Here is a 246,164-nt window from a genome sequence, read left to right as displayed (position 1 = left end):
ACAGGGGGTCTGGGCTGTGGCGATCGTGGCCTTCCTCCTCCACTCCCTGCCAGGAGGCTGTCTTCACACTGAGTGCTTCCTGGAAAGCTGGGGCTGCTTCCTTCGATTACGAAACCTTCCAGTCACTGAGTGTATTAGCTAGTACGGCTACGTAACAAATGACACCAACACTCAGTGCTCTTAAGCAGCCATTAAATACCGTCACAGAATCTTATCTCTGCTTGACAGAGGCAGGGTCAGGCTGGCTTAGCTCTGCTCCTGTGCCTGGGGCCTCGGCTGGAAGACCCGGTGCCCCATGGTGGGAGCTGGGATCATCTCAGGCCGCTCAGCTCACAGGCCTGGCGGGTGATGCTGGCTGCTGACAAAGACCTTGGCTTCAGTTTTCAGCCTGAATGTCTACACACGAGGCTTCTCACAGCACAGTGGCCAGGCCCAAGGGCGGGTGTCCCCAGAGCAAGAGGGAAAGGTGGGAGCGTCAGAGGTCACAGAGCATCACTCCCACTGCACTTGAAGCGTCCAGTCAGAAGCCTGCTTGAGGCCAAGGGGAGAGGAAGTGGATTCCACTTGTTGACGGGGAGTGGCAGGTTCTGGAGGAACGTACGAGAGCAGGAATGCAGCTGCAGCCATTTGGGAAGTTGCACTCTGGCCCCCTAGTCTCTCCCGGCTCCTCCACCGGCTGACCCTCCCTTCCACCCTCCGTCTCCACTGTGTCCTCTGGAACTATCCTCCCGGGACAGATGAACCCTTCTTCTCCCCCAAGGACTCTCCTTTCCCCTGTCCTCCTGCTGGGCTTCCCTGCCAGGGTCCCAGTGTAACACTCAGGCTGCCCAGCCCCATCCTCAGTCCCAAGAGGTGTGGAACTGGAAAGGGAGAAGGGAGATCTAAGGGACCTTAGGATCCAGAGGCAGCTGGGGGGCAGATACACCTGATTCAGACACTTTTAAGCTTGCAGCTCCCAACAAGACTGCCGATGCCACCTCAGGAGCAGAGGAGGTTATGAGCTCACGTCGCTGGACTTCTAATTGCAGGAGAGGAGAGTGGAGGGATGCTGACACCCCCAAACCATCGCTCCTCCGCCCTCCTGGGGAAAAGCCTTATCGGAGGGCCTGGGTAGACCACCGCGAATCCTTTCTCCCCACTGTCATCCTGAACACCCTCCTGGCTGCCTCCTCACGTCATCTGCCTTCACCTCTGCCGCGAAGCCCTCCTCTACACCCCAAGTCCTGCCACATCAACGTCCACGGGGCCAACACTCTGACCCCTGGCCTCTCAGCTCTCCGGCCTGCTCACCTCCAGGGACCACCTGACCTTCTCGTGTCCACTCACCTTCATCCCCAGCCTGGATCTCACCATCTCCCCTGACTGTCCCCCCTGCCAGATCATCAGGGCCCCCGTCCTCCTCTGACCACAGCTTCCAATGCACCCAGTTCCTTTTCCCATCCCCCCACTATACCTGCTTTGCAACCTCATCAAGCCCTTCAGGGTCTTGACCTCTCCATTTTCTCCCAACACGGTGACATTTCCAGGTCGCAGGGCGACTCTAGCCATGACCTAACCAATCCTAACCAGACCTGACAAATCATCCTTTAAACCCACCCTCGCCCTCAGTTCCCTCGGCCTCTTCCTTCTAGTTTTTCCCCCTGGTAGAGCCCCAGCCCTCCTTCAGTGTCACCTCCCACCTTCTCCATCTCTGCACCTGAGCTGCAAGGCGATGCCAGAAAAAAACAAGAAAATCATACATCAGTGCGTGTGGCGCACAGAATAGTGGCCCCAGAGATGTCCGAGTCCGCGTCCCCGGAACCCGCGACGACGTCACCTTACGTGGCAAAAGGGACTCTGCAGATGTGACTGAATTACGGATCTTGAGACAGGTAGATTGTCCTGGATTATCTGGGTGGATCCCACATGATCACAAGGGTCCATTTAAGGGAAAGAGGGATGCAGGAGAGTCAGAGAAGGGGATATGATGATGGAAGCAGAGGCCGAGCGATGGGATCTCTGAGTTTGCAGATGGGAGAAGTCTGGGCCCCTGGACAGAGGCAGAGACCGTCCTTGGCTCACAGGTTAGAACTGGGGACGGCAGGCCTGAGGCAACAGAAGGTCCACGCTGAACCTTGCAGGGAGGGAGATGAAGCTGCGAAAAGAGGTTGAGACAACAGGGTGGCGCCTTGTTTCATAGTCTTTTAAGACATACACCCAAGGCCATTTCTCAGCCTCACGAAGCCTGAGCTCAGAATCAGGTCAACATGTTTCTGAAGAGGGTCCCCCACCCGGGCGTGCCCCGGTCCCGGCTCCAGATGAGGCCCACTTCTGAGAGGTGTTTTCCTTCCCTCAATTATGTCGGCTCCTTCTTGGGAAAAGAGCAGTCTCTTGGGACGAATGGAAGCTGGTTCATCTGGACGAGTGAAGTGCAGACAGCTCCCGATGAGCTGAGCGTGGCATCTCTACTCTGAAGGATTCCTGTAGAAAATGTCGGGTCTTCCTCATGCGCTTGGTCACAGAGGTGGCGATGGTGCCCTCCTGGGCTGCCCCTCAGCCCCTGGAAGCACATTAGCCTCTGGTCCAAGCTGTACTGGCTTAGCCCGAGCTGTGGCCATGAAATGTCCTTTGGCTCATCTAGTGGAGTCAGTTATCTGAGCTTCTGTCCCCTTCCTTCAGCCCATCTGTCCGTCAATCCATCCGTCATTCAACAAACCTTTATGAAGGTCCAACCCTGGGCTCAAATCCAGGGGGTTCTCTGAGGGAACGCAGAATGAGTACATAATAGAGTCCCCAGAAGCTTACAGCCCATCAGACAAAGCTGGTCCATCTGTAGTCTACAAGCAACGATCGTAGCAATAACCAAGCTGGACAAATTGCTACTACATCAGTCAGCTCAGGCTGCCGTGACAGAACGCCACAGACGGGGTGACTTAAGGAACAAAATGTGTTTTCTCACAGCTCTGGAGGATGGAAGCCCTAGATCATGGTGCCAGCTCGGCTGGGCTCTGGTAAGCGCCCTCTTCTGGGCATTTTTTGCCTTCTCGCTAAGTCCTCCTGTGGCAGAGGAGAAGAAAGAGCAAGTTCTTTGGCGTCTGTCTTTATAATCCGTCACGAGCGCCCCACCCTCGTGACCTCATCAAAACCTAAATACCTCCCAAAGGTCCCACCTCCCAATACCATCAGGTTGGGGTTTGGGCTTCAACGTATGCATTTAAGGGGGACCTAATTCAGTGCACAGCATCTACCGCGGGCTGAGCTGGTGAAGTGCATTATCTCAGATCTAGAGGAAAAGGCGTTTAGAGGTTAACTGGCTGAAAGCCACGCAGCTGGAGGCTGGCAGAGCAGGGCTCCTACCGTGCAGCTGGCTGGCTCCCGCACCGACAGGCCAGTCCCCGGGCGAGGGTAGGGCCTTAGCGGAGGTTGCTGGCGTGGCCCAGCTCGGGCCTCCACGGAGCTGCCCCCCCACCCGGGCCCGGCAAGGCCTGGGGAGCAGGGCAGACAGCCTGGCAGTGCCTGCAACCCCTGGGGCTGCCAACCTTGAGCTAGACTGACACAAAGGCTACTCCAAAAGGAAGAGGGCATCCATCCTTCATGCTTGTGCTGCTGGGCTGAGGGTCAGGACCCCTGCATGTGGCACAAACCTGCCCCGCACCGAGGCCCGGAGCAGCCCGGCTTCTCGGAGGGGCCTGCGGTGCTGCCGTGGCCAAGGCTGAGTGCGCCCGCGGGCCAGGCCCCCTGGGGGCGCTCTCAGAGACCTCGGGGGGCTCCCGGCGCTGGTGAGCTTAGGGTGCCACCCCCACCACACCAGGAAATGTGCTTCTTCCCAGATGGTCAGTCCTGAAACACCGGCATCTACACCTGCTGCTTGGCTGGGGTGCCTGACACACCGTGGGTCCGCATCAGGCTACCCAGCGCCCCCTGAGACCCCGGCCGCCTAGGCCCTGAAGCCGGGCCCGCAGGGGCAGTGCGAGGGGCCTGAGGCCGCATGTCACATCCCAGCTTCCAGGGTGCTCTCGGGGGGGCCAGCTGCCTGAAGACACACAGGCACTCTCTGAGCTGAAGCAAGCCATGACAGATGTCGGCAAGTCACCGGGCTGTGATGGGCTGGGGGGATGCAGACATCACCGGGCTGTGATGGGCTGGGGGGATGTAGACAGCGGGGGGGGGGGGGCAGTGGGGGATGCAGACAGGGAGAGGAGGGGGCAGTGGTGAGGAAGGTTCAGCGAGACGCTGTCGGGAGATTATAACTTGGATGAGGGGCTGGCGTGTGATGTGGAGGTTCAGGCCAGTCTGTGGCTGGAGCCCCGAGGTCTCCGCCCTGTGCTTGTTCACGGGGGTCCTGGTTTGTGACGTCCTGTCTCTAGGCCACAGGTTCCTTAATCAGTCACACGGGGCTCAGGACACGCTGCCCCAAGATATGGTACCTGGGCATACTGCACATTTAAACTGAAGGAAGTTGAGAAATGGCAGGTACAGGAAGGCCTCTGTGACCCTCCTCTGAAGCAGGTCATGAGACACTCACGTGAGAGGTTCTCTCCTTACACCCAGAAGAAAGGAACAAACGTCCCACAAGTGCAGAGGAGCATCTGAACGAACAGACCTTGCTTTCCCCCCCACGAGTTTCCTGCCCTTCGCTCAATCCTTTTGTCCTGTTGTATGTCCCACTCTTTTTTTTAAAAAACATTTATTTATTTATTTACTTATTTATTTATGGTTGTGTTGGGTCTTAGTTGCGGTGTGCGGGCTTCTCTCTAGTTGTGGTGCACGGGCTCCAGGGCGTGTGGGCTCTAGTTATGGCGCGGGCTTAGCTGCCCCGCGGCATGTGGGATCTTAATTCCCCAACCAGGGATCAAACCCCCATTGGAAGGCGGATTCTTTACCGCTGGACCACTAGGGAAGTCCCTGTACCCACTCTTCATCACACACAGCACGCATTAAAACGCTCAGGTTTAAATTGTGAACAGCGTTTCTCTCTGGATGAGGAAAGGGGTATTACAGACAAGGAATACAAAAACAACAAGTATCACTTTTCTTCTCCATATACATGTATGTGGTTGCATTTTTATAATGAACATGTTTTCATTCAGGGAAAAAAATTAAATTATTACAATAAATACACTACTCAAAAAAAAAAAAGTTCAAGTTTAACAGTTTCTTTAGGTCTTCATGTTTTACGAAGACTCCTGTGCCACATAAAACTTACATTAGGACTTCCCCGGGGGCGCAGGGGTTAAGAATTCGCCTGCCAATGCAGGGGTTCGAGCCCTGGTCCAGGAAGATCCCACATGCCGCGGAGCGGCTGGGCCCATGCGCCACAACTACTGAGCCTGTGCTCTAGAGCCCATGAGCCACAACTACTGAGCCCACGAGCCAAAACAACTGAAGCCCGCGCGCCTAGAGCCCGTGCTCCGCAACAAGAGAAGCCACCGCAATGAGAAGCCCATGCACCGCAACAAAGAGTAGCCCCCGCTCGCCGCAACTAGAGAAAGCCCGTGCACAGCAACGAAGACCCAACACAGCCAAAAATAAATTAATTAATTTTTAAAAACCCATTAATTTGCATGCTTTTCTCTTGTCAATTTGTCTTTCGTTAGGGTAGAGGACAAAGATGTTTTTCCTCCCCTGCAGTCAGAATAGATCTCGAAAGTTCCTCCCAGCTCCAACCACTGGTTAAGAGTTTGGGCTCTGGGTTCTGAAACCTGGCTTCACCATTTACCTGCTGTGTGACCTTGGACAAGTTACTTCACATCTCTGAGCGTCTGGGTCCTTATCTGTAAAATGGGAGTGATAGTTGCGTTTACCTCATGGGCTGGTGTGAAGATAAACTGCAGTGGTGTATGGAAAGACTTAGCGGAGTGCCTGGTAGGTAGTAAGCACTCACTGAGGCTGAGCTCTCACTACGATCACCATTGCTATTAAAAGTCTGCGACCTCGCGGCTGGACCCCTGGATGTTTCTCCTCACACAGGCAGTCCTTCTGTAAGCTGTGTCAACCAGAGGCCAGATTTTAGAGGCCAAACCCCTGCCCAGCTCAGGGGTTTCTTCCTGGCCATGCACCAGCTTCTTGGACACACCCCAAAAGAGGCCCCTGGTGACTTGAGAAAGGAGATGCAGAAGCCCGGGAGGCACGTAGGGGCTCCAGCCTGGAGTGCCGGCCCTGAGGTGAAGCGGGCATGGGTAGGCGGTCCCCAAACCCCACATGTCCTCTGGGCCACACGCCCCTTAGCCTCTTAATAGTCACCTGTCAATCGACCTACTTCTGCTCTTCCTACTTAAGTATACTTATTTTGTAAAGGACAGTGTAACTGGAAAATCTTTATTACCTGCCATTAATAGAAGGTAAAAAGTAAAAGGGTACCGTGGCAACAGCACCACAGTCAAATCCAGCTGGGTTTTTTGTCCTCTCGAGGCTAGTCTTGGATTTGCAAGTATCAGAAAGGGGTTAAAGACTTACTAACCCCAGACAGCTTTTCTTCTAGACCTCACTGCGGGGACGGAAAGAGAATTGATAAGGAAATAGTGTGGGATGATGCGAGGCTCCGGAACCACCGGAGATCCTCCTGCCATTTGGGGTATGGTGGGGTTCAGGGCTGGAGCGCTCGGCTGGGTGGTGGGCTCCAGAGGCCCCAAGCAGGGCATCCCCGACGTGTCCCTCGGCAGGCTCCCCCCAGAACCCCGGGACGAGGACCCATTCACCCCCCGCCCCCCGGTGACCGGCCCGCCCGGTGCAAGGACAGGGGCTACACAGTCTGCGTCCCCCGGGGTCCTTCCGGCCCCAGAAGGAAGATGCTCGCACAGCCGGCCCCGGCTGCCTGCCCCTCGCCCCTCCCAGCTCAGGTCCCCCGAGGAGAGCGTCTGCAGTCACATCAGCGCCGGCTGTCCTCGCCCCCCCCAACCCCCCACCCCACCCCCACAGCGTGCTGCTGGCTCCAGGAGCGAAGACGGCCCTGAAACCCGAGGAGCAGCCGTCCTCGGCGAGGCGCCGGGATGGGCATTAATAGAAGCTTCCGCGGGCCGCTGACACGTCTGGCCAGCTGCTCAGCCCGGCCAGCGCCCCTCCGCCCACGGCCGGCCCCCTCCGGCCCCGCCGGGCACACTGAACAGCTGCCGCCGCCCCGGCGCGACCGCCACCCGCCCGGGAGGACGCGGCCGCCGCGCCTGCCCCAGCGCCCGCCGCTCCGTGGCCGCCATGTCCCAGACCAAGGCCCTGAAGGTCCGCCTGACCCTCCTCTGCGTCCTGGCGGGGATCGTGCTGGCGCTGGTGGCCGTGGTGACCGACCACTGGGCCGTGCTGAGCCCCCGCGTGGAGCACCGCAACGCCAGCTGCCAGGCGGCACACTTCGGCCTCTGGAGGATTTGCACCAAGCGGATCGTCCCGGGCGACGGCAGGGACAGGAGCTGCGGACCCATCACCCTGCCTGGGGGTAACGTACCCTCCCCAGCCCCCCTCCCGCCCGTCCCGGTCCCTCCGGGGAAGGCCGCCCGCCCGTGGGCCCGGGGGCGCGAGCTGGGCGGTGTGCGGTTCAGCCGGTGGCCCACGCCGGCCCGGCATTGAGGGCGTCCAGCTGCAGGTAGTTGCGTCCGGCTGGGGCTCGGGGCTCGGCGCCCAGGGCGGAGGTCTGGATGGGCGGACAGAGGCTCAGGAAAGAAGCCAGACAAGGGCTCTGGTTGCGCCCGGCCCCACCCTCTCCCTGCAAACACAGGCCTCTGTCCTCAGGTGAAAGGGACCCCCGGCGCGGGGGTGGGGGTGGGGGCAGTTCATTCTCCAGCCTCCAGGCTGCAGTGTAGACAGGATCAGCCACAGAGTTTACAGGGCCTTGTGCAAAATGGAAGTGCATGACTCCTTGTCATGATTATTAAGAATTTCAAGACGGCAAGAGCAGAGCATGAGACCAAGTGGGAGTCCCTCCTGGGCACGGGCCGTGAGCAACGGCACAGCTCGCGTGTTTGTGAGGCAGGACCCGGCTGTGGACCAGCCACCTGCCTTTTTGCCAGAACTGCGGGTCCTTCTGCGCACCTCCCTGGCCTAGGACCCCTTCGGAATTAGAAAGTGTTTCCTTCCACTGTGATTTAAATGCTGTCCTCGGTTTCCTACCACGTGAGTGACGCGCACGTTGAAGGGGAGCTCTTTTGCCAGAACACCTGGCGTGAGGGCGACTAGTCTGTTCTGCAGACGTGGAGCCCTCCCCGTCGTTGAAGGGGAGCTCTTTTGCCAGAACACCTGGTGTGAGGGCGACTAGTCTGTTCTGCAGACGTGGAGCCCTCCCCGTCATAGCAAATAGAGCGGGTGCTGAGGAAAGAGGCTTGTGCGGGGAATCAGAGGCCACGACCCCAAAGGACTAGGGGGCTTGACAAAGCCCATCACAGCCTCTGCTTCTTCCCATAAAATACGAATCTTGGGCTCAGCAACATAAAGTCCCTTCCGGTGCTTGCAGCTGTCACTCCAAGGTGACAGTGGACCAGGGTGAGTGCAGCATCCCACCTGGTTTTCAGAATTATTCCCCTGTTATCAGACGGGCTGTTCCTGGAGCCCTTACCTTCAAGAAAGTCACTGCTAAGTCCCCGAAGATCTTGCGGTCCCTGTGGGGAGGAAGGTGCCCAAACCCCTTTCCGCCACTTGGCTCCTTTCTCTTCCTTCCCCTCCTGCTGGCTCCAGGAAAGCCCTGCCCTGCTTGCTTCTACCCGGAAGACTCACATACACCCAGCTCTCTTGGAAACACCAAGTCCCAGGCCTGAGGGCTTTAACAGGCACGGACATGTGCTTGAAGGGTATCACATAGCCCAGATGCCCACGCCCCTCAGCCTCTGCGGAGCACACCCATAAACAGGTGCCTCACTCATCCAGCCAAGCCCGCTGTGCAGGGCAGGGCAGGGCAGAGTCCCCAGGGACCGTGCATGGGACCCGCTGTGCAGGGCAGGGCAGGGCAGAGTCTTCAGGGACCGTGCATGGGACCCGCTGTGCAGGGCAGGGCAGGGCAGAGTCTCCAGGGACCGTGCATGGGAACGCACTGAGTCCCCAGGGACCGTGCATGGGAACGCACTGTCAAGGTCCTCGGCGCCAGCCTTTTAAAGTCTGGTGAGTTTACAGAGCAGAAGAAGACAGAGGTGAGGCGAGTCTATACAAGGAGAGACAGGCAGGAGGGAGGCGAGTGGACCAGCCACAGGGGACGAGCCAGCATGGTTTGGCCTTGAGCCTGAGCAGGGTCTGTCTCCAGGCTGTCTTATCCTGGTCCGGACAGAATCATACCTTCCATACTTGTGAGCACTGCCTTACCCCCAACAAGCTTCCGAAGTGTATTCCTGCCTTCTTTCCTCCTTTCTCTGCAAGTGGACATCTTTTTCCTTCCCCACCCATCCTTCCTGTGTTCTGTTGGATCACTCTTTTCCAGAGGGAGAAACAGAGTTCATTTGTGTTCTCTCATTTATTAACAACAACATCAACAACTGCAAACACAAACATAGCACTATCTACCAAACATTGTTTGGTTTTTTCCCTAAATACTTATTTTATTTATTTATTTATTTATTTTCGTCAGCGTTGGGTCTTAGTTGCAGCACATGGGATCTTCGTTGTGGCAAGCAGGCTCTCTAGTGGCGTGCAGGCTCCAGAGCGTGTGGGCTCTGTAGTTTGTGGCACGTGGGCTCTCCACTTGAGGCGTGAGGGCTCAGTAGTTGCAGCACGTGGGCTTAGTTGCCCCACGGCATGTGGGATCTTAGTTCCTTGACCAGGGATCCAACCTGTGTCGCCTGCATTGGAAGGCAGATTCTCAACCACTGGACCACCAGGGAAGTCCCCCAAACATTGTTTTTTTAAGTGCCTTACATATATTAACTTTGGATGACATCAGAAAAAATGACAGGGTAAGTACCTCCAAAAATCCTCTTCTCCATAAAAACAATGAGAACATTTGCCAAGATGGTCAGAATCAACTTTTTCAGAACTCTAGAAATTAACCAGTCTTGCAGCAATCCAGCAAGTGCTCATTCAAGAAAAACTGGTGAATCTCAGTGGGAACAATGAGCTTTGTGGTGTCTTAATGTGCACTCTTCCCGTTCTCCCCTCCCGACTCTGTCACAGCCTTGAAAACCAACAGCTGTGTGAGAAAAGAAAGAAAGAAAGAGAGAAAGAGAGAGAGAGAGAGAGAGAGAGAGAGAGGAAGGAGGAAAGGAAGGAAGGAAGGAAGGGAAGGGAGGGAGGGAGGGGGGGAAAGAAAAAAAAGACTAAGGCAGAAATGTAGGCTATTTAGCTGAGTGCTTGGTCCTCTGCTTAGCACAAAACCCCTCAGTAAAGACTGGGAGATGTGTCGGGTACAAGCATTTTAGGAAATCTCTGTGAGCTGACCACCAAACTAATTGAGCAGAGATTTCAGTGGCCGTACGTGCATACAGACTTCACAAAATTAATTCAGAAATATCATTTAACAAGCAACAGTAACCAACAGCCACAGGAGCAAACCCTGGGGAAGGGTGGACATCTAATTTCCAGCGTTGCTACATTATATTGTTTAAAATGTTGAGTTTTAAATTTTAAATTAAAAAAGTTACAAGGCATGCAAAGAACTAAAACAGCATGGCACTCACATGGGGTGGGGGTCGGGATGGGGGATGCAGCCAATAGATCCTTAAGGAGGCCCAGATATTGGACTTACTAGATAAAGATTTTAAATCAGCTATTTTAGATACAAAGAACTGAAAGAAACCATGTTTAAAGAACTAAAATGAAGATGAGAATGATATCTCATGAAATAGAGAATATCAATAAAGAGATATAAACGATTTTTAAAAGACCCAAGAGAAATTCCGGAGTTTTGAAGTACAACAGCTGAAATGAAAAATTCACTAGAGGGGTTATATAGCTGATAGAAGAAAAAACCCAGTGAACCTTAAGGTAGGTCCATTGAGATTAGCTAGTCTAAGGAACAGACAGGAAAGAAAAATGAAGAGACCTGTGGGACAGTATCAAATGTATTAACATATGCATAATAGCATCTCAGAAAGAGAGAGAGGGAGAGAGATGGGGCGGGGGAGGAGCAGGAAGGTTACGTGGAAAATAATGGCGGAAAGTTTTCCAAATCTGATGAAAAATATTAACCTACAAATTCATGAAGCTTAATGAACTCCAAGCAGGATAGATTCATACCTAGGCACGTCATGATCAAACCACTGAAAGATAAAGGCACAGAATTCTGTAAGCAACAAGAGGAAGCAACTCATCACGGACAAGACATTCTTAGTAAGATTAAACAGCTTAATTTTCCTAGAAACCATGGAGGCCAGAGGGCAGTGGGATGACAGATGATGACAGATAGACAGATAGACAGTAATCAGAATCATCAGATCCTCACAAAATCCTTGACAAGGTCCATACTATTATCATCAGCCAATCTTACAGATAAAGAAAACAAGGGACGAAGAAGTTGAGTAACTTGGCCGAGGTCACACAGTTACCATGGCAGAGCAGCCAGGACCCACACGCCTAACATTCACCTTAGTTGCTACATGACACTACTTATTACAACCACCCGGTGAGGAGACTTGGATTCTACAGACGGTCCTCATTCCACGTGTGAGAAAACTGAGGCTCAGAGGCGTCTCTCCGAGGCTCAGGTCTCCAATCCAGAGTTTCTTTGCTCTGCGGTCCCTCCCCACACCCTCCACCGCATGCACAAACACCGTTCCCAGGAGCTGCTGACCCGAGCAGACACATCAGAGACCAGCTTTGACATGACGTGATTTAGCGGAAGTGGCATCGAGCGCTGGAGAAGCAGAGGAAGCTTTTCAAGGTCACGCTCAGCGCAGAGAGCTGGAGGCTCTGAGGACACAAACGGTCCAATTTGGGTTTTCCACCGACCGCGAGTCTTCGAAGGACTGCCACGCACAGCATCCGTATCTGAGGTCAGTTCCAGCGTCTCCAGAGTGAGAGCAGGGGCTTCCCAGTTGTCAGAGGAGCTGCCTGTCTGCAAGGCCAGTGAGTCCTCAGAAGCGTCATCCCTCGCCCTTGGTCTGGGTGGAATGTTCTGTCTTTTCCGACTCTGCCTCTTGAGCACAAGGCAGCAGCAGTGCCCAGTTTCTCTAGTGGCCCATCTTCTCTCCTAGTACGTGGGGCCGGACTGGAGCCCAAATGAAAGAACACGACACTCCTGTGACCCCAAGAATCTCAGAGGCTCCCTTTCCCATTCGCAGGAGCCCATGCTGGAGACTGGCCATAACTAGACTTCTCCCCCATACAACAGCAATGCTCTGAGGCCCTGGGGTCAGGTCTTGAGGGTTTCTCCAACCCCTTTCAATCAGAGGGACGGGGGAACACAGAGCACAGAGAAACCACTATCGGGAGCATCAAGAACTTCTTTTACAAAAAGGGTGAAGACAACCCTGGCACTGATGCAAGTAACAAGTGGGTGAAACGTTTCTTCCGACCCCCAGAGCCCTCGTTCCCTTGGTTGTGTGCAAATCAGCGAGGTGGTTTTTTTAATGTATTGAAGTCTGCATCAACCAGCATTGGGTTGATACATTCTCAGTGATACCCAGGGCATCCCCTAATCATACAAGCTGTGCCAACTATCAGAGAAAGATCTATAGTAACTCCGGTTCGGCTTGGAGCTAAATGTGCCTTCTGTTCTAGTTCTCTGAGATTGGCAGATACGGTTCTGCATAGTCAGTCCCTCCCTTAATCAGAATCTTTGGTGAGCAGAATAGTCCAACCCCAATAACTGATTTATGACATTTTTTAAAGGAATAATCCACTTAAAGATTTTAGATCACTGAGTCTTACGACTGTCCATGGTAGACATTTCTGAAACACAGAAAAAAAGAAATACAAATATTAAAATCACTGTGAGCCATTTGCAGACGCAAGGAGGCTGGAGGAGCCGCGGTGCTCAGTTCTGGTCCCAGGTCACCACCCCAGTGTTGGTATCTCCGCCAACCTGGTCCAAAGCACTTGCTCCTTCTGCCCAGTGAAGGGGCTGGAGCCCACGAGGCACAGCTGCAGGTGCTGAGCAGGTGGGATGTAGACCGGGCGCAGGGGGCAGAGGGACATCAGAGAGGCAGAGGCGAGAAGGCTCACAGTCTGCACGCGGTCTCTCCCTCCCGCCCGCTACCCACGCAGGCCCATCTCAAACGTCCTTCCTTTTCAAGTTGCCCTTGATGCGGTTCACCCAGACAGCACCCAGGCTAAGGGCCGGGGGCGGGGACTGCCCATCCCAACAGGACCCTGGGCAGTTCTTGAGTGACACTGGCAGATGCCCGAGCTGATTTATCCCGAACGGGACCGCAAAGGGGCTGTGGTCTCCAACGGGCAGCCATGGGGCCGTGCAGCGGACGCTTCTCCTGGTTCAGAGGCCGCTGGCCTTCCTCGTGTGCTACGTCCAAGAGAGCAGACGGGGTTGGCTCGCCCATCCTCAAGCCCGAGGACCAGCCACATGAAAGAGAAGCTGAGGCTTCCAGGTGCCCCGCATGGGTGCCCCCCAGCGCCCCCAGAGAGCATTGGAGAGAGGAGGGGAGGGAGGGAAGACTGAACCTGGGCCCACGTCCCCACCCCCGAGTCTGCAGGGTGGCTCCCCCAGGAGCCCGGCGTTTGTCTAGCGGGGGGCCGACACCCCGAGCACTACCTGTGCAAGAGAAGCCTCGGCCACGCGGACCTGCCGGACAGCTGGGCCTTGGCCGGGCTTCCGATGGGCCTCTGTCTCCGGGCCTTGCGCGCTGAATGGACGCTTTTAACTCGGCTTGTGCGTCGTCAGGGAGGGAACTGACCGTGAAGCACACTTGAATTCAGTCAGTTCTTTTCAGAGGGTTTTCAGTGACGACCGAGATTGGCTCTTAAAGAAGGAAACAGAAGTTTTCCTCCGTCCAGAGGGAGACATGAGGAGACCTGTAACTTCGCGCGAGCCATTTTGAAGCAGGGATTCAAGAGAATCTATAGCTACTAATCTAACAAATATGAGAGGGTTCCATCATGCTTTAAAGTAACAGCAGAAGCTGCGCGAGAGAAAAGCACAGCATCTCCTGAGTCACCAGCGGCAGTCACACACCCCAGGCAACTCAGCTCAAAAGGAAAGGGATTTAAATATAGACGCTCAGAGAAAAGGCTGTTTACCTCATGGAACATTTACTGCTGCTAAACCAGGCTCCATCTCCCGGGGTCACTCTCTTCCTGGACTTAGGGGAGCAGAAGTAACCCTGACATTGGGGGAGGGGAAATGGAGGCCACAGGCTTCAGTGGAACAAGGTTATACAGGTCAGGCAGACGGAAGCCTGGACCCCAATGAAAGCTATGACTTCGCAAACCTCAAGTTTGTTTCCAAAAGAAACTAGGCATCAAACACCTGGTGATCATTTGAATGTAGGTAAAGAAATGGATGCACAAACTAGATGCCATATAAACTAGGAGCAGAGATGTTTTTCTATTGAGGTTCAAGGATCCACAGGAAAAAGAATTCAATGAAGGGCCTCACAGAAATAAAAAGCAACCTAATTTAGTTTTTTTTTTTAAGAAACAAAATAGTATAAAATAATCCATTCATCTACTTCCTAAATCAAGAGTATAGAATATTAAACTGTATTCAATAAGCAATAAGACTATCCTTTGATTTTACAGTATATCTAGTTGTAAGAGAGATTAAAGGAGAAGAATGGAAGAGAAATTATATTGAAAATCGGTGTGAATTTCTTTGTTCTGAGTTCTTCCTCTGCCCCCTATCAAATCCATATTTTTGGTCCTACTGCCAGCACAGATCGTCTGTGGCTTTTCTGACACTAATCGGGTGGGGAAGCAGCTCACCTGGGGAGGTCTCATCTGGGCTGTTTCTATGGCCACAGGCATTGAGGGCCCAGTGAAATGAGCTTTTGATCACGTTTGGCCCTCGGTTAGAGGTTCTCTGCCCTTCACCCAAGTCCATATAGAGGGCCCACTCAGAAAAGCCCTTTGAAGGGCATTTCAAGGGGCCGGGAGCCAGGCTTCTAAACCTGGCTGAACACCAGAATCTCCTGGAAAGTTCTTGAAAAACACTTTGCTTCCCAGGTCACACCCAGTGCCTCAGGGTGGGCCTGGATGCAGATAAGAAACCCAGCCCTAGACTGGATGTGAACCACTGCTGACTCACCACTACTGACATTTGGGGGCCTGTAATTCTGTGCTGTAGGGGGCTGTCCTGTACATGGTAGGACGCTCAGCACATCCCGGGCCTCTACCCACTGGATGCCGGTAGCAGCCCTGCCCAGTTGTGACATAAAAATGTCTCCAGACACTGCCCAGTGTCCTCTGGGGGCAGAATCAGCCCTGGCTGAGAACCACTGTTTGGCCCTTGCTTGGCCATGGGTCCTGTACCCCCTAACAGATGACTTGATCTCTGGGTCTCAGTTTCCCTGTCTGCCTAATGGGCTCAGTACCCCAGTGCTCTCTGCCCCCGGACTCAGTTAGCCTCAGCTCCCTGATGATCTCCCAGCCTCTTATGCAACCCTCTTTCCTACCAACGTTTTGGTCTAAGGGTTAGTGAAAGATGTGTGTTTCAGCCCAGAGTCAGGGTTTGGGGGGCAGAATCCCCCTGGGGGCTGCACCCGCCCTCTCTCGGCTGAGCTCCTGCCCCGGCTGCAGCCCTTTCTCTCAACTCATAGGCCGTCTCCCTCCTTTGCAGAGAAAAACTGTTCCTACTTCAGGCATTTTAACCCAGGCGAGAGCTCGGAGATCTTCGAAGTTACCACTCAGAAAGGTGAGCCCGTGTGGAGAGCAAGGAGGGGAGGAAACGTGGCTCCCGTCGCGCTGCTGAACCGGAAAGTCACGGGTGCAAAGGCCCCGACTTCCGGATCTTGATGGCGAGCAGCCCCTCCCGATGCATCTGAGCGGCAGCCTGGCCACCCTCTGCGCCCCCGAGACAGCGTCACCCACCTCCAGGCGCCCTGAGCATCCCTGCATCAGGGCTCGGGCGAGTTTGTAAAGAGACTTGCCTGGTAGCTCCCAGAGGGCAGGGGTCCATTTCCCCACAGAGCCCGAGGGACGCCACTGTCACAGGAGCTCTGACAATGGAACAAGGATGCCACATCCCTGTGATGGTCTGCAGGGCTGGCAGCTCAGAGTGTGCGGGGAGTCTGTCTGAGTCCCTCCCTCGCCTATAAGTCACTCCACGAGAAGCAGAGGGTGGGGACTGGGGCAGATGCGTGAGAGCCCCTGTGGCACACGTGCCCTGGTGGGAACCACCGAGCTCGGAGGCACCCCCTGGACTGAGCAGAGGAGACCCGCGTGTGCTTGTGTGCAGAAGACTGCACACGGCATGGGTATGCACACACACGCACACATGCACACACATGCAAACACACACGGATGCACACACATGCACACATATGCACCGGTGCACACACTCTGGCACACACACACGCAGATCCTCTTGGGCACCGAGCTCTGTAACAAGCCACACTCCGTCATCCGTCCAGAGGCTGCTTGCCAGTCCCAGGACAGACCACGCCAGCCTGGGTGCCACCTTCTGCCCTGACACTCGGAGGAAGGTTTCTGCTCCAGAAAGGTCTCCAGCCGCAGATCTCACGCTTCCTTCCGAGGCCTCTGCCCCTGGAGGGAGGAACTTCAGTTTGGTGTCCGACCTGCGAGAAGGAATTAGGTCGTGTGCACATCCTGGTCCCACCCCTTAGCCACTGTGCGACTCTGAAGGAGTGATTTAATCTCTCGGATCTCAGTTTCCTCACCTGGGAAAAGGGAATAGTAGAATGTGGTACTCACTTACCTGGCTGCAGGCACAGCCAGTGGTGACGAAAGGTGCAGGGGATGAGGCCCCTCTGAGGTCCCGGCATCCCTGCCCCCTTGTGTGCCACAGAGTATAGCATCTCGGCCGCGGCCATCGCCATCTTCAGCCTGGGCTTCACCATCGCGGGAACCATCTGCGTGCTCCTGTCCTTCGGGAAGAAGCGCGACTACCTGCTGAGGCCAGCGTCCATGTTCTTCGCCTTTGCGGGTAGGACGGGGGCTCCTGTCCGGGTGCCGGGTCTGGGGGGATGCTTCGACCCCGTTCTCATGCCTACCTGGGGCCTGGGTGTGGACAGATTCCCAGGCTCCACCCAGGGGCAAGCTTGCCCAGGGCTTCCGCCAGGGCCGGTGGGCCAGGAGGGGGCCGATCTCGGCAATCTGTCCATTTCTTACCAAGACAATCCTCAAGGCGGGGAGGATGCTAATTACTAACAAAAATTTAAATTAACTTTAAAATAGTGCTAAGGAAAGAAGGGACGAAAGGGCGCACTTCTGCAGCTTCCCGATCGGGACCTCGGTCTCGGGGCCGTTTCATGCCCCCGCCTCTCCCCCGGCGGGGTCTCCACCTTGAAGCCCACGCGGAAGCCCCAGCTGACCCGGGGCGGGGGGCGCCCGGGGCCCTGAGTCCAGCTCTGCCCCCAGGTCTCTGCATCTTCGTCTCGGTGGAGGTCACACGGCAGTCGGTGAAGCGCATGGTCGACAGCGAGGACACCGTTTGGATCAAGTACTATTACTCCTGGTCCTTCGCCTGCGCCTGCGCGGCCTTCGGCCTCCTCTTCCTTGGCGGCCTGGCTCTCCTGCTCTTCTCCCTGCCGCGGATGCCCCAGAACCCCTGGGAGTCCTGCATGGACGCCGACCCCGAGCACTAGCCCTCCTGGGCCCCTGTCCCCAAGGAAGCTGAGCCCAGCCCAGAACGTTTGAGAAGGAGGCGGGAGCGTTACTTCTCCCCGTTCCCACCTGCCCCTTCCCCCGCAGCACAGCTGCTCGCCCTGTCTGAGCACTTCTCTGGGTGGTGAAGCCCGCAAGTGGCGGTGGCCCAGACCTGCCCCGTGCAGGTGGAAGGCAGGTGCACAGGCGCCTGCAGAGGCCCGACCTCCCGCTGGAGTGCCCGGCTGTCCTCGATAAGCCCACCGACTGTCCTCTGTGGGCCGTCTACCTGTTCTGGGCGTCCAGCTGTGCGAATGGCCAGACCCTCTTTCCTTCCTGGTGACCCGAACAGCCCCTCCTTGGCTCCTGGGAGACCCGACAAGCAGTTTTTAACTGGTTAGACTCTGTGGCTTGAAATAAAACCTCTTCAAAATCTTGCTTTTCCTTGGCCTTGCGAAGAAATTGTTGGGTTCCTGACCACAGCCCAGGGGCCCCTTGACCCAGCAGGGAAGTGAAGGCATAGCCCCCGGGGATGTTGAGGACTTTTGTGGGGATGAGAGGGACAGAGGGTCTGCTTAGCAGCGAGACTTAGAGGTTCTGAATTACAGTTGGTAACTCTGGGCCCTGGGGTTGTCTTTGGGAGAAACCAGAGGCGGGCTGACTAGCCAAGGGCGTTAAAAATACAGAGGGTTATTTCCAGAGCTCCCAGCACGCTAGGCATCCCAGTGCTAACACGGCACTCCAGCCGCACAGCTGCAAGGGTCTGATTTCAGACACTGGCTTTTTGTTGCAATGAACATCAGGAAGGAGGGCTTAGCAGCTAGACACATAGGGCCACTGGAGTTTCATAATTTACACCCTTGCGCCTTCAAACCTCACCGTACTTGGCCAGCCCTCAGAGATGGTAAGTCAGACACAGTGTGCAGAGAGGACCCCTCTGCCCTTTACCTTCACCGTGCACCAGGGGTCCACGTCAACACCTTTCTTGCAGAGAAGGGGCAGCAAACCACCGGCCGTGGGTCAACTGGGGCCCGTTGCCTGCTAAGAATGGTTTCTATAGTTTTAAATAGTCAAGAAAAATCGAAAGAAGAAAAAGATTTTGTGATGTGAAAATTTCACGAAATGCAAATTTCAGTGTCCATAAGCAAGGTTTTATCAGAACTGCCAAAGATAAACAAGGCCACAGTTAAAGTGGTCAGGACAGATTTTAATCAGTAAGGCACTACTGCAGCAGGAAGAGTCTGGGATGAATTGAACTCAACTGTGTGCACAGAGGTGACCGGGAGGTTTAAAGGGTGAGCGAGGGAGGGGTGAGGAGGGCCGCACAGAGTCAGAGAAGCCAAAGGTCGCGAAGGGCTGGAAGGGGCTGGGCGAACTGGAGATGATCGAAGTTAGGCGCTGACCCGCTAACAGAGGCTCGGAGACGAGGGCCCTGTCCTCGGGTGTTGGCTGGAACAAACAGGCAACCTTGAATTTTCTCAGGCAGACACTTCAAGGGGGGCTGGGGTCATCCTAGGGGTGCGGCCTTGAGTTGTTAGAAACTGTGTTAGTGTCTGTTCGCATCGTTCTAGGCCAAGGTGGCATGGAGAGGAGGGCTGGGATTGGCCTGGCTGGAATCTGGTCCAGGAGCGAGTCCACCAAGACACAGCCACACCCCTCCGATGGCTAATTCCCGCTTCCAGGCCGGGTTAAGACTGGCCTGCAACGTCAGGCCGGTAACTGAAGTAACTACTCTCACCGGCCAGCTTATTAACCCCTAACTGTTCGCATCTGTAAAGTGAGAGGAAAGCAACTCGATCGCTCCGCTGAGAACAATTTAGAAGGGAGGAGCCGGAGGCTGGGGCGTCTGGGTAGCGACCATGGTGGGGCTGGTGAAGATGGCCCTCTGACATCTCAGGGCTCCGGGCTGCGCTTGGAGGGGCCGACAGAGCCCAGCCCAGCCTGCTTTTGAGTCAGGGAACGTGCACGTGCCCCGTGCGTGGCTGTGAAGCCGAAAGGGTCAAGGAGAGCAGGGGTGACATCAGAGGGTGGGCGCTGCCGAAGGGCGGGTGGCGGGCGAGGCCCAGAGGAGGCTGCTTGGTCCTGCAGCCAAGGGCGCACGCGTCCCGAGGATACACAGGTAGAGCCTGAGGGCCACTTGCTCCGGATGAGCGGCTAGGAGATCAGCGTCCACGCCAGCCTGGGAGTTGCGGCCACGGTTTTGTGAGTAAGAAGGGTGCTGTCGTCCCACAAACTCCATTTTGGAGTCCAGTATTATTGTTTTTATTGTTATTATTACTTTTAGGGGAATTAGACTGGTGTGCGTTTTGTATTTCCACCTACATAGCTGTATTTTTAGCAGCCAAAATCACTCTGAGTGGAATATCCACTGAATATTCCTCTCCATTGCAGAATACATTGGTTTCCCAGTGTCTAGCTCTTTCGAGAGACATGTAAGCAGGCCTGGAACTGCTCTGCAGGCGGGGTCGGCCGGCTCCAGCCGGGCGGCACACAGCCGCGTCTGCTCCAGCTTCTGCTGTGGGAAGAAGACAGCTCGACAGAGCAGAACAGAGCCCAGCGCTGAAAAACAAAGAGATCAACGAAACCAACGAGGGAAGACGTCTTTTTGTCTCCAGTCCGCTCACCGATGCTCGCGGGAAGGATGTTGTGATGGGTGGGGCTCAGGATTCGGGGCGGCCCCGGGCTTCACCGCAGCGCTCGGCCAGGGGCCTGCCGACGGGCCCGCAGCAGGACACCGCGCCACTGGCTCTGAGGCGGGCAGTTAGCAGCCAAGCGGGACGGGCACAAACGGAAAAATCATCCAACCCTGAGGTTCCATAACGCTCTCACGTTCTCAGCTTTCTAAATTCATCAGATCCCATGAGGTAAGGGAGCCGGGACGAGCAACTCAGTCAAGATAAATGATATTGAAGTGTGAGACTTTTTAAGAAATGTGGTGAAACAGACACAGCATAAAATCTACCATCGGAATTATTTTTAAGTGCCCGGCTCAGTCATGTTACATGTGCGGCCAGTTCCCAGGACTCTGTTCATCTCCCAAACAGAGACTCTGTCGCCTTCAACAACTCCCCGCCCATCCTGACCACCATCTACGTTCTGTTTCTCTGAATTTGACTACTCTGGTGCCTCATAGGAGTGGAATCATACACTATTTGCTCTTCTGTGTGTCTTATTTCACCTGGCGTAATGTCCTCAGGGTTCATCCACGTCATAGCCTGCGTCAGATTTCATTCCTCTTTAAGCCCGAACAACACTTCACTGTACGGGTACATCAGGTTTGTTTACGCGTTCATGCCTCAGTGGACGCTTGGGTTGCTTCCACCTCTTGGCTACTGTGAATAATGCTGCTATGAACATGGATGTACAAATGTGTCTTTGGGAGCTTGCTTTACGTTCTTTTGGGTAGGTGATGTGTGATTTTTTAAAATCAAAATTATGGCAAAGTATCCGGGATGACGACGGCGTCAAAATCTTAAATAGAGGCTGGATCCATGTTCCTGATTCTTCCTCTTTATCCCTCTCCTGTGGCCACTGTACAGAAGAAAAGACCGAAGACCTGAGAAGGACTTGCTTCCCAAGATCTGGTTAACTGGCGCCAGAACCGGAATGAGAACAAGGCTGACGGTTTCCCACCTGTGTAACCAGTGTCCTGTCCGGTCCTCACTTAGCCTCTGCCCAAGTATCTAGGGGGTCCGAGACACACGGCATCCTCTCCTTGGCTAACACATAATGGGGTCTGCCCTGGTGGTTTGGTCCTTATTAATCCCTCCTTGGGATTGAACATTTCAATTCTGTTACCACTATTTTTCCTGACCGCCCCAAAAAAGAGGGGTTTTAATCACATCCTACTGCAGTATTTCCCCTGCTGGTGTGACTTGTCCATTTTGATCAAATATTTTATTTACCAATTCATTTCTAATTTATACCCTGCCTGCTTTCAGAAAAGATCTGAAGTGGAGACAAGGTATGAATGAATGCACGACGTGGAACCGATTAAGCCGCGGGGCTGCAGCTGCTGTGGCCTCCTTCAGCCCCCGCTTCACAGCCTCACTCAGTAGCAGCCACTGAGGCCGCAAGTTAACGGCCACCCCGGCCATCCCTCCCGCCTGGCGAAGAAAGTTCATTAAGGTAATTGCCATTACAAGGAGTGATGCTCTGTCTTCTTCTGCCTTTGCTCCTGACAAGTTTCTGGCCTGAATGTGAAAGCCCTGACCTCCTGGAAACGCTCGTTGATTTGGCTTTAAACCCGCCTCTCGCTCTGCCCACGACCGGCCCTGGTAGCCCTAGGGATAAATGGAGTTCGGGGGATTGGTCTGCAAGCACAGTCTGAGCGTTCTCACCCCTGAGTTTGAAGAGCTCAAAACAAATATCCAAGTCACTGATTTAAACAGCTAACACCCTTCCCGCCCGGTCCTGCCAGGCTGAGACAGTCGGATGAAGCTAACAAAATAGAGACACAGTCTACCGAGAAACGTCCAGGAGGCAGGGAGGTAGCAGTGTATGATCCTGTCCATTTAAGGTGGAGGAAAGACGAACGGGGCTGCGTCCCATCTGAACCGACCAGGGCGCTGAGCCAGGGTCTCCTGGACTCAGGTGTCCCCTCAGTTGCCCTCATCTCGAGGCCCTACTATGCGCTGCCTGTACATAGTAGGGGCTGTGGTAGGACGAATCCAGACTAGGGCCGCTGTCTACCTGCTCTTGTGAACATTAACAAACTCCTGCGAGACCAGAGCACGTGTTAGACTAACTCATTGTTACGCTCCCTCCACTTCTGCGGTTCTCTGCGTCTATTAATACGAGGAGATGCACAAAGTGGTCCCAGACCTCGGGAAACATAAATCTCACATTTTAAAATTCGCCATGAAACACACATGAAATGGTAAGACGGCCTTTGACCTGGCTGAGCGCTTGACATGTGTTCTCTCTCCTAAGCCTTGCAACAGCCGTGTGTTCGCTTTTATTCCCATTCAACAGATGAACAAACTGAGACTCAGCAAGGCTGAGTAGCCAACCTGGAGGCACACAGCAGAGGAAGGAGAGAGAGCCAGGCTCCTGTCTGCTTCCTTCCAGAAGCTGAGCTGTTAGCTGTCTTGCTGGCTAATGTGGGTCAGTCTTGCCAGGTCCCCGTTTTCTGGAGAGACCAAGGGATCCCGGCGGTTCCCTGTGAGCTGTGCAGATATTGGACTCCAGTTTGTTCTGACTGGAACAAAACCCAACGTGGACTCACCTGTGTTACGTGCCTCATCCTGGTGTGTATATTAAAGACCTTCGAAGGGTTGAAACGTGTGCTGTAATTTTCTCCTGAGGAGGCCTTCAAACAAGTTTCCTTGGCCATTTCTCTGCGCACATTTCAACTTCTTGTCTGTGTCTCATGGATTAGGAGTGTCAGTTCTGCATTGGTCTTTGGAAAATTCCGGCCTGTGCATGTCTGCTCAGACACAATGGTGCGGGCAAATATACTACTGTTTATCTTTATAAATCACAGTGTTTGCTCACCTTGCCCAACGAAAGCAAGGAAAATAAATTAGTGTTAGATTTAGATGTCAGACTGCATCTGCCTTCCATAAACTCCATTTTCCAATATTTGTGTTCCTCAAAATATCATCATTGCCCTTACAAACTGATTTTACAAGAAGCTGTTACAGAGTGTGTTTACTAAATAAATTTATAAAAGTAAAAAAATATATTTTGTATATTACATATTTAGGGCTGAGAAATTTAGGTTCTAACATAGGACTTTGTTAGAAAAAAGAACGCTGCTGCTTAAAATTTTTGGAAACCACTGACAATCGTTTAATCACTGCTTCAGTGAAGCAGTCCAGACTTGTCAGAGTTCAAGAAAGAAAGATAGCTTTAAAATAAAGTTTACATTGCTTGTCTCACGGAAGGCCAGGGAGGGTCTCTGAGGGGGAAGTGCTATGATAAAGGCATACGAACAGGGATGCGCGTGAGAGACGGCCAAGGGGCAGAGGCTACAGGCAGGGAAGTAGCTAGAAAGCCTCAGGTAGGGGAGTAAGCGTCCCTTCCTTCAGATCTGCCGCCTGGTCTTTCGTCTCCCGTCAACCGACGAGAGTCTCGAAACCACGATCCTTCTTCACGTCTCGTGTCACGGCCGACTGACTTTGCGTTCACTTCCCGAGCCACGCGCTGATCCCATGGCCCACGCCACGGCACGAGCCCCCCTGAAGGTCACCAGGGACCCCTCCGTCACCTGTGGCGCCCTACGACGCCTTTCTGTAGAGTTTGTACTTCGGGCCTGTGCTTCCACTCCCTCCCTAAGATTCCCTGAATTTTCCCTTGTAATTCTGCCACCTGCCCCTTAAAGCTGCATGTTTCCAGGGTTTTTGTCTTTGAACTTCTCAGCTCACAACACAACTCCCGAGAAGTTTCACTCCCTTCCGGGCTGTCGGCCGCCCGGGGCCGCGGTCCCTGCCTGTGTCCAGGCCGCCTCTGTGCCGGCGTCAGTGCTGGTGTGCTGCAGTGCTGCCCGCAGGGACGTGCGCCCTAACCTGCCCTCCCTTGCTTGCCCCCTCGTTTCGACGGCCCTGCATCCCCTCAGCCACCCACACCGAGAAGCCCTGTGGTTTCTTTGGCTCCCGGGCACGCCTCACAGATTCCACTTCCGAGACGAACCGCAAATCCACGTCTTGTTGCCCCGCTGCCGCGAGGCCCGGCTCGCCTACCCTCCCCCTGCCGCTCGTGCCCTGAGCACTGGCCTCCCCGGAGGATGTGGTTTCCCAGACATGCTGAGCCGGCTGACGTCTCTCCCACAGGGTGTCCATCACGTAAGCAAATGCACACTCACTGAGCGTGTCCGGTTCCTATTCTGAGACCACCCGCTGTCCTCGGTCTGTGGCTCCCTCACCGCAGCTCCCACGTCTCTGACCTTGATTGTCCAGCTTCCCTCTTGGAAGGACCCTTGTGATAACACTGGGTCCATCCAGATCACCCAGGCTAAGCTCCCGTCTCAGGATCCTTATAGCTTAATCACGTCTGCCGAGTCCCTTTTTCCATATAAAGTACCAGGTCCCAGGGGTTCGGCTGTGGACATCTTCGGGAACCGTTACCCTGTCTACCCCACTAGATACAACACTGTGTGCGAAGCACTGTGCTAAACCAGGACATGACCTGGTCCTGGACAAAAACCGGGGATGGGCCCTCGGGAGCTGAGAGTTCAATCGTGGGTGACTTGAAAGTAAGGCGTAAGTGCTATGCGATGTAGGTGGGTTCCTCGGCCGCATGTGGCCCGCCCCCTTTCTGAAGTTGCCAGAGTCACCTTATTCCCCAGGACCCAGCTTGGACATCACGAGGTGACACATCCTCCAACCACTCCGTGCAAAACCTGTGCTTTCTTCCTTCTCGTGCCCTTAACACTGTGCTCATACCCCCAGTTCTGACCCGGTCTGTGTGGCTCCCTGTGCCTGCCTGCCTTGCTGGATTATATTTTCCTCTGAACCATCCGGCAGCTAGAACCTTCCCCAGCCCAGTCACACGCTCTGCACAGCGTACGGCATACAGCGCCCTCGGGATGTGTTGGTACATCGGACGAGTGCGTGAACTAGAAAAGGGCCGGGAGGAGTGCGTGCAAAGAGGCTACAAAGAAGCATCAGGAAGTGCAGTAAGAAGGCCTCTAGAGCTCATTCGGGATCTGCTCCCCTGGCCTCAGGGGCCCCATGCTCGGCCTGAGCCCCTGTATTCCCTACAGCGGCGCGCGCAGCTGCGTATCCCTGGGTGAGACTGTCTTCTGAGCTGGAGCACGTCAGCCCTTAAGAACGGACGGGTTTCTGCCATACACCTGGAACTAACACAATACTGTAAATCAACTGTATTGCAGTTAAAAAGAAAAAAAGGAACAGACGGCTTTCCACAAGGGCTTTGCTGGATGATTCAAAATTACCTTTAATGACACTAGATCACAGATTTTTTTTCAAAATAGTGTCTCTTCCACCCTGTTAACAGAACCAACCCAGTAGGAATGATCTGGGTCTTAGAAGGCCTCTAGAGTCACGGGGAGATTTGATTCCTCAGGTAAAGCCTGTTTACTTACACACCTGCCAACAGTTCCCTGTTGCTTTGGTCCCAGGTCACCACTCCCTTTAAGCCCAGTCACCAGGTTAAGAGGACCGAATCCTCACAACTTTCTCTTCCAAGAGGAGCCTCAGCCGCGAGCGCCCACTTCCCTTTAGCTTTGTAAAAACAAGTGCACGTCTGGGTTCCAAAGAGACAGAAGACCTGACAGCAGGTGGGCTTGACGAGCAGGCCCAGAGCAAGCCACCCACTCCCCGGACTCCAGGCCCTTCCCTTTTGGTCGCCACTCACAGCAGGAGGGCTTGTCAGCTGAGGCCTCCGATTGCATTTCTGTTCAATTAGTGAGCAAAGGGCACTGAACCACATTCTCCTCTGTTTCCCTCTGCAGCGGAGCCCAGAGTGGGAGCCACGCCCACTTTCCAGAGCTCTCCGATGGTTCACCCCATCGTCTAACTAGCGCCCTTTCTTCTCAGGAATTAGCCGTGCAGTTTCCCGAAACGATGGTTCAAATCAATTTGCAGAGCATCTGTTTTAATGAGCTAAGAATGGGGTAACACCGCAGACTTTGCAACTGCAGCTCCTCTTCAATCTAATTATCTCCTTCTGTGGATATAAAATCAACCAGAGGTTCAGACAAAGGGGAATTTCATCACTTTCCCAGAAGTCTGCACGTAGGAATATGCCTACTGACGGGGATACGCTAAAGTAGGCAGCATCCACCAGAACTGACGTCACCATGGTGAAGCTGTCAAACCAAGGCTTCTAACAGCGATACCTGGTGAATGCTGATGCTTTGTCATCGCTCAGAGAGCACAGTGGAGCAGGCGGGGATGTGACTGCACAGGACAGCTCACTCCTGCACCCCAGGCCATCACTCCTGCCCACGGTTATCATCCGGCCACACCACAGTGGCAAAGGGCATCCATGAGAAGGGGAGAGTGTCCTGAAGTTCTTCTGTCAATCAAACCCTCTGAGCCAGTTCAACAGGCATTCGAGGGCCTGCTCTGTAAAAACTACAGAGCCAGTACTGTAGGTTTTGGGGTCTTAGGACAAGATCTCTGTCACCCAGAAGCTCACAAACTCCTAACTCTAATATAAAAACTGTGATAACATAGATATAAGCCCATTAAGGAGGCACAGAGGATGAGGGAACTAATTCCAACTGACCTGGGGGGTCTGAGCGCTGAAGGGCGTGCTCCAAACAAAGTAGAGAAGCAAGGTCAGGGTTCATCCAGGCGAGGAACGGCAAGCTGTCTGATTTAGGGGACTGTGTGAAGTGCTCAGGAATAAGACACGGGGGTGTCTCCAAAGTGCAGCTAAGAAATTTAGGGTGCGATGGGCAACCACCGAGGGCTTCTCAGGAAGAGTGGCACCATCGGATCCGTTTCGGAAGGTAACTCGGGCTGCAGTTGGTAGGAGGAGCTGGAACTGCGGCTATGCAATCAAGATGGGGTCTTCACGTCCGAAGAGAGGATTTCCATCCATTTGGGAAGTGGTTCGTTAGGACAGTACCACGGTGTGAACCAAGTGGCAGAGCCCATTACCGACCCAGGGCTCTTCAGCTCCAATACCACAGCGGCATCAGAATGTTCCAGTTTAACCGAGCTGAGTGCAAGTAAGTCTCCATTCCAGCACCCCCTCCACGAGGCCAACTTGCCATTCTCACGCTTGACCTGCACTCCATACAGTTCCCGCCTTGCCGTTTTGATGAAATTACATTTTCCCAATAACTTTCACACTAATATCATTCTCAGAAAAATGCTTCAAAGGCTTCAGATAATGCATAGGAATGAACACCTGAGACAGTCTTGTTTGCGTTTTCCCACTGATGACGGGGGCTTTGTTTACTTCCTGTCGGGCGGATGGCAGCCCAGGGAGTCCTCCAAAGCCATTCGATTTATCTGTAAAGAAGTGTGTTTCTTTCCAAAATCCAGAGATGATTTATGTTGTATCAGATCAAGTCAAAGAAAGCAAGATACCTAGCTTGAAAACTAATCCACCGCAATGAGTAAGAATTAGAAATTGTCCTTATGAAAGGCTGACTGCCCTATCTTCTTACATTTGCACACTTTAAGCACAGAATATTCAAGTTAGATTTATGGTGCCACATTAATGGGGTGTTAAAAATAAAAGAGCCAGGGCACACAAAGCATCCTTTGACCTGCTAATGCTTCTCAAAATCGTATCATGGCAGATGCAAAGAATTATTTCCCCAACAAAAACAAGACCCAGGCTCAGGGCAATTTCCTGCACAGCCGGCATCTGGGGGGGGGGGAGGGGCAGGGGTGGGGAGGGAGCAGTGCATGCCACGCACCCCTGTGAAATGTGTTATTATACCTTCATAATATATTGATACCAAGTAGGTTTACAAGTTCTGAAATGAATTCTGGGCTCCACAAGCCCAGCATCAACAAGTGACTTGTTAACACTAATTCATGATCACTGTTTTTAATTCCTAAGAACCACGTTGAATGACAATTTGAAAAGGGCTCATTTTCTCACTGATCACTGATGATCTCTAAACTTTCAGGTAACACTTGGAGCCTTTAGGCCTTTGCTTCTGCTGAAGTTCAGAGACACAAGTAAAGTTGCAAATTTCTGGAAACTATAGAGTCACAATTTTGCAAATCAATGTTGAGCTCTGTTACTTTAGCTGGTTTTACTGATTAATATCATGAATAAAATCAAAGTGCTGTGCTTAACTTCTGTCAGACCTTTGCTCTTAAAAGGAAGCAGAGGATTGTGGTTCACACATAACAAACAGATCTCCAAATTATTAAAAAGGCATTTTATTATAAATACATTTTAGTTGTAGCAGTAAAATACATTTTGTGTTACCATGAATCTTTTAAAACAAAAGAACTTCACTGAGACAATGGTCACAATGTAGGAATTAGAGACCTCCAAATTGAAAACTTGTTCTAAGGAACCAAAGCGACTAAAGTAATTCTAAAACTAAGTTAAAAAAGAAAATGACAAAAAAGGAAGAAAATAAAAACCCTAGAGAGTGGCTTTGGGGTTATTTTATGGTACAAAGTCATTTTTACTTTTAAGCATAAACTCTTTAGGTATTAGAACTCTCAGATGAGGTATCATTAACTGCAAAGAAAAAAATAATAATTTTGTTATAATTTTGCCAGAAATTATGATTATTAGATGGCTGTACAACTGGTACTTTTAAGAGATGGAAACTGATCAGTTTTATGTAACCTTCCTTTAGGAGGCTTTTGCCCAAATAAGACCCAGTATGAATTTGCCACGTGATTGTATGAAGTTAGCTGAACACGTTTAGATAAGAACTGTATTCTTGAAGCATTAAAAAAACAAAAACAAAAACAAAAACAAAACCTGTGTCACTAATGACAGAACCCTTTAATAAGATGCAAAACCCATTACCTTTATAATTGAGAGGAGAGGTATTTTAATCACTGGATTTACCTAGGATACAACTACTACACTTAACCAGTACCTTCATGGGTTTCAAAGAATCAGGTGGGATGACTGGCACAGAAAGCGGATACAGTACAATGTCATACACACGGGTTTACAGGAAGTAGGCATGGTCTGGACATGTAAAAATCCAAGACTCCTGCTCTGTATGGGGGGGGGGCTGAGAAACATTCAGGTGTAACTGACACGTCAGCACTTCATCCTGGACAAAAGAGCCCTCTGAGCAGCTGAAAGACACAGAGGTCTTCACTTCCAAGGCATCGTGCAAAGAATAAATAAACTGAAGCTCCCTATGAGTTGGAACTGGATAAAGTAACCTGTGCTGAACATACAAACAATCCCACCAGAGGTTATCTTGCCTTTCAAGGAGGAAGTACTGTGTTTTAAGAATTCCAAAGCTGTGTGTTCTATGATGCTTATCATACGGTCTACATCTAAGTCATTCTATAATCTATTACCTTAAAAATAATTTCTTCTCTTTCTAGGGTCTCGGTAAATTCAAAGCCAAACAAAAAACCAGAGGCAGAGACCAATACCCCTCAAGCTGCACTCCAGGGGGAATATTAACAACAACAGCACGCGCATTTTAAACACCCAAAGACCTGTAGGTTTATTATACTGTAGGCAGTTTCTTTCTCAAAAATAACTTGCTCATACATGTGCACCTATGGTTTATGAATAACTCATGCTGTGTAGGTGGTAGATTCCTCTAGACTTTTTTTTGCAAACATATATAGATTTTTTTTAAGGTAGCAAAGTAATCAGAGACAATTATCAATTTTCTGCCACGTACAACAATTCAGGCTCCCCTAACACCTACCGGCACGGCAGAGAATCCAAATTAACTTTGTTAACCTGAGAAACACATAATTTGAAAAGCAAATCCTTTGCCCTCGCCTCCCTCATCCCCCAAAACATAACAACTACGACTACACCATTCGGGGTTTATCTATCGTTTTCTATGCTTCAGGTCACTGCCATCGTAGGACGGGGCCTCCGGTACCTGGGGCCTCGATAAACGCGAACTGCATTCTCGGGACAGTCGATGGCTCCCTTCCACAATCCTCACCTCCGCGTGTGTGGAGCATCAAGACTGACTCTAAGCGCTCCAAACGCACGCACAGCTTCCAGACCAAAGCCCAGGCTGCAGTGTACACAAAACCAAACTCACCCTCCAAGTGCGAGAGCTCCTGCCCCGTCACAGGGAAGAGCAGCACAGACCTCAGACGGGGTGAGCGCTGAGGGGCGGGGGGCGGGGGTGGCCACCCCCCAGAGGGCCCGGCACTCCACGGAGGTCTTTCTCCATGAATGTCCCCGTCGCCGCATCAGAATTATAAAAATGTCTCAAGAGATCAGTTTTGTACACTGAGTAAATAAATGCGTGGCTGAAGAGACCCTCAGACTTCCTCTAGACCCGTGGTTCTCAAAGTGCGGTGCCTGGACCAGCAACGTCAGTGCTGCCTGGGAACTTGCTGGAAACGCAGATGATCAGGCTCCGGCCTGGCATCAGAAACTGTGGGGCAGGTCCAGCAGCCTGTACTTTAACAAGGCCTCCAGCTAATGCTGACGCTGGCTAAAGTTGGAGATCCGCTAGCTCTATCCTGCTTAAAATGTCCATATCTTAAAACAGGACATATTTGTAAACAGATACTCCTTCTATTCTGGGTTGAAACCTATGGAATTTGCCCCTTCCCCTCAACTGCTCAAACATCAAAAAAGAAAAAAGAACTAATGATGAAATTCATTTCAGAACATCAAAACAAAAATTGTAAGTAATATCGGTTTCCCCTCCTATACATAGTTCTAAGGCAGGCAGTCACATGCTAGTATGCAAAATAAAACACAGAAGACACCTCATATATGAGATGTAGAAACAGCTAAAAAGACTCCCAAAGAATATAATGAAAATTCTGTAATATTGTTTAATGAACTTATAGAATTATATAAAACTTACTATGCTTTATGCTTAATATTCGTATCAAAATAAAATCTCTCTGTTGAACAAATTGCAAATAAAGTCTGGTCTAATACATTACTGAAACTGTAAGTATATGAATGTCTCTGGATTTTCTGAACACTCCAGTTTTAGAAGCTTTAGACTAATACTGTATAACTGGGTTTAGGATTTAACCACAGTTCACATTACTAAGCCTATATTCTTTTCTGTTAGGTACCTCCCTTTGAAAACATTTAGAAGCTCCTGTGACTGTTTCCTTAAAGTTTATTCCAAAGTAGATATTTTCAAACATTTCAAAAAATTTAAATGTTACATTAAAATTTTTTGTAATCTGTTTAATCTCATATTCTAATTTAAAGTAATAACAATGCCACTTCCTGAATGTGCTTTAAGAGAATGTTAAATGCCAGTAAGATTGATTCACTCCTTATAACAATGGTCTTCAGCAGCTTTACAGGGAAACCTCAGCCAATAAATATCCAACCCCAGGTAGATGGAGAACTCGAGAAACCTAAAAGAACAAGCGCTCTGAAGACTAACGTGCCACCTGCTCTTTCCTGTTACCTTTATACTATGTGGCGGACATCACTAGCTGATACTCTGAACAAGAAATCATGGTTATAACATTATCCGTTATTTCTAACTGCTCAATACTGTGTGGGTCAGGTGGCAAAAAGCGGAGTGAACCATCAGATCCATTAAGACATATCCTTTGAGATTTAGGAGCGCACATGAGGGTGGTGGTAGAAATTGAGGGTTTCTCAATAGTTAAAGGGATGGTTAGCAAGAAACAACGTCTGGTAAATCATAAAAGACAAAGTACTACCTTTGTGGAGCTAGAAGAAAAACCAGAGCGCCTAAGTAACATTTAAGGTAGCAATTTGTATCTTGCAATACATTTAAAGTTTTAATCTTGTATTTTTATAGGCTTTTTCTGGGTTCTCTTTTTAAAAACAGCTCCAGTAGGAAACAATTCTAAGGATAACAGGTGTCTCTTCTTAAAATGGCGATTTCAGTAAATTTAATTTTCTTAATAACAACAGCTGAAATCTGAAATTTAACTTGAAATTGGTTTTCACACACTGGCTCTTAGGCAAGGTGACTCTCTCCAGCGCAGGTCGCTAGAGATACATTCCTATATGTTTATAGCTTTGCTCTTGAAATGTATATACGTGGAAAATATTAAACATGTAAGATCAGCTATACCAGAGCAAGATAATACTGTATCTTAATTATCTCAAGTTAGGGAATTCAGTTACTTTCTCAGCAATTTCAATGCCACCATAAAAAAGGAAATTATTTTCACAAATAGGTCTTGGAGATCGCTATGTTTAATTAGGTAATGCTTATTCAGTGGGAATTCTGATTATTTTACTTATTCTGCAGTTCTTTGAACTGAAAAGACCAATTGATGTTCACACCAAACTCAAACTTATTCTAGAATCTCTGATGAAAAAAAACACACAAAGCAGTTTATTATTTCACACATACAAAATGACCTGGAGAGAAAGCATATCTGTCTGAGGAAAGGAAAATGAAAGTCATGTTGTTTAAATGGTCAATAATTAACTGCTGATTAATCAAAAACAAAGCTCTGCTATAACAACTTGGCCAAGCACATGCCAAATGGCAACCAAAACCCCTCTGAAAAACCCACCAGAAAATATCCATGTTGCACTGAACGAGGCTCATTCAGAGCTGAACAGAAATTCATTTTTAGGTAGGGAAAAAAATTCAGCATGAAAACTCTACAGACTCTATCACCCAAAAGAATTTCTTTAAGGTAAAAAAAGAAAATCTCAGTAGCACTGAAATTAAAAAGTAAAATTAATAAAAAATAGTTCTGGCAAGAAAAAGGAAACTTCAGAGTGATATAAAGAACAAAGAAGTAGAAAGACATGTGAACAACTAACTGCACTTAGAAGAAATCTGTTTTGGAAGAAAAGGAAGTTGGTAATACTTGGTATTATCCCAGAGCTTACATCAAGCTTTAAAAAAAAAAAGTTCCATCTGAACTCTAAGGTTGGACCTAGACCATAAAACACAGTCGCCCCTCAGTGTCTGCAGGGGATCTGCTCCAGGACCCCCAGGACTACCAAAACCCGAGGATGCTCAAGTCCCTTACATAAAATGACGTAGCACTTGCACATAACTTCCACACATCCTCCCATGTACTTTAAATCATCTCTAGATTACTTATGATACCTAATTCAATATAAATGTTAGGCAAATAGTTGCGAACGCATGGCAAATTCAAGCTCTCCTTTTTGGAACTTTCTGGAATTTTTTTTTTTTTTTAAATATCTTTGATCCATGCTTTGCTGAATCGGTGGGCACGGAACCCGCAGATACGGAAGGCCGACTGTAAGTTGTTTTTTAAGTCTGATTCGTGGGCACTTGCTAACACTACCCAAGTAATATCCAACAGGATGAACGGTACTCAGAAGCCACACATTTCAATGGAAACTTGCAATGATTCTTGCAGTAAGACTTTCTCAAAACTGTTACAAGATATTATTATGTATACATTACATTTAAAGCACAGTTGGAAAGATGGCATTAAGTAAAGCTGAGATGGAAACATTCGAATCCTTGACTGGCTGTAGAAACAATAAGGAAGTGAGGAACACTCAGACGTTCTCAGCAGAGCAGTGGACTAAGAAGCAGCTACTACTTTTAGTTTCTTAGAAATAACTGCTTAGAACAGCAAAGTCACAACAACGTAACAGCTTCCTTACGCAAAGTTTCCATCAATATATAAGGGCGGTAGGGTGGGCACATTTAAATATAAATAATTTTAAAACTGGTATTTTTTAAAGGTTCAAGTATGGAAAACAGATGATTAGGCAATTACTTTATGACAAGGGGTTAACTGACAGCCCTGATGGGATAGTTCTGTCTTTGTCAGATCAGCATGCTTTCGACCATTTACCTGGCTTGCGTCGCAGTCCTGTATATTTTCGGGGGAGGAGAATCATCACTGACAAGAACATTATTCTTCACCGACATCCTCACATCAGGGGGATCTCATTTTCATTTGGGCTGTATCTTGAGTTTTGTCACAGAGTTAGAAATACACAGCTATATGGCAAAACTTTTTCTTCTTTTCTTGTGACTATGTTGAGTAAAATCTGCCATCACTAAATGTGGCGATCTGACATCTTACAGAGAAAAACGAGGTGCTGTAACTTGCTGGCTCCGTTTTCCAACTGTGATTTATACTAACCATTAGCACGTCTGCAGTCTACACGTCTACATCTGCCGCCTTACACAGAGACCTGCAGCCTGTAACGTGAAGCCACAGAGAAGTGAACTGCACTCTGGGCAGAAGGACAGAACTGAATAAAAAAGAGGTTCTCTTCATTTGTCCTAGAGCTTGACAGCCTTTAACTAAAGGCACTCTCTTCTCCCAAACTGTCCGAGGCTTACAGGGGACTACTGCTGGCTGACACCAACTAAACTCCCGTCGCAGACGCTTTTCTTTGCCCTCCACTTTTCAACTCTGCTTTAAAAATGGACCGCGAATAGACGATGGCCTATTCAAAGGCAGTCTTCCGGAAGAAAACTAGTTTTGAACGGATCATGAGGGTCCGTTCAGGATTTGCAGTGTTTCCCAACCTTACCTTATTATTTTATGTTTTTTTTAAAAAGGTTATATTGTAGTTTCAAGATATCTCTGAAGTATAAAAGTAGTACTACTAGATCAGGAAAACAATATGGACATGCATCGTCGCAAAAGCGTTACAAGACCACAAGTTTTAAGAGGGTAAACGTTGTTCTTTGGATTTTACCAAAGTTCATTCAAAACAATGTTTAGACTGTAGGATATTTAAGATAGCTGTTTAAATTGTATATTTTTGTACAAGTTCAGTGGGGTTCTTTTAGAAGAATCAAAAGACATGAAAACAAGGGCAGCTTCTTGCCCCAGATTTTGATGAATTTTGATACATCTTTGACAAACATTATACTTCTTCTTTAATGATGTTCCTCAAACAAAACAGTTAGCAAAATATTTGAATTGCCATGTATAATGTCACATTTTAATGTAAACATCAAATAAAGGTACCAAAATTTTTACTGGAGGGAAAAAAAACCTTAAAGCGGCACAACTCTTTATACCACTGGAGAGGGGGAAGCCAGATTACGAACATTTACACATGCATAGTGAGGAAAAGAAGATGTTACTAAATTCACGCATTTTTAAAATAGTTATCAAGTCTACTAAGCACCAACAATCCTAAAAATTTTTCAGCTTCATGATTTGTTTAAAAAAAAAACACACACTATCAAATTAACATTAAAAACAAGCTTAAAGTGTAGCTTGTCCAAAAAATAATTAAGTATGCCACTGTTTTTTTCATGTTACAAAAAACAGTGGCATATGAAATACACCTGCAAAGAATGCCTTTAACTCTATCCTACAGTGGATGGAGATTACAACAGCACATCATACATAGTCTAAAACTATAAAAGTTTTAGAATGCAGCATCTTGTCACCAAAAAAAGCTGATAAAACTTAAAGTATTTAGAAGATGCTGACCCCTTTTTTTTTTTAAAAAATTTTCAATGAATTTAAGCAAAAATAACATACATTTGTACATCAACTGGCCATTTCTGGTACAGAAACCCAGCGTATGGTAATATTACTGAATAAATGTAAATGCTACTTACAATTTTTTTTTCTTTTTAAATACATTTTAGACAAACTTTTTTTCTCCTTTTTTAATAGTTGCACAATTAACCTCTTAGCTGCTAGCTTGATGCAAACATATGTAACAATACACAAATTTAAAAATATTTTTTATTCCACATAAAAGCTGTCAAAATTCCGACTCATGTCAAAAATGCAAAATAATGGAATATACTGTAAAAAAAAAATTAGTTGCAAGTCTAGCAGCAAAGCAATTGAGAACATACTTAATATTAAAACAAAGGGAACTGTGCATCTATAGGTGAAGTCCAGCTATCTTAATTCTACTGATACAAACAGAATGAAAACACTCTCCCTGGAGGAAAAAAAAGTGATTATTTAAAATAGGAGTAAAAGCCATTGCTGCCCGATGAGCTCCCCAGGCTGAGTTCCTGGAACAGAGACAGAGGGTCGCTGCTCTTCTTGGCCTGCTCTGGCGGGGGCCTGGGCTTGGGCGGGGCCCGCAGAGCGCTGGCGTACGACATGGCGGGCTTGCTGCCTCCACAGCTCTGCTGGCTGCTGCTGCTGGCCGACTCCGCGATCTGCTTGTTGGGCATGAGTGGGGGGAACTGGCCGAGATGCTGCAGGACGCTGTAATTGAAGGAACTAGACCCCTCGAGGTTTTCAGGCTTCAGATGATCCTCAGGGGGTTTGCCGGTCTTGGGCGGAGCTAGAAGCAGAGAAGAGTAGCACCGATTTAAGGGCGAGCCCAGCGACCCTCAGGCATCTCACTAGTTCAGTGTGTCACAGCTGGTTCTCATCTCCAGGAACTCAGCGACAGGAGAGCCACAAGGACAGACAACTTCTGCCACAACACTCTGCAATCACAACACATCTGACTGAACTTCTCCATCTCATAAACACTTGAAGAAGAATTAACTACGTGAACTGTGATAACTAAACATATAAAACTAAAGGTCAAGTCTGAAGGTTTTGCTTCAAAAAACTAACTTGTGCCAATGCACACTTTGCTATTTATTATATTAACTGCTCACAGTTTGAAAATGGGAAAAAACAGGTTCTTTCTTAAATAAAAATGAGCTCTATATGCAGACTTCTGGTTAAAACAGCTTCTATTATTAGCCTAAGAAACAGCAGCACCTGGATTCAATTTCTTAAAAATACTACCTTTTCTTGTAATATGTAAGGAAACAAGGAATAAGGTGGGGAAAGCTGCTGTAGACTTTACTTCACGTTTCCTGTCATCTGCCGAATTCCAAGGTCCTTTAATATTCGACTCCACTCTTCCTAACTAGTTTTATGGCCCCCAAATCATAACTGGTTTTAAACATTGCTTTTGCTTTCAATCTTTTAAAAGTTTAACTAACATTAGACTGGATTAAAATCATAATACATATTCATTGAGGATAACTTGGAAATTACACAAAGGCCAAAGAAGAAAATAAGTCATTCATATTTCCAAATACCAGAGCTAATTTAACTTGCTGGTGCATTTTTCCCTAAGGATGTCATATAACGCAGATATTTCATAACTTTTTAAAGTAATCTCTCATTTTTAGAAATATGGATAATAGTCAATTTTTCACTTTTCTACACTGTGATAAATGTTATTATAGATAAATATTCCTAAATATTCACGACTGCTCCCTTAGGATAAAGCCCTAGAGGTACAATGGCTGGGTCGTATAGTACATACACAGTGAAAGTTTTTGATTAACTGCGGCCAAGCTTCCCTGCAGGAAAATACTGCCCACTTAGACTCAACCAACAATGCTTGCTCATTTCCCTACTACATCACAACACTAGTGTTACTATTTTTTTTAACTTCAGCTTCTTTTATAAATAAATAATTATCTTGTGGTTCTACTTTACATGTCTTTGATTACTGACATTTATGGACATTTTTCCTTGTGTTTATTACCTATTTGTGTAAAGTTAAGGAGAAAATATTTCATTTTTTAGTTTTAGTATTTCATTGATTCATTATGCTAATTTCATATTATTATTTTAAAACTTTAAAAATTCACAAAATTGTTCAAAATTATTTTAAGCCATTTAATAGCTTTCTGGAACGTTTACCACCTTTCTGTCTAAATGTCACTGATTTTGTGAATGAAACAATTGTTTTTAAGAGCATTAGTTTAACAAACACTTCAATATAAAAGTGGCCTGTACTGCCTAATATACAAAATAAACATTTTACTGGCTGTTCAAAAACTTACTATTTTTATTTACTTTACTAAGTCTTATTTACCCATATTCTCATCTTCATGACAATATAAGAGTTTAGAATGTTTTCAAGTAAATAATAAATACTTACAGAATAATATTTTAGAGGCAGTTTAGCCTAATGCCTACACGCTTATCTAATCATGAATGTAAGATCTCTGTCAATTTGATTTACCATATATGCTCCTGGTAAGACAAACTATTCTTTAAAACTATGAATTTTACTAATCTGGCAACCAATGACTTTTTTCAAAATACATATCTCTACCTAATCTTTAATTTTCATCTGTGCATAAAAAGAAAATGCTTGATAAAGTATGCCTTGTCACCAAGAGAAGTGAATAGAACCCGAACACATATGTGTTGGAGAGACGATCCCCACCCTCGCTGAGGACACAGAGGTCCCGCAGTGAGACTGGATCACCCCCTCGATCGCACAGGGTCTATTCTCATGATCTCCTCACTCAGCAGGCAGGCATTTACCAAGGTGATCAGTACCAAAATGGGAAATCCAAAGTTCAAAAAGGTCAGAGACATGAGCTTTGCTCTCAGGCTTGTAATTGTGGAGAAAATATGGCCATATCATGACCTCTTTCAAATTCCAAACCAATATAATAATGAACAGTTTCCTTCAACTCAAGAAATAAGTCTCAAACTTCAGAAAGAAGTTCCCCAAGTGGTGATTATTTTCCTTCTGATTCACCACCGGCAATTGCTACATTCCTCTAAAAATGAAATGAAAATATAAAATAGAATAAAATATAAAATAAAATAAGAAATACACACATACATACATACTGTTAGACAAGAAGCTGTGCTTCAGGATAGTAGTGATTTTGAATTAATTTTTAAATACTTAGCTAAGTGTTACTTTCAACGAAAGAATACTATTTGTCTCCTAGCAATGAAGAAAATAAGAATTTTATATTTGTGGAGAAGACACCATAAATGACATGTGCTCTGGGCACTTGCTCAGGAAATTTCAACTTTATCAGCTTTTTACTGATTTCGGCCAAAAGCTATCTTAAAATTTAGGCAGAAAAAAAGGAGAAATGATGTTGTCTTTAAAATAAATTATAATACACAAAACAACTAAGTAGTAACAAATTTTCATCACTTATTTGTAATTTAGATGTTTCTCAGGAAATTCAAATATGATGAGTGTATTTCTGTTAGACCTTTAAAATGACAAAGCAGTCCCAGGCAAAATACAACACTCTAACCATAGAAGGTACTAATGAAGGTTTAAAGATTAAAATGACCGTGTCTCTTGACAGGAAAGAAACCAATGCGTTTCTAATGCCTTTTGACCTACCACGTCTACTGTTCTAAAAAGAACATCCTCCAAAATGGGTCAGTCACAGGCACAATGGATTCACATTCTAAAGATGAACAAAATTAATTTAAAATACAAAGGTTGATGCTATCAAGGCAGAAATTCACCGACGATCACAGACTTGTTCACAAAGATAAATGACTGCAGCCTACAAAGAGAAGGCTATATAGATCGGAGAACTCAAACAGTATCATTCTTTACATTCCACATAAAAAAGAGGGAAACAAAGGAAAGATAAACGTGCACTCGCGTTCAAGGCTGAAGAAGACTTCAGACTTCCCAGCACACAGGTTTACAGCCATATCCATTCCAAGGCCTTCCTATGCCTTCTTTCTTTTCTTCTTTGGACTTGGATTTCTCAGTTCATTAGAATATAAGGAATAAATACTGGATTTCTAAATCTCAAAATGTCAGACTTTACTGGTTTCTCTTATGGCCAAACTCTATTGTGTAGCAAACTGTCAACAACTTTATTGACAATAAATCCTTGAAAACTGAAATTGACCTAACCAACTGCCGCCCCCAACCCAGAAGAAAACACGAAAATCCAGAAAACAAGCTTTTCCCAAGCAAAGGTGATCTGATTTAGAAATGCATTCTAGGTTCCCTTACTTCTTTCATGCATTCACAGGTTAAAATGATCAAAATGATCAGTTCCCAAATATGGGTAGGTCTACTTACCTTCCAGACCATAAACATGGAACCAATATAGTCCTAAATTAATGTGTATCCTGAGGCACACCTGCGAGCTATGAGCATTAAATACTGTTCCAAGATAATAATGCGAATGGAAGGAATGGGAGAAGAAAAACTCCATAAATACGCAGGAGCTGAGTAGTTAAAACTGCAATTGTGGCAACCCCCAACCCTGTCTTACCTATCAACTCTCTGGGCTGAGCTGTCCTGCTGGATCCATTGCACGGAATGTTCTGATAGGGGGTAGATGAGGTGGTGTTTACCCAGGACTCCGGGGAGGAAAAGTTGAAAGAAGATTGGTTATTATGGTCCTGAAGCTCTTTACACTGGGCAAGGCTGTCTTGAGGAGTGCTTACTTCTTCAGAACAAGGCTGGACTGAGCTAGATGAGATTCTTCTTTGGTACAAGGGCCGACCAGGTCCTCTGGGTTCATACTACACAAAGAAAAAGGACAGTTCATAAATCAGTGAAAACTTACACCCTACTCTCTTATGCACACAGCAGTCTCACTCTATTAAGTAGAAATTCTCAAAAACACTTTCTTCTGTGACTATCAAAACCCCCAAAAAGCAGCCTGAGCTGTGGACATGGTGTCAGGAGACCTGGGGTCAAAACTCAGTTCTGGCCCTTAGCAGGTATTCCTATGACAACACACGTCTAATTTCTGACTCTGTTTTCCTGTCTGTAAAGTATGGGGCTGAGCTACCTGTCTTCAGTTCTAAAGTTCTATCCACATTTTAGGTAACATTAGATTAAGAATAAGAATGAAGAAGCATATCTGCTCAAAATTAAATGGGGAAATTACAGTCACGATCAACTGAATCACAACATCTTGAACACATTCGTCCGTTTGAGACTCATCTCATGGGCCCTTCACAACCTCCTGGTTTGTCATTCCTTAGACCTGATGGTAAGACAGGGTTCCTCCCACCCAACAGAGGTACTCCCGATCGCCCTCTCTGCACGTCTTCCTTCGGAAAGTCTTCGACTGAAACGGAACATTCATTATTCTTCAACAAATCCTTCGTATGTTTGAAACCCAATTAACGTTTTTCTCCTCCCTACACTTGCACAACCAAAATTTCTTTGACTCTCCGACAGGATGTATTTGCCAGCATTTCATGATTTTTTACTGCTACTTAAGTGCCCTCCAAGCTCTCGGGCCCGATTGCTGTGGCCATGCTCAGGCTCAGTTCTAAAAGCAAAGGCAATACGGAGTAGCAGTCAGGTGTTCAGTCAGCCCGGCAGCATCACTCGGCAATTGACCTAGCCTCTTGGGAACTTCATCTGTAAATGTGGCTTCCCTGTCCACAATGCCTGCCTCTTAGGGCTGCTGTGAGACCTGAGCAAGTTCAGCATGCATAGTATTTGGCACATAGGAAGGTCTGCTGTTGATGTAACATAATGGATAAGCGTCCGTGTTAGAGCTTACATGACAGAACAGGATTGGCTTTTTACTGCCCCCTCTCCCTCCCCCCAAAGTAACAGATTTGCTATTCAGTTCGTGGTCATTATGATTGGGAGGAAACTTTCTTTTACCACCGTTGTTACAAATAACTGGAAATCAGGAACTAGAGATTAGATTACAAAGAAGAGAGAGAGAGATAGGCACAGAAATAGCAGGATTTGGGGGGAATATAAGATATCACAAGCAGATATTGTCAGGCCAATGAAACGCGGGAATTTGTGGGCCTAAGTATGTGAGAGTAAAGTCGTCACGGACGGAACCACAAGGGTACAAACGGGAAGGGAATGGGTCTGGATTGGCTGCCTTGAGCAGAAAGGCGGGAAGGGGAGGGAGGAGAGACCTCTCACTGTTAAATGAGGATGTCCAGGTCATTTCTACATTTCCAAAGTTTTAGCTACTGGATGAGAAAGGCGAGAGCTAATACTTCCATCCCATTAATACCTTTTCTCATATGTTTTTATTGTTCTTCTGTCTTTATGTATAGTATCTAAATTCATCTTTAGTTTTACTCTGCTTTAAAGGTATTTTTTTCCAATGGTTAAGATCATTCCAAATTTGATTCCTATTTTCTAGAATAGTAACCATTCTAACTAGTGTCAACTGTGAATTTAATCAGCACATTTGAAATTTCTTCATCAAGGTTATTAACTTATGGTGTTGAGTAGAATAACCAACATTCCTAAACTGCTTTATGTTCTGTATGGCTAGGCAATGAATGAATGGTCACAGCAGCTTGTACAGGGTGCCTTTTTTTATCAAGGTTTGTTATGAAGATGATTAGCTCTTAGACTCAAAGTGAAGTGCTTCTTTTTATTACCATGACCTGAGTGTTCAGCCCAGTCAGAAACTGTAGGGGATCACATTCTAAAGGCTTTATGTGTGGGCTTCCCTGGTGGCGCAGTGGTTGAGAGCCCACCTGCCGATGCAGGGGATGCGGGTTTGTGCCCCGGTCCGGGAAGATCCCACAAGCCGCGGGGTGGCTGGGCCCGTGAGCCATGGCCGCTGAGCCTGCGCATCTGGAGCCTGTGCCCCACAACGGGAGAGGCCACAACAGTGAGAGGCCCGCGTACCGCAAAAAAAAAAAAAAAAAAAGGCTTTATGTGTGAATACTAAAGTACAAAACTAAAATCTGTTATGGCCTCAGAAAACAGGTTATAATAATCAAATTCCCTGGTGATACTCGTACGAATTCCAGGCATTAACTCTATAAGCCCCTTTCTGCAATGAACGATATGTGAACCACAACGCTTAAATGAGGAAAACTAAAAACCAGAAAGCAGTGGAAAGCTGATATAAAAGGAGAAAATATTCAATTAAACTTTAAAAAAAATGTGTGTCATTTATACCTTCCAAACTGAAATCCAAAAAAATCACACAGTTGACACGCACAGTACTTGTGGAAGTATTGTGTAACATGTTTATAACAGCTCCTAAGCAGCTGCTGACAAAGATGAATGGGTAGATTAAGTATAAAATACAACTTCAAATGACATTATGAATGCAATTGATCCTCTGTTAGAAAAAGAACCAAAACTTGGCATTGTTTGAATGTTCTTAAAATTAGATATGTTGAAGATTTATCTATATGTATGTGTGTGTATGTATACACACACACACATAATATACATACGTACATATATAAATATAATATACAGATGGTCCCCTGGTATACCTACTTCATACAACACAGATGTAGGTAGATGCATGAAAATATGATTTGCTACTTTGGAATCTGTCCTCAAAGGTAATTTGAGGATAAGCAGAGAAATCTTGCTGACAACTGAATGAAATGGTTTATACACCAAATAAATTACCTTTTAGCAGTTTTGTAGTTTTCAGCATACAGACCCTGTACAGGTTTTGTTAATTTGCACCTAGCATTTAATTTTCCTCTGAGCTATTGTAATGGTACTTGCTCTTACATTTTGATTTCCAATTGAATGTTGCTAATATATGGAAATGGGATTGACTTGTGTTGACCTTTTACCTCAAAACCTTGCTAAATTCACATTAGTCAAAATTAATTTTTGTTGGTTTGTTTTCTGGGTAGATTCCTTGGGTTTTTCTACATTGACAATCATGTCATCTGTGAATAGGGAGAGTTTTATTTCTGCCTTTCCAAACTCTGTGTCTTTTCTTTTTATTGATGTACTGCACTGGCTAAGACTTCCAGGATAACGTTGAACAGGAATGTTGAGAGTGGACATCTTAACTCCTTCCTTATCTTAGAAGCGTTCAGCATTCAGTCTCTACCTTAATCATGATGGTAGCTGTAGGACTTTTATAGGTGCCCTTTAACAGGTTGAGGAATATCCTTCTACTTCTAGTTTGCCAAGAGTTTTTATGAGTGGATGTTCTGTTCTGTCAAATGTGTATAGGCTTTTTTTTGCGGGGGGGGATGTCTATTGATATAATCATGTGATTTTTCTCCCTAGACTGTTAGTATGGTGGATTACATTGATTTATTTTCAAACACTGGACCAGCCTTGCATTCTGGAAATAAGCTCCGACATGATTGTAGTGTATTGTTCTTTTTTATATATTGCTGAATTCAATTTGTTAATGTTTTGTTGAGGATATTGCAGTGATGTTCACAGATATGTCTGTAGTTTTCTCTTTCTTGTACTGTCTTTGTCTAGTTTTGGTATCAGAGTAATGCTAGCCATATACAGTAAGTTAAGAAGTGTGCCCTTCTCCTCCATTCTCTGGAAGAGATTGTGTAAATTGGTGGTATTTCTTTACATGTTTGGAGGAATTCAGCAGCGAACCATCTGGGCCTGCAGATTTCTTCTTTGGCAGGTTTTTAAACTACAAATTCAATTTTGTTAACAGTTATAAGACTATTCATATGCTATCTATTTAATCTTCAGTGAGTTTTTGTAGTTTGTGGTATTCAGAGAAGTGATCCATTTTATCTAAGTTGCTGAATTTTATGCAAAGAGTTGTTCACAGTATTCCTTTACTGTTATCCTTTTTAATGTCTACTGGATTCAGTGGTATCTCCTCTTTCGTGCCTGATATTGGTAGTTTGTGCTTCTCTCCTTTCCTCTGTCACTCTTGCTAAAGCTTTATCAGTTTTTTTTTTTTTTTTTTGCGGTACGCGGGCCTCTCACTGTTGTGGCCTCTCCCGTTGCGGAGCACAGGTTCCAGACGCGCAGGCCCAACGGCCATGGCTCACGGACCCAGCCACTACGCAGCATGTGGGATCCTCCCGGACCGGGGCACGAACCCGTGTCCCCTGCATCGGCAGGCGGACTCTCAACCACTGCGCCACCAGGGAAGCCCAAGCTTTATCAGTTTCATTGATCTTTCCAAAGAACTGGCTTTGGGTTTCACTGATTTTTCTCTATTATTTTTGTTTTCATTTTTTATTGAATTCAGTTCTCATCCTTATTATGCATCTTTATTATTCCCTTCCCTCTGCTTGATTTTAATTTATTTTATTCTTCCTTTTCTAATTTCTTGGGATAGAAGCTTAGATTATTGATCTGAGACATTTTCTAATTTCCCTTGAGACTTCCTCTTTCACTCATTTATTATTTAGATATATGCAGTTCAATTCCCAAGTCTTGGAGATTTTCTGGTTATCCTTTGGTTATGCATTTCTAGTTTAATTCCATTATGGTCAGATAACATATTTTATTGGTGAATGTGACATCTGCACTTGGAAAGATCATATATTCTGCTGTTGGTTGGAGTGCCCTATAATGTCACCTAATTGCAGTTGGTTAACGATGCTGCTCGCTTTTTCTATATCCTGGCTGATTTCCCGTCTATTAGATCTATTAAATACTGAGACGGGAGAGTCAAAGTCTCAAACTGTAATTGTGGATTTGTCTGTTACTCCTCTTAGATTTTGCTTCACGTATTTTGAAGTTCTGTTGTTAGATGCATACACACTTAAGACTGTTATTTCCTTTTAATGTACTGACCCTCTTATCAGTACTAATGTCCCTCTTGGATAACTTCCTATGCTCTGAAGTTTACTTTGTCTGACACTAATATAGCCACTCTAGCTTTCTTTTGATTAGTCTTTGCATGGTATGCCTTTCTCCATCCTTTGCTTTTAACTACCTATACTGTTATATTTTTAACGTTTCTTGTAGATAGCATATAATTAGAACTATTTGAAAAACCCATCCTGACAATCTCTGACTTTTAATTGGTATGTTTAGATCATGTATATAATGTAATTACTGATATGTTTAGATTTAAGTCAGTTGTCTTATGTCTTTTGTTTCCTGTTCATTTCCTGTTTTATGTTCCTTTGTTTTCCTTTTCCTGCCTTCTTTTGGGCTATTTGAACATGTTTTTGTAATTTCATTTTAATTTTGTGATTCTATGTCTCCTTGTATGATTTTTAAATAGGTGTTCTAGGGATAATGGAATACATACTTAACTTTTCATCATCTGCTTAGAATCTATATTTTATCACTTCAGTTGAGATGTAGAAAACTTATTACCATATTCGGTTCTTTACTTTTCCTCTTTATGCTATAGTTATAGTTGTTTTATATATTATATCTATATACACTGAAAAACAATCAGACAATGTTATATATTTTGCTCTCAACTGGGAATTTTGATAGAACTCAAGGAGAACAGTTTATCATATTTATCCAGATATTTACTGTATCTGTTGCTCAACTTCCATTGCTGATGTGCCTAGTTTCCTTCTGGTATCATTTTCCCTCTGTCTGAAGAACTTCCTTTAACAATTCTTTTAGAGGAGGTCTGCTGGCTAAAAATTCTCTTAGTTTTCCTTTATCAGTAAATGTCTTTATTTTCCCATCATTCCTGAAGGACAGTCTTGCAGCATATACATTTCTGGGTTAAAAGTTCTTTTCTTTCAGCACTTTAAAAATGTTTGCCACTTCCTTCTGGCTTCCATGGTTTCTGATGAGAAATCATTAGTCATTTGAATTATTGTTCTCTAATGAGATGTGTTTTCTCTGGCTTCTCTCAAGATTATTTTCTTTGCTTTTTGCTTTTAGCCATTTGATTATAATATGCCCAGGTGCAAATTTCTTTGGGTTTATCCTATTTAGGATTCACTCTGCTCCTTAAATCTGTAGGCTTATGTCTTTCACCAAACTTGGGAAGTTTTCTGCTATTATTTTGTCAGATATTTTTCAGCATCACATTTTTTTCTCCTCTCCTCCTTGGACTCTGATGAAATTCAAAAGATTGAATATTCAACCTCTGTTTTTGTCCCATAGGCCTCTGAGGCTCTGTGTTCCTCCCCACCCCCACACCCCATCCAATCTTTGTTCTTTCTGTAGTGCAGATTAGGTAAATTCTATTGATCTTCAAGTTCACTGACTCTCTCCTCTGTCATTTCCATTCTGCTACTGAGACCATCAAGTGAGTTTTAATTTTTGGTTATTGCATTTTTCAGTTTTAAAACGTCTACTTGGTTTTTTTTTTTTTTTTTTTTTTAATATCTCCTCTTTCTCTGCTAAGACTTTTTAACATTTGTTTCAAGAGGTCTGTGATTGCTCTTTGGAGCATTTTAATAATAAGATGCTTTCAAGTGTTTCCAGATAATTCCAAGGTCTGTATCATCTTACTGCGGGCACCTGTTGATGGGCTTTCCTGTGTGAGCTGAGATTTCCATAATTTCTCATATACTGAGTAAGCTTGGATTGTATTATGGACATTTTAAATATTAACTCATGAGACCCTGGGTTTGTTTAAATCCTACAGAGAATGTTGATACTGATATTTTTGTTTTAGCAGGTAACTGATCTGGTAATGTTAAGTTCCAACCTGTCTTCTGTGGGCTATGGTTTCAAAGTCAGCTTAGTTTTTAAAGCCTTTGTGGTGCTATCTGGATCTGCACTGAGTGTCTGCCACTCTGGATTCAGTCCGTGACCTGGGCAGAGGTCTATCCATCAGCTCAGTGCTCCATGTCTTTGGTATGCTAATTAGGATCTGATCCATGTATGTGTACATCAGACCTGGGCCCACGAATTCATAAACAATTCCAGAGTCACTTTCTTAAGCTCCTCCTCTCCATGAGCTCCCTGGTGATTTCTAGGTCCTTGGGAGCCCCCCTGATAGTCCTCTGACCAGAAACCACCCACTCCCACAACGTGCAGAGTCTAGGGCCAAGGGGCAGGAGGACAGACAGGAAAAGGCAACAAGGTCTGGCCCCACCCTCCTGGCACCACAGGCCCACCAAGCAGAGATGGCTCCCCTCCCTCAGAGTTCTGGCTCCCATAAGCTTTTGCTGTGATCAGGGCCATCACAGTGAAATTTTTGACTCCATATTGCAACTAACCTTTAAGAAACTACTAACTGCCAAGTTTTGGTGTAGTATCAAGGGGGAATATCTGTAATTTTCTGAAAAGGTCATTAAAATTTAAAATCCCTTTTCCAGGTACATATCTGCATGACAGAGTTTTCTTCATATACGTCAACCAAAATGACATATTGCAGAAGATTCGCAAAACTGAAAAACTGGCACTCTTTTCACTAAACATTTTTGTTTTGGAAAATACAGTTATTTTTGTTAACAAGGAATGAGTTTATTATTATAATTTTTAAATGAATTGATATTTATTTTAAATTATTAGTTTTAAACACTGATAGCTTATATTAAAAAAACTGTTGATAGATATTTAAACATCACATAAATAAAAGTTTTTGAGATCCTTCTGACGTGTGCATAAGGCTATTCACTGAAGCACTATTTTTTTTTTAATGGAATTGGTGGATCGCTTGGTAAACTCTAATTTTATTTTGTTATTTTATTTATTTATTTTTATTTCATTTATTTGTTTATTTTTGCTGTGTTGGGTCTTTGTTTCTGTGTGAGGGCTTTCTCTAGTTGTGGCAAGCGGGGGCCACTCTTCATAGTGGTGCACGGGCCTCTCACTATCGCGGCCTCTCCTGTTGTGGAGCACAGGCTCCAGACGCACAGGTTCAGTAATTGTGGCTCACAGGCCTAGTTGCTCCGCGGCATGTGGGATCCTCCCAGACCAGGGCTTGAACCCATGTCCCCTGCATTGGCAGGCAGATTCTCGACCACTGTGCCACCAGGGAAGCCCTGAAGCACTATTTTTTAATAGCAAAGGACTGGAAGCAATCCAAATGTCTGTCAATAGGAGACCAGTTCAATAAACCATGGTACAGCTACATAATGAAAGTACTATGCAGCTGTAAGAAGAACGAGGAAGATTTCTAAATACTGCTATGGATGAGCTCTGATCTATCATGATACACAACAACGTGTATAACATGCTGCCTTTTATCTACGAAAGGGTGGTACATGTACATACATAAGTATCTGCTTTTATTTTCAAAAAGAAATAATGAGAGGATTAATTTAAAAAAATAATTGTTTTCTATAGGGGGAAGGGATAAGGAAGGAGTAGAGTCAGGAATGGAAGTTTAACCTGTGAATATCACTTGTTTTATTATTTGGACTTTGGGACCATGTACTGATAAGTGCTTCCTAAAATCAAAATTAGATTTGAAAACTAAAACCAAATAGAAATAAACTCAAATGTTTATCGAACGAGTGCTATAACCACACACAGAAGAATTATTTCAGATACCTTTAAAATCCAGTTTTGTTTGTTTGTTTTTGTTTTTTTTGCGGTACGTGGGCCTCCCACTGCCGCGGCCTCACCCGCCACGGAGCACAGGCTCCGGACTCGCAGGCCCAGCGGCCACGGCCCACGGGCCCAACCGCTCCGCGGCATGCGGGATCCTCCCGGACCGGGGCACGAACCCGCGTCCCCCACATCGGCAGGCAGACTCCCAACCACTGCGCCACCAGGGAAGCCCCTAAAATCCAGTATTTTAACTAAATATATCTATGGGATATAGCCTTAGGACAAAATGAACCACACAGATGTCTTCAACTGCATTTATTGCTAATTTAACATCAGTACTGTTATTATGAAACTATTACACACACACCCTTATCTATCTATATCTTATCTATGTCTATGTATATACATATAAAGCAAATAACTAGCTGTTAGTCATTTATTAGGAACAATGATCTCTGGTGTAAAGTGAAAAACACAAATATTAAAAACCCTATAATCCTTCATTGACTTGGAAGTATCACTATGAACTCATGATTTACTTTTCTCTCAAAAAACAAAGTCCTTCCCGGCTCTGCCCAGTGAAAAAGCAGGGACAAGCAGTACCAGAGAGCACCTTCAGTACCAGACTACAGTCTCCATCAGGGCTGCCCTGAGAAACACCTGATTCCTGGTCAGGGGCGGGACATGTACGAGATGAGCTAGAGACATCTTGTCCTGCCTGAAAGCAAGGAAGCTACCAAAGGTCACTGTCAATATGTCAAAGAACACAGCCACCAATATGAAGGGGCTCCCACTGGCCAGAGACATAACAGTGTGTCACACTGCAGAATGGCTACAATGAACTGAAAACTCAAATATATAATGATACCTGATTCATGATGATATTCCAAAGGAAAAAACGGTGAGGGGAGCCTGAGTGGTCATCTCTGGGGCCTGCTAAGGCACCATTACTCTGAAAATTTAGGGCAAGAAAACAAAGGGCAAGAACTACTCATTTTTTCTATATAGACCAGATTTGAAGGAATGAAACCTTTAGTGAGGAGAAGTTCCCTTTCATAGAAGAAAAATAGATACAAAAGAAATTAAAAGAATTTTAAAATTTTAAAACCATTTTGCCATTTCTAATGAAACAACAGTTCTAAACAATAGTCATCAATAGCTGCTAAATCTGAAGGTCGCTGGGAACTTTTAAAACTGGTGGATCAGACTGCTGTCATCTGATCACTGATAAACGTTAATCAACTTAACATCACTAAAGGTAGAAAACCAGGTATTATGAGCATCCTCCCCTGTATGCATATGAACACACACCTTCACTTCAAATGATATACACAACCTGGTAATTTCTCACCAAAATATCACAGATATCTTTTTATGTCATGAAAACTCATTTATTACACCATATTTAATAGCTGCACTTTATTTCTTCACTCATTTAAAGTTGGAAAATTCTAATGCCCGTAGGACCAGGTCTATAACCTAAATGTGTAATGTAAATCAGACCAGGTGTTGAACAATACGGAGTTATGCTGTGATAAACTAAAGAATACATGCCTGGCACTCAAACTAGTCAAATTTAATTTTCTAAAAAACCACTGAACAAGTTAAAAAAAAACAAATCCGGACTATCAGTCTGTACTCTCTGAGTTTTATCTCATTTCTAGGATATTTAATAATTTTTCACGACTTTACAAATTTACTCGTCTAAAATACCACTAAATTCCATCGCTTTACATCTTGTTCAACTATAAATTTTCATACAATATGAAGGTTATTGGTTCACTAACAAAATTGATTCTCTGGAGATGCTCACGTTTTTCTTTTAATCTAAAAGTATGTTTTTGGCCTGGATTTGTGTGATCCAAGAAGAGGCAATGTAACCTTGACCTAAATTAAAATGTCAGGGACACGCAAAGACTCTGGGGCAGAAATCAGACCTTACTCACTTGTGTATTCCCGGCACCTAAACACCATGCCTAGAACCTAAAAGTCCTCAATAAGTATTCAACAAAAGGATTTAAACGTTTAATGTTGAACACATACCATATTTTCTATTTAATTTCCCCAAGCTTTGAAGAAGAAATTCCTGACTATAGAACACTCTTGGGCTCTACTAACTTACTTCAATTTAGCTCCCAGTAAGGTTATGATCTTACGTCTAAAGCAATGTGCTATAGTTTTGTCGACTTACCTAGGAAGAAAGAAACTAGGAGAGGAGTATCACTGTAAGATTAAAAACAGTATTAGCAAGCCAGGCAATGTGTGTTGGATAAACTGTAGTTTGCAACAGTAATGTCTATGGGTTCATGTCATGTAATCTATTGAAAAGGACTTGATAACTTCTGAAACTGTATTTTGTTTTTAAAGGCATGATCCCCAGTTAATGGTGGAGACTGGCCCAAGACTCCACTAAAATAATAATAAGCGAACATAAAGGATCTATAACAATCAAGACTGGATGACTGGCCATCAACAAAGGACACATTTCTGGAACACATGGAAGACTGTCTGTGGAAGAAGGATGGAGTTAGAGCTACCAGTTGAGAGGAGAATCAGTCCACTCTGCAGGATTCCAGAGAGGCTCGGGCCTCAGAAACACAAGCTACAATGGAAAGTGAAGGGAAGACGAAGGGATAAAACGGGGGGGGATTAACTGAAAGTCTGTACAGAGAACAAGTAGTCTCACCCTGCACTCCTCCGCAACAACCAGAAGATTCAAGCATTAAAAAGTCCCCAGGGAAAAGCCTGCCAGGCAGTGAGCCATTAAGGAAACGTAAAACTCCCAAACTGCTTTTCAGGGACACAGATAATCAAGGGTTACCAGACATTTAAAGGGAGTCTCCAGCGTAAAAGATGGTCACAGATAAACAGGAAAAAAGGAGGGCCCAGGAAAAAGAAGTAGCAATTATGTTTTAAAAATATTTTTTAAATGCTTTTTTAGTTCTTACTAAAAATCTAAGACAAAACAACAACAACAAACTCTCAATTGGTTTCCTCAGAAAAGGCACTGCATTTATAAAAACAAAAATAAGATGCTATGAAAAAGGAAAAACCTGAGAAGGAAGAACTCTTGGAAATTAAAGAATCTGAGGGCTCAAATGTAAAGTGTGATAGAAGGGTCTGTAGGTAAGATGAAGGAAATCTCAGACAGCAGGAAAAATACAAACATTAAAATGTGAGAGGAAGAAAGAATCTGAAGAATCCAGGAAGTCTAACATCTTATCAACAGAAGCTTCAGGAAGTGAGAAACAGAGAAAAAAAGATGGTAGGCAATTAGCAAAGAAATAATACAAGACAGTTTCAAAGAGCTGAAGGGTGTGAGTCCTTCAGTTGAGCAATTCTGTCCAAAAGACCCTTCCGTGGTATGGGAGATGCTGGGGACCTGCACTGTTCAGTAAAACGGCGCTGAGCCACACGTGGCTGCTGAGCAACTGAAATGTAGTTAGCAGAAACAAGAAAGAGGTGGTTCTATTTCACCGCATTTCACATCACATCAGATCCATCAGGAATCCCTGTAGATCTTAGCTACAAACAGACCTTGAATTTACTTCTCGCCATTACTACTGCTCCATCATAGTCCAAACCACCATCATCTCTCACCTAAATAATTATGCCACTCTCCACCATTTCTTTTATATTATTTTAAAATAATTATTTTTAAAATAAAATGCATTATCTTAACAGAAGTTTGAAAACGTCAATGTCACATTAGGTTGATAAGATTCAATCATAATAGAAGCAAAAATTTATCTTAATTTTCAAAACCACAGTACATTTATCTCTGGGTTTTGTTTTGTTTTTCTTGAAAGAAAGGTACACTAAAATGAACGTGACTTTGTACCAAAGTGCATTAAAATCAATTTAGGTCTAAATAAAGATAAATACCATTTGAAAGCATTTCACAGGCAAGGGCACTTACACTCTGCAAACAGTATTTTCCCACCAAGCGATGTTCTTTTCCTACATCCAAACACAAGGTAATAGAGGAGATACTAGAAGGAATGCAGTATTACATCTAAGAGAGAAATGTCAGGTTCACTGCTGTGACATTTTGAGCTACCTTGACTCATTCCGGCTCGTCAGCTCTTCTTGCATGTGAAGCAGTCAAGTTGTCAATTATAGACCACAATCCCTCTTACGATGAAAATACGCCAGCTTGACATAAATAAAATAGTGCACGGAAGTTTACCTTCAACTCATAGCTATGATAACTCTGAAGAATAATTACAACTATGAAGAATCACAGTTATCATAATTAATTTCAAAAAAGAAGGTAATGCCAGAGAATTCTGTTTATAATTTTTAAAGAACATTGAGAAACAAATTCCTTATAGTTAATCTTCTGATATTTGAGATCCCCAAGTTAATTACCTGAGCTGTCAAACATTTAGTAGGTAGAACTGGATAGCTCTAAGGATACGGAATTCTAAAATGAACCATCTCCTTCTCTCTCCACCACCATCCCCCCCTTCTCCGCAAAGGAGAACTTCATATAATTGAAGATTTAATTGTTTGGTCTCAAGAACATGATTTGTCTCACCCCTGGCCTCACCCACCCACCTGCCACGTCTACTTCATGTAACTGCAATCACTTCCTGCTTTCTCGGAGTAAACCTTATTTGTGGCATAAGGATAGGAACAACAGTGTGATGCTCCAGAAACAACGCGAGACCGGAGGTCAGGAGTCTCAGCTCTGCTGTGATTAGTAACTGCTTGAGCTCTAAGTCCTTCAACATCTCACTGCCTCAGTTTCTTTTTAAAAGGAGGAGTCAGAGTAAGTGATCCTCAAGGCCTTGACTAATCCCAAAGTTCCAAGTTTTACTTTAAAGCCTTCAAAAAATCAAAGTCTTTGTCAACGAGAATATATTTTAACTTTTTATTATTAAAAAGTCCAAACATCCATCACCGACCTTAACAGCCATCAACAATTTGATGTATTTGCTAAAATAATTAAAGTGTTATGACATATACAAGCCTATTTAAGTTATTTAAATTAAAAAAACTATAGAGAGCATGCTAACTGATTACAATAGAATGCATTATGGGCAATGAATTTAAAATTTCAGATTTTCTCCCCACAGAGGGAAACTCCTATTAAGTACACTGAAAGAGAAGGGCCCGCAAACAAAAATTTGAGAAAAAGATCCCTTGCCTATAAAAATACATATATATTTCTGACAGAGAACGCCCTTTTATTTCCACCTACACTTCAGTCCTGTGGGCCCTTAGGCTGTTCAATATATATACTTTTCACCTTTTATTTTCTTTCTTCTTTTCTTATTTCCTGACCACTTTTTGTTTCCTGTTGCCTTTGCCCAGTTCTCAGTTTTTTTCCTGAAGAGAAGACTATTCTTTCTACCCACATCTCCTGCCGAGCAGATTGCTCCTTTACTTCTAGATGGCAACCCTATCAATGACTGGCATGCAGAATTTAATTTTAGAGTCCTCAGGTCTTAAATAATTTCATTATTTATTCCTTAAAGGCTTATTCTCCTCTGCCGGAGATCCTTAGTCCTGGGTTCAGTATGGACTCCATATATGTTTGTGTGTTTATAAACATTCTTCATGCTTAAACTGTGAATTTGTTATGTTGCTAAACATATGATCATTATTTTCTAAGTCCACTGCTAATATCTCCTTCTAAAAATCAAAGTGTAATGCTAAAGTTTCAAAAGCCATTTAAGAAGAAAAAGCTAAATGACTAAACTCATGTATGAATTTCTATTTTTAAAGATTGTTGTCAGTTTAAGGAAAAATTCATAACCTGCTTACCACTGTTTTATAAGGTACACCTCTAATGTATAAGGTTAGCAAGCCATTCACATGTATATGTATAAATAAGTAACTGGGGGAAAGGTTAGCAACTTAATGAATTAGGGCTCTATTTATAATTATACTATCAAAGCTAATCACTAAGGAAGAGCTAAATGCTCTGGTGGAAATTCCAAGTCTCATTAACTATGGTGCCAGAACCTTTAATTAAAATAGAGCATCTCATTTAAATGATTAGCTTTGATAATTTAAGCATATTCATGCTTAAATTACAGGTCTAATTTATTAATTTGTTGATCACTGTCTCTGTCATATGCATTAGATGGTGTATTAGATACCACATAGTGACGATCTGAGAAGACACTTCTGAGAGGACAGCAATACTACCTGGTCATGCAACATAAATCATGACCTATCATCATGCATCCACCTTTCAAGTCAGAAGAGGCAGACTACGTTGATCAGCCAAGAATATAATCTTCAAGCTACATCTGTACCATAATACCTTGCTCCATAGAAGGAGACTTGGCGGGGAAGAGGGAGGATGATTAGACAATAGTATTGAAATCACTGAGTATTGAAGGACAAGTACTTCCTGAAAATCGTTTTGAAAACTAACCTCAAAACTAGCTGTTTGAAAGAAAAAAATGAAAATAAACAGATGGGTTAAAAAGTGTCTTTGTTCAAAAGCCAACACATAAGACAGAACTATTTCAAAGCAGATACCTCACAGAGGCCTACTCGTCATCTCTAAGACGGCATAAGTAAATGCTGATTTATAGGAAGCTGATCAGAATGAGCGACTTACAAGAATTCCGTTTTTGTTAGAAGGCCACTACAACAATACCACCAGCGCAGCACAAAAATGTGCAGCTCCAAATGCTTATTTGGAGACTTTTACAATACGACACTTTTAAAAGGAACTTTCCATTTATTACTAGTGAGGACTTTTAATCAAACTATTATTTCATGGCAAAGTACCTCTTAAATGGCAAAAGCTTTGCTCTGCACCAGTGTTCTGCACTGCTGGCTCTATGTTAAACAAAAGTTTTTTAACGTGATAAAACTATCTCCACTTAAGAAGAATGAGGATTTATCTCTCAAGATAAAATAACTGGAAAGTATAATGGGGGAAAAAAAAAGGTCCTGTTCATAAACAAAAAGCAAGGAAAACTCAACCTAAGAATAAATTTAACCAGAAATGAAAACACTAGTAAGAATTTTACAGAGGAACACTCAGAAAACAAAGAAAGAAGGAAGAGAAGGAGGGAAGAAGGAAAAAAAATTTTAAATATTGAAGACTGTACAGTTCCTAAATGAGAGGTTTAAAATATTTGTAAAGACAAAATTTCCCCCAATTTAAGCTATCCATTTGATATAAGTGAAATTAAAACCTAAGAAAGGTTTTTGTTTCCGTTTCGGGGAGAGGAGTTCACATAGGTATTCTAAACTTCTAGTAGAAAAACCAGAGAATAACCTCTTTTCCCCGGCACTCCCCAAACCGAAACTGGAAGAAAAAAACAAAGTAATAAGGGAGACGTCACACTATCAAATTAGAATACCAGAAAGTCTCAAAAATTAAAACAGTGTAATTCTGGTACAGAAACATATGGACAGATGAGGAGAAAAATAGAAAGTCCAGAAACAGATTGCAGTATATACTGAAGAACTGCATCTTACTCAGAGATTAGATTGTAAAGTTATCATGCAAAATGAAAAACCTTATTCAGATCAAAATTACCCTTGAAAAAATCCCAGATCATGCCCAAATTACTAGAAACTGAATCCTTGGACGTTCAGAAGCCAAGAGATAACTTCTATTGCTGCTCCTTGCATTTCATCTCCCCCTCCCCCAACAGAAGTGAGTTGAAACACAAATGTGATACAGTGGTATTATAAAGAATTTAGTATTTGACAAGAAAACTACTATTCTATCTAGTGAGTATGCAATCATTTAATAAAGAGCATGAAAACAACTGGCTAAATATTTGGAGAAAATTAAATCATAACCTCAAGCTTACACTGAAATGTGAAATCAAATTGGAGCAATTTATCAATCTATTTCCAATCAGGAATGGTCTGTAACCTGGTCCAGGTAAGGAAGGCACCTCTGCTCTTTGTTCTCCTTCTCTCATCACATCAGTAAAGAACCAGAGTGGGAGAGGGTGCAGGCGCTACAACCAAACCACAGAGCCCTAGCTTCATGCAAGCAGCTGAGGGCCCGGGCTTTTGAGGTAGGTACGGAAAATCCATGGATTGATGCCTGAAGCATCTAAATGAGAAGACTCTAAAAATTTTAAGTAGCAAAAAGTGCCACTGAATAGGATCAAGATCACATTTAGGGATCCTGACCTGGTAGAAAGAAAGGTTTGATGGGGCGATATAACTGAGCACAGCAATTAGGGAAAAAAATTGTTTCACGTCTCCAACAAGTAACACCCCTCCATGACAGCCACATGTTCTCACCTGTGAATGCTATGAAGAGCTATCTGTTACTGTAGGTGAACAAAATTGGCTATCCCAAAATGTCTCTCTGGCTTGAGGATTAATTTAGGCTGATTGTTTTTAAGGCCCAAAAGACTCAGGAAGAACCTCTGACCTTCCCGCTAACTGCCTAAAAGAATCCAGATAGAGGACCTGTTCCAGGAAGGGAGCTGTCACCAGAGATCACTATAGTGCGAACTAAGTGTCTAGACAGGGAGGAACCCAGAAAAGCCTGTTTGTTAAAATTCCTCTCTGGGTCCCACTGGCTGCACTGCCAGCAAACCACACACTTGACTTTCCGTCTCCAATCCAACTGCCTTCCTGCACTCTGAACTCCAACCACCACCCCACATCCTTCTGTCTTAGCTGAAGATGGTATTTAAGGTGAGGGCTTTGACCATTTTGGTGAGTTACTCAGTTTTCCTGGGTCTCTCCCATGTATAGATGATATTAAACTTTGTTTGATTTTCTCCTATTAAGCTGTCTCATGTCAATTTAATTCTCAGACCAGCCAGAAGAACCTAGAAGGGTAGAGGAAATTTCTTCCTCCCCGACATTACAGGAGCTATCCTGGTATAGTGAAATGAGGAATAATTTCTCTAACTTCCACATTTTCCATGCTGACCAGGTATATCATTTGTCAAAAGAAAATCAAAATTATTATAAAAAAAGAGAAAACTAATGAAACACAACATGAAAAACCATATCTGTTCAAGTTAACTGTTAAGCTAACATCTAGATGTTTTCATCCAACATAAGCTTCATCTACCAAGGTTTCTAGCAATGAAAGAATTAACAGTAGGTAGGGAAATAACACATTTTTCTGTATTGTTAATGTTAAGGAAATTATTTTAAAAGGTTGGAAATAAACAGCAAACATATAAACCATTCATTCTGTGAGATGATTCATGCAAAATCGTTTTGTACAACATAACAGACAGAAGTTATCCTAATGTACTGAAAACGTCAAATCCTGTAAATGTGGTAAAAATAATATTTCCCTTGTCAAGGTATTTTCTTCAGTGTTGCAAGTCAGTCATCATTTGTGAATCTCATGCATCAAAACAAAGGTGACCAAATGTTTTTGCAAAAGTAATTGCACTCTAAGAACCCACTGACAATTGAAGGTACTTATTCATGTACTCACAGCTAAACAGTAATAACAAATGTTAAGAGCGCGAAGGTACAGAGAACTTAAATTCCAAAACTAAGAAACATTTAAATAGATCAATGATTAAAAGTACACTATTCAGTATCCAACATTATTTAGCAAAGTACAAAACTTTATAAAACCTTATAAAAACTGTGGCATGTTATTTCCCCCAAACATTATGAACTCATTCTACTGGTTAGATCAAAATATCACAAGAGTTATCAGGAAAAATGGTGGAACGGGGAACTCCATAAAAGCGATGGAAAAACTGACAAAAACCGTCACAATCAACTTTCTTGGAATTTAGGAAACTAAAGCTTGCAGCAACCAGAGGAGCACTTAATCAAGAGAAACCAGAAAATTTCAGTAAGAAGAGCAAGATTTGCAGTATTTTCATTTCCCACAGGCCCATGCCCCTGCTTCTCCAGCTGAGTGGTAGCCTTGAAAATAAGACCCTGCGTTTCCAGCACTACTATCAGAGCAGAAGGGGCCTCACTGTCAAAGAGCTGTAATTATTTGTTTTCACCTGTCTGGTACAAAACAACACTTGACTCTTATCTAACTCAGAACTCAACCAGTGCTGAAGGGGCCATACTGAAAATACTTACAAGGCCGATGTTTTAGTTGCTGCTGCCTGAAGCAATGGATAGCAGTTGGACCAAACAACAGACTAACAAAAAGCTTTGGAGGAAAGGCTGGGTTATAAGATACTTTAGGGAATAAAGACTTCGAATAGCTCCGACCTGTTCCTCCCTGGGAATCTAGAAGACCACACACATGCTGTGCACATGCTCAGGAAAGGCCAGAAAAGTTCTCACCTCTGGCTGATCTGGAGGCTGGAGAAGCAGGAAGTTAAAGCTGAGGCAGAGGTGTAAACTGCCTGGCCGAGTACGGAAGGTGTGTGCAAACGCACGTACACACAGGTGCCTCTGCATGTAAACTGCCTGGCCGAGTACGGAAGGTGTGCGCAAACGCACGTACACACAGGTGCCTCTGCATGTAAACTGCCTGGCCGAGTACGGAAGGTGTGCGCAAACGCACGTACACACAGGTGCCTCTGCATGTAAACTGCCTGGCCGAGTACGGAAGGTGTGCGCAAACGCACGTACACACAGGTGCCTCTGCAAAAACTGGGCAATGTTTTTGGAACGGGTGGTTAAGGAAACCTCTGGTTGGCCATGAAGCCCACGGAAGGAAGACTTCAGAGGCCACACACAACAAATACTGACTTTAAAAAATTAGTTCAAAATTTAAAAATTAACTTTAAATTTGAAAAATTAGTTCAGAAAAATCACTAAACAAATGACAACAAAATCAAAAGGCAAAAGGATGAGAAAAGACATTCCATGCAAATGGTAACCAAAAGAGAGCTAGGGTGGCTATACAAATATCAGAAAAAAACATACTTGAAGACAAAAATTGTTATGAGAGAGAAAGGATATCATATAATGATAAAAGGTAGACAAGGAGATTTAACAATTATAAACATACGTAAACCTAAGGACAGAACCCCAAAATACATGAAGCATAAACTGACAGAATTAAAAGGAGAACTACACAATTTAACAATAATATTTGGAGACTTCAACATCCTACTTTTGATAACGGATATAAAACCTAGACAGCAGACCCAAAGGAAAGAGAAAATTTGAACAATATAAACCAAATAGACCTAACATATCTATAGAACATGCCACCCAACAAGAGCAAGATATACATTCTTCCCCAGTGTACCGGAAACATTCTCCAGGATAGGCCATACAACAAGTCTCAATAAATTTTAAAAGATTAGAATTATACAAAGTAAGTTCTCCAACCACATGGAGTGAAATTAGAAATCAGTAACAGAAGGAAATTTGGAAAACTCACACCAGAAATGCTTGTCTTCCTCTAATTTTGCCAACAATGTAACCTAGCCATTATACTAGAAGTTCTGGCCAGGCAATTAGGCAAGAAAAAGAAATAAAAGACATCTAGATTGGAAGGAAAGAACAAAACTATATTTGCATTATCTTCTACATAAAAATCTTCTACATAAAAAATCCTAAGGTATTCACACAAAAAAAATCTATTAGAGCTAATAAAGAGTTCTGCAAGTTTGCAGATATACAATCAATTGCACTTCTAAACACTAGCAGTGAACAATCCAAAAAATGAAACTAAGAAAACAATTCCATGTACCATAGCACAAAAAATCATATGATACTTTGGAATAAATTTAACAAAAGAAGTGTAAGACTTATAATTGGAAAACTACAAAATACTGTTGAAAGAAATTTTAAAAGACCTAAATAAGTGGAAAGGTACCATGTTCAGGAACCAGAAGACTTTATATTGTTAAGATGGCAATACTTCCCAAGTTAATCTACAAATTTAATGCAATCCCTTTTAAAATCCCAGCTAGATTTTTTTTGCAAAAACTGACAAACTAACCCTAAATTCCATATGGTAATTCAAGGGACCCAGAATAGCCAAAACAATCTTGAAACAGAAAAACCAAGTACCAAAGACTCATACTTCCAAATACAGAACTCACTACAAAGCTACAGTATACAAGCCAGCATGGTATTGCATAAGGACATATATAGATCAAGGAAGAGAATTTAGAGTCCAGAAATAAACCCATAGGTCTGTGGTCAGTTGATTTTTTGACAAGGTTGCCAAGACCATGAAATGGAGAAAGAATGGTCTTTTCAATAAATAGTGCAAAGAAAACTGAACAACCACATGCAAAATAATGAATTAGACACATACCTCATAAAATGTACAAAAATTAACTCAAAATGGATCAAAGAATTAAATGTAAGAACTAAAACTAGGAAAGGTAGATGTAAATCTTTGTGATCTTGGATTAGACAACAGTTTCTTAGACATGACACCAGAAGCAGAACGACCAAAGAGAAAACAGATAAATTGGACCTTATCTAAATTAAAAACTTTTGTGCATCAAAGGATACTCTCAAGAGGGGGAAAAGACAGTCCACAAAATGAGAGAAAATATTGCAAATTATATGTGGTAAGAATGAGCCAATCAATGATGAGCCAATCAATGAATACTGGAACAATTTGAACAAATTACCTCCAAAACCCTACAAATAAGATATAGAAGCTTCCCTATGAAACTTGACTTTTTAATCAGCATCTGTAGCAGAAAATTTGCAAAACATGAATAAATTATTTCTAAAGCCTTTAGAAATCACTAAGGAACTGACAAAATGAAGCTAATGTCAAAAAAATATTTTTCATATCTCAAAATTCAAAGTGTTTACCCTGCTTTAAGAAGACATCTGTGATTGATAATGACCACACGAGCTTTACACATTCTTACCTTTAATCACTGTAAGCTTAACAAGAACAGCTAGACAACATTTTTATAGTCCACACCGAATGTACCATTTTTGAAATTTTATAACCTAGAATTACTAAGATTTTTATATCAGTGAAGGTCCATAAAGATGCTCTTTAGCAATACCGAAGTATAATTCAGTTTACCCTGGATTGCTTAGTTTAGCAGAGTCAATTCTACATTGAAGACTGCAAATTCTGATATTTGGGAATCAGTGTCATTGTGTATTAACTGCCCCAGTCTAAGAAAACACCAGGATGAACGACAGGAGAAAGAGCACAGCCCTTGCAACTGACCACTGGCTGAGAAAACCAACATCTATGGAAAACCTTAATGAACAAATTTGTAATTAACAAATATAATGTAAGTAAAAAGATGAGCCACTAAAAACCATTTCCCCAGATCAGACAGGATGAAGCTTCTTGAACGAATAGCCTCCTCAAGTCAGTCAGATGTTAAGTGTTCTAAAACAGCAATAAAAGGCTTCAGGTTGTAACAATGACCATTCTACAAAGCCTGAATTAGCGTAATAAAAGGGGAAAATTAAAATAAGTTCCAAGAACAGCCTCAAGTAAATCAATGAAATTAGAACACTCCCTCATCACACCATACACAAAAATATACTCAAAATGGTTTAAAGACCTAAATATAAGACATGGCACCAAACAACTCCTAGACGAGAACACAGCCAAACATTTTTGAATATAAACCACAGCAGTATATTCTCAGACCAATCTCTCAAGGCGAAAGAAATAAAAGCAAAAATAAACAAGTGGGACCTAATCAAACTTAAAAGCTTTTGCACAGCAAAGGAAACCATCAACAAAACGAAAAGACAACCTAAGGAATGGAAAAAAAATATTTGCAAACGACCTGACCAACAAGGGGTTAATTTCCAAAATACACAAATGACTCATACAACTCAGTATCAAGAAAACAAACAACCCAATCAAAAAATGGGCAGAAGACCTAAACAGACACTTCTCTAAAGAAGACATACGGATGGCCAAAAGCACACGAGAAGATGCTCAACATTGCTAATTATTAGAGAAATGCAAATCAAACCCACAGTGAGGTATCACCTCACACTGGTCAGATTGGCCATCATCAAAAAGTCTACAAATAATAAATATGCTGGAGAGGGTGTGGAGATACAGTTACCCTCCCACACTGTTTGTGGGAATGTTTAAGTTGGTGCAGCCACTGTGGAAAACAGTATGGAGGTTCTTTAAGAAACTAAAAATAGAGCTACCATATGATTTAGCAATTTCACTCCTGGGCATATATCCAGAAAAGACAAATACTCTAATTTGAAAAGATACATGCACCCCCAGTGTTCATAGCAGCACTGTTTACAATAGCCAAGACACGGAAACAACCTGTCAATCACGGAAACAACCTGTCAATCAACAGATGAATGGATAAAGAAGATGCAGTATATATATATATACACACATACATACATACATACACATACATACATGCACACACACACACATACACACACATCTATACACACAATGAAATATTTCTCAGACATAAAAAAGAATGAAATATTGCCATTTGTAGCAACATGGATGGAGCTAGAGAATATCATACTAGGTGAAGTAAGTCAGAGAAAGACAAATATCCCATGGTACCACTTACATGTGGAATCTACAAAATAATACAGATGAATCTATACACAAAACAGAAACAGACACATAGACATAGAAAATAAACTTATGGTTTACCAAAAGGGAAAGGGAGAGGGGGAAGGGATAAATTGGGAGTATGGGATTAACCGATACAGAATACTATAAATAAAACAGATAAGCAACAAAGATTTGCTGTATAACAGGGAATAGTATTCAATATCTCATAATAACCTACAATGGAAAATAACCTGAAAATATATATATATATAACTGAATCACTTTGCTGTACACCTGAAACTAACACAATACTGTAAACCAACTAGACTTCAATAAAAAAATAAACAACTCTTTAAAATGAAGCTGAAAAATAAACAAGTTGCAAGAAAATATTATCTTTACAAGACTATTAAATATAGTTAAGATCTGTCCACCGTCACCATCAAACCAACAAATATTGATCTTTTTCACAATCAACGATCCTGAAAGGAGAAGCGCAGAAGAAAGACATTTTACCTCTTCTAAGCTGGGGAGCGAAGAGGACGACACCGTGCGAGCCGACAGCGGGTGGAAGGGCTCTTGGCTGACAGCAGGCTGATGGCTCTGCATGTGCACAAAAGGGGTCTGCGGTGGCCTGGGCGGCAGTGGAGGTAGGCCATAGGGAAAACCCGGCCCCATCAGGCGATTCTGCTGTAAGTTGGCAAAAGTCCATGCTCCATCACGTGCCAGGCATTTCAAGGGAGGAGGGGCGAGGTGTTCAGACGGCAACGAGAAAGGCGAATTGAACAGCTGCGGCGGCAGGCGCTGTGGAAATGCTGGGTTGCTGGCTACTTCGAGGTCTCTGCTGCTGTCACTGAAGTTGGAAAAGTGGGTACTGTGGTCTGCACTGGACGGTGGCGAGGGGACTGCTGGTGGGCTCCTGGTCTGAATTTGTCTATATTGCAAAAGTCTTGATTGAGGTGGCGGCATCTCAGCTAGTTCCCGTGTTTCACTTTGATCACGATTAGACAGTTCTCTGATTAAGTCTTGAAACCTACATAAGGATGATGAAATATGAGGAGGAGAAAACAAAAGAAAAGCTTCATCACATTAAGGAGAGCTTAATCAACTACATGTGTAATTTTTACAAACAACAGCATACTACTTAATCAGAACTAACGTTAATTCATCTCAAGAGCAGGAAGCATTAACACTCATAGGTGCTGAACTGAAGACGCTAAATACGCCCAAGTATCTGATTTCTCTCTTTTCCCTTGGTGGTAAAAACAGCTGTCCTGGTCTTTACATGCCTTTGGCAACTAACGGCTATAAAAGGTCACCATAATGGTGGATCTTATTCAGAAGGGATTAGGAAACACTTCAATGCATTCACATGACACCATAAAAACAAGTTTAGAATGAGGACTGAACACTCAAACATCTATACTTAAAAGACGGTAGAATTTCGTGCTACTAGAAAAAAACATATTGATGATAAATTTATAATTTTTAACTTTTAACCTCTAATTTAATCCTGTCCTCTTCGCATTATGACTGAGTATGAAAAAACCACACACAGCGATGGTACGTTTCTTTCAGAAGGGCGGCAAAGCAAGAGGCCACATTAACTTACGAGCCACAGCGGGTGGTCCATGCCTAGATTTTCAGAAGAGTTACTTCTCAAAAGATGCTCTACATTTTAGAGTCAATCGACAGAACTGTGGAGCAATGTACCTAGAAGGCCGGCAGCCAATTTCTTTGGGACAATATTCCAGTCTGAGGCTAAAAGGACACCACTCAAGAAGGACAACAGTAGGGGCTCGTGTCAGTCTGCTGGGATACCTTGAGTCAGCTGTTTCTGCTTCATCTTCGGCACTGCTGGGGAGCTTCCAGTCTGCTCTCACTGGTGGCTGATGTAATCCAATGGGCGGCTGGGGAAGATGCTGGAGGTGAGGGTGAGGGTGAGGATGGTGATGGTGTGGGTAAGGAACACTGCCCTGGCTGAGATAGGCGTGATGCTCACTCCACTGCTGTAACCGCACCTGCTGCTGCCGTAATGCTTCCAGAGCCACACTCCCATGCACACGATCTGTAGAAACATTGGTGCGAAGTTTATGTTTTCAGCATTTAGGGTTTCAAGTTAATTCTTTCAAGAGTTTCTACAACCAGATATTCTCCAGAAAGAAATGGCTACAATTTGAGTTTTGGAAAAAGCATATGTTTTCTTAACTTGCCAGTAACTCAAGTTATGGTGATGATGATGATTCTTCCTTACCTACATTACGACATAACCTGACATCAGCTGGATGCTTAGTATTATATAGCATTTGGAACTAGATTCTGATTACCACGCTAACCGATTGATTCTTTTGCTGGCGTTATTTGAAGAAATGAACCAATCCTGACTCAAGAAATATTGTACAGCAATGTCATCTGAGTAAATCATCTCTGAATTTGTCACATCCAGCAGCGATCAGAGAACTCACCTAAAGCCTCTCCTACAGGCAGTCCTGGGGGGTTCTCATCAGTGAAGTTATTCAGATGTGAAGGAAGAATGGGGCCGGGCTGCGCAATGGCTCGCAGAGGACTGTGGCCCCCCTGCAGCATGGGAGGGGGCTGCTGCTCAGGAAGTGCAGCCTCTGCAGGAGGGGACTGTGGTCGATGAGAAACCGGAGTATTAAAAAAAGCACTGTTGGGGCCTGCCTGACAGGCAGCAGAGAGCTGAGGCGGCGGCTGGCCCAGCGGATTCTGCTGCGGGACTCCCTGATTCGGGGGGGGCGGCATTTGATTTGGCTGTTCAGGCAAATTATTCTGCTGCTGATGTGACAAGGCGTGCTGCTGTGGAATTGCAAACGGCGGTCTTGGCAGCTGGGGAAGTGGATGAAAATGGCGACTGGGGACTGCATACTGCGCATGGGGAGCAGGAACAGGGAGATTTATGTGTCTTGGGTTGAGATTGTCTTTGCGATGAAATTTGGGATAAACAACACCAGGACGTGATTCAGGACTTCTGTTCTGTGGATTTGATTCCAAATCCATCTAAAAAAAAGAAGAAGGATTTTTTAGCTGAGGAAGATCTAAGTCCTGTGGTTCACCACCTTTTCCCACCCCTAGCACATCTAAAAGATATGATCCATTCTTATCTGTAATAGCAGGAGCGCTGGGGGCCCAATAAATCACTTTCTGACAATCAAACGAGGGAATATTCTTTAAATTAGGAACGATGAAACAGAAAAAAACCCACATATTAAATGTGAGTCACAAGGAAAGATACTACTATTTTATTAGCATATCCACTTTAATTCCTTTAAAAACATTATTTTTATTTTCACACTTTCTTCCTTGGAAAGATAATCATTTACTTCCTTCTGATATAAATCATTAAAATGTGTTCTTTCCTTCTGATTTTATTGTTTTTATACATCTCTTCCTCAAACGTATCTATATTAATATAAAAAAAGTCTCAGTCTAAATAACTTTGAAGTGAACAACAAAAAAAGTACTATATCACCTTTGCATTAAAAGCTTGGCTGTCAATTTTTGCCATTATTCCTTCAACAAACACTTACTGAGGGCCTACCAAGGACACTGTGCCTGGGGCTGGAGATAAAAAAACAGACTCAGTCTGTACCCCCAGGAGTGCAGAGCGGGGGTTGGCAAACTACGACCCCCAGGCCACTTCCAGTCCACCGGATTTCTGTGCATAAAGTGTTACTGGAACACAGCCATAGTTGTGCAAGTTGACACACTGTCTACGGCTGCTTCCTCACTACAATGGCAGAGGTGAGCGGCTGCAACAGAAACCACACGGCCCACAAGGCCTGAAAATTTAGTATCGGGCCTTTCACAGAACAAGTCTGCTAAGCTCTAAGCTCTGGCTTAGAGTCCAGTAGAGGATACCAACGTGTAAACATAACATTAGAGGTGTTGTAAGAGGACGTGAGATGACATCCTGGAGCCTGAGAAAATTAAAGGTGACTTCATGGAGATAATGATAATCTTGCATAAAAAGCTGGAGTTTTTTAATCTAGTATGAGGGAAGTACATACTAGATAAAGGTAACAGCTTATACACCGAAGCAGATTTGAGACGAGAAGCTCTGTGCACACAGAGCTACAACGGGACTTACATGCGAATCTTCCCCTTCTTGAAATCAGATGAAACTGCAGAAGCCCAATTACACGAGACCCTGAATGAGTCAATACTGAGAATAAACATGTTCTTAATCCTGTAAACTGTGGCAAGCTACCAAAGGTTTTTAAGCTAGGGAGTGCTGTCATCCTTCTGAAACACAAGTCTGATCTTAAGTGACATGAAACTGACCACTCTCAAGAAGACAGAACAAGCAGTTTGTTCCTGCATTGAAGCTGGGGTAACCCAGCAACCAAGCTATTGCCACAGATGGCTGTGATGTGCCAGTCATGCCCCAAGTGCATCCTCATGTCTAGCTCAAATGGACCAAGGTTAAATCTGGCCAATAAGACCCTGAAGACTACTGGGTATGTATAAATTATCTCAGAAATGAAATGAGATGGATGGTAACTCTGCCCCAGTCTTCCCAGGCAACTGCAATGCCTGCTCTTCAACTGTCTCAGAACCTGATTAAGGCTCTTTATCAACAAACATTTTCCCCTATAAATCTTCATCTTTTTAATGACTGAAGCGACATTTCAGCTGAGATACACCTTTCTCCAGAAGATACTGTTGACAGGCACACGCTGATTGCATGAGGGTGACCATGATTAGATGTCAAGGTTGTGTCTGTGGATAAGCTGATGTTTCAATTGCCTTCTTCACTTCTGACTTTGAGCTGGACAAGAAGCTGGGCCAGTGTCGCAGAAATTTAGATCAAGACTGTGCTCCTCTACGATACTACAACAGGCTAAGCAGGGGAGATGACTGTAAAGTCTGAAGGAGTCTGACTCTAATATTATCAGAATTAGATTCTCCTCTATTGCTTTCCTCTTAATCCTGAGTCAAGGAGAGCTAGGACATTTTCCCCCTAGGCCCCAGGACGAAGCATCAGGGTGGAAAAGAAAATGAAACATGTCTATCAGGTTGCCTAGTCCCCTAACAGGGAAAGACCACAACAGAAAATTTTAAAGAAGGACGTGAGAGACGTTTGGCTGTCTTGGCTTCAGCTGCTCTGACAGCATCTAAGACTCTCCCGGTTGGGTCTGTCCTAACCCTAACCCTGGCCCTCTGACTACCGGTGCTGCTGTTGTACCGCCCCCCACGCCCTCTGCTTTCTCTCTGCACCCGTTCCCAAACACACAGGACGCCTACTCTCACTGCTGCTTCCCTCTTACTCTATCAGCAAGCTCCCCTGGCTGCCTAATTGGCACTGCAGCTCCTCCAGTGGGTACTGAGCCCTTCCAGTTGTATAAACTGTGAGTCAGGGCTGCTTATGAGGCATAAGTACCTGAATACAGAGAACAGTTGCTTAAAGCCAGCCTGAGGTTGCAGATACAGATTTGGAAGTCACCATCAGGGAGCAAGTAATGGAAATTGTGGAATTGGACTAGTTTACGGTAAGAAAGCACAGAATGCAGAGAGAGCTATATGGGACCATGACAGAACCCTGGGAAACCCCAACTTAAGGCCTAGGGACAGATGGGAAGGGGTGGACAGGAAATTATAAAAGAGACAGAAGATCATGTAGAAAGAGTTGTGATAAGTAGAAATGTGTGTCAAAGAAACCAAAAGAAACAAGATGGTCAAGAAGAAAGAGGTAGAAAATAGTGCCAAATACCAAAGAAAAGTCAAGTAAGGCTACAACTGAAGCATGTTCATAAGATTTGGTCACTTTGAGTTTTGTTTTGTTTTGTTTTTTTTCCTTTGGCTGCACCACTTGCAGGATCTTAGTTCCCTAACCAGGGATCGAACCCAGGCCCATGGCAGGGAAAGTGCGGAGTCCTAACCACTGGACCGCCGGGGAAGTCCCTGGTCACTTTGAGCTCAACAGTTTCAGTGAAATGTTAAGGCCTAATACTAGTCTGTGTTGGTTAAGGGACAAATAAGAGATGAGGGGAAAAAGGAGAAATTAGGCAGTAGCTATATAAAGGAAATAAAGGCCAAATAAAGTGTCTTTTATAAAAACAGTCTATCAATCAATTTACGTACAGGCTGAGGAGGAAGAACGAGTAGCTGGAAAGAATCTGAAGATAAATGAAGAGAAGGGACAAGTTCTGTGAGGTGACCAGAAGAGGAGAGATAAGTCTTAATGGAAACTCTTCCTCTGAGATCGGTGATATAGAAGGATGTTCAAGGACACAGGAAAAGTGTGAGGACTAAAGTTCTGAGTTAAGAGCGTGAAATCCTGATGAATTTCACTCTAAGGCAAGGTCATCCCCTGATCGTAAGAGTAACAGGTAGAAGGTAAGCAGGCATCAGAAGAGCTGCTGAGAAAACTGGGCAAAGGGAGCCAGGCACGTACAAAAGAAATGGGGAGGCACCCCACAGGTTCCCTGAGATCAGAAAGCATGAGTTTCCAGTGGCACTAGTTCAACCAATGATTTGATTTTCCCTCACTGGTTCACGAGCACAGAAGCAGAAAAAGCAGATGAACAAACAGGTTAAGAGTTAAGGATGCACACAGCAGGTGTGACGAGAGGACAAGGTGAGGGACTTGAGGAAGTTAAGTCTTCCTTTCACACTATAACAGCTCTTCCCAATCTGAGATAATTGTTAGTAACACATCTATAGCTGTGTCTTCATTTATTACTTTATCATTGGAAGTCTCTGAATTCAAGTCTATTGCTAAATAACACAATTTGAAAAAAGTATTCTGATAAATAAAATAGTGTAGACAAAGAAAAGGTGGAGGGAGAGAGTGCAACATGACCCACCAGATCCTCATGAAACAACACACATAAAAGATATACATAAAAAGGTAGATAATTTTCTTTAAAATACCAGGATTCCAAGATGATCGATCAAACTAACTCCATCAGAACAATGCATTCCCTAAAGGTAAGCCACATACCTGCTTTGATTCTGTAGGCTTTTTCTCTGGTGTCCGAATCTTATTAATTTCAGGTCCAGGATTATTTGTATCACTTTTACCTAAGAAAATATTTCAAAATTCTTATAAATTGTCTTCAGTAGATGTTACAAAATGCCAATGACTATCCAATATTAGACAAAGAAGCAGAATATTTTAAACATTTTTCAACAATTATTAATTATTACTGCTTGGGTTTTGTTCTTAAATCTTCAGAGCTGCAATTTCTCTGCAAGAAAGAAAATTTATAAATGAAGCAAATCTCTCTGACAAGGCAAAAACTTAATAAGGGAATAAGCTTAAAATATCAACTAACTCCAAAGATAACTGCCCATTCTCCAGGAATTTACAGCCTCATTTTCTTAAACTAGACGTAGAAAAGGCCTATTTATAAAGGTTTACTACTTTGGCCATTTACGAATGCAAAAATCCAAATAATGCGTCAATGTAATTTAGTAAAGGAATCTAAACTAAATAAAGATATTCTGAAAAGAATGCAGTTATACTTTTAAAAGTAATAGGTATCAAACTAAATATAAGTGGATGACAAACATTAAAGGAAGCAATATTAAGGTTAAAAAAATCACAATTATAATAGACAATGCTAGTTCCCGCATGTGAAAGGCTTTTAATCTATAAGAACTAACTACTGGATATTTTAAATCCCTTGAAAGAATCCTTAATTTGGGTTCTTCCTTGAAAACATTCTTTTAAGAATGCCACTGGAACCTTGTGCCAGAATAGCCTTACTACTCAACTTTAAGAAATGAAAACTACAATGTCTGAGATGAAAAATACACTGGATGCAATTAGCAGATGTTTAGACACTGCAGAAGAAAAACTTGGTGAACTTGAAGGCATAGCAATAGAAACAATGCAAGGTGAAACACAAAAAGAAAAAAGAATTTTTTAAAAGATGAAAAGAGCATCTGTGAACTGTGGGGTAACTTTAAGAAGCATAATAAATGGGTAGTTGGAATTCCTGAAGAGAAAAAGAGGTGAGACAGAAACAATTTCTGAATAAAGGTCAAAAATTACCAAATTGATGAAAACTGTAAACCCACAGATACAAGAAGCTCAACAAACCACAAACACAAGAATCATGAAGAAAACTACACCAAGGAATATCATTTCATCATAAACAAATTACTAAAACCAGTATAAAAATAAGTTCTTAAAAGCAGTCAGAGGAAAAAAAGACATGTTACATGCAGAAAAGCAAAGATAAGGATGACATCAGATTTCTCACTAAAAATAATGTAAGCAAGAAAACAGTAGAGTAACATCATTAAAATACTGAAAGATAAAAACTATCAACCAAGACTCTATACGCTGTAAATAAAAACATTTTCAGACATACAAATGCTGAAAGAATTCACTGCCAGCAGACCTGAACTACAAGGAATGTTAAAAGAAGTCCTTCAGGCAGAAGAAAAATTACTGAAATAGAAACATGAATATACAGAAAGAAATCAAGATTACCAGAAGTACTAACTACATGGATAGATATAAAAGATTATTTTTCTTATTATTTAAAACTCTTCAAAAAGATACTTGCCTCTTTAAATGAAAATAACAATGGTTGAGGCTTATAACATAGGAAAAGTAAAATAAATGCATGATAACAACAGATAAAGACCAGAAGAGGAAAACCTGAAATACTCTGAGGTTCCTTTTCTGTACCTGAGTGGTAAAACATAAACGGGAAAGTAAACAGTGTTAAGTTAAAGAACTCTCAGAACGGGAGAAAATATTTACAAAGGAAGCAACCAACAAAGGATTAATCTCCAAAATATACAAGCATCTCAGTATCAAAAAAACAAACAACTCAATCCAAAAATGGGCAGAAGACCTAAACAGACATTTCTCCAAAAAAGACACACAGATTGCTAACAAACACATGAAAGGACGCTCAACATCACTAATCATTAGAGAAATGCAAATCAAAACTACAATGAGGTATCACCTCACACTGGTCAGAATGGCCATCAGCAAAAAATCTACAACAATAAATGCTGGAGGGGGTGTGGAGAAACATACACTGTTGATGGGAATGTAAATTGATACAGCCACTATGGAGAACAGTATGGAGGTTCCTTAAAGAACTAAAATAGAATTACCATAGGACCCAGCAATCCACTACTGGGCATATACCCTGAGAAAACCATAATTCAAAAAGAGTCATGTACCACAATGTTCATTGCAGCACTAATTACAATAGCCAGGACATGGAAGCAACCTAAGTGTCCAATGACAGATGAATGGATAAAGAAGATGTGGCACATATATACAATGGAGTATTACTCAGCCATAGAAGGAAACGAAACTGAGTTATTTGTACTGAGGTGGATGGACCTAGAGTGTGTCATACAGAGTGAAGTAAGTCAGAAAGAGAAAAACAAATACCGTATGCTAACACAAATATATGGAATCTAAAAAAAAAAAGAAAAAAAAAAGGTTCTGATGAACCTAGGGGTAGGACAGGAATAAAGATGCAGGCATAGAGAATGGACTTGAGGACACGGGGAGGGGGAAGGGTAAGCTGGGATGAAGTGAGAGAGTGGCATGGACATATATACACTACCAAATGTAAAACAGATAGCTACTGGGAAGCAGCCGCATAGCACAGGGAGATCAGCTCGGTGCTTTGTAACCACCTAGAGGGGTGGGATAGGGAGGGTGGGAGGGAGATACAAGAGGGAGGGGATACGGGGATATATGTATATGTATAGCTGATTCACTTTGTCATACAGCAGAAACTAACACACCATTGTAAAGCAATTATACTCCGATAAAGATGTTTAAAAAAAAAAAGATACCCCACATCCAAAGACAAAGGAGACGCCGCAATGAGACAGTTGGAGGGGTGCAATCACAATAAAATCAAATCCCATGACCACTGGGTGGGTGACTCACAAACTGGAGAACATTTACACCACAGAAGTCCATCCACTGGAGTGAAGGTTCTGAGCCCCACGTCAGGCTTCCCAAACTGGGGGTCCGGCAACGGGAGGAGGAATTCCTAGAGAATCAGGCTTTGAAGCCTAGTGGGATTTGACTGCAAGACTTCGACAGGACTAGGGGAAAGAAAGACTCCACACTTGGAGGGCACACACAAAGCAGTATGTGCATCGGGACCCAGGGGAAGGAGCAGTGACCCCATAGGAGACTGAACCAGACCTACCTGTTAGTGTTGGAGGGTCTCCTGCAGAGGCAGGGGGTGGCTATGGCTCACCGTGGGGACAAGGACACTGGCAGCAGAAGTTCTGGGAAGTACTCCTTGGCATGAGCCCTCCCAGAGTCCACCATTAGCCCTACCAAAGAGCCAGTAGGCTCCAGTGCTGGGTCGCCTCAGGCTAAACAACCAACAGGGAGGGAACCCAACCCCACCCATCAGCAGACAAGTGGATTAAAGTTTTACTGAGCTCTGCCCAACAAAGCAACACCCAGCTCTACCCACCACCAGTCGCTCCCATCAGGAAGCTTGCACAAGCCTCTTAGATAGCCTCATCCACCAGAGGGCAGACAGCAGAAGCAAGAACTACAACTCTGTAACCTGTGGAGGGAAAATCATATTTGCAGAAAGACAGACAAAATGAAAAGGCAGAGGACTATGTACCAGATGAAGAAACAAGATAAAACCCCAGAAAAACAACTAAATGAAGTGGAGATAGGCAACCTTCCAGAAAAAGAATTCAGAATAATGATAGTGAAGATGATCCAGGACCTCGGAAAAAGAATGGAGGCAAAGATCAAGAAGATGTAAGAAATGTTTAACAAAGACCTGGAAGAATTAAAGAACAAACAAACAGAGATGAACAATACAATAACTGAAATGAAAACTACAAGGAATCAATAGCATAATAACTGAGGCAGAAGAACGGATAAGTGACCTGGAAGACAGAATTGTGGAATTCACTGCCATGCAAGAGAATAAAGAAAAAAAGAATGAAAAGAAATGAAGACAGCCAGAGACCTCTGGGACAACATTAAACACAACAACATTCCCATTATAGGGGTCCCAGAAGGAGAAGAGAGAGAGAAAGGACCCGAAAAAATATCTGAAGAGATTACAGTTGAAAACTTCCCTAACATGGTAAAGGAAACAGCCACCCAAGTCCAGGAAGCGCAAAGAGTCCCAGCCAGGATAAACCCAAGGAGAAACACAACGAGATACATAGTAATAAAATTGACAAAAATTAAAGACAAAGAAAAATTATTGAAAGCAACAAGGGAAAAACGACAAATAACATACAAGGGAACTCCCATGAGGTTAACACCTGATTTCTCAGCAGAAACTCTACAACCCAGAAAGGAGTGGCATGATATATTTAAAGTGATCAAAGGGAAGAACCTACAACCAAGGTTACTCTACAGGGCAAGGATCTCATTCAGATTTGATGGAGAAATCAAAAGCTTTATAGACAAGCAGAAGCTAAGAGAATTCAGCACCAACAAACCAGCTCTACAACAAATGCTAAAGGAACTTCTCTAAGTGGGAAACACAAGAGAAGAAAAGGACCTACAAAAACAAACCCATAACAATTAAGAAAATGGTGATAGGAACATATATATTGATAATTACCTTAAACGTGAATGGATTAAATGCTCCAACCAAAAGACACAGGCTCACTGAATAGATACAGGAACAAGACCCATATATATGCTGTCTACAAGAGACCCACTTCAGACCTAGGGACACATACAGACTGAAAGGGAGGGGATGGAAAAGAATATTCCATGCAAATGGAAATCAAAAGAAAGCTGGAGTAGCAATATTCATACCAGATAAAATAGACTTTAAATAAAGAATGTTACAAGAGACAAGGAAGGACACTACATAATGATCAAGGGATCAATCCAAGAAGAAGATATAACAATTACATATGCACCCAACATGGGAGCACCTCAATACATAAGGCAACTGCTAACAGGTATAAAAGAGGAAATCGACAGTAAAACAGTAATAGTGAGGGACGTTAACACTTCACTTGCACCAATGGACAGATCATCCAGACAGAAAATTAATAAGGAAACACAAGCTTTAAATGACACAATAGACCAGACAAATTTAATTGATATTTATAGGACATTCCATCCAAAACCAGCAGATTACACTTTCTTCTCACGTGCATATAGAACATTCTCCAGGATAGATCACATCTTGGGTCACAAATCAAGCCTCAGTAAATTTAAGCAAACTGAAATCATATCAAGCATCTTTTCCAACCACAACGCCATGAGATTAGAAATCAATACAGGGGAAAAAAATGAAAAAAACACAAACACATGGAGGCTAAACAATACGTTACTAAATAACCAAGAGAGCACTGAAGAAATCAAAGAGGAAATTAAAAAAATACCTAAAGACAAATGACAATGAAAACACAATGATCCAAAACCTATGGGATGCAGCAAAAGTAGTTCTAAGAGGGAAGTTTATAGCAATACAAGCCTACCTCAAGAAACAAGAAAAATCTCAAATAAACAATCTAACCTTACACCTAAAGGAACTAGAAAAAGAAGAACAAACAAAACCCAAAGTTAGTAGAAGGAAAGAAATCATAAAGATCAGAGCAGAAATAAATGAAATAGAAACAAAGAAAACTATAGCACAGATCAATAAAACTAAAAATTGGTTCTCTGAGAAGATAAACAAAACTGATAAACCTTTAGCCAGACTCAACAAGAAAACGAGGGAGAGGACACAAATCAGTAAAATTAGAAATGAAAAAGGAGAAGTTACAATGGACACCGGAGAAATATAAAGCATCACAAGAGACTACTACAAGCAACTCTATGCCAGAAGAAACGGACAAATTCTTAGCAAGGTATAACCTTCCAAGACTGAACCAGGAAGAAATGGAAAATATGAACAGACCAATCACAAGCAAGTAATGAAATTGAAACTGTGATTAAAAATCTTCCAACAAACAAAAGTCCAGGACCAGACGGCTTCACAGGTGAATTCTATCAAACATTTAGAGAAGAGCTAACACCCATCCTTCTCAAACTCTTCCAAAAAACTGCAGAGGAAGGAACACTCCCAAACTCATTCTACGAGGCCACCATCATCCTGATACCAAAACCAGACAGAGATACTACAGGAGAAGGAAATCACAGACCAATATCACTGATGAATACAGATGCAAAAATCCTCAACAAAATATTAGCAAACAGAATCCAACAACACATTAAAAGGATCATACACCATGATCAAGTGGGATTTATCCCAAGGATGCAAGGATTCTTCAGTACACACAAATCAACCAATGTGATACACCATATTAACAAACTGAATAAAAAACATATGATCATCTCAATAGATGCAGAAAAAGCTTTTGACAAAATTCAACACATATTTATGATAAAAACTCTCCAGAAAGTGGGCAGAGAGGAAACCTACCTCAACATAATAAAGGCCATATACGACAAACCCACAGCAAACATCATTCTCAATGGTGACAAACTGAAAGCATTTCCTCTAAGATAATGAACATGACAAGGATGTCCATCCTCGCCAGTATTATTCAACATCGTTTCGGAAGTGCTAGCCACGGCAATCAGAGAAGAAAAAGAAATAAAAGGAATACAAATTGCAAAAGAAGAAGTAAAACTGTCACTGTTTGCAGATGACGTGATACTATACAGAGAATCCTAAAGATGCCACCAGAAAACTACTAGAGCTAATCAATGAATTCGGTAAAGTTGCAGGATACAAAATTAATGCACAGAAATTGCTTGCATTCCTATACACTAACAACGAAAGATCAGAAAGAGAAATTAAGGGAACAATCCCATTCACCACTGAAATAAAAAGAACAAAATACCTAGGAATAAACCTACCTAAGGAGGTAAAAGACCTGTACTCAGAAAACTGTAAGACACTGATGAAAGAAATCAAAGATGACACAAACAGATGGAGAGGTATACCATGTTCTTGGGTTGGAAGAATCCATACTGTAAAAATGACTATACTACCCAAAGCAATCTACAGATTCAATGCAATCCCTATCAAATTACCAGTGGCATTTTTTACAGAACTAGAACAAAAAGTCTTAAAATTTGTAGGGAGACACAAAAGACCCTGAATAGCCAAAGCAGTCTTGAGGTTAAAAAAACGGAGCTGGAGGAATCAGACTCCCTGACTTCAGACTATACTACAAAGCTACAGTAATCAAGACAGTATGGTACTGGCACAAAACCAGAAATATAGATCAATGGAACAGGATAGGAAGCCCAGAGATAAACCCATGCACCTGTGGTCAACTAATATGACAAAGGAGGCAAGGATATACAATGGAGAAAAGACAGTCTCTTCAATAAGTGGTGCTGGGAAAACTGGACAGCTACATGTAAAAGAATGAAATTAGAACACTCCCTGACACCATACACAAAAATTAACTCAAAATGGATTAGAGACCTAAATGTAAGACCAGACACTATAAAACTCTTAGAGGAAAATATAGGCAGAACACTCTTTGACATAAATCACAGCAAGATCTTTTTGAGATCTACCTCCTAGAGTAATGGAAATAAAAACAAAAATTAAAAAAATGGGACCTAATGAAACTTAAAAGCTTTTGAACAGCAAAGGAAACTACAAACAAGACGAAAAGACAACCCTCAGAATGGGAGAAAATACTTGCAAAGGAATCAACAGACAAAGGATTAATCTCCAAAACATATAAACAGCTCATGCAGCTCAATATTAAAAAAACAAACAATCCAATCAAGAAATGGGCAGAAGACCTAAATAGACATTTCTCCAAAGAAGACATACAGATGGCCAAGAAGCACATGAAAAGCTGCTCAACATCACTAATTATTAGAGAAATGCAAGTCAAAACTACAATGAGGTATCACCTCACACCGGTTAGAATGGGCCTCATCAGAAAATCTACAAACCACAAATGCTGGAGAGGGTGTGGAGAAAAGGGAACCCTCTTGCACTGTTGGTGGGAATGCAAATTGATACAGCCACTATGGAGAACAGTATGGAGGTTCCTTAAAAAACTAAAAATAGGGCTTCCCTGGTGGCACAGTGGTTGAGAGTCCACCTGCCGATGCAGGGGACACGGGTTCGTGCCCCAGTCAGGGAAGATCCCACATGCCACGGAGCGGCTGGGCCCATGAGCCATGGCCACTGAGCCTGCGCATCCGGAGCCTGTTCTCCGCAACGGGAGTGGCCACAGCAGTGAGAGGCCCGCGTACCGCAAAAAAAAAACAAAACCGACTAAAAATAGAATTACCATATGACCCAGCAATCCCACTACTGAGCATAATATACGCAGAGAAAACCATAATACAAAAAGACACATGCACCACAATGTTCACTGCAGCACTATTAACAATAGCCAGGTCATGGAAGCAACCTAAATGCCCATCGACAGACGAATGGATGAAGATGTAGTACATGTATGCAATGGAATTACTCAACCATAAAAAGGAATGAAATTGCGTCATTGGTAGAGACGTGGATGGATCTTGAGACTGTCATAAAGAGTGAAGTAAGTCAGAAAGAGAAAAACAAATATCGTACATTAACGCATATATGTGGAATGTAGCAAAATGGTACAGATGAACCGGTCTGCAGGGCAGAAATAGAGACACAGATGCAGAGAACAAATGTATGGACACCAAGGGGGGAAAGTGGCAGTGGGGGATGGTGGTGTGATGAATTGGGTGATTGGGATTGACATGTATACACTGATGCGTATAAAATTGATGACTAATAAGAACCTGCTGTATAAAAAATAAATTAAATTTTAAAACTTAAAGGAAAAATAGATAAATACCAATTATATTTGGAGAATTCAATATTCTTTTTTTTTTCAACGTAGACAGAAAATCAGCAAAGATAAAGTAGACTTGAATAATCGTATCAACCAACTTGACCTATAGCACTAGAGCACTCCATTCTTCTCAAATGTACATGGAGCATTTATAAAGATACACCATATCCTGAGCCATAAAAGAAATCTCAATAAATTCAAAAGGATTCAAGTCATGCAAAATATGTTCCCTTACCACAATGGAATTAAAACTAGGAATCAGTTAACAGAAAAATTCTTAGAAAATCCCCAATAACTCACCCAAACTCACCTTTCTAAATAATCCATGGATCTAATTTTAAGAGAAACTAGAAAGTGTACTGAACTGAATGAAATAAAAATAGAACACTGGAATTTTGTGGGATACACTACTGAGGAGGAAAATTCTAACACTAAGATACCTCTATTAATCTAAGCTTTTGCCTTAACAAAATAAGTGCAAGAGTTGTATTCTAAAAACTCTTTTTTTTAAAAGGCTGAAAGTAAAGACCTTAAAGAAGAGAGAGACACCGCGTTCATATAACAGAAGACTAAATATTAAGATGTCAGCTCTCCCCCAAATTGACCTACAGATTCCACACAATCCCAATCAAAATCCCAGCAGGCTTTTTTTTGTAGAAACTCACGAGCTGATTCTAAAATGTATGTGGAAATGCAAAGGACCTGGAATACACAATTTTGGAAAAGAAAAACAAATTTGGAGGACTCATACTACCTGATTTGAAGGCTTTTATGAAGCTACAGTAATCAAGACAGTATATTTGGCATGAACAAACATATGCATCAATAGAAGATGACAGAGACTTCACATAGGCAGTAAACTGATTTTCAACAAAGATACCAAGTCATCTTAATGCAGGAAGGAGAGTATTTTCAACAAACGGTGTTAGAACAACTGAGCATACATATATGTAAAAACAAAACAAAATGAGAACAAAAAAACCCTTCAATTCTTACCTCACACCACATATAAAAATTAACTCAAAGGAGACCTAATATAAGAGCTAAGACTATGAAACGTCTAGAAAAAAACACGGAAGATCTTTGCGATCTTGGATTAGGCAAAAAAAATTTGATGTAACACCAAAAACATGACCCAAAGAAGAAAAAATTGGATAAACTGGACTTCATCAAAAAGGTAAACTTTTATTCTTTGAAAGATACTGTTGAGAAAATCAAAAGGCAAGCCATATCCTGGGAGAAAATATTTTCAAAACATGTATCTAATTAAAGATTTGTATTCAGAATGTATACAGAACTCTTATAACTTCGTAAGACAAACCAATAAAAAAGTGGACAAAAGATACAAATAGACACTTCATCAAAGATATACAGGTGGCAAATAAGCCCAATGAAAAGATACTCAACATCATTAGTCATTAGGAACATGCAAATTAATACAACAATCAGATACTATCAGATACCCATAAGCAAGGGTAAAATTAACAAGACTGACAATACCAAGTACTAACGAGAATGTGGAGCAACTGGAAATCTCACACGTACCAGAAATGAAGAATGGTTTGGCCGCTTTGGAAAACAGTACGGCAGTTTCTTATAAAGTTAACGAATGTGCTCAACAAGCTCAGTCCTGGGTATTTACCCAAGAGAAATGAAAATATCTTCAATACGTATGTTCACAGCAGCTTTACTCATAAGAGCCAAAAATCAGAAATAAGTAAGGATAGATAAAAACAACTGATGGAGAGATAAGAAACACTGTGGTTCATCCATATAAGGGAATACTAATCAACAGCAAAAAGGAACAAACAACTGACACAGACAACACAAATAAATCTCAAAAGCATTAAGCTAAGTGAATGAAGCCAGACACTATGATTCCATTTATATGACAAACTAGAGAAAAGACCAAGGTATAGGCACGAAAGTCAGATCAGTGGTTGCCCAGGGCTGGGGCTGGAGGAGGAAAGTGACTGCAAAGGGACAGGAGGGAGTTGTCTGAAATGTAAACACCCTGAATCTTGATACTGGTGGTGGTGAACAGCTCTGTGTATTTGTCAAAACACATCAAACTACATTCTAAAAGGGTGGATTTTACTCTATATAAATTATACCTCAATAAACCTGACTTTAAAAATTACACAGGGCAATTTTTCCTTATTTATAATTCTAGTAGACAAGAGACTACGATTTGCATAAGAAATAACTTCTTTAAATAAACTATTGCCACAGTACCATTAATGTTTAGTATGCTACAAAAATATTTTGGGTCAACAAAAATGTTTAACAGGAGAGGGTTTTCTGTCTCAATTTTAAATGACTACCATTTAAAAAAAATCTAAATATTAACATTTTTCCAGGAAATTGACACCATCAATCGTAAGTGGTAGGTTACATCTAAGTTTTGTATCTGTGCACATATCTGTATCTTCTGGAGAGAGGATCCACAGTTTTTACATCAGATTCCTCCTCGAAAAGGCTTATAATCTATGAACGAGTTAACACTCTCACTGTTAAAGGAAACTTATGCGTTGATACAACCTGGCATGTCGTCAGTCTAGGAGCACGAGAACAGCACAGCAACTCACAACCTGGCGCGTCGTCAGTTTAGGGGCACGAGAACAGCAGCAACTCACCGTTTCGACTCTGCTCATGTTGGTCCTTCTCCTGATGCTGGCTTTGCGTCTGCCCTATGCTGACAGGTGGGTGATGCCCAAGGCCATAAGGTATAGGAGACCCCCGCCCATGTGTCTGTAAGAGGTTCATATTGTAGGCCATGGCTGCCTGGTGTGTAATGATTCGAGGATCAACTGCAAACCTACCCTGGTATCCTGTCCATGGTACCTAGGTTATTATAAGAAATAAAATAATTGCTTTCAGTACATTTTGAAAGGCAAACTGCTATAGTGCTATTAATTAGGAAAGAGCAAACACACACAGAGATGTTAATTTTATCAAAATGAATAACTACAAAATGAATGCTAATAGTACCAACTGGTAGAATGACTGCTATATCTCAACTGGCAAAAAAAAAAAAAAAAAAGCTCCTTGAATCTTTAGTATGTAAGGGAAAACTGACCACTTCCCTTACACACTAGGTTAGGAAGAAATCAAGGACTTAAAATTGGTAATTATTCCTTGAGGCATCAAATCATTTTATAGTCTTGAATCAATTTCCCTCAGTATGAATGCATATATGTCACTGATTACCATGAAAACTGTCTTTTAAAGTCATAACTGCATAGATATACAGTTTAATAAACTTGAATAAGAGAACAGGGAAAAAATTTAAGAAAAAATTCAGTCTAAGGAGTCTCAACTCAAAAAATATGTATTACTATTTTATATGAATAACCAAATCATTTAATGTTCATTTACTGTAGGCAAAATTCAAACAGGTCATTAATTTAATTAATGCTTCTGATTAATTAAACCACAGAAACAGAAAATTTCTTTAGGTGTGTCAAAATATATAATCTCTGCATATTAATATAAAATGAATAAACACAATGACATCTGAGCTACCACCCCTATTATTTTATTATAATACAACTGTTAAATTCAGACTCTTAGAAATCTTTAAAAGTCTCTTTGACCTAGTAAAATGAAATATAAATCCCAAGGAACTTACTATTTAAAGCAGATGATGTATAATGTTGCCAGGCTGTCTGGGAAGAAATAACTCAGCTAAAATGGAAAGTCTATGGGGAGTTGACATAAATGACATATTTCTTATTGACAGTTATTCTCACTGGCTGCCGGGATTGTGAACCACCATGACCAACATGGCTGGAAAATGTTGGCAGCTAGGCGTTTTTGCATTTTGGGGGTGTAGGCAGGGGTGCCAAAGATCCTTGACAATGATCACCTCTACCTGAAGCTACAGTACTTATCTTAAATGAAGAAATATTTTCTAGGCTAAAATTCCTGAATTTGGAAATATTAGTAAACAGCAAATTTTTTTAATTACCAAAATACTCAAAAATCTTAAAGAAAAGAAAAATGAGTTTTAACATAAGATGGAAGCCCTCTAAAAATCTATAGTCTTAGAAATGATTTAATGATGTTTTTAAGTGCCAGTAGGATTTCATAAGGTGTGGAATTTCTCAGATAAATTTAGATCCAAGGGAGCTAGGCTAATCCAAACCTTTTTGCCTCCTCCAAAGAACTGTATTTCTTAGGGTTAGTGAATTATATAAGAATGAAAAAGCAAAAGATAAAATAAAACATCACTTTACAAAACAAGAGTCCAATTTACTAGCTCTGTTAACTTTTGGCCCAATTTTCCTCAGTAAAAATACTTAAGACAATACAAAGGCTTTTCAATCAAAACACCCAATTTACAGATTTCTTCATAGCCACTGACAAAATAGTAACAAATTTTAAGCAACAATTCACATTTCTTTGGTCATAAGAGCTGCTTTGAATGAAAGAAGCTTACAGACATTGAAAACCAAAAAAAAAAAAAAAAAAAAAGAAAAGAGAGAGACAGATTAGTAGAACACTATTTGGGATAGTCACTAATTTACTGAAGCCTATTTTATCTTATTCATTCAATAGAGAGTATCTTAAACATCTACTTACAGGTAAAGGCACGGACATAACTACATTCCCTCCATAGACAGCAGGTACATAAAGAATACTTGTCCCAGTGTGAGGATCTATTCTTTGAACAGGGCTTGGAGATTTCCCCAAATTTGGGTGAGGTCCAAGAGGAGGTGGAGGGGTATATGCTCTAATAGGGTTGCCAATAAGCACAGAAGGATTGGGCTGAACTGAAAAACAAATAGAGAAAGGATGCACTCAATAGCTGTACATATTCACGTAGACAAAAATAATTAAAATCATCCAACAGCAAAACACATTCCCCAGCTTTGCCATAAGGTATCTTATATTCAAAGAGTTATCAGTGTGAAAGAGTAGAGCATATTAAAAAAACAATCACTTTACCATATTCCCTAAAATTAGCTTGAGATATACAAAGTATTCCTTGTAAAAACTAGCATAATTTTAAATGTCTTACAAGGAGCTGGAGATGTGTCCTTCAAGAGAGAAAACCATACAGTAAACATTCTTCTGAGACTAGAAAACGTAAACAATTCTTCAGAATAAAGTTTTGAGTTGCAACTGTAGCACAGCCACATACAAAACAGTTAAGCAGTTATTGTTTTAAGAGCATAATTCTGTAACATTTTAAATCACTTAAATAAACTTTATCTTGAAAATTTGTATACCCAACATTTGTAGGATATAAATATGTTCCAAAAACTTATGTTGCATAGGAGGCTTAAATGTTTATCCTCAAAACTTCTATATATATGTACCTTGGTACCTACAAAATCACCTCTTTTCAGAAATGAGATATCAAAGCATTCACAAGAACAGATGTGTTGAATAAAAGAGTTACATGAGCTCCAAAGTGTCAGTGTGTGTGTGTGTGTGTGTGTGTGTGTGTGTGTGTCCCTCTCCATCCTCCTCTTTCTAAATGACGAAATTTGGAATAAACGTCTTACATCATAAAAGCAAGCCTTCATAGGGCTAATTTTTCCACTTACCAATTCCATCATTCTGGAAATGATCATTCTGGATATGATGGAGGCTTTTCCCCTTTACAGAAAAACACAAATGTATAATAATTTAAACACACCTAATATTAAAGAACAAAAACCATTTTCCTCATTCCATGCAAAATAAATGTATATAGCAACAATTAAAATGTAAAGACTGTGAGTCTGTAATTAATAACCGTTAGAGGCCTTTGAGCCAACCTTCTTTTTAAACATTAAGTCAGGGACTCCCCTGGTGGTGCAGTGGCTTAGAATCCGCCTGCCAATGCAAGGGACATGGGTTCGATCCCTGGTCTGGGAAGATCCCACCTGCCGCAGAGCAACTAAGCCCATGCACCACAAGTACTAAGCCCACGCACCGCAACTACTGAAGCCTGTGTGCCTAGAGCCTGTCCTCCGCAACAAGAGAAGCCACCGCAATGAGAAGCCCGCACACCACAATGAAGAGTAGCCCCCGCTTGCCTCAACTAGAGAAAGCCTGTGCGCAGCAACGAAGACCCAACACAGCCAAAAATAAATAAAATAAAAACATTAAGTCATGGTGCTAGGCCTCAAGTTTCCTCAACATCAAATTAAGGATATCTAAAATTCTTTTTTCTTTTTAAATTAATGTTTTTATAAAAAGAAATATGCATCAATATGACTGAAACCTAAATTCTATTCCTTTGCAGCTTCTCTATAAATTTTCTATGAATTAAATGGTGAAGTGTAAATGCCGTTTTCAAGGGAAAAATATCAATCTTCAACTCTTGAGGATGAGAACCTTTAAAATAATAATATGAATGTAAATATGCTTTGGGGTTTATGATATTTTGAGTATGATTCATGGCATCAAACTGTAAAATTTACTGAAGGAACAGGAAAATGCACAGTGTCATAATCTGCTTAAGAGAATGTACGAATTTTCTAGAAAGCAATGTGGATGTCAAAAGCATCAGAAATGTACATATGCTTTAACCCAATAATTGCACTTCCAGGAACCTAAATGTCCATCAGTAGGAAATTTATTAAATAAGCAATGGCAGATTCATACAATGGCATGCTAGTCTACCATTAAAAATGATGACTTTGGGGCAGAAATATGTGAGGAAACATATGGTTCTGAGTTTCTAGACTAAAAAAATTTTTTTTCTCTTTTCATTGGCTAAATGTAACACACAAAGCCATTACACAACACAAGTAGCACATTATACAACTTACCCTTCCACCACGTAAATTTTTTATTTGTACATTATATCTGAAAGCTTAAGTGGGGGGATAATGCCTATAGCAAGAAGAAGAATTTGTTCTTGACCAAAGCAAAGGTACAGTGATGCTTCACTTATCTCCCTATCCGCCAGCAACTTTAAATATTCAGGTTAGCACTAAACATCAAAGGCTTATGGTCAGCTGGTTAGTGACGGGTAGGCAAGGGCAGCTAAGCTCCAACTCTTAAAATGTCAGAAAAAAAACAGTCAAGAAAGAATCAGAGTTGCTCCTTTAACCAGAAGAGAATGTTCACAGTGACTGTCGTTAGCTATTAAAAAAAAAACAAACAAAAAACAAGCTTCTGAGGAATAGAGAAGTGAAAAGAAAAGCAGGCAGAGGAAAGGAGAAAATGGCACACAGCAGGGACGGCAGCAACAGGTGGAAGATGAGAGGCGTAAGCAATGAGAAGTGACCACAAGAGCAGCCAGAGGCAGACACGCTGACAGAAGAAAGGAGAGCAGTGACACAGCAGAGATAAGACCGTTCCAAGAGGCTAATAAACCATTCAGATTTCTCAGTCTCTGAGGACTTGTCAACCAGGGGCGGCTGTGTGTCAGGTGGAGAAATCGCTGTCACTGGGTCAGTGTGGAAGGCACAACAGCCCCCCCAAAGACATACACACCCTACTCCCTGGAACCCATGAGCTGTCATGTCATGTGGCAAAAGGGGCTCTGCAGATGTAACTAAAGACTTAAAATAGGAGGATTATCCTGGATTATCTGGGGCGATCCAATCTAATCACATGAGCCCTAAAAGCAGAGACACCTCTCCAGCTGAGTCAAAGAGATGTGGAAGAAAAGGAAGGAAGAGATACAAGCGGTAGAAGGGGAAGTCAGAGATGCCAAGAGAGAGAAGGCTTCAATGCACTGTTGACAGCTCTGAGAGGCAGAGCCACATGCGAGAACTGGAAAGAAGCCTCCAGAGCTAAGAATGGCTCCCAGCTGACAGCCAGCAAGGAAACAGGGACCTCAGTCCTTACAACCACAAGGACTGGATTCTGCCAACAACCTGCATGACCTTAGAAGCAGATCCTTCCCAGAGCCTCCAGATAAGAGCCCATTCGACCAACACCTTGATCCTGGTCTTGTGAGACCTGGAGCCAAGAAACCAACAAAAACCTGGACATCTGACTCAAAGGAATGTGAGATAATAAATGGGTGTCATTTCAAGTCACTAGGCTTGTGCTAATTTGTTACAACAGCAATCGGAAATCAATACAAAGAATAACCATAGCCTGGACTGATCCTGCACTGTAAAGCTGGAAGCATGCCAGACAATATACATCAGCACTCTGGGTGCTGTGTGATAAGCCAAGTGAAAAAGAAACTTGGGAAGGACCTAAATACCTAGGGCGTTACCTGTTTAGGTCACTATTGATTCCCTGAGCTTAGAACATCGCCTGGCTCAATGAATACTGTTGAACGAATGGGGGAAAAAAGCAAGTTGGGGCCTCTCACAAAAAGATAGTGGCATATCTGCAAGCATAATTCAGCACCCTGTTACAGTTCAATATGGGAAAACTCCTCTAGCATATTTAGACTTCCCATGCAACTGTAGAGCAATAAGTGTGCTTGGTCTATACAAAATATACAGTGTTTGGCAGCATATAACTAAATAACAATGCAGCAGTAAGCTAGAGCTAACTATGTAGAAAAGTCATTCCATAATGATAATTCCAAACTTCTGCTAATAAACCTTCAGGAAGTATGTATACCTTTGGTAGAAAGCTTATAAGCAAATGTAGTTCACATCATCTGTTTTTTGAGGACCATTTTTTTTACTCAACTGTTTATTCATTCAAGTATTTATTTTTTCATTCACTCATTCTTTCATTTTCCATTTATTCATTCAACAAATGTTTATGAGGGCCCACGATATGTCCACCCCTGGCTGGGCACTGAGGCTACTGAGCCACATAAGTCTGACACGTCTTCTGATGTCTGGACACTGAGACACAACATAAGCAGCTACAGACAGTGAAGAACAATTCACAAACTAAAATCTATAAAACAATGCTGTGGTCTTCTCAGAGGACCCATTTCTGAATATTATCTATCCTCTGAAGAGTTCTTATAGTATGTACAAATGGATCTGTCCCATCTTCTCAAAGTTTCTGAACCCTGTTCCCAGCACGTGCCCAGGAGAAAGCAGACTGAAGACAAGCAAACTGTTTTCCTGCGTGCTGATTCTGTAGGCACCGTGAAACAGATGCCTTCCTACAGATGAACGATGCCTGGAGAGTGGGGCAATGAGTCTTATCTAGGACCACCTGCTCCTGGATCCCCTAATATCTGTACCTTCGCTAACCCTTACCAGAGAACCTACATCTTAGTGAGGAGGATAAAGCCATTTGATTGGTGAAGAGCTAGGGGTAGGCTTTGCTGCCAGACACAGTGCTGAGGGAGCAGGTCCTGGAGCACGTGTAACCATCACCCAGCATTCTGATGATTTTATCTACATTAAATCTTACTGGGATTTTAAGTCTTAGGCTAACATTAACCTTACTAGTTTTTAATATTTCTTATGCACAGAATTGCATTAAAAGTTAAACATTAAGGAAACTTGGGGGGAAATTATATGGCTTAGTATCCTGTTTTAAGAAACAGCACGCTTTTCTTGCAAGTAAATTCCCCTTCATCAAAAGACTCTAGCATATGAAATAAAACATCTGGAATTTGTTTCAAAATTCTCCAGTGCGTATATGTGGTGGTGGAGTGGTGGGCTGACAGCTGAAATAAGATCAAGGATAAACTGATAGTTAATGAAGCTGGATGATAGGGAATTCATTATACTCATCTATTTATGTATATATTTGAAATTTTCTACAATAGAAAGTTGGATAAAAAAAGACTCCAGTACAAATTCAATCCTCAGAACAATTTAATAGAAGTAAAATATAGTACTGGGGCGCGAAGGGAGAGATGATGACAAAAGTAACCTTTGGCTCACTATAACTTAGTTACCTAAAATTATTATTATTATATATGATATAAAGAACTTTAAATAACCAGGTATATAAACAATTGAGTGAACCTCTGTGTTAGTGACAATGAAATAACAGATGATATCTACTGGATCAGTGAAGAAAACTTCCCAAAAAGTTAAAAAGGAGAAACTGGGGAGATGGCTGCTATGGTCCTTAACTACACAGCCTTCCTACTGAAAGAAGGAAGCCCCATGCACTCTCCTGGATGCATCACAGCCATCATTCACGTATCAGGTGCTTACTGAGCACCCACTATGTGCAGGGTGGGGCTAGGCACTAGAGGCCATAAGAAGTATACAGAATAGGATTTTTGTCTCGGGGAGTTTACAGTGTTGGAAAAGCAAGTGGATTCAACATATATTTTCTTTACCTTTAAAATAAAAACAAAAAGCAAATCACAGGATCTTGCTTAGGGTCAGTACACATTTGATATAATGGCTTGAATCTAGTTGCATCTATGGTACATTAATTGATGCTAACATTGATCAATTAAGTAAAAAGTTTATTGTAGTTATTGTATTTAAGAATGTGCAAAAGGTATAATGTCTCTGAAACATTTAAATAAAAAACAGTAAAATGTAAACGTTTCTAACTGGGTTCCCACTCTTCACCCACTTTAAGCTACTTGCTGTTCCCTGGAGAGCCTGCTCTCTCACACCTCTTGCTTTTCGTATGAGCTCTTTGTTAAGCTTCACTCATTAATCTTAAAAATACTTCTAAGCACCTGTGATAAGCCAGATGTTGTTCTAGGCACAGAGGCTAGAGCAGCAAATAATACAGGCAAAAATCTCTGCCCTAAAGGAGTTTCTGTTCTAGTTTCTGACAGTCTCCCCAATCTCCCACTCACTCCATCCACTCGGTGAAATTACCCTGAAATCTCCACCGTGGTGGAGTGGTACTTCCTCTGACCGTTACCCATCTGCCGCAAGAACACTGCGGCTAATTTGCTTCTCTACTACCTACCGTAACAGCTGTCACACAGAAGAAACTTAACTATTTGATAAATAAGTTGATTATTAATTTATCAATAGTTTAAACTTTAGAAATCTAGAGGATTCAGTTATGCAAAATGCTTAATCTGCTTAATCCCAAGTAACTAAAGCATTATTGTATATCAGGTCCATTTTTATTAAACTCAGACAACAGTACATTAAAACAGAAAGCAGTTCTCGTCTCAGTTTAATATTTACTCAGCTAAAAGTTCTTCAAGATATTAAACCAATAATTATTTCTTGCACATTAAGCTTTACATTTTTAAAATGAAGCCCCAAACTGGCATACTCTCTTAATTCATGTCAATAAGTTTAATATCATGCTGATGACTATAAATACACCCCAAAAACCAGAACAAATACTAAACATGCCACACTCATAACTTTCTTTTCTAGACGGTAAGTGCAAGCATTTTTTTTTCAGGCAATCTAGCAAAGAAACCAGCTGTTTCTGACCAAAATAACTATAGTTCAAAAGTAGACATGGGGGCCTTGATTCCCCCCCATCCCATCCCATCCCATCCCAATGACTGGACTACTTCTTATGCAACAAACACTGGTCAAAGTCGATTAAAGTAGCCTTCAAGCAGTCAGCCAAATTTTCTGTGTCAAACACCACTTGAATTGGTCACCAACAAGAGGTTAGAGCTGTTTTCTTTATACAAATAGTGCTATTATTATATTGTTCCTTATAAAAATATGCTGTAAAAGCATGCTATATAATATTCTATAAGAGCATGCTTTTAGTATGTGTGGCGGTCTTTTAAACTGCTTTGTTTTATTCACATCTTGCTAAAATAAGTCTATCAGTAGAGAGGACCGGGAGGTTATATTATACAAAGGGCACCAGACCTAACCAGGTACCTGAAAACTTTTTTTTTTTTTTAACATTTTTTGGTGTGGACCATTTTTAAAGTCTTTATTGAATTTGTTACAATATATTGCTTCTGTTTTTTTATGTTTTGGTTTTTTTGGCTGCGAGGCATGTGGGATCTTAGCTCCCCGACTAGGGATCAAACCTGCACCCCCTGCACTGGAAGGTGAAGTCTTACCCACAGACCGCAGGGAAGCCCCCTTGAAAACTTTTTGAGGATGACTTATGCCATTAAGCAGCATGGCTAAACACCACACTGTATTTTCAATTAATGTCCACACTGGACGAGTTCCTTGCAGAAACTGGTTGCCATCAAATGTAACCTTCAATTCCAACACGTAAAGTAACCTGCAGCCCAAGAAAGCTCTGACGTCTCTGCACTGTTCTCTCTTTAACCTCCTCAGTTTCACTGACAGGCTTTACCTTGGGGGGTGACTGCTGCAATCTGTTGGTATTTCCCGTGTGCTGCACTCTCAGAGCCCGGGGGATAAATTCAGGTGCCAGTGGATTCAACACATATGTCTTCTTTAGTTCTAAAGCCTCTAGCTGAGCTTTGATCTGTTCAAAAGTGATTCCATGTAGGCTATTATTTTCATGACACAGGGCAATAAACCGCTCCCAAAATTTCCTACAGAAAAGATTTAGAAGATCAGTTTATAATTTCAGTGGACGAGATCACAGAAATGACTAAAAGCAACTAAAGATTAATTTCGAATTCCCCCACCCCAACCCCAAATCCTTAGGCCCAGTATTCATCTATGATTCAGGTATAATCTTCCCACCAGATCACAAGACTTCAGAAGTTTGGTTCTGAAACTACAGTCATGTCTAGTACTGTGGAACATACAAATTCTGCTCTCCATTAATTCTGGCTGATCAATGAAAGTAACATGGTCAGTGCTCGACTATGCACACTAATTTGGAATGACAGATTTTGTTATCCACACAGTAAGCAAGGATTTCAAAATTGATAACTCATTTTATCAAAGATTTGTACTTCTAGGCATACTCCTCATATACACATTTGTATGTATACATATATATATTATATACATACACACACACACACAAATTTGAATTATGGGGCCAAAGTAGCCTGGTGCTGGGTGGGTGACTAAGAAAAGCCAATTCAGACATAAATCTGAACCACAAAGTAAATAATTCTCATAAGGAACTTAAGAATTAACCAGTTATTCCTATATTTTTCTTTTAATTAACTGACGCTTGTCACAGCAAAGCTCATAACATTAATTGACTAAGTTAAAAGAATTAAATTATGAAAAACACAGGAAGTTGGAATGCTAATTTTTTTTTTTAAATAAATTTATTTATTTTTGGGTGCACGGGGTCTTTGTTGCTGCTCGTGGGCTTTCTCTCGTTGTGGTGCGCGGGCTTCTCACTGCAGTGGCTTCTCTTGTTGTGGAGCACGGGCTCTAGGCATGCGGGCTTCAGTAGTTGTGGCTCGCGGGCTCTAGAGCGCAGGCTCAGCAGTTGTGGCGCACGGGCTTAGTTGCTCCACGGCATGTGGGATCTTCCTGGACCAGGGCTCGAACCCGTGTCCCCTGCATTGGCAGGTGGATTCTTAACCACTGCGCCACCAGGGAAGCCCTGGAATGCTAATTTTAATGATGATTATTTATCTCCTAATCAAATTAATAAATACTAAAGGAGAAAAATACATTCAAAATTAATCCAGTTGTACACTGTTGCTCCTGAAGTTTTGAAAATTGATCTCCAAATATTAAAAATATTATATATTACAAAAGATAACATATAAAAAGTTTTAGGATTTTGAATGACTATTATAAATATGCATACCTATCTTTGGTATGAGGTTCAAATAATGTTTTATTATGCTATAAAAGATATGTGATATGGTTTCTTCCCAAGTTGGTATCCTTGTGTCCAGGTGGACAGCAGGTAATCAAGATGGCTTCAAGAAGCATAAATAAAAAGGTTTATATTATAAAAGTGAGTATATGAATGGGAATGGAGTTATTAATACATTCATAAAACTTTGCAGATTTTCATTTCAAACTATGTTTCTCTTACATATGCTTTCTACCATCTTTTCTAATTTTTTAAAGATGAGTTTAAGAAATGGGTCCAGAAAAAATTTCAGGCCTCCATGTCAACAATAGGAAAGGTAAAAATGCTATAAAATATTAAATATGTATTTCCAACAATAAGACATAAAGGCTAACAAGACACTCATTCAGCTACAGGAAGTGTGTGTTGCTAAGAAATGCACACTGAAAGCTGCCCTTTATTTTTATTCTTAAGAACCTTTCCATAGGAATCAAATTTTTTTTCTCATAGTCTGACAGCTAAGGAAAGACTATCTTCAACATAGCACTCAGGATATAAAATCCAAAAACTTTCCTACCCTTTTGATAAAGAACCCCAAAATATTCAACTGTATTAATATTTATCAATACAATTCTACTACACCCTGTATTAAAAAGGAAGTTTTTTTGGTCTAATTGATAAAGTAATAATTTCATAGAGTGGCATTTTATATTCATGTGAACTTCAAGACACAGCAAAATGAGGAGAGAATGGATTGACTTTACTACAGCCCAGTTTTTGATTTTTATTTATTATAACATATTTTCATTTCCAGCTTACATAACTAAAATGCTAGAACTTGCTCTATTTCAAGCTCCATACCCTGTCCCTATACGCTCTTACTTACCTCAACTGCACTGAAGTAACATCGAGTTAAGCAGAACCTTTAAACAACCTCACATGTCACAAGAAGCTGGTAGCTTGGTGACAGTTTTCATCTACAAGATCCCAGGGATCTCAAGGAAACAGCCTTTGAGTTAAAGGAACCGTTTCAGAAGCAACACTAAACACTTGCTAGAAGCTAATCAAGTTCAACTAATTCCAAAAGCAACCTGGAATTTCCATCTTAAATCTCACTTGTCTTTTGATAGCCTAAGGGAATAGCAAAATGGTCAAGCACGTGGATTCTAGAACTAGGCTGCCTGGGCTTCAGTCATGGCTCTGTCATTCAGCAGCCCTGTAGTTGGGCAAGTTATTTAACCTCTCTTCGTACCTCAGTTTCCTCATGTGTAAAACAGGGCACCAACAGTGTTATTATTATACTTTTATCACTAAGAAGACTTTTATTTCTCACTTTTAAACTTTCAGAGAAATGTATTCTTTCCTTCAAAACTTCTTAAAGGCAAAAATATTCCTTTCTTCTCTCTTTGTGAAGGCTCTTTCAAAGACCATTTCACACTGTCCTTGAACTCAATTCTTTAATGAAATACTACACATGGCATTATGAGGCATTTCAGAACACATAACTGGAAGATCACTTGAGAATTTCAACAACACTCAGACTGAAGAATTCACCACTATGATTATTTAAAGGCTTCACCAATTCTCAGCGCCTCCCTAAAATGTTAACATGTTAATTTTTTTTCTAGTAATGTTGGTTAGAAAACCCAAGTGTGTCTCTACGTTGTGAACGTGTTACTTTCAGAAGACAAAACCTTACGTTCAATCACTGCATGAACCCAAAGTCTGCTTGCATTTTCATGCTAACCTTGCTTCTAGGATCGCTGATAAAACATTGAAAAATCACTTGGTGTCCTCAGGTCATAGAGAGAGAGGGTGTCTGTGCACATACACACACCTCTACACGTGTGAAATAGGTTTATATCTCACTGAGCAGGTGGAATTCGCTAATGAAGAAATTCGGTTCAAAGAGAGATCTCTTCCAAACTCTCTGGTTTGGAAAAACGCATGAACACGCCCCACCTCCCCTCCCCCATCACCTCTCCTCACTCAGCGTAGATTTATCCACGCACACGCCTCGCTTCCTCGGAAAGGCAGGGTAACCCGGTGAGGTCAATCTGACATCTGTCTGAGTGAGACACTTAGTAGCTATGTGGTCCTGGGCAGTAATTTAAACTCTACATCAGGCTGCCCATTTAAAATGCAAATAAAATACCCACATTACCGGGTCATTAGGATGACTGAGCGAGGCGAAGTGTACAAAGCACTTGACCTAGCACCTGGCACAGAGAAAGCTGTCAATAAACAGCAGCTACTACATTAATATTTGTTTGTTTGGCAAGTGGGAGAAGGGAAAGTTCCCTCCATTCATTTAGGGTTAACAGAAAAATTGTTTAAAAATCCTTTACAACAAAAAAGATTATACAACTGGTTGCCTTCTAAACTGGTATAGTAAACACAGTAATCATTCCTTGAAAACTTGATCAATATTTGGAAATACCATATTAGTTTTTTATAAATATCAAATGAGCAAGGGAGAGAGACATTCTGATTAACTCAAACTATTGATACAAAGAATTCACGCCTTCATTAGTATAGTACCTAAGAATCACATTATGTCCTCCAGGTTTACCTGTATTATGAGATTAATTTAATTTCTAATGAAACTGGAAAGAGTAAAGCATAAACATCCATAGCCTCAACTATCAGCTCCTGGGTTAGAGCTGATTAAACTGTCCAAATAACAGATTATCAGCATTCCCATTCAGCTATGGGTCACATGATTTTCTCTCCCTACACAATGTACTGGACTCTCTGAAAGTATTTTACTTAGCTTATAAATTAATTTGAGGGCCTTGACACACTCCAGCTGAGTAGTAAGAAATAAGCAACCTGTAGGCCTGGCTTCAAGTTAAAAATTAGCCCTGGATCATTCTGATAGCATGGCCTCAGGAAGAATCATTCACCTATTTGCTCTGAGAAAATAACGACTTATGTCAGAGAAGGGGTGAAAAATGCTGATCTCATGTAATTCACAGTATAATATACCTCTGTGGAAAGGGGTAATGATTTTAAAAAATATGCATGTTGGTAAACGTTTGGGGTTATTTATAAAGAATGTCCAAAAGTAATGTCACTCAAGACTACTGTTATACCTATTTATTCCCACAACAGTTTCTAGTTGCTTTTAATACATGTCAGCCTACTTTACATGTGTTAATCTAATAAAATTCTAATCAAACTGTATGTGTTCTCACATTTATCAAATGATAAATATAAACAAAAATGGTAAACTACCACAGCAATATTCTAACCAAATATATTTGCAATGAACAGTAAAGTAACTAAAGTGAACTTCTCAGGAAGGAAGCCAAATTAATAGACTTAGTTTTATTCATTGGTATCTTGGAATTAATATAGTTCCTTCCCCAACTTTTTGTCATTAGTGGCTAAAAATTAATGGAAATCTATTTTTAAAACAAGAAACTAAAGATATTTTACAATAGAGCTGTTCAGCTATATATAAACAAATCATGGACAGTTCAAGTTTTACTTCCTTAAAAATAAAAGGTTATTCTTCAGAATGTAACCATAAATTAAACTCTACGTGATTAATGGCTTTCCCCTATAAAGTATATTAACTTCTTTTGGAATCTTAAACTCTAATGTATGCAGCTTATTCTTAAAGGTCCCAAATTGTTTCCTTTGCCATAGAATACTTTTTTCCTGCTGAGACAGGAAAACAGATAATAAAATGCTGCTATATCTATATTGCAACAGAAAACTTGGTTTAAACGGGCCACTTCCTAACAACTTTGTCTACTTTAACATATCACGAAGAAATAACTACCCAAGGCGTATTTGAGACCATCGGCACCTCTTTCTACTTTTCTGAACTCACTCTGACAGGTACTAGAATACTTAAAAAATTTTAAGTAATCCCTCGTGTATTTCTTTCTTTTTCATAAAGGATATTCTAAATTTCTGTTCAACTGTTTTTTTGTAACATAGTTTTTCAACATTGCGTAGGCCAAGTCTTATATTACTGGCTTCATACAGTTAAAAGTCCTATTAACTAGTATAAATCGTAAGTGTACAAGGAGAAGTTTTTTATTTATGTTGATATTTTAACATTCCTTATGGCTACAATCTAAGGAATACTAACAGTTCTTTCCAAATACAAGTAACAACCCTTTTTAACCCCCTAATTTTAAGATCCTCTGGATTAACCAGACACAAAGATTTGCACTGAGAAGCCTTGAGAGAAAATGAGAAGGAAACTCATCAAAAACAAGCTAAAACAATAATGAAGGAAAAAAGAGGGGAGTATGGGTATGAAATTCAGTCTCCATCAAAGACAACGCACACACACAAAACCACCTTCAGGACCTCGCACTGGTCAGTCCCTTGTCCTGGAGCACTCTTACCCCAGGAGCCTGCGTAGCTCATACCCTCAACTCCAGAGTCAGCTTCTCAGTGAGGCCTTCTCTGACCACACACACCATGTGAGATCACAAACCGCCCACCCTACCCCATCACTTCTAATGCCCCTTGATGTTCTATTTCTTCCACTGAACTTACCACATAAAATACTACAGTGTTTTTATTTTGCTTACCGTCGGTGTTCCTCTCCTCCCCAATAAAATGTTAAGCCCCACAAAGGCAGAGATTTTTGTGTTTTGTTCACTGATGTATCCTCAGTGGCTAGAAGAGTACTTAGAACACAGTAGGCACTCAGGAAACACCTTATGAATGATGATTGATTCAATGAACACACAATTTCATGTACATAATGAATAGGCTCAAAGCAATATATTTTTGTGTTCCCACTGGGTGTTAGTTAAGACTAAACTTGATTTTAATTAGCCAGGAGGTCATATAAATATGTGCATAGGGATGCAAATTACTCTACATTTCCCCCTTCAGTGTCGCAAACACTAACACATAATTACCTGCATCTTCCAATAGAGCACAGAGCAATGGGATCACCCACCACGGCAACCAGGGACTGTGCTCTTGTGATGGCAGTATTGAGAAGCTTATAGTTAGATAAAAAACCATAATCTAAGTCCTCTGTGGAATCTTCCAGCAGTTGCTCTTTCTTTTTAATTGGTGTCTGTTTATGTTTACAAGTATGTCTTGTACGTACTGTGCTAAGAAACAAAACTCTGAATTGCTTTCCTGTAAAAAAAAAATAATTAAAAATAAGAGGACTGTTATTCTGAGCCATATAATAAAAGCATTTCATTTTTTAAATCTTATTGCTAAATAAGAGGTGTTGATGAGAATGTGGAGAAACTGGAACTCTTGTTCACTGTAGGTGGAAATATAAAACAGTATGTAAAACACTATAGAAAATACCATGGCGGTTCCTCAAAAAATTAAACATAGAACTAACATATGATGCAGCAACTCTACTTCTGGAAACACACCCAAAAGAACTGATTCCATAAGGAAGCCTAGAGAGAGACTAGTCTGTACATGTTCTTTCTTACATCGACACATCTCTTCCCTCATTCTATGACAAGTCTCCACAGATGCGAATACAGTTCTAGTGTCAATTCTTCGTTCTCTCCTCTCCAGGCCAAACAATCCTAGTTCCTTCAACCATTTCTGACTCCACAGGGCAGTTTCTAGACCACTAACTATGCTAGGTCGTCTCTGGACGCTTCCTAGTTTATTAGTAATATTCTGTCTAAAATGCACACCCAAATTCTGCGTGATCTGAATGCATGGTATACTGGAGCTATTTTTTTCCCCCATAATCTAGAAATTGTATTACTCTTATTATTGTATATTACCATGAAACTTCAGATTGTACTGGGCTTTTCTGGCACTCACATTATAGTGTTGCTTCACTTACTTAAATGCACAAATTTCATAGCAACTAATTACATGAAAATTTAAAAGAGTTGCTTTATTCACTTAGGAAAATCTAGATGAAGAACAAGCTATGCCTTTAAAAATTTGCTTGACAGGTACAAGTTTTTAAAAATCTTTATAAACAAATTAGTCCTCAGATACATTATAACAACAACAGGTGTTGTATGCTACTGCGATTGCAACTACAGCATACAGATATTTGCAGTTACAGTCATGGAGGAAATCCATTTGTTGATACTTCTTTTATTTGGATATAGAAATTGAACGAACATGTAAATGAGCTCGACCTTGAATTGCCAAATTTGGCATTAAAGAACTTGGTATGAAACGAATACATAATTGCTTGTCCAGAAAAGAGATCTTGAAAACTAAAAATCAAATGTGCACGCACTTTAAGATCTAACCATTTGAATAACTTAATTCATTTCCATTAATAGCTACCTTGAACATTTAGCACCCTTTCGACGTTAACATCAGATAATCTCTTTTTTCGAAGTTCAGCGCGTATCCTGAACACCTGGTCGGCATACGGAGTCACCACACCAATACTGCCGTCATCTAACTTCCCCCACGCTACTGGCCACTTCCTTCTTAACTCTTCCACACGTTCCACCACTTCAAAGACCTTTAAACAAACGTACATGTATACATATTAAAGTTATACAAGTGCTTGGAGAAAAGAATATGGTAACTGAAATTGATGTACAAAGGATTCCATTTTAGCAAATGTCGTTTTAAAACCACCTCAAACCAGGAATAATGCTTTGCTGATGTGAACACATTTTTGCTTACATTTCAAGCAGTAAATCTCTACAATAGTGCACCCAGTGAAAACGTGAAAATCGGAGACGATGTAACTGGCCATTGGCCCCACCCCTTACCTGGCCCCCCTTCTCAAATGGGGACAGGTTCGGGTTCCTGTTTAGAGAGAGGCGCGTGGGACCGGCAACCCCACGTTCCCAGTATTTCTCAGTCCACTCTGTAGCTCAGGCCGATGAAACCCATTAGGAGAGCCCTAGAGTCAGCGCCGCCAACGTCTCAGCAGTGCGAGGGCTACCCTTCCTCCTCTCCCCGTGGATATAAGTAAACAGAACAGCCAACAGCTGGCAGCAAACCGCAGCTGGGACTGGGGCAAATCTGGACCTCAGGACAGACTCTCAGAGTTCACTGCCTTCTCATGGTACAACTCCGCCCACGCCCTGTCATTAACCTTGCAGTGAAGTAAGCCCGTATTTTACCGTCTGGATTTTCTGGACCCCACTTAGTGAATTAGAGTAGAACTTTTAGTGTAGTTTAATCTACTTTGATTCGATGAATTCATCAAACAAATAGTGTTGATGCTTGGCACAGCAGGGGACAAAATGATTACTAAAACACGCTCCTTGCCTGTGAAGAGATTACTGTATAGTTAGAAAACAGATTCCTAATTTAAAATACATATTATAAGGCAAGCTCAATAGAGGGTCAGGCAAGAGTCCAGGGGCAGAGAGAGGAAGGAGAAAATTTTAATATCTTTTTTTTTCTTTTCTTTTTTTTTTTTTTTTTGCGGTACGTGGGCCTCTCACTGTCGTGGCCTCTCCCGTTGCGGAGCACAGGCTCCGGACGCACAGGCTCAGCGGCCATGGCTCACGGGCCCAGCCGCTCCGCGGCATGTGGGATCTTCCCGGACCGGGGCACGAACCCGTGTCCCCTGCATCGGCAGGCGGACTCTCAACCACTGCGCCACCAGGGAAGCCCAATTTTAATATCTTTTAAATACATTATTTATTTACTATTTGTTAGTTAATATCTACCTAAATTTATAATAGTAAATATACAAAAATTTGATAGTTTTATTCCTTTTAAGAACTCGAGGATTAATGGCCAGGATGCAGTTCCCACTTCCACATATAAATTCAATGAATGACAGAGGAAGAGACTCTAGTCATCCTGTTGTTATAATGAAATAACAGCAAGTGAAACAACTACCCAGACCGTCCAAGGATTCCGATGAGTCAAATGGATTGAAAACATGGCGCTCTCACCCATAAGGAACAAGCAACACATAACCAGTTCTCCACTTCGTCCCTCTGTTACCCCTTATATAGTAGGCAGCATAAAACTGTAGTCAAAATACACAAGCTTGGAATGGTATGAGGAGCTTGGGGAAAGCCCTCTCCCAGATAGACATCTATGAAGCTGGTCAAGGCCAACAGATAATCGTTCAAAGTCTCTGGAGACGATCAAAGAGCTGCCAAGACACTGAGAAGCGTTGTTTCACCAAAGTCTACAGGATGTCAGGAAGAAGAGTGGAAGGCTGGGGCTGCCCCGCTCTCCCGCAGCCCCCTGTCCTACAGGACTGTCTCAGCAGCCGAGGGGCAGCTCCCCCCTGCTCCAGCTCCCTGGGGGGAAAGAGCTACTCCAGGCGGTTACAGCAGTGGATGAACATCAGAGATCTCATTTGCCCCAGCAAGGTGCAGCAGGAGGCCATGAGCAGCTGGCAGCACCTGGGTGGCACCTGTTCCCCTTCCCCACCTCCTGCTGCACAGGGAGGGCCTGCGTGGGACAGTGGGTGAAGCAGGCAGTCTCCTTCGCTTGTACCATAGTCAACACGGTAGAAGTCACAGACAAAAACAAAATCTTGATAACAGCAACAAAAAAACAACTCATCACTTACAAAGAACTCTAATAAGATTAACAGATGACTGCTCATCAGAAACAATGAGGGCAATAAAGCAGTAGGAAAGCATATTTCAGTGTGCTGAAAGAAGTAACTCAATAATCTAATATCCAGCAAAACTACTTTTCAAAAATGAAGGCAAAATAAAGACATGCCCAGAAAAAAACAAAAACTGAAAGAATTCTTTACTAGCAGACCTGCCCTAAAAGAAACACTAAGAGAAATTCATCAGGCTGAAAGCAAGTGACACCAGACAGTAATTTGAATTCACACAAACAGAGCATACTACTAAAGGTAATTACATGGTTAATTATAAAAGACAGTATAATAGTATATTTATTTTCCTTTCTCTTCTTAACTGATTTTCCAGCCAGCAGTTTCCAACCTGAGTGCAAAAGTAATAAAGGAAACCCTAGAGTTATTTGTCAATATTTCAAACAGGTAAAGAAAAGTTTACCTTTTGCTAAAATTAATTGGCACAGACTAATTAAAATGTCAAGTTTCTTTACTTTTGGCTAGGAGCTTAACAAGTAGGTACTGTCAATTTTCTTGTACTGACTTCTAACTACAGGCCTCTGACCAATTTTTTAATGGAAAGATGAATTACTATTACCTAATAAATGGCATTTTTTTTGGTAAATAAAATGAGTAAATCACGGGACTCAAGGGAAGAAAGGGAGATGGAGATCACATATCACGAATCATTCTTCTAATGACCAACGATGCACACATCCTCCCCTGGGTTTCCTGAAGTCCAGAACTCCACTCCCTTGTGACAGCCAGAACCAAACCTCAGGCTCTCTGGCCCGCTGGCCCCTAAGGACATCACAGGTGTTAGTCCGCTACCTGATCTGACCCCTCATACTCCCCACATTTTCTCTGAACTTAAAAAGTCAGAAACTGTGAGAGAACCACACAAGTTGCAGCACACAATGGGTTAGCACCATCGTCATGTGGGTCTGTGTGACCCCCTGGAGCGCAGGATTCCACAAGTCAAGTCTTTTTACTCATGTAAAACGATGCCCCATTGGGGTGTGCACTATAAATTGTGACCACAGTCCATTTTAGATGGCTTCTTTTAAATGAGGTTCTGTATTTTGGCATAAGACAAAATGTAAATCAAAGTTTTTGTTTCCCATGGCAGATTCATCTTAACAAATCAATGTTACACACGAAAGAATAAACTTCCATACTATTTTCATGTAAATGAAGTCAACACACAATAAAATATCAACCCAAAATTTTAAATAAATGCTTAATAAGACCAGACTATATATATGACTGCAAAAATGTCAACAATTTGCAAAAAAGGACTAAGGTACCTCTGCATTATTATAAAAAGCTGTGCTATTTTTCTCTTGTACATCTTCCCCTCGTGCTGTAAAGAAGGTTAGTGGGTAGAAATCCTTGTGTGCTGGCTGCTTTCCACTGGCCATCAGTTTGCCCTCATAGAAGAGCTCAGAGGTGTAACTGCAGAAAAAGACCGAAATAAATATATAAATAAAAAGTAACCTATCATCAAAATTAATTTTACCCATAAGAAAAAATTACCAGTCAAATCTCACGTTGATTTATGCCCAAGATTAATTTTAATCCAAACATCTAATACCCATGATGCCAAGATTTTCACCAAAATTAGCCACAGCAATGAAAACACAGTGGGCTCCTGGTATACCACTGATAAATGAATTGACCTGGGGAAGGCATGAAGCCAGAACATAGAAAGAAAAGGAAGAAATGACGACAGTTCAGTACTAGATGGAACTCTTGTTTCATGAGGAAATTTGCTAGCTGTTATGGTTTTCTGTACTCAAATGTTTTAAATGTATATTTTTATTTATGTGGATCATATACTTATGCAAACACAAAGATCTATAGACACTGAAACAATACACACAATTGAAGGGTATTCCAGTCTTCAGCTGTAAAATGATTACTCTACTAATGAAGATACTACGTAGTACTCGATTCATCACTGACTGTAGCAAATGACTGGCAACAATAAAAGAGGAATCACATTTCGAGATATTGATAAAAGCCATATTTAAATCTAAACTTATTTTTATATCTCTCCTACTGCTTTCAGAGAAACCTAAAAATTAGTTTCACATGACCGCCATAATCAATATTATTAAATTATACTAAACTTGAAAAAATCCTAAGATTTTGGTGGTGACAGTGACAGGAATGCAGCACAAAGGGGCTTCCCAGGGTGCTGGGAACATTCTGTTTTTTGGTCTGGATGCTGGTTGAGGGGTACGTTTGGTTTGTGACTATTCACTGGGCTACCATTTATGATACTTTTACTTGTATAGATGCATATTATGTTTAATAGAGACCTTTTAAAACTTTATTACTAAGTTGCATGGTTTTCTTTCCTTCCTCCCTCCCATCCTTCCTTTCTTTTCAAATAGACTCCTTGTATAACACAGCCAGACACACATACGCCAACCATTATGCGGCTTGTCAACATATTTGTTTATTACATCATGTAGTTTTACATATACATTATATATTTAGTCACAGAAAAATATGTTTATAGCTAGTAGAACCTAAAGTTTTTGTTTCCAGAACTGCCCTACTATAATAAATTACAACTGACTTTTGAAGTATACTTTCACAGACATAAAATTAAACATAATTTGCAACACTAGGGACACCATGTAACTCTGCTGGGAATAATCTGTCCCTAGGAACAGTGCTGTTTTGAGTCCCCTTCCACCGGACCACACAAAGTGTGACAGAGGAGCAGCTCACACCTACTTGATGATAGCTTCGTGGGAGCGGTAGTTCTCACACAGGAGGATCCTGCAGGGAAACTCGGCAGGGTAATGCTCATAGAGCCGGTCAAGCAGTGAAACGTGAAGGTTTCTTTCCCTGGCAAACTCACTGTAAACGAAAGGGCTGAGCTGTAACAGAGAGACACATGGAGAGAATTTAACTAAATATACAAGTAGTATTTTTTTTTAACATACTTTAAAAAAAATCCACCATGCTGAAACTTCTGATGTACTAAACCTCAACATGCTGAATGCTGGAATAAGTAGAGTCAAACATATTTTTCTAGGAACAATTTTACTACTATATAGAATGAGGCTAAATTTTCTAACTTTTCGTTTCAGCATGCCAACACTAACCTAGAGTTTCTACACATAGGTTAATAAAGGACTCTTCCGGGCTTCCCTGGTGGCGCAGTGGTTGAGTCCGCCTGCCGATGCAGGGGACACGGGTTCGTGTCCCTGTCCGGGAAGATCCCACATGCCACGGAGCGGCTGGGCCCATGAGCCATGGCCGCTGAGCCTGCGCGTCTGGCGTCTGGAGCCTGTGCTCCGCAACGGGAGAGGCCACAACAGTGAGAGGCCTGCGTACCGCAAAAAAAAAAAGACTCTTCCAACTTAATAATAAATAGCTACTACCTTAGTAATTTTAGGGATGCAACCCACTGCATCATTGGGGGAGTCAATCAACTGTCTCACTAAAATTAAGCAACTATTTTAAACAGTGAGCTAGCAGGATACACCGCCTATGACTAAAACACTTATTTTTAATAATTAGCAAAAAAGCCATCTTTATCTCGTAAAGTGTAAGGAGCCATCCTTGATTATAACTTTGATGCTAAGAACAAAATTAAACTTCTGGCAAAGAAACAAAAACAGAACTTGTCCCTCTACCTTCAACTCTTTCCTAAATGGATAGCTACAACACTGTGTAGGTTCAATCTCAACCAACTGTGACAAAAGAGAAAGAACCTCAAACTGAAACTTTGCAAAACTGATATTTTAATAGAAAAACTGTAATTTTCTTTCATGCATCGGTATTAAGATCAGACAAGTTCTTTGAGATTTTGGCTATTATTTTTAATTAGGCACTTTGTTTCCCATGATAATGAAAAATTAACCCTTCAGGAAAACAAATGTTGGGGACAGGAACTGGGGAATCGTAAGAAGGATAATTTAAATTTATTTGATAAAGAAAAGTAAGAATCAAATATTCATACTACAGAGAACGGAACTTCAAATTAATAAACGTGACAATTAGAACACTGATAGACTCATTCATTCCACTCTCTATCCAAAGAAGGAAAAAAAGTGGGGTGGGGTGGGGTAGCAATTTTCCTTCAGAAACACCAACATTTTCCACTATTAGTACAGAGATATTTAAAGTACTTAAACTGACATGCATGGCACAATTTCATAGGCTGTTTTAGAAAACAAAATATTAAACATCAAAATATAACAGAAGTTTCTTTCAACACGGTGACTCAGAGGGCACTCACCTGCATGTGGTCACCAGCCAGGACAACCCGCGTGTCCTTAGTTGCTAATGCTAGGGGCATAATGGTTTCACACTCCATGGCCTGGGCAGCCTCATCTAATAGAACGTGTGTAAAAAACCCTGCGAAGTACAGTATAAACACAGGACCGCATATTACAGCAGTGATAAAGGGAGGAGTAGTGTTTTTCTTTTAAGGAAAGAGTTTAGTGTCCTGATTTAAGAGCTTTGAGTACTTTTAATGCCAGTCCTCAATTTAGAAGATCATATATTTAAATCATTATTTAAAAATAGAAGTTGAAAGGAATAACTATTTTACTCAACAATAGATATGTAAATGACATCTGGTACTAATGGCCCCAAGACTAACAGTTAAATCAGGACACATAAAAAAGACTTTAAAAGTACAAGATAGCAGCTTTTCACCACAAAGAAAAGCTGGCAACAAAACAGTGATAGGCCCAAAATCCTTTCACTATTTATTTGCTAAAACACCAAAAATAAAACAATGGTAGTTTATAAGTAACTTTAGCTTAAACACATACATTAGACGACATTAAAGAAAATCATACCCAAAATCTAATATAAAGGAGAAAGTGATAATCTAACTTTGACCAAAAACAAAGGTTATCTGTTAGCAAATTCACTATTTTGATTATTTAGGTTTATTGTGTGTGTGTGTGTGGGTGTGTGTGTGCGCGCGTGCATGTGTGCGTACAGATTATATACAATGTTTTAGCCTAAGACCCTATCCTGGCTGTAAAACTATCACCAGTCTGAAAAAGAAAAAAACAAAAGTGACACAAGTATCAAAAATGTACATTATCAAATATCCCCCAGATGCAAACACCCACGTCTGGGTTACTGCTGCCACTCACACTGAGGCACAGGAATCTGTGTACAGAAAGGAGGAAAAGCCTCTTTGCCCCTAAAAGAGGAGACAGAAGAAAAATCTTGCTGTCTCAATGTGTAGAAGTAAATGTTGCCCCCTATGGCTAGCTCACTGAGGTAGAGAGAGGGGGGCCCTGTTTTTACTAGCACAGGAAAGAACACAAAGTAGCTTCTCTGACCAGTTGTAACTCTCTAGATTAATTAGCCTCCTGTGAGTTGGCCCAAGAACCTAACCTCTATTTCTATGGATAGCAACAAGTTCCAAACAATCTGTTTATACAACTTCCTAATGCAACTTGTTTCTAGGTTGGGAACTTTCTAAACCTTACTGACTGGCAGTAATAACCGCCACCACCATCACCACCATCATCACGGTCCATTCAAACAAATGGCTGTGTTGACAGTACAAGTATCAATAACTGTTGTCTATTTAATGACAGTGGCCCAAGCATGATTTGGACACATGCATTTTTCTCCCTGTTGAGGAGAATTTGTGCTTTTTGTTCTACAAGACTAATTAAGGAAGATGACTATATAATTATAGGATCAAATTGGAAAAAACTGAGACTAGTGAAAAAAATCTGTTTTCATTAGATAACATTTTAATTAAATAGAACTAGGCTTAAATCAGGAACTGAATAAATCATGAAATTGTTATACTGTTGCTTAAGCTAGTAAAAGAAACCTGAATTAGTCAAACTGATTTAGCCTGAGCCTTGGTTGTCTTAGCTGTAAAATAACCCTCCACAGAGTTGATATGAGAATTAAATAAAGTATAAACAATGCCTAAAACAAAGCAGATCGTTGACTTGCAATAAATGTTCTACACTCTTGCTCTTCAAAGCCATTCTTTACTCTTCCTCAAAACTATACTGTTTAGGAGGCTTGGGTATTTAATTTACGTGGCAAATATGCAGAGTATAATCATGAAGTAATGAGACTGATTGTTAAATAAACATACCAACATTTACATTGCAAATAAGTGTTGTTCCATCAAAGAAGTCAGCTGAGAGGAAATATAACTCATTCCAATGGATGCAGCCACTGTTCAAAACATTTTTGAAACTCTGCTTTTGTAACTGCCCTCACCAGCCAGCTATGAGCTGCGTGCACAAGAAAAATAAGTCTCATTACATGAGAGGCACGTCTCTCTCTTTTTTTTTTCCAACCCCTAATGGTATTGCTCAGTTTGATAACCTACCTTATTTACCAGATATGCCTCAGAAAGATTTTGAAGCTTTTCTAAAATTAACTCTACCCTCAAAAAAGAAAGTTTGGCCACTGTTCATTCTTTAAGATAAACAGAGGTTTATCAAGGGCCTCCAGGTGTCTATACCCTGGGCCAAGTGCCAGGAATACAAGATGAAGAGAACTGTCTCTACCTTCCAGAGACTTAAAAGAATTTGTCACTGGCTCTGAAAGCAATTCCAAAAGGAGAGAGCAAAAAAGCGTTGACCAATGTCAACAATTATAATAAAGCGGTAATAAATGAATATTCTTCCAAAGCAACTACCTTAAAGTGATACCACATTTTGATGGTTAAGTTCTGCCATATTTATCAGAACTTCTTGTCACCATCTGTCTGCACTTTGTATAATATTAGTTTGATTTTACATAGTTCCTGTACTTAAATAATCTTAATAGTATGTCATAAAAAAACCTATCATGATTGTTGTCTCTACCCTGTATTAATGGAAAACTATTTTAAAATTAAAAACTTGAGAAAATTGTGAAAAGACCAACACTGTCCAAATATGAATTTTTCACATGATCAATAGTAAGTAAATACCATCTGATCAATCAGAGAACAAACAGAGTAGCAGTCACGAAAATGTCTAAACTAGGGGTTGATAAATTTTGTGTATGTGAAGGGCCAAACAGTACACATTTTAGGTTTTTTTGGCCATACAATCTCTGTTGCAACTACTCAACTCAGCTGCTGTAGCACAAAAGAATCCACAGAAAATATAGGTAAATAAATGGGCATGACTGTGTTCCATCCAATAAAACTTGATTTACAAAAACAGACAGTAGGCCAGATACGGCCCACAGGCCAACGCAACCCCTGATCTAAACTGAATGCAGAGCCCTGTGCATTCAGGCACCCCTTCTGTGTCTTGAGTCAGCATACCAGGTTCAAGGTCCAACTGACAGAGGTACTGGGAAGTATTCAACGTAACAACAACCACTCGGTGCTTAAGAATATCTTCTTTCTGTGGCATCTGAAAGGTGGAATGTGCGCTTGAGATCAAACAGTACTGATGCACAACTGGGTGGACAGTCTTTACCCAGCGATTTCTGAAATATACCCTATAAAAGAAGATAACATTTCCTATTTAAACTTATTAACATCTTACCAGTACCTGATTATCAAAATATAGACATTATGATGTTAAGACTACAATACCTGGAAATTAACAAATAAGTCTGGTAACTGTTAACACTCTACCGGATTAGAATTTAACATACAACTGTAACTCCCCCCACCAAAAAATGAATCAAGCAGAAAGTATATACACTATGATAAGATAAATATCTAATTATTTTTAAGTGTTCAGAATAATCTTAAAACAGAATGACACACAGAGTTTCATAAGCATTCGTTTTTTTACTTCAGAACATTCCCATTTGGGAATTATTTTTTTTTCCTAGAATATTCTTACAAAAATATACTTATATTTTAATTATCTATGCTAATAAAATACAGTGAATTGCATACTTACAAGAGAAATTTAAAAGTTACTTGCATTTCACTTTAGAATATATTCTTATACCTATATTTAAATAGACCTCTATCTAAAGTTCTGGAAATTTAAAAATAAATTTAAATTCTGGACCATCAGAAAAATCTTAAGAAAGAGCATCTCGTCTATTAATTGCAAAAGAAAAACAGAAATAGGACTCATACAACAGATTACTAAGATGGTACAGAAACAACTCATCCATCCACCCACCCACCTCCCCCCCTCCCTAACCTACCCACATCACAAAGATCTGCTGGGTATCTACTATGGTCCAGCAAAGAGGCAAGTCACATGGCTTGCAAACTTTCATGAAGACTTTGGATTTATTCTGATTTCAATGGAAAGCCATCAGAGAGTTGTAACAGGGCACATGTCGTGAGACACGCCTTAGGTTGTTAAAGGACCCCTCTGTTTCTTTGGACAGAATACACAGTTTTGGAGGCAGGAAGAGGGCTGGACAGTGATGTGGTGGTAAATGTTGAACAATCAGCCTTCGGGGTGGGGGTGACCTGATCTGCAGTGTTAGCTGGTTTCTGGGGTATAAAACCTACTATCATGGCCAATTTCACATGAACTTGGGAAGATATGCACATGATTGGCTCTCACAAACCAGTACCAGCTGCTCCATCAGACCAGGGACTGGGAGAGAGGCAGGGGGAGGGGGCAATATCAAGGAGACCCATTAGGAGGCCGCTGTAAGGATCCAGACAAGAAAAAATGATAGCTTGAACCAGGGTGGTAACAGTAGAGATGTGAAAATGGTCAGATCACTGCATATTTTGAGAGTAATGCTGACAGAATTTACTGATATACTAGATGTGGAATTTAAGAGAAAGGATGTTCCATGGCTTTGAAACTGGATGAGTGGCAGTAGTGGTGATAGGGAGGAACAAATTTGGGGTGGGAATTGAGAATTCAGTTTTGGACATATTTAGTAGTAGACATCCAAGTAGAGATATCCAGTAAGCAGAGGTATTTATAAGTTTGGAGTTCAGAAGAATGCCTAAGACAAGAAATATTCAACTGAGATCATACTTAAACCCTGAGACTAGAAGAGCTCACCTGGAGAGTAAGTGTAGATAAAAAGGAAACTAGTTGGAAGAATGGCTGATGGACCACTTCCACATGTAGAGGCTGGGGAATGGAGGGACACAGGAAAGGAGACTGGGAAGCAGCAATCAGTGAAGCAGCAAAGAACTTAGGAGACTGTGAGGGTCCAATCAAGGGACATAAACTTCCGTGTCACTAAATCGTCTGGACATTTTCCGGGCCCATCACGTTACTTATTAGCAGCATCCAGCTCTGTGGTTGCTCCCTCCTTGAAATATTCTCTCCCTCGGCTGCCATAACTCAACCGCTCCCTGCTTTCCTTCCACCTCTCTAAGCTGGTTCCTCAAGGCTTAGCCTTTAGTGCTCTCATCAAGCTCTGTCCTCTCACCTGACAATCTCATCCCAGGCCCATGGCTTCAATTACCACCAATACCCTGATGACTCACACATTCTTCTCTCTCCAGCCAAGACCTCACTTCTAAGCTCCAAGATGCATATCCAACTATTTATTTGACATCTGTCTCCTCTAGAGCGTTTCAAAGGCAGCTCAAATGTCATATGCACAAACACTAACCTCATGATCTTCTACAATGTGTTCCAACCCTCCATGAAACAATTAAAACTGGTTATTGTCTTTTTTTAAGCAAAGCAAAGCAAAAAAAAAAAAAAAAAGCATTTAATAAATGTCCCTAACTTATAAATAAATTGTAATAGAGGAAAGTAATGTATTTTAAAAGCATTACTATGATAGGAAGGACTGTGAAAGTAACCAACACCACTCCTAAAAGATGTAAAAATCTTAAACATATTTTAGGTTTTAATAAAAAATATTTAATCAAATCAGCAAAGCAGAATTTACTTTTAAATATATGAAAAATCTCATTTTACAAATTATCTGAAACAGTATTTACAAATTATGATTCCATTAATATTAACTTACGTGTGTGTATTTAAGCATATAAATGACTAGAAATTAAACTGGAAAATGTTAGTAGTAGTTATCTCTGACTGGTAAGGTTATAGGTAATTTTTATTCTTCATGCTTTCCCATATTTTCTTAAATGAACATTTCATTATAAAATTGAAAAATTCATTTTCCAAATTACTTATCAAATCTAACTCCAGGCACTGCTTCTTTCTCAAAGAAAAAATAGAAATTGAAGTTCTAAGCCTCATTACTGACTTTTTTGTAGTTACCTTGGAAAGCTAACTCAAGATGAAGTTAGTAAGAATACAAAGTTTGATCATTAGGCCCATTTCCTTAAAAATATAATAGTCTAGTGCTGACTTAAAAAAGACTTAAATATTTTCTCAGTACTTTCATTTTGTGCAACATTTAAGGTAGACACTGTCTATAAGATTACTTAAAACACATCCAACAACATTTTTCAAAATTGGAGAATTGACACTTTCAAGTCCATGGTATAAAAGGTGACACCAACTAAGTAATTTACATATTTCTAGAAATAAACTGTCCACATACCCCACATGAATTATACTGAAATTTAAAACAGAAGACTGTCTGGTAATATACCATTTTAATTCACTGAAATTTTATTCATGTATTGAATTCATATGCAATGAACACCCCCAAAATATTATTACATAAGATACTACAGAATCGGAAAGACCTTATTTATTTATTTAAAGATCTTTATAAAATAACATATACCTTCTATTTGTCCAGAAAACAGTAAATGTCCACTTTCTCCATAGATAGCCTTTATCTAGTAAGTGGTAACTCTGCCAGAATCAGCTACTGATTTTCAGAAGCAGACACAGAAACTGTTTTCCTCTCTATTCCATTTTAAAATCTTCTAATTCTAATAAAGTAAGAAGTAAAAACTGAAACTAAATATAATTAAAATGGATTCTAAAACCTCCATCCCAAAATAATTTAAGCTCAACTCCTGGCAACTAATAGAATTTTTATACATTTTAACGACAAGTGTGCATATTTAAACATATTTACTGTTTTAACTATTTAATGTTTATGGCTATTTCCCTACTTTGTCACGTTTACTAGGGCCCACTAAGCTACAGTGTGGGAAGGTAAACTTGTCATCATCACTCTTATTCCACAGAGACAAGTCTTCAAGGTCACATGCGGACACTTAGGGCCCTCTTGTGTTCTTTCCCCTGCGTTCTGGGACAATTCACATAAAGCTGATCTCCCCAGAGTGCTCGGCCATTCTAACTTTCTCTACTGCATCTCCCATACCACTCATATTTGTTGTCCATTAGGAAAATTATAAATTAATCTCAGTTAACATAATAGATGGTGCTAATAAATCCTAACATTTCAATGTAGTAACCCTCCTAGGAAATACATTCACAAGTTAACATCTTTCCTGAACAGAAAAACTATGGCAAAAATACAGCGCCACATAAAGGCCCAAGTCTTTTCTTATTTTATTCCACTTATTAAATGAAATAACATGAAATTTGTATTTAAATAAATTCAAATATTTTCTGCTAGAGGGCAAGTTTCTGTATTTGGGCCACTACAACTATACATAGACCCTACTGGAACATAACTTCTTATCCTACATGTTTAGATGCACTACATGTTGGATTGTAACGCCCAACACATAATTTTACATGGGAAAAGCTAAACATAATGCTAGCCAAATAATGGAGTTCAGTGTTTATCAACCACAGCTCTCCTGCCCCAAATGTCAAATGACCTATGCTAGGTCAACCAAGCTTTGAGGGGTCTTCACTCCACTGTTTCCAAGCCAAGTACAATGATAAATGAGATTGTCACAGTTCCTACGTAACATACATACACAAACATAAGCACACACACAAGCTCTACCAACAATAAAACATCTTATCGACACTGAAGTAAGAACACTCACAGCAAAAATGCTAGTAGCTAACTCAATTTCACTTAGGGGCTAAAAAAGATTAGAATCTGAAGCAAACTAGTTTTCGATGAATTTATCCATTGGTAAATATCACATTTTCATTTATAGTGACTGTACACATGTGATATTTTCTTATCAAATAAAACTGAGTTCTACTTAAAATACTTATTTCTTCTCTAATTTGTCTTCAGAGTAGAAACAGAGTACGGCATAAAAACCTGTGTTAACAGGCCATGCCACTTTTTTCTCTTTTGTTCTTTTTAATGCAATTGCAAAATCATTCGAATGGCTTTGCTTATGGTTATTAAAGAATTAAATAGCGTAACCTCATTTTTCCATGCCTAAGCTCAACTAGAAGAAAAAGTTAGTGAATTATGATTCAAAAGTGTGGTTAGAAATTAATTTTTAAACAATAATTGTATTTGAACAACATAGGGCATGATATATTAGTTTGTAAAATGGCAAAACTAAACATTAATTCATATAACAATGAGAGCAAATGGTATAATAACCATTTAATGGTTCTTTATTGTTTTCTGAAGAAAAGGATTTTATTCCCCCACAACCCTATATCTAAGAACATTTCATATCCATAGACACTTAGTAGACCTGTATTAACCTAGAATTTTCTTTATCTCTTAAATGATAGCAAAGAGCTATAAGTACCAGTCGGTTACACCGTGCTGCAGAAATCACTTCAATTTCATGCTTCTCTAAATGTGTAGCGTCTGTGAAATTACCTGCATGATCACAGTCAAAATTTTATTTCCATAAACAACTATCACTGCATGACTACTCTGCCATGCAAAATATGCTAGAATTTTAATTAAAATTGATCTAATCATAAATTTATATATAGTAGCTTTTAGAGGAACACATCAAAATCGGCTCAGATTGTAACCACATTTTTTACATACAAAACTTAAAAAAGGATGTCTTTCTCTTTACTTAATGTTTAAGAAATGAATGGTCAAAGATTTTTAAATTTTTCCTTAATTTAAATGGTTTCTTCAAAAGGCATAACCTCCAAATGCCAATGCACAGTTAAAGATTTTGGTTTTCTCAAAGTTACTAAAATCTTTATAGACACCTTTTCTTAAGAATAATAAAGTATGATACAGAGACATAATAAGCCTTAAAAGAATACCTGAGAGGTCTTGCCTGGGGATTGCCTGCTTCTACATATGGATGTAAATAATCCTTTATGTAGAGATCAGCAGCACTATTAGAATGGGTGCAAATGAGAATCCTGCTGAAATAAATGGTGCAAATAAAAAGAATGATGAAACACAAAACCATTCAAGCAGTATAATACCAAAAAAAAGCAGTGGCCATTTTAATATAATACATTTCCCTCAACCTACTCAGTAACCTCTAACATATTATTCAGTTATGCTTTTAGGAAATTATTACTAAAGCTTAATTACTCTTTAAGCTGTAAAGGAGATAAGTTCCCCCAAGTTATTTTTAAATCTATCATATAAAATTATTTTTTAAAAACCCAACCCTTTTGGCACTAACATTTATCACACTCTCTTAGCAGACTTGGCGTTTTGAGGACTATTTAAAAGCTACCATTCTCTATGTTGCCAATTTTTAAAAACAGTACGTTTTCAGAGAATTCAAATTTTAGTGCTTTGGGGTTTGAGTGTGGCTCTTTTTCTTTATTTGTATCTTTTTTTAATTTTTACAAGCAAGATGAAAATCGTCTCTCTAGCCCTTGCTTTGTCTTCACAACAAGGACAGAAACTGTGCCCTGCTGATGAGACCAGGGCACACACAACGCCATCTCACCTGGTCTCCTGCTGCTGGAGAATGTGCTTGACGGCCTGAGCTAGGGTGAATGTTTTGCCGGTGCCATAGGGGCCGATGATGAGAACAGGAGGCAGCTGTATTGAAAGTGGGGTCGTAACGGCCAGAACAGCCTCTTTCTGTTTTGCGTTTAGCCGAGGATCCAACTGCTCATCCCATTGTCTAAAGAAAATTAATATGTAAGTTATTTTAAACACATGCATCTTATTCATAAGCAGAACATGGCACACAAGTATCTTGAATTTCACTGAACCATTAAAAATACTGACATAACATAGCATCTATAAAAACAAATGCTTATTCTAAAACTACTTTTTAAAAAATTCCCAACAAAGTCGGTGTAGGGTGTTTTATACTCTGATCAAAATTCACTTTAGTTATCCTGTCCTTTCCAAGTGCAAAAGATTCTGGTAACTAACCAAGAGACACCACAACACACTTCCAGTCTAGTTGCTATGCAACAGCAGTTTCTTTGCATAGCAAATAAAATGGAAAAGGGAAACTAACTGATTTTCAAATTCTAATCCATTGAAAGACCTCTCAGTAAAATTTAAAACAAAAGAAAAAGAGAAAAACCTGTGTCACTGGTTAAGAGATATCAAACTTTTACAAAGTTCTTAATTCAGAAAATAGCAGGGTTTTTTTTAAGGTCAAACAATATGAAATGTTTTCTGATTATTTTCACACACACAAATAACATACATACGTCCTATTTTTCTGGGTACAGAACACCTGTCATGGCAACACAAATGGCTGTTGTAATGAAATCTATCTTATTAGTGTCCCTTCTATGACTTGGCTAAGTTTTGAAGATTTAAATGGACGGCAGATGCTGAAAGGGATCAAACTAAGTGGAGAATCAACAGCATCCTTTCTCATAACTACAATTATAATACTAAATATTGCAACAACTATGGTAAAAATGATAGAGATGTAAACCAAAATAGGAAGGGCGTGTAAAGAGACTTAGAAAATTTGCAAAATGCCTACAAAATAATCCTGAAATAGGAGGACACAGTTTAGACAGCAAAATGCCCACTCCGTGAGGCTACACTCTACTCAAACAGAAGCTAGTTATTTATGGAAAGTCTTCTTAACTCTTTCAGTTTCAAAAAATTATAACTAATTCTATATATTATGATAGATAGCTTCAAACAAACAAAATTCTCCTAATTTAAAACCTTAGAAAACAAATTTTAAAAACAATTTTAAGCATATAAACATGTTATTATTTATTTTTCTGAAATTTAACTTTTTTTAAGTAAAAAACAAAAGGACTCTGACCAGTGGCACTAGATTTCCTGGAAGCCATTCACGAAAACTCCAAAGAATCCCTCAGCATTAACCAGTTTCTTTACTCATAATTCTGCCAGTACCTAGCAATGCTCCATCTCCTATAAATAAGGAAACTCCTTTAGGTAAGTACTAAGTCCAGAGCTACTACACGTGGCAGACACTGTGGAATGGTTACCCCCAAACCACCTGCAGTGCCCGTCTCTTCCTCCTTCTACTACTGAGCCCAGACAGCTATAATACTACCTTTCCAGCCTCTGTGGCTGGAGACCCAACTCTGGTCAACGAGACGTAAAAGAAGTCCCTCAGAAGGGCTTCTATACCCAATAAAACAAAACAAAGCCTCTCTAGAAGAAAGCCTTCCTGCTCCTTTGCCTTCCTCCTTCACCTTGCTGGAAAAAGCTCATGATAAATAAAACTGCAGAAGCCATCTTATAATCATGAGGCAACAACAGGCATCACGAAGAAAACTAATATGCTCTCTAAGTAGAGAGAAAAGGGAGACTAGGTCTGCAAAGGTACTGCTGAGCCCCCGTACCAGCCCTCGACCACCCAGCTCTGGGCCTCTACTTCTATTTGTTTAAGCCACAGTCAATCCAACAAACTGTCGCTTGCATCTGTACCTGACCACTATGATTCTACGATACCTGACCCCAATGGTTCCTTTATCTGTACATGGAGGTAATGATACTTGCATCAGATAGATATTTTAAAGGATCAAAGAAGATCATGCATGTAAGCTATTAGGAAAAATAACCGAGCAATAAGTGCAAAATTAACTTTGACTTCTATTACTATAATATTTTCTGAGGATCTCAGAAAAAGAAGATATTACTTGACCAGCGCACACTTTTGAAAATCAAAAAATGTTTTTAGAATACCCTCTAATCTCTCAAATTTGGGGACTTTAATGAACTTATGAATGAGATCGATATTCGATTATATACGTAAGTATAAATCTAAGAGATTAGTGACAGATTTACAGGTATAATTCTAAAATATGTCGATATCTCTTCATTTTATTTATACAGACCATTCTACTTGTCAATTATTTCAGTGCAAATAAACGCTTCAGAGTAGATCAGAAACTTTACCAATGTGAGTCATCTCTATAGTTTCTGGTCATGAATGATGAACATTTACAGAAAGCCAATAAGTAAAACAAATTGTCTCTATTTATTATACTACCTGCTTAATAAAGGGAAGAAGATTTACAATAAACATGCTGGTAAAAGTCAACTCTGAATTTCACAATTAAAACAATGTAAAGTCTCTTCAAGTTTACTCTGAATAAAATAAGAGTTATTTTATTCCCTGAACCATAAGTTCTTTTTTTTTTTCCTGGTCTGACGCATTGTTGTGATTAATTTATAGACTACATGCTCAAGAATAATTTCTCAATTTCATTTATCTTTCTATATTCCACCTTATTCCAGAAAAGATTTTAAATGGCTAATAGCTTCTCAGCGTTCCTAGACCTAGATACATTTTAATTACTATTTAAATTATAGTGGTATGAAATCTCTTCCTGCTTGAAAGTTTTCTGCTACTTGACATTTCCTTACTTTTGCAGTTAACACTGGCAATCAGTGGTATTTGAATATACTGCTATACACAATATATTTTTCAGAAGTGAACATATCAAGTCAATGCCTATAAGTTTACTGGTATAGCCTCACATTTGAAACCCTAATTTTCTTCTTTAAACATGATATTCTTATTAACTTAAATGTGTCATATGTTAATAATGTGCAAGGTTGTGTTGGAGATTCAAAGACAAATAAGATGTGGTCTCTTCTAAAAAGCTCAGAGTCTAATGAGAACAGCAGAAATGTACACAACTGAGAAAAATCAATTTTAGAGAAATTATGCTTGAAAGTACAAAACTGACTGAACCTAGCACATACTAGGCATCAATAAATATTTGTTGTAATAATGAAAAGGAAGAGCAGATTCATTTACTAGAAGGAGAGAGCCCTTGAGCGGGACTAAATTTTAAAGGACAGGTAGATCCTCCAATAGATCAATATTGGGCAAACATTATTTCAGGGAGAAAAAAACACAGATAGAACACAGGACTGGGGGAGGGGGAAATGCAGCATTTAATGAGTATAAAGTTTCAGTTTTGCAACATGAAAAGGTTCCGGAGATAAACCACACAACAATATGAGTACACTTAGCACCCCTGAACTGCACACTTTAAAAATGGTTAACATGGTAAATTTTACGTTATGTAGATTTTACCACGATTTTTTTTAATTTTAAAGAATTTTTTAAAAGATAAGGAGGCAAATAAGTTCAGGGCAAATTAAACAAACATCAAGGTAATTCTATATGGCTAGAACATGACGATTTAAAGGAAGAAAGGGAGAGTAAGAAGAAAAAAGTAAAAAGAAACCTGAAAAGATACTGTTGAGAAGCATTGTCAATGAGACCACATAATATGAGTTCTGTATTAGGACGTTCAGACTTTATCTGCATATCAAGCAGAAGCCCTTCAGAGGTTTATAAGCTGTGAAATGAAATGATTATTTTAGCAAAGTAACTCTGGAAGAAGTACGTGGGTTGGACCACAGAATAGAGACACAGACAGCAGGACTGACGACCGACTAGAAGGCTACTGAAATAGTCCAGCTCTAAATTACGCACTGGCTGTAGGGATGGAAAGGGAAGGATGCAGAGAAGCTGAATCACATAAGAGCTAACACTATGAGATGCCACTCACCACTTTCAGGAGGGTGAGAGCAGCAGAGAGCAAGATCACAGGGGCGAGGAGAGAGAATACACTGCAGGTAGGGTGGCCACCCTTGCTCAAGAACTTCGGCAGTAAAAACAAGAATGAGGAAAGTAAAAACAAGGGAGAAATGACTTGGATTTTGTATTATAAGGCATATTTTTCTTTGTTCTGTTTTTAGGACCAGAAGAAATGAAGTGTGAGGGGAAATGATATAAGTCACTACTAGGGCTGGCCCATAAAAATTTCCCACATGGCCCTCCGTGCTCCTGCTTCCCCTTCTGCCAGCTCATGTGAGCACCCAGGGTGACCTTGGAAGCCACTCAGTAAAGATACCAGAGCCTCCGTCAGAGATGGAGCAGGGCCACGCTACCATGACTAGATTGACACAAGTGATTAAAAAATGAACTAGTTTGTGGAGCCACTGAGATTTAAAAAAAAAAAAAAAAAGGTGGAGTGAGCTGGGCATGGGCAGGGGCCAAGAGGATAAAATCCAGTAAAAGAATAAAAAAGATGCAGTCATAGAGCTGTCACTACAGTTAGTCTGGAAACAAAACAGAGGTATCATATTTAACTACATGTAAAGATGTGTAAAGAGACTTAAGCAGAAAAATATTTACATAACAATTAACTTTACAGCATCTTCCATGATACTTCCTCCATTTTCCTAAATTACAAAAATGTCTTCCCTATTCAAAAATTATTTTAAATTAACTATTTGAACCACTTTAGAAAGGCCCTAGTTTCCCTATTCAGCTTCTACTCAGGAATATTCCTAAATTGCTTGGCATTCTATTAAATTAAGGCAGTTGAGAAAAGCAATAGAACTCATTTAGACTCTGAGGAAAAGTGAAGAAAATCGATGATGAACTTCAAATGCTTCATTCTAAGAGTTCTTGTACTCTCTTTTCTCAACTAATAACATCTCTCTTGAAGAATATATGGAAACCTTCTTATAAACATATGAGTTATTTGATACAGATATTCAATTTAAAATTTATGTAACTTCTGGAATGAGATATCTCTTTTTTGTACCTGTTGGGACTCCAAGGTATGGTTGGAGTCATAGTGATGTCTGGAAACAAAACCCCATTGTCCTTGATCCTGTCTAGCGCATAATGCATTTCACAGAGGGGTAATCGATTTAATTGAAACTGAAGTTCAACCTGAAAGACAAAACAAAAAAATTTTTTTTAAAAGCATTAAAGCAAACATCAGTGCTTTTCAGCTTCCTAGAATGCTCTGTGGAGATAGTGTAATAATACTATGCCTAATATTTGCTTTGTTTATTCAGTGCCAGGCACTGTAACATGCACTTTACATAGATTATCCCATTTAATAGCACCAATGACGTGTATACTATTATTAACCTCATTTTTCATCTAAAGAAACTGAGGCACTTGTAAATTACTTAATCTTTAAATAAAGATTATCTGATTCCACCATTCCTAAGAAGAATACATTTGATAAAATTAGTAGAACATCTGTGAAATATCATCTCTCAAGGGTTAAAACCAGGCCTATGACACTGTATTGATTTACTATGAATGGATAATATTCACCAAATGCTATATTTAAAAAGAAAAAAAGAGTAGCTTTCCAGTTAAATATGGCAGACTGAGCACAGTTCACCTAAAAATCAATAAAGACAAAAAGAACAAGAGCAGGGCTTCCCTGGTGGCGCAGTGGTTGAGAGCCCACCTGCCGATGCAGGGGACACGGGTTCGTGCCCCGGTCCAGGAAGATCCCACATGCCGCGGAGCGGCTGGGCCCGTGAGCCATGGCCGCTGAGCCTGTGCGTCCGGAGCCTGTGCTCCGCAACGGGAGAGGCCGCAACAGTGAGAGGCCCGCGTACCACAAAAAAAAAAAAAAAAAAGAACAGGAGCAGATACAACTTCAGATAAGAACTGCCACAGGATCTAGCTTAGTTTATTTTAATCTGTTCTTCTGTTGCTGATTTAAAACAGAAATCAGAAAGCTTGATCTTGTATAAAACTGGAATGTTTTAGATTTTACTTAAAGAGAATCAATTTTCTCTAAAAGTTATCAAAGGTCCAATTCTCCACCCACCAGAATCAATATTTCAAAGTCAACTGCACTTCTAGCTGTGGCAGAGGGAGGGAAAACAAACCAGAAGAAGAGGATCTGCTGACAGGGAAACTACAGACAACCACAGTGAAGCTGCCACACTTCAAAACATACCTGTGTGTCATAATCAGGCCGAAGATTAAGTTCTTCACAGCATTCCCTGGATATCCTTAAAAATATATATTCTTTTGTTTTTTCTTCAATAATAGCTTCATAAACCTTCTCTTTGGTTCCCTGGGTCTGTACTAACTTCTCTTTAGGGACTGGTAATAAATAAACAGCATTGACTTTGGTCATCACCAGCCGTCCAGCCAAAGTATCTTCAGAAAGTGTTTCAGTAAGCTTGAAACGGCCAAAAAGCTGTCCATTCTGAGCATACTTTGCACCTCCAGAAACTCCAGTGAGCATGAAGCTTGCTAGAATCTGCAATTGCACTTTAAGGTTGAACCTAAGTCAGAAGCAGAAAATGAGTTTGAATATTTTACATCAAAAACATTAAAACTAAATAAGAGAGTAAAACAAATCAAATATAAACATAGAAAAATTAAAGGTTCATTATCAATTCCACTCCACTGAGCTACAAATTATATACTGTCTTTAATCCAAGCTGGAAACAACAAAACTTTAAGTGAATAAACTCTCCAAGTTTATAAAAATGCATGCTTAGTTGTGTTGAAGAATACACATATTTTTAAGTTTGAGCATTTAAAATGAAACTAGGTACGATTTTTTAATAAAATGAAATATGATGTATTAGTTAATATGAAAGTCTGTTTGAATATACCATTAGGACAATCAAGACTTTAAAATCACCTAAAGCCAGAAGGAAATGTACTGTACTGAAGCTACAACAGACTTTTATTAAACTGCTGCTTTCCAAGTAGATCTTACCAAGATTCTAACCATAAAATTTCTCTTCCAATACCGCTGGCGAATAACATCCAGAATACATTTTTATTCATGGCTACATCAAGGCAGGTCTCATGCCCAAATTATGGAAAGAAAAGTTAAAGGCTATCTTATTAGACAATGGCTGGTGCACTCACTCCCACTTCCATGAGCACACGTGAGCATGAAAGAGAACATGTGTATGCAAGAAGCACAGAGAATCAAGATTAATTCACACAGTCAAGAAAGATGAAGTGAAAGAAAGATTTAAATTAATTAATAGCTCTTCTCCTTTGCCACTCTGAAATGGTGCTGTGAGAGAGAAGACACAGTGGTAACAATGGGAAGACTGTCTCCTTTTTCTTTTCTTTTCTTTTTTTTTTTTTGCAGTACGCGGGCCTCTCACTGTTGTGGCCTCTCCCGTTGCGGAGCACAGGCTCCAGACGCGCAGGCTCAGTGGCGATGGCTCACGGGCCCAGCCGCTCCACGGCATGTGGGATCTTCCTGGACCGCGGCACGAATCCGTGTCCCCTGCATCGGCAGGCGGACTCTCAACCACTGCGCCACCAGGGAAGCCCTGTCTCCTTTTTCTTAATAAGGTTTAAAAAATTTGAATGAAAAAACTGTTTTATAATCTATATACCCATTTGTGGAAGAGGCTACTTTTTAATGGTACTACTGTATTTTCTCGTGATTTTCTGAAATTTTCTGAATTTTCTTGACGTGATGTCAAGAATGTCTTATAAATTCTTAAGGAAAAAGAAAAAAAAACCTTTTCTAAAACATTATGCACTTCTGTAACACAAACATCTGTACTGCTTACAATATTAGGAAACCAATTCTAATTAAAACATTATATTCAAATTTTGAGTTTCCATTTATATACTTTAAAGTTAGAAAACTGTAAAACTAGATAAATATTTTAACAGAAATAAGAAAACACTTAAGGAAAATAATACATCTGAACAGCTATTTATGCACGTAACAAGTCATAGCGTTTATAAGCTCCATTAGTTATTTTAAAGTACACTTAAGGGCTTCCCTGGTGGCACAGTGGTTAAGAATCCGCCTGCCAATGCAGGGGACATGGGTTCCAGCCCTAGTCCGGGAAGATCCCACATGCCATGGAGCAACTAAGCCCGTGCGCCACAACTACTGAAGCCCGTGCGCCTAGAGCCCGTGCTCTGCAACATGAGAAGCCACTGCAGTGAGAAGCCCACGCACCGCAACGAGGAGTGGCCTCTGCTCACCGCAACTAGAGAAAGCCCACGCACAGCAGCAAAGACCCAACGCAGCCCAAAATAAATAAATATTTAAAAAACACTTAGAATACTGAAGGTTCCAAAAAGATATGTAAAAATATACTTTATTATAAATATAAATTTAATATATAATAACGTGGCTTTCTATGAGGATCAAATGAATTCCAGGAGTACTTGCTCTGTGTATCATATATATATATAGAATTTTAAAAAATCATGTTATATTTCTCTCATTCTCTATCCATATTTCACTAGATCCAAACTAGAAAAGTACAATATAATTTAAAGAAACACAGATTGTATGTTATCTACTTATGTTTGATTCTTTCAAGACTGGAATGTGCACTAAGGATTCATATAAAAATAAGTCATAAAATGAAACAAAAGTATACCACCCTCCCCAGTTTACATATAGTCTATGTTCACCTTCCTTTTTTTAAAAAAATAAAATATATGCTTTACAGAAGAACAGGAACCCTTAGGTTTTTCATATGAAGTTAAATTTCTACTTTGTTTTTATCATCCATATAACTGATGTGTGGTCATTAACAACCTTCTCAGAGCAAAGAGATTCCTTGCAGTCCACTCTCAATTCACAAGTGACCTCTCTGTTGCTAAACTTGATGTCCAGCTTTCTGATCTTTTGTAAAGTTATTATTACTTTGCGACCACTTTCCGTTTCCTTTAAACTCCCTCTTCCACTGGCTTCTGTACAGTCATCCTCTCCTAGTTCTCCTCCTACTTTTCTGGCTGTTCCTCCGTCTTCCATCCAAGCACCACCCCCCTTCTAAGCATCCACCCTGCTCTCTCCTTACCCTGCCAGCTCTCACAAGACGAGGACGCCCTCTCCTAGATCTCTCAGCTCTGGGCTGTAAACCTAACTGCCAAATACGCACATTGGACTACATGCTCTGCAAATTCAGTACAAGCAAAAGAGAATCACCATGTGACTTCCCCACGTACCACCCCAAACCAATCCTCCCGTGTATTAGACAGCTTAGGTAATGGCACTATCCACCTAGTTGTCCCAGCCGGAAACCAAGTTATCCTTGACCTTGTCTCTCTCACCAACCTTCATTCCCCATCATACAATCACCAAGCCCTGTTAGTTCCTCTTATTCCTAAATTATCTGCATCTCAACATTTCTAACTTGAATTACTGTAACAAACTCCTACCATGTCTTGCTTCAGATCTATTCTCCAAGCCACCACTAGAGGGTCTCTGTAAAATGCGAGTCTGATGATAGGCGGCTCTGAGGGTAAAGTGTAAACAGCTTTCTATCTCACCACCCCACCACACACCTCCCTTCCATTAAAATTACGATGACCGACTTGCAGCTTCCTCCACAACTCTATGCTCTTATTCTCCTATCCTGTTTCTTCAAACTAAATACCTTTGTCCTGTTTCTTCACCTGACAATTCTACCTGTTTTTCAAAATTCAGCTTAAATGCCACCTGGTCCAGAAAGCTGACTTTGATATGTCATTCAAGCTCTGGGGAAACGAAACGTAACTTGTTTACCTCAGAATCAGCAATGACCAGCCTAGAACCTAACACTTCGAATACTCAATAAATTCTGTTCATTGAATTAATTTTACATGCTTGTAATAATCTGATTTTTTTTCCAGGCACCATATTCCCATTTCACCTACTTCATATTATTCCCTAACAAATTCTTGTAATCCCATAATGTTTTCTCAACTAACTTGGGTAATATATTAAAGTTTTACTGTTACATCTATTTTAGAATCTACCATCCCAAAACACTTGATGACAATTTAGCAGGCATGAAAAATTAATCTCACAGTTTTAAAGCAATAAGAGAATTCTTTTATGACATTGAGTTGTGCCTTGCAACAAAACTCTTGAGGCAGAGACACTAGAACTAAGAAATACAGCTTTTCCTACAGAAGAGTCACCATATGTTCAAGATGCAGACATTAGAGACCTTCTCAAAGTTACAGCTACTAATATTTAATTTTTCTAAAAGATTAACAGGCTGAAACTAAAAAGACATTAGTAAGCATTCTTAAGTATTAAAATAATATGCATTTTTGAGATTTAGTAACTCAGAAATACCTAAAATACAAAATATATCCTATAATTAACAAAGATACGTCTTAAAAAGAAGGAAAACCATCTTTCCATGGTTCCATGCCACATTTTAAAATCAACTTGAAAGCTTACAGGATTCCTAACATTTTTGGAAATGGCAGAATAGTAGCCCATGGAAGTTTCCGGCCGATTTAAAACCATACTTCCAGCTAAAAGAAATATGGCTCCGTCTATGTTAGAAATAGTTATACCTCTTGAGTGTAACTTTCAAAACACTTCAAAGCTATATATAGTGAGTCTCCCTTCATGCAATTTCTGACTAAATGAATGACAACAAAAGTCAACCATGGTAATAAGCCAAAACACAGCTGGGTCTACTGAGGCAGAGCCACAGAACCAAGGTTGAATCAACAGAGGCCTCAGCCACTGCAATGATGAAAGGAGCGTCCGCGTATCGGGCTTGTCCTGCCAGCTTTAGTGCTGGGCAGCCACAATGCCCCAGTCCTGCAGGCCACGACACACTCTGATGCACATGCACATGAGAGCTTCAGCCAGAGCCAATTTCTTTTGAAAATGTGTATCTTAGAATGAAATCAATTTCACTGCAAGGTGGAATCATTATTGAATGCACAACACCATGTAGCTGAGGACAAGAGAAGTTGAAAATAAATCTTGAAAGAACTCAGAAGCATATTCTAAAACTTAAATGAAATGCAGTATTATTCTTACCATCTCCACACATCTCATACTAAAACTTCACATAAAAAGAACTCTTAATATCTGGACTGCTTTGAAGAAAATCATCTTCCTTTAAAAAATAAAAAGATAAACCTGATGATCAAATTCAGCCTCAAGCCGAAATACATTTTTTCTAATCTTGAGAGGTTTCATTCAATCCATTTTCAAAAAGAGAAATTCTAAGGTGACCACGTAAAAGTACAGGTCTACCTTGTTTTACTGCACTTCATTGTCCTTTGCAGATACTGCGTTTTTGACGAACTGAAGGGTTATGGCAACCCTAAGTCAAGCAAGGCTATAGGTGCCATTTTTCCAACAACATTTGTTCACTTCACGTCTCTGTGTCACATTCTGGTAGTTCTCACAATATTTCAAACTTTTCCATTATTATTATATGTGTTATGGTGATCTTTTATGTTACCATTTTAACTGTTTTGCGATGCCACAAAACGCAACCGTGCAAGACAGAAAACAACTGTGTGTGTTCTGATTGCTCCACCAACTGGCCGTTCCCCCATCTCTCTCCCTCTCCTCAGACCCCCTATTCCCTGAGACACAAGAGTAATGAAATTAGGCCAGTTAATAACCCTATAATGACCTCTAAGTGTTCAAGTGAAAGAAAGAGTCACATGTCTCTCACTTTATATCAAAAGCCAGAAATGATCAAGCTTAGTGAGGAAGGCATGTCAAAAGCTGAGGCAGGCCAAAAGCTAGGCCTCGTGTACCAGTTATAGCCAAGTTGTGACTGTGAAGGAAAAGTTCTTGAAGGAAATTAGAAGTTGTACTTCAATGAACACACAAATAGTAAGAAAGAAAAACAGCTTTACTGCTGATATGGAGAAAGTTTTAGTGGTTTGGATAGATCAAACCAGCCACAACAGTCCCTTAAACCAAACCCTAATCCAGAACAAGCCCCAACTCTCTTTAATTCTATGAAGGTTGAGAGAGGTGAAGAAGCTGCAGAAGAAAAGCTTGAAGCTAGCAGAGGTGGTTCACGAGGTTGAAAAAAGAAGCCATCTCCATAATGTAAGTAGAAGTGCAAGGTGAAGCAGCAAATGCTGATGCAAAAAGCTGTAACAAGTTATCCAGAAGATCTAGCTAAGATACTTAGTGAAGGTGGCTACACCAAACGGCAGATTCTCAGTATAGATGAAACAGCCTTCTGTTGGAAGAAGACTCTACCTAGGACTTTAGAGAGGGGAAGTCACTGCCTGGCTTCAGAGCTTCAAAGGGCAGGCTGACTCTCATTATGGGCTAATGCAGCTGGTGACTTTAAGTTGAAGCCAATGTTCACTTACGATTCCAAAAATCCTAGGGCCCTTAAGAAATATGTTAAATCTACTCCACCTGTGCCCTGTAAATGGAACGACAAAGCCTGGATGACAGCACATCTGTTTACAGCATGGTTAACTGAATACTTTAAGTCCCCTGTTGAGACCTACTGCTCAGAAAAAAGATTCCTTTCAAAATACTACTCCTATCAATGCACCTGGTTACCCAAGAGCTCTGATGGAGAGGAACAACAAGATTAATGTTGTTTTCATGCCTGATAACACAACATCCATTCTAAAGCCCATGGATCAAGGAGTAATTTCGACTAACAAGTCTTATTATTTAAGAAATATATTTCATAAGGCTATGGCTGCTATAGACAGTGACTCCTCTGATGGATCTGGGCAAAGTCAACTGAACACCTTCTAGAAAGGATCTGCCATTCTAGACGCCATTAAAAACATTTGTAATTAATGGGAAGAGGTCAGAATATCAACATTAACCATAGTTTAATAAAAGAAGCTGATTCCAACCCTCATGGATGACTTTGAGGGGTTCAAGACTTCAGTGGAGGAAGAAACTGCAGATGTGGTAGAAACAGCAAGAGAACTAGAATTAGAAGTGGAGCCCGAAGATGGGACTGAATTACTGCAATCTCGTGATAAAAAGCTAACAGAGGAGGAGTTCCTTCTTATGGATGAGCAAAGAGAGTGGTTTCTTGAGATGGAATCTACTCCTGGTGAAGAGGCTGTGAAGACTGTTGAGATGACAACAGAGGATTTAGAATATGACATAAACGTAGATGATAGAGCAGTGGCAGGGTTTGAGAGGATTGACTCCAGTTTGGAAGAAGTTCTAACTGTGGGTAAAATGCCATCAAACAGTGTTGCTGCTACAGAGAAACTGTTCGTGAAGAGTCAATCGATGCAGCAATTTTAAGAAATTAAAATAAGACACAGCCACCTCAACCTGCAGCAACCACGAACCACCCTGATCAGTCAGCAGCCAGCAACACTGACGCAAGACCCTCCACCGGCAAAAAGATTATGACTTGCTGAAGGCCAGACGATGGTGGGCATTTTTTAGCAATAAAGTATTTTTTAATTAAGGTATGTACCTTTTTTTTTAAGACATCCTGATATTTCACTTAATGGCCTACAGAATAGTGTAAACCTAAGTCTTATATGTACTGGGAAATCAACAAATTCATGTGACTTGCTTTACTGCAATATCTGCTTTATCGTGGTGGTCTGGAACCAAGCCCACACTATCTCTGAGGTGTTCCTGTATAGTCCAATCCTTATAATTAAAATGTAAGAAACCAGTATGAATTCCCTCAATACTACTTTCATGATTATTTTTCAAAATATGTGGTCTCCTTCAGTTTTTGAACATTTATTCGACAAATAATCATTGAGTGTTTGCCCTCCCACTGACAGAGACCTCCTGAAGAGCAGGGACCATGCGTTTATACTCCCAGCACGCGGCAGCAAGGCACTGTACACTAGGGATGCCAAGGTGAGCACAGCTCTTCCCTTAAGCTCATATACCAATCCTGGATAACAGCTACTGAATAACAACCGTTTCACCACCTGGCTGCGCTTAGGCACCCCTCCGTATTTTAAACATGAAAAATACTATCCAAAGGGGAGATTCTAAAAAAGAAAGAAAGAAAAGCAAAGTGTTTCTAAAGTAACTTACTTGCTGACTTCCTTATACTGGGCTATCTCCTCAATATAAAGGAGGTCATGCAACCGTGACTGATAGTTGGTCTTGGTCAATGATTTGTCTAAAACGGACTGGGTAAATAGCTGGTCAGCAGAGAGAGGAATTTGGTATCTGATAAGAAGGCTCTTCTCCAAATCAGTAGTTTCATTAGGTTCAAAATCTATAATAGTCTTAGAAGAAGAATCCCAACGCTTAGCCGTGGTTACTAGCTGCTGTTTTGCATGCATCAGGTACTCAAGATCTAAATGGAAACAAAAAACACATTCATAAAGGAACACAACATTAAAATTCTCAAATAATACACTGTGCATTTTGGTAAGAAAATTTTGTATGCTAAAGTTCTTAAAAATGAAACAATATAAAACCCCAGTTGACAGAGTGTTTTCCCCATGTGAGAAATATGTTTTTGTCTAGGTTAACAAAATAACATAAATAAGAATTCATGTAAAAAATATTTTTTTGTACCTCAGGCTAGGACATACCAGAAATAGTTATTAACATTTAAAAAATATAGATTAACATTTAGAACTTAATCCTTTAGTCAAGAGAAATCTGATCTGCAGGAAGAAAGTATGGTAAATTTCTCATAAGACAAAATCTCATCAGGTGATAATCACTTTTCTCTTCCTACTAGAGAAACAAAAACCTTTTGTGTTTTTTTCCCACATTAAATTCCACATTAAAAGTGATAAAATGTACTATTCAAATGCCATTTCAGAAAAATCCAGTTTAGCCTCAGTTAAATTGCATGGTAAGTAGAGCACAATGTCAAAATGAACGACTGATCAAGTTTTCACAGCTCTGGAAAAAAAATGCAGCAGAATACCAGCACCGGGTGAAATACATCGTAACATAAATCCTGAGCATTGGGTAGTCTCACTCTATCCACAGTGCATTTTAGTTTTCTATTGGGTGGAACACACATACACCTATAAATATGAAACTTGACCAAAAGGGGAAAAAAAATTTGCTTAACTAACTCATTAGGCCAAGATCCAGTTTTAATATAACCTAATTGGAAAGATGGTTTTTACAACTCAAGTTAAAATTTTAGGAAGAAATAATAAAAAGTTTAAACAGAGATCAGTCTCCAAAGCGCAAAGACAAGTTATCCTGTGCTATCTTTGAAATGAGAGCAGATTGTATAATTGTCTTGTCTTGCTTAGTGACAGATTTTGCTATATTTAAATGTTATATATAAACTATAAACATATAAGTACAGTCATCCACCAAGAGAAATTTCTCAATATTAGAAAATAGTTTATCCTAGTATCATAATAAAGATCAAAATGTACAAGTCCTAATTTCTAATCTTTGTTCCTTGAAAAGGCATTTTTACATGCCAGTTTTATTATTCATCAAATGGCAATATAAACACAACTATAACCATCAATATATAAAGATGGTCTTCTTGTTAAAATTTTGCATTTTTAAAATCCTCTGGATGAGATAATGATGGTCTGTTTTTGCAACAGCCTCACGAGAAGTTTCATAAACTAACCACATTTTGTTCCTAAATCACTCTAAAATTGGGCCCTTCCTATCCTTTCATTAGATCATAGCTATAAAAAATATTTAAATTATACAAACGCCAACATTCCTAAAACAGATTATACCATCACTAAAGATCAGATACTATTAACAAAATAGCAAGGATGTACATAATTTTCTTCCCTTAATTCAAAAGTCAAAAGGAGAAACACTAATGGTACAGAAACCAAATAACCAGCTCTTCAAAAAAAAAAACACTAAACTCTGTGCAGTATTGAAGAATTTAGTTAATAGGTAATAAAAGGATGTCTATTCTTTGGGCATAGGGAAATTATATTTCATAATTTTATTTTAAATAAGAAACTGATTCAGACTATACCTACATCAATATTATATTCACATTCTTTAAAAAGTCACTAGCTATTCCTAACTGCCATTTAAGTAACTGGGATAATAACAAACTTAAAATGGTACAGCTTTCCTTTAAAAAAGCTTTTTGTATCACCTATTTAATATACAAAGCAAATTTTGCAGAAAATCATTCTACTCTGGGCTAAAAGTATTCAGGCTTTTTGGGAAAAGTGGCATGAGAAATAGTATTTGTTTTTCTCATTTTACCTATTTACTACCATGATTCCCACCCTGATTTTATGAAGTTCTTAAAATGAATGTCTTCAGCTGGTAGCACAACAATTTCAAAACAATTCCGAAACAATGTTAAATTTTATTCCATCTTTTTAATAACTATAAATACAATATAGGAGAGGGGAGAGCTAGGGGAGCAGGGAGAAGAATCTTGGGAAAATCCATGTGTGCCGGCATCAAAAAGTCTACAAACCACTGACCTTGGCCATTAACTCAGGCGTCCGAGATGGACTGGGGCCAGTGACTACTGAGGGTTTCTTCTGCAAAAACCACTTCTCTTTCCCTGCTCATGTTCAACTTGAGACAAACTTCTGCCTCCAATCCTCTCAGTTGTAAAAAGCTTCTTATTAAACCTGTTTAATTACCCACCTACTTACAGTGCTTAAAGGTCATTAGGTCTTAAGAGCTCCTCTTTAAACAAAGGAGGAAGCTGGGGCTCCCCCAGGGGGACACTGGACACCCTAGTCCTGGGGCTCATCTCGCCCCCCATGCAGCACATGCACCAGCTAACATGCAACCCAGATGTGAACACTGCTCAGGGCAGCCTGAGCCAGTCCATCCATGGTAAGAAAGCACGCTTCCTCAGTCTAAACTAGGCTAAAATTTAAAAAAAAAAAAAATTCTGGAAAGATGAAAAGTGAACAGGTTAGAATCAATATGCATAAAATCACTTAGGGCGAGTTTAACACTGACTTATTAACCAATTCCTGTAATAATAAACCTGAAACGCTGACAAATTAGAAACCTACGGAATGTGTTACCCTGAGATATGATAGGCAGAAGCTACACATGTATTTTAAGAGAAATTCATAAGAAAAAGTTAAAGATAATTAGAACGTACCTGATAATTAGAACATAATTTCCTGAAGATAACGTAGGGAAGAACTGTTACTATCAAAAATAGAATCCAAGGTTGGAATAACTAGTCTGACACAAGATTCGCTTCCCAACTTCCCTCACCCTTCTGATTACTGCGAATAGCAACTGCTCTCGTTTCAGCCACATAGTTACTATTCTAATAAAGCATCCAAAGGGTTGGTTTGTTTTATCTTGAAGTTTGTAGTACAGCAGACTTGAAAATTATCCTTAACAAACCCTAGACCGTGGATAAGAAGTTAGGAGAAAAACATGCAGTGTCCTACATACCCAGCACAAAGGCTGACACACAAGAAGCATGCAGTAAATGCATTTCAAATGTGGGATTTATTAAAAACAGGTATATTTATCTAGGATTTAAAGAGAATGAGACGAAATGATTCCTAATTCCAAAACTGGATACAACACTCTTCCTTAGGAAACATTTTGGTCTGTGGCTTTACAAATCTTGACAGCCCAAATCAACAATAAAACAAAATCCCAAAGGAAACCCAAACTACGACTTCAGCTATCCATTTCAACATTGTTCCTTTCACTAAAAGAGCTACTCAGACGTAAGATGAACATCTCTTAGCTTATCCATGTTGTCTGTTCTCTTAATGAGGCTAATAAAAAGTTAAAACAGTGGAGTAACAACTTAGGAGCACCTCACACTTTTTACATGCTTCTACTCATTTACATTTATCTTTTATTGACAAATATACTATTTTTTGTTTGTTCTGTTTTTTTCTTTTTGGCCACGCCACGCAGCATATGGGATCTTAGTTCCCCCGACAAGGGATTGAACCCGTGCCCCCTGCATTGGAAGCGTGGAGTCTTAACCACTGGACTGCCAGGGAAGCCCCTATTTTTTAAATCAATTTTTCTATTAATTTTCTGACCCCGTAATAGTAAACATTATATATTTATACATATAAACATGTCCTTAATTTACCAACAACTTTGACAGCCAGAGATAATTTTTAAGACGTACTTTTAATGTTAATTTTAACATACATTGCTAGACTAAAAGTAATGTGTAATAAATACCATTTTCAAATTTAAATATAAGAACTAATTTCCAACATGTAGTTTCCAGATATTCAAAGCAGAATTCCAGATCAGTTTTGTCAAGCAAAAATCTTCTATGACTCAAATTGAGGTATAAAGTGTATAATGCAGTTTGTGTTCTAAGCAAGGGGGAAACTCACTAACTTCCTTCTTTTGTAAATGTCCTTTGCCACAAATTTGTGAGAAGCACATCTTTAATCCAAAAAAATTTTTTTTAGTTCATATAATGCCTTTTTCTGTACCTGAACCTCACCAACAAGGAAAAAACAATGAAAAAAACTACATCAATTGTGAGAGTAGTAAAAATATCAAAGACAGAACTAAAAATGAGCACAACAGGTCAGCTAAATTAATGACAAAAAAAGCCAATCAAATGTCATCTAGCTTGCCTAAACCTAGATTTAAGTTTTTCTCTTTATAATGTTCAAAATATCTTATCAGAAAATACATTTTGTAGATTTTATATTGTTCTCTTGTAATATTTGTTTTTCCTATGTCCTTGAAAAACAAATTTCACTATGTGAAATTGTTTTAATGTTTCCAAATTAGTTCAAGAAAATGCTTGATTTTATTCAATTATTTTCCATAACATAATTAGAAGTAAGACCTTGTTTAAAGGAAAATAGGCAAAGATATCAAACTGCAAAAAGGTCACTAAGAAAAAGGATATAGTAGTATAGAAAGGGGGGAGGGTATATAGTATTGGTCCCAAATGGGAGAACATCCCTGTCTGTATTAATTCCCGCTACCATATCTGAATCAAATATAAATTTTACTATATTTTCAAACTGATATATCAGAAACATCAGAAATGAGACTCTTTATTTCTTCCAGTTACCAGTCTCAAAACATCATTCATCTTGGGACAACTTCTCTTGCCAAGATCTCTAAGTGCTGCTGCCTCAGTAACTTGGGTCTTCATCTCTGCTCTTCAGTCCCCTGGCTGCACCCTAGTCTGGGTCCTCACTAGAAGAACAAAAACACAAAAACAAAACCAAACAAAAAACCCTTCTCTCTTCCTTTTTTCTTTCTGTTTGCAAACCGGAAATTATCCTAATGATGGCTAATGATAACATCAGCAGCTACTATCTACTGAATGCCTGCTATGTGCCAGATGCTGTGCAAGGTTTAGTTCCAGTTCTCACGACAATCCTCTATGACAGATACTACTAGCCCCATTTACCAGAAGTTTCCACACGAAGCTCAGAGATGTTAAGTTCTCTGCCCAGGGTCATACAGGAATTAAGTAGAAAATCAGGATTTGAATCCAGTTCTATTTAACTCTGAAGTCTGTCCACTGCTCTGTTTCTCCAACTAGAAAAGTAGCACATAGCTGGGGCAAAAGCCGCCAAAGCACCCTCAATCTCTCAAGCCCATGAGGGTGCCCTGAAATCCTCCTCATTTCCTCTTTTTATTGCAGATATTTAATATTTTATATTATTAATTAAATAGGCTTTTATTAACTAGTACAGATTTTTGACAACACTTACAAACTTATTTTTATGGGAAATGAGTCATGAGTTAAAAGCCACAATCTAAAAGCAAACTTTTAAAGTACAACCCACATGTAAGCCAAGAACATCCTTTTAGAATTATATTTGAGAGTAGGAGATGCATGTCAGTATCTCTATGATTTTAAATCTCCTTATGATTTAAGAAAGGTGCAATCCAGTAGTTCTCAAGTTCTAGTCTCTAAAAGCAACGTAATGGCGTAAGAGTAAACAAACCACTGCATTCAAGAGAAATCCAGCCTGCATTGTTTTTGAAAATAAAGTTTTATTGGAACACAGTCACACCCATCCATTTACATATTGTCTATGGCAGCTTTCTCACTATAATGCAGAGCTGAGTAATTGGAATAGAGATCATCTGCCCTGTAACACCTAAAATATTTACTATCTGGCCCTTTACAGAAAAAAATCTGCCAACTAACTGCTCTATTAGTAAATATAAATCAAGTATTTTTATTTCATCAACTACTGTATCTGTTTGGCTATGGGAGTTAACATATTTTTATTCCAAAGAGTAGTAGAAAGATGACAAAAGCAGAACACAACAGAATAAAAACAGGTAAAAGGGATCAAAGTAAATGAGAAATATGGGTAAAATGAAGTCTGGGTAATAATATGAGCACAGATACAAGAAGTAACATCTACTTGTTCAATTTTGGCACAAATGTTGCTTCAACCCTACTCACAGCTAAAGGTAAGGGGACAGAACCAGTTCCACCTGTTCGTTATGTCCAAAAAATAAAGTCCTAGCATTTACTCATGAAAAAAACTTCTAGGTTCTCATAAATGGGACACTGTGGACAGAATGAAAAACATCCTCCACAATATGCTTAGTTATAGCCAATATAACAGCAAGTTTCAGACAGCTCTGCTATACGAAGTGCTTGTTAAATAAATATTTAGTGCTCAGGAAATAAAATAAAGCACCTATAAATCCAACCAAGAGCCAAGGAAATGGAGGCTAGCACGCCCTTCCCTCATCCAGCTGGATCTTGGCGTAAAATTGAGGTTTAGGCAGTAACATGACAATTCACAAAGTAATTCACCATCTTCTGCAGGTGCCTGCATGTTAAAACCAGGGACCTCTTCCCAACAACATGAAAGCAGATCCTATTAAAGGCACTGTGGTCTCCTTTATACTAGTAAAATCAAGTTATGAAGGCTTATTTTTAGGACTTTCCATTCAGAGATAACATACTAATATCAGCAAAGTTAATTGGACCATCAGTTGAACATGGAAATAGACACTGTAGGTGTATTCACAATTACCATTGAAATTACATTCTACCCAAACTAATACTGAAAGGTTTTAACTGTGCTAAAATCATCAAATGAAGTTGGTAGACCAAAAGAGACCTGACCATCTACTTATACCAGTCTGGGGAACCTCAAAGCAAGCTTTGCCTGATGACTGTATGAAGTGACCAGGGCATAATGCAAACCATTCTAATCCCATTACACAGTAAATGAGTCAATAAACTTGGGATCTTTTTCTTACTATTCCCTCCCTGTCCATGGTATATTTAGGGGCCAGTACCTATCTTTTAATGGTGCTGTTACAGTGCCTTTTAATACATCGTTATCAGGGGAAAAAAGGCTAAATTTTACCTTCTGTAGAAGCTGCATCAATCATTACTCTTTGCATGAGTACTGGTTCCAATCCAAAGTCGAAAACTATGGTTTGGCGAAAAGTTCCAAATATTTCTGTGTTAAATGCTATCCCGACTTTATACACGTAATGATCTAATCCATTTTGGGCCATCTTTCCTCCTATCCATTCTTGACAGTTTTCTGGGACTTCTTGTGACACCTGGGTAGCACTATCTCCGGCAGATATTGCAACGATACTAAAATGAGGGCGATGAGCATCGTAAAGCAATGCTACACGGCACAGCATTCTTGCAGGCTACAAGGAAGTTAGAATAATTTGTTGAGTACAAGGGGGTGAAAATCCAGTTGTAATTGGGCTCTTCAATGAAAATATTGCCATAAGGGACTTTTACTTTCCCATGCTTCTAAGATACTATGTTAAAAATACACGTTGTACTCATAAGCCATTTAAGAAAAAAAACTCAGTTGTTAAAATGATATATTTATGATGTCAATTATACCTCAATAAGGCTGACAGTTTCAAAAACGATATATTTACACTACATTACTAGCCTCCCTGCTCTTTCTGTGATACATTCATCTTTCACTGTGGCAAAAGCTTTCACCCTGTATCACCATCACCTCCAACTTTCCATACCCTTGGCCTAAAAAAGTTTCATCTAGCCTCAAGGAGGAAGTCTTCATAGGAGAGCAGTGACCTCTGAAGACACTGAATTGGGTTCAAGGCCAAAGCTAAACGGTCCCAGATTTTTCATCCCAAGATGCAGATGGTACAGTGGAAGAAACATCACAAAAAAGTACACAAAACTTTTCCACTGCATATATTCACAGAAATATTTTACTTTGCTTCATTCTTAAACTTTGAATATTATAATTCAGGATGGGAAGCACTGCAGAAAAATGTCTCATATTAAAAACCCGTTATTACAGAATTTGTGATTTCATTAAATCAAAATTAAAAACAAACTCATTGTTTGAATATCTTAGAACCACCAGATTAAACAATTCAATTTTTAAATAGTTAACTACAAGCCGTGAACCCCATCCTACGTTTTAAGTTTGGAAGACAACATGTCGAAGACCTCTTCACCAAATAAATAAATAAGCAAGTATCTAAACATCTACAAAGCTTTTATCTCAAAATCTAAGAAAAATCTGTACCCTCCATGATCAAAATACAGAAATATGCTTTATCACGATATAGAACCTACATAAAAATGTACTTAGAATAAAACATTTTCAATGCTCTTTCAACACACAGATTTAAAGGTCCAAAAAGCCTTTATGAAAATTGAAAGACATTTATATTCTTTAACTATCACAAAATTCATACCTTACAAGTGAGAGCAAAGGTCCATGTCTGGTGAGATTTTTTGGTGTTGACAGTAACGGACAGATCAGGATTATGCTCTACCTTTACTCCTTCTATACATTCACTAAGCTGAAAACAGAGAGCAACTAATGTTACGTTTTATTCCTAAAAACACAAACAAACACTTTTGGCATGGTAAATAAATGTTAACGGTAAAGATGCTGATGGAACTGTTTACAAAGCAAGGTATTTTATACATTAATTTTCAGTTATTTTTATAAGCACAAAATATAATAAAGCTAAAATAAGAGACATAAGAAAACTAACAACAACAACAAAAAAAAATGGCAATAAAAACTCCCTGAATGAAGACAAATTAGTATAATACCTGCAAGTCTCCAAACAAATGGTTTAGTTCTGCTCTTTATTTTAGCAAATGGGTCTACTTTTGCTACTAAAAACACTTTATCAAGAATCAAGTGTTTCATATAGAGGACAGGGAAATAAACCAAGATACAGCACGAAACAAAGTCAAGACTCAAACAAGGGCACTGTTTAAAACAAACAAACAAAAAAAATGCAGTTTATTTTCCTCACCACTTTCTCAGGAGATAATGAATTCATCCACTTTTCTATCAAGGTTTCCATGTAACTGCCTGAGAGCTGTTTATTCTCATTTTGCTGTTTCAATTTTATCAACCGTGAAGCATATCTTTTCTGCCATTCTGCTAGTTCTTCCTGGGAATGTGCTGAAGTACACTGGGCACCATACCTACAGATTCCTTGCTCTAAAAATCTAAGTAGAATAGGAAAGACTGTTTTATCATATACTTTGTTGGACCATTTAAAAGATAAACTTCCAGCATTTGCCCTCCGACTCTCCAATAACAAAAACAAAACTTCATCTCCTGAAAGGCCATATTTATCACATGTCTTGCACCGAAGAGGAAGAAGACGTTTAGGAAACATTTGTAACAGTTAATCAAAACAGCAACCCCCCCATGTTCACTGACCTCTTTCTCTGGAATAAGGGGATGACAAAGCAGAACATATTCATAACCGCCCCCCACCCACAAAAACTGGCATTGCAAAGGTAGCTTCCTTCATGATATAACAACTCTGTTAGACAATTCCTCTTAGAGCAGAATTTTTCTAAAGCAACACTGACATCAAGTGGATTAGTTCGTCAAGCACAGGTATGCCCTACTTCCCAAAATGATACGACCTAAAGAAAATTTTCCACATACTAGAAATTTTGTTCTGGAAAAAAAAAAAAAAAAAAAGTAATATGTCACTGAATTAACATTTCAAGGCTTCTACTTTTCACCTTCAAATGTAATGCCTTCACTCTTCTCTACATTACTATTGCCTATATTTCATTGAAAATATTGGACTATATTAATTTGCTTGAAGTTTTAAATAAATAAAGAATAAAAGTTTTATGTAAGAATCACAATTAATTCAATAGTCAGATTAAATTCTTCAATGGGTAAATTCATAAACGTTCATTTTAGAGGCTATAGGGTTAATATTTCTCAATGCTTATGACTCAGAAAATTCAACTGATAATTCAATGGTCAAAACAGATAAAAATGCAAGACTTTGATCAGTAACTTTTTTAAGTTTTAAATACTCTATAAAATAATAGATCCAGCCAGTTTTTAAACATTCAAAAAATAATAAAAGATCTTCTGAGAGAAAAAATGAAAATCAAACTATAAATAGCAAATGGATAAAAGCGATGTTATGTTATAGATAATTTTTCAACTGGAAAAATATGAATAATAAGAAATACAAAATGAACCACAGCACAGTGTACATTATCAAGTGTTTCACCCTATTTGAAAAGACGAGTGTATTTAAAGCTTTTCTTGATGATACATAAAGTACTTGAACTTAAATTATGCTATTTATTAAGTTCTCTTATGCTTAAGACACATTTAAAATCATGCATTTGTTTCTCTTCAGTATGTCGTAATAAGCCAAATATTTCTTTGTCTTTCTATTGCTTTGCTTTAAATTATTTCCCTAAAAATTGAAGGTTTGATAGTCTCATCTGGACTATGAATTTTCTCATACTTCCTTTGCATAGGATCACGTTCTACCTCTCCTACAACATTGATGCCACCAGGATTTTAAAAATTTACTACCTAGTTTCTTTATTTCTGCAATAAAATCAAACCTGACCTCTTGACTATTCAATCATCAAAGCTGCATATCAAACTTCCTTCATTATCAAAAGCAACCCAGAGTAATTAGAACTTATATCTAAAAAACCAATAGTTTCTAGTTCTTATAAAAAGAACCTTTCTTAATGTAACTTTAAAAATTCTTTCTACCTTAACATATAATTATTAAATTTTGAAAGGTTAGCCCTTCAAATATAAAGTACTCATAAAGTCTATATAAGATTACGTGATAATAGATTTTCTCTTTTTTAGAAAAGTTATTAAAATAATTTAAGATTTCTTTATCTATTTTATGCTCCATTTCAGTTTAAATAAGGTAACTTCAACTTCAATCACCATAATTTAGGTAAATTTCACATAAACGAGATCAGCAATTAAATTGAGTCATATTAATCCAACTGGTATTACAGAAGTCTTAACAATCTCCATTTAGATCACTGTTGTTTATAATTAAAAGAAGGATCATCAATATGGTTTTGATTTTTATTATTTAATGATAATGACCATTTTGGCTTCTGTTTCAAATTGAAAATAAACCATTCTACTCAATTGTTATGCTTCTTCCTTCACATATTATCTTCTTTAAATCGGAAATACTACTTTTCAAAAAGTGAAGGAAAATTAACTATCCTTTGAATAAAGACATGTCATTGGTTTAAAAAAAAAATTCACGTTACCTTTTACACAAAGTATATTCCTCGCTGCTTGTGATTCCCCTAGGTGGTGGGCGGAAATGCCAACCATTACAAGATCCTAGAGAGTAATCAGGATATATAGTCTTATCATTTGAGGCTTGCTGATAATTCTGATATTTTAATGTGTAAGAAATACTATAAACCCTCCATACACATCATCTCAGATGATGTAAAAAGAACATGACATGCTTGCCTCTACCAAAAGAGCCCTCTACCAATCAAACGAATTATAAATCACTTAGCATATGAAACTTAGAAACCACTGAAGAAGCAGTTACACAGCAGCTAAGACAAATCAATGGCCCTTACTCTACCCCAGCGACTGGCAGACATACTTCCAAGTGCAGTCTCCTGCCTGGCATCTAAAGGGGAGATGTGTTTGGCATGCTTGTCATTTCTTAAGTATGAGTCGCGTCTCTATTAGGAACTATTTCAGGAATGAGAAAATTATGGTATCCTGGAAGGAAATTTTGTAAAACAAATTCCAGTACTGCATATGGAGTGAGAAGAAGTTCCACATTACCATCCACGTTCCTTAGGGTCTGTCTGACACATGGCACTGAATAAAGTAATCTTTTTTTAATAATTGAAATGAAGTTCAAAAAGGTGAATTCTGAGATAGGAGCTAAAAAATAACATTAGTTTCCTTCTGAATACAATGCGTTTTAATGCACGTGGATAAAAGGTCCCAAATAAGCCAGGAAAACAAAGCGTCAGAGAGAACGGCTGAGCTCTAGAGGCTGAGCGGGCAGCAGTAAGTGTCCCAGGACCTTGCAGCCATTTTCTACCCCCTCACAAGTCACTGTGCTCCCCCGCCCCCAAAACACACTCCGCCCGGCTGAGTTTAAAGCTGCGTTTCACCCCTTCCTATCTGCGTGACTGGGAGAATTACCGAACCTTAATGAACATCAGTTTTATCACCTATCAAAAAGATGAAGAAAGACTCTAAGAAGTCAGTACTCGTTTCTGTGAAAGCCACTACGTGGTAGACATCATTTAGCAAACGCTCAATGAATGCCAGTCTCTCTTCACCTTCCCCTGGCAGGAGAAGAGGAGAATCACAGACTTTCATTGTGGCAGGAACAACTCAGCTTACAGGTCAGCACTTCCAAAAAGTAGTAACTGTACTAGCCCGTGATAGAGAGAAAGGAGAAAAGACCTCCCTCTACAGATTGCTAAGAGCAGGGTTCATTCAAGTTCAGAACTGCGCACATGGAGGAAAGAAGGTAAAATAGGTCACTTCCGGGGTTACCTCCCATCTCCGTACTCTATAACTCCATGACAGGGGCTAGTGAATGAACTGCTTCCATCCGCACTACTTCTTAAGTTATATCTTTATATTCTCTCCTGTACCTCCACTAACATGTAATCTAACTCAGAAATTTCCTCCCAATAATCAATAAAGAAGCAATGCTCAAAATCACAGCTACCAGAAGTTATGCAGTTTCGTACTTACCCTCTTCTAAGTCTTCCACATGATATCCAGGGAGGACATTACCAGTTGCTGTCTGCAATTTTTCAAATGAAAGAAATTTTTATAATAAGAAATAACTAGTTGATGTTGAATTAAACTTGGAAATTTTAAATATTTTTTAAAAAGCTTTAGATTGAATATTTAGAAATTTTGAATAAACATTAATATGCAAACAGTGTTTTTTGCTCTTTGCTCTAGTTTCCATATGTAAGTATGGAAAAGAAGTACTTCTGTGGTCCTCATTAAGGAAACTGATAGAGATTCCTTCCCTACATAAAAATTACCTGGGTGCAAGAGAAGTCTCAGTCCCCAGCCCTGAACCCCGTGGAGTAGCACCTTCCATCCGTGTATGTACTGCACTCTCCTCTGCTAACGCCTACAGTGTGACCAGCCACTTCTCCTGCATCAAGTGCAGCACCACCACCACTGCAGACCTGGGAGCATATCCTGGCCGAGTCCCCCTCGCTGCTCTAGGATGAGACCTTCTCCCACAGTGGAGCCCATGGCTGGGGACCCACTCACCCTGACTTCCTGGCTTTCTCGACCCCTCGAATGCAGGTAAGACCTCCATCTGCCTCTTTGGCTATAACTTTACTCTAAGCTCCACACCCCCAATTCCAACTGAGTGCCAGCTAGAGAATAGTTAAGTGCCGCTTAACTATCCTATAGCATTTTACATGCTGGGTCACTGTCAGCCATGCACAGACCCACTGTCAACAGCCTGCAACTGCCTTTCTGCATTCCTGCGCCTCAGAGGATCCGGCACATAATGAATGCTCAGTAAATCTGGATGGATGGGAGGATGGGTAGATGGATGGATGACCGCCCATGCACTTCAAACACAGTATGTTTAAATAAAATTCATCAACTTTAACCCCAAAGCTCATCTTCCTTCAGTGCTGCTTATCTCAAGTGAATGGATTCATCTTCCCCCAAAAGAGCCAGGCTGAAACCCTGAAAGTCAGACTCTGTCCTGCTCCGAGTATTCTCCAAATCTTTGCCCAACCAGGTCTAGAATGCCTCTCATGTCTGTCTCATACTCAACGCCCCCTGCCACTATCCTAGGTAAGAGCATCATTACTACTTGTCTCATCTACCCCTGAACCAACTGACTGCCAACTTATTGTACCAAGTCACTCCTGGGTCTTTACTTAGCTGCCTCTATCCTTTAACTTCAGTTCTGACACTAGCCTCCCTGGTTTCCCTGCAGGGTGTTTATCTCTCCTTTCCCTGCTTGTACTTCCATTACAGAACCTGCTGACCACAGGCTGCCCTGTGGGTACATTAGCTATGCACATCTTGGGCTGGCCCTTCAGATTGTTTTTCATGGATTTCTCAGCTTTCCAAAATGCAAAGAACCTTGAAGAGCACACGCACTCAGTAAATGTTGAACTGAATGAGAAGGAGGAAACGGTATCCCAAGATGATATTTGGAATGTCTTGTACCATAGAAAGAATGGCATAAATGCTAATTGGGTATAACTGAAACAATAATATCACCATAATTTACATGTCACTGATTAAATTGGACCCTTTTTAGGTTGGGCTGGAACTAAATCACCATAATACTGTTTCAACAGGAAAATGCCTTCTGATTCTCAAACTACTTACTAACAAGTTTTTAAAGACAACCCATTCTTTTTGTAAAATGAGGACTGAATATAAGAATACATAAGCTAACAAATAAATCAGGAGTAATTATTAACATTATAAGGACTCTATGCGCACCAAAAAGGTATATTAAAAGATCCTTTAAAATTCTATAAGCAAGATCTAAGCAGCATAGTCCCACAGTAGCCCTTAAAATATGATTCTAACTGCACAGAATTTATAAGAGCTAAAAATTCACTTCAAGTATAAATTGAAAGTATCTCCTCTAAAAAAATTTATCAAAATAAATTTACCAAATATGTGAGAAAAAATGGGGAAAAATGTTTTGGTGATGAAATGAAGCTTAAAGCATTTATAACTGTCAGAAGGGAAACATAGGTGGTGTATTTAGTGAGTCAGCATCTACAACAATCTGCAAATGGGCAGAGTATGCATGTGCTGACACTGTAGTTCTCAGTCTGGTGGGGTCTGGTGAACAGCACATCCTCATCAGAAGAGCTGATAAAAATGAGCAGCTCAAGCCTGGGCTGAATATTTGGCCACTGTGGCTTTTAGTTTCCTGGTACTGTGTTTAGTTTTGTTTTTTTTAACACCCTTTTTATATGCTCAGACCCTAAGACAGAAGGGCAACATCAATTAGTTTGTGATTTTCAGTCTTTACTGAGACCTTCAGGGAAGGCAGCCGAAGTTCACACTGCTAGAATTCCTGTAAATTTACAATCAAATCTATTGATTGGATATTTGAAATTTTTCTAAAGAATATGCGTTGTTTTTCTTTTCATTAGTCAGCCTTTAGTTCCATGTCTTTATTCTAATCCACCAGCATTTACAGGTTAAACATCAGCTCAGCCCAATCTTTAAATAACAAATTGTTGCTATTTTTAAATACGTCAGGTGCAATAATAAGTAAGGGTATCATTGTTTGTTAACTTTTTCTAGATGGATTTTTTAATAGTACCAGTTCACTAACCAAAAATACTACTACTCTGGTTACACAGAAAAGAAATTATAAACAAAATTTAAGTCACTTATTCCAAAAGTACAGTCACAAAATGAGAGTCAAGTGATATTTGGGACCTTATACATAACAGGATTATAAATATTAAAAATAAAATTTTATATATATTTGTGTATGATTATCAGATGTAAAGCTGCTAATTCAACTAAGGTAATAAAAGAGGAGAACAAGGCCCCAAATCATCTTATTTTATGTTCTCATTTTAAAAGTCTAAAACACTTATAACTGTCATATTTTACTTCTTAGAAATTAAAAGACTACATATATACCAGAAGGGAAATGGCTTTGAAGTTAATTAGAGCTTATTGATTCTCAGTTAATTCATAACAAGATAACATAAGACTAAGAAAATAACATTTTTTAAAAGGCTATATTTAATTGTAGCAAAACAAACAGTATCTTTATGCAGCTTATATAATTCACGATGACTATCTTCTTTGCTTACTTATTTGTTGGTATGAACTGCGATGTATGATTAGATTTGAAGTGGGAAAGTAATCTACAGGAGGTCAAGGTTTACACCTGGGGGCTCTTCTCATCCTCTTGGCCTGATGGGAGCACCCTTATCGCACTCTCCACGAGACCAGCACCTTCTCCATTCTCAACTCAGCTTAAGTGTCTCGTCCCCTCACCACCACGCCAGTTATTTTTCCATCACAGAAAGCTTATTCTTTCCCCATCACAGAAAGCTTATTCTTTTCCCTCATACCACTTACCTCAATGCGAATTATACCTATACTTGTTTAATTAATTTATGTATTTATCGTCTATCTCCTCCCCAAGACTCTAACCTCCCAGACGACAAGGACCATGAGTGTCTTGTTCAGTGCTGTATCCTCAGCACCAAGCATAATACCTAGCACACAGTAGGTGCCACTTTTTAAATAAATAAGCCAACCAAGCGATCACTTTACATGGGCTTCCATTTATGATAAAAACTGACAAAAATGGCTATTTGTAAAATGAGACATCTGAATAAAAATACTTCTATATGCCGGTGTGAGGAATAGAAATGTGAGACTTACAAAGCCACGGGCCTTTTACGTGCCACTGCTGTCCCCAGCCTTCAACTGCTTCACCAGAGCACATTTTCGTTCACCATTTACCCTGATACACATTATTTCCACCAGCTAAACTCACTCCCTAAAAAACCTCCTCAAATCACAGAGTTCCATTAGTTACTTAAAAACACAGAAGGCTTGAGGAGTATCTCACTATTAAAAACAGAATTTTCTAATAGCCAGATGTAGTTAAAAACTAAAATTTCCCCATTATCTTTCCATTTATTGGCCAGAGACAGCTAACAAAAATTAGGGACAAAACAGAAGACCTGGGATGCAGAGGCACGCTGACAGGAAGCAAAGTTCCTAGGATGGGACCAAGCCTGGTTACGGAAAGTCTAAAGGTTGCAGTACCCCATCTTTAAAGCCTTGCTGATGCCCAGTGATTTTCCAAATTTTAATAAAGAACACGTACTAGCCAGACTGCGTTAAACTCTTCCCAAAGAGATCCACTGAAATAGTCTTACCTCCGTTTCTGTGAGAAGTATTTTTAGTCTTGTCAAATCTTTTGTTACCATCCCATTCTGAAACGGCAAATGAAAAATGGAAAACCAAGTAGTGTATTAGTTCTTTACTATGGGGACTTAACTCTTCAGCTGTTTCTAAGGTTCATCTGTAAAAAGAAAACTCTCTCCCATCCTCATTACCATTTCCATCATTGAGGTGATGATAAAGCTAACCACCTATGCGCAAAGTTAAAAAGATTAGCAGGACAAAAGATACAGTGTGCCCTAAAACACTGTATTCACCTTGCCTAAGAATTTAAGATTAATTCAATAAAATATTCACAAAGGGTATCACTGAAGAGCAAGATAGAGTAAGTAAAGAAAAAAATAAACCTCAACTTTTTTTTTAACCTCAACTTTTTAAAACTCCTTTTTCCTAAAACTAATAGGCTAGATTCACAAAATGGTGAACTCAGTTACTTATGACTCAGATTCACATACAATGATCACAGTACTTAAAGATGGTTCATTAACAAAGCTGTTGAAGGAAAATACATAAAACATTCACTCTTCTGAAATTCAAATTTCACTTGAGATTTGAAAGCAAATTGCTTCTTCCTAATTTTAAATTTAAAAATCTACAAACAATAAATGCTGGAGAAGGTGTGGAGAAAAGGGAACCCTCCTACACTGTTGGTGGGAATGTAAGTTGATACAGCCACTATGGAGAACAGTATGGAGGTTCCTTAAAAAACTAAGAATAGAACTACCATATGACCCACCAATCCCACTCCTGGGCATATACCCTGAGAAAACCATAATTCAGAAAGAGTCATGTACCACAATGTTAATTGCAGCACTGTTTACAATAGCCAGGTCATGGAAGCAACCTAAATGTCCATCAACAGATGAATGGATAAAGAAGATGTGGTACATATATACAATGGAATATTACTCCGACATTAAAAGGAATGAAACTGGGTCATTTGTAGAGATGTGGATGGACCTAGAGACTGTCATACAGAGTGAAGTAAGTCAGAAAGAGAAAAACAAATACCATATATTAATGCATATATGTGGAATCGAGAAAAGTGGTACAGATGAACCTATCTGCAAAGCAGAAATAGAGACACAGACGTAGAGAACAAACGTATGGACACCAAGGGGGGAAAGGGGGGCTGGGATGAATTGGGAGATTAGGACTGACATGTATACACTGCTGCGTATGGAACAGATAACTAGTTGAGAGCCTGCTGTACAGCTCTGTGGTGACTACTACACTATGCTCTGTGGTGACCTAGATGGGAGGGAAATCCAGAAGTTGGGGTCAGGGGGGAATATGTGTGTCTATTTCACTTCGCTGTACAGCAGAAACTAGCAAACACTGTGAAGCAATTATACCTCAATAAATTAAAAAATAATAAAATAAAATAAGTAAAAATCCAACAGGTAAAACTGTGTAATATGCTTAACTTATATAGAAAAGTTCCTTAAGGATAGAATTATCTAAATAATAAAGAAGAGAGCTATTCTTTATCATCTATTTAGAACTAAATAACCCATACAATTTTGCTATATTAATAACACATCTTAGCTTTTATATTCATTTGTTAAAATGGTGACATCCAAAAATACTGTTAAACCAACTAAACAATTCACAGCAAAATAATTCCTTAGAAAATAACTAAATTACCCTCTGAGACGGGTCATTACATTACACTCAACAATATACAAAGTACTTTCCTAATTTCCATTTTTTTTTTACCAAATATATATTTATTTGCAGTGAAAACACAACTTTGCTCCTGCTTTCCACAATTTATGTTAATTCAGAATAAAAGTATAGAGAATTCATGCTGTATAACAAAGTATACATATATTTTCTTGCTTTCACTGTTTTTCATTATGATTCCTGAAAAATATCAGCCAATGCTGTAACAGTTACCAACTGGTAAAAAAAAGTTATAATATCTCTTTTCTTCCAATTTCTATAGATTGCCAACTCTAAAGTACAAAAAAAGTAGTCTTTCAATTATCTCATCCAAAAACAGACAAAAACTCTCAAAAATTATATACTACATACAAACATTTATCCCAAAGTCTGAAAAGAATTAGATAACTCCATCAGAGCAGTCATGAATATTAACTTACACATATGACATCTTCAGAAACAACAGTAATTATTACTTAGTTTAGATAAACTTAAGCATTTTATAAAATAAATTGTTGAATTTAAGAACCCTATAAGATCATATGTCCACAGGAGCATTTTAAAACTCAAAAATATTTCCAGGTTCTGTTAAATTATACCTTTAAAGAAAATCATTTATTTATTCTATACTTTCAAAGCTTAAAAAATATCTCCAATTCTTATATATATTATCACAAACTACAAGAATCCAATGATTAAACATCAGTTTGTTGAAGAGAAATAAGCATCTCAAGATACTTACAAACTTTGATTTCTGACAGAACCTAGAGGAACGTAGGTAATACACCTAAGGAGTCAAATGGATGAATCCGTTTTCAGACATTCAAATTTAGAACTCATCAACATACCAGGGACTCTCCTGTCAGTGACTTGGCAAGAATGCTGGATACAAGTTGGAGCTTTCCTTTAAGCTGCATGCAGCAAAGTACTGCTTGAAAGGTACCATCTCCCTTGGCCAGTCCTTCTCCCAGCACTGTCATGAAAGAACAGCCATCATTAACCGCGTAACATTCGATACACATTTTTCTCAATTTTATTATTAGCACACTATCCCAAGCATGACTTCTTTCATACTAAAAGAATAACTATAACTACTAGAGGAAGGCAGTGATGTTTCAGTTCTGTCCATGACATGCATAAAGCCAAGAAAAAAAATGCGACGATCAACATACCTAACCTACTACAGCCTATAGTCAGGTAGGATCACCACAAAATCATGAGGAGAATTAATCTTACAGCTCTCCAGTGAAAATACTGTTCAACCTATGATGTCTGGGTAAATGAGGGCTTTTAAACTGCAGAGATAGATATTCGCTGAATAAAGTTCTTGCATTTTTGACAAAGAGATCCAGTGCCATTAAAATGCATAAGAATAGAAACTGCAAACCTCAATATTTTGAAATTCCTAAGTAATTAAGAATTAGCTTTTATCAAAACCAGCAAGATTAACTAAGAACCCAATGGTCAAATGGCCAGAGAAAATGCTACCCAATTTGTCTGCAAGGGTTTACTGACTTAATTTAATACAATCACAAGGAGAACATATTTCTAACAATACAGAATATACTCATTTTTATGCCATGTCATTTGAGATGATTTCCCACAACTGCTAATGGTTCAACCAGTAAAACAATCTGTACCTTTCTCTTTACTGCTAAGTCCAAGATTCTATTTTTAGTTTATACACACTTCAGCTTCCTTTGCAAAAAGATAATTTGCTGAAAGAAAATATTTTGGAAATTGCATTTTTTCTATTTTCAAGGAAATGTTTTGTTTAAGTATCAACATAATATACTGCATTTAAAGTCAATTGGGTCCGTCCTTAATATATATATATATTTTTTTTAATAAATGTAATTATTTTATTTATTTATTTTTGGCTGCGTTGGGTCTTCATTGCTGCCTGTGGGCTTTCTCTAGTTGCGGTGAGCAGGGGCTACTCTTCGTTGCGGTGCGCGGGCTTCTCATTGCGGTGGCTTCTCTTGTTGCAGAGCACAGGCTCTAGGCGCATGGGCTTCAGTAGTTGTGGCAAGCTGGCTCAGCAGTTGTGGCTCGCGGGCTCTAGAGCGCAGGCTCAGTAGTTGTGGCGCACGGGCTTAGCTGCTCCGCAGCATGTGGGATCTTCCCGGACCAGGGCTCGAACCCATGTCTCCTGCATTGGCAGGCGGATTCTTAACCACTGTGCCACCAGGGAATCACTGTTCTTAATATATTTATTTTGGTTGTACTGAATATATCCTTCTGTTATATGGTTCAGTTTTTTTATTACCCAAATAACATAACAAAAGAACACTAATAAAATTCTACACAGAAGTTCACCATAAACTCACCACTCAACCAAAAAACTGTTTTCACTTATTCATGTTCTCTTCAAATTCTGATCAATATTTACATAATTTTTACATGACTGTAACTGATATAACAGTTTATATCCTACTTTACTTCCCCTTGACATATTCAGTATTTTCCATATTACAGTGTTTATATTTATCATTTTATTAGCTATATAATGTTCCATCAAGTAGATACATCAATTTACTTAACTATTCCCTTGATCCAGAACAGTTCCAATTTTTAACTATTAAAAAGAACACTGTACGGGGCTTCCCTGGTGGCGCAGTGGTTGAGAGTCCGCCTGCCGATGCAGGGGACACGGGTTCCTGCCCCGGTCCGGGAAGATCCCACATGCCGCGGAGCGGCTGGGCCCGTGAGCCATGGCCGCTGGGCCTGCGTGTCCGGAGCCTGTGCTCCGCAACGGGAGAAGCCACAGCAGCCAGAGGCCCGCGTACCGCAAAAAAAAAAAAAACACAAAAAAGAACACTGTATTAAACATCTTTCTACATATATACTTTATTGAATCAGATTATTAAATTGAAAGTTGCAGTCTCTGTATCCAAGAAGGTTTTATTCAATTACTTTCAGTTTAGACCAACCTGCTGTCACAGCATCCATGTTACAGATCACTTATCTCCTCAACTGACAATTCCAATACATGAATAACAACAACGGAGTATCCTTAAGAATGTCTTGAGCAACTCAGAAAATTCCACAGTAAGCCCACATCTCCCCCCAGATCTTACTATTCCTGAAACTACTTAAATATGACCTTTGGCAAAAGTCATTTTATCTCTCTGGTCCTCAGTGTGGTCATCTGTAGAACTGCAAGATGAAAAAAATGTGCTGCAAGGATCAAATAATATAATGCAAGCATTAATAAAACGCTCTGAAGAAACATGACAGTCCTACCAAGGAGTGGATCACTCACATTCGCTAAGCCTGTTTCCTCCCCCATAAAATGGAGGTGACAGTAGCTACCTAATAAGGTTGTGGTAAAGACTAACTGTGTTAATTATATGAAGTATCTAGCACAGTCTCCTCAAGAGTTCCCTAGATGTTACGTTCCCCTCTAAAAATTATAAAATAGTATTAAGAACTGTTGAGGAACTAGCCTAGTTCCTTTTCAGTAATTGGGATATTAAGAAACTAGTTGTCCAGGGAATGTCTCAGGGAAATGAAAAAATGTCTCAGGGAAATGAAAAAAACGTAAGAATATTTCAATCTCAGATGACTATGTCATGTTTAAAGAGTATTAAATGACATGATATTTTACAAGCACTTTGCAGAGATCTTTGGTTTTGCACAAGGTATATGCTGAATTTTATTTTGCAAAAGTTCTTCCATTACACTGATGTCTAAATGTCTCCAGATTTGTCAAAATTATGTTTCCCTTTCTTCTCTCTAAACATTTTAGACAAGAAACACTACTGATGTACTTTCTTCTAACGGCTGTCTTTAAATGCAATTCAGTTTATGTCTTGTAGGATCCCACATGAAGAACTATGGCAAAGAAACAGTCAACTACTATAGATAAAAAGCTATCCTGCTATGGTGTCATATGATAAAATCAAATTGCAGTGCTGCCAATCTGGTCCTGTATTACCTTTAACATCTTGAAAAAGCTTGAAAGAAAACAAAGTATGGCCTAGTGTATTCTTAAACTTGCCTCAGCTATAATAATTGAACTTGCCAAAAGAGATGACATTAAAACATAACCTAATCTTGGGCAACTGTAAAAAAGTTATGATTCCTTACAAATAAATTCTCTTCCCCCAACTATCTGTGAAATTCTACAGTGAGCACATAACTCCTTCCTTCCCCTGGGAGTTACAAAGGAAAAATCTGAACACCTTAGTTGCGTTGCTAAATTCAAGTCTCTATCCCTTCTCATCCTTAAGTTTTTGTAAGATTTTCTAACACTTGAAATATGTCTTACTTGGAATGTTTTGGACCAGAATATGACTAATCTTAAAGGAGTACTCATTCAACTGTTTCAACAAAAACAGCTTCTGTAAGTGTTTGACAGCCCCTGGCTACCAAAAGGAGAGGATCAACAATTAAAATGTAATTCCCCTTGCCTGTAAAGAATTACCTGCAATGAGAAAGATAATTTAAAACAAGCTTAAAGTTCAGTAAATGCTGAATATTAGTCTGTATTTTTTCAGTAACATGACCATAAAAGGGTATTTTTCTTATCAAGTCCTTAGTTATTTCTAAAGCCTTTTATTGAAGAGCATAGCCTAATCAAGGTAGCATTTTTCCAAATTTTTTGAAAGAAATTTTAAAATTACCATTAAACTAAATCCTTGAGTCATTAATAAAGTGAAATTATTCACCACTTGGAAATAATCACATTCTCAGAAACAACACATCAGGAACTGAATCAAAAATGAAATAGATTCATTTAATAAATATATAAAACAAATTTATAATTTATAAATAAATTCCTTTCCTAAATATCAGCCATTTGATTTTTGGGCAATAAACTTATTGCCAAACATCTATTGGGGTGGGGTTAGGGGAGGAGTTTATAAACAGACTCCAAACAGCAGAAGGCCTAAGTCAGGTTAAAATGTCCACTTGTAACAAGTAACAAGAAGTATAAGGTAAACCAGAATAAGAACTCTGTGGCAAATCTCTCACCCGGGTCCATTTCTCCAAATAGTTTTTTTTTTCCACCATGCTTCTCCTCTGTCTCAACCCTTTTTCCCCTTGCCCTCTCTTTACTTCCAATTGTAATACATAATACTTTAAGACATGCGGACCACAGCTTTTGCGGCATTTTATGTCCTTCCTACCAAGGTCTTTTGCAGATATAATCTTTCCTTTATAAGACGCTTTTGGAAAATGAAAAGCCTTAACAGTATTCAATCTCAGGTATCACACAGACCTCTTCTGAATATTTCATCTCCAGATTTAAATACTATACTCTCTCTCTCATTCTCTCTCTTTTCTTTTTCCCCAAATCCCTGCTACCTTGCTCTCTGCTCCTTCCAGTATTCAGTCCTTAACCTGGTCACAAAAATCTCTGCATCTCTTTTACAGCCCTCTTGTGTGTGCCATAAACTTTGAAGCTGAGACCTTATTGTATATTTTTGGAAGTACTCTTTCCTTCAACTGCAGCTCAGAGTAAAGGCTCTTGGACTCCTGAGTAGCCTGTTGTACTGTGTGTGCATTAGAAAGAGAGAGAGAGAGAGCGCGAGCATGCTGCTTGCCGAGCCTTCAGCCTCCTCGTTATAAAGAACCCTAATTTCCAAGATGCATTTGCTGTATCATTACAGGAAAGTTAATCTCTGTTAACTGTTCAAAAACTGGAAGAAGGGGGCTTCCCTGGTGGTGCGGTGGTTAAGAATCCACCTGCCAACACAGGGGACACGGGTTCGAGCCCTGGTCCGGGAAGATCCCACATGCCGCGGAGCAACTGAGCCCGTGCGCCACAACTGCTGAGCCCGCGTGCCTGGAGCCTGCGCTCCCCCACGGGAGAGGCCTCCACCGTGAGAGGCCCGTGCACACAACGAAGAGTTAGCCCCTGCTCGACGCAGCTGGAGAAAGCCTGAGTGCAGCTATAAATGAATAAGTAAATAAAGTTTATAAAAACTGGAAGTTGCTTCTATCTTAAAAAATCAACTTAACTGTATTTTTTTATCGTAAAACTCTTTCAGCGCCTTTATGTCAACGTCAGAAGTCAACGTCTCTCTATGTCCGCTGGAAGCACTCAGAGGAAATCCTCTGCTAAGGCACTCCCTTACTTCACTGTTTCCACGGTTGATTTGCTTGCTTTTGAAAAAAATAATTGCTTGCTGAGAAGAACTGACATTTTGCTCCTCTTCTGACTATTTTCTTTGCACTATGTGAGAGGGCTATGTTTTCAGGTGTTCACAATAATCTTAATTTCAGCGTTGTCATCCTGCCCGTCAGTGTCCGTCCGTCCCCCCCACCCCCCCGCCCCGCTTTGGTATAGTTTTTATTGAGATTTTACAAGGCAAAGTACCACTCATTTTAAATCTTCTCTTTTTATGGTATACATATAATTTGAGCTAATATAAAATTAATGCTAGTATTTATTCTATGAGTGAAAAACATGAAATACATTTATAATGTCACTCATGACTATAACTGACACCCTGCGTAAATAAGAAAAGGTCTAGAACAGACAGTCATACAACCATGGTGAGGCTCTTGCAACTGAGTTCAAAGGGTGTAGTTCAAAGACTATTGCTTACTTAAATATCTACTCATACAAAAGAGAGTCTGGGGCTTCCCTGGTGGCGCAGTGGTTGAGAGTCCGCCTGCCGATGCAGGGGATGCGGGTTCGTGCCCAGGTCTGGGAAGATCCCGCATGCCGCGGAGCGGCTGGGCCCGTGAGTCATGGCCGCTGAGCCTGCGCATCCGGAGCCTGTGCTCCGCAACGGGAGAGGCCACAACAGTGAGAGGCCCGCGTACAGCAAAACAAAAAAAAAAAGGGAGTCTGCACACTCAGAGGATGGTCTCCAACTTAAATTTTAAAAAAAACACTTTCCTGATTTATATTCTATCCCTAACAACTTACATATAAGAAATTTACTTAAAACAGTTAATAGGCATTATGGGGAAATGAAGAGTGGAAGTTAAGGTCCTATTCCAGAAAGCCTTAGGTTCCTGCTGAAGAACAAACTGTGGTACAGCCATGCTGTGGAATACTACTCAGCCATAAAAATGGATGAACTACTGATACACACAAAAACTTGGATGGGTCTCAAACACATGGTGAGAGAAAAAAAGTCATCCTTAAAAAGATCACGTACAATATGGTTCCATTATGTGGTATTTTCAAAATGACAAAATTATGGAGGTGGAGAACAGATTAGTGGCTGCCAGGGGTTACACAGGGAGGGAAGACAGTGAGTGTAACTGTGAAGGGTAGCACAAGAGAGATCTTCACTGTGATGGAACTCTTCTGCATCAGGACTGTGCTGGTGGTTACCTGAATCTACACATAATAAAATGAAATAGAATTACACATATTCATTGAACCAATGTCAACCTCCTGGTTTTGATACTGTACTACAGTTATGCAAGATGTAACCAGTGGGGGGAAAGGTACATGGGATCACTCTGTACTATATTCGCAACTTCCTGTGAATCCATAATTATTTCAAAGTAAAAAGTTTTTTTTTAATTCCTGTTGGAGAAATGAAGCTTATATATATGAAATTTTTTAAATAGCTATCGCAAGTGGATCTAAAGAACAAGTAATTAAGAAATATTATTGAACTGCATCCCTATTTAACATTCTGGTCAACAGGAAAAACTGGATGGACTAGAGGCTTAAAGATCCAAACTCCTGTCCCGCTCCACTATCGTCTACGTGATCCGGAGCCTCAGTGTTTTTCATTTCTAGAATATAAAATACCCATTTGCCTTTTTCCCCCCAGGTTTACTACACTCAATAGAATAATGTCTGTAAAACCCTAAAGAATAAATAGGTTGTACCTTAGGATAAAGAGAAGGAGCATGGCCTTTCAGATCACAAAGACCTCACTTCAAAACCACAGCTCCACTCTGGACTGTCTCTACGCTCTTAAGCAAGTTACTTAATCTCACAAAATCTGTTTCCTCACCCATAAAGCTGGAATGATATTACAGTGTGATTAAACAAAATACTTCAGAGGGTCTTACTCAGAAATAATTCTGAATAAGTATTGTTACCCCTATTAATTATTTTTCCAAAACATTTTTAATTACCATAAAATATAAAATCTATTTAATCAAAACTCTTCAGAGAAGGAAAGTATAGAAGGTTCAATCAATCATGTATCAATTTGCCTTTTGTAATACAGTCAGCATCTATTTAACAGGGCTTTTTGGTTACTGAATCACTTACTTCACAGGGCAAGTTATCAACATAATAAATATCAATTGATGGCCCAAATTCCTTTGTTTACATTAATTTCTTAAATTAATGACACTCTCACCTAGGGTTTAAAAATCTTGCAGCCTAAAAAGAATAAAATAAAAATCTTGCAGCCTTATGGAAAGTATTCACTGATGTTATAATGACTGAGTTTGATCTACACAGTACATGTAGCACAAAACTCTTAGTTGATAAGACTATCTTTTGATTTCACCTTCTCCATTTACCTCATTCCCTTTTGTTAGTGTAAAAAAAAAGTGAGTTTCCTATATGATGAATATTTCAGAGGAAGAAAAAGAATCCTTATGTTATGAAAGTTTTCCTGTTACGCCAAATACAGCGTATGTTCAGATAATGAAAACAGACTTGACCGCCTCACTTACTCAGTGGTCACTGGCTTGACAACCCTCACTATCCAGAACACAACACCAAACTCAGAACTAAACTCCATGAACTTAAAGTCTGTGTAGCTTATTTTCAGGATGCCCTTGAGTCCTCACTCAGAACCTATTTCTTATTTAAGTAGAATTCCAACTATTAAATCTTATGACTCTGATTAGTTCCTGGCTTAAACAAATCAGCCTTAAAAAAAAACATTTTGGGAACAACCAGGTAAATCTGATTATGGACTGGTTTTGGATATTAGGGAATTATGGCCATTTTTATTAGATTAATAATAATATTGTGGTTATACAGTTATGACCTTATTTTTTATTAGAGATGCATACTAAAGTATTTAGGAGTAAATATCATGATGTCTATAATTATTTTTAAATAGTTCAGAAAAAAATTAATGAAGTAAATATGGCAGAAGGTTACAACCTAAGTTTCGAGACTATGAATGTTTATTATACTCTTTCTCCTAGTTTCCTGTATGTTTTAAATTTTTCATAATAAAAAATGTTTCAATGTTTTTTTAACTCCATGACAAAGATTGCCTGTCTGGTTTCCTATCCCTGCCTAAGAAAGTGAAATCAGGGTCAGAAGCAGCAAGTGGAGAAGAGGGGGAGGGTAGCTGCAATGAGGCATGTTGAGAGTTGTAAGGAATGCAAACTGATAGCCTGACAGTGAGGGAGCAGACACCAGGATGATACTCTAGTACATAAAATTCAAACAAAGCTCTGGGGCCATTAAGGCAGGAGCTATTCGGGCTATCTAGCGTTACAAACCAATATAATAATTAACAGAGATTGAGATTCTCGTGTTGCTTTTTATTACTGACTGCTTAACTGTGGTATTTTATTACCTTATATAAAAATAAGCTTGCTGTACACTTGAAACTAATACTGTAAATCAACTGTATTTCAATTAAAAAAAACACAAGTTACCAAAAGGTGAAAAGAAAAAAAAATTACATGTACATAATATAAAAGCAGAACTCTACAATTAGCAATATACACATGTAAACTTTGCCAATATTCCCAAATGTCTATTTCAAACGACAAAGTTTATATACATTAAATAAGCACTTCCATGTTCTTACTTATCACATAAATGGTAACAAGGAATGCACAGAGTGTAATCAATGAACCCTTATTGCAAGCTAACCGATTTTCTGCTTTTCCACACAGTATTGCAATGAAAACCATTCCACATACAATTTCTTCCTTCTTTTGGAATATTTACTTGGGACAGTATCCCAGAACTAAGATTAGTGGGTCAAAGGAACGAACATGTTACCAAGCCATATTCCGCTTCATACTCTACCACACCACAAGCATACACTCATTTCACTGCAACCTTATCTTAGGCATTGGTTAAACTTTTCTCCCCACATTACAGAGACATAATCAGTATCCAAAAACTGCACGTAATTGATGTATACAGTCTGGTGAGTGTGGACATACGTATACATTCATGTTACGATGATCACAATCCAGGTAACAGGCTTATCCTTCATCCCCAAGGTTTCCTGGTTAAGCTTTTATTGTGGTAATTCAGCAGCTGTAAAATAGTATCTAACTTGAAAACGCTAATAAAACAATTAACAAAAAACGCAGCGTTTTTCCTTATGTTCCTTCACCCACAGCGTTTACCCTTCGACAACTCTTCACAAGTCAGTTACTCTTCTGGGACTTTGTGTGTCTCCAAATGAAAAGCATCAACCTCACTAGTACTCATGGAAGGGAACATTAAAGAAAGAGGGGCCATTTCTCACACACAAGACTGTCACAACGTCAAGACTGAGAGGTTCCAGTTAGTGAGCTCACAGGAAACAGGCATTCAAGTGTATTTTAACCCAGACATCCAACTTTTAAAAATCCTTAACCCAGATATCTAACTTTTAAGACTACCATAAAGAAACAAAGGCAACAGTAAGAAAGAATATATGTTTATTACAGGATGAACTATAACAAACTAGAAACCTAGAACCACCTGAATGCCCGTCAATATGGGAATAGCTGAATAAATTACGGCACATCTATGCCATGGAATATTTGGCAGGAATTGGAGCTGATGTATTATTAACATAGTAAGATGTCCATAATCTACTGTTACAGAAGAAAGCAAGAAACTGTGTGATGATCACATAATTCTTTTTTAATTTTTAAAGGAAAACCCTACCTATGTATTATAAGCATTTGTGCTTATCACTACAGAGAAAGGTGAAGAAGATGCAGCAAACTGATAACATGGTTCCTTCAGATCGGGGAGAAGGGGAAGTGGGTCCCTTCTTCATACTCCTCTATATTATCTGACTTATTATCTGGCTTGTTGGTAACTTTTAAATGTCCACAGATAGTAAAGATTTTTTTAGTGGAAGATGGTACTAGATATCTCTCATGCCAATTAACTCCCAAAGTATACAATCCTATGAAGCAAGGTTTACAAAGAGGTCACTGAATCTTTAATGAATGGTTAAATTATGTCCAATATGCCCCAGGAGTAGATAAGATGGTTTTGTAAGGTTAACAACAAAAAGAGCTAATACTTTTAAGAGTTTTGACACAAAGGAGCAAATAGGAAAAAAACTTTAACTTATGTTAGACACCTCAGCCCCCCAACCCCAATCTGGATAATTGAAACATTATATTATCCAAATCACTGAGCTGTGCCACACTCCCACCAAGAGTGTGAGAGAATGTACCCGGAACCCTCCTCCCACTCACTTCTAGACTCATTCTAGTGAACTGGCAGCAATCTCCAAGAAAAGGATCCCTGGTCTATGAGTACCCAAAGAGCACGGATCTTACTAATCAATTTCCTGCCCAAAAGAAAACAGGAAAAAGCACTAAAGAGCATTCTAGCCAGTCTCTGCTCTCTAAGGGAAATCTTCTAATGAAGGGGAAAAGAACATTTTAGGAGGCAGAGGCCCAGCTTTTCAATTTATCCAAGCTTAACGTTTTAATCAATGTGTGTTATGTGCTACAGTTCTTAAAATATGGCTCTTTATTGACTGAAAATACTCACATAAACTTTAAAAGGGCATTATCAATGTTCCCAAGGGAGTGACAGCAATGCCAACACTCGTGATTAGGAACAATGTTCATGTGTGCACCCATCATAGCAGGAAAGTCGCCATCCAAATTAGTCACTCAGCACCACCATGAGGTGGGTTTTTTAAATATTATAATCACTTTTGAAATTAGCATATAAAAAAACAAATCTTAAACAGTGCTCAATTAAATAATTCAAAATCTTCACAGCAGAAAAGAATCCTGCTTTTAAACATACCATGCCTACAATCTTCATCAGCTTGCCCATAGTTTTTCTGCAAAATAAAAGATACAAGATAAAGTTAAGTAGTTCAAGGGCTGCTTAAAACAGATTTTATCAAAAAGCTCAGCTTTGTTTCAAAGTTTAATCACTAATGTTGCAAATTTAATATGCACAGAGTAAAGCTACCTCTGGCCAAGGTTTACACAACATTCTACAAACAGACATTACAGTACACTTCCCTAGGCCATTTATTCACACTCCTCCCCTCGCCCTCTCCAACCTCAAGCCACCAGAAATCTCTTCCCCATCCTCACTCTCAGCTAATGACTTCACTGAGTAAACTGCAGCCCTGAGAAGAGACTTTCCACGGATGGCCACTACCATGGCTGCCCGCTTCCCGGCACACTGTGCCTTCCACCTGTTACCAGGTGAGCCATCGCTGTTCCTTCCTAAAGCCTGTGCAGATCTGTTCCAGGGCCTACTCAAGAAGAGCGCTCCAGCAAGCTTCTTCTATTTCTCCTACATCATTAATTTTTTGTTTTCTAACGGTTCAGTCCTAGAAACAAACATGCTCTTATTTCCCTCAACTGAAAAGATCCTTCTCTTCACTTCACTTCTCCCACCAGCTACCATTCCATTTTTTTGTGCTTCAGTGGGGCAAACTCCTCAAGAATTGTCTGTATCATGTATTTCAATTCCCTTCCCGCTGACTTTCTCTTAAACTCTCTTTTATTAGGCTTTCACCCACCACTCCATGGAAGCTGCTCTCATGGAGGTCACCAGTGACTGCCAGTGGATCCAGTTAGATACACTTACATGTACCCATTTAGACACACTGTCATTTCTCAGTCAATTCTCAATCCTCACGACTCCACCCACAGCAACCGACACTGAACCTTCCCTCCTTTGGACACAGGCCTTCTTTGATTGGTTCCTAGGACATCTTACTCTCTTAGTTTTCCTTAACCTCACGGGCTGCTTTTCAGGATGCTTTGCTTCTCCTCCCAACCTCTTAAACTAGTGCCACAAGACTAAGTCCTCAGCCCGCCCCTTCTCTCTACCTGTACTCATTCCCCTGCTGATCTGACCCAGGTCTAAGACTTTATATATCATCTACAGGCCACAGACTCTCCAATCAACATCTTTAGCCCAGACCTCTCTCCCAAACTCCAGACCTGCATTTCCAACTGCTTATTCAACATCTCCAGCTGGATATCTAAACGTCATCTCAATCAGTATGTCCAAAATGAACTCTTTCCCATCTCCCATCTCAATCAGTATGTCCAAAATGAACTCTTTCCCATCTCCCATTTCCCCACCTACGGCCCTCTCATCTCAGTGTAAGGAAACTCCACGCTTCCAATTGCTCAGACAAAAGAAAGGGCAAAGTAAGTAAACTATGCCTGCTCCATATCTCTCACTCCCTGCCTTCAGTACATTAGGACATCTGCTTTGTTCTATCTTCAGATTGTAACCAGAACAAACCACTTCTCACCATCTCCACTGCTAGCATTTTGATCTGAGCCACTTCACCGCTGGCCTAGATTATTCTAACAGCTTCCAAACTAGTCTCCCTGCATCTGCTCTTATTCTTTTACGGTCTATTCTCAACACAAAGGCCAAATAACTCCTATTAAAGCAGACCATGCCACTCCTCTGCTCAAAATCCCAGCACAGTGTCCCATCTCAAGTAGAGCAGACACCAGCCCTTACAGTGGCCTGAAGGGTCCCACAGGATCTAGCCCTGTTGCACTCTCCCCCTTGGGCACGTTACTCCAGCACAAGGGCCTCCCAACTGTTCCTCAGACGTGGAAGGCATGCTTCCGCCTCGGGAATTCCGCACTGACTGTTCCCTCTGCCTGTAACGATCTTCTTCCAGATTTCAACATGGCTCACTTCCTTACCTCCTTCCTATCACCTTATCATGAGGCCCATCTTAACCCAATTTAAAACTGCAACCCTAACCCTAACCCTAGTAACCCTCTATTCTACTTTTTTTTCCATGCAGACTGTTACCTTCTAACAATCTAAAGTGTTTACCTATTTATAATGCCTATGGTTTATTGTCTGCCCCCCCCCCACTAGAAAAAGTACTATGAAGGAGGGATCTTTCTCTTTCTCTTTCACCAATGTATAGTAGATACCTAGAACAGCGTAAACATTCGTTGAATTGAGTGAATAATATTGGTTGAAATATTTGTTGAATGGAGTGAATAATCCAAAATGCTATACGATAGTAATACTTTCAAGGCTTAAAAACACAGTTACTTGCCATCAAAGATATTCAGCAATCACTAGCCACTTCACTCATGTCCTCAGCCCAGAATGTGGTGATTTGTAGCAGCAGTGATCAGCAAGAGTCCCACTCACAGAAAACAGCCATTTTACATGGTTCAGCACTGGCTCATTGACAGTGTTTACTCACCAGCTGCAAAAAGGAGGCGATTCTGTAAAGAAGACTCTCGATTTTGATGCTTTCTATCTCCAGTGGACATGGCCCTGTGAAGTCAGCCATGGAGTACTGGCCAAGAGAAAGGAGGGCCTCTGTGCAGTGCTTGAGGGTCATTTCATAGTCCTGTCTCTTAAGTGATTCACACGCTTGTTCACATGACTTCTCAGCTCTTCTGTCTTCCATGACTCAGGGACAAAAATCCTAAAGACAGGGAGAAAGAACAAATCAGAAAAGGTTTTAAAAAGTTACTAATTATCAATTCTAGCCCCATTTCTAACTCAACTGGCCCAACTAGCTATCTGAATAGTTACTCTCAAGCAGCCTTTTGATCAAGGTCAGAGCTGAGGAGCAACTACTGACGCTACAAACTCTATGCTTCTCCTTTCTATTTTATGAAGTCTTCACTAAAATTCAAGCAAAATATCAACCGTAAGTCAGGATCATGCCAACAATACATCAAATTTATAAATGAAACATGATACTGAATATTACAAAGTGTAATAAGCCATGAAGGCGTCTCTTTTTTTTTAAAACCAGAAGGTACAAAAATGTTTCCTATCCCAGCCTCCTATTTTCGGTCTTATAATTCTGTAACTGAGACTGCAGAGAATCAAAGTCCATACCATGTAGGATTTTTCCCACCAGTACAAAACACTGGCTCAAGGGCAAGTTTGAACTGGCTATTAATTCAGTTCAGCAAACATTTCCTGAGGCCAGGCCCTGTGTTAGCAGCACTAAACTCAATGAGGAAGCACGTCATCTCTCCTTTCGAGAAACTCAGATTCTAGCAAGACAGGCAAAGCACAAGTGAAAAATAACGAGAAATACCTTCCATCTGCCGAAAGGCATGAGCTGGCCTCAGAAGAAGAACACAAGGTCACTGTGCAGAGATGACAGAAGAGCACAGGGGAGCTTCTCAGAGAGAATACGCACGAGAAACCACCGCGGCAGAGAAAGCACACGATACACTCCACGTGTGTCAGAGAAGGAGGGAGAGGAGCTAAGAATGCCCTCCAATGCCACAAGAAGTGAGGGCTTTATTCCATAGCAATGGAGCATGATGGGAGGTGTTTAAATAAAGAAGGAACCTATCGGGCAGTCCAGTGGTTGGGACTCCGCGCTTCCATGGCAGAAATGGGCGGGGGGAGCGTTTGATCCCTGGTTGGGGAACTAAGATCCCGCAGGCAGCATGGTGCGGTCAAAAAAAAAAAAAAAAAGAAGGAACCTATCAGGTAGAAGTCCTGTGAACAACTGGTGAGAAGCAGGCATTGCCATTAATAACAGACCACTAAGCAGTCCAAGTAATAGAGATTGAGAATTCAAGCGCAGCCTCTCCTGAGCTCTATCACTCATAATGCAGGGAGCAGAAAACCTGGGCAAAGAAGACCTAAAACCCTTGGACCTGAGAGTCACAACACTGCTTCGGAGGATCACCCTTGCTGACCTCTTATCACCATCTCCGTCGGGATGGAGACTGCTCTTCTTGCCTGTTCCCACCCTCACTCACTCTCCCCACTTGCTACCTTACCAAATGGCCCCAAGGTACAGGTCTCCTCCATCTTTCCAAAGCTCCATTTATGCCACTTCACTTTTAAGAAGGACCCACGTTAGTGCCTGTTTTCCTAACCAAAAGAAATCCAAAGAGGATATCTATTTTTACAAAAAAGGGGGGAAAGTGAAAACAGTGTTCGGCGTGTGTTTCGCAGCAGCCCTTACAGAGGCAATCCGCACTGTGAGCTGCAAAAGTGGGTGCAAGGGGCACCGCCCAGCTCCTTCCCGGGAACCACACTCAGCACCTCAGCATCAAGCCACCATAGCTCTGAACTGTCACTGGACTTCTGTGCTTTAGCTCAATTTATTTTGTGCATCCGTTAGCAAGATGTGTCCTATGGTCACTGCTTCTTCGCTTTACGCCATGTCGGCTTATGGAAGGTTTCCTGGGAATGCTCTGCTTTCAGTCATTGGGGGAAACCCATACTTACTGTCCTCCCGCCTCCCTCCAGCCTGCATATCCACTCTCCGCCTGGCCTTTCCAGCTCTGAAAAGACAACCTGGCTCCGCCCTCTGCCGCCTATATACTGCAGTGAAAGATGAGGGGAGAAGCTGACAGGCAGACAAAAGGCAGCAGCAGTGAGTGAGGCCTGATGACAGACATCGGAAGAGTTCCAGGCCCCTTCAACTTTTGAGATGTTTGGTATAACAAAAAATGTAGAAACACCTAAGGGATGGGATGAGAAAGAGCTCAAAATGGATTTCAGTATTTGTCAGCGTTTGTTAAATATGGGTGGTACATACACGGGGTACAATGTAATATTCTCCACTTTTCTAAGTATGAAATTTTTATTAAAAAAAATACCAAAACACGGTTTTTAAAATTACAGGATATTTAAAATGTTTATACATTTGACAAGTTAACACAAAAAATGAAATCTAATTGTGTTATTCACAAGGTAATCCAACAAATATTTAGAGTATTGTATCCTCAGGCATTACATGGCCTCCCTTTAAACTTCCTCAGCTCTCCCTCAGTGGGCTATAATTCCCAGTTTACTTTAGGGGAACTTAAATATTTAAGTTATAGTTGGTGTTTATGTCCCTTATACAAACATGCATTAATTTGGGGAAATCAATTATCAAATAAACATCAAAAGTAATCATTTCTACATTACTAACGTGACTTTGCCCATTAGAGATCAGAATGGCATTACAAGATCATCAGTAACTTATTCTATAGGCCAGAGCTGATGCTATTGACATTTTGGGCTGAACAATTCTTTATTGCGGAAGGCTGTCCTGTGCTTCATAAGATGTTTCAGCAGCATCCCGGCCTCTGACCACTAGGTGCCAGGAGCACGTCTCCTGACTTACAACAACTAAAGATGTCTATCTCCAGACATCAGCAAACGTCCCCTGGGGGGCAAAATCATTCCTGGTTGAGACCTACTGATATGAACAAGCATACAGTGTTTGCTTGCCCAATAACAGCAACAGAAGATGGATACATCCATGGATTCCAAAGGTCCTAGAATTAGCAAATCTCCTCTATAAAACTCCTAGCCCACATCTAGAAAGTATTACAAAAAGAAGGAAAATGAAACGAAAAACTAACAACACATGAGCTAAAATCTTTGCTAGGGAGAGAACACAGCACAGTGATCCAAAGCACAGACTTGGAGCCAGAGGACTTACATTCAGAACTCACCAGCTGTCACTCACCAACTGTGTCACTCACCAGCTGTGTGACCTGGAGCAAATGACTTAGCCTCAAGTATCTCAACTTGCTCACCTCTAAAATGGCAAGAAGACAACTAATACCTACCTCCTATGGTTATTTATTTTCACTTAAGAATTAAGTGAAATAATACGTGTAAAGTGCTTAAAAGAATGCCTGGCATACAGTGAGTGCTCAGTAAGTGTTAGTTAGCTATTGTTATTTCACTAAAATTCCATATTTTCAATTTATACAAAATGGAAATCACTTTACAGATTTCAACATACAACACTGTATTCATAGAAAATAAAATATCATGCTATGTAACTACTTTATCTACTTGACAGAGGAATTATTTTCACCCATTTTCTCCATCTCGATAAAATAATAATGGTTATGATTATGCAATCATAATAATGATTATGCTCCCCAATAGCCATTGGAGAAACAAGTGTACTTGTACGTCGCTGACGAAGACAAGCTAACCCCTAAAACTGGCTCTGAGGGGAGATCACAAAGACTACCGTCAACATTAATCACCAAACATATTAGCCAGGGATATCTCAATAAAAGTAACACAGAAGTAGAGATTAGGGACAGAATTACTAACTCTGGGAGCTATGGGGGGAAGTGACTTAATTTCAAGAGTTAATGTCTCTGATATGGAGGCTCAGGTGCCCACCTCAGCACTGGATATGAAGATGCCTACCACAATTACGTTTGTTAATTAATCAGGTCCCAACAGTTCATTTCTAACTGCGGTCTCCCTGACCCTCACTGCAGGTACTTCTGTAGTGTAGCTCTCCATACAAGGCAGGTCTCTGGTAACTGTCTTCCCTGGTTCTTCAGAAAACAGCGTGACCTGGCTACACATACTCCTGAAGAAGTTCAAGTGCCTTCTTGAAAAACATAAAATAAAAACTGCCAGACGAGGTCAAAGAGAGACAATGTCTCAAGCCACGCTAAAATGGACTACAAAAAACACAGATCTAGAAACTACCTCTACACGAGGCCAGCTCCCAGACACACCTCACCATGTAGCCGACACTCTTGGCCAGGATACACGGATACACCCGTGTCTACAGCACGCGACCCTGCTACGTGGTGGACAGACACTGACCAAGCTGGGTCTTGTACAGCCTCTGCCACGGGGACAGAAAGGCCTGGAGAAGGGCGCTGAGTCGCTTGAACCCACCAGTGTGGGAAGAAGCACCACGTCCACCCATTGCGAGGGCCACCCCTATTTGCCTCAACTCTTTCTCTTCGCGTTAAAAATTATCCAACTTTCACCAAAAGAATACACAACACTCACTTTCTGCAAACTCCTGCCCCTGTGGGGAACGGCATTCCTGGAGGATGTAACTTCACAGACAAAAAAGCTGGAATCAGTAACCAAGATTCTAATTCAAATCCATTAACCCCTGTGATCTGTTGCCGATCTACAAAAAGAGCCTAATAGCATATTAGTCGTTTGACCAGCCAGCGTCCATCCCTTTTTCTGGTGATAAAAGCCCACAAATTCCCTCAGAGTAGGTACCTCTCTCCGACTCTCAGTCGGCATGGCTCCAGTGGGGTCGACTCTGCCAAAGAGCCAGGGGTGCCATGTGACCAGAACTGGCCAATCCCAGTCTCACAGCCTCAAACAGCGATTGGCTCCAGGTCAGACATGTGACCCCATAAGAGCCAATGAGACATCATGAGACTTTTGCTGAGGCTTCTGGGAAAGAGACAGGCACTCTTTCCGGCTGAATCTAAACGCTGACAGGCTACAGGGGGTGAATATGCTACAGCCATTTTTGTAACATACAGCTCCTGCAACTGAAGTCCATACAAGGAAAGGCAGAGTTGACTCGTGGGGAGAACCTGAGTCCTGATGACTTTACTTGAGCCCTGAATCCAGCCAGCTGTGCCTGACTTCGCAGTTAGGTGAGCCTAACTCAAACTTCTTTCCAGCTTAAGCCAATTTAGGTTGGTATTTCAGGCAGCTGAAGCGAATTGACGTATATGTGTATATCTGATCAGTACCTCACAGGATGTGAAAAATGGAATGAACTGACAGTTGTCTTGTAAAACAGTGTATATACACATGATTATTAAAAACACTGGTCACAGGTATTGATTAATAATAAGTGCAAAGAGAAAAAAGTGGGCATGGGAGAGAAATGACTTACTGTGATACGTGGTTATTCCGACTCTTGAAAATATTCCAAAACATTTGTTTAAACAATTTTATCATAAAGCTATTTCAGCAATAATAATAAAAATAATAACAAGAGCCATTTGCTGAATGCCTACTGTGGGCCAGAGGCTGTTGAAATGACTATATTATGTAATCTGCTTGATTCCTCATAAACGACCTTACAAGGTGGATGTTATTATTATCATTCCCACTAACAGATAAGGAAACTGAAGCACAGAGAAGTTAAGTTACTCACCCACAGTTACACTGTTAATAAAAGGCAGGATTCAAATGCAGACATTCTGATGCAACTCGTGCTTTTAGCCATGACACTGAATCTGAACCTACACTCAAAGTTCTCATGCTGTTCCAGTGAAGCAGAAACTCAAACTCAGGCACTCCCAAAAGCATCAAATGTGAATGTAATATTTTAACCCTGGAAGAGTCTTAAGGACTAATTCCTACATAGTTCTGCATTATGAAAGTATACATATTTAACCACATTAGTGATCATCATTTTTTTAAAAAGTGTGAAAACCCTCACAAACCTCAATCAATTGCATTCTTTGGTTAAACAGAAGTCCTAGGTGTTGCCAAGACTAAGGAGCATATTATATAGTACTACCTTGCCAGAAAATAACATTTGCACCTTCCACAAAGTCAACTTTATGAGAACATTCCCATCACTAAGTTACTTTTCACCACTTTTATAGAACAGAAACTTATTTTAAAATCTACCCATCTTAGTATAATATAAAAAAGAAAAAAATTTATGCATTGGATTTTCTCAAAATTAAACCTTTTTGCTCTTTGAAAGACACTATTATGTTAGAAGGATAGGAAGCCAAGCTAAAGACTGAGAAAAAAACAACTGCAAATCACATACCTGAAAAAGGATTTGTATCCAAATATATAAAGAATTCTCAAAACTCAACAGTAAGAAAACAACCCAATTAAAAGCTAGGCAGGGCTTCCCTGGTGGCGCAGTGGTTGAGAGTCCGCCTGCCGATGCAGGGGACACGGGTTCGTGCCCCAGTCCGGGAAGATCCCACATGCTGCGGAGCGGCTGGGCCCGTGAGCCATGGCCGCTTGGCCTGCGTGTCCGGAGCCTGTGCTCCGCAACGGGAGAGGCCACAACAGTGAGAGGCCCGCGTACCGCAAAAAAAAAAAAAAAAAGCTAGGCAAAACATTTTAACGGGCACTCCACTAAGAGGATCTAATGATGGCAAATAAGCACACGAAAAGATGTCCAATGGCATTAGTCATCAGAGAAATGCAAATTAAAACCATGATAAGATATTACCACATACCTATTAGAATGGCTAAATTAAAATCACTGATAGTATCAGTGATGTGGAATAGGGGGAATTCTCATACATTGCTGCTAGTGGGAGAATATAAAGTGGTACAGACACTCTGGAAAAAGGGCTGACAGTTTCTTATAAAGTTAAAAATATACTCACTATATCACCCAGCAATCCCCTCTCCCCAGAGACAGCTACCCTAGAGACAGAGAAATGAAAACTACGTTTGCACAAAAGTCTGTACACAAATGTTTACAGCAGCTCTATTCGTAACTGTTAAAAATTGGAAACAACCCTAATGTCCTTCAATGAGTGACAATGGAAAACTACTCAGTAATAAAAAGGAATAAACTTTCAATACATGCAATAACTTAGATGAATCTCAAAGACAGAGTAAAAGAACCCAGTCTCAAAAGCTTACATGTATGATTCCATTTATATGAAATTCTCAAAAAGACAAAACTATAGGAATGGAGAAAAGATCAGTGGTTGCAGAGGTTATAGGATGGGGACAGTTAACTATAAAAGGATAGCATTAGGGAATTCTGGAGAGTGATAATATTATTCTGTATTCTGATTGTAGTGATGGTTGCACAAACTACAAGTGTGAAATTAACAGAATAAAAGAAAAAAGTTAGTTTTAGTGTATGATAATTTTAAGAATAAAATTATTAAATTATTTTTAAAATATGAATCCCAATATCACAATGGACACGGTTTTTAAAAACTGGAAAGAGGGGCTTCCCTGGTGGCGCAGTGGTTGAGAGTCCGCCTGCCGATGCAGGGCACACGGGTTCGTGCCCCGGTCCGGGAAGATCCCACATGCCGTGGAGCGGCTGGGCCCGTGAGTCATGGCCGCTGGGCCTGCGCGTCCGGAGCCTGTGCTCCACAACGGGAGAGGCCACAGCAGTGAGAGGCCCGCGTACAGCAAAAAAAAAAAAAAAAAAAAAAAACTGGAAAGAGATAAAGAAGGATAAGTTTGTTAATAAAAGGAAAACCTGGGCTTCCCTGGTGGCGCAGTGGTTGAGAGTCTGCCTGCCGATGGGGGGAACACGGGTTCGAGACCTGGTCTGGGAGGATCCCACATACCACAGGGCAACTGGGCCCGTGAGCCACAACTACTGAGCCTGCGCGTCTGGAGCCTGCGCTCCGCAACAAGAGAGGCCGCGGCAGTGAGGGGCCCGCGCACCGCGATGAAGAGTGGTCCCCGCTCGCCGCAACGAGAGAAAGCCCTCACACAGAAACGAAGACCCAACACAGCCAAAAATAAATAAAAAATAAATAAAAATAAATAAATTTAAAAGGAAAATCTATACATTTCCCTTTCTGCAAATGCAGGTTTTCAAGGCAAGAGCAGAGCCTCAGAAAGAATGTCTGCAAACAGAACAATCACTAGTTCACTAGGTACAAAATGTAGGATACTTTTGAAGAATCCCATCACAGCTAGATAACTGGTCCAGGACCAAAAGTAAATACTGGAAGAAAAATGAAGTCAACAGTGTACCACCGAGGTGGCAGGCAGACTGGCCTGGACTAAGACATGTTCAGTAATAGATAATAAGGGAGGTGATTTGTAAGCACCATTCTTGTCCCACTGTGGACTTCCTTCTGCAACAGTGTAAGGATAACCGCCAGATCATCTTGAAATCAAGTCATGAAATATACTTTTATATTTTTAAAAATCAATTATTGTCCTAAATTAACTTTTCTTATTAATTTAGTCATGGTCCTCTTTTACTTCTAAAAAATTAAATCTTATTTGATTAGAGACAGACTTCAAAAAATAAAAATAAACTGTGATCAAATAGCAGGAACAAACAGTAGTAACTAAAATTTCTTCAATCTAAACTGAAGATGATTTCTGTATCTCTGTCTTTTACATTTGTCTCCATTAGGGAAAAAAAATTATCTACCTCATAATTAACTTGGCTGGAATGAATCAGACTGCATTTGTAAAGGTTTCAGAAGACCAATGAGCTGTGCTAAACATTACCACTATCCACCTGAGCAGAAATTACTATACATAAGTTTCTTTACATAACGAACAAAACAAAAATTTAAACAAAAGAAGAACTACTAGAAAAAAAATTAGAGATTCATTTTTTTAAGTCAGTAATTTGCCTTTAGTCAGTAATTTGCCTCATACATTATTATTTTCCCTGTGGAAACCCAATTATTATCCTGAAAACAAGACCACTTTAGAAAGTAAATGCATTGTGACGAAAGAAAAAGCAGATTGATACATTATTAAAGTAACTCACATGCCATACCCTGAGGAGTAAGGAAGCCATGGCAGAGCAGGCCCCCTTCTCCTCAATGGACAGCACAGCTGTGGGGAAGACACTGCAGCTAGCACAAGCATGTCACACTTCCTCAGGGAGGAAGCAAGTTACAGACCACTCTAGAGAGGGCGCCCATAAACTGACGGCCATGCTCATTACCCAACGTCCAGGCCACCCACAGGCTGACTGCAACCCAACTTTCCCACCATTCCCACACAGGCCCCAGGGACCGTCAGGCCTCTGAGGCTCTGCCAATGCCCTTCCCTCTACCCAAATATCCTTTCCCTCCTCTCTCCGGACCTGAATCCTGCCCAGCTCTAAATGAACACTTCAAGGCCTATTTCCCTAAGAATGCCTCTCTCAAAACCAAAATTACTTCCTATAGAATGATCTGCCTCTTACTCATCCATTATCTTGGATTAAATACATCATGTAAGATGCCTTATCTGACGAACACAACTATTTTATAAATAGGAGTCATGTTTTATATCATCTATATCCCCATGACAACCATTCAGCTCACTAAAACCATTCAATAAATACTCTAATTGAATTTCCGAAAGAGTTGACCTAAAATAACCTAAATGCCAAGCATTCCAAGAACTGTCCTGAACCAAATTCACTTCTCATTCGAATGCCAATGTCATAGACAGGGATGTTGTATTGTCTTTAAATGTACTTGCCTTTATGCAAAACTAGAATCTCTGATGAATCTATGGGACACACATGTAAAATATTCTGCAAAGTAAAAAAGCTTTATTTATTGTACTGTGCTTAATATTCAGCCAGACTTGCATTTTTCTCTAAAACTTATAAAATTACTGAGTATGCAAGAAGCATTAGAAGAGAGACTAAGTCTATTGAGAAGAAAACTGGAAGCGAAGGTCATCAATCATTTTCTACTCTGAATAATCTCTTTCATAAAGAGGTAAATTCTCCTAAATTCCAGAATGAATGGAATTCAATACAGCAAAGTAAAATGCTTTAAATACATAAAATAAATATCTTGATGGACCTTCCACCATGTGTTTTAGTAACTTAAATTATTAAAAAAAAAACCCTAAATTTAAGAAAAGTTATATCAAGAGCTAAAATTGAGATTTTTTTTTCCATCTATTACTTTGATTTTCCTGGCCCATTTTTGAGAATGGTCAGCATTCTGGATCAATAATTCCAAATTATTTCTTGAAGAGAGATTCCTCCCAAGTCATTTAACATGCTTACTAATCAATAAAGATATGAAAAAACAAAAAACCCATATTTATGAAGCAAGCAAATTATATTAAAAGACTGACTTTGAGAAAAGGTTGCTGCTTGCCAAGAAAATTTTATTATTATAAAACATTTTCTGTCATTTGTATTTCTTCATTTTCCCTTCCAGATTATCTGTGTAGCCTTGTAAACACATCATAATCCAAAGCAGTTGAGCTTTATAAATAAAATGTAAATCAACGCAAGAGAGCCAACTGCATAATTAACACAAAAGCATACCGGGCTTCCCTGGTGGCACAGTGGTTGAGAGTCCACCTGCCAATGCAGGGGACACGGGTTCGTGCCCCGGTCCAGGAAGATCCCACGTGCCGCGGAGCAACTAAGCCCGTACGCCACAACTACTGAGCCTGCGCTCTAGAGCCCACGAGCCACAACTACTGAGGCTATACACTGCAACTACTGAAGCCCACGCACTCTAGGGCCTGTGTGCCACAACTACTGAGCCTGGGTGCTGCAATTACTGAAGCCCACGCACCTAGAGCCCGTGCTCCGCAACAAGAGAAGCCACCACAATGAGAAGTCCGCACACCACAACGAAGAGTAGCCCCCACATGCCACAACTAGAGAAGGCCCACGTGCAGCAACAAAGACCCAACACAGCCAAAAATAAACAATAATAAAAAATAAATAAATAAAGGCATCATCACATAAAAACAAATGAGGAAATAATTTTTTAAAAAAAGAATAACTGGTGGGGCAATGGTTAAGAATCCGCCTGCCAGTGCAGGGGACACGGGTTTGAGCCCTGGTCCGAGAAGATCCTGCATGCTGCAGAGCAACTAAGCCCGTGTGCCACAACTGCTGAAGCCCGCACGCCTAGAGCCTGTGCTCCGCAACAAGAGAAGCCACCACAGTGAGAAGTACACGCACCGCAATGAAGAGTAGCCCCTGCTTGCCGCAACTAGAGAAAGCCCGCACACAGCAACGAAGACCCAACGCAGCCAAAAATAAATAAATTAAATAAATAAATTTAAAAAAAAAAGAAACTAAAGAAATAAAATATATTTTGGGGAGAAATAGGAAAAATTATACATGGACTTGATATCTGATAGTATAACTATTAGTATTACTGAATTATCTTCTTAGGTGTGATAATGGTATTATGTTTATGAAGAAATATGTCCTCATTCTTAGGAGACACATGGTGAAGTATGAATGAAATGCCATCTAAGATGTCTGCCACTTACTTTCACCTGGCTCAGGAAAAAGAAAAATTCTAGCCATTTGACAGAGAAAGAGAGACAAGGCAAATTATGACATAACGCTAACAATTGGGTATTAATTATACTATTCTTACAACTTTGCTGTAGGCGTAAAGATTTTCATAATATAAATTAAACTAACAGTTTTCTTTAACTTAAAAAAGATTCAAAACCCAAACTAATCCAGAAGTTATAATCTTCTCGTAAATATATTTTATTTTATGCTGCTTAATTCATCTCCTCCAAATTAAAAAAAAAAAGATTGAAAAGGGGTGACTTATTTTACATAGTAAGGAATTATAGCTAACATCCAGGAGTAATATTTAGGTTTCCTTCAAATTGATATTGAATACAGTCTTTTTAATCATCTGAGCAGTTTATACTGATCTTGGGCTCATTAATTGCTAACTTACCTAGTTTTTTTAAATAAATATGTTTATTTGTGGGGGTTTTTTTTTTTTTGCGGTACGCGGGCCTCTCACTGCTGTGGCCTCTCCCGTTGCGGAGCACAGGCTCCGGACGCGCAGGCTCAGCGGCCATGGCTCACGGGCCCAGCCGCTCCGCGGCATGTGGGATCTTCCCGGACCGGGGCACGAACCCGAGCCCCCTGCATCGGCAGGCGGACCCCCAACCGCTGCGCCACCAGGGAAGTCCAATATGTTTATTTGAATACGATTACCTTATCCCTTAAAGAAGCCAGAAAGAAGATTAAATAACCCAGAAGACACAGTTGGAAACTGTAAAGAGGTATAAGAAATAGAGTCACTGGCAGAAGAGAAGAGCAGATCTCTTACAAAGCTGCATTCCATGTACCCTGCCTGGGTCAGACATAGTTCATCTTGAGCCAAAGATCCAGTAGACACCCATCTGCCCAAAATGCCTTTTTCCAACTGAGAAAGAAGTGAAAATGCTAAGACACATGAGAACATTCGTTGCTGTCTACAGCTAACTGAATTAGAAATCTTTAACACCATTTCTAGTCCTGAAATTCTATTATTCTACATAAAACACCTTTAAAAACAAGTATATATTATCATTTCACACCCATTAGGATGGCTACTATCAAAAAAATAGAAAATAACTGTTGGTGAGGGTGTGGAGAAATTGGAACCCTTTTACATTTCTGGTGGACATAAAATGGTGCTACTGCTATGGAATACAAATACGGGGATTCCTCAAAAAATTAAACACAGAATTACCATATGATCTAACAATTCCACTTCTGGGCATTTCCCAAAAGAACTGAAAGTAGGGACCTGAACAGATATGTACACACCCAAGTTCACAGCAACATAATTCACAACAGCCAAAAGGTGGAAGCAACCCGAGTGTCTATCAAAAAAATGGATGAATTTTTAAAAATATATTTACATACAATGGTATATTATTTAGCCTTAAAAAGGAAGAAAATGCTGCCACATGCTACAATACGGATGAACCCTGAAGACATGCTAAGCGAAATAAGCCAGTCGCAAAAAGACAAATATTGTATCAGTGCACTTACATGAGGTACCTATGGTATGAATGGACCCTATTCAAATTTTAGAAACAGAAAGTAGAATGATGTTTGCCAGGTGCTTGAGGGAGAGGGGAATGGAGGGTTAGTGTTTAATGAGTACAAAACTGCAATTTGGGAAGATGACAAAGTTCCGGAGATGGATGGTGGTGCTGGCTGTACAACAATGTGAATGCACTTAATGACACCGAATTGTATGCTAAAATGATTAAAATGGTAAATTTTATGTTATGTATATTTTAACAATATTAAAAAAAACCCACAAGTATGCAAGCCGTAATACCCTCCTAACCCTCCTTAAAAGGAGTGAGACCCATGTCCTAATCCCGATGCAAACTTAAGGAATGCTCACTGCCCATTTCCCAATCTTCCCTGCCCATGAAGGAGAAACAAGAGCTGGCAGGGCAGCGCCAGAGCCAGGGGCGGGAAATTGGTCCTGATGTTCGTCCCAATGAATAAACTCAGAAAAGCCAAAACAGAGGGTAAGGCCCAAGGTGACTGACAGAGGCAGGCCAGGGAAGAGAAGGCAAAGGCAGAAGGAAGGAAATCCTTGAGAACATGGGCAGCTGGTGAGACTGGGAAGAGACACCACAGCTGTGCGCAAAAGGAGGAGCAGAGAACAGGGGAAATCAGAGAAGGGAACTGCCCCAAGGTAAGGAGAGAGCAGCAGGAGAAAAAGAAGAATTGTAAACAAGAAGGGCTTCATTCAAGAAGCCATTCTTCCCAAGTACCAGCAGGAAAATGACTTCCTTCCACTGAGGTGGCCATTTGTATCTAAAGAAACCAAGAAAGTTGGTGAAGCCTATAAAAAGTTAGGAAGAAAAATACTTGTCTATGTAAGAATATTAATATACCCCCATCCACAGAGAACTGTGTACTGCCATTTTTTTCATTTGTTTTTGTCTTTTTTCTCCCACAAGAAGAGAACACTTACTTGTTTAGGGATAATTTCAATCAGGGCCTACCTTTTTTATTTGTATCAAACACTAGTACGCCATGAATGAGCTGAAGCGTTCTAATGGCACAGGGGTAAGAGTATAGGCTTGAAGCCAGCTCTGCCTCAATATGAATCCTGGCATTGTGACCTGAGGCAATCTGCTTAAACATTTGCTTTGATTTCCAAATCTGCAAAATGGGAATAATAACAGTGCTACACTTCAAGGCATTGCTGCAAGAATTAAATAGGGTAAAATATGAAAGCACTTAGAACAGTGTCTGGCCCACACTAATCACTATTAAGGTATTAGCTTCCTATTATACTCCAGACCTAGAACATGAGCTCCAGGAGAGCTGAGATTTTGTCTGTTTTGTTCCCTGTTGAAGCCTCAGGTACCTCACATAATTCTTTGCTGAATAATAAAAATGTACTGAATGCCAGCAACACAGAAGCCCAAAGGAACAGCATCACCTTTCTGTTATTACCAACAACTAAAACCTGCGTCACTTCAGGCTCACAGTTCACAGGGGGTTTTCTACACCTTATCTCAGGTGATTCTGTGACGCTGCCATTATTACCTCCGTCTCACAGACAAACGAAGGCTCAGAAGACGTAAGTGATTTGCCCAGGAATTCTGGCAATTAATACTACTTCTGTTCACTCTAGACCCCCACCCAGAAAGCTCAGAACATACCCTACTGAACTGTTCAATTCTCCTTAACTACAGATACCCAGAGTTCAGGTTCACCAAAACACTCTATCCGATTTACTTCAATATAACTGATGGAGAGGGAGGAAACAGATGAAACAGCATTAGTAACTATTAAAGTTGAACAACGGGTACAGTGGGACTGATTATACCCTTTCCACTTCTATACATCTGGAATTTTCCATAATAAAAAAATGTAATTAAGAAATAAACTCTTCACTCCCAACATAAGCTCTGCCACTTCCAGCTTCCTATTGAGCACACCTGGGTGCGAGGAAAACACCGCAGAAAAGATTCTCAGTCTGAGGCAGTGAAGAGAGTGCTGGACTGGGAATCAGGCAGCTGCAGTCTACACTCTGCTTTATCTAACTGTGAGACCTCACTGGTCCCTCTAGTTCCTCTGGGCCCTGAACTTCCTCATCTGTTCCTTCCAGGGTTAAGATTCTGATTTCACCTTTCTACTAGTTCCTTAAACTCACAAAACCAAACTCGTCTTTTCTCTATCCTAAACCCCTAAGGCCTGTTCTTCCTCCTGACTTCTGTATTCCTGCTGCCCCATTCTGCCAGCCATCCAACCATAAAAACCTCAGCATCATCTCTGACTTGAGACATAGAACTGACTGTTCGCTTCCCCTCCTACCTAATCAGTCACCACATCTCTCTGTTCAACCTCCAAAATACCTCTTGACTCCACCACCTCCTTTCATCCCCAAGTACACCAACTCAGGCACTCATCATCCCTCACCTGGAGTAATACCAGGAACCCAACTGAAAACGCTGTCTCTAGTTTCTCCTCACTGACAATCCATCATATTCATTCTCCAAAACCCAGTCATGACCTCTCAACAGCCGCACTGTCCGCTACGTTCCTTCATGTAACCCAGGGTCCGGGTAATTTGGATACGCAGTTTCCAGACAGCCACCTCATTTCCAACACCACCCCTCAGCCTTTGCTCAAGCTACCCTTCCCTCCAGAATGCCCCCTTCTTGCCATGGCGCCTCAATTTCACAGTGGTGCAATTTAAATGCCACCTCCTCAGTTGAAGTGTTAGCTTATATCCCCAAGGGGGCAGTATCACTCCCTCCACTGAACCCCTAAGCACCTTGTCTGAACCCCTCTTACAGCACCCTTCAAATTCCTATTAGTCCTTTCTTGTTTTGGTGCCCCTACTCTCTCTACTAGATGATTCGTTCCTTGTCAGAGGAAATGATGTTTTATTCATCTTTGTATCCTTCAGAACAGAGCTTCTCAAAGTGCCGTGGCACTGTGGTATGCCGTGAATGAGCTAAAGACGTTCTAGTCAGTGATCCCCTCAGCCCTCCACAAAGCGACTTCAGAGCCAAAGTCCCAACAAGTCAAGCCTCTAGCAGCCTCAAGCAGCCTCCTCCTTCAACCAAGTATATGCCATGATGACTTGAGAAGCACTAAGAGGACGCAACACGTGGTACACACGGATGCGTACTAAACATTTGCCGAACTGAATCTTGGAATAACTCACCTGTTCCCCTTCAACCACTATTCTCAAGAAAATTTACCATCTAGACTAGACTCTCTCTGAACATTCTCACTGAACATGTTCTGATCATCTTTTTAATAAGCACCTGTTTATTAGCTGGTTATACGTGCCTTACCATCCAAAGCCCACATCGATAGTTTACTGATTAAAATAGCAAAGGATATGAACAAACAATTCACCATGAAGAGACTCAAAGAGAAAAATTCAACGTTATAGAACAAAGAAGTACAAATGCCACTTTACACTATTAAATAAGCAAAAACTTTTAAGGAAAAAATGTATTTATATCCAGTTGTGGTGAAACAGGTTCGTCTGTATATCTGTTAGTAGTACAAACTGGTATAACATTCTTAAAAAACAGTATGGCGATATATATCAAAAGCCATAAAAACATTCATACCATTTAACACAATAATGCATTCAAAAATTTATCCTAGAGATATAATTAGCCAGAAAAAAATACAATATCTACAATAACATAGATTCAAGTATTAACTGAAAACCAGCCAGCAACATAAACATCTAACATAAAAAGATTGAAGTAAATTACTGACGGCATGACTTGATGAAATATTTTGCAGTCTCTCAAAGTGTAATCATGTCAATTAAAATTGTGACAACTATAACATGGAAATGTTTCATAATCTAATAAATAAGAAAAATTCAAATTATATGCATCATAATTAAAAATGAGTACAATAATATATATGTGTGTGTGTGTGTGTGTGTGTATATAGATATAGATATATATCTATACATATATATTTTTTTAACAGAATGCCAAAAAGAAAATCAACTGTTTTAGGGGTAGTAACCCAAATACTTAACAATTTACTTAATAACAATTCTTAAATTATTTTGTAATTTAAGAGAGAAAGTTCTACCATACTAAGGAAACTAGGGGTCCCAGGATGCAAACTCGATATACTCTCAGGAAGAGGACCACACCTCTCTTTTACTGCTCACTTTGGCCTTAACTGAGAACGCTCATGCACTTCTTATCACAATGACCTATGACAACCCAGACCCCAGCTTTCCAAGGACCAAGAAACCAGCTCAACTAGTCTTCTGATCACCCCCATGAACCTGCGGGGGATGAATGTGCAAACTACCCTAACTCAAGAAACAACAATGTTTTACTTTAGCAATCAATAAGTAGCCAAGCCTAAGTTTAATTATAAACCCTAAAAGTATATAGCATTGTCTCATTAAAGTCTCTGGGACTAGTATTAAAAATGTATCAAAAAATAATTTTAGCACTGATGCCCCACAAGGACAATATTAAAACAGTCTTCTGTTTTTCTGTAGTATTACCGTTTTCTTAGTTTAATACTGAATGGCCAAGATACTATAATGGACCAAGAAGATTACTAACTGTGAAATAATAAATACTCAAGACTAAAATGTTATTCTTAGGGCATTTCAGCAAAAAACAAATAATTTGAAGGACTAATACAACCATTAGGAAAAAAGTTTAACCTTTTGTTTCCTTTGATATGTTCTTGGCATCTAGATCCTCAAAAATGCAGATATATACAGTCATTCATGACAATACACACATAGTAGATAACAGGAAAAACAAACAATTTAATACTTAACCCGTTCATCAGAGCACTGGGTGATCAACACTCAAGAATGCTGACACAAAAACTGAAGGACCTCTGAAGATCCAATCATATGCAGATAGGTTGAATCCCTGTGCAGTTACTCATTCAAAACAGAAGTGGAAGATTAACCTACCCGCACTTCTCTTCAAACAAACTGACAAAGCGTCAGGCAGTCTGTTTGGAGTAGGTTCACCATCATCCAGTCTGCTCCAGAAGTAGCCAATTCAGTCAGGTCACCACTGCTGCACCAGTGCCCTACTTCCTCCACCTTGTCCCACCTCATCTTGCTGACCAGACACCCTCCTCTAGATTAAGTCTCTTTTGTCTTTTCCTCAGGCATTATCAAGTTCTTGCTTTGTAAATAAGGCTCTCCCAGACCTTACTCACCTGCAGTTCACTGCACTGGGTATCACCCAAATAGCCCATCAGAGCTCTTTATAATTTCTGAAAGAGAGAGAAGGAACCTTTTAATACATACTAGAAAACACCACTGCTGATGTATCAGTTCTGAAGCATTTGTATCCAGTGGTCACAGCATATGGTCCTTTGGTCCACAGTACTTCAATAAAATGTAGCATAACCAGCCAGGACCAAGAGTCCTGAGATAAGGGTCCAGAGATAAAAGTTTGGTTTAATGTTGCTACTAATCAGCTGTGTGACCTTGGGCAAGTCACTTGACTTCTCCAGGCCTCAATTTCCTCATCTGGAAAATAAGACAGACTAGATAGAAGCAGCAGAGCATACTGCAATGGAAAGAGAACGCCCTTTCCAAGGCACAACGCCAGCACCACTACTTACTAGTCTTGCGACGTTATGTTCGTTAATTCACATTTAACCTAAATTTCCTCTGCAAAGCAGAAATAACAGCTATCTTGGAGTTGTTCTGAAAACTAAAGGAAAGATAATGAGTTATAACAAGCCTATAGTAAGTATACTGTGCATCTCATCATAAAATTCCACAGATGATAATTACCAACATTACTCCCAGCCCTAAGGTTATGTGAATTCAATTTCCAATTATTTATTTCCTTACAAGATCAACAAATCAAAACTTTACCAACCTGACAATGCAATTAACTGTTTGAGTGTTTCACTTAACAATTCAATTACAGTTATCTTAAACTAATGGAAGTTTAAGATTATCAATATTAATTAACATTACAGGAAATAAGGGCGGAATCCCTGCCTGACATCTAAACGGGTTCAGTGGCCATGCCTTCCCTGACTTCTCCCTCTGCTTTCACTACTGCCCGGGCACCTAGGCAAGAGAGGTCTTCCAAACACCACGTAACACCAACTGCTTTCTACGGTCAGATTAGGGGGACACGGCTAAAGATGGAGGAAGGAGAGCAGAGGCTTTTTATCTTTTTTCCTACATACACTTAGCACTGCTCCGATCTGTTTACCATAGCATGCATCAGTTTTACATAAAAATAATAATTTTTTTAACTATATTAGTTACACATATTGCCTACTGAAAGGAAGCTCGCCTCACAGGAATATTTTCACCACAAGGAGAATATCGACAGAAGAAAGCAAAAAGGCAAATTCAGATGTTCCGAGAACACCTAAAATATGGCACAGAAATAACAAAAATCACAAACATTCACACGTCACAATGGTTTACTCAAAAAAATTTGCCGTGCATTCTTTGAAGAACCTAATGATGAATCAGAGTTTTGGAGAGTCAAAACAAGTTGAACACACAAATTCTGGCTTTACCATACAACTTCCTGCCCCTGGAGAAACTGACCCAGTACAATTTACACCAGGAAACAAGTTGGTATGACTCTTTAGTAGTACGCTGAAAAACTTTCAATTTGCTTTATACAATTGGTAGCTTTTAAAATAAAGATATATACATATATAAATATACATGTACACATATATATACATATAAATTAAAAATCTTCATGTTATATCTACTATTTATTTTTGAAAGAGGAATATTAACTCTATTAAATTCAGTGTAGCTCAAAAGGATAATCTCAGCCACCGGTGAAGGGACAGACCACTAAGTCTTACGCTGCTCCTAGCCAATGCTACCGAAGTCATCCCGACTACACCCAGCAATTTAAATGAACTACAAGCTGCTGTGGCCACACTCTCCACACATATCATACTTCTCTCCTAGAAAACAATTCAAACTATTACTTAGAAATCAAATTATATTTGCGTGTATACTTATCTAAGTTTATGGAAATAAACAGCCATAACAATTTGTTTATAATTTTTTAAGTAGCTCCTCCCCATCTCTTGTTTACCGACAAGTTGATAAACTTGGCCCCAAATCTACTATGCATTTAAAACTGCTACGCATTTAAAACAACAGGCAAAGGACCTTACTTCTTGTGCTGGGCCTGCATTTAGAATCTTAAATATAATTTGATAATTATATTATAGACTATAGATAATTATAGACTAATTTGCATTTAATATCAATACCATGCCTACTTCTTAAACAGAGAACAAAAATGCATGTGTAAGATCTCGTCTACTTATTTGTAGGTCCCTCTGCAATATTCTTAGCCTTTCATGAATATGCTCTATATTTTTAAACTACACAAGGCCTTTGCAAGTAGGAATGATTTCCCCTGTTATTTTGGCATCACTCCCTTCTCCAGTAAAACACTGGACTGTCCATAAGTGTATACAGACTTTAGAACAATGTAGATGGAATACTTACGGTATTAGAAATGAGACTTCCTGCTAACAACTGCAAAAATCAGGCACACCAGCTGCTAGAGGCACTTACTGACTCCCCAAAACTCCCGCCTTACCTAAAAATAGTGCCCCAGCTTCCCAGCCAAAAGGATAGACTAAAAAAGCTGTGTCTTCATTCAGCTCAAAGACACAGACCCCCGCTTCACCACAAACTTCAATACTATGGCATTTCCCATTTCAGAATGCTTCGTGTGACAACCTGTTCGGTGGCCAACCACCAACTTCACTTTGAAGTGAATACTAACGCTTCACATGGTCTACATGTGTGAAAATTGTGGAAAATGTCTTGACACAGCTCAGGCCAAACAACACTAGCCACACAAGATTACCTATTTCTAAATATTCCCTTTTGGATTATAAACAAACATCTCCATAGGCCCAAAAGTAGATCATTGGTTCTTTCCACAAAGTAATATGTATTAAAAAAAAAAAGATAAAAGGTACAGTTTGGGAGGTCTAAGGCATGAATATGCCTCCATCTGTAAGCTGAAAATAAATAAATTTTAAAATCCATATTTGCTCTGCTAAGAATAAAAATAAATGTAATACACACAAGCACTTCTGAGTTTCAAACACAAGCAAATGTGGTGTGTGCACTTACAAAAAGATCTTGGTTTATATCCACCTTCCTCTCCCAAGTTTTTTTTTAAGGCAAAAATGTCAATTGTATGCCTCAATCTGGAATAAAATAAAGCACAGCTTACTCTTCTTAAACAGATGTGTGATAGAGATGAAAACTTTGTGAGTGGACTTCAAAATTCAAAGGCTACCCAGATGTGTTAAAGGAAAAAAAAAAAAAACGCTGCAGTAACCAATCTACCATAACAACTTACATTTTCTCAATAAACCATAGTAAAATATTTTACAGACACACTCACACACACTGTAGTATAGTACATCTACGATGACTAAAATAAAAAATAAATAAAAAGATATATTTTTAAAGTTGAGAAAATTGCTTGTGAAGAATGTAAAATTAGCAAACCACTCTCCTTCTCACCAGTACAGAATACTGACTGTTCATTGACACTATATTAATAATGTTCTATAAATCCAAAGCCTTGTAAGTTAGATTAAATAAAGCAACACTCTGAATTCACACACTACATGTGACCAGAAGATAATGACAAGCCAGTCTCATCCCTAATAACCTATAACCAAAATGCAACACTATCATTTTTATTTCCAAATAATTATGAGAGAGACAAGCACTGTTCCATTTTTCAGAAAATAAAAGCAGGATGTGCCTGAAATAACGCTTTCCAATGGAAAGGGTGTACTTTACACGAGTCCCACAAACTGCAGACATACAAAATCCACATACACAATCACTAACACTCAATGCAGACTAAGTGATGGACACCAAAGCACAGATAAAATTAAGACACTCAATTAAAGTTACACAAGGGAATTTAAATAGGCAAACTATAATTACCCCTGGTGAAGATACTAATCAAGGATGGCTGCAAATAACACTTGGCTCTGGATAAGCTCCAGTAGCTGAAAAGTTTGGTATACTTGACACAGTTGTCCTTTCCAAATCTAGCCCTGCCTCTACTCCCATTTGACTGAGTGAGTGATTTGGAAATAAAGATGGCCCCATCAAATTACTTAGTTTCAGTCTCACCCTCATGACTTGATTAAAATAAAGAAGGAAAAAAGGTAAATCATTTTTAACTGCAGTCTCACCTTACACATCTCACCAGCACTGTAGTTCTTTAGTGATCAATTACTTCATCCAATTCCTGAGATAAACAGAAAAGTATAATGTGTCTATACAACACCAGTAAGAGACATGATCAGTAGCAAACATTCTATCAGCCTGAAGTGAAAGGGCATATAAATTTCAAATGGAAAAAGTTACCAAAATGGTATACAGTATGCAGCTTTGTAAATGAGTCTGTTTGCTTTACTTTAAAACAAAAACATTTCCTCTCTGTGTGATGAAAGAATAATTATAAAGTGCTCTTAAAATCCAAACATAAAAATGTCATATCTGACTGACCTTACTTTCAAAACATGAAATGAAAAAAAAGGAGAAAAAAGAAGAGATGAAGGAGAAGAAATCCATTCATAAGAGTTTAAGAGGGCAAAATTAAGAGCTAGCCAGGACGACGCCTTCCTCCCCCGCCCGCCCGCCCAACTCCAGGAATCCACTGTCTCTGGAGTTCCACATCTATTAACGATTTGCCTGAAAAGTGTAAGTGGTGAGGGTGAAGGAACAACAATTTTGAGTTTCAAACAAAACCTGAGGGTCTCAATCCAAGAAGAATCCTAAGACCCTGATTTCCAACCCTGGCTGGAGGATCCTCAGCAAAGGGGAGGGTGCAGAAGCCTCAGATAATTTGGGGGGAGAGCAATCAAAGTTCCTTAGATAAAACTGCGGTCCCTTAGCTCAAGAAAAGGGAAGTCTTGAAGGAATCTCCAGGAAAGGATCCTCTGTTTTTATTTTTGTTGATGTGCTTGTGGGCCAATGAGAATTTCCGAGGAGGGGGCGGAGAAAGGGGGTAAAGAAAGTAAAGCTCAGGCAACAGCCCTCGGCGGGGGAGGGAGGGGTGCACCCCTGACCCACTTTTCCCCGCGCCCACCCTCCGGCCCCCGCCCCACCCCGCGTGGAAGTCCGAGCCCAGAGGGGGCAATCGAGCGGGGCGTGGGAGGCCTGCACGCTCCCCACCCCCAGCCGCGACCCGGAGGAGGCGAGCGTGCAAGGCGGCTCGACTCCCCCTCCCGGAGTGCCGTGGGCTGGACAAACCTCCCTCAGGCTCGCGGCCGGGGTCTGCGAGGCCCCCTCCACGGCCTGGGCCGAGGGCTCCGCAGCCCCCAGCGGAGGGGAAGGGGGCCAGGGAGGGGAAGAAGCTGTAAACAGCCCCAGCGTCCGGGCCTCGCCTCGAAGAGCCCCGCTTCCCAGGCCCCGCCGCGAGCCGTCTGGGCCCCAGGCCCGCCCCGGGGCCGCCCTTCCCGGGACTCGGAGGACCAGAGGGGAGTCCGGTCCCCTCTCCGGAGGGCTCCGGCAGCTCGCGGAGCGGTCCCAGCAGCAGAGAAGGGGGAAGTCAGGACTTACCTGTCATTACTTTCTACGCCATCTTGGATCCACTTGTCAACGTCCCCACAAAGCATTATGGGTAAGAAAGAGCCTTTAAAGTGACTCCCCCCCTCCCTCGGCCTCGGACTCCCGCCTCCCGCCGCCGGCGCCGCCCCTCGGGCCGCACCTCCCGCCCGGAAAGTTGCCCCGGGTGGCTGGGAGGCCCAGGGGCCAGCAGCCCGGCCCTCCTCCCTCCCCCGTACTGTTTGCCTTTAAAATTCCCCCCCTCCATGTTTAAAAACGTGGCTTTGGGTCTTTCCCGTGGCTCCTGCCCCGGCCTCCCTTCCCCCCACCCTTCGCCTCCACGCCGGTTCCTTGTACCCCGCCGCCCTCCTGTCCTGGCAGACACCCCACGTCTGCATTTAATCAGCCCGAGGTTTCCCTGCTGCTGGCAGCAAAGAGCTGCTCATTGATTTATTTATGCGTCTGTTATTGCTCTAGATCTTCGGTGCCCGGAGGCGGGCTTCTGCTTCCCGCCCCCGGGCAGCCGGGGGTCGCCCTCGGGGCCCCGGAGCCCGGCAGCCCTGCAAACCAACCGGCGCTCTGACTGCCGCATCCGCGGATGTAAAGATGCCTCTGTCCTGCCAAACCGTTCTGGGGCCGTCGGGCTCCGGAACCTGGGCGGACACTGGGTCCCCGAGCCAACCGGCGTCGCAGCGCGTTACGGAGGGGGAGGGGAGTACGAAGCGAAAAGCAACTTTTACCCCTGTTGACTCTCCCTTCCGCTGTCTCCTCCCCTCGGCCGGTAATGCGATCCGCGACCCTCTAGATGGGGACCCCACCCCTCCCCTAGGAATGTGGTTTTGGGCTCTGCCGAATCCACCCTTTTACAGTCCGGGCTGCTTGCGAACTGGGACTTCCCGAGGCAGGTAACTCGGGGGCGCAGATTGCGAGCTCTGGCCGGGGAGCAGAGGCGCGCCAGGGCTCGAGGGAGGGTCCGGGAGAGGGGCCGGGGCCGGAAGGAGGGTGCGCCCGCCGCAGTCCACCTGCCGGGTCCCAGCCGGGCGGCGAGCGCTGGCGGCCGGGCGAGCGAAGGACCGCGGGCAGCACTCCGGCCCAAGGCTGGTTGGGGGACGCTCAGGTCGCCTGGCTGCGACGGGGCGCGCTGGAAGTAGGGGCGCCGAGATGCTAGCCGGGAACCAAGCGAGCGACCCCGCAGCCCACGCCCGTCGCCTGGGCCTCTGCTCCTGCCCGAGGGCTCGCTGCAGGGGAGCTGAGCCCTCTCGCGATACTCGCCGCCCGTTTTCGGTTGCGCGGGCGAGCAGAGCATCCGCCCGCGCCCTCGCGCGGTGGTCCCCTTGCCCCGGGGCCCGTTGGTCAGTCCGCCGCACTCTCACCTCCCATTGCCACTGGTCTCTGCTTTGCAGACTTTGGGGGCCTACTCTGGTTGCTTTTTTGTTTCCCCCAAGCAAATTTTGACCAAGAGGTGTCCAAGGGAAAATTCCTCCAGGACACCAAGACTTGCGAAATTGTATTCGGTATAAAATGCTGTTGAAAGGCTCTGAAATTAGAAGAATGCACAGGCATTAAAGCCCTTCTTCGGTGCACGGGGAGGGCCTGGGACCTTCGGGTCCACCCAAGGGTTTTATGCTCCTCCAGACCCTACGAGAAGCCTCTCTCGAGGAACCTGGACGGTTGCTGACAGAAGCCCTGCCCCCGGGGAGCTAAAAACTCCACCAGGCAATTGTCCCGGCCAAGTGAGAAGAGTGGGGTGTAGACTCATTAAGGGATTGGCCCGGGGTCAGCAGGGAGGGAGGGAGCGAGGTGGTGAGTCACTGCAGGCCTGCTGAGAACGCAGCGTGCCGGGAGGGCCCTCGCCTGAGTCACCAATTCTCTGAGCTCCGAGTGAGTTGGGAAACTGGAGCCCGGAGCCAAGTTCTTGGACAATCCAGGCCCCGCCGCCATGCGGGGCCGCGGGCTGGGGGCGGGGAGGCAGCGCTGCTCGCGACCCTCTGCCGGTGCCCGCTGGAAAATGAGCCGCCCCGCCCGTCTGGTGAAGGCTCCAAAGTCTCTTCTTTACGCGGTAGCCAGTTACTGTTTCCAGTCCCCCTTCTGCACCTAGTCAGCCACTCCTATGCACTGACTTATTGGTTGCTTTGTGTTTACCCGGCACCTTAATATGTGTGGTCTGAGTTTCCTGTAATTCAGCACTCAATAAGCTGACGGCAAGGACTGTACCTCGCCGACGTTTCTTTAGTAGGTGCTTTTCTTGGCCTTGCATAGGCCTGGACCCAGAGAAGAGCTTGATATATGTGATTGCCAGACCCACCCTTTCGTCCAATACAACGTGCATCCTGGCCCATCCTAGTGCAAGATGCCACCTGTGGCCTCAGCTAGAAAACCCTCCTAACTCCTTTCGCTGCCTCCACTCTGCCCCCTACTGTCTGCTCTCCATCTGACCAACCCAGTGAGGTCTGCGAAATGTCACGTGAGTCCTCTGCTTAAACCCACGGGAGGTGTCCTCGCCACACTTAGAATAAAATCAAATTCTTAACCATAGCCTACGAGGTCCTGTGTGAGGGGGCCCCTCGCCATGATCAGCACACTGGCCTTCAACAGTCCCCTGCAGCACTGCAAGCCTCCCTCCAGCCAGATCCTTGACCCCCAGATCTGATGGCCGTCATCCTTTTAGCACTCAGGTCTCAGCTCAGATGTCCCCTCCTGGAAGAGAATTTTCATGATCCCCTTCACCAAAGCAGGGCATTCTCTGTTCTTTTACCCTGGAGTAGGAATGTTCTTGTTTGTCTATCTGTTGATTGTTTATTATCTGCCCCGGCCCCCTTGGAGTATAAGCTCCGTAAGGGCACAGGCCTTGTCTAGCTTGTTCACTCAGGGCCCGGCACATATATAGGCATTCAGCAACGAATTGTTGAATGAATGACCAAACCTTTATGAGAGCAAGGGGTGGTGGTGAAAGAGTGCAGAAGCATGGAATGAGCAGCTGAGGGCCCTGCCCATCATCAGACCACTGGGATTGTACACAGCTAGAGGCAGGCAGGTAGGAGCAGAGTTGGGGGAGAGCAGACCCCTTGGTCACCATTTAATGGTGCTCCATTCTGATTCTGATCTGATGAACCACAGCCCCAAATAATTCCCCACTCACGCCCGCTTCCTTCCCTCACTTTTTTTCTCCCCATCCCCAGCAATGGCTGCATCTTATTCTGCCCAGACCTAAGGCTCAGTCCTTGGGTCTCTCTTTTTCAACTACACTGCCTGCCCTTCTCTTTCGGTCTCAAGGCTTTGAATAGCGTCTTTACCCTGAGAAAGGACTCTGAACCTGTAGCTCAAGCCCAGGGCTTTCTCCTGAGCTTCAGACCCTAATCCAGCAGCTTCTTAGCGTCTCCATGTGAAACTCATATGGGCGTCGCAAGCTCAACATGTCCAGAGGTGAGTTCTTGACTCCCCCCCCTCACAAACGTGCTCCACCATGGTGTTCCCTGGCTCCATCTCTTAATTGCTCAGGCCACAGTCACTCCTGTCTTTCTCTCAAACTCCATCTTCAATCCATCTACAAATCCTGCTTTGCCTTCAAAATGTATCTAGCAACTGACATCTCTCATCACCTCCATTGTTGCCACTCTGGTCCCATGCACTTTTATCTCCTTCCCTTTGCCCCCATTCAGTGTATTCCCAACATAGCCACCACACTGGTCTCGATAAAGTACAGATTGAATCCTAGCTCTCCTCTGCTCACGCCCATCTGATTTCTTCTCATCTCATTCAGAGGATGAAACTAGAGTCCCACACGATTTGCCTCTGATTTGTTTGACCTCATCTCCTGCCTCTCTCCGCTGGCTCTGTTTCAGCCATAATGGGCTCCTTTTTGAGTGTTTCCTCTTCCAGTACCACCGTCTCCCCTGTATTCACATGGTTCACTCCTCTGCTTCCTTCAAGCTTTGCTCAGCCCAGTGAGCCCATCTCTTGCCAGTCTACTTAAAATTTCAATACTCCCCCCTCCCAGACACTCTTATTTCTTTCCTGCATTTTTCTCATAGCATTTATCACCTCCTAAAGTAATAAATAATTTGTTATTCAGTTTCTTGTCTGTATCTTTCCATGTGAAGAATCAGTTTGCTATCACCAAAGACTTGTGTTTGTTACTGGGAACTACATTTCCCAGCCATGCCCTTGCCTTTGGGGCCATGTGACTAGTTCTTGCCAATAGACGTGAAGCAGAAGTGTGACTCTGAATGAGCAGGGCAGATCTGCATGACCAAAAATACATGCAAGGACTCTCAGCTGAGCAGACAACAGACCTTATGTTAACCTGCTGAGAAGTTGTGATCTGTTTGTTATAGCATTTAGCACCTCAATCACTGTACCTTGGATACAGTGGCCCACTAGAACAGAAGCTCGGTAAGGGCAAGGGCTTGTGTAGGTTTTGTTCATTTGTTTATCCTCAGTGCCCAGAACAGAGCTTGGCATATAGTGGGTACCTAATAAATATTTGTTGAGTGAATGAATTAATTTCCTTTTCCATGACCAGTCATGAAAATAAGTGAATGGTTGGCAAGGAAAGGACAATGTGAAAGGAATTTTTTGTTTGTTTGCTTGTTAAACGAGTAGTAACTCTGGATTTCTACAGAAGTACTGGCTACAGGTCTTGGTAAAGCTAAATGGAGCTTCCTTTAATTCTGTTCTCCCCACTTCATCTTTCTCTTTTCTTCTTCCCACTTTTCTGCCTTCTCCATCTCTATCCCTCTAGGTCCTCCTTCTCTCTCCCCTTCTTCTTCCACTCCTTTTTCTTCCATGGATTTTCTTCTCTTTTTATTCCCACTTAATCTAAAAAAAAAAAAAAATTCACTGCCTGTTAATTTGAGCTACTGCGAGTACTCAGCCAGGATATCTACTCCAGGTTACTTAAAATATAGATGTGGGAAATAACGTGGGTTAAAAAATAAAGAAATATTAAATCCGTGGACTCCTACTCTCCTTCTACCTTTAAGGCCCACTTCATTTCTTCTTGAAATACAGAAAAGAAGTGATGGTGGTCCAGATAATTCAGACTAACCCTCCCACTAAGTACTACTAAAACAAAATAGACAACGTATTCCTCAAAACATCTGCTTGGAAACATCTGGCAGGTTAACAAAAGTGAAAACTATCAGGGGTAGACAGAACAGGGAGGTGATTCTGAGATTTGGGGTCCTTGTGCCCTAAGGTCCTTTGCTTTTGACAGCAACTTAAGTCCAGAGTATCACCTCGCACACATTAAGACAACTGTTATCAAAACAAAAACAAAAAACAGAAAATAACGAGTGTTGGCAAAGATGTAGTGAAATTAAAATACTTGTGCATTGCTGGTAGGAATGTAAAATGGTGCGACCACTATGGAAAACATTACGGCAGTTTCTCAAAAAATTAAACAGAGTGACCATATGACCCAGCACTTCCACTTCTGGGTATATACCCAAAAGAATTGAAAGCAAGGACTCAAACAAATATTATATACTCATGTTCATAGCAGCATTATTCACAATCGCAAAAAGGTGGGAGCAACCCAAGTGTCCATCAACAGATGAATAGATTTTTTTTTAATGTGGTATATACACACAATGGAATATTACTCAGCCTTAAAAAGGGAGGAAATGCTACACATGCTACAACATAGATGAACCTTGACAACATTGTGCTATGTGAAATAAACCAGCAGCAAGAAACAAATTACCGTCTGATTGTATTTGTATGAGGGCACCTAGAGTAGACAAGTTCTTACAGAGTAGGAAGGGTGATTGCCAAGCAGCGGGTGGGGAGGAAGGATGGGGAATTGTTAACTGGATACACATATAGTGTCTTCAGTGTGGTAAGATGAAAAGACTTCTGGAGATTAATTGCAGAACAATATAAATGTACTTTACTGTACACTTTAAAGTGACGAAAATGGTCAACTTCATGTTAACAGAATTTTTACTGCAATTTTTAAAAATTTTAATGGTTAAGACAGTAAATTGTATGTGCATTGTACCACAATTTTTGAAAGAAGAACAAAAATTTAAAACGACAAACCATGCAAAAACTACCAAAAGAAAGTAGGCATTATGGCAAAAAAGCATGACTGGAGTAAAGAGGGTTGCTTCATAATGATGGTATGCTTCATTCACCAAGGAGACATAACAGTTCTGAACTTGTGTGTGCCTAATACACATAGCCTCAAAATATAGAAAGCAAAACCATGGACAGAATTGCAAGAAGGTAGAGACAAATCTACAAATATAGTGGAAGATGCATATATCAGTAACTGTTAAAACGAGCAGATGGAGAGCTAGTGAGAAATAGATCTGAACAACTGGATAAGCAGACCTTACCTAATAGATATATAGAGAATACTGCACCCACAACTGCAGATCACAAATTCTCAAGTCTACATGGAATGTTTCTGAAAATGCTGGGCCATATAGCAAGTCTCAACAAATTCAAATGCTCTAAATCATACAGAGTACATTCTCAGACAGTGATGCAGTTAAGATAGAAAACAAGAAAAAAAGTAAAAAATATCTACATATTTGAAAATTCTATATACTCCTAAATAACTCATGGATTTAGAAAATCACAGTGGGAACTAGAAAATATTTTACACTGGAAGTTTTTGAAAATATTACATCCCAGAATTAAGATGTAGCTAGAGCCATGTGAACATGGAAAGTTTTTAAAAGCATGTAATAAAAAATGAGCCTGAAATAAGAATAAGCAAAGTAGGGGCTTCCCTGGTGGCGCAGTGGTTAAGAATCTGCCTGCCAGTGCAGGGGACACGGGTTCGAGCCCTGGCCCAGGAAGATCCCACATGCCGCGGAGCAACTAAGCCCGTGTGCCACGACTACTGAGCCTGCACTCTAGAGCCCGCGAGCCACAGCTACTGAGCCCGCACGCCTAGAGCCGGTGCTCCACAACAAGAGAAGCCACCTCAGTGAGAAGCCTGTGCACCGCAACAAAGAGTAGCACCCGCTCACCAGAAGTAGAGAAAGCCCACGCTCAGCAACGAAGACCCAGCACAGCCAAAAATAAAATAAAATAAATACATTAAAAAAAAAGAATAATTAAAGGCTTCCCTGGTGGCACGTGGTTGAGAGTCCGCCTGCCGATGCAGGGGACACGGGTTCATGCCCCGGTCCAGGAGGATCCCACGTGTCGCGGAGCAGCTGGGCCCATGAGCCATGGGCGCTGAGCCTGCACGTCTGGAGCCTGTGCTCCACAACGGGAGAGGCCACAACAGTGAGAGGCCCGTGTACCGCAAAAAAAAAAAATTAAATTAAAAAAATGTTAGTTTCCTTTCTGAAGATATAAAGGAAGCTTAAAAAAAAAAGTATAAGCAAAGTATTCTTCTGAGAGATTTCTTTAAGCACAAAGAAAGTGCAAATAAATGGAAACAGTCAAAAGTTAATTCTTTGAAAAGACTAATGAAATTAATAAACTCCTCCTGGGACTAATTAAAGCACAGATAATGCCAAAAAATGAAAAAGGGAACATTTCTACAGATTTTTCAATCATTAAAAAGACACTGAGATAACGTTATGAACAGCTGTATGCCAATAAGTCTGAAAATTTGATTGAAATAGAGAAGTTCCTTGAAAATACAATTTTCCAAACTGGCACAATTAGAAATATAAAACCGGACTAGTCTTATATCTACTATTTTAAATTAGGTCTATAATTTAAAATCTTCCTGCAAAGGAAACTCCAGGCCCAGACAGCTTCATCAGTGAGTTCACTGAGTTATATTTAAGGAAAAACTAGCACCAATCTAATTTTCCTTCAAAGAATAGAAAAAGGAAATAATCTCTAACCATTCCATGAGGTCCGCACAACCTTGATACCAAAACCTAACAAAGACATTACCAAAAAGAAAATTAACAGGCTAATCTCACTCATAAACTTTAATGTAAAACTACACAAATGATCAGCAGAATGAATCCAGCAATATGTAAAGACGTTAATATACATCACAACCAAGGTGGGCTTTTCTATGAATGTCAGTTTAGTTTAACATTCAAAAATCAGTCAGAAAAAAATGTTGAATAAAATTCAGCACTATTTATGATTTTTTTTAATGTATGTACTAGCAAAGTAGGAATAAAAAGGAATTTTCTGAGCTTGATGAAGTGTGTGCAGAATTTTCAACAAACACACCAAATAGTGTAGAAACCTACAAGCATCATACCAAGTAGTGAAATGTTGAAAGCTCTCCCTTTGAACTGGCAACAATGATGCCTGCTCTGACCACTTCTATTTACCATCATGATGGAGGACCAAGCCAGTGCAGAAAGCAGTACAAGAAAAAAGTAAAAGGTATATGTTTGAAAAAGAAGAAACACTGTTTACAAGATGACCTGATACATATGTTTAAAAATCCACAAGTATACAATTAGAATTAACAAATGAGGTAAGGTTACTAATATCAATATTAAAATGTATTTCTACATACTAGTATATACTATATAAAACAATAATCAGGTAGAATATAAAAAGTTTAAAAAGATATACATGCACACCAATGTTCATAGCAGCACTATTTACGATAGCCAAGACATGGAAGCAACCTAAATGTCCATCGACAGATGAATGGAATATTACTCAGCCATTAAAGAATGAAGTAATGCCATTGCAGCAACATGGATGGACCTAGAGATTATCATACTAAGTGAAGTAAGTCAGAGAAAGGTAAATATTATATGATCTCACTTATATATGGAATCTAAAAAAAGATAATACAAATGAACTTATTTACAAAACAGAAACAGACTCGCAGGCATAGAAAACAAACTTATGGTCACCAAAGGGGAAGGGGGCGAGGGATAAATTAGGGGTATGAGATTAACAGATACACACTACTATATGTAAAATAGATAAACAGCAAGGATTCACTGTAGAGCACAGGGAACTATATTCAATATCTTGTAATAACCTGTAATGGAAAAGAGTCTGAAAAAGAATATATATATATGTATATATGGCTGAATCACTTTGCTGTACACTGAAAACTAACACAATATTGTAAATCAACTATAGTTAAAAAATTTTTTTTTAAATAACGGGGAATCACCAAAAAAAAAAAAAAATCTTACAACAGTGGTAAAATAGTGAATACATAGGAAGGTATCTGTTGGAATGTGTACCAGAACTCTATGCAGAACTAACCATTGTGGAAATCGACATAAATGAGAGGCATCATGTGTGGCAGACATGGAGCTGTCATCTAGATGCCCTTCAAGAAAGAGCTTTCTGCTCAGCCATGCGGATGCGGCCTGCACGCAGCCTCCAGCTGCAGAGAGCTGCCTTGCCTGAGAGCAGCATACATCCAGTGACACACACGGGACAGGGACATACTTAGGGCCATTTTCAGCTAATGCACGCTATTCCAAAGCTCTTGGCCACTCCCTGCCGCGCTGACAGAGTGTCATGGGGCCAGCATTGCTGTTTGACCCTTTGCTGTGCCTGACCTTGCTGCCTCCCCTCCCTTCCCCAAGTGTCGAGCCCTCATAAACATCTTGCACCTCAAAGTCGGTCTTTGCCTCTGCTTCTGAAGACTCTCACCCATGACGGCTGGCTCAGGAGAGATCTGAGGAAGCAGGTGATAAGATGGGGTTCAGAGCCAGCCAGCAGGTCTCCCTTACTGATGGTAGGTGGGTGGGACTCAGACAGCCCTTGGCACAAGGTGCTGGTCCTGTTGGCACATGAGGAAGGTTTCCTGGTCGAAGTGAAAGCATTGGCAGAGGTCGCGTATCAGGCCCTTGAGACTTACGAGGAAATAGTGGCTACAGAGATGGTCGGTTTGGATGGCTATTGACATGCATCATCGATGCTCTACAGAGAGGCGATAAAGAGTTGAAGGTAATGGGCAGTTGAAAGCCAGGTGTGAAAACCAGAGGCCTCCTTGGTTGCATAAAATGAAGCTCTCGTCTCCTGCAGCGACAAGGCAGAGAAAGCTAGGGACAAAGACAATGAAGATTAAACGCCCAGCAGAGGCCGGTCAGGCCCTGGATGGGATAGAGACATATGGGCAATGACACTGAAGGTTTTGGCTTCCTGGACTCCTGTGGACCTTCTGAGCCTGCAGAAGTGGCCCATCATCCCCGAATCCCCAGTAAGAGCTAGCACTCCCTCTTGCTGGAACACCATGCAGAAGAGCCTGGGTTCCTCGGAATTCCCCCTCCTTGGTCACTATGCCTATCGCTAGCTTAAGTCACAGTCTGTGGCAGCTAGGGACATGCTGAGGGATTATATCCCACAAAAGTGCTTCAAGCCCTAGCCAGTATGCCGGGGACTGGATTCTAAGGGCGCTTGATCCAGGGGGCCAGAATATAAATGTGGGTTCAGAGGAGTCTATTGACTTGGCAGTGCTCTCCTGGGATACAGGATTCAACATCCTGGTAAGGGTCTCGGGTGCAAACTCACCATTAGAAAAGTTGAAATCCCAGAATTGCCAGGAAAGAAGGTGGAGGAGAAAATTAAGAAGCTTAAGAATGAGCTGTGTAGACCTGAAAGTGCCGGAAACACCCAGTCCTCCTTCAGGGAAGGACACGCTGCCCAGCTGTGGGGAATGCGGAGCCTGGACGTGCAGCTCCTAGGGGCCTGCCTCAGCTGCTGAGTGCTGCTTTGCCTAGGGTCACTCTCTTCCGGCCCTTCCCGGGCAGCCTGGGTTTCATGACTCAGCATGGACATTTCAGCCCAACACTGGACACTCTCACAACAATAAATGCTCCAAAACACACCAGGGTAGCCAAAGCTTTGTCAGGTCTGGATCTGATTTCTTCCTCTGCCCAATTCTGCTGCTTTCCTTTTCCCTCATAAACTCCTGTGCTCCAAACTCCATTAAACATCTGTTTCTGGACACCCTGACCTGCATACCATACTCCTGGGTTTAAAGACTCAAAAACGTTTCAAGAGGTCAGTTCACCTGCAAATGCCCTATAGATTATATACAACCATATCAAAATCTCCAAATATTGATCTTCTTGCAATATTTTTGCTCATATAACACATTTATTTCCAAAGAGTGTTGCCCATAGTAAGTTTTTGAAAATAGAAAGTAAACAAATATTCTGTGGGACTATATTCAAGGATTGACAGATTTGGAGGAGAAACACTTTATATACTATACAATATATATATGGTCAGGACAAAAGCAAATGTTATAAAAAAGTATAAAATAGACCAAAAGATACAAACACAATAGAATGATAAACCAATTCTGGAATTTATTAGGAGATGCAAAGGGCTAGGGATTATCAAGATGCTCTTGAAGAAACAGGAAGTAGGTGGACTTGCTCTACCAGATGTTAAAACTTACTATAAAGCTACAGAAATGAAGACAATGTGGTTTGGGTACAAATACATACAAAGAAGAGAGAACACAGAGACGAGCAGATCCTATCTGAATGTTTGATTTACATCAAAGGTGAAACTGCAGACCAGTGATGGAAGTCTTTGTCATTATATGGTTCTGGGACAGTTGGATGCCCTTACAGAAAAACATGAAACCTTACCTCCACCCCACCCCATAAACAAAAATTAACTCCAGGTGGATTGTAGATCTAACTATGAAAGACAAGACAATAAAGCTTCTAGATCAGTACAGACCAAGAGAAAATGGAAATATTCTCTCATCTGTGCTGTTCAATACAGGCAACTGAAGGGCTGAATATTTTAAAATTTTATTTCATTTTAATTAACTTTCATTTAAATGGCCACAAGTGGCTGCCATATTGGATAGTTCAGAACTAGAAGGCAATATTGAAGACTGTCTTCCTGACCTGAGGATAGAAAAGACTTCTTCAACAGCCTATGAAAACCACTAACCAAAAAGAAAATAAATAAACTTAACTGCATGAAAATTAAGAATTTCTGTGCATGTAAACGTGTCATGATATACTTTGATGAAAGAAAGAAAGAAAAGGAGCACAAAGGCAAGTCACAAGTAGGAAGACATTTGCGACACATAACAAAGGGCTCATATCCAGAATGTATAAACAACTCCCACAGATAAAAAGGAAAACAAACAACCCCAAAGTAGGTAAAAGACTTCAACAGGCAATTCCCCCCCAATAAAAAAAAATCCAAATGAACAATTAACATGTTCAAAGTGTTCAACCTCAGCGATAATCAGGGATATACAAATTAAAATCATAATGAGATAGCATGACACGCCAAGCAGAATGGCTAAAATCCAAAAGATTGACAAAGCAGACTGGCAGTAAGAATGTGGACCAAGGGAATCTCTCAGATAGAGTTGGGTGAAGGTTTGGATCGGTCTAACCACTTTGAAAACTGTTTGGTAGCATCTGCTAAAATGAACCTATGCTCTAAGCCAGCAATCTCACTTTAGGAATATGCCCAACAGCAATATGTGAACTTGTACATCGAAAGACGTGCACAAGATGCTCATAGCAGCAGCATTTGTAATAGCCGGAGGTTGGGTAACACCTGCTAGCCATAGCAGGAGATTAAGTAAACAATCAAATCATCATGTTGTACAACTTAAATATATACAATTTTATCTGTCAATTATAACTCAATAAAGCTGGTAAAAAGAAACTATATAAAAGTGTACCTATAAAAAAAATAAGTAAACTGCTACAGTCATACAATGGCATACTACGCAGCCATGAAAAAGAATGAACAACTGTTATATTCAACAACATGAATGAATCTCACAAAGGATGCTGAGCCAGAAACATCAGAACAACAGAAGAGTCCATACCCTGTGGTCCATTTATACAAAACTCAAAATGCAAGCAAAATTCAGCTATAGTGTTGAAAGATACATGCTTAGCAAGGAGATGATTGCCATAAAATTCTGGCCTGAGGTCACCTCCAAAGGGAGGTTAGGGAGCATACGTGAGCATTCTGAGTTGCCTTACGTAATGTTTCGGAATGTGGATCTTTGCTTTGTGATAAAACAATGAGCTGTCCATCTCTGTTTCATATGTTTGTGTGTGTGTTCTATTTCACAATTAAAAAGGTCGAAAGAAATCAGAAAAGGTTACAAAATATTGGGCTGAATGTTTGCAAACCCTGTATGTTATATATTTGAGGTTTTGGCTTTTTTTATCATGTTATCTTATTTTTTTTAAGCCTCGATGCTCTGTGGAGTGTTCCCTGGCCAAACTGTTTGGTGTCGGGGGAAATAATCTGGGGGACGAGCAGTGCAGGTTGCAGCAAGAGACAGTATGAGTGGGCACGTGGTACCAGTCTGCCCTGGAGAAGCAGCAGCATCTTTGCACCAAAACCACCAGTGGATTTTTCCTTTCCAGCCCCAGCAAAGGCAGAATGGAAGAAGCAGCCCCTTAGTCTAGTTTTACGGTCCTGTCATGCACTCTTCCCTGCCATCCATGAGGGATAAAGTCCCCAAACTCATTAAGCCGCTATGTAAGAGTTTCTGTTGTTGCCAGGGGTTGGGGGCAGGAAAGAAGAGGCAGCAATTGTTTGATGGGTATGGAGTTTTCTTTTGGAGTGATGAAAATGTTTGGAACTAGAGTTGGGGGTTGCACATCACGAATGTGTACTAAATGCCGCTGAATTGTGCACTTTGGTTAATTTTATCTTACGTGAATTTCATCCCAGTTTAAAAACAAATAAATAAAAAGTTAAAACTCAGTGGATAGATTTAACAAAGACTATATTTTTCTCCTTCCTAATAAAGGCAGAAATATTTCTTTCTACAGGGAAATAAATAGACTTTTAAAGAATTTCTGGCATCCCCAAACTTACCCAGTTGCTGTTTCTTGCTTTTTTCTTTTAGGTCGTCCAAAGCGAGTTCCTTAAGGTGTACTACATGATGACTTAACATACATATACATTGTGAAATGATTACCATAATCAAGTTAATTAATACTTCATCACTTCAACCTTTTTGGGGAGGGATGGGGAGTGAGAACAGTTAAGATCTGCTCTCTCAGCCAATTTCAAGTATATCGTACCATATTATTAACTATAGTCACCATGCCATACAGTAGATCTTTAGAACTTAGTCAACTTATTAAATACTGAAAGTTTGTGCCCTTTGCCCAACATCTCCCCATTTTCCCCACTCAGCCCCTGACGAGCACCATTCTACCCTCTGGTTCTAAGAGTTTGACTTTTTTAGGTTCCGTGTATAAGTGGGATCATGCAGTGTCAGTCTGTGTCTGGCTTATTTCTCTCGGCATAGTCTCCCCCAGGTTCATCCGTGTGGTTTTGCTTTTCAGTTCTTGTACCCACCCCCTTTGCCTGTCTCCCCTAGAAGGTAATTTTCAGCGCATGTTTGCGCGCACAAGCACTTCTGTGGGTCTGCCTTTGCCTCTGGCTCTCTGACCTTTTGCAGCCTCTCCCGTGGTGAGCACTGCTTTGCTGAGTCTGCATTTCTGCTGGCAGTCCCTCAAAATGATCTTGACAGGAAGCCAGGCTTCCTGGGGTCCTGAATCAGCAGAGCAGGAAGGAACTAAAGCCCACAGAACTGTCGAAGGGGAAGCAGCCAACTTGAAGGCAGAACCCATACCTCTCAATAGGTCTGGAGAAGAGTCCCATCATCTGTGACTAGAAGCACAAATTCTGGAACAAGTCACCTGAAATGCTGTTTCCTGCGATCAGATGACCCTGGGCAAGTCCTTTGCCTCTCTCTGCTGTCATTTCCCCATCTGTAAAATGGGAATGACTGTTTGAGGGTTACAGGCATCTCCAGCCATGGCTTGGATAGAGAAAGTCTGCAGCAAGGCTAGCTCTTACTCCTTTCAAAGCTTTCAGTTTTAAAGTAGAGGGTTTAAAAAAATGCCCATTTCTTTTCTTCCTGCCTTTCACCTCCCATGTTCCAGTTAAGAACTGATATCACAGGAGCAAACAAACGAAACAAACCAGAAACACCCTGGTAACCTATTTTTGGCATTCACAATTGAACCAAGACTTCTTCCACAGGAAAATGGCACTCAAATAGGATAATATGTTTGAGGACATTTTCTTCCTAGACCTTATTGTAACTGGCAATGGCATTTAGGGCCTACAAGTCTAACTCCCTTATTTCTAGTAGTTGAAGTTTTGGAGCGGAGCTTTTCATTCGCAGAGACAGCAAGAAGTACATAGTTCAGTGATGAATTCTCTTGTGGCGAGCCTACTCTTCAGAAGTGTTAGGATACTGGGAGATGCTGGGACTCGGAGATGGGTGAGCCAGGCTTTGGTTTGCCAGGAGACCCTGGGCTAATTACTTCACTTCCCTACCCATCAAACTGGGGTGTTGGACTGAATGGTCTGTAAAGTTCCTTCAGTTTAATGATGAAGGATTCCACTCTTCAATATCACCCCCAAAGATAAAAAGGAGTCATGAGGCTTTGGGCTAAGAATGAGCTGGGAAAAAAAAAAAGGCCCCTAAGGTCCTCCTTAAAAAAAAAAAAAAAAGTGTGTTTTAATTATAAGTCAAATTTTACTTTCAGGAAAACAAACAACACTTAGGCATTTTTTGTTCTGTTTAGTTTAACTTTAATCTTTCTCCCCAGCAGGTAACTCTGCAGTAGAAAGGTTTGGGGAAGGTTTCTTACACTTTCCACCTACAGGCCAGTGTACATACCTGAAAGGACTCACTGGAAGCTGCTTTGCCAGTTTTGCAGAAAGTCACTGCCAAGAGAGAAAGCTTCACATTAAAATGACTTAAGTAAATCTCTGGTGTCATTTCTGATGCTATAGGGTTAATCCAGTATAAGGACAGTGACAAAGTGCAGGGATTTTTTTTTTTAATGGATTCCACATTCATAGCCAAGTACTTGGCAACCTGCCCTCTCATATGTTACGAAACAAAAATGTGTTGCCTTCAGTGTGTTTTTATTAGGCCAAGCAGTTTGCAATGCTTGGGTCTAGACTGAGACGCCAGAACTTTCCCGCTGCTTTGTCACTGCTCTGATTAGTATCTTGGTGTCCCTCGTCCTTTTAAAGAACAGTTTGAGGCCTCAGGGAAGTGATGTCCTGGGAGCAGGCACCGGCCCTCAACCGCGGCGGAAGCTCTTCAAAGGGGTTCAAGTCCAGATTTGCATAACATTCCGCAAAACTTGCAAACATTCGCCAGTCTTCGACTCTGAAGTTATTGGCAAAGGGAAGGTCCACCGTCGTGAAATTCTCAGGAGCGAGGTGGAGCAGATTTCCATAAACAAAGCAAACTCCAGTCTCTGCAGCCTTCTGTAGAAATCTTTATACCCAAAGAGAAGGGTCCCTTGCAGCTCTAGGACGCTATAATGTAACCATTTTGCGCTAAATGAAGTGCTTTATGAGCAAGCTTGCCTATTCCCTAGGAAACTTCAAGTGCGTAATTTTACCTCAATACATCTTTTTGCCCCATAGGCTTGGCCGAAAGGTAAATATCCCTGATGATTCTCCTCACAGGGAAGTATTTATTGGATGAAAGGCAGTTATTTTTAGAGGACTAAAAAAAAAATCTATTGACTCAGAAACCTTGTGAGCAGCTTTCCCAGTATTTAGCCACCACACTGAGCCCTCCAGCCATCCCCGTGATACCCCTGAAGGCGGCAGCAAAGCCATGGGTTGATGTATCAGGAGTCATTAAAGCTCCTACTAGCACACAATTAGGATTTCTTCTCAGTGGAGCCTAACTTTTTTTTCTGGCCCTGGTACTGTGTCTGCTCACCCAGCTTAGTTGTATAAAGGCTTTTCACGAAGTCAGGAGAGTCTCCAACACTACAAATGACTGGTGGTTCCTTATACCAGACCAAGCTGTGCTTCCCAGGACTCTCCTTGCAGGTGAGTAAGAGGCCACAGTCCCAGGGGACCCCAGAGCCAGCCTCCAGCAGCTGGAACAGCTGGACCTTACTCCCCCGTTACTCCTGACGTCTCCCTTGCTCAGGCCGTCTTGTCCTTTCTTCCCAGTCTCTTCCCTTTTCCTGTTTTCCTTATCTTCCCTTTCTCCCTGTACTCAGCTGGCGTCTTAGTCACTTACGCAGAGGTCGTAGCTCTATTTTGTCTCATTCCCACAGCATCCATAGGGTTGTCTCCATTTTCTTCTCCTCTTTCCAAATAGCTCTTGTCTCCACTTACATGTCCTAGGCCACCCCCAAATCTACTATCCTTTATGCCACCAGGCAGCCCCAATACTGTCACTTGAGTCATAGTTGCAAGAGTTTCCTTATAGAGTACCTTTATCTCGCTTTGGAACATGGACTTCCCAATAACCATTCTCTTCCTTCTTAATTTTTGGATGGAACGTATACATTCCATTGCATTCCAGAATGCAATGCACAGCCTCTCTTGCAGCTAGAAGTTGCCTTGGAACAGAGATGTAACCAAAACTGTTGTGTGCAATGTCCAGAAAACGTCCTTCAGTGGGGACTGCGGGACACCCTTCTTCGTTCCTTCCCATTTCCTACTGATTAGAGTAGAGATGTGCCGTCTGGAGCCTCAGTCACCAACTTGGATCATGAGGCCATACACTGAGCACGTCAGAGCAGTAAGACTTGATCTCTATTGATAAAGGAGCCTCCCTCCAGACCAGCCCTGGGCTGACAGACTGCTGAGTTCTGTTCCTCGAGAGAGAAACTAAACTTCTATCCCATTTAAGCCACTGTTATTTTGGAAGGTATGTATCCAAATGCACATTCTAACATATGGAATTTATAAATTCATATTGCACAGAAATCAAATTTATCTGGACCCACGCAAAAGGATGGGCCTTGCCAAGAGAGAAAATAGAAAGGTAAGAAATGCTAATGACTCCGAGTCCTTTTGACGAGTTTTCACATGTTTACCAGACTCCCTCAGTGCCACAAATGACATCCAACAATGGCTTTAATGACCAGAGACAAAAGATATTTTAACATTTCTCACCTTTTTTGGTTTTTTTGGCATAATTGCCGACTTCCCAGCAGATTGCAAGAATAGTACATGGAGTTCCATACGACCTTTACCCACATTCCCCAAACGTTAACGTTTTATCGCATCACTTTATTGTTCTTTGTATATCAAATTTTTTTCCTGAAACACTTGAGAGTAAGTTGCAGACACATTGCCCCTTTAAACACTTTAAGTGGGTATTTCCTGAACAAGGGCTTAAGTGCAACGTAACCACAGGAAGATAATCAAAATCAGAAAATTAACCCTCATACGATACTATTAGCTAACCTATAGACTCTTCTCAGGTTTTGCCAATTGGCCCAATAATGTCCTTAATGCCCCAAAAGAAAGACAAGAGGAAACCCCAAATTATAGGCTGCATTCTGTTCTAGTGTCTACCTAGGCCTCTTCGCCCTGGAAAAATTTCTGTTTTGGCCTGTTTTTCCTAGCCTTGACATTTTTGAGGAGTCAGTTATTTTGTAAAATGTCCCTCAGTTTGGGTACATCTGATGCTTTTCTCATGATTCAATTCAGTCTGTGTATTTTGCGCCAGAATCCTCCAGAACTGATGCTGTGTTATTCTCAGTGCATCATTTCAAGAGGTGGTAATTTGTCCCATTACTGGTGATGTTACCTTTGGCTGTCAGTTGGGATGGTGTCTGCTCTGAAAAGTTATTATTTTCTCTTTGTAAAATTAATAAGTAACTTGATAAAGGGTTCCCGGACCCAATTCCAGTGTGTGTGTGTGTGTGTGTGTGTGTGTGTGTGTAGGCTTCCCCATACCAATAAGCAATTCTGTGACACCAGTGGGGTGTCCAAGAATCCAACTCATTTCTGACACTATCTACCTGGAGATAGGATCAGATTCCACAGGTAGGGGGCTCAGTCCCACAAGACCAACCTCCACTTCAGATGCCAGTCGCAAGCCCAGGTTATTATTACCTGTGCTTCTGACCTACTGACTATAAATCAGAGTCTCTCACAACCCCCTCCTCGGGTTTGATTAATTTTCTAGAATGGCTCACAGGACTCAGGAAAACCCGTTCACTCACCAGATGACTGATTTATCATAAAAGGATATGAATCAATGGCTAGATGAAGAGATACATAGGGTGAGGTATGGGGAAAGGGTCTCCCCAAGCACTCCACTCTCATCAAACACGTTCACCAGCCCAGAAGCTCTCCAAACCCTCTCCTTTGGGGTTTTTATGGAGGCTTCATTACACGGGCGTGATTGATTAAATCATTGGCCACTGGCGAGTCATTCAACCTCCAGCCCCTCTCCCCTCCACCGAGATGGGGGATGGTACCGATAGTTCCAACCCTCTGATTTCATGGTTGGTTTTCCTGGCAACCAGCCCCCACTCTTGGGTGGGATCCAAAAGTCACCTTCCCCAAAGCATTTTCAGGAACTGAAGACAAGAGACCAAATAATCATCCCATTGCTCTTATAGCTCAGGAAATTCCAAAGGTTTGGGGAGCTGTGAGCCAGGAACTGTAGGTGAAGACCAAATGTATGAGAAATATATATTTGGTCATCTGAGTGACCAAATACCTGTTTCTTATAAACCATGATATCACCATCTTGTGGAAAGATACTTCGAATCTGTGTAAATACCCTGTTAATCCTTCAACTTTCACCCGCTAACTTTAGCATCCATTGATAATTCTTGCATGAATGAAATATTACTATAATGGTTGCCCAATAGTGATATGATAACACTTTTTCTTTTATATTCTTTCCCAGAGACGATTGGAATTTATTTACTTTTAAAGGTTTTAATTTATTTACTTTTTGAGCCACTTTATTGGTATGTGAAGGTAGAAGTTTAGAATGTGAAAGCAAGAACCCAGGCACGTGGTGATTGTCACCCTGAACACTATAAATAAAAATAACTTACCTATTAAGAAATTTCTTTTTGGGCCCAGAGCATGTGCCTGGCACTGCGCTGGGCCCTGGGGTCCAGGAGTAAATGAGACACATCCAAATCCTCAGGGAGCACACTATTTTTAATGTGGAGGACACAGCATGGACATATATTTTCTGCAACACGGTAAGGGCCATTCCAGGGTGGTTTGGAACAAGGTGCCTTGCACGGCGGAGCTGGGTTCCTCTGTTGAGTGGAATGAGAATGCTTGATTTGCTCTATTATAAAACTACTTTGCATACACTGATTTTTATGTAGGATAACAAACTTTCTGGAAGGGAAAAACTTGAACCCTGTCTATCATTGTTATGTCTGAGGAACTTGGGAGGCCAGAAAGGGGCAAGCGTACAGGGGAGGACTACAGAAGCCTTAAGAAAGACCTCACTTTAAGGAAAGAAAAAATTGTCTGTGTGAAGCAGCTTCCCTGTCCCAAGACTCTCATAGTCCTAGCACCCTGCTCCTGGGGGTCTCATCCCTTCATGTCATGTGTGAAATACACTCACATCCCATATTACATCAATGTATGTGTATGCATATTAGTTTCATATGAGCTGGCTTTCATTGGTTCGTTGACGTATTATTATATTTTGTCAGCTTTTGATTTATTTCAGATAAGTCTTTACAGTTTAAAGCCAATACATTTTTGTTTAGGTCTCAAAAATCTTTTTGTAGATTCTCACAAAGGTCATAGGCCCCAGGAACTGCACCTGAAGTAACTGATGTATTTTGTTAAATTGCAAGAAGTTTTATCTGTCTCAGAGACAAATATCCCTGAATTAATCAAACTTCTTTAAAAAAAAAATTTATAGAGATGTAATTTACATACCATAAAATTCACCCATGTAAAGTATACAATTCAATGGTCTTCAGTACCTTTACAGAATTGTGCAACCAACGCCACTGTCTAATTTTAGAACGTTTCATCCCTGCAAAAGGAAACCACGTACCCACTTAAAGTCACTCCCCACCCTTCCCCTAATCTCTGGCAACCACGAAACTACTTTTTGTCTCTATAGATGTGCCTTTTATGGACATTTTATATAAATGGAGACATGTAATACGTGGTCTTTTATGACTGGATTCTTTCAGCCTAATGGTTTCGAGGTTCATCCACGTTGTAGCATGTATCAGTACTTCATTCCTTTTTATTATTATTCGTATTATACTGTGTGGATATAACACATTTTATTTATCCATTCACCAGTTGAGGGGCAAGGGGGTTGTTTCCACTTTTTGGCTACTGTGAGCAATGCTGCTATGAACATTTTGTGCAAGTCTTTGTGGGACATTTATTTTGTTTCTCTAAGAGAATTGTTGGGTCATGTGGGAACGTTTTGAGAAGCTGCCAGACTTTTCCACAGCGACGGCACCATTTTACATTCCAGCAGCGCTTTCCCTATATCCTCACCAACACTTTCTATTGGCTTTTCTATTCTGGCCATCCTAGCAAGTATAAAGTGGTATCTCATTTTGGTTTTAATGTGCATTTCCCTAATGACTAATGATGTCGAACATCTTTTCATGTGCTTACTGGCCATGTGTATATCTCTTTTGAGAAATGTTTCTTCAGATCCTTGGCCCATTTTTAAAATGGAAGTATTTATTTTCTTCTTCTTGAGTAAGAGTTCTTTCTTTATATATTCTGGATACAAGTCCCTTATCAGTTATATAAATATGCTAGCTTTTCCAGTTCTGTGAGCTATCTTTTCACTTTCCTGATGATGTCATTTGAAGTGTAAAAGATTTTAGTTTTGATAAAGTCCAATTTATGAATTCTTCCTTTCATTGTGCATTTGGTGTCATAGCTAAGAAATCATTGCCTAACCCTAGATTATAAAGATTTATTCCTAGGTTTTCTTCTAAGAGTTTTATAATTTTATTTTTTTAAGATTTATTTATCATTTACTTATTTATTTTTGGCTGTGTCGGGTCTTAGTTGTGGCAAGCGGGATCTTCATTGAGGCATGTGGGCTCTTCGTTGTGGTGCACGGGCTTCTCTCTAGTTGTGGTGCTGGGTTTTCTCTTCTCTAGTTGTGGCGTGCAGGCTCCAGAGCGTGTGAGCTCTGTAGTTTGCGGCATGGGGCCTCTAGTTGAGGCAGGTGAGCTCAGTAGTTGTGGTGCGCAGGCTTGGTTGCCCCGTGGCATACAAGATCTTAGTTCCCCGACCAGGGATCGAACCCACGTCCCCTGCATTGTAAGACAGACTCTTTACCCCCGGACCACCAGGGAAGTCCCTAAGAGTTTTATAACTTTAGCTCTCACATTTATGTTTCTTTTCCATTTTGAGTTGATTTTTGTGTATGGTATATGATATGCATTCAACTTAATTCTTTGACATGTGGATATTCAGTTGTCCCAGCACCGTTTGTTGAAAAGACTGTATTTCCCCCATTGACTTGTCTTGGCACCTGAAGTTTACGATGGTTCTGAAAGCTAGCTCCAGTGAGAGGGTCTGAGAATTAGGGAAGAGTGATTACTTCCAGCTATGATGTAACTACTCATACGTGGGCCTGTCCTGCAGACCTCTCAGATAGTAAGCTTGCTCCTTTCAAGAAGAGGAGCAGCCTTCTGCTGCCCAAGGTAGCAGAAAGGATTTCTGGTTTTTTAGAGCACCAGGGATGATCCGGTTTTATTGGCATCGTGCATGGTGGGTCTCCCGTTCCACCAGCATCTAGTGGTGGTCGTAGCAGTGGAATCTAAGTATTGCCCATGGAGCAGCATGTGTACAGCTGTTAGGAGCTGGATCATTAGGTCCAAGTTCAGGTAGCCATAGTGGCGACCAGTGACCAGCACTAGTTTGTGAATATGTCTAGGTACCCTGGTGTTTCCTAAGTGATTTTGTAAAAGTAGGAGAGGCTACTATAAAAGATTGAAAAGGTGAGACCTCAGAGCAACTAAGATTTGGGCATTCATTTAAATGAGGCTCTACCTGTATTCACAGACTGGTAAAGACTGAGTCACCAATATACATGTACAATGTACAGTGGGGTCCCGTGCACTGTTCCTGATGCTGCAGTTTTTCAGGATCCAGCAAGGGCCTGGGAAGGGGGGGAAAGCAGCTACGGACTCCAAGGCAGAATTTGGAGCTGGGACTTCAGGCCAAAGAGGTAGGTGGGCCAAAGCCAAAGCCAGGAGTGAAATGAGAGCTGTATCAGGAGCCAAAGGCCAGGATCTAGGAAGGCAGGATACAAGGGAGACATTAAAACCGGGAGGGTGACAACCAGGAAAGAAACCAAGGATGACACTGTGACCGGGAGCCTAGGTTCATTTGTAGTTGGATTTAGAGACGCATCGGGTGATTTTCCCGGCTTTTAGAAATTCCAGGCATTCTCCGTGAAGCACCATTTCTGCGTCTCAGAGGCGGGTTCATGGCACAGCTGGTCTCAAAGTTGGTGCTTATAACATTGTGCTCCTGACACAAGGCTCACATATATTGAACACCTACTGTGTGCCTCATGCATACTTGGAGGTCGAGGCTACTGTCATAGTGTAAGACACACTGTTCTCAGGAAGCTGAGGAAACAGCTGGCTTAGAACATTTCCAGGGTTGACACAGGTCCTGGGGCAGTGAGGTTTCCACTCGGCTTCACTACAATGGCAATGACACATGTCCAGGTCAACACAGCTAATAAATGAAAGAGCCGGGGTTAGAATGCAAGTGCCTTTACTCTCATGTGGAGCTTTTTCTTCTACACATGGAAGACGCAGAGGCGGTGGGAAGGAAGAATGAAAAAGACTGAAACATGGTTATTTCTGTAGGAAAGAATGATAGGGAAGAAGGAGGAGCAGGGGAGGGTCACTGGAGGGCAAAGGGGTCAAAGAGGACAAGCGGTGAGAATGCAGGGAGGGTGAGAGGAGGTGTTAGTCAGGTTCTCCAGAGAAACAGAACGAGTGAGATACAGATATGCAGAATACACAGATCTCCTGTTTCCTGTGTGTGTGTGTGTGTGTGTGTGTACAAAGAGAGACAGACAGACAGACAGACAGCAGAGGACCGGCTCACACAGCTGTGGATGATGAGAAGCCTCAAGGTCTGCAGAGCAGACAGAGCCCCCCCCACCCCTGCAGGCATCAGCAGCCCCTCCTCATGGGTCGTTAGCACAAAGAACACCTACCCAAGAGTGAGCACACACCAGGGAAGCCTGTCCAGTTATGGGCTCCACAAAGACAACTAGAGACACTGTATGGGCTGAAAGGGCCAGGGCGTGGTGGGAAGTGGCGGGGAGGAGAGCTCCCCGGATGCTGTGAGCCTTCGCCCTCCACCTTCCCCGGGGGAGTAGCCCAGAGCGTTTGCCCTTTCTTTTGGGCAGCCATTCTGGTTTTCCACGGGCCGGAGCAGGTCCTATTTCCATAGTCCTTACGCTGGCTCTCAACAGTTCGACCTGTCCCGCTCCGTAAATGTTCTTGCCTGTGTAGGTTTTCTTCTGGGATCTATCCGAGCTCATCCTCGCAGCCTCACCTTCTTGCCAATTCAGGGCTGCCAACCTGCCCCTTCAAATCCTGGTTTTAAACTTGATGTTTCAAGTCCAAACTTGTTTCCTTGTTTGCCCCTTCCCAGGACTCCACACCAGTTTCCACTTTACACTATGACCCAGAACCCAGGTCTGACCCACCCTTGCTTGGGACCCAATTTCACTTTTGTTCCATTGCCTCATAACTGCTGACCAAGCATGCTCTCCCTCAAGCCCAGCCCTGACGGAGCTCCTGGCCTGGGCTGGAATCCAAGGCCAGATTTGCCAGGGAGAGAAGGTTGGACAGATTCTCCCACTCTGCCTGTGTAGAAACCAGAGCCAACTTCCCTGACCTCATCTGTCTCAGAGTTGCCGCTGCTCTTCTCTCGGAGGTAAGGATGGGCTCTCTTACCGCCAATGTGTTACATCCCTTTTTCACCTTTGAAGAAGAAATTAAGAGCGACCAGTGTCCAGCACCTGCACCCAAGAGGAGAAGCCTGTTGGAGAAGCCTGAATCGTCCATGTGGGCAGGTCCAACTACTCATCCTGCAAAGTTCCCTTTGTTTCTCTTAGGGAACTTCTTGGATTTATATCGAACCAACTATTTCTGATACCTGCTGGAGAATACATTACATCCAAGAAACATTCACGTCGTCACTCCTTCCATACATCTGCAAACCCTAGCCACAAACACCTTGTCATTTGCTACATGTAAAGTATACTAAATCGATTAGAATCCTGAATATAGTTCAATCTTTTTTCTTTTGAATTTAGAAACATTTAGAATGTTCTGTGTTGTAGTAGAAAGAGATTTTTTATTTATTTTTGCAAATCTCTCCCTTCTCTCTCTTCAGGCAGCCCTTGCCCGTAAACCCCCTCCCCTTCCAAGACTCTTCCCCTACCCTCTCCCCCATCCATCACCCTTCTTTACAGAAAGGATCAAGCCTCAATTCCCCTCTTTCTCCTTCTCTGTGTCTTGCAAATTTCACAAGCGGCTGGTGTCAAAAGGATGTTGATGCCCTTTCATCTCTACCAGATTACTGATGCTTCTGCAGAGCAGCCAGTGGGCTGCAGGGAGATGGGAGGAGTGAGCTCTGATTTCAAAGATGGGGGGATGTTCCATTTGGAACTGCCGCTGGTTTCTCTTAGTGTATTTAAAATCAAACATCGCTTGCCTTGACCAGGATTAATTTTCATCCAAAACCCTCTCCTGTCTGGAATACATAGGAAATTTGCATTCCTTCTATTAACACAGCTTTGACAGGGTCCCATAAACTAATCCGTTAAGCCCTGTGCTCCGTGAACATGCACATTTTCCTTGCCCTCCGTTACATGACAAAGCATCCTACCTCAGCTGACAGTGCTGGCAGGCCCAAACTGCAAGCACGTTTCTCCCTGCCCCCAGGCCTGGTGCCTTGGGGATGGGGGCAGGGTAAAAGTTCAGTGCTCCCAGCCTTATTATAACTACAATTATTATTCATGCCTCTGTGCGCTACACCCCCAGGCTGGGGGAGCCCGAGGAAGCAATGTTTGCAAATTCTTTAAAAACTGAATCAGCAAATGTCTGACCTAAATAGTAAATCTCTAATAAATAGAACTCCAATTACAAAACAACATCACTAACGACAACAAACCTATATTTTTTCAGCCTTGATTTTGTTATCTGCACTAGGCCAGACAACCAAATTTACCGGACGGACTTTACTGCGTTGCTTCTAGAACATACACCCACCATCAACACACTGACGTTCCCATGTCCGGGTCATCATTTTCAAAATCAGAATTCCCATCATGAAAGCCCATGATTGCCCTTTGAGGGCTTTTGTAAAATCAGACAAAGTACATTCCAACAGAGACATTTAGATACACGATCATTTTGACTAAAGGAAATTATGTGACACTATATCTAAAAACCAACTTCTTAAGGCCATGAAAATTTTCCACTTGGGTATTTCTTGAGCTTATAACACTTAAGTCTATTTTTGTGTCAAGGGTCAATTAACCAGTGTCCAGTATTTAGAAGAGTATCAATAAACGTTTGACTGACATTTGAAAAAAAAAATCATTGATGGGAAATGATAATACAAAGGACAAGAAAAATTGTGATCCATCTGGCTTGGGTTTGTTTGGGCAGTTTTTCGGAGTCCAGTCCCAATTAGCAAAGAGCACAGAGGAAGAACTGTCCTTAGGGGTCACCTGCACTTCTGCCCTTTGCCTAGGGAAGATGCAGCCCAAGTCCAAGATGCACGTAACTGCTGGCCAGCCCAGGCTTTCCAGGTAAAAAGCCTGATACTCCGGCCATAATTACGAAATGCCTTACCCACCCTTCCCATAGTCCTTTCCTGCATTAATCAGATTACCTTTTTTTTTTCAATTGAGGTACAGTACAATGTTATATAAGTTTCAGGTGTACAACATAGTGATTGACAATTTTAAGTGTTATATTTCATTTATAGTTATTCTATAAAATATTGGCTGTATTCCCTGTGCTGTACAATATATCCTGGTAGCTTATTTATCTTATACATAGTAGTTTGTACCTCTGAGTCCCCTGGTCCTACCTTGCCCACTCCCCGCTTCCTTCTCCCCACTGGTAACCACTAGTTTGTTCTCTATGTCTGTGAGTCTATTGCTTTTTTGTTATATTCACTAGTTTGTTGTATGTCTTAGATTCCACATACAAGTGAGATCATACAGTAGATCATACAGAAATAAGTCTTGCTCTGACTTATTTCAGTCAGCACAATGCCCTCCAAGTCCATCCATGCTGTTGCAAATGGCAAAATTTCATTCTTTTTTACGGCTGAGTAGTATTCCGTAGTATATATGTGCCACGTCTTCATCCATTCATCTGTTGATGGACACCTACGTTGTTTCCATATCTTGGCTATTGTATATCAGATTACCTTTTAATTAAAAGTCTGGTGAAGAAATTAAAATGTATCACAAAAAGTCCAACCCTTAACTTGCTGAGTTTATGGCTTAAGTTTTAAGGAATTTAGGATAATGGATTCTAAATTCATATCAAGTTTTCATCCAGCAAAACAGCTGGATCTCATTCTTGCTGTTGACTGAACCTTATCAAAAATTACCCAGGACCCAGGTCAACCTCGGACCCAGCTATAATAACATTTTCTAAGCTAAAGTAGTAGATCCTAACCTTCTCCTCACTTTCTTCCACACGTGTCACCAACAGCGTTCCCATGCTCCCACCGTGGATGGCCTGTGGCTTCTCCAACAGGCCAAGCTGTTCCCATGCCCCAGCCCTACAGTACCCTCCCCCCACCTTTCGTGCTGCAGAAACCCCTTCCATAGAAGGTGAAAATGCCAAGACTCACCTCTAGGACTTAGGGCTGGAGTATGGGCATGTGGCCTGATGCTGGCCCACTGTTTCTGTAGGAAAGCTTTTAGGCAAAAATTTTCCCCTACTGTAGAGACTCACGGGAGGAGATTCCTTTCCTGGCTAGATGTGTGCGTATCTGCAATGTCTATAACTGCTCAGACATCTGTCTCTTGACCATGAAGAAGGGATGCTGCTGACAAGCTGAGAGTAGCCAGATGGAAAGGTGGAAAGCTGGAAAGCACCCTTGTTCTCAACGTCATGGTTGAACCGCTGCATCTACCCCAGGGGCCACCACACTGCCTTTGAACCTCTGATCATGTGAGATAACAAATATCCTTATTGGTTAAGCTAGTGGTTCTCAGACTTCTGGTATCAGGGCCCCTTTCAGCTCTTAAAAATTATTGAGGTGGGACTTCCCTGGTGGTCCAGTGGTAAAGAATCTGTCTTCCAGTGCAGGGGACGCAGGTTCAATCCCTGGTCAGAGAACTAAGATCCCATGTGCCGCAGGGCAACTAAGCCCATGCGCCACAACTACTGAGCTCGTACGCCTCAACGAGAGAGCCTGTGTGCCACAAACTACAGAGCCCACGCGCCCTGGAGCCTGCGTGCCACAACTAGAGAAGAGAAAGCCTCCATGCCACAACTAGAGAGAAGCCTGCGTGCCACAATGAAAGATCCCGCATGCGTCAACGAAGATCCTGTGTGCTGCAACTAAAGTCCCAACGCAGCCAAAAATAAATAAATAAATAAATAAATAGATCTTAAAAAAAAAAATTACTGAGAATCCCAAAGAGCTTCTGTCTATGTGTGCTACGGCTCAGTACTTACCATGCTAGAGAAAAAGTTTAAATATTTATAAATAAAGATAATAAACCCATTTGTTGTTCACATAAACAACATGGATTTATGAAAAAAATAATTATATGTTCCAAAAGAAAAAGTAAGAAGAGTGGTTGTTCTACCTTTTTGCTAATCTCTTTAAGTCTGAGTTAATGGGAGATGGCTGGTCTCTGATAATAATTGCTTCTGCACTTCATCTCTGTGATATCACACATCATATAGCCGCTGAAATACCTCCACTTTACACTTGTGAAATAATGAAGGTGGTCTTGGTCTTATTATGAAAATGCTTTAACCTCACGGATGTCTTAAAAGGGTCTTGGGAATCCCCAGGGGATCCCCAGATCTCACTTTTGTGTGTGTGTGTGTGGTACGCAGGCCTCTCACTGTTGTGGCCTCTCCCATTGCAGAGCACAGGCTCCAGACTTGCAGGCTCAGTGGCCATGGCTCACGGGCCCAGCCGCTCTGCGGCATGTGGGATCTTCCCGGACCAGGGCACGAACCCGTGTCCCCTGCATCGGCAGGCGGACTCTCAACCACTGCACCACCAGGGAAGCCCCCAGATCTCACTTTGAGAAAGGGTGGTCTAAGCCATTCTTTTTTTTTTTTTTTTTTTTTTTTTTGGCTACGCCACGGGCTTACAGGATCTTAGTTCCCCGACCAGGGATCAAAAACCAGGACCCTGGCAGCGAAAGTGTGGAGTCTTAACCACTGGACCACCAGGGAATTCCCATAAGCCATTCTTTTTTGTTTAATTTTATTTATTTATATTTGACTGTGTTGGGTCTTCATTGCTGCACACGGGCTTTCTCTAGTTGCGGTGAGCAGGGGTTACTCTTCATTGCAGTGCACAGGCTTATTGTGGTGGCTTCTCTTGTCGCGGAGCACAGACTCTGGGCACATGGGCTTTAGTACCTGTGGCGTGCAGGATCAGTAGTTGTGTCTCGCGGGCTCTAGAGCACAGGCCCAGTAGTTATGGCGCATGGGCTTAGTTGCTCTGCAGCATGTGGGATCTTCCTGGACCAGGGCTCAAACCTGTGTCCCCTGCATTGGCAGGCGGATTCTTATCCACTGCGCCACCAGGGAAACCCCCATAAGCCATTCTTGATTGGATATTCTACTACCTGGAGCGAAAATCCTGTAATTGATACACCTCCTCAGGGCTGGTGCATTTATTCCTTCCAGGCTTTCCCCCTTCCTGGGACCTCCCCCCCATTCTCCTCCCTTAGATTCTTGCATGACTCTCTTTCACTTCTCTTAAGTCTCCATCAACAATTTCACATCCTGCGAGAAACCATCTTGGACCACCTGGTAACTGTTTCCCTACATAGCATTTGTTACTACCCTACACTTATTTTATTTTTATCAGCTAATTGTTTAAGCACATAAGCTTCACATGCGGGGTTGTTTTGTTCTACTCACCAGTACGGGCCTTCAATAAATATTTGTAAAATGAATAAATGAGTGAATGAATGTGAGCAATGATATAAGCATAACCTAGAATACACTCTAATTGATGTGAATAATGAGTTATTTTCCAAAAAGTAGAAGAATGGTTGCTAGAAGCTGGGGAAGGGATAACGGGGAGATATTATTTAATGGGTATAGAGTTTCAGTTGGGAAAAATGAAAAAGTTCTGGAGATGGACAGGTGGTGATGGTTGTACAACACTGTGAACGTACTTCATGACACAGAACTGTATACTTTAAAATGGCTAAAATGGTAAATCTTTTATCACAATTTTAAAAATAAGTTATTTGCAAACATTGGTACCAGGACTTCCCTGGTGGCGCAGTTAAGAATCCACCTGCCAATGCAGGGGACACGGGTTCGAGCCCTGGTCTGGGAAGATCCCACATGCCGTGGAGCAACTAAGCCCACGTGCCACAACTACTGAGCCTGCACTCTAGAGTCCACGAGCCACAACTACTGAGCCCACGTGCCACAACTACTGAGCGCACGTGCCACAACTACTGAAGCCCACGCGCCTAGAGCCCATGCTCCACAACAAGAGAAGCCACCACAATGAGAAGCCCGCGCACTGCAACAAAGAGTAGCCCCCGCTCGCCACAACTAGAGAATGCCCGCGCACAGCAATGAAGATCCAACACAGCCCAAAATAAACAGTAATAAACAAATAAATTTTTTTTAAAAAAAGAAACATATTACCTACAATATATATAGCTCACACCTGAGGAAGCAGCTATACATCTACTAAAACATTGATGATTTTCATCATCAACAAAGCTCTGGTTCAGTTGTTAGTTGGATTCATTTGCAAAAATTTTCATTCACAGCCACTTATTCTTCACAACTGAGTCAGCTGGGGAAGGATAGATCATCTATTTGCATGAAAGCAGGGAAAAAACTGTGCACTAAGCTGTTTTATACTATGACAAATAAAATCACAGGTTGGGACTACACACACACGCACACACACGCACGTACACACACGCACGCATGCACACACACACACACACACGCGGAGTATCAGGAAACAGCCTCTCCATTTTGGCTGCAGAGGCATGGATTTTGGTTTCCTTGGCTTCTGAGCTGTTCTTGGAACCGGGCCATCAAGGGAAACTGAGCAAGTACACGGGTCCATCGAACTTGGGCTGGATCCATCAAGGACACAAAAGCAGAGGATCCAGCCCTCTTCCCAAGGGGAGCAGACAAAAGTATCGTTGATGCTGGAACTGTGGAAAGCTCACGCAGCCCCCATGGGAGGGAACTTGGCATGGGCAGGCGAACAGCTCTGACTGACCTGGGGGAGAGCACAAAGCTGGGGTAAGATCCAGGCTTCTGCTCAGTCCGGACTGCTGACCCCTGTGCTTTGTCAGTGAGGGAAAGAGAGGCGGCCTCTCCCCGCAGGCTCTGCCTGGAACGTTTCCCTGGCGTCTGAGGAATTCTCTCAAGGGGGCGCCACCCGCGGAAGAAATGCTCGTGATATAATGTTAAATGGAAAAGTGAAGATAAAAGGATTTTATATGTGTGTGTGTGTGTGTGTGTGTGTGTATACATCATGTATGTTTTTAAAGTTTTTTAAAGCATGCATTGACAAGTAAGACCAGGAGCCTACAATATTATCAGTGATATTCTCTGGGTGGTCCAATAACAGGTAATTGACATTTTTTCTGCGGTTTAAATCTTCCTACAACTAGCAGGGTTATTCACTAGCCATAAGCACGTTTTGAACTCCACGCGCAGAAGCCCCTCAGCATGGGGGAAAGTGCGGGCTGTGGAAGGCGGCTTAGGAGCTCTTGGAAATATTGGCAGTTGTAATGAGGTTGCTGCTGAGGGGAAGGGGGAAACGTCTGGGAGGCCAGAGGCAGCATACACCCGTGGCTTTGTTGCCCCATAGTTTCTCTCAGAGTTACTCTGGTTTCCCTGATTGCAGGCCTACTTAGCAAGAAACACGGTTGCAGACTTTTTTCCCCCAGAAATATGTAGCCCAAACTCCCAGCGCAGAATTCATGCCTCGCCTGAGCCCCCGGCCCACACCCGCTCCCCTGGAATCCCAGGAAAACTTTCCAGCATCTCCACCTTCTAACGCTTCTGAGTGGGACCCCAGCGGGCGGTGGCGGTGGGAGGGCAAGTTGTTTTCTGCTCGCACTTAAACCACCTTTCTTGCCTTTTCAGCCATGTTGGGACTGTGTTGCTCACACCAGCCACCACTGTGGAAAATGACACAGACAGTCTGTCCTTTGAAAGCATTTGGCGTGTTCCTTGGAAGGAAAAACTGAGCTCATCCCAAGAAACAGGAGAGAGTTGGGGATAGTACAGTCATCTCTGGATTCCAAGAAATCCATTTCTTGTTTTTTTTTCTATCATTTGACATCTTTTTGCAGCCCCTAACTTCCCAAAGAGTGAATTTTCTTCCCATAAACACTATGGTGAAGCTATTTCACAGCCACCTCAGAATAGCGGAATCGTGGCCTCTTCATAACTGAGTTTCAAGTTGCTCCCTCAGAGCTCTCATCTTACAGCTGGGTGGGCTGGGGGAAGCCTTAGAATGTGGCCTTGAGAATGTTCCAGTTGCTTTGGAGGATGGCGTAATAGATAAGACTAGCGTGAGGAGATGCACGTAAGGCTGAGGCTGAGCGAGTGCTAGGAACTGGCCCCGGTCTTGGAGGAGCGAGTGGTGGGGAAGGCTAGGGCGTCCCCGCACCGCCACAGCTGCCCCGAACCTCCCCCAGCTGCAACTCACACGCCCTCCGCGCTGGGCTGCTTCCCACAGGCCTGCAAGCCCTGTACTTGCCCAGACGCAGGAAAGAGCCTGGAGTCAGCGACAGAGACATCGGTGGTTTAGTGGATGAGGGATCGTACACAAGGGCCCGGAGCAACACCCCGCCGTGGGTGCAGACGGCACGCAGGACAGGGCAGCAGCCTTCGCTTCTGAGGGGCAGGAAGGTTACCAGTCAGAGAGGGAATTGATGTCAGGGGGGCTCAGCGGTCACCAGAGAGACCAGCAGCGGAGCCCGCTTCCCACTGCCCCTTTGATAAGCTATCATGGTGGGGATAGTTCTGATCTAAAGATTAGCACAATCACTAGCTGGGCCACGGCAGGTATGTAGGCATTTACTGATCAGGCTCTACGATTAAGAGGGAAGGTCAGCCAAGTGAGTAGAGTGTAGGTGAGGCGGGGACTGGTCCAGCAGGGGATGTACAGAGACCAAGAGCACAGCCGTCTTGGGTGGCCTGACTGTACACACACACACACACACACACATCACAGCATCACAGCATCACACACACACACACATCACAGCATCACACACACACACATCACAGCATCACACACACACATCACAGCATCACACACACATACATCACAGCATCACACATCACAGCATCACACACACATCACAGCATCACACACACATCACAGCATCACACACACACATCACAGCATCACACACACACATCACAGCACCACACACATCACAGCATCACACACACACACACACACCACAGCATCACACACACACATCACAGCATCTCACACACACACACACACCACAGCATCACACACACACATCACAGCATCTCACACACACACACACATCACAGCATCACACACACATCACACACACCACAGCATCACACACACACACACATCACAGCATCACACACACATCACACACACCACAGCATCACACACACACATCACAGCATCACACACACACACATCACAGCATCACACACACACACACACACATCCCAGCATCACAGCAGATGGGAAGAGGTGGCATCTTTAGACCATCATGCTGGAGACTGTCTCTTGCTATGACCTCTTGAGGTGAGAGACGGGAATGAAGGAAAGAGGACGGGAGGAGGGTTTTACTTATCAAGGAGGGTCCTGGTTTTCCCACCCTCCTATCAAGTTAGGACCCTTTAACAACCTTCCTGGGTTTTCTAATGAGGCTTCTTGGCCTGAACTGGACCCCGCGTACCCTCCTCGTTCTCCATCCTTCCCGTGACACACAAAGGGCTTCATCCTAGGAAGGTGAGACCAAGAAGAGCATTGGATTCCCCACTTGAGGGACCAGGGGGCCACAGCAGGTGGTGTCTTCTTGTTTCACGTCATGGGTTTCTGCAGGGCAGGAGGACAGCCCCAGCTCTGCCCACCAACAGCAGGGCACTGACCACACAAAGTGGGGCACAATTCACACCACCCCTCTGTCCACCACCAGCACCTTCACAATCCTCCCTGGCCTTCCCACTGGCCACCAGAAGATGGTCCCCCCTGTCCTTACCGGAGTTCCCTACGCCCGCCTCCCCTCCTTGCCTCTGTCATCCCAGTTGGAGGATGTGAATACTGTGGACTTTTAAGCTGTTTTGACATTGAAGAGAACTGAGCCCCCTGAGTCACACACAGTCTACTATGGGCTGAATCGTGTCCCCCAGACTCATGCGATGGAGGCCTAACCTCCAGTACCTCAGAGCGTAACCTGTTTGGAGACAGGTCTTTAAAGGGGTGATTCGGTTAAAGTGAGGCCTGGTGTCCATAAAAGAAGAGGAAGGGGCTCCTGGGGCAGAGGCATGACCGTGCGAAGAGGAAGCACGAAGCCTCAGGGGACACCAGCCCTGCAGACACCTTTGCTCTTGCACTTCCAGCCTCCGGATCTGTGAGAAAATTAGTTTCTGTCCTTTAAGCCACCGGGTCTGGTATTTCGTTATTGCGCCCAGAGCAAACGAACTAATACACAGTCCCACAGTCCTCACTAAGCCCCGGGGCCTCTGGACTTCATCTTGGAGCAAACCTGCCCCCCCAACACACACACACACACACACACACACACACACACAGAGGCAGCCCCTTCCCCTTAGTTGGCGGGCAAGAGGTTGTCTGCGGAGGTGAGGGGCTGTTAAAAGGCCTGCGGAAGGAACACCCCTTCCTGTCCATGAGAGGTCCAGACAGCGAGGCAGGTCCTCTGATGCCCTGCTCGGGACGGGCGGGGCGGGCAGCCACCTCAGCCCTGGTCCTGGGTCTCGCCTTATAGCTGGCCCCAACCTTGTGGGAAGGAGGCGGAGAAGACCACGCGTCTGTGTCCTTTCCTTCCTGGCCCTCCACGTGGCAAAGGGAAGTTCCCACGGGCGGCCGCTACCCATCCTGCAGCCACGCTTCATGCGGGGGGAGCGGGGGAGGGCGTGCCGCAGCTCACGGGATGGGCTCCAAGGCCCTGGGCGACTCGGCCACTCGGCACCTGGGCCAGTGGCCGCCGCGGAAAGGAGACACCAGCCGTTTCCTGCTGCTTTTCCTTTGGAGAGCAGCCTCAGGAATGGAAGGGATTTCAGATCTCTCTTGCAGCAAAGGTGGTGGGAGAACCGGCTGGGACCAGCAAGCAGAGCTGGCCCTCTAGTGGCTTCTGAGGGCCGGCGGCTTTTCCACGAAGTCGCGTATTAAGAGTTCCTTAAAGAAACAAATGAATAAAAGCTTAAAAAAAAAATATTGGAGGGAATACTTATTTCCCCCGTTTCTTCCTCTTTTCCTCTATATGTCTGAGGAATAGAAGAAGGAGACAGGAAAGGAGAGAAAGGAGCAAAATGGGAGGGGCGCAGGAGGGACCAAGGGGATTTTTAACCTGTTTAATAAATGCGAGGCAAGGTTAAATATTCCCCTAGGAGAACTATTAGTTTATTTGCTCTGTGACACTTCAAGTCTGGCCCCTTTTAGCAAACTAGCTAGAAATCCAGTTTGGTAACCGTCAAGTACTTTACTGGGATAGATAATTTTATTTAATTCTTATACAAACCCTAGACAGAGGTATTTTATTTTTATCATCGTCATCATCTCCATACAGATGGGAAAACTGGAGTAGAGAGAAGTGAGTTGACTTACTCAGGGGTGCAGAGCTATTGAATAGGGAAGTCTGAATTTGGGATCCGCGTCCAGGCTCCAGGGATAGGACCACATAGTAACCCCTCTATTGAGCCAGCCAGCACAGAGGCTAAAGTGTCTCAGGACACTCATGCCCTCTAGGTTCACCACACATTCCCTCCTTTTCGTCTCGGGTCCCTCCTCCAAGCTCCGACATTCTCCACACGCATCAGACACAGAGGGCAGGCACAGGATGATTTCTATTCCTCACAATCCAATAAGGTCTTTGTGACCCTAATTCTTCGGGCAGAAGCATAATAATTGTAAAAGTAATGAAAGGAAGGCCAGGGAGATTTTCCTCTTAATGGGCAGAAAAGACAGTTCTTTCCAAAGATTGCAAACCACCCTCTGATCTCCTTTGTTTCAAGTCATTTAAAACAGCCTGCCGCAGGGAAGTAGCCAGCCCAGAATGCTACCACACATCTTCATTAATTCCACAAATATGTATTTTGTAGCCAAAGAATGAGTTCCTATTGTATTCCAGGCACTATTCTAATGTCCAGGGATATAGTAGGGAAACAGGGCAAAGGTCAAGCAGTCTAGGAGAGAGAGAGCCTGTACTTAGACAAAGGAAGAAAGAAGGAAGAAACAAATAATGAGATAATTTCAGACAGTGATAAATGACGTGGCTAAAATAAAGCTGGGTAACGGGATACGGAGGATCTCAGGACCAGGACCACCTGAACCAGAGATGTCAGGGAAGTCCTCTCGGAGGAATGATATCCGAGCAGAGACCCAAGTGATAAGAAAGAGCCCAAGGAGAGCCACAACCATGTCAAGATCTAGGGAAGAGTATTTCAGAAAAGAGACATTAGCGTGTGAAAGATGCTGACCCAAGAAAAGTCAACATGCTCGAGATATCCAAGGACAGATGAGTTGACAGACGGAAATATCCAAGTAGCTATTCAAGTAGAAATGAGTTGATGATTGGAGTCTGAGGTTCAAGAGAAAGAAAAGGTAGAAGACAGGGACTTGAAAGTCATCAGCCTAGAGATACATCTAAAACCATGGGGTTGGATGAGAGTATCTGCGGAGAGAGCACAGATGGAGAAGTTGAAGACGGCTGCGGGGAGACCCTCGGCCCTCCGTTAACAGCCAGCGGTCTGGCAATGCTGGCCCAGAAACAGTCCCTGAGGTAGGGTGTGATGGTAACTCCGGCATAGGAGCCTAGAGAAGCCTTCAATCAGGCAGCACTTAACTGAGCCAAATGCTGCTGAGAGACCAGGTAAGACAGCAACAGGGCACCTGTGATGGCTGGTGTGGGTGTCCTCCAAAGGGCCTCCTCAGAAGAATGCTTGAGATGAAGGACAGACATCAGGGCACAGAGGAGAGGAGAGGGGGAGAAGGCGGACAGTGAACAAGGTTATAGGATGCGTTTTTGTCAAAGTCTCTGCTACTTCCCGGACCCCTCATCCTCTTACACCTCTCTTATCCAGAAGAGGAGGGAGCAGGTCTGCATTTGCTTCATACCATCCTTTACAATCCCAAAACCTCAGTATTTAATTACAACGTTGATAACTAAGAAGATTTACAGATGGCTTAAAGTCAGTATAATCACGTGGGAAGTCCAATTGTCTTTGCCTGGATTCCCCGGAAAGCACATCTTCAGGCGAAAGCTTACGTGCTCCTACTGTGTTAGGGAGTGCAATTTCAGGCAGCAGAGGAGTGAGGGACCAGGGCAAGGAGGCCTGGAAGGAGCGAGAGGCACTACCGGGAGGAAGATGCGTCCTTAAACCTGCTGCCCCTTAGCTGCTCAGTCCTGGGGGACCATCCTCCAAGGAGTCACGTAACTGGCACCTTAGGACAGTCTCCCCGGGGAGCGGGCTGGGGGGTGCAGGGAGGAGAAACAGCACCTGACTCCCTTCTCCAACTGGTCAAACGTTCGCCTCCTGGGATGTTGACCCCCCTCCCTTTCTGTAGCACAGACTCACGTGGGTGCCAAGCTGGGGTCCTGCTATGTCAACAGGGAAGCCCTAGGGCAGGAGGAGGGAAGCAGTGAAGCAGACCCAGGGCAGAACCTGGTGTGGCCACACCAGCTTGAAATCCGTCACGTCTACACAGAAATGATCACTGCCTTGGTGACTGGAAAAGTGATAGATGAGGCCAAGAAGTTTTCAAGTGGTGCATGAAAGGTACCTGGTGGGTCATCTGAATAATAATTTGAACTGTGACTTTAAAGAACATAAGAAGCGAAATGTCAGTGAGGTTTTATGTCTTTAAGAGAACAACCAAACCAAGATAGCTGTTCAAGGATGTTTACAGGAGCAGTGTCTGTAATAGGTAAAAAAAAAAAATTAAAATTAAGAACAAAAACTAGGGAAAATCATCCCCCAGAAATGGAGACTGGTTAATAAATGACGATATCTAATACAATGAAAGTCTATGGCTTCATTAAAAGAAGGATGATTGCGGCTGGTGGCAGGAGACAGGAAGAAAGGGGCACCAGGAAAGTTTTGAGGGTGACAAATATGTTCACTGTTTGCTGTTGGTGAGAGTGGCGGGGATGTATACGGATCTGAAAACGAATCAGCATGTACACTTCAAATATGGGAAGTTTACTGCGTGTCAATAAAGCTGTAAAAATAATAAAAATTGAGGGTGCTACGGAGGAAATACAGAGATGTTGGTCAAAGGGTACAAACTTTCAGTTACGAGAGGAATAATTTCTGGAGCTCTAATGTACAGCATGGTAACTACAGTAATAAGACACAGTAATGTGTCATATAATTGAAATGTCCTGAGAGTAGATGATAAAGGTTTTCACCACACACACACACACACACACACACACACACACACACACACACAAGGTAACCATATGAGGTGATGGATATGTTAATCAGCGCCACTGTGGTCACCATTTCACAATGTACACACACATCCAAACAGCATATGGTGTGGGCAGTACACTGAACCTCACTAAGCCTTAGCTTTCTCATCTCTAAATTGGGGGCTAATAATCATTAAAAATTCTACAAATAATAAATGCTGGAGAGGGTGTGGAAAAAAGGGAACCCTCTTAGACTGTTGGTGGGAATGTAAATTGGTGCAGCCACTATGGAGAACAGTGTGGAGGTTCCCTAAAAAACTAAAAATAGAGTTACTGTATGATCCTGCAATCCCACTCCTGGGCATATACCTGGAGAAAACCATAATTCGAAAAGATACATGCATCCCTATATTCATAGCAGCACTGTTCACAATAGCCAGGACGTGGAAACAACCTAAATGTCCATTGACAGATGAATGGATAAAGAAGATGTGGTACATACATATATATAATGGAATACTACTCAGCCATTAAGAAGAATGAAATAATGCCATTTGCAGCAACATGGATGGACCTAGAGATTATCATACTAAGTGAAGTAAGCCAGACAGAGAAAGACAAATACCATATGCTGTCACTTATATGTGGGATCGAAAATATGACACAAATGAACTTACCTATGAAATAGAAACAGACTCACAGACATAGAGAACAGACTTGTGGTTGCCAAGGGGGGAGGGATGGAGTGGGAGTTTGGGATTAGCAGATGCAAACTATTATATAGAGAATGGATGAACAACAAGGTCCTACTGCATAGCACAGGAAACTAATATCCTGTGATAAACCATAATGGAAAAGAATATGAAAAAGAATATATATGTAAAACTGAGTCACTTTGTTATACAGCAGAAATTAACATAACATTGTAAATCAACTTATACTTCAATAAAATTTTTTTAAGAAGTAGTAAGTGAACAAACAAAACAAAGACTAACACATAGATACAGAGAACAGGTTGGTGGTTACCAGAGGGGAAAGGGGACGGGGGGAAGGGCAAAATGGGTAAAGGGAGTCAACTCTATGGTGACAGAGGGAAGCTCTACTTTTTGCGGTGAGCACACTGTAGTGTATACAGAAGTCAAATTAGAATGCTGTACACATGAAACTTATATAATGTTATAAACCAATGTTACCTCAATTAAAAAAAATAAAAATAAAATTCTCTTCCTGACAAGCTTTTATCAGTAGATCCCTCTACTCTTGCATTTCTGTGGAACAACATGTAACGCCAAGAATTAACTCCAAAGGCTTTGAAAATGTTTTTGGATTCCTCCTACCACAAGAAGATTAGGCTCAACTAGGCACAGGTTAAGTTTCTGTTGAATCATTTGGCTTTTCCAATCCCAGTTCATGGCCCAGTTAGAACTGCTATTTACACAGTTACGTGATAATGTGGATTCAAAGGGAACAAAAGACATATACATTATTATTTCTCTGTATTAAATGTTTAGTGTGTATAAAATCATTAAAATTATATAACCATCAGGAATAATAAAATATTTTCAAAACGCTCAAAAAAATCATGTACACTTTAAATATATACAGTTTTATTTATTTATTTATTTATTTATTTTTGCTTACGTTGGGTCTTCACTGCTGTGCCTGGGCTTTCTCTAGTTGCCGTGAGTGGGGGTTACTCTTCGTTGTGGTGCGCGGGTTCTAGGCACGTGGGCTCAGTAGTTGTGACTTGCGGGCTCTAGAGCGCAGGCTCAGTAGTTGTGGTGCATGGGCTTAGTTGCTCCGCGGCATGTGGGATCTTCCAGGACCAGGGCTCGAACCTGCTCCCCCTGCATTGGCAGGCGGATTCTTAACCACTGCGCCACCGGGAAAGTGCCAAATATATACAGCTTTTATTTGTCAATCACACCTCATTAAAGCTGGGGAAAAATGGAAAAGATAATTAAAATAATTTTTAAATTAAAAATCAAAAATCCTGGAAACAACCATTCAGTCACTGGGGGCTGGTTGATAAATGATGTTATTTAATACATTGAAAATCCATGCACCCATTAAAAAGAGGAGGGATAGATCTGTACAAGGAGATATGGAAACAGCCACAAGACATATTTAATGAACAAAGCAAAGTACCGAGCAGTGTGTCCGAATGGTCTCACTTGTGTACATTTTTGGACAGATTTTATATATGTAAGTGTGTTACAATATTTGGGGCTGCAAAGTAACAGAAAACTAAGACTCGAAATGGCTTAAACAATAAACTTTTCTTATACCTCATAATTTATAAAACCGAAAGTGGAGTGGGTTTCAAGGTGTAATTATTCCAGGTGTAACCAACTCTCTCCTCCCCAGGGGAGTTATGCCAGTTTTCTCCCCATCCCCCGACAACATCTGGCTCGCTGAATAAACTGCTTATTCCTCAAATGAACCCAGAGGTAGAGGGGAGAGCATTCCCATAACTCCTCTTCTCAGCCCATACGATGTAGCCCTTTGGGAAAGGGAGATGGGCCATGAAACACAAAGGCTTCTTGGAATGAAAGAGAGAAAATATCTTGCTTGTTTGTTGTTGAGTCTTCCATGGCAGTGGGAACACAGCAGAAAAGTCTCGATAAATTATCTCCACATCAGTAACCGGCAGTGAGACTCCCAGAGTCCTGGCTCTCTGTACAGGTTCTCTCCGGGTAGATCTATGCACAATCACCTCCTCTTGTTTCACTTAGCCTGTGTAGGACACCGATAGTTTTCTTGCCCAAAGTGATGGGAAATACAGGACATGAACTTTGAAAACAACCTTGTGACTCAGTGCTTCCAGGTGCATCTGAAAGAAGGAAATGGAAACAGCTCTCAGCAATTCTCCTAGTTTAATTCACTTTGAGTAGCAGAACTGGATGATTTTGATCCAAACCCCGGGATTCCAAGGAAACTCTTTTGACAGTTTACCATATATCGGAGAAGCAGGTAGTTCATAAACATACACGTCATGAGGATACCATATCAAAAGAAGTAGCATCTAATGCAACTCTACCAAGCTGTAGTGTAACTACTATAACCTGTAAAGAGCTCGAAAACGCTTTTGACAGAAAGAGCACTTGAATGTAATATCGGCCAATGTTCTCCTCAACATAAAACCCTGCCATAAACGTTCACAAAGAGCATGGGAATTGAAAGACCAGGAAGGAAATGAGTGATAGTTATCTCATGGGAAGGAACAGAGCTTCCTTACAAAGGCACAAGTGTTCTATAGGCGCTTGTATCCCATCCAGCTTTTACCTCACAATTGAGTATACTTCGGATGACTTCAAGTAGTGAGTAATTTGCCTGAATATCTCAGCAAACATTCCACAGTAATTGGAGTTTAGTAAACTTATTTCAACACTATGGTATATCTCAAAAGTCAGAGAAGTAGATAAATGGTTAAACATTTGATTTCAAGATCTGAAAATAAAATGCTTCAGGGCCAACATGAAGTTGTTAAAGTTCAAAATAAGAAAAAGACTCTCTTCTCTCTTTGACCAGGGAGAGTACAAAGAGCTGTCTATCAAGAAAGACTTCACCAGTTCACATTTGTTACCTTGGTGAATTTTCTACCAAGTCTGACCTCTGGCCTTGCAGGCACAGAAACCCAGTGTTTCCAGCTCAAAGAGCAGATCCATCTTTCAGGGATGAATATACACTCTCTACCCATTGCAGTACTGGTGTGTAACACCAGAATGACCATTTGTTCATCACTAATGAGAATTTAACTGTCATCCACATGAGTACCCCTTCTTCTCCTGGGAGGCAGACATACACAATATCAGAAAAAACGTGTATGTACGTATGTATGTGTATTTCTCATTTGATTTCTTACTATAGTAAAATGTAATAACATAAAATGTACCATTTAAACCACTTTAAAAATTTTGTTTTATTTTTTTATACAGCAGGTCCTTATTAGTCATCCATTTTACACACATCAGTGTATACATGTCAATCCCAATCGCCTAATTCATCACGCCACCACCACCCCCCGCCGCTTTCCCCCCTTGGTGCCCATACGTTTGTTCTCTACATCTGAGTCTCAATTTCTGCCCTGCAAACCGGTTCATCTGTACCATTTTTCTAGGTTCCACATATATACGTTAATATACGATATTTGTTTTTCTCTTTCTGACTTACTTCACTTTGTATGACAGTCTCTAAACCACTTTTAAGTATAGAAAAAGTATTTAAAACTTGGAAATAGGTAAAAGAGATTGCTGGTTTTCTTTCAGTGCAGTGCTGATCTTGACACGTTCTGGGCTATTTTAAAATTCTGGGGCTTCCCTGGTGACACAGTGGTTAAGAATCTGCCTGCCAATGCAGGGGACACGGGTTCGAGCCCTGGTCTGGAAAGATCCCACATGCCGCGGAGCAACTAAGCCCGTACGCCACAACTACTGAGCCTGTGCTCTAGAGCCCGCGAGCCACAACTACTGAGCCCACGAGCCACAACTACTGAAGCCCAGGCACCTAGAGCCTGTGCTCCGCAACAAGAGAAGCCACCGCAATGAGAAGCCCGCGCACCACGATGAAGAGTAGCCCCCGCTCGCCGCAACCAGAGAAAAGCCCGCGCACAGCAACGAAGACCCAACGCAGCCAAAAATAAAATCGATAAAATAAATAAAATTTATAAAAAAAAATAAATAAAATTCTGTAGGAGCAGAGATGGATACAGATTTCTGTCCACTAGTGATTCAAATAATTCCTGTCTGGCAAAATAGGTAACCTCAGGACGTTACAATGCATGGCCTTGTTGGACATTAACCAATTTTGTATCTGACTAGCAGTTTTATTCTTACATAAGGATCCCTTGGAACATCTTTTAACATCTTACTAGCTCCTTTATTAATTGTAAGTTGAATAAATTCCTTGATATGTGTATTTTATATTTACATGAGTTGTGATCTTATCTTAAAAAAAACCTAAGGTGAAATTTCCATAACATAAAATTAAGCAAACTAGTTACAGATGTTGAGAATTTAGCGTTGGTGGTATAGTGGTGAGCATAGCTACCTTCCAGATGTTGAGAATTTAGTTGTCAACTAGTTGTGAAAAGTGGGCTTCTAGAAGCTTACCTTCTTAGAGTCAGATTTTTGTCAGCCAGGGAGTCATTATGTATCTGCTTATCTGCTTTGGTCCAGAATATATTGCTACTTGAATCTAAATCTTAAAGGAAGAATTTATTTCCAAACTCTTACCGTAATCCCTAAGTACTGACAGCAGAAGAAAATGACATTAGCTTCTCTTTCAAGATTTGCATTCAAAAAGTGAAGGGGATGTGGTCTTATATAGTGTTTTCATTAAGTGGGAACACTTTGAATAAAATACCTGCCCTGCATTCTACACACCATGGAAATCGATGTGGACACACCAGGAAACCAGCTGTTTAGTATTCTGTAGCGAGGCATTGCGCTGTGCATTCAGCAGTGGCAGACATGAGATGCATTTTAAGAAACGTTATTCTTTCCCAGCATTATCTTTGCTCTTTCTTGAAGATTAGTTAGTTCTTTTAAACTTATCTAATCCTTCAAATCCTCAAAAATTTTAAATGAATACAATCCTAAAGTCTTGATCAAGTAAAATTATTTTACATCATATTGCTTTAACCTTTTAACTTTCTGTACTTTCAAGTGGCATTTAAGCATTTTTTTAAAAGGCATTATGGAACGAGAAAGTTTTCTTTCACAGTTCAAGGAAAATGTCCAAAGTTCAAATTAAGATGTGAAATTAATCAGGGCACTAAATTCGGAAATATTAGACTTAAAGACAAAGAGGATTTTTACTGCAGGTTTGGTACTCATCACGTATCAAATAACAAGGCTGTATGTATGGCAATACAGAAAAACTAAGGTGTCTCTGTGACACCGGCTTTATTCCTTGTAGATAAAGCTTCTCACGTCGAGAGCGTTATTTCTACATCCGAAAGTTTCGGAAAAGGTGGCCCAGATTATTTTGTGCGTGTGATGTATAAATAATGTTTATTTAGTGACTTTTATTATTTGTACAAAATAATGCTTTTTAATTTTTATTTATTTTTAATATTTATTTATTTATTTTTAATGCTCTTTTTAAAATTGAAGTATAATTTACAATGTGTTAGTTTCAAGTGTACAGCAAAGTCATTCATATATATATATATTATATATATATGCTGTTTTTCAGATTCTTTTCCATTGTACGTTGTTACAAGATACTGAGTATAGTTCCCTGTATTGGCTTATAATTTTTAAATATTAGACATATGGTTTATGGGTGTCCATCTGCACTCTTGCCCTGGGCCTGACTATGTCAGGGGGGAGCCTGGCTGAATGAACAGACAGCGACTTCCTGGGGCTGAGCTCTCTTTGCCACGGATAGGAAATGAAAACTTGTCATTTCAAAGCTGACGTTAATCCATTTTCATTCTAGGGAAGCCCCTTAAGGGGACTTTTAGTCATGCAAATACAGAGCAGAGCTACTCTTCTGAAATGAAGATGCCCGTGGCCCGTGGCCCAGAAGCACCACTTTTGGCCAAATAACAGCACTAGCTTTAGTTGTAGGCAGAAAGGCATCTCTTCATATTCTCCTGGTATTCGTGGCCTTGGGTAGTCTCCACCCACATTCAGTAGAGCTGACCAAGATTCTTTTTTGTCCAAGATTCACCTTACATGTAGCCTAACTTCCGTGCTTTCACCGTGCATTAAGATTCTCCCTCCACAGCCAATCCTGAGGGAGTCAACGCTCAATCTTGAAAAATACTTGTGAGAAAGGAGATAAGGAGGCATGGCACAACCTTTAAAAAATGGCATAGCCATTGAAGATATGACACAAACTGGTTAGAACCAACTAGGTCCAAGGTCTAAATAATACTCTTTTTATTTCTCCCAGTGATGCCAAATGTGCTTTAGATTTTTTAGGGTTCTAAAACCCTAAAACATCCTTAGTGGGTTTCAGATATAAGACCACCTATTCTGAAGACAGGAGTGCTTTACTTAATGCTGATTGCACTGCTGGGACTTATGCACCTGACACACGTTCAACATGGTTGACATTTGGTCTTATCACTCTGATCACAAGTGGTTCCTATTCCATTGACTCTGGGCCCCTCCTGACAGTAGGTCCAAGATAACAGTTCTTTTGGAATTTGTCTTTATGGTTAGTGAGATAAGATTTAAATAATAACAGCTTTATCAGGAATTGATCTCTCTCTGGTCTACCACATTATTCCTTTGTGCCTAAACTTCCTTTTGGTTTTAAAAGCCAGTGTGCAAATTGAGTGAAGGGTACAAAGGACCTCTCTGCACAATCTTTTTTTTTTTAACATCTTAATTGGAGAATAATTGCTTTACAATGGTGTGTTAGTTTCTACTTTATAACAAAGTGAATCAGTTATACATATACCTATGTTCCCATATCTCTTCCCTCTTGCATCTCCCTCCCTCCCATCCTCCCTATCCCACCCCTCTAGGTGGTCACAAAGCCCCGAGCTGATCTCCATGTCTGCACAATCTTTACAACTTCCTCTGAATCTTTTTGTTGTTGCTGTTTTTAAGCCAATATACCTAAAAGAACTGAAAACAGGACTTCAAACAGACAGTTGTATACCCATGTTCACAGCAGCACTAATCACAATAGTCGAAAGGTAGGAAAAATTCAAGTGACTATCAACAGATGAATGAAGACACAAAATGTGGTCTATCCATACAATGAAATGCTATTCAGCCATAAAAGGAGTGAAGTTCTGATGCATGCTACAACATGGATGAACCTTGATAACATGCTAAGGGAAATAACCCAGTCACAAAATGGACAAATATTGTGTGACTCCACTTATATGAAATATCTAGAGTAGGCAAATTCACAGAAACAGAAAGGAGATCAGAAGTTACCAGGGGCTGGGGAAGGAGGCGGGTGGGGAACTGCTGCTAATGGTTACAGAGCCTCCGTGTGGGATGATGAAATTTTGGAAATAGTGGTGATGGTTGTACAATACTGTGCATATAACTAATACCACTGAACTGCATGCTTACAGGGTAAATAAAAGTTGGAAGTTGAGGATCAAAACAAAATTGCAGGGCTTTCCTGGTGGCGCAGTGGTTAAGAATCCGCCTGCCAATGCAGGGGACACGGGTTCGAGCCATGGTCCTGGAAGATCCCACATGCCGTGGAGCAACTAAGCCCTTGCGCCACAACTGCTGAGCCTGTGCTCTAGAGCCCGCGAACCACAACTTCAGTGCTGCAACTACTGAAGCTCGCGTGCCTAGAGCCCATGCTCCGCAACAAGAGAAGCCACAACAATGAGAAGACTGCGCACCGCAACGAAGAGTAGCCGCGCTCGCCACAACTAGAGAAAGCCTGCGTGCAGCAACAAAGACCCAAAGCAGACAATAAATAAATAAATTTTAAAAAGTAAAATATGCTAATGAAGGGTGAAAAAGATTAATTGGTTAAAACAATTTAACTCAACAATTATCTAGGTTTCTACTATGTAACAGAATGATGGATACAAAGATAAAAACATCGTTCCCAATCTTATATAGAGGAAATAGCAAGATGATAAAGCCTTTGCAATCTTCAAAGAGATGTCATTCAATTCTTTCAACGTAGGAAATACTAAACTCCAAGTTAGGGACATTGTTTTATGTCCACTCAAAAAGTGACATTTCTCTGCATCTCAGGGGGCAGGATAAAACTGGATTCAAAAACAACTGACACTGGATAAGCATCACCCTGCAGCACAATCCTAACTTTACTGATGTCCATGTTCACTCAGTATTTTTTTCTCACAAAAATATCTTTAAAAAACTCAACATGGTTCTTTTCTAGCATTTACTGCAGGTATCAGGAGTGGTTCTCCAAGTGTAGTGCACGGATCAGCAACGCCCACATCACCTGAGAGCTGGTTAGGAATTAAAGTTCTTGGGCCTCACCTACTGGGTCAGGAACTCTGGGGGTGGGCCCAGAGATCCACGGTGGAGCAAGCCCCGAAGGTGATTCCCTTGTGTGCTGAGTTAGAGACCCATTGGTCGAACACAGCAAGGCACAACCTTTCACCAACCCCGCCCGAATCAGAAAGAATCCAGGGGAAAAAGCCAACCGGTTGCCACGTACAAAATGTTTTCCCACTGCTTAAAAACAGGTTTAGAGAGATAACATGATTTTGAAAGAAAGATGGAAATTATCTATGGCTTTTTGTTATAAACAGTAAAAGAGTTGAAAAGAGACGTGATATTTTAAAGCATGAGTTTATTCTCCGGCTTTTCTTAAATACCCACAAATTAGTACTTTTCTTGCAGTTATATCCAGGAGCTGAAGGTAATTTAAAATTATCATACATTTAACACTTATAAGAGATAGAATGGAATGATATGAATTTTAAAGACGAGTTTTTCAGTGATTCAATAATAAGCATATGGAAACTGAAGATAATTACAGAAATAACAATTGAACTCTAAAAACATAAATTATATAGAAATAAAGGGTAAAAGGCATTTCGTTAAAAAAGCAAAAACAAAAACAGTGGCCCATCACCTCTCCTGCTGGTTAGTAACCTAATGAAAACAATAAGTCAAGTATTCTCTTCTCCATATTAAAACAAAGTGGCTCTATCCTTTTCATGCATGCCAGCCTTAGGTCTGAAATGGGAGCCAGGATTTTAGGTTCTGAACATATCATACATCACTGCCTTACGATAATGGAGTCTTCTTTGTAACACTAAGAAATTGGTAATAAGTCTTAAGTTTGCTTGAACAGAAAAAACAAAAAAATGGATAAGCACTTAATTAAGTCAAGTGGGATGTGGCCACTGGGACACAGTTACAAATGGCACCAAATCAGAACACACAAAAAGCTTAGTTTGAGGGTGAGCATGTTAAATAAAAAACAAAGAAAAGGAGCATTTTAGATCTTTACAGCAACACATTTGGCCAAATAGTCCAGGTTTGGCAACTACAAGGTGAGTGAGTCCCTAGAAAGATGAAGTAAAGGAGAAGCTAGATTCAAATTAATTCCAACTCAATTTACAAATTAACAATGCAAAGGATTTTATTTTCTATCCTTTTCATTCAAAAGAAAATTAAAATCATATTCTTACTGCTAGTGTGAACTTCTGATGTTTCTGAACTTGCCATATTTTTGGTTAGTTTTTAAAGACAGTGATAGTAGATGTTGTTATTAATGTGGCCAAGATATTACATTTCCAAAGAATAAAATTAATCAGTACAATGTTATTATTCACAATGACTCAGAAAAAAAATAGAGGTTCCACAATTGTCTCCAGCCCCTGGGATCATGAAACATAGCAGTTTAGTGACCGTTAAATGGAAAATGAATTATAAGAACTGCTGTTTCCAGAATGTCTTCCCCGCCTCTCCTTATTTGTATTTTTTAAAAAGTAGACCTTACACTTTCTTTATTTAAACATATTTAAAATATGCTAACATTGGTTTCTTTTCTATTTTCTCTGAAATCAAAATTTTAAATTTCTAAAATTTGCTCATAGTAAGTGATCTCAGATGTTTCTTTTGACAGTGAAACTACTTTTGTTTAATTCTGCTTGAAAAAAAATGTCAGCGCTATACCATTTACAGAAAGGGTGTCCTGAAGTCTCTTTTTCTGGTCATTTTTAATGCATCTTAAGTTGTTATCTAGCACACATTATAATGGAACTGAAGTTCCTATAGGGAGAAAATGAATTTGGAGCATTAATGATGTAATTAGACATAGAAGTTAAAGCCACAAAGGAGTCTTATCAAAATGACTTGGTGTATTAAACTGTGTCAACACAATGTCAGTTGATTTAGTTTAACGACTGGTCAAGTCAAGGGAAGGGGGTAAAAATAAGCTACTGTGATTAAAACTAGTTTGACTCAAAAAAAAAAAGTGTCTATAGCCTACTTGATAGCTCTGTACACCATCTAGAGACTTTCTGACACGACACTAAAATACAGATTCTTCACAAATCACAACTTTATCCCAAATGTTCTTAAAGATTCTATGTTGCTTTTTAAATTCTACTAAATAATCAACAGCTTTACAACAAAATTTATTTACCTAAAAAACACTTAAATTACTATCCCACAAAATGTTTAGAAACACAGGTAACCACAGAAAGTAAATATGCATATACTGGTTTTTTTTTTCTGTTAAGTAATTCAAACTTTAATGCAGAAAAAAATACATTACAGTCAAAATAAACCAATGAAAGTGATACAAATCATCTCACACTCACTGAATAAGCAGACATCAGAAAGACCATGCCCCATAATATATTCCCGGCAAAAACAAGATGGCTGCTCTGAAAGGAGAAGTTCGTACAACTCACAACAAATAGAGTACTGTAAGGGTGACAACGTGGTGACCCCTTCTCAAGGCACTCATGCCCACATACTGCTTTTTTTATTATTTTAATTTGGGTTGTTAGCTGAATGAAAACAAATAATAGCTAAAAAAGTTTTCAAATGATAGAAAAACATATTTAGGTAAGTTTTGACAATTTTTTGAGTACTCAGACAATAGAAATGTATTATATATTTTTGCACCAACTGCAAATACAAAGTTAATAATGAAATCGAGGAATAGAAAGATCGAAAGGGGCCTCAAATATATTGACTATCTTTTAAATTTTAGACAAAAGAGCTGAGAATAGAAAAAAAAAACAACCCCAACATATACATCATGTAAGTCTTTTTTAATATATGACTTCTGATTTTAAATCTTTTCTGAAAGCATCAAGGGCATGGAGACCCTTACTATAGATTATGTATCATCTCCTCTTTGGCAATGAGGTGTGTAGTTTTGTTAACTAGAGACATCAGTGAGTTCAGTTTCTGGGACCATTCGTTTATTTTTATTTATTTATTTATTTGATCATTTTATTTTATTTTATTTTATTTTTTTTGCAGTACGCGGGCCTCTCACTGCTGTGGCCTCTCCCGTTGCGGAGCACAGGCTCTGGACGCACAGGCTCAGTGGGCACGGCTCACGGGCCCAGCTGCTCCGTGGCATGTGGGATCTTCCCGGACCGGGGCATGAACCCGTGTCCCCTGCATCGGCAGGCAGACTTTCAACCACTGTGCCACCAGGGAAGGCCCTATTTTATTTTTTTAAACTTTTTATTTTATATTGGAGTATAGCCTATTAACAATGTTGTGATAGTTTCAGGTGCACAGCAAAGCGACTCAGCCATACATGTACACGTATCCATTCTCCCCCAGACTCTCCTCCCATCCAGGCTGCCACATAACATTGAGCAGGGTTCCCTGTGCTATACAGTAGCTCCTTGTTGGTTATCCGTTTTGAATATAGCAGTGTGTACATGTCAATCCCAAACTCCCTAGCTATCCCTTCCCTCCTCAATTCCCCCCTGGTAACTATAAGTTCGTTGAGACCAGTCATTTAAAACATTATTTAAATCCTTGGGTCTCTGGAAATTGATGATTTCTGTTAACCTGTCTGCCTTAGCAAAGATGCTCTTGCTAGCTACTAGATTTGAGAGAAAAGCCTCTGCAAGAAAGACAAATTAAGACAAGATAATTTTAGACAATAAAATTTTAGAAAAGCATTTTCTCAACTGTTTATTCAAGCATATGCAAGGCTAAAATTCATTATTAATAGTTAGAAAGGGCTGCTTTCCTGCATCAATGTACTTATTTTATTGTGAGTCTAGGGAATGATTAAAATGAGTACACTCAGAGTCAAGGATCAGTTTGAATCTCCCCCAAAACTTAATACTGTGGGTAAAGGACAAGAACCTTTTGCTAACAGCAACATGGGCTGCCTTCCACAATGTTTCCCCCTAAAAGGAAGAATTATACAGGTTAGGGTTAGGGTTAGGGTTAGGGGTTTTTTGGGAAGTTGAGCTGTGTGAGTTCTTGGTCTGGTTTTGATTATGAACCCCTTATCAGATACACTACTTGCAAATATTTTTTCACACTCAGTGTGCTTTCTTTTGGTTTTGTGCATGGTTGGCTTTGCTGTTGAAAACATTTTTGGTTGGATAGAGTCCTTTGGTTTCGTTTGCTTCTGTTTCCCTTGCTTGAGGAGACCAATCCAAAAAAATACTGCTAAGATTGATGTCAGAGTGCACTTCCTATGTTTTCTAAAGGAGTTTTATGGCTTCAGGATTGAAGTATTTGCAGTGCTGGATTTATTTTGAGGTTGTCTTTGTAGATGGTATGAGAACGGAATCCAATGGTGATTTTTGTGCATGTAGCTGTCCACTTTTCCCAACACCATTTATTGAAGAGGCTGTCTTTTCCCCATTGTATATTCTCACCTCTTTCACCATAGATGAATTGATCATATAAGCGTGGGTTTATTTCTGTGTTTTCAGTTATGTTCCTTGTATCTATGTTTATTTCATTTGTGCCAATACCATGCTGCCTTGATGATTCTAGGTTTGCAGTATAGCTTGAAATCAGGCAATATGATATGTCCAAATTTGTGCTTCTTCCTAAGATTTTATTGACTCTTTAGGTTCTTTTGTGTTTCCATAACACATTTTGGAATTTTTTGTTGTAGTTTTCTGAGAAAATCCACTGATATTTTGAGAGGAATGGCATCATATCTCTCGATTGCCTTGGTGGTGTGGAAGCATTTTAACAATGCGAATTCTTTCGTTCCACGAGCACAGCATATCATTCCATTTGTTTGCGTCATCTTCATTTTCTTTCATCAATGGCTTCCAGTTTTCTGAGTACAGGTCTTTTACCTCCTGGGTTAGGTGTACTCCTAGGTATTTTATTTTTGTTAATGTCATTGTCCATGGAATTGTTTTCTTAATTTCTCATTCTGATAGTTTGTTGTGAGTGTATAGAAATGCAACCAATTTCTGTAGATTAATTTTGTATCCTGCAACTTAACTGTGTTTTCTGATGAGTTCTATTTGGTTTTGGGTGTTGCCTTCAGCATTTTCTACATAGAGTGTCAATGCCATCTACAAAGAGTGACAATTTTACTTTTTCCTCTGCCATCAGATTTCTCTTATTTCTTTTTATTTAATTATGTTGAATGAAAGTGAGGAGTGTGGTCAGGGTTAGAGTTATATGTCAACATATCTGGCCCTCTTCCCCTTCCTCCCTCTCCATCTCTCTGATGCCTCCAGGAAAAACAGGACTAGTCCAGGGTCACACATTATTCAGGGAGTTGAGCTGGACCATTGTTTTTCTGCCCCTCAGTCGTGTGCATAATTTTGCATGCTATCTGGGTAACTTTGGCCAGGTGTCCCTTCAGATCTTTTCCTATTTTTAAAGGGATTGTTTCTGTTAGTGTTCTTTGTCTATTTGGAGACAAATTCTTTATTACATGTGTTTGCAAATATTTGTCTCCTAGTTCTTGATTTGTCTTTTGCTTTTCTGAATAAGGTCTTTCACAGATTAGAAATCTTTAATTTTATCAAGTCCACAGTATTCCTTGTTTTTCTTTGTGGATTGCCTATTTGTGTTGTGTGTTAAGACTCAAAGCTCATGTCAATTTTCTGCTATATTTTCTTCTATAATATTGAGAAGTTTGCATTTAAAATGTGTCTCTGAATAATTTTGAGTGATCTGGTGTAAGTTGCAAAGTTTGCATCTACATTCATTTCATCCCGTAGGGTTTCCAATTCATTGTTCCTTAACTGTTTTGGAGACCGTATGGGATATTTGATTCCATTTCAGACTGAATTTCCACAGTTTAATGGATTCAGCAGTTTTGCCAGCAGGGGCGCTGTGTCCAGTGAACTGGAAATGAGGTGTGGCCTGCACTTCCCGCATTGAACACAGGAGGCGCTGATCCCCCCTCGCCCCCTCCTCTGACCCACTGGCACGTCCGCCCTCCATGGTGGACTTGGCCGTGTGCACACCTGAAAGAGTTCTGTCTCCTCAGGTGCCACCGGGGCTGCAGCTCTGGGACGCCAAGGGTTGGCGTCTAAGCTGACAGGAAAAATTGTGCAAGAATTGGGGTGGGATCCCCTCTAAGGATCTGCACTGCTAGTAAAGGGTAAAGGGATGCACCTGTGGCACTATGATGGGTCCTGCACACAGTTCCCCCGGGGAGGAGTGTCCGTTCACTCTTCCCTTTGGGGGATCTGCTGGGGACTCTGCTCGCTCACGTGGTCCCCAGGGCTGGTCATCACCAGACTAAATGCCTACCTCGATGATGATGACCAATGCAGTGTCCCCAGTGTTTGCATTTGCGTGTGTCCTCGTCTGAGAGGTCAAGCAGTCTCTAAGCTACACTGACCATGTGCATAGCCTCTCATTGCAACTGCATGTGTTTTTCTGTTTCTTTTCAGAACATTTGATTTTCGAGACGGTTTTGGGGCCACAGGGATGTCAGGTCTTTCTCTGGCTCTGGGTTATGAGGAATGCTTTTCCAGTTTGTGTTGGGGTTTGTCTTTCTTGGTTTCGTTTTGTTAGTTATTTTTGGGCCACAGGAAGAGCTCAGCACTTCCTTTCTGTCTTCTGGCTGGGGTGTCACACTTAGAACAGCAGTGTGTACCCTGAGACTACGCACATGTTTACTAAACGGGCTTCGTTTTGTACGTGACATCTTTAATCCACCTGGATTTCCCTTTCAAATACCAAAATGCTATTTCAGATGAAAAAAAAATACAAGAATTCACCAGTCCCCTCTTAAGATATGTGGGCAGAAACAGAAAGCCTCCTTTTGTATGATTTCATTGATAGGAAACACCCAGAATAGGTAAAGAAACAGAGAAAGAAAGAGGATTAGGGGTTGTCAGGGGCTGGGGAAGAGAGGAACGGGGAGAGCATGGTTTCAGTACAGGGTTTCACTGGGGGGAGGGGGAATGAAAGGGTCTGAAACTAGACAGTGGTGATGCTGCACAGCACTATGAATGTGCTTAATGCTCCTGAATTGCACAATTTAAAATGGAAAGAACATGAATTTTATTATTTTAAACTTAAAAAACGAAGTGCGGAATACCATAAACCATGTGAAAGAAAACAACAAAATTACAAAAAATAGAAACAACAAAAGGGCAAGGGAAGTAAAGTTCGGGCTGGGGAGCATGGTGGTGGTGTAGGTCGGGAGCAGACAGTGATGGTGGCTGCAGGGCCAGCTCTGCCCCTGGGGTGGCGTTTCCAGAGACGGCTCTGGGTCTCCTGCAGGCGCACGTGCTGGCTCTCCCTGCTGGGCTGGTAAATCCTCGCCTGGTGCGGCGTCTTTGGCAGGCTATTCCTTAGGCTGGGATTTCCCTATCCTTGGTCCCTGGTCCTGCACCTGTGGCTAACGTTTCCAGATAGAAAGGTCTGGGAGTTGGAGCCAGGTTTAAGGTCCGGGGAAGTGCTGGAGCTGTGACAGCAGAAAAGATGACCCACATGCCTGCCTTTCCATGTGCCCTTCCGAGGACAGAACTCTACCCAGAGCTTCCCAGAGAATTCCCAGTCCAAGAACTCACAGCAGGATGTCCTCTCTGACAGCAGTCCATGGGATGGGTGGCCTCAGGCCAGCCTTGGCTCCGGGCCCAACCCCAGCCTCGGGGGACTCCCCGCTGTGTGGCCCAGCACTCACCCCTCCCCACGCCCTCACGTGCACCCACCCCCAGCCTGCTCACCCTTGTGCTCTGCCTGGGTGGGCTCCAGCTGCCTCGGGGGAAGGTGGACATGGTGCTCCAGGTCAGAGCCGGGTGGGCTGAGCTCCGCGGAAGCCCGGGGCTGGAGCCTGGGGTGCGGCCTGGGTGGCGTCTGGGCAGGAGGCCTTCCCCGCTTACCTCTGGGCCCCGGGTCCGCGGAACCCTCCATGGCCACACTCACCCGAGGCCTGCACCTGCCCTCACGGGCAGTGTGGTGCCCCGGCCCCTCACTCGGGGAGACGGTGGGTCGGGTGTCCCTATGGATGAGCTCGTCGCCGATCTCCAGTGTGAGGCTCTGCAGTGACAGTGACCAGCAGCTGGCCCGGCCCGGAGGTATCAGAGCCCTGCCCGGCCGTTATCTCCGCCGCTGCTGCTGCCCACTCGAACTTCTGCTCCCAGATCGGCACAGACCTGTGTCTGCTCTCCTCCTACCCGGGAGGCAAGAGATCCACCTAGAGGGCTTGGGATAGACCTCGGGCAGAAGCGTGCTGCCCTGGCTTTCCACATCCCACCCAGCCAGCTTTGACCGGAGGTGTGGACGTGACCGGCGCCCCCAGCCTCTGACCCCTCATCACCCTGCTCTAGCGGCAGGCAGACCCAACCCACAGAAGCCCCGACCTCCACACGTCCGGGGAGGGGGACATAGGGCTACTTGGATGGCATCAGAGCGGCGGCCTGGCCTGGCCTGGCTTGGCCTGGGCCTCCCAGTGTTACCTTTGGGTCCCTCTGGGCAGATGGCCAAAGGCGTCTGGGGTGAGACCTGACCAATGCCTGCAGCGTCCAGAAATACTCTTTCTGGGGCCTTTCCTGAGGCCACGGCCTCGGGGTATTGGGACACAGCACAACATGTCCATTCGAGCATCTCCAACCAATTGAGCTGGGTAGGGGGCTCCTCGAGAAGTAGGCACCTGGTCACCCAGGTTCCAATTCTGCTTGGCTCTATGGCTAGGGAAGTGAGGTCCCTTCCTGGGGTCCCCTTACCTGGGCTTCCTCCTTACACACAGCTCTCCAAGGGCACCTCTGGGCTGCTGACCGCCCACCCCCATCCCTGCCACGTCCCTGCGCAGTGACACCAACACGGCCCACTCCACAGCCCCGGGGAGGCCTGGGTGCCACCAGGGCCCCAGCTCTGAGGACACAGCAGGGTTCAGACCCGGCTCCTCCTTGCCAGTAATGTGACCCTAGGTAAGCCATGTGCCTCTCAGGGCCTCCGCAGTCCCCCATCTGCGCAGTGGGGGTCATGCTGGCATCTACTTCCCAGGGAGGCCATCAGGTGTACAGACCCGGAAACACCTACAGTGCCTGTAAAACCCGTGGGCTGGTATCACATGGAGCCCATGCACAGGCTTAGCAAAGGAAGGGTTCCACAAAGGGCCGGCATAGCACAGAACACAGCTGAACAGGCCCGGCTCTGCTCTGGGATCTAGGGAGGGTCACTCCCCTTCCTGCCTGTTTCTCAGTCCCCCCGCAGTGGGAGGATTGAAAGTAAATAAAATTCAGACATCGCCCCCTCCGGCAACAACCTTCCAGGTCCTCATGCTGTGTTTACATTCAGGTCCCGTGTCTTATCTTGGCCCTGGGGTGGGCTGCCCCCACCAGGGCCCCCGCATTCGCATTCGTGCCTCCTGGTCACACATCCTCCTGCGATCCCCGCCCCTCCAGGCTGGATGGACCTGGCGCCTGGGTTCCAACGTGCAGACTGATTGATAGAAATCGTGTGACTTCTACTCATTCCCTGTCTCCTGAGTTCATTGTCTCTCTGTCTATTTCTCTCTGCCTCTTTACGTTTCTGTCTGTCTCTATTTCTCTGTCCCTTCTCTCTCTGTCTCTTCTTTCTCTCTCTCTTTCTTGCATGTATGTGTGTGTATATTGTTAGGGTCCAGGGCAGGTCAGTTCTAAATAGGCCTTAATGACATATTGATTATTTTGAATTAATATTACTTAAGAAAAGACCCGTGCAAAAGATCTCCTCTCTGTCTCCCTGCAAGTAGGAAAGAAATCTCTCCTGTGAAAGGTACACCACCTGGGGGCTGAGGGGGAAGGCCTGCAGGCATGTTGGCCCCTGCAGATCAGTTCATTCTGGGAACCTCTGTCGTGACTACTGAGGTGCTAGTTAGCTTTGCCATGACCAAAGCCAGCTCCCCTCTCCGCCTGTTTACGAGAAAAGGCCTGAGTCTGAGCCACTCTAGACTCTCTAGATTTCATGGCATACGGACTGAGCCCCACCCTCCCATCCTGCCAGACCCCTTGTACAAATGCCTTCACTTTAAGAGTTCTTTCACCTTGTCCAGAAAATAAACAACACCCCCCCCATAGCCAACAAACAAGCAGACAGATATCCAGCTGCTCTCCTGCCTCAGCCGCTTCAGAGAGTCGCTGTCTTGGAAATACCTTAAGCTCAATGACATACCGCCGTCTCCCTTTCTCTGGCATCATGCCAACCCCGGGTGAGCCCCGTCTTACGTGGGCACGACGGCACCATTCAGGTGAGCCGGAGACAGTACCCCAAAGTGGCCTGGTGGTACCACCGTACATTGAAAATGACCTACACACCAAATCGGCCATAAACATGGTGGTTCAGAGACCAGGGATGTGCATGTGCCTCTGATGAAATCACTGCTCAGGAGACCCCAGCATCTATCATCCATCTTCTCCACGTTCTTCTGACCTCTGCTCTTCCTCTTTTCAGCTGATATCTTCCTAGATCATTCATGGAGAAATTAGATCCCATCTGGCAAGAGCAGAATGGTCTTCCCAACACATGAGAAGAGAACAGGCACGGGCCCGCACCCATCTTATCCTCCTCTGCCTGCCTGGCCCATCATGTCAGAAACATGTGTCCCTCCTCCTGTCAGAAGCCTAACCCCAGGGAAAGGACTTAGATGTAAAGGAAACCAGAATATTGTCTTGAGCTACCGACACTTCAAAAAACAAAACAAAACCAAAACAAACAAATAAACACCCCCTCCCCCACCCCCCAATAAAGCAGGTCTAAGAAGGGTGAGCTGAGCCTTCCCCTTCTTCCTGGAAGCAGCAGATAACATGCCTCCCCCCCACCCCGCCACTGCACCGCCCGCCCCCGCTCCCCCCAAGAAGACGCCTTCCCTCTGCTGGAAGGAGAGTGACACTGTGATCGTCAAGGGCAGACAGTGGAGAATGAGAGAATTCCGTGCAAACAGACTTTGTGCAGCGTAATTCTCAACCTCCTTAGCCTCCCCACATAGTGTGGCTCCTTTTCCACAATCACCTCTCTGTTCAACCCAACAGAAAAGAATTTAGGTTTCGCCACTTCTCTGGGTCTTTCTTCATTTCCTTAGAGGGTGCCCTGGGTCATGTAAAACTTGTGGGAAATAAATGTGTATGGTTCCCTCCTGTGAGTCTGTTTCATGTCCATTCAATTCTCAGGACCAGCCGTCAGCTCTAAGAGGGTGGAGGTCAGGTTCTGTCTCGGCCACATCTTCCCTGCCGGCATCTTTGAATTCTACCTCCTTCCTTGGCTTGAGTCCTCAGCATGCTGACATGCTCTCAGCTACCATCTTCAGAAGCTCTGTGAACATGGGCTGTGTCTTTCAAAATGAAACACGTTCTTACCATACGATCCAGTCCTCAAGCTCCTTGGTATCAATGGACCCAAATGAGTCGAATGCTTCCATCTACACAGAAACCTGTGCCCGGACGTTTACGGCAGCTTTATTCATAACTGCCAGAACTTGGAAGCAACCAACATGTCCTTCGGGAGGTGACTGGACAGATAGACGGGGCTCCGTCCATGCAGCAGAATGTTCTTCTCACTGAAAAGAAAAATGAGAGAGAGAGAAGGAGCCATAGGAGACGGGAGGGGCACCTTAAGTGCATGTCAGTCACTGAAAGAAGCCAGACAGGAAAGGTGGCATAGCTTAGGGTACCAACTACATATGACATTCGGGAAAAGGCAAACCACGGAAAGGGTGGGTTGCTAGGGGTTCGTGGCGGGGTTAAGGGGTGGGGTATGATAAATAGGTCGAGCACAGAGGATTTTTAAGGCAGTGAAACTATTCAGTGTGATACATTCATGGCAAGATACATTTGTCAAAACCCATAGACTGTGCAACACCAGGAGTGAACCGTAGTGTAAACTCTGGACTCTGGTGATCATGATGTGTCCATGCAGATTCAGCGATAGTGACCAACACCCAGAATGTTGATAGGATAGTTGGGGAGAGGGAAACTCTGAGCACCTGTGTGGGTGGGCGGAGGGGGTGGATGGAGAGAGCAGTAACAGTAGAGCAGGGGCACGTGGCACCTCTCTGTACTCTGCCCAATTTTGCTGTGAACTCAAAACTTCTTTAAAAAATAATAAACCCCATTTAAACAAAGAAACAAATGAACATTCCAGTAGCATCGCATGGCTGCTTCTCTTCAAGTTCTGTTTGTCTGGGCCACTTGAGAGTCAAACTTCAGCAGACACTTTCACAGATGGCCTTTCAACCCGCATCCTTTCATAGTTTCATCTGACATCCGCTCTTTATCTCACTACACTCTTTTTTTTTTTTTTGGCTGAGCTGCACAACTTGCAGGATCTTAGTTCCCTGACCAGGGATCGAATCCGCTCCCTCGGCAGTGAAAGCGCGGAGTCCTAACTACTGGACCACTGAGGAGTTCCCCAACACTCTGTTTTTTTTAAGATAGTACCTTTTCTTCTTTTTAAAAATTGGTGTATACTTGATGGGCAATTATTATATATTAGTTTTCTGGTATACAACATAGTGACTTGATATTTTTATACACTACAAAATAATCACCAAGATAAGCCTAGTTACCATTTGTCACCATACTGTGTTATTACAGTATCATGGACTCTATTCCCTATGCTGTACATCACACCCCATGACGTTTGTTTTATAACTGGAATTTGGAACCTTTCAATCTTTCTCACCTATTGCACTCATCCCTCCACCCACCCACCTAGCAACCACCAGCATGTTCTTGGCATCCATGAGTCCATTTCTGTTGTGTTTCTTCATTTGTTTTGTTTTATAGATTCTACATATAAATGACATCATAAGGTAATTCTCTTTCTCTGTCTGCTATATCTCATTTAGCATAATGCCCTCTAGGTCCATTCATGTTCTCGCAAGATTTCATCTTTTTTTTTAAAATTAATTAATTTGTTTCTATTTTTGGCTGTGGTGGGTCTTTGTTGCTGCACACGGGCTTTCTCTAGCTGTGGCGAGCAGGGGCTACTCTTCGTTGTGGTGCGCAGGCTTCTCATTGTGGTGGCTTCTCCCGTCATGGAGCACAGGCTCTAGGCGCATGGGCTTCAGTAGTTGTGGCACATGGGCTCAGTAGTTATGGCTTGCAGGCTCTAGAGCGCAGGCTCAGTACTTGTGGCGCACGGGCTTAGTTGCTCTGTGGCATGTGGTATCTCCCTGTGCCAGGGATCAAACCGTGTCCCCTGCATTGGCAGGCAGATACTTAACCACTGTGCCACCAGGGAAGCCCAAGATTTCATTCTTTTTTTATGGCTGAGTCATGTTCCAGTGTGCGTGTGTGTGTGTCCAGTTTTCACATATATATATGAAACCTTCTTTATCCATTTGTCTATTGATGGATAGTTTGGTGGCTTCCATATCTTGACTATTGTCAATAAAGGCTTCATGAACATAAGGGTGCATATATATTTTTGAAGTTGTGTTTTTGTTT

The 246,164-nt window shown here is 41.6% G+C and overlaps 2 protein-coding genes across 9 annotated transcripts; one reads left to right on the top strand and one right to left on the bottom strand.

The window, feature by feature from the left end:
• Nucleotides 1–6,980: 6,980 nt before the first annotated feature.
• On the top strand, nucleotides 6,981–18,035 carry CACNG1 (calcium voltage-gated channel auxiliary subunit gamma 1). The gene is made up of 4 exons (XM_004275400.2): nucleotides 6,981–7,405; nucleotides 15,614–15,688; nucleotides 16,802–16,939; nucleotides 17,374–18,035. Exons 1-4 carry the CDS (start codon nucleotides 7,171–7,173, stop codon nucleotides 17,598–17,600), a joined length of 675 nt encoding a protein of 224 aa, XP_004275448.1. The 5' UTR covers nucleotides 6,981–7,170; the 3' UTR covers nucleotides 17,601–18,035.
• A 10,358-nt stretch (nucleotides 18,036–28,393) lies between these two features.
• Nucleotides 28,394–185,409, bottom strand: HELZ (helicase with zinc finger). 8 transcript variants are annotated; one of them, XM_033438308.2, is made up of 35 exons: nucleotides 185,362–185,378; nucleotides 183,990–184,045; nucleotides 180,375–180,466; nucleotides 179,964–180,020; nucleotides 168,694–168,733; nucleotides 161,814–162,041; nucleotides 159,404–159,440; nucleotides 148,347–148,471; nucleotides 145,809–145,865; nucleotides 141,634–141,685; nucleotides 140,160–140,235; nucleotides 137,891–138,089; nucleotides 137,315–137,422; nucleotides 135,979–136,276; nucleotides 128,771–129,038; nucleotides 120,968–121,301; nucleotides 119,801–119,931; nucleotides 114,721–114,900; nucleotides 114,074–114,178; nucleotides 108,394–108,572; nucleotides 105,376–105,494; nucleotides 103,863–104,008; nucleotides 102,422–102,569; nucleotides 98,882–99,065; nucleotides 97,510–97,738; nucleotides 91,232–91,436; nucleotides 84,697–84,748; nucleotides 83,726–83,916; nucleotides 81,778–81,985; nucleotides 70,329–70,408; nucleotides 65,830–66,382; nucleotides 65,186–65,432; nucleotides 63,881–64,397; nucleotides 40,127–40,379; nucleotides 28,394–36,393 (listed from the first exon to the last, which is right to left on the bottom strand). In XM_033438308.2, the coding sequence occupies exons 6-35, from the start codon at nucleotides 162,021–162,023 to the stop codon at nucleotides 36,059–36,061; spliced, it is 5,826 nt and encodes a 1,941-aa protein (XP_033294199.2). In that variant the 5' UTR covers nucleotides 162,024–162,041; nucleotides 168,694–168,733; nucleotides 179,964–180,020; nucleotides 180,375–180,466; nucleotides 183,990–184,045; nucleotides 185,362–185,378; the 3' UTR covers nucleotides 28,394–36,058. The 8 variants fall into 8 exon arrangements, with proteins under 8 accessions (XP_033294199.2, XP_033294200.2, XP_033294195.2 ...); XM_033438309.2 differs by lacking the exon at nucleotides 180,375–180,466 and having other exon boundaries at nucleotides 185,362–185,409; XM_033438304.2 differs by lacking the exon at nucleotides 168,694–168,733.
• Between the last annotated feature and the right edge of the window lie 60,755 nt (nucleotides 185,410–246,164).

This window comes from Orcinus orca, chromosome 19 (genome assembly GCF_937001465.1).
Source record: "Orcinus orca chromosome 19, mOrcOrc1.1, whole genome shotgun sequence".
Classification (NCBI taxonomy): domain Eukaryota; kingdom Metazoa; phylum Chordata; class Mammalia; order Artiodactyla; family Delphinidae; genus Orcinus; species Orcinus orca.
The sequence above is the reverse complement of the archived record's forward strand: the minus strand, read 5'-3'. Positions and strand labels throughout refer to the sequence as shown.

Coding starts and splice junctions, on each gene's coding strand:
- HELZ (XM_033438309.2), bottom strand. CDS start 162,023: ATGGAAGACAGAAGAGCTGAGAAGTCATGTGAACAAGCGTGTGAATCA. Junction 159,441..161,813: donor TCGCCTCCTTTTTGCAGCTG/GTGAGTAAACAC, acceptor TTTATTTTGCAG/AAAAACTATGGGCAAGCTGA. Junction 84,749..91,231: donor TGCAGCAGTCACCCCCCAAG/GTAAAGCCTGTC, acceptor TTTTCTGTAAAG/GGGAAAAGCCTCCATCATAT.
- CACNG1 (XM_004275400.2), top strand. CDS start 7,171: ATGTCCCAGACCAAGGCCCTGAAGGTCCGCCTGACCCTCCTCTGCGTC. Junction 7,406..15,613: donor ACCCATCACCCTGCCTGGGG/GTAACGTACCCT, acceptor CCTCCTTTGCAG/AGAAAAACTGTTCCTACTTC. Junction 16,940..17,373: donor CATGTTCTTCGCCTTTGCGG/GTAGGACGGGGG, acceptor CTCTGCCCCCAG/GTCTCTGCATCTTCGTCTCG.